Source organism: Misgurnus anguillicaudatus, chromosome 18 (assembly GCF_027580225.2).
Source record: "Misgurnus anguillicaudatus chromosome 18, ASM2758022v2, whole genome shotgun sequence".
Classification (NCBI taxonomy): domain Eukaryota; kingdom Metazoa; phylum Chordata; class Actinopteri; order Cypriniformes; family Cobitidae; genus Misgurnus; species Misgurnus anguillicaudatus.
The window spans coordinates 15,190,347-15,419,053 of record NC_073354.2 but is presented as its reverse complement, the minus strand read 5'-3'; the positions used below and the strand labels follow the sequence as shown (position 1 = coordinate 15,419,053).

The window sequence follows — 228,707 nt, the reverse complement described above, 5'->3', positions numbered from 1 at the left end:
TGAGGTACCAGTGTGCACATTTGAGGTACCAATATGCACCTTTGAGGTACCAATACGCACCTTTGAGGTACCAATTTGCACCTTCAAAGTACCAATAAGCACCTTTGAGGAACCAATATGCACCTTTAAGGTATCAGTATGCACATTTGAGGTACCAATATGCATCTTTGAGGTACCAATATGCATCTTTGAGGAACCAATATGCACCTTTGAGGAACCAATATGCACGTTTGAGGTACCAATATACACCTTTGAGGCACTAATATCCAACACACATACGTACAGGGCAGACCTGGACAAGTTGTCACCTTTTTTGGGTATGGTGGGTTATGATGTCACACTCTATGGGGTAAGTTGTCACAGTTGGACTTTGCCATGAAATAGTCTATTATGGACGTGCCAGTAACATTTAAACAGGAAGACATCTATTAAAGACAAAACAATTGAAGAAAGCATTGTTTTATCCAAGTAAAACTGGACTAAATCAATTGTATAAAATTACAGCATGATAAAACCAGGGCCGTATTCACAAAAGACATTGCGGGGGGAAGTGCCCCCCAATAATATAAAACAACCAAATGTTTTTTTTATGTTTTTAAAATACATACATACATGTATAGCCCTGAATGTTTTGGTCCTCCCCTTTGGTCTTGGATAAAACACATGCCAACTTGCCCCAAAAAGTGTGACAACATGCCCCAGTCTGACGTAATACTACTGTTGACCCTAAGAACACTATTTTACTTTTTAATTAATCATTATATAGTAATAAACATACATATAGCCTTATATGAATACATGGATGGGCTAAATATGTGTTTAATACCCAAGAACTACGACAGAAAAATGATTTTTCAGCTAGAAGATTAAACTAGGTGTCTGAAATGAATATAAAAAACTTCAGACCTTATAATTACTGAGATGTACCCCCTAGCCCATGTCTCCCCATACCTGTACATAAATAAAATGGCTAGCACATATAACTCAAGTGCATCTTGACTATCAAGTCGAATCCTGTGTATAGGCAGGTATAGTAGATAGTCTATTCTTTCTCACAGTGTTTGCATGCACCCAATTTTAACTGTGCCAATCAAGCAGCACCTGAGGACAAAAGAGAAAGAAGCCCCTATTTACAGCCATGTGGGGGCTTCCTCAATGAAAGGGGGAAAAGCAACATACTGTGAGAACATTTTCTCTCTTCCTCTCACCGTGTGGGAAAACTCCTCCGTCCCTCTCACACATCAAGCCGGACAGGGACTCACTCATTTATTCGGCTTTTATTAAATGAGACCATGGACACATCAGTCACAATAACAATAAACTCAACAATGCTCTCAAGGGCCTGTAGTTTAGCCATGGCTGCCAGCGCCACTTTATGCACGATATACTTCCTCTGTGGAATCACTTTTAGTCAGGAGCTGGTGGTCTGTAAAGACATGTCCTTGGCACTACATTCATATCCTAAAATGAAAAGACATGCAAGGATTGATACAATGATCAATGATGGGCTCGTTCCCAAGAAAAAAGGCGCCATTTGCGTTCCCAGGAATTATTAATGTATATCTGTTATAAACAGGAAAAAGCACTAGTCGCATTGTTAGATAATAGACCAACTCTCTATTAGGTTTATTAGGTAGTGCAAAATCATGATACTTTTTTTCATTGAGAAAAATGCGAGTCTCCATTCACCAATTACAGTACATTTTTAAGGTTGCATTGAATTTAAGTTTATTGAAGTTAAAATTTTGTGCTTTTTTCTATAGCTTCTTTTTTCTAAAATGCTGAATAATGCAGAAATATTTGTATAGTTATTGGACATTTTTGCATTGATAGAATAAATATTTAATTGTTGTTGCAAATATGAAGTTATATCCAATAATAAGATAATAGTTCTATAAAATAATAAAATAATAAGTTAAAAAACATTTGTTATAATTCCCCCAATATTTGTTTCAGTTCTTTTGCCCTGAGGAATAAAAAAAAAGATTTCTTAAATTTACCAGTAATCCTTTTAAGAAAGGGCTTACAGTAAAAGTGACACTTGTTAAGGTTATTTGATTTTTTTTAACTTGATGTGAATGCGAGTAAAACTTAAAAAGGAGAGTGTGCTTTGTTACACTTGTAATTGACATGCACCTGTGTAGAGACTGAGGCAGGAAGTTCTGGCACACAGCTTAAAATGACTGACCGACAGACTGGCACACTTGTTTTTCCTGGAACATCTGGAAGTATGGGAGTGCGAGGTTGCAATAAGCAACTCTATGCAGATGGCTACAGGCATAACACCAAAAAGTAAACAGGGAAAAACGGGGAAAACCCCTTGCATTATCCTCCGGAATAGATGCCTATATCTCCCAGTGTTGACGGTGGAAATAGCCCCCCTTTTCAGTGAGCAGGTGCTTCCTCCATACTTCTTATTTATCCACATTCACAGCCATATTTGGGCAGTCATGAACACCATCTCAAGTTCAAGCACCAAACCCTCTAAATAACAACAACAGTGAATGTGTGAAGTTTTTCATTTAGTTATGTGGGTTGAATAATTACAAACTGGAAACTGCTAAATGTGCCCTGAATCGTGAAATGGTGACTTCATCATCTTAAAGTAACTCCATACCTAATGATGAATGTTTTTGGCCTAAGCTGATTTGTCTTGCCAGTTGTATGACATTGTAGCAAAATCCTTGCTACAATGTCATCAGCGTCTGAGCACGCTCACGAGCTTTGCTGTTGCTGCTGCATTTTGCTATCTGAGGAATTAAAACATGTAAGAAACGCTCACAACGTTTCCAAACCCCAGTACGGTAATGTGCAGTTAACCTCCTCTGTGTAGAAAATGTATGGTTTAAAATGTGATCGTCTGGACGTTATATTAGTAGATTTCTAGATTAATCTTGGTACAACGCCAAAGTTCGCCAGAGTTCACACACATGCTTACATATGAGGTAAAATTTGATGCAATAATGCGTTCCTCTAATAATTTTATCTACACATTTTTTAAAATCATTATTGAACATTAAAGTCAATCACGTGGTGGCTACAGCTTGTCATTGTCACTTATATACTTTATGGATTTAACATTACATTAATAATGCAGTTGTTGTGCAAAATGCATTAATGGCACAATAAACATAAAGTATAAATTACATAAAGTCATTTATTAAAAGTTAAATAAATAAAACATGCTGTTTCAGATGTAAATATGATACCAATATGTCATTATTCCGATTGAATAGTATTTGATATGAAAGTAAGTCAACACTTTTATTTTGGAGGTTTTTGCATGAAAGCAGGGGTGTTCAGATTGTTAGAAATACAAGTGCCATGGAAAAGAATGAAAGCTCTAATATTTTGTTTGATGTCTGTGTATATGCACAAATTTCTGTGAGCTGTGCACACTGTGCCCCCTTAAAAAAATTGGTGCATGACGCCCCTGGAGTTAACAAAAGTTAACCCAATATTTTGTCAACGTTTTGTCCAAAATTTACCCGGCATTGTCTTCTGTGATAAGTGTGAATATAAAATGTATACTTTTTTTATAAAATAAATGCCTATAAAATGTAAAAATAAATAAATGTTATTTTAAAAATAAAAATATAATGCTTTTTGTAAAAGAATAATTTATCTAGGAATTTGTCGGTAATAAAAAGATTCAAAGCATTATTTGACAATTTAATACAAAGTATTTAAATTATGGCACTTTTACAATACTTAAATCTAACCCAAAACCTTAACCTATTGTAAACTGTATTATTAAAATTGAACGTAAAATAACATTTTTAATGGAAACATAAGGAAACAAAATTTGTATCTCTTTAATAAGTGAATTTTTCCCTTATTTTATTGATGAAATGTACATTTAATTGCAATATCAAAATATCGTATTGCATATCATATCCAAATCATTTTCGTTGCTTTTCATTAGTTGGACTAGACTTTTGTGTCATTCACTGCTGCAACTTTGCGAGACCCACCCTATCCCACTGTGCACAGTTTGAAAACTCTTGTATTAGGACCTTTTTAAAGGGTACCCCAGTGACGGTTTGGGGCCATTTTTACCTTTTTTGCGAAATGGAGTGAAATAACACAAATGAATGTTTTGACCTATAAAAAATAAGTTAGATAATAAGATAAATATTTTATTACAAATTTGTCAAATAAAAGCCATAAATAATTCCAAACTACTACTGTGTTCCATGTGTACTGGCGTGCATAAATAATCAGTGTGTATTTTCTTCCATCTTTGTGTTAAACCACATGATGCTGAAATGTATAAGCGGTCTCATAGTTTATCTCTCTCCGTGGAGATGGAAGGCACTCTAGGATATTGTGAGTACTGAGATTGGACAGCTGTGTTTTGTCAGCCGCTTCAGCCCCGCCTTCGAGTGTGGCACTCGGTCGATGGGAGTGACACCAATTATTTATGTCACATTCCCTCCGGAAGCAGAGGATGGAAACTCGACGAGAGAGAACCATCCATCAGACTTGTCCAGTGGGGCTGTATACCTGTGACTCCAGCACCGCAAAGCCAGGGAATGAAGTCTCTTAGGACAGTTTCAAATAATCACACACTTACCCCGTCAGAAGCAGACGGTAATTAAAAGTCCCTGAATATACATAACATTTAGTCTGCAAAGTCTGCTCCATTATTTTCGACTTAATACAACAGCTAATCCGATTTGAAGGGGTATTAACTTGTTGGTCTTACTGAGTAATTGGAGTTGTTTTGAAATGGGATCTTCGGGCTCTGCCCTGTTTAGTGAACCTGCCAGCCTGTTAAGTTGAGGAGCTAAAACAAAATGCAGCTTGTTTCAGATGTCTCAGTGGCTGGGAATTGACTCTTAACTAGGTGGTTGATGGATGAGGTGGGTCAGGTTATTAATAGTTTGCTGATTTTCACCTTCAATATTTTCTGGGGACATTTTTTATTGTGTCATGAATGTCGTAGTATGATGTATTGAAGGTTCAGAGACAAAGTCAGGTCCCTTGAAATAATTTCTCTCATTCAAAACTTCTGAAAGACACACTGACCCAAACACCAGGGGTTATGTAATGTCAGTGGACAGCATCTGATATATTGGCAAGTGTTTACTGCAAGAAATTTTGTTTGGAAAGAGAAACTTGACTTAAGTGATACACGTGTCGTATAGTATATGAAGTAGCAAATGTCAGGTCAGATGTGTTGACTTCTCTATAAAAAGACATCATTACTGTCTTGGCTAATGCTTCACACTTTGAGTCTTAAATAACAATGACCCTATAATTCAATTAAGCGTCATCCTTCTGTAAGGATTCTATATGTAGACATGTACACTATATTCTAGATCTAAAAGGATTTAAACCAGTTGATCTGCAGTACTGTACAAAAGGCCATCACCAGCTTTATTTTAGCGTTTTAACGAGCATCCATTTACTTTCTCAGTCCCTTCATTTATATGCGAACTAATACACAAAATATGTACACGAATTTCAGGACAAAATTGCTTCAGGCAAAAGTCAATATTTAGTGTGACCTCTCTTGGCACAAAACACATCTTGAACTGAAATTAGAAGACTGAAATTAGATTAGAAATTAGGGTTTTATTTCACTATAAGAGACACTAGGGGAGATCACACTAAGTTCTTGACACTTGATGCATACAAATTTTCTGTGTTTTTGGTTGTATACTAATACTGCAGTCTAAAAAATGCTGGATAATTTCCACCTTGGGTCAAAAAGGTACGAGCCCAGCCTGTTGGGTTGTATTTTAACCTATGATGGGTTGTTTTAACTCATTGTTGGGTCAAATATAAACATTTTCTGGTTTCATTTAACCCAACGCTTTTTCTTTTTTGACCCAACACTGGGTTGAAAAAAAACAGCATTTTTAGTGTATGATAAATAATTACACTGTAAAAAATTTCTGTAGAAATTACAGTATTACTGGGTATTACTGGCAACTAGCTGCCAGTAACTTACTGTAGATTTTACATTTATGTTATTTACTAGCAACAGTCTGTTCAAAGTTAAATGAACATTACAAATTTTCCGTCTTTATCGTCTAAGTTACTGGCAACCAGCTGCATAATTACAGCTAATTTTTTACAGTGTATATATGGTCATAATTTAAATGTAACAAATTACAATTTAAAACAACAAATCTACTGGTGGCATGGTGGCCCAAGACTGTCAGACAAAACAGTCCCTAGTTGTCACTGGGACTGTACCCTTACAAAAAGTATACCTATGTGCCTGAAGAGTGCATATTAGTACCTTAAAGGTACATATTGGTACCAAATATATATATACATATCTGTGCCGAAATGCTACAGGACATTTTTAAAGGGAAATATTTTGCAGAAAACGGTTTTGTTCCATGTGTACTACATATAACACTACTACTGTCTACAGCAGTAACGGAATGATTGACAGGGCTCAACGCAAATAATTTTTTATACTGGCCCAGTCTGTATATCAGTGTCACATATTTAAAAAAAAATAATTCAAAAGTTGTACATATACAACAGACATGTTACAACGAAAAAAGGCTCCCAACTTTTCTGCTTTACCTGTAAACGGACCGCAATTTGTGCAAAATATTGCATCGTTTATTTCGTCGTGTTTTACACAAGTAAATGTCTGCTTCCAAGATGTTAAATAATATACATTGATGAAAATATATTTTAGTGACTGAGGGTGAAGCACTGGCCCGATCGGGCAAGTGACAATACTTTTTACTGGCCCGAACCTCTCTCACGCTTGCCCCGGGCCACTGGGCAGTCCTCTATGTTGAGCCCTAATTGACATTTACAGACTACAAATGTGCTTTCTAAACTCTGCATGCAGATAGATAACATGTCAGAGATTACTGCAGACGTGAGATCCATGCTCAGCTTCCAGGTGTCTCCTAAGGATATCAAAGCAGGGTGTCTTTTTTTGGCACTGAATTAACAAAGGCTCTATCTAGGTAACAATGTATTCTGGAAGTTGTTCTCAACAGAATGTATTCTGTTGTTCTTAGATACAGTAGGAACCTTTTGTTTTTACTTTAGTGATGTATTTTGACAAATAAGTCATATTTAAAAAAAATGTAAGGCCTTTTAAATCCAGTCCCACATTTTATATTACATCCCAAAACACCAAAAAAAATGTCAGCTTTTAGACATTTTAGTGCAAATATATATTTTTTTTATTTCAGGAATAATACATTGTACCTTGGTACATTCAAGTAACATAGAATTTATTATTTTTAAGTGAACAACTAACCATTTGGCCAGCAAAGTACAATATAGGTACAACAGCCCCAGCAATGAGTTTTTCCTATTTAAGACGAGTAGTTATACGAGCAAGTTTGGTGGTACAAAATAAAACGTAGCGCTTTTCTAAGCGGATTTAAAAGAGGAACTATATTTTATGGCGTAATAGCACTTTTGGGAGTACTTCGACTCGGCGCAGTAACACCCTCCCTCTCCCAGTATGAGAGTGAGAAGGGGAGCGGACTTTTCAGGCGAGTCGAAGTACTCCCAAAAGTGCTATTACGCCATAAAATACAGTTACCCCTCCAAATCCGCCCAGAAAAGCGGTACGCTTCATTTTGTACCACCAAACTTGCTCGTATAACTACTCGTCCCAAATAGGAAAAACGCTGATGTGTTTGGTCACTTCTAACTTTATCTCTAAATGGTAGCATTGAATGAATGGGGCTAAGCTAAATGCTATCGAAGCGTCGCAGCGCGCTCCAGCGCTTACGTGCACGCACACAGATGATAGAGGGATGTATTAACAATTCTTAGTTAAGGTAATAACATATTTTAATATTGAAAATGAGTAGACTATTCCTTTAAAGCCAAGTGTAAAGAGCCTCTAAGGCATGTCTCAATATGCGCACCTCATCTGCTTTGTACTTTCTTTATTAACTGTCATTACTGTACTGCATGTACAGGTATTCTAAGTCAGATTAGATTTGTGTTATGTTTTAGCGTGGAGTATTCTTTTTCAATACCTTTTGAAAAGGTATGATCTCTCACAAGTACCCACAAGTAAATTATATTATTAATAAATAAATTTAGCTGCAATCAAGTATTCAGTTCCTTTCAAAAGACAAATTCATTGTCATGCATGAACATTTGTGACATGTGAAATGTCAGTCCCCCTGTTGCCATATGTTGCTAAAATATGTGATTGCTTTTATAAAGGGAGAATTCAGTATATTTACTTTATTAATACACAATTTAATACACATACAGAATATTTAACTGTGATGTATTATGGGCAGTCCCTTGCATACCTGGCTGCTGACTGCACTATACATTTAAAACGTTTTAACATAAAACTTGCTAGAAGCTTGATTTTGCTTTAATACTAGAAAAAGTGTATAGTGTATTCAAGTTTCAAAAATTCCCTTTTACATTACCTGACTGTTAATACTGTGCATTTTACAGTAATGTACATATATTATCAGTAAAGTGCAAGTGCAAGTTGATTTTTGGTAAATAAAATATGTATGTGAATCTATAGGCTACATTTGAACAAATCTCTTTAATGAGCATCACCTTAGGTTTACTGGATTTGTAATGTACCATACCTGGTTATAGCATCCCTATATGGAACCTTGAACCATTATAAATGCTTATAGAGGAGTGTCTTTGTTTCTTTCCTCAAAAGATGTTGACGAATTCAGCTTTCACTTTTACAAGTTTTTAACCCTTCTGACTTTTTTAGCTGACCATCGAGAACTTCGTCGAAGGAACCTGGCTGCGATTCCATGGATGACTTTGTGAATTGTTTTTCCAAGGCATTTTCAGATGATTCCCATTCACTTTCCGCAGAACATTCACTTTCTTTGGCTGTGTCATCTGTGTCATACTGGTCCACTTCTTCTGCTGTGTCCTCTGTAATATCTGAGAGTTTTCCCTTCTCCTTTCCATCTTCACATTTTTCTTTCTCCATACATGGACTGTCTTCTGTGTTATCACTCGCCTCTGGAGTCTCTTCATCTTTATCATCTCCTTCATCCTCTTCTCTCACCTTTGGCCGTTCATTGGGTGTGCGTTTAAGGAAAGCCAGGGTGTGAATAAGGGTCTTAAAGGTTTTACGTGGAGTCGTCTTCTGTGGCTTGCTCTTAGACTCCAAACTTAAATCTTGGTTCTGGTTGTGTACCTCTGTTTCTGAGTCTTCTTCTACATCAGCATCATACATTGAGTTGTGATTTACCACAGCATCAAATGGAGTGACTGTTGCTTTATCTGGTTTGTCTTTGTTTTGCTTTGGCTGTAGCATGGACTGTATAGTCTGAATCTTACCGTCACATTCATCTGGCTCAGTATCATCTTCAGCCTCATCCCCCCCTTCAGCTGATTCACCAATGTCTGCGAAATGACAGCCATTGTCTCCAGCTACCTCTTCAACATCATCTTCTTTGTCACTTTCTTTACCTTTCTCATCAATGCTGTCTATGTCAACATCACCCTCGTTTTTAAATTTAGTTTCCTCATCAACCTCTTCCCTATTTGCTTTTAGTTCAATAACATCATCACAGTCCGTGTCCTCAGGATTGGAAACCTGCTCAAGACTCTCAGTCGTCTCTTCTCCATCTGTCCTACTGTCAGGAGTTTTCCTTTGATCTGTCAACTCTTTAGCATATCCTTCAAGGTCTTCCTTAATGGTGGCATCTTCAACAACAGCTTTTTCTTCTGAAACTTCTGCTTCAGTGCTCTCCTCAACTGCTGTTTCTGCTTCATCTGTAGCCATATCTTGATCGGTATCTTCATCTGTTCTTTGTTCATCAGCTGTATCTTCAACCAATTCATCTTTATTGTGAATGCTATTTGTGTGTTGATCTATAGTTTCACTCTCAGCATCTTTCTCTGCTGCTGTCTCCTCACTCTCTTCTGCTGTTTCAGCTTTAGTTTGTCCATCTTTAACAGCAGCGTCAACTTCATCTGTTGTTTCATTATCAGAAGTCTCATTCTCTTCTGTATCAGTTTCAACATTCTGCTCATTTTCTCCTGTTTCATCATCAGATCTATTACTTTGTTTGTCAGAGTCTGTCTCAGTAGGCTGCCCATCTGTTGCCTTTTCATCATCAGTTATCTCACTCTCTCTTACAGTTTCATCTTCAGCATTTGGTTCAGCTCCTGCTGTTTCATCATCAGCCGTATCACTCTCTCCTTCAGTATTTTCCTCCTTTGCAGATGCTTTTACAGATGTATCACAGTCTTCTTGAGTGTCATCATTAGCTGTCTCACTATCTTCTGCAGTTTCATCTTCAGAAGTTTGTCCCTCTTCTGCACTTTCATCTTCAGCAGTTTGTCTACTTTCTGCAGGTTCATCTTCAGTTACCTCATCCTCTCCAGCAGTTCCCACTTTAGCAATTTGTTCATCTTCTGAAGTTTCATTTTCAGCTATATCACACTTTTCCGTTCGTTTATTATTAGCCGTTTCATCATCCCCAACAATTTCAGCTTCAGCAGTCTGCTCTTCATCTGCTATTGCATTATCAGATGTCTCACTATCTTCTACAGTCTTATCTTCAGCTGTCTCATTCTCTCTTGCATTACCTTGAGGATTCTGCCCATCTTCTGATGTGTCTTCATCAACTGTCTCACCCTCTTCGATAGAGTCATCATCAGAAGTCTGCTCTTCACTTGTTTTAGCTGTCTCGCTGACCTCTGGAGTTTTGTCCTCAGCTGTCTTACCTTTATCTGCAGTTTCATCTTCCACTGTTTCATCTACAGTTTTATCTTCAGCTGTCTCACTCCCATCTGTAGTATTATCTTCAGTTCTCTCACCCTCATTTGCAATTTTACCTTCAGCTGTCTTGCCCTTATCTGCAGTTTCATCTTCAGCTGTCTCACCCCAATCCGAAGTTTCATTTTCAGCTGTCTCACCCTCATCTACAGTTTTATCTTCAGCTGTCTCACCCTCGTCTGCAGTTTCATCTTCAGCTGTCTCACCCTCATCCGAAGTTTCATTTTCAGCTGTCTCACCCTCGTCTGCAGTTTTATCTTCAGCTGTCTCACCCTCATCTGCAGTTTCATCTTCAGCTGTCTCATCCTCATCCGCAGTTTCACCATCAGTTGTCTCACCCTCATCCGAAGTTTTACTTTCAGCTGTCTCACTCTTTTTTGTGATCTCAGCTTCAGCAGTTTGCTCATCTTCAATTTCATTTTCACACTCTTCTGTGTCATTACTAGCCATCTTAGCATCTTCAGTTTCATCAGTTGTTTCACTCTCTTTTTTTGTTTCTTCTTCTGCAACATCTATTGATTTTTCACTTATTTTCTCATCATCTTCAACAGATTCTACTTTCGCTTTATGTCCTTTTTCAGAAATTTCATCATCAGATGTTTTACCCTCCTCTTCTGATTCATCAACAGTATGTCCATCTTCCTCAGTGTGCTCTTCACTTGCCTTCTTCTTAGCTTTCTTCTTCTTTTCATTTTCCATTCCTTTATCAGATTCATCATTCATCTTTGAACCAGGTAAACTATCATTGGCTGCTATTACATCAGAATCAGCCTCATCATCATCCTTTTCCTCTTTTTCAGCTTTATTATGATTTTCAGCCATCATGTTATCAGATATATTAGCAATTTCTTCAACCACTTCTGTGCAGGACATTACTTCAACTTCTTCATGCATATCTCTCTTTAAATGTTTAGATGTATTTGATTCTTTCTCTGAAGCATACTCTTCAGAAGTACTGGAGGCATCCTCTTCCTTCTCACCATCACTAATTTCGCTTTCTCCCGTATCAACTTCTTTCTTAATTCCTCGGGCAGTGGAAGCATGTAAATAGTTTTGTTCTTTGTGTAAGATTTTAGTGTCAAGATTTTCCCTATCTGCTTCTCCTGTCTCATCCTCTTCCTTGACAACCTCAAGAGCAACATTTTCTTCTGGATACTCTATTTTACTGACATTGCATTCAATGGCAATCTTATCCGTCTTTTCATTATGTGGAGCAGATTTCTTACTCTGGAGAATTCTTCTTAAATCAAAGTCTATCATCACAGGTGCAGTATTCAACATTTCCTCTGGTAAAACAGGCTTTGATGCCATTTTTCTTTTTAAACATGTGTCACAGGGGCAATATTCATCATCACTGCGTTGATCACTAAAATCTGTTCCTGTCGCTCTGTAATCACCTTCACTATTTGCAGGTTGCGGATCAATTGATTGGTTGCGCATCACTTTCAGACGCCTCCGCCTTTGCTCCGTTTGAACGGTTGATTCACGTGACATCGCCTCTTTTGGTGGTCTTGGTCTTCCTGCTCTGCCTTGAATTTTTTTTATCTCCTTATCTATGCTGGATTGTATACGCCTGCGAACCTCATCTTGTAACTCACATATCATGATATCAAGCTGCTCACTGTCATCCAGATTCCAGCGGACTTTGAACTCATCCATTGCTTTGATATAATGTGTCATAAACTGCTTTTCTAATTTATTTAGCAAATGTAGCACCCAAATAGGATCAGGGTCTTGAGAAACCCTTTTTGATAATTGTGGTCTTTGTGGTGCTGGAGGGCTGCCTGAACTTGTATCCTCTTGATGATCAGTTTCAGTCTCTTTATTTTGGGGATTTTTTCCAGAGCTCTTGTTAGATGAGAGCGGTGTTTCCATGAGTTCCCTTGGACTATCATTATTCCTGATCGTCTCATCAGAGCCTGCAACATCCTCTTTTAGCTTCTCTTCAACTGTACCCATTGCCCCAATTTCAGGGGTCCATTGAACCCGACTTGCTATATCTGGAGTGGCTGAATCACATTTTGATTTTTGTCTTTCTGAAAGTTCTTCTTCTACCATTTCATCAACTTCCTGAACCCTTGTGAGCGTATCAAGGACTTCACATTCTGTGTTGGCATGCGCTTGGGCCCCATCCAAAACACAGCTTTTCCCAGAACTTGTTGAGCCACTGTTAACATCTACACCAGAAGATGACCTAGCTTTGAATTCCTCATCCAGAGGCTGGTGATTTACAGTTTTTCTTGTCCCAAAAATGATTTCACTCTCTTCTGGGTCACAAAGCCAAAGGGACTTGAGCATGCTCACAAGCTCTTGGTATTTTGCATTTTTACTATTTTCATCCCCAGGGCCAAAGTCTAACAATTGGAGTTTTGCCAGACAATCTAGAAGACCTTGTGCTGATGTGCTGAGTTTATGTCCGTATGCAGGAGACACTTCTGGTAAGCTGTTGCATCTGTCAATTTTGGGATTTAGCAAGACTTTCATCACCAGGACTGAGGAATCCAAAACTTTTGTTTCATTCCCTGCTTGAGGCTCAATACACTGGCACTCATCTTTATGAACTGAATTATTCTCTTGAGATTTTTTGTCAATAGCTTCTTTTTCACCTACCAAATAAGAACCCCCCACATCATTTTGTTTATCAAGCTTGGTCAAATCATATTTCTCCAAACTTTCATGATCATTTTCATCTCCTGAAGGCACATGTGATGTGCAAAGTGGCTCTACTGCATCAAAGTTTTCATGAAATTCATCCCCCAGATCACACAAGGCAGTGTCTGATGGAATTTTTCTTAGCCATTCATTCACCACTTCAGTTGGAGAGGCATTTGGCAAGCAAGAAGGACTCAAATCAGATATGTCATTATTTTTATGACATGAAGAACTGCTTCCTACCCGTTTTCTACATTTGCAACTTTTTTTATTCTTGTTGTCACTGACATTTGGAATGTTTCCTGTGTCAAGTAGGCCATCTACTGCTGTATTCAGATAGTCAGTACTTTCTTCTCTTTTGCCAGGAATGTCGTTTGAGCCTACAAGTAGCATAGCAGGTTTTTTGGATTTTTTGGGTGATTTTGGTGGGCTGGGACTAAGTCTGTACCCTGATGAAACTGACAAAGTTGCTGAACGACATCTAACCATATCCTCTTCATTTGTCTGTGTAGATTTGCATGATTTATTGCTTCTTCTGGAATGCCTATCCCCGATGCTTGCTGTGGATTCCACATTTGTCTTGTGATAATTTACTTGCAAATGAGAAGATTTACTCTTTGGTCTGTTAATAATATCTGCAGTATTTCTGTCATTTTTTCTAGACTTTTTAGAGTTTGAGACAGCTAAGGCACTTGAAACAGGTGAAATATGTGCTTCTTGTCCTGTTGACTTTTTTCCAAAATTTTGCGTAGAGCTGCGTTTTGAACAGGTACTCTGAGATGTATGGCTAACATCTGTACTTTCTGCTGCTCCTTGACCTGTTATTGCAGGGCTTTCAGCTGACATTGCTCTATATGATTGTATAGACACATTTGATGCTTTACTAGATGACAGAATTTCTTGCGTTGGAGAGCTTTGCCTCACAGAATGTTTGGCTGATAGGTAACTACCGGATGAGGTCTTCAGATTCTTTGTTGTGGAAGATACATTGCTTGTTACTTCGGATTTATCAGAGATATTTGATTTCACCAATGTGAATTTTTCAAGTCTTTCCTCCTGTGTTTGTGTTGCTCTGTCATTTTTCATTTGTACTGGATATTCTTTGTCTGATGTAGAACATATTTCTGTCTTTGATGAAGAAGATGTTCTAGAGTTTGCTGCAACAACACCTTCATCCATTTTCTCGACATCATCAGCCTCACATTCATCTACAATCCCAATAGATACTGAGGTGCTTGTTGGTGTTAAAACTCTCTTAAAACTGTTACAACCTGAACTTCTTTTAGACTTTGCTGACTTTGTAGATCGAGGACTCACAGGTAGCTCTTCAGGGTCAAAGCCTCTTTCAGATGACACCATTGAACTTGACCTGTCTGTTGCTACAGGTTTATTTGAGTTTGCTGATTGAGATACTTTTGAGTTACCTGACACTGGACTTTTTTCTCTGTTAAGTTCCTTATACAGGTTATTTGTAGGTGTTTTTCTATGGTCGTCACTCTCAGAAACTTTTGACTTCTTGGACCTTGCAGATATGTTTGACCTAACTGACAACTGGCTCTGTGATCTATTAGATTTTTTTTCCACATCTGCTTTAGACAATTTAGATGCACTTGATAAAGCACTTGTTGATCGATCATCACCCTCTTCTGCTTCTGAGAAAAGAGAGTTTTTTGACTTTGTGGAAGGATTTGATGTGATGCGCACATTGCTTGACTTAACAGGGCAAACATCTTCATTACCTGTAAAGATGTCAGTTTCATCAGGAGTGATACCTGAAATGCTTGACCACTTTGATTTTGCAGATGTAACTGATTCTATACTTTGTACTTGTTCCTCTACATTACACCCTGTGACATCAGGTACACCAGTGATTATGCCTGAATCTTTTGACTTAAATGATCTCCCAGAGACATTAGATCTAGAGGACAAAACACTTACTGCTCTTTCCTCCTTGTCTTCATTTTTATTGACAGCATCCCCTAGACTAGCTTCAGGAACATTCGATTTTTTAGATCTTCCAGAGACATTAGATCTTAATGATCTAGAACTTGATGCCCTCTCCACATTTTGTTCATTTGGTTCATCTATCATCTTTTCAGAAACTTTTGATGTACTGGTTCTCACAGAGAAACTCGATTTTGCAGACATTGCACTTAGAGCTCTTTCTTTAATCTCTCCATCAACTGTGGTTTCAGATATTACTGATATTGATTTTGTAGAAATATTAGAGATAGATGAAATTGCACTTGATGGTCTATCTTTATGTAACTCATCTTCATCAGGGTCATCATGCACAAGTTCTGAATGCCCTGACTTATTTGATCTCGATGAAACACTGGATTTAATGGAAATGACACTTGGTGCTTTTTCTTCACATTTTGTATCATCAGGCTCTCGTTGAGACACTTCTGAAATTTTTGATGCTTTGGACTTTGCAGAGACACTGGATTTTATAGAAATGTGAGATGTTCCTGACATAGGACTTAGTGCTCTGTTCCCTTTCTCCTTGTCATCAGCTTCAACATCTGTTGCAGAAGCGTTTGACTTTTTTGACTTTGCAGAAACACTGGATTTTGCAGAGAGTGCACTCTGAGCTCGTTTCTCTGTTTCTAATTTTGTATTGTTCGATTTTTTTCTTCTTTTAGATGCATTGGATTTGCATGACGTGGCACTAAGAGCTCCATCTTCTGCATCATCATCTTCATTAGTTACTACAAATGAGATTCCAGACTGATTAGATATTGCTGACAATGCACTTTGAGCTCGAATTTCTTTTTGGTCCTCTTTTTCTGGTTCTTCTACAACCATTTCTGAGACCACTGATTTAACTGATTTTGCAGATACGTTAGATTTAGAGGACATTGCACTTGAAGGTCTTAAATCAGCTCTGTGTTCTTCAGCCACAATATTAACAGCATTGGGAGCTGATGCTTTGGATTTCTCAGATTTTACAGAGGTTTTTGATTTTGTTGATAGTGCACTTGGTGTTCTATCCTCTATCTCTACCGTGTCACATTCATTTGATGTATCTAATGTTTCAGAGCTGTGTGATGCTACAGACAATTTGTCATCATCTTGGTTTTGTAATTTAGTATGCTCATGTTCGGCAACCTCTGACATTTTGGATCCATCAGATGTTGCATAAACATTTGACTTAGCTGAAATTGCACTTGATGCTCTTTGTTCTTGTTCCTCTACATCTGTGGAAACTTCAGATTTAGTAGACATAGCACTGGAGGCTCTTTTGCATGTTTCTTCCCTGCCAGCGTGTTCCTCAGGGGCTGCAGATGATTCTTTGGACTTATTTGACTTTAAAGAAGCGTTTGATTTGCTTGACATAGCACTAGGAGATTGTGGCATAATTCCTTCTCCCAATCTTTCAATGGCTATTGGTGTAGTCTCAGATTTTCTTGATATTGAAGATGTAGTAGACTTTGCTGATAAAGCACTTAATGCCCTTTCCTGAATTAACCCTTTATCCTTTGCTTTGATCTGTTCTTGGTCTCCCTCCGAAACTTTGGATGTTACAGAAATATTTGATTTTGATGACAAGGAGCTTGGGGATCTCTCCCCTGGCAATATATTATCAACCTCGGAAGCTGCTTTAGCTTCAGGTGCATCTACTTTCACAGAAGCATTAGATTTAGTAGACATGACAGTCTGTGCTCTTTCTTTTGCCTCTCCATCATGTGGTTGCACAGTCATTGCTGATTGATCATCTGAAAGTGTTGATTTGAATGACTGCACCGATGTGGCTGACTTTGGACTTGCAGTTCGCTCTTGCAACTCTCCTTCTTGTTCCCATACTAAGTCTGAAATATCAGACTTAGATTTTTCTGACATATAAGAAACTCTGCTAGAGGCTCTGTCTTGATCATTGTTTTCAAGCTCACTTAGCTCAATGGATCTATCAGAAGTATTTGATTTGAATGAAATGGCACTGGAAGCCCTCTCCTTGATTTGATCTTTGAACTCAGAATTAATCAGTTCTTCGATTTCAGACATTGCAGATTTAACATTTAAAGCTCTCTCTTGTATTTGCTCCTCTTCAGTTTCTTCAAACTGTGGTTCTTTAGATTGACTAGATTTTGCAGAAATGTTCGATTTACTTGACTTAGCACTCACTGTCCTATCCTCAACATCGTTCTGTAATTTGGCAAGCTCGTCACACTCATTTTCCAATATTTTGGATCTTTTAGATTTTACAGATGTATTTGATTTAACAGACATGGCACTTAATGTTCTAACTTCAGTCTCCTGGTTATCTGGTACATTTTCAGATTTTGAGTTCTCAGATTTCTGAGACTTTATTGACGTGGCACTAGGTGCCCTCGCATCATGTACAGCTGTACATTCCTGTTCAAGTGCTGCTGCAACATTGGATTTGCTTGATTTTCCGGATGTACTTGATTTAATGGATATAGCACTTGATGATCGCTCCTCTATTATGTCCTTCTGTTCATCATTCAAAGTCTCAGTAGCAGTATCATTTTGAGAGCAGGTTGATGACTTGGATGGGGATTGTGTAGAAGTTTTATATTTGGCTGATATCGTGCTGTCTTCTATTTCTGCATTATGCACATCAGTTTTGGGTTCACTGCTTTCTTCTGGTTGATCATTTGCCATAAATGTGCTATTTTCTGCATATTTTGAATCTGAACATTTACACTTTTTTGGTCCAGATAGAGTTTTGGACAGAAAAGAATTTTCACTTGCAGTCCTGACATTTTGATCATTTTCATCCACATCTATTTTAGTAGGGGTAAACTTTCTGCACGTTTTGGACAGTCCCAATGATGAATCTTTGCTTGGTGGTCTTGGTGACAAATTTGTCATAGATACAGAAGATCTACAGCATGAGTTTGATTCAGGATCTTTGCTGTCCTCATCCTCTTTTTGGCCACCATCATGGGATGCCCTTGAGATGCTTGGAAGGAGGTCTAAATCTTCTTCATCTTGATCTTCCTTTAATGATGCTAAAATCTGTGAGGAAGAGCTCACAGCGGACAAAGGCCTTTCATCTTCTGCTATGGGTTGAGTAATCTGTACACTTAATTGCTCTTTTTGTGAGTCTTGAGAGTTATCAGGTTTATTCTTTTTATTTTCAGATGCCTGATTCTTCTCAGACAATTCAATCTTTTCTTCTGTGGAACCTGTGCTCTTTGTTTTGGTGGATGTTGAGCATACTTGACTTTGTCTGCAGCAACAGTTGATGGTACAGTGTTTAACTGTGGTGTCACCTTGCTGCTCAAACGTCTGTTCAATGCAGGTTGCCTTTTCAACTACGTGCTCTGTGTATTCCTCACTGGACATTGTGTGCAAGCTGTCGGTCGATGCCTTTTTGCGTACTATCCTGCGTGAAGATGCACTTGAGCTTGAGGATCTGATGTGTCTTACGGCTGTTTGATCAGGAACGATCGGATTTTTCCAAATGTCATACTCTTGGCATTGAGCACAGCAGTGCTGGCAATGAGGCTCTTCATAATGTCGTCGGTCATGTTTTGTATTGTATGTTTCTTCTACCTCACCAGCAGAGAGAGAGTCTACTTCTGAGCAGCTTTCTCCACTACAGTGAGATAGGCAACATGCATCGTCATGCAATATATGAGACTCATTCAAAGTGTTTGTTGACTTCTTGATCTCTGTTGACCATTGCAATGTCTCGTCGTGTAACAGTCGGAAACGCACTTTCATCTCCATCGACAGGCTTCCATCTTTGTTAACTAAAACTCGCTTTTCAATGTCATCATCCATCATAGTTTCTCTTACACGAGGACAAGAGCCTGTGTGCCCTGGTGGCAATGAGTTGAGTCCATTTGGAAATAACTTTTCAGATGACATCACCAGCCTTGCCGTTCTGTTGCTTGAATCACATCTCGGATGAATGACGCTTCGCTTTGTTTCAAGTCCAAAGTTGACTAGAATTAATAAAATATAACGTAAATTAGTAAAAGTCAAATACATTTACAACAATAATACAACTAATTGTAATATAAATGACACCTTGAACAAATATGACTTTGAGGAACAAATTTTCACCAAAAATATTGTTATAAGAACTATTAGTAAGAAATATAGAAATATAGTCATTTTGGCCCATTCCACCTTTGACATGTTGATCTAGTTTGTATTCAACTAAAATCATCATTAATTATTTCTTAAAGTAATATTCAGTTTATTGTTGCAAATCAATATTTTATTTTAATCAAAATATCTATTAAATACTTTTGAAAAATTATTTTACCAAGTCAGTCAAAATGTAGTTTCAATTTGCATTCACACCAGCGCGGTAGGTAGAGGCGGCAAAAACGTGCTATTTGCGCGTAGTTGGATGCTTGAACATTTGGGTTTACTCGCTTCATTTGCGCGTGAAATTCTAGTCATTCGAGACATTCACACGGAAATTTGCGTTATGGGAGGGGCATCTGCGACTCCGCTGAGACTTCACCCACTTCCTGTAATCACGTCACTACTTCAGCAAGGTACTTCTTGCGCCGCGGAAATGCGCCGAAGTTCAGATTTTTCAACTCGCGTGTTTCCAGCTGCAAAGCTCAATTCGCGCGGAATGGCCATCTGTGCCTCGCGTTCCGCGCTATTCACGCCGCGCCTACCTTGCCGCGCCTACCACGCCGCATGATGCCTAATCATGTCTTTGCATTGACTTCACATTTAAATCAGTCACGCTTGTCACCTCTACCGCGTCTGGTGTGAACCCTGCATAACAGTTTTTAGACAAAATTAAACTTAAGTGGGAGGGGGGTAAAAAGTGATGTTATCTTCAAATCAGTATAACTCTTGGCAAATCTTGGTCTCTATTTAAAGTAGACACTTTAAAGTTGTTTATATTATTAAAGTAGTTGTTATTAATCAAACAAAAATAATGCTATAAAGTTTTTTAGTGATTGGTGCGGGCAAAATCTATGATCTTGCGACACGTTTTCTTAAAAATGCAATGGAATATGCAGGATATTTATGCAATTTTATGCGATGAAATTGTGGGAACTTGCAAAAATTGTGTGAACTTGCAAAAACTGTGGGAACTTGCAAAAACAGTTTGCAGCTTTTGCAGCTTTTCAACGAAGTTCACGTCACATAATCACATCACTTCATAACGTTCCCATGGCAACAGGGGACATGGCTGCGCTTGTGTGAAGTAAATGCAACATTTTTCAACTTTCTGCTAAGATATATTGATTTTTGCTGCGAAAATGCAGGGATTATAAAATCATGCAAGCCCTGCATATTTTGCACACGGAAATCTGCAATTTATGCTGCAAAAGTGCGGCATATTTAAAAAATGCGGCCCCCACATAAATATGCAGACTTTGGCTGATTATCGGTTAAATAATGCGATCACATAATCGCGTTTTTTTTCTGGAGGGACTGTTTTATATACGAAATTGATGCAAATGAAAATGTTTCACACCAAAAAAGATAAAATAATGAAGCCACAAGTCTCAACTAGTTTTGATACAAATTTCAAAAAAAAAATTGTGACAGTAAATTTACCAACAACGTCAACTAGGTGTCATTGGTTTGTTGCGTACTATTGTCACAAACTTATACATTACTGTCACTGCATCATTATAAATGCAAAAAGTTTTGAAATTACATTCTTTTCAATGATATATTGTCAAGATTTTTCATGTTAAGAATAGGACATTAATGTTATGAATATATAAAATTAACATGCATTTCTATGGGGTCAGTGACATTTAAAATCACAGTGACATTAACACTTAAAATAACTGTTACTTTTAACAAATAACTTTGAAATATAAAACCACATTCATGGAGCTATCCAATGATATATAGTTATATATATACTTTTTTTAGGTTTAGAGTAGGATATTAGTGTTATAAATATGTAATAACAACCAGTGACATTTGACAATTCTCACTACATCATTCTTTTTTTGGAAAAAAATTGATAAAATATGAAGACTACAAATCTGTATCACATTTTGACGTATGTGAAAAGATCAAAAGCACAGACTGCTCAGCTATGTGTTACTATGTAAAATACTGTAGCTTACAATTGACCCTGCATTAGTTTGTGCCCATGAAAATGCCAATAAATATAAAACTGAAGAAATGTATTGTTAAATTTAATGAATTAAAAAAAGTTACATGAATAACACATTTTCATACCACTAAATATGTGGAAATGCCTGTAATTATCTGTAAAAATGTGAAATGGATACAGTTCTACAGTGTGTTTCCAGATACTCATGACCTACCATTTTTCTTGGCTCCCTTTTCATCACTGCAGACACTAGAGCGTGACTTAAGGTTCAACTTTGGAAGTTTGTCATTTGAGTTTTTTCTGAAGCTGTCCAACAGAAGTGGGTGGAAAGGCTCACGTCCAACACAGACCAAAATACCAGCACACTGCAGCAGACTTTGCACGCAGTCAACCTAAAAAAAGGGCAAACTCTGACTTAGACTTTAGTACTGATAGATTACAATATGTCAAAGTCAAATCGATCAAGATCAGCAATATCTGGCTGGAAAGAGATCAGCAGGGATTTTATTACAATTGCCAAGTTCTGATGAGGAAATGTGCTATGATGGATTAAAGCCATACCAATTAAAGGTTAATGACTATGGGAAGTGTAACCATCTGGTATATACATTTTCCCACACTACTCTTTTATCATTAAACCAGTCAACTGAAAATGTGTGTGATCCATTATGGATGGTGTTGTGAGCTCATGGGTCAGCACAAAACAAAAATACAAACAAATAGGTCATAGGTCAACACAAAAGACTTTGTTTCTAAATATGGTGAATTCTGGTGATTATTTAACCATTAAATTAATTAAAAATGTAAAAAAGGTAATTATATTAAAATATGATTTCTATTAAGCATTTTAAAACAGCACAAATATGAATGTACAAGAATGTAGTATGTCAAAACTTCACTTTATACACTACATGTTAGAGATTCTGTATTGTGGGTATTACGAGTACTAAAGGATTAGATGATCCCTTAAGATGATCCCTGAGGTGACAAAGCATTTTGTATTTTCAAGCAAGACTTTGCTGACTTCAGTGAAAGACCACTAAAGGTAAGGGTTAAGGCCCTCCCTCTGTTTGAAAGAACAAAGGCCAGCTTTCCGATCTTTTTTTATCCAATCTCTATTTTCCTTTCGCAAACATGGCGTTGTCTCAAGAAATGTGTCCTTTGTGAACTATTTCTCACTATCCGTTCAGAAACTGAGATCATTTGCCAGAATAATATAACTGCTTGCGTCATGGGCAAGTTCATGATCAGATCAGAAAATAAATGCATGTGCATGGTTTCTCCAGAGAGATGTATGGATGATAAGCAAAAGTACACATTTTTTGTGTATTTTCTGTAATCAGTGTCAAAAAATAATGGTTTGAGGGTCCCAAAACCAGGCCGTGGCTAGAGACAATGCCTTTCTGCCTTCATCGGCTGAGGTGCCCTTCTCATCAACTGCCAACACGCCTTAGGGGGGCGCATGTTTTCAGTTGAATTCAATGGAAACTCTGCGTTTTTCAAATAAGCCAGCAGCAAGCGTTTTTTTCCGCGCTGAAAACCGGCGCTCGTCGTTTTTTCGTGCTCGGTGCTGAGCGTCGAGAGTTGAAAGAGATTCAAATTTGAGTGAAATGCTCCGCTTGTCAAAGTCAGTTCTCACACGGCCATCCAATCACAATAAAGGAGGGGCGGGACATAACAATATTCAGAATTCATATAATCCACTTCGTCTTTTCCCAGCCACTTTTCCAGTGCATCTCTCAAAATCTGTGTCCCGTCTTTGGAGAGTGGGGACGATAGTTTGTTCCCTATTCTTAATACACCTTGACATCTGCTCAAAATTGGGTATTGACTTCAAAATCCAACGTTGGCCTGATGTCAAAATCCAACATGTGCCTGACGTCAAAATCAGACATTGATCCAACGTCAGTATCCAACGTTGATCCGGCGTCAGGATCCAAAGTTGATCCGGCGTCAAAATAAAACTTTGATTGCTGTGAAGAAACCTTATAGCACCATTATTTTTAAGAATGTAGTGAGCAGTGGCGGCCTGTGACTGCTCTTCTGAGGGGCGCAAATTAAAAATGTGTGTTTGGGATGTCATGTGTGTAGCTTGTATTTTCAAAATATGTGTTTGTTGCGTCATGTCAATCATGTGCATCACGTGTTTTGTCAAAATAAGTGCCTGCTGCACATGCGTCAAAACCGTTTATAATAAAAGAGACACTCACTTTAAAAAATACACGCAAGACACTAACTTAACACTAAACTCTGATTACGCATGAGATTATGCAAGTATCTGGCAAACGCAAGCGTCTTTTTTTATCATAAACCCTGCAGCAGGCATTTATTTTGACAAAACACGTAATGCACATAGGTTCACTTGACGCGCCGAACACATATTCTGAAGTGACGAACCACACACATGACGACTACATACATGTCACCGGCTGCCACTGGTAGTGAGTGATTTTTGTAACTGTCCTTGACTAAGGCAAACACAAGCATCTATTAGACTTCACTATTGTTTGGACTACTAGAGTATAGCCACTTTGTCTTTCTTTTTGCATGTAAAGTTGGATTTTCTGAAAATTGGACACGAGTCAGAAAAATATAAGTATTGTGAAGTCGTCGTATAGCCATGCTAGTTAAATCATTTCAACGGTACAGTGACAAACACTGAATATACTATATAGCACACATTTCACTCTTTACCACAATATCTATTTAAATCTGCATGCTTTGCAGTTTTGTGTCTTCCAAACTTTTACATTTTTCCAGTGGGTTTGAAGATAATTAATTGGAACTGTAGGGGATGCGAGGATTTCAAAGTGTATGTTTTCATGGCATTGACCTGCTTCTGTTGGTTCAAAATAGCTCTGATTTGAGCAAGATGAATAGTTATTCTCTGGATGCTGGTGGATCACCGCTGTGCACAAAAACTGAGAAAGAATATCTCAACAAGAACAGCAGGAAACGATTACTCAAAGATTGAGAGGAGTTTATTTGAGCTGATATAAGAATAAAGATTTCAATTAAAAATTAAAAAGCTGTGATGGAAATTTCGGTAACACTGTACAATAAGGTTGTATTTGTTAACATTATGCATTAGCTAACATTTATTTTACCTTTGTTCATGTTAATTTTAGCATTTACTAATACATTTTTAAAATCAAAAGCTGTAACTGTTGAAATAAAGTTAATGCACAATAAACTAACATGTACTATTGTATTAAAGAGCACCAATGGTCTGATTCACAATTTTACATATTCTTTGGTGTGTGTGTATTAGTACATGTTAATGATATGCAAAAGGGAACAAACCCCAAAGTAAACGATGACGCAAGTTATCGTCTCCACCGTAAATCTCTTTTCTTGGACTACAACAAACACATGGTTGGCAACAGTCTACTTCCTGGAATTGGTGATGTAGACAAGACTGACATTATCATAATCCCTCCCGCTTGGACTCACAGCCTGTAAGTTAAAGAAACAGTATGTAGGATTGTGGCCAAAACTGGTATTGCAATCACAAAACTTGTGGCTAAAACTGGTACTGCAATCACACAACTAGTGGCCAATATACAACATGACAACATAAACATCAGTTGAGGGCTGCAACTCCACTTTTTAAATGACAATATCCTGGCTGGACCACTGTTGTGAGTGATATAAGTATTTGAAATGAAAATGATTTCTTAATGTCTAGTGACATATCAGGGCCATTTTATGATTAATTGGTATACATTTCTTACATACTGTTCCTTTAACTCGTGTTAGCATAGCATTGTGAACGAATCTTTCAAACATGGTAAGGAGCGTCACATTTCCGGCTGACATCAGATTTATTCAGGCCAATTACAACGTCGATTAGCTGGCCAATCAGGGACACAGAGCTTTTTAAATCGATAAGTTTTGTACAAAATCTGTGCTTTTTAGGAAGAAAGTGAAATCTAGACCTACAAAAATGTACTGTATGTGGAAAATGTGTTTTTTTTAACCATAAACCACGCAAAGACGTTGTATTATATAATACACAAAATGACATTGTTTTTAAGCAAATCATTTTGATAGAGTTTAATATCGCACAAAAATTCAATATAAAAATGTCTTTAAATAACATGAGATTATATTTACAAATGATTAAACCAAATAGTGTGTTTGTGACATTTGAACGTATTGTCTCATCTTAAAACCGCAAGTAAACTAATTTTTGTAAACAATACAAATATAATTTAAATAAAATAATATAAAAGCAAATAAAATATTTCAAATCAATATTTAATGTTCTTTACCTTACTTGTTAGGTAAATAGCCATGTAATAAGCGGGATAAATTTTCCTAACTCAACAAATGCTGTACAACCAATTGTAAAGTGTTAACAAAATTCTTTTTAAATTTTAAAGATTTGCATTCTTTATGAATCTTAATTCTGACACAATAAGTTAAATAAATGTCAAAAACACTATGCAATGTGCATGCAATATTAAAAATACTGAGCAATGCCTCATCCTGTTTAACACAAATGGAAAGTAAAGAAAAACATACACTGTGTCAAATAATGTAGTGGATTTACTTGAATTCATCCTGCTCAAACAGCTGCATTATTTTATAACTGAAGAGTCAAACTTGATATCTTCAGGGACACATGGGTTATGCTGTATTCTGCGAAGGTACTCTCACAGTACACGTTCAACTTTTAACCAATACACCTATATTCCAGCCCTTGTAAATCTATTTCTGGCATTGTCTCAGTGCCATTCGTAATGTTATCCATGTATCAGTCAGGCCCCTCTGGAGGGGTGTGTGCTGTTCCACGGCATGTTTTCTAAAGGAAAGTACATGCTTGTGGCTGTACTAATAGGATGTGTCTGCTGTAGACCCACAGAGGACCACGGAGCAACGCTAACCAGAGTCAGCAATGACTTGTGAGTCCAGCTCTGATGAGCAGGAAACGCCTGGATCAACTCCAGACATTCTGTGAATTTTTAGCCAAGCAACCTTCCCCTTTTAAAGGGACAGCACTTTATCCATCTACAGTGTGATTAGCACAGATCAGCACAATGAACGGCTCAGTTTGCGAGTTTGCACGTTGAGCCTTATCGTTGCGTGCGAACACACGAGACGTGAGTTGTGATTTCGTGGGACAGCCTCTGGTCGGCCTCAGGGCTGTATAAACTCCTAGCCTCTCACCTTTTATCAGGGTTGCCATATCTCAGGCCCAAAGAGGCTATTTCTTACACGGCCCTGGCCACCCTGTCCACCTCTTATCTGGCTGAACCACCTGCAGACTCTAATTCTTTATTTTTTCCTCTTCCGTGGTCTGTGGCATTTGCCCTTAACAGTAGTAAGGAGTGATAGTGTCTATAATGAACTTTATGCTTACTGACCTCCTCATGTATCTCGGTCTCAATGTGACTAATATACATATACAACTCAGCCTGTACTCTCAGTCTGTACTAACTTAAACTGTTATGATAATAATAATAATCTTGTGGGGCCTTCTATTGTAAATGTGGACTCTCCTGCACATAGTTTCATGTTAACATGTTTTAACTAAAGACAGAGCTACAACTGAAGAAACAAAAGATTTGAGGTATTTCCTGTGATATTTTTCAACTTCAGCCACTAGAGGTCCTTAGAAGATTTGTTCTTCATGCAAACCAGCAGCAGGACTTCTTCATGAAATATAAATAACGATGTAAATGAATGATTATACATGTTCAACAATTATAATTTAATGCTGGCATAATCCTAAAAAAAGTATCACAAACACAACATGACCAGACAAGAGACCAAACCTGAACTCTGGCTGAAAATACACAGGATGTAAACTCTGTATAATTCAGACTCAGCTACTCAAATAAATGGATCATTACAATAATTACATTAATGCATTTTTTTGAAATCTAATCTGATAATTGAAAAAATAATAATAATTTAAAGAAAAATTATACTGTGGTTGATAGGCTACTTACTTTGAAATCTGGTTAATGATTTATTAAAAAAATTCAACTTGTTAAAAACAAGCTTTAGTCATTATAAAATGCATTGCTTATGCTTCCCAGTAAGCAATTTTGCATTTAAATGACGCCCAAACCTAGCCCAGGCATCTCTGAAAAAGATATAATTTTTGGTAACACTTTACTTGAAGTTGTGTTCATAAGACTGGCATAACACATTCATAATGACACGTGCTATAAACATAAATGAGATTTTATGCACGTTTATGACAACTGTCATTAGGTGTCATTTGCTCAATTATGTCATTTTTAATGCAAAGATGACAGTTTGAGATGTCTTTATGACAACAACTTGAAATTAACCAATACATCGTCATGGCAACTTGACATTACCAAGACAACATAACTGACCATTTTTACTAGTGATACAAATATAATTTGTCATAGTTTTATAACAACATCATGAATATTCTTCAGTTCATAATGTTTTTTTAAGTTTGTAGCAATGCTGACATTGCGGGCACGCACGTCGAACTTCTGTTTCGAAAAATCTGTTTCCGCCTACGTTGGACTGTTACCATGTGTCATGCAATATCCACTCCTTGCCGCATGGTTGTAGTATGTTTTTACTAAATACGTCATGAAGACGCAATGGAAGCGTTTGATATTTTGAGCTTTTAGCCCTGAGGTGTTTTTAGTTTACAGCAACTGTTTGAAAATGTGTGCCACTTTCAACCGGTCAGTGTGCTTCCACTAAACTCTGGGGCTGGGCACTAATAAAAAGGTGTGATAAAATATATATATTTACTCTTGGTACTGACGAAAATGTAATCGAAATCTCTGGGGAAGGAATTTAAATAAATCGCGGAAATTGGGTAGTCACATTTGTGGTGGTAGATTAGCGAACGTCCTGTCAGAACATCAGAGCATCGTTCAAAAACCATGGGTCTGATGCCTATTCCAACTAAAACAGTAAATGTTCATGTTTTAATTTGAAAGAACAAAATTCTATCGTCTGTTAACATTTCATGCAAATATCTGATGAAATGAGAAAGTTACAAGCAAAAACATGTGAATAAGCAGCATTTTCGGTCACACACCTTGACATCAATATATAACTTTTTTCTCTGATTTCTAATATTAAAAATATCATAACTTTGTAAATCCTCAACAGATTTTTACAATCTATCTTTGTAAAGGGAAATGTCTGGTCTCTCTAGTCATGTGATGAATTTTGAGCTTTGGGGGTTTTGAAAAAATGTTGTCCTCATACCTACTCCATGTGTTTAACAAATAAAATCAATCATTCAATAATAATAATAATTAAAATTCATAAAATTGTGTCTAGTTTGGAACACATTTAGCGTGTTCTCCCTAAAATAAAACATATTGTGTTGTTTTAGCCGTCACTCTAAAAACAATTGCTTTAAAAACCAGGCAACATGGCCTGTCAGTGCAAATTTAATAGACGTCTAACCGTAGCTCAAAAATAAATGAAACCAAGCTTACATTATGAAATATCATAAATCTCACACAAGTTATTTCGGCAAAAACGACATGTAACCAAATTCAAGTTTATTCCGGCTGGAAGTGGGTTACTCATAGCCGAACTGTATTGGGTGAGTCTAACCTAGATGGTAAAATGACGGCCATTGCTTGTTGGGTTGGCATCTGCACAGATAAAACATAAATAAATGGCAAGATTGTTAAGATTTCCTTACTGGTGTACATAATGGTGCAATAAACGCCTGGCAGTTGTCTGTTTCTGTCTTTTATTATCTTTTTCAAACTAAACAAAAAAAAAATAATGGTAGATAAATGGATCTGAAACTTGCATTTCTATTTTGTAAGCATTATAATAAAGTTTTAGTATCTGCCTAGTGTTTTTATTAGGTAAACTTAAATATTTAAATTGAAGAATATAAAAGATTAATTTTATACCTGATATCATTTGTACACATATATCATATCATTAGGCTCTTTGAGACTCAAACATAAAAACATTGTGAACCAGAACATGAAAACCAGTCAATAAGGGGTTAACCTTTCCATTCGATGTTTATTACTACACTGTAAAAATACTTTGCTGCCTTAAAATTTTTTGTTGAATTAACTCAGATTTACAAGTCATTTCAACTTACTATTATTTATCTTGACTAGAGATGAGTTGTTATAACTACAGGTAAGTTGTTATAACTAATAAAATTAAGTTGACTTTTCTCAACTATATTTTATAAGTTGTGACAACTCATCTCTGTTGACATGACTTGTAAATTTTAAGGCAGCAAAGTATTTTTTACAGTGTACTAAAAAGCATAAATGTCATGAGAATTTAGAGTAGTAGTCTCACCTTGCGGCCTTCCAGTGTGTAGAGCTTTCTGATATGACACTGCATGAGTTCAGAAACCTCGTCCATGAAGAGTCCCAAACTGCGCAAACTCCTGCGATGCAACACAATGGTCCTCCTGAATGTCGGGTCACTGTTCTTCACAAGTACAATTCTCCTGGAGTGTCTGTGATGGTGATAGTGATGATCATCAACCTGTCCAGAAGCTTCCTCTGGTCGAGTGGGTCTCCTGGTCACATACTGGTGAGCGTGTGGATGTGTCTGGACGTGATACCTTGGGGTCATGTAAGCTCCTGAGGTCATCGATGTGGCGTGCTGTTGATCGCCACACAGATAGCATCTGCGGTCCTCTAGCAGTACCGTTCTATTCGAATCAGGAGAGCCCAAGTGTGCAGCTTCAGGACGGTGTCCATAGGACAAAGAAGGCTTGTGGGATGGATCATCCAGGATTGCATCAAAGCATTGAAAGCTTCGCTTGTGGGAGCCCATTTTAGCTTCATCCAATGATTGGTGACTGGTTTCACTCAGAAAATATGGTGACCATAGGAGAATACAGCAGTGCTCTGTTGCTCAGCAGTCCACACTCATTCATCCCCTATCTGTTAGGAAGACAGAAAACACATGCCCAATAAGACCAATGCATTTGCCCTAGGGAACAACAGTGATGAAAATGTAATTGTGTTATTATATTTTTTAAAAATGTACATTTTATATGCAGTATAATAATACATATATTAGGAGAATATATGTGTCTTTTCTCAATCCGGCACCTGTGCTTGCATAATCAAACACTCTTTACATAACAGACCATGCATGACTGACTGAATGAAATTGTACACGGAGCCCAAGTGCTGTTTGACCACTGCAATTGTCCAAAGGAAAGTTAATATCGTTTACATATTTGATGTATTATCCGAAACAGGCACATCTGCAGGTATCCCACTGGAAAACCATGACAGCACATCCGTGTCTGGCAGACTGTATGGGTGAAGGTGTATAGAGCCAGAGAAAATGATGGACATATATCAGAGACTAAGCCAGGATAAAAAGAGCAGACATGGAAGACAAGGTTTGCCTAAATTAGACTAAAGAGCTTATCTACAAGTGCAGGGAGAAAGTGAAGCAACATGTGACAGGATAAGACTGAAGTAGAAGCCTATGGTTATTTTTGATTCAAGTACAATTCATGTGAATTAAGAAAGCAGAAGGATCGGATGAGAAATAGAGTTCTGAGAGTTTGTTAAAGCAAAGTAAAACTAAACACAAAACAACATTTCTGATTTGACTTTGAGTCAATGTGCTGCCCTGATATTCTGATCCAGATATAAAAAATTGACTCTTATCAAAACAATAACAGGGAAATTACAGTCTGAGAAGTTTATTGCATAATTGGACCTAATCAGAATCTCTGCAAATAAGCTAAAGTTTAATTGTTTTAATATGAGTCAACACAAGTTTTCATCTGTTTATCAAATTACACTAAATGTGTTGTCCCAATAATAACACAAAATTTTTTGTCTGTTTTGGTGCATTATAAAATTGTGTTGTCCCAAAACTAACATATATATATTATAAACACTTCTCAAAATAGTTGTCTTAGTAAGTGTTGCAGTAAACAATTGGTTATGATGACTTAACGAATATAAACACTTTATTGCATTCGGTCTTATGGTAAATGGTAAATGGACTGCATTTACACTGTAAAAAAATTTGCTGTAATTATGCAGCTGGTTGCCAGTAACTTACTGTAGAAGATAACGATTAAAAATGTTTCATGTTTATTTAACTTTGAACAAACTGTTGCTAGTAAATAACATAAATGTAAAATCTACAGTAAATTACTGGCAGCTAGTTGCCAGTAATACCCAGTAACACTGTAATTTCTACAGAAATGTTTTACAGTGTACTATAGCGCTTTCATAGACCCACGGCCATCCAAAGCACTTTACAAGTTGCCTCACATTCACCCATTCACTCACAAATTCATACACCGACGGTGGTGTCAGGCATGCAAGGTGCCATCTTGCTCGTCGTCGCCTAATATACAGTAAAGTTTCTGTCAGTTAATTAAATAACAAAAGAAGAAGTGAAAATTACTCACTGCTCTTGACTGATTAACTTCTGCAACTTTGCAACAAAAATGTATCCATATTTACTTTTAAATTATTATTTTTTTGCAAAAATTTTTTACAGTTGAGCTGCTATTTGAAGTAAGTTTAAGGTTTATCATGGAGTTTAGATTTCCTGAACAACTTTACTGCGGTTAACATCTTTTGCTTTAATACCAGACAGTTCATTAGATGCTTAAAATTCAGCGTTACATTATGTTTACATCTGTGCTAGTAATGCACACAGTGTAGTATAGGAATAAATATCTTATGTGTGGTAATGTTAAGTAATCAGCAATCATGATGAGATTTATTTGATTTAGAGTTACACATTCTAGTTCCACCACTGAACTAGAGCAATACCCTTTCAAAAATACAGCTTTGGACTTTAAGAGCTCATATGTGACACAGGACAACAAAACCAGTCATAAGGGTATTTTTTATTGAGATTTATACAATCAATGAAAGCATTCCATTGATGTATGGCTTGTTATGATAGGACAATATTTGGTCGAAATAAAACTATTTGAAAATCTGGAATCTGAGTGTGCAAAACATCTAAATGCTGAAAAAAATTACTTTTAAAGTTGTCGAAATTAAAGGCGGAGTGCACAATGTTTGAAAAACGCTTTGGAAAAGGAGACGGGCCGACTACCGAAACACACTTATAGCCAATCAGCAGTAAGGAGCGAGTCTACTAACCGACATCGTTGCCGGTTGCGTATGTGTGTGGCGGGTCTTTTAAATGAAGGTCCAGATTCTATTGGGGTAGGGGCGTGTTTGTTTAGGTGATTTCAAATATCAACATTGGCTTTCAAACATTGTGCACTCCGCCTTTAAGTCCTTAGTAACACATATTATTAATGATAAATGCATTTTTTTAATTTTTACCGTATTCAGAAATTTACAAAATCCTAATGATTTTGGCATTAAAAAATTAAGTGTTTGACCAACACAATGTATTTGTGGCTATTGCTACAAATATACCCATGCTACTTATGACTGGTTTTGTGGTCCAGGGTCACATATTAGTACCTCAGATGTACATCAAATGTACAGACATCCGTACTGTAATGGTACATGTTTTGACCTTTTTTCTAACAGTGTAGGACAAGATGAAAAAATACACTTGCAAAACATTGTGTCATTACAGTACTGTTTGTGTAAACAAGAACTGATTGGCTCAGTCAACATACAAAAATTGTTTCCCTTGATCACAGAGTGTCTGATAACAGAAGTTTTTTTACATTTTCAATCAATTCAGTTTGTCCTTATATGCACCTCAAGGCCTAATGACTGCCAAAACCTTTTGTATGGCAAAATAAAATAAAAAAAATTCTGATTGATTCCAAACCCCAGAGGCATGTTTCAATGTCTGCTTTTGTTGTAAGCTTATGAAGAAATTAAATTATATTATTCATATGATATCAATTATGATTCCCAAAAAACAAGTAAATTGCTCTTGCTGGTGATCTGTAAAGGCAAAAAGGGAATATTGCAGAAATGTTGAACAATCCTACAGCTTATGGATGACATATGAATATACATCTTTGTTAAGTCATGCAGAAGTTTTGACTGGCAAATAATGCATTGCACAGAATTAAATGCACTTGTTTTGATATAGGCCTACTAATTAATGTATAAATTTTGATCTTTTGAATCCCAAGCCCATCTCAAACATCAACAATGTGAACAATGATTATGTGAATATGTTTAATTCTCCTCTTTGAGAAAAATCATAAAAGTCTTAATTACAGTTTCAATTAACTGCAGTCCTGTCAACCTCAAATTGTCCCTTGCAGTCTGATGTGTGGTGCAATGGAAAGCACACAACATTCATGGCTTATACAAATTTGAATCCATACTACCTTATTCCTCCTTTCTTTCTTCAAAACTTTTCTTACGGCTTCTTTTCTCTACATAAAAGCAAGAAATAATACAATCACAAAAAGCAAAAAACTCACCTTGAGAACCATTCTCCAAATGCTGTGAAAAACATCCTCAGAATTGTCATTTCTTAGGTTTTTCTACATAATTTGAGTTTTGGAGCAGGAGTTGCTATGAACTGTCAGCTGAGAAACTCTTCTCCCAATGGAGACCTGTCTGCTAATCGCTCCGTGTGATGCTAAGGATAGAACGAAAAGCTTTTCTAATCACCCTGAGACCTGCTGAGGCTTTGGACACATGACTAGAACTTGTCCACTGCATAAAATAGCACAGAGACTCTGTACATTTTTAGCAAAAACCCAAAAGACCACAAAAAAAATATTGCATATTGGTACAGTTTGGCTGAGAAAAGGTAAAGAAGTATTAGATAGCAAGTTTTCATGCTTTATTGTGTCAAAAGGTTCAGATGTACTATGTGGCATAGTTTACCTGTTGTCTGTTATACACTCTCATATTTTTTCACTTCAGTAACAATAACTCAGAAACTACAGTGTTTAAACCAATAATGGGTTAAAACAACCCAACATTTTGAGTTAAAAGCAACCCAACATAGGTTAAATTACAACCCAACAGGTTGGGTCTGTCCCATTTTGACCCAACGTTGGGTTGAAAATAGCCCAGAAGTTTTTGTGTGTTTCACAAAATAAAGTCATACAGAACTGGACTTTTGAGTAACAATTTTTGGTGAACTTTCCAGCCTGGTCTTAAATGAATTTGTAAGAATTTGAGAGGTCAACGTCAGTTTTATATATTAAACACAACCTTAGGTTGACCAATGAGCAGCACAATTAATCAAATCATTTATTTAGGTTTTCAACAAAAGTTGTATAAATTTGTATGATGTGAATTGTACAACAACGTACAATATTTCAAAAAATACATAAATGATGCCCCACCCTTAAACACAATGTCACCTGGGCGAAAGCAGATCATACAAATTTATACAAATAGCATATTGTAAAATAGTTACAAATTAAGTAAATAAGCTAGATTACCACCTTTTTAACAAGTGTGTAGGTAGAGATATTGTTAAACATGTGGGCTACTCTGACAAAGATTGTATTCTCTGTCCAAAGGAGGGGGAACCACAAATCTCCTCTGTCTGCTTTCAAGTAAGACCCTACATAAACAGTATAAGGCACGTTTATTGACATGGTATTAAAACATCTACTGTAAAGCTATGAACAGGACTCAGGAAGATATCTGGGATGATCCAGTTAAGTTAATGGGTGGCCCAGATGGAAAATGGATTAATGGCTCTCTTATTCAGCAGTAGTGAATATCACATTGCTATCCTGAGGCAAGAGTTCTGGTCTGAACTAAGATTATTTTCATTGAGGGCCTGCAAGCAATAAAATTTCAATTAATCATCTGTATAACAAAAAAATCAGATACTAAAACCATCACGCGTATATGCTACATCCCTAAAATTTCCCCAGGTCCTCTTTCTGCACAGGGCTGTCAAGCCAACTGGCATATGAAGAGGGTCCACCAGCCGGTAATGCAACAGTGTGTATATGGGATTCATGTAAATTGATTCATTGTTAAATTAAAGGCGGAGTCCACGATGTTTGAAAGCCAATGTTGATATTTGAAATCACCTAAACAAACACGCCCCTACCCCAATAGAATCTGGACCTTCTGTTGATAGACCCGCCCCACACATACGCAACCCGGCAAGGATGTCAGTTAGTAGACACGCTCCTTACTGCTGAACAGTGATGCCACAGTTACTTTGAAAAAGTAATCTGATTACTGATTACTGATTACTCCTTTAAAAAGTAACTAAGTTACTTTACAGATTACTTGATTTTAAAAGTAACTAAGTTAGATTACAAGTTACTTTGTTAGTTACATTCCAGTAGCTGCCAACATCCCCACTGCCTCAACATTAAAAATGACAACCGGTTTTGCCAACACTCACTTTATTGGAAGTGCATTTTTAAAAGTAACGTCAACAATGTATCTCCTGACATTTTAAGTTGAACTGTTGTGTTTTAAAAAACTAAAATATATATATAAATATATAAATATAAAAGTCTTTCTTGACTTCACTAAACATAAATAGGGGTGAGCAGGGGCCATTTTCAGAAAAACTTAATTTTAAAAGTTAATGTTTTAGACAGAGATATATTTTTGTTGTGGTCAATAACTCACAAGTGTGGTCTATCAAAACCAGCTGAAATTTTGAACACATGTAAAACGACTTCTGTATAATTTCACTTTAAACAAGAGTAGTGAATTGTTACTTTTGACCTTGACAGCAGGGACGAAAGTAACACACAGGTGGGTCAAAAGTAACACAACAAAACATGATAGATTTTTGTGTTACACTTGTTTTTATTAAATATATATGACTATGATCTCTTTAATATGTAACTGCAAACTTATTTTGTCATTTATCTTTGTAAAAAATAATTAAATTACATTTTTATTTTAAATTTCAGTTTTATCAAATGTTTCAAAAGCAACCAACAGTACAAACTTAAATTGCTGAGACAAAAAAATTCAATAGTTTGAACACTATGAAAATAAATTAAATCAAATTAGAATAATATCAATTTTTTACCATATTATTCACAGTATTAGCAGCGGGACAAAACTAACAAGTGTTACTTTTGACCCGACAGGATCTACTTACTCTATAAACTCGACTTACTTTTATTTTGAAAAACTGAGAAGTCTTCAGGATTTTATATACTAAATACCTTGTAGATTTATCAGTATTGTAACACATGAAACGAGAAACACAACGCGTTGTAAGAAAAAAAGACCGCTTTTGGAATGTACTTATCATGGTTGAAAACACAGTTCTGGATCTACACGTGGAAATCGGTGAGTAAATAACGCGATATTTGTCAACTCTTTCAGAGGTTATGTGCTAATATGCTGTCATAGTGAGATTTAGATGTTATCAGGGCTCGGAGAAAATCGCTTTGTTACTTTCGTTCTTCAACTCTCCCACACTTACTGGTTTTGCACTGAAGTCCAGCTTTTTGTTTTTGTAGCTGCATCTCTCTTCTCTCTCCATTGTACGTTGTTTACGTTTGTGTCGCTTACACATGACCTGAATTATCCTCGTGCTGAAAACGTGACTTGTCGCACACCTGACTTCACTTCCCGAGACGCAAGAAGAAATATACAAGAAAATATATATTTTACTTTCAAAAATAGTAACGCACAGTGACTTGGATAAGTAACTTTAATCTGATTACTGGTTTGGAAATATTAACGCGTTAGATTACTCGTTACTAAAAAAAGTGGTAAAATTAGAGTAACGCGTTACTAAGTAACGCGTTACCGGCATCACTGCTGCTGAATGGCTATAAGTGTGTTTTGGTAGTCGGCCCGTCTCCTTTTCCAAAGCGTTTTTCAAACATCGTGGACTGCGCCTTTAAGTGTTTAGGAAATGTGTGTCTTAACAATTCATTTTCAACTAAAAATATTAATGTGGTTGCCATTTATAATATATCACTGTTTCTGAGCTTTTTGTACCCCCACCTCCTTACTTCTTTAGGGTACATAAAGGTGCTTTAAACGGTTCTTAGCCCCTTATAGCACAAATCCCTTTTGAGTGGGGGGGGGGTGAAACTGTGATGTACACATTCAAATTAATATAACTCTGGCATTTTTTTGGTCTAGAAGCGTAATCTTGGTCTTTCTTTTAAAGAAGACAATTAAAAGTTTAAATGTCTGGAGGTAAAAATATTAAATAAAAAATTGTTATTGCAGTTTAAATTTATTTTAAGAAATAAAAATAATGCAATAACATATTAATTTTATAAATAAAATTATAAAAATGTAAATGTTTCACAAAAGTAATAATGTAAACATGAAGCCACAGGTCTCAAGTTGTGACCCAAATTTCAAAAAAATGAGGTTTGTGTCACACTTTTAGTGGTTTTACCAACAACAGCCACAAGGTGTCAACGGTTTGTTGCATACTCTTGTCACAAATTAATAAATTACTGTCAATGCATTATTTTTAATGCAAAAAGGTTTCAAAATATGAAAACTACACTCTTAGAGCTTTCCAATGATATATAGTTTATATAGCAGATAGCAGAATATAAATGTTTTGAGGCACACTCTCTTTATAAATATATCAATTACTCTCCCTACATAATTTATTTTATAAAATACTGTTGAAATGTCTATTCTAGAGGCTTAGACCTTTCCAATGATACAGTACATAGTTTGTTGTGCAAAATATTGAAAGTAAAGTCAGGTGTCCTGCTCAAGGGACGGTGCCAGTTAAGGTTACCCACCATCTAGTCAAAGGTTCATAAAAGAAACATTTCTTTTCTACCTTTTAATAGCCTAAAGTACCTTATTTAAGTACAAAAACCTTTTGTGATGCAGAAAGGTTCTTCCGATTCTTTATGGAACTAAACAGCACCTTTATTTTTAGTGTATGTGTACGTCTGGCTGAAACTCACTGATATATATCATGAACACAGGCTTAGCCTTTCGGGAATTGCCGTATACAAACATCAAGTTCTTTACCATAGGAAACAGCTTGCATATGAAGAATGCTAGTCACTTGCTAATGACTGTCTTATCAGAAACTGCACCTTGTAAATACATACCAAAACCCCTGTTGCCACATATATTTTGGTCATTATGTGAGTGAAAATGTCTATTCACATGAGTCTATGTTTTCCTGCAGATACAGTCATACACTCTAAAGGTGAACTTGCCTTTCCAGCCATCTGTGTGTCATAAGAAGCTTGGCCGAGCGGATGGGTGAGCGAGGACAGAAGCTTTTTATTTCTCCTGACTCATGTACTGCAGGACACCTGTGTGGTTCAAACCATGAGTCAGTCAATCAGGGCTAACGTCTTGGTGTTTCCCCCCACCCCATATTCACGAATCACTTCTGACTTCACCCTCTGGGTCTATCCTGAATTGAGCAGACAGATCTCACAGAAAGTTGTGTTATAGTCATGAAAAATTTGATTAATTTATTTGTGTCCATGGCATGACATTAAGCTTTTTCGTGCCTTGAGCAAAAATGTCTTTTTCGTGTCGGTCGCATGAATTTCTATAAATAGTTTTTCATGTCCGTAGCACGACTTTCTTTTTCGTGACATTTGATGTATGTTAATGTTTTTTATGTATTGTTTTCTCATTGTTTTTTTCTCATTTTCTTACCATTGTCGCTTAGGGTTGGGGTTAGAATCACTTTCCATTACATTTTTAGACATCCTAACCCAAATCCCAACTCCAGGCGAGAATAGTTTTAAAAGCGAAAGAAAAACATGTAGATACCAATACATAAAAATACATCCTAACCCAAACCCCAAATCTAACCCCAACCCCAAGCGACAATGGTTTAAGAAAAAAAAATACATAAATGACATGAAAAAGACATTTGTGCTCAAGGCACGAAAAAAAGCTGAATTTCGTGCCATGGACACAAATAAATTAATCAAATTGTTCGTGACTATAACACGACTTTCCGTGAGATCATGTTGGAATTGAGGAACCTCCCTTAGGCCATTTTTAAAAGGCATTGGATCCAGATTGCAAGGCACTGAAACATTTAATGGCACAGATCACAGATGAGATTAAAAAAAAACATTTTGTAACTAAGTGATAATTTGTAGCCTGGGAAAACCCAGACAACTTCTGGCAAATTTAGATTTGCTCTGCAAGAAGTCTGGCAAAGAGGCCATTCAAGCCCATTTTTAATGCCGAGAAATCGCGGCACCAATCAGAAACTTTGGGGAGGGCTTTACACTATGACAACAGCGCAGCAGCAACGGTAAAGCAGATTTTGTACATTACACAGATGGATGCCGCTGTAAAACATCACTCATTTTAATCAGCTATCGCGTCTGTTTTAAGCGATTTAAACTTTTCCTTTCCATTAAAACCCAAGGAAAGAACAACACCGGAAGCCTTCATATTTAAAAAAAATATGTTATAGCTGTCTTACAGACTGGATTCTGCAATAAACTGATATACGATATACCAGCTAGGGCTGTCACAATGAACAAATAATCATGTCATCGCGATTTTTTGACTTAATCGCGATGATTTCAGATCACCGCAATGATTGCACATCTTTCTAAAAAACACAAGGGGGAGCTGAAGCACCTGTATAAACAAGGTTGTATCAGATGGAACTCCTTTACTGACAGTGTAATGCGATACATTGCAAAGTCGTTCAATACAGTGGAAAACAACGCATTTAAAGAAATGCTGCGAAACTTTGATAAGCAGTATGAACTGCCAGGTAAAGCATACATTTCCAAAACAGCAATTCCAAATTTATGGAAGTGAAGGTTGCTATTCTTAAGAATCTGTAAGGAATTGATTTTTTGCAGCCACTAATATGACCTTAGTAGGATTGGCTACTATTTAAGGCCTGTTCTGGTATAGTCAGCTTATTTTGATTGCATTTTTATTTTAAGTTATTTTTCAGACACTTTTTTGTGTTTATTTCTTATGAAGAATTTTCAGTTTTTTTAAAGATATATGAATTAAATAATTACTTTTAAATATGTGTTATGTGGATTAATATTTACTGCCAGGTAAACCTTGCAAAATATTTCATTTAAATATTCACAACAAGGTGTGAAAATTATTTTATGAACAAACAAAAAATGTGTGAGAATTAAATGTCAAAGCAATAAAACAGACAATTAATCGTCATAATAATTTAAGTCCTAAAACAGGCAATTAATTGTCATAATCGTCACAATTCATTGGACAATTAACCGTCAGCCAACTTTCATAACTGTGACAGCCCTAATACCAGCTTGCAATTTTGGTGGCTAAACGAATGGGTCTTAGAGAGAGCGGCGAGCCCTTGTAGTGGGCATACGTCATCCCCTTCATCCAATTGCGCCCAGAGTCATTTGAGCGAGGTCAGTTGGTGACGCCCCTTTGGAAATGATTTGTCTATGAAGCTGAGAATGTTACTACTGAGAATGGTCTGGTTTTAACCAGGCTAGACAACTTGTGTTTATTTCACAAATTATTAAAGGTCTTGGGTTGTTTTTAAGTGATAATACCTTATACTAAGCCATATCTGAAGCTCTTTTACATTATGGGCCTTTTACTCAACACTATTTTCAACTAAAACTTTTTATTACTTTTGGCCATTCATTTACACAACAACAGCGTTTTAGGGTCCTTAAATAGGAAAAAGTGCTTCTTGAAGTTCTTGAAAATAATACCATTATCTCCATGAACAAAGCACAAATTTGTGACAACAGTGACGTCATGCCATGCATATTACATGTTTAACTACTGGCCTGTCATGCATAATAATGTGTTTTCAGCCATTTTGTGGATCCCTGTGACAGGGATCTTTTTGACAACGTTTTCATAATGCAAACTATTTGTCTTTAGAACAATGTTGTTGTGTACACGTACCTCAGCATGAGTCTCGTTTCTCTGGCCCACACGTGATTTTTGACATCTGCGGGATTAGCAGCTGCTTATACTGTCACGTCATACCAGATTACAGCAGATCCTGTTCTGTTGCCAGCTACAGCTGGTACTTACATTTACCTGTAAATAAGACACATATAGGTCTGTCAAACTGTAAAGATGATATCCATAACCCGTATCCTCAAACAACAGAATTGCAGTTTATTAAGTGAAAAAATAGTTGTATGTGAGAGAGTGATTACAAAGAGTCTGGAGAGCGACCGAGAGAAAGAGAGAGAGAGAGAGAGAACATGCATGGCATAGAAGAAGGTGCACATCACCAGAGGTCTTTGTGAACATTGGACACTTACTTTATCAAATGCTAATTTCTGAATTTTTTCCATAATCAACCTTACTTGCATAAAGAAGCAGCTAAATTAATTCTGACACATATGCAAGGTTGCATTCACATCTATGTGCTTTACTATACCTGCAGCAGATATAATATCCAGTCACATGTCTCTTCAATACTGTGCTCTTGTCACTGCCACTGACATTGTGCAGACATTTAAATTGTATTGTTTTCTTAATGCACTATATCTATACAATATTTCTCTTGCTTTTTATTCTTCTCTGGCTGTTGAAGCACCCAAACTCACGGCTTTTCATACAACCTCATACAGTACATAAACATGTGTTGTGCACTCAAAGATAAAGGTAAAAGCTGTCACTAGGACAGTTCCCCCTTCAAAGTACACATGGGTACCTAAATGGTGCATATCTCAAAGGTACATACATGAATGGTACTTATTAAGACCATTTAAACTAAGGGAGCTTTTGTACATTTAGTTTTAGTTTTAACTTGAGTTTTGCACTTTTCAACTTCACTACAGTTTAACTTTACAATACATCGTCACATGATACTATAGAAGGACAAATCGTACATGGAAAGTAGAAAGAAAAATCTGGACAAGATCATCTTTTTATTGCTGGCTCTCGTTGTATTGTTTATACTTTTTCATTCGTTTCTGGAGCTGTAATTTTCTCAAATTTCCCCTCATCGCCACTGAAATTGAGTCAAAGGACTTGACAAGTTGTGAAATACTAATAGATAATTAGATTTCCTAATAGTTTCCTGATGTTTCCACATGTATAAAGACACTTTCCAATAATAAACCAAAGAAAAACTGATCCAAAAAGGGATTCTAAGTCCAGCAACAAAATGAATGTTGTACATTTGTAAAAGATATGGATATACAACATCTGTCTACCTGTCTATCTGTGTCCGTTTTAAGTTTTTAACTTCTGAAAACTTTTTATGCTTTTTGACCATTAATTTAAACAAAAACAGTGTTTTGGGTGCCTGAAAATGCAAAAAGTTTTTTTTTAAATAATACCAAAGCATGGACAAAGCATGAATTTGTAACAATGGTGATGACATTGGCATGCATATTACATTTTCAGATGTTGTGTGACATCGCCAACTACTGGACTGGCATGCATAAAACAGTGTTTTCAGCCATTTTCTTGTAATAGAACGTCTGTCTGCCTGCCAAGCTCTATAACATCGTTTTATTTGTTCGAGGGTTCTTCTAATCTCCATCATTTTAACATCAGCCATTTTGTTTCCACCCTCATATGACGATCTATGCAGACTATAGTTAACATCCTGTTATGCACCTGTCAAGATGCGTCACAGCGAAGTGTCAGACATCAGGGGCAGTATGACTCATTTCCATGATTTTCATTTGAAGTCAAGTCTTAAGGAAACAGACCGGACTATCCACCAGGAAAAGATTCTTGCAAACTCATAAACAACATCACCCCCATAATGTTCGCTCGCATGTGGGGAAATGATATTACTTTGTGCAGTGGCCAAGGTCAGCTGCTACTGATCCTCCCCCTGTAATCACATTGTAAACACATGAGATCAAGGCATCGGAAATTCTGCCAGAAAAACATATTTGAGGAGAAACGTAATGCTTTTGCACTAATAAAAATGTAGGTGCTACTTATTCTCTTAAATTTGTCTTCGCAGGCAAATTCAGAGAATAACTCTGCATTCTTACTCATATGATTTGTCTACAAAGCAGGTATAAAGACTGCGGCAGCCGTAACAGGATGAAACAGTTTAAAGCATCACTCACCGTAATCATTACTGTGGTTTCAGGAAATTAGTTGAGTAAACACAGACACAATAGTTACAAACATCAAGCAAGATGTTGGTGCTAAGAGCCTACAATGACCAGTCACAAGTATCACATTGTGCTAAACAAGCAAAATAAACTACTGTCAAAACCGAAGTAAAGAGCTTGAGGATTATTGCATTTATTATTTATACTTTTAATGATAAAAGTTCAGCCAAATATCATTCTTCTATGGCACCGTAAACCACTTTTACTTTTCTGAATGTGTACGTCGATTAAAAACGATATTTTTGCAGTTCAAATAGTTCACTGGAACAAAAAATTTCCTAAATGTTGTGTTGTCACCCAACAGTACTGCCAGCAGCAGGACAGGAAAAGACGTCACTTTTACACAGACTAAATGAAAGATCCACATTGCAATTAGGAAGCACAATAGGAACATCCTTCTCCACATTGGGGTTAAGAGTTATGACACTCCTGGGAGCTCCTGTGCTTTACAAAAACAAGCCTGTTAGACTGTGCAGCCTACTCGCGCTGACCCTGATGGGATGTACACAATCTGCATCAGCATAGCGGTGGGTGAGCTGTGAATCTGACTCTGGAACAGCGATTAGAGCGACATGTCAGCTTCTAATGGATATTGTAGGTCACAAGCGAGGAAGTTCCTGACACAAATGTCACGTAAACCGCTGAGAATCTATTTTTAGCTTTGAAAAATTGTTTTGTCAGAATGTGTTACGTGTTTTCTAGTTCCATGTAACTCAACTGTAAGAGAATAATGATAGCTGTGCAAAAAAATTGTGGGTTTGTGTTCCTTGGGTATTTTCGTAATACCAATGCATTGATTGAATTCACTGTAAAGTCCAGTTTATACTTCTGCGCCGAGTGTTATCAGCGTAGCCTGACGCGCACCTCTCCAAAAATCTAAAACGTGTCAATTCTACTCAAACCAGAAGCGCTGTGATTGGTCTGCTAGAAGTGTATAAATCACACTTAAAGGAAAACACCACAATTTTTCAATATTTTACTATGTTCTTACCTCAACTTAGACATATTAATACATACCTATCTTTATTCAATGCGTGCACTTAATCTTTGTACGGCGCATCGTGAATGTGTTAGCATTTAGCCTAGCCCTATTCATTCCTATGGCTCCAAACAGGGATGAATTTAGAAGCCACCAAACACTTCCATGTTTTCCATATTTAAAGACTGTTACATGAGTAGTTACACGAGTAAGTATGGTGGCACAAAATACATTTTTTTTTGGATCCATATTCCATAGGAATGAATGGGGCTGGGCTAAGTGCTAACACGTTCAAGAAGCGCTGTACAAAGATTAAAAGTGCACGCATTGAAAAAAGATAGATTTGTGTTAATTCATCTAAGTTGAGGTAGGAACCATGGTAAAATGTTGAAAAACGGTGGTGTTTTCCTTTAAGTCACTTTGCTTAATGCATCTGCCAAATGCATTATTAATAATAATAATAATAATACATTTTAATGGGCTCTTCTAAATCCCAAAGCGCTACAAAAAATAAAACAAGTAAAATATCAATGAAACAATTAAATACAAAAGAACAAAATAATCATTACAGTACAACACAGTAAAATACTAATCACGACAGTCTATGTAAGCAATATTAAAGAGATGTGTTTTCAACAACTTCTTGAAACTGGCTAAAGTAGGAGCATCTGTAAGTGTAATTAATGCATGTTAATGATTTGCAGAAATGTTATACATCTAGATAAACTTGTTTAAACTATTTCATACAGTACTTGCAACATTCCTTACCGAAACATCTCGCAATTAATATTTATAGCAACGTATCTTAACAATACTGAGCCGAGGGTGGAGACAAGGTATAAAATATTGATATTGGAATCATTTGGCTCCAAAAAAGGAAACAAGGAGCTGTATTCTTTCTCTCTCATGGTTGGCAGTAAAACTCCATCCTCATTTTCTCAGCTAATGGCACCAGTATCTGCAGTAAACAGGTGCTGGACGCACGTCTGGCGTATTCACTTGCAGGTACAGGTGGCTGGCTGCCGGCCGCGTGCAGCATCCCTCAAGTTTTCCAGGGGTTCCCATCTGTACCCGTGCGCTGGCTTCACCGCATGGCACAGGGCCCTGGGCCGGGTCTGGTCCATTCTTTAGCTGGCCTTGCACCACGCCTGCACCACATCTGCTTGCCGAGTCTGTTGTTTTACCACAATAAGCAGGAATGCAGGAGATCTGCTAGACCTGTAATCCCCGGCCACCAGTAATAGATGCCAAATATGAATAGTAAGCAGGTTATTATGCTTCTGGATCCACACGCAGGTATGTGCCATGACCAAAATTGACAGACACAGAGTCTTGTTCTGTTTGGAAGGCTTGACATGAGGATATAACATAGCTATTGGACTGATAAGGCAGACTGTTGTAATGGCTCAACATATGGCAAATAAAAAGAAATGTGTTTATAAAATCACTTTTACAAACTGCTTTAAAAATGTAGTGACAAATGTATACACTTACTTTTATTGTGTGTATAATATAATAAATACTGAGCCACATTACATATAATTGTCACTTATAATAATGATTGTTTATTTATGTGGAAATAGACAAATATACTTTACCAGTTTTGAAAGAAAGCAAATGTTGTGTTTTAGACGGAAGCAAATGTCGCTTGCAGTTTTGCATTTCCATCCTTTCTAATATTAACCTGCAGAGGTACATATTAGGACCTTTTTAAAGGGTACAGCTTGGGACCATTTTTTTCTGACAGTGCAATGTAAAAAAAATGTATACATTTATAGTTACCGTTCATATTATTTTCTGATTCTACTAAGTAATTTTCTATATTTAAACCAAACGATATCCCCATACAGTGACTCACACAGTAAACAGGACTGGGAAATGACTGATGTAGTGGCTTTGAGCTTTCACAATGAATCACAATCATTTGCTGTGTCTGCATAGCAGTAATCTCTTGTATATTTCAGGATTACCTGTAAAAGTCAAATGTTTACAGTACTTAGTTTCAACTTAGGTTCCCAGCATGCATTATGACACAAAAAAATTATGCGTTTTTTTACTATTTACTTGTTAAATTTGGCCTAATATCACAATCCAGTAGAACATTAATCACCATATTTGTTACTTTAAATGAAACATATCTATTTGTATTATTATCTTATATATTAGTAATATTATATATATATATATATATATATATAGTTTATAGTATTCATGCAACATGCTTATTTTAGGGCTGACGTTGTCAGGTGGCTTTTGTCCACACCCTGTTGGGCTTATGATGGAAGCTCGAGCCAGTATGTCTCCAACAGAGGCGTCAATAAGCATGACCCCCTTCCCTCAGGACATCTAATACTTTACCCAGATGTGCTCAGCAAGGCCGTCCACCCAGTGTCGCACTATCAAATACCCGCTGTGAGGAAGATGGCGCGTGCTGCAGCGCTCTTTTGCATATTTGCCCAGTGATGTGACGTCACAGCTGGGGAAACAGGAAGCTGCTGAGACTACCTGACATACACGTTCCATAGGTCTGACCTGAGAATGGAGCCGATCCAGAGAGCAATCAGGAAGAAAAAACAAGAAAAGGCCATTAAAAAGGGGAAATTTGTTTATTCATACTATTAACATGATTAAGATCTAAATGTTTAAATTAAAAACTGTAATGTTTTAAAGTGTAGAATAAAATTATATTCATATTGTGTCTTTGTAATTACTTTTCCTGCTAATTTATTTTTAATATTTTAGTTTTTAAAAGGAAAATTTTTGAAACCAAGAATCGCAATCCTTGCTGCTGCTGTTATTACGCTCTTAAATAAAGAGGTCTAATAGTTCAGTTGTTTGAGCATTGCATTTGCAATGTAAAGATTATGGGTGATCACAAATTGTGATCAACCTTAAATGCAAGTTACTTTGGATAAAAGCATCTATTAAATGCATACATGCGATTGAAAATGTAATGTAATGTAGGCTAAATGCTACAATGCAATGCCATAAAAGAATCTTTTTTTTTTTTCAAATAACCTTTAAAGGGATAGTTCACCCAAACATAAAAATTCTGTCATCATTAACTACATCATTTCCCTTAAGTTGTACAAACCTGTATACAAATTAATGAAGACAAGATAGTCGGCAAAAACAAGATACAGATCAGGGGCACCATGCACCTCCAGACTATTACTGTTTTTTTCTACAGTGGAAGTAAATGGTGCCCAACATCTGTTTGGTTACAAACATTCTTTAAAATATCTTCCATTGTGCAGCAGAACAAAGTAATTTACGGGGTTTGGAACAACTTAAGGGTTAGTAAATGATAACAAGATTATTCAATTTTTAAATAATCTATCACTTTAAGTCAAAGGAAGAACCATTACTTTCTCACCTTTTGATAGTCTAAAGAACCTTCTTCTGCTAAAAAAAAAACTTTTGTGCAACAGAAAGGTTCTGTGGATCTTAAATTTTCTTTGCGGTACCGTACAGCCAGACAAAGAACCTTTGAGGGAACCTTTATTTTTAAATGCGAATACCATCACACCAAACAATTTAAAGAACATTACAATTTTCACAAAAAATATTGGGGAAAAAAGAGTATTTTATCATAAATTATTATTATAAGAGTAATATAAATAATATTTTCTAATTAAATAATGTTATACATTTTAAATCACATTAATACATGTTAAATAATGTTAATACTTTTTAAGAACAAAGTAATTTAAGCAGTACAAAGTAACTTGCATTCAAGGTATGCATTTGATCACCATTTGTGATCATTTGGATTAAAGGGATAGTTCACCCAAAAATATAAATTCTGTCATTATTTACTCACTCTCATGTTGTTACAAACCTGTATAAATTTCTTTGTTCTGATAAGTATGAAGGTATTTGTAACCAATTCGTTTGTGAGCCCCATTCACTTTCATAGAATTCTTTTTTATATGGAAAATAATGGGGCTCATGATCGGTTTGGTTACAAACATTCCTCAAAATATCTTCCTTCGTGTTTATCAGAAGAAAGAAATGTATACAGGTTTGTTACAACATGAGAATAAGTAAATGATGAAAGAAATTATATTTTTGGGTAAACTATCAATTTAAAGCCATGATCTTTACATTGCTGATGCAATGTTCAACCAACTGAGCTATCATACATTTATTTTTTAAGAGTGTAATGACAGCAGTAGAAATGATTGTGATTCTTTGTTTCATAATGTAACAATTTGGAGTAAATTATTACAAAAACTTTACATTCATACCTGTATCTATCAGTATTTTAAATAGTAAGATATAATTGTTACGTCATTTTAATGTTGCAGCCCTTGTGTCCAAGCCAAATTTTCTGAAAAATATAATAAATTATAACTCTAAACTATTCAGGAATTTAAATTTAGATTATTTATTTTATGTTATTTTATTTCTTTAAGGGTCATTAGAATGTCATTTTAAAATGTTACAGAAAAATATTACATAATTAATTTTGCTGATATTACAGATATGACAATTTTATTTTTAAATGTAATTCTAATTCTAATGTGCTGTACTGAGAGCAGCAGAATTATATGGCCTAAATATGGAACTAAAGATGGAACTAAAGGTCACTCTTTGTGTGATACTGAAAGCGGTGTATTCTTAGTTTGTTGCATGGTGAATTATTCAAGTTTCACACAGGAAAAGATTGTAGCAGATGAGCTGATTGTTTGGCCCGGCTTCCTGAAAGTCAGCAGTCTCCACAGTGGCTGCGATGTGTTGTGCTGTTTGTGAGAACAAAATGTAAAATATTGCAGTAAAAGCCTTTACGAAACACTTTATAATGTACGTTAAGTAATGCTTATTGTATAGTTTATTTACACGTTTCAGTTTTCATAGTTGATATGTTTCGAATTTAAAATGAAATTTTTTACACTTTTTCTATCTTACTCCTCTAAAGCACTTACTAATGCATTTTATGACACAGTGCCCTTCCTCCAGGGCAGTGGAATAGTTTGAATCGGGCCTTACCCCATCCCCAAAGGTGTCTGGGTCATATAAGGCAGGCCTCGGCCTACGGCTAGGCCCTTTTTCCCAAAAACATTTGATGAATGTGCTTCAATAAAAATGCTCCTTAAAAATTAATACAACGATTTGTTTTCCAACTCAAGGCACATCATAAGCATGAGCTGCCTCCACTTGTCTTTGGAGCGAGTGACAGAGACTGATTAGGAAAATCTGTGCTGAGCCCGGTGTGTGGTCAGACCAGAGGAGGGTCAAATCAAAACCCTAAAAAAACACGGTGTGAGATATTAATCAACGTGAACCATGTTTCCTCCCTGCTTAAACGAACAGCAGGTTCCCTTTCCCTCGCCACAGGCTCTATTAATGCGGGGACCGGCCGGGGCCCAAACATCCTGACGGAGAGAGGCTTTACTCTTATCAGGCAGGAAACACTGCTTCTCCGCCACATCCTTTTTACAAGAAACACGACTCAAACGTTCCCGAAAAACGCAGGAAGACCAAGCCAGACTCCAGGATTTGTCAAATGCCAGCCGCTGCTCTCCCCCCACACTTCAGATTCCTTTTATCAAAAAAGAGAAGGAATTTGTAAATAGACGGCCAGAGAAGCGACAAATGTGTAAAACAGTTGACGGGGACGAGGTGTATTTATTTATTTCGCAGAGATTATGAAAGTCTGCATCAGCAAGATAGAACAGGCAGGAGGGGGGGTGAAGGTATAGGGTAGTTCCAAAATTCTGCTTAAGACACGCACCCAGAATAAGACGGAGAAACAAAAGGCCCGTAGAGATGGAGGCGGGGAAAAAAACAGCAAAGCCTGTTTTACACTAATCCTCTGATCCGCAGAGGAGTGAAACTGAGTGCGTAATGGGTGTTGGTGATAGCAAACTGGGAGCACAGGGTGGTTACCGCCAGTTTCCAGTGCCGTGGTTATAGCAACACATTGGCGTGCACAACAAAATTTTACATGTCAGGTTCTTGACGGGACCTCAAACTGTAAAAACTAGTATCAGTAAAAAAACATGGAAAAAGTTACTTAAAGTTATTAAAATAAACTGCATGAATAATAATACTAATATTATTCTCTAACTTTACATAAAGCACAGATTATCAGAAGTAATGATGATAAAACATCCATTTAGACATCAATAAGTATTCATGAGTCTTTTGACCTGTATTTACATTGTATTTTTATTCAGCTGAGTCTAGTTCAGAAGTGACTTCAGAGCATTCATTTTTAATATTTTACAAAAAGAACAAGAGCATATTTTTCTCACGACCAGATGTACAAACAGAATCACTGTGATGTATTCGTATAAGCATACACAATGCAATTCATCATAAAATCTGACAGCTCTATACGTTCATCAAACAGAAAGGGGTTCGACAACAACATTGTTTCAGAGTCACGTTCATTCGCCTCTTATTGACATCTGTGAGGATATCAAAAACGAATGCTTAATATAGAAACTCAATAATATATTTGAATTAAATTAGCATGGCAAACCACAGTAGTATTCATTATAACTATTTTCTTAATTGAGTACATTTTGAAATTAATGTAAAAAGAGAGGGCAATTCCTTCAAAATGATGTCCTGTTAAGGATTTACGGAAGAGACCAGCCTCACTTAAATAATAATTATTGAGGTAAAACAACTGAGGTTGGGAAAAAGAAATATATTTGGAGTGAAAAAGCATTACAATAAGCTTTAATGCAAAGCAATTAGGTATATAAATAAGCTTTATAGCATATATACATGCTTCTGTGGCAAGATACGAGAGCATTTCTGTCCATTTGTTTGTATTTTTTTACTTCCGTTCTTCTTTTGGAAACAAAGATGGGAATGAACTTTTTTTTATCTATGCATCCCTGAGGTGTCCGTTTACTTCCTGTAGCTTCTCCATTCCGGCCCTTTTGTCAGTCACACAACTGAACTGCGCATACTGAGTTTTTGTTTGTGTCAAAGTCTATTTATGAAATGCTGTAATTGTTATAGTAGGCCGCCGTAGCGTCTGCCAATACGGAGATGAGGCTGGTTTCTGTGTTACTGCTGGAGCAAACTGAAGCAGGCGTTACTTGGATGTGTCCTGTGACTGTCATCCCACCCTGCTCGGGGTGATAGCTTGTGGAATTTAGATACTGGTCAAACTCATCTCGATCTACCTCACCTAGCAATTCAGCCTGGCTCAGTTGGTCCAAACTCTCCAGGTGTCCCTGTTCTGGAGGAGGTGACAGCTGGCCCAGGTGCCCCTGATGCCCGTGGTGAATCTGAACTTGTTGGAACGATGGGCTGTAATAGGAAAGCGGAGGAGCGGGGATGAGGGTCGCCCCACTTCCCTGGTGAGACATTGAGATGTGGCCCAAATGTGAGCTGCCACAGTGTAGAGTCACCTGTTGCGAGTAATCAGGATGGTAGGGTGGTGGACTGCTCATGTGGACTGGGGTGTGTCGCCTATCTTCTGGGCAAGAGGTGGAGGACGAACAGGAGCTGGTGGAAACCGAACTGGAGGACGAGTAGTACTGGTGCTCGTGGTCTACGGCGTCCAGAGGTGACATCTCTGGTGGTGTGGGCAAGCCGTACGGGTAGGTATCAAAGCTGCTGTTGGAGCTTGCGGGATCTCTAAAGACCCTCACGCCAGGTAGAGTTGCATTAGGAGAACCGAATCCACCGCTGCCGCCTACAACACCCTCATCATCTTTGTCAAGGGGGTGACAGCAACGGGGGTCTGGTAAGGAATTCTGGTCGGGACCGAGGGTGGTCAGGAGGAAACCGGGGTGCTCGCGTTTACAGATACGTTTCAGCTGCTTCTTCCTGCGGGGACGGTACTTGTAATTGGGGTAGTCCTGCATGTGCTGAACCCTCAGCCGCTCCGCTTCCTCCACGTATGGTCGCTTCTGCGGTGGAGTTAAAGCTTTCCATGACTTTCCTGGTTAGAGTGACAAAAACAACTGTGTTGGAGTTTATATTTAATTTTAAACTGTTAAATTTAAATATTTTGTTTTAATAAATGCTGTTTGATAAGGAGGAGTGCTGATGCTTTCATGATGTTAAGGATTGACCAATTACAGATCGTTTTATTAACAATCATATTAACATCAGCATATAATTATTTCACAGTTTACTATAAGCATAACTGCAGACATATTTAGTATGTCTGACTCTGAAGCAGACATTTATTTCTTGTAGAGATCCTGAGCTTTCAAATGTTCTCATATTACTTTTTTCAATATACCTAAATATAAAACTTAAATCATACAATAAAAGTTTTATTCGTTTATTTTTACTTTAAACTACTGTAAAGTGCAATAATTGTTCGTATAGTAGGCTAAAAATGTATTTGGCGTTGGTTTATAGGTTCTCGTCATTATTTATTTTTTTGCGCATTTTATATATTTTTCAATAATTTATCTTGAACAAAGATATAAGAAAAGGCCTAATAAATTAAAATACATTTCCTGTAAATGCGTAACTGCAAAACATTGGCCTGCAAACCTTGCCAAAATACGTAAAATCAATAAACGGGAATTATTTTCACACACACACAAATCATTAAAATGTTGTTAATAACACGTAAAAATTAGGCGTATTGTTTTTTATTCCAACTTTTTTAGCAAACTTGAAGATGAGACGTAACAAAGCAATAATAAAAAGAAGAGCGATTTATATGATTAAACTTTAAATTAATAAAATGATATTTAATGATCAATGTGTATGAAGATAAATGTGTGATCGTGATTTAATCAAATTATGCTTTTTAACTCACAGTAGCCTAACTGACGGGTTTATTCAAGTTGAGTTGTTCAAACATGTTTAAAAAGTTTGTTTTGGACAAGTTTGCGCTTCTCACTGTAACCTAAATTTAACGTCTCAATAAAAATGTGTTCTTAATTTTACAGTTACTTTTAAAGCAATTAAACACAAGTTTCTAATCATTATTCCAGGAAATGCGGGACCGTTTTTAAAATACATCGACCTCTCAAACACATTAACAATTTTACATAATAATAATAACAATAACAACATAAAATTATGTATAATAATAATTCGTTTTACCCAGCATCTTGCTCAGCTCTGCATTGTGTAGATCTGGGTTCTGCACTGCGAGTCTCTTTCTCTCATCTTTGGCCCAAACCATAAAGGCGTTCATGGGTCTCCTGATGCGCGGCTCCGACACCTTGTCCGCGGGAGCCCTGTGGGAGGCGTGTCCGTCAGGTAAGTCTCCGTTTCCCGCGGAGCACTCAAAGCTCTCCGGCCAGGACGAGTACGCGCTTATCAGAGCAGCCATGTGCGCACTGCAAACTTCAGCAAAACTGTACTCTCAAACTTTGTTCCTCAGGTGCGAGCTTGACCTAACGCGTTACTCTCGCTGTTGAAAATCTAAAGAAAAGTAATTAAGCAATAAGAGATGTGAACGAGCAGCTGATGGCGAAGAAGAGACCTCTGAACTGACTTCAGTTTCGGTGAGACCGTATATTGCGCATCTGAAGCTGTGTGTGATTCACTGTTTCCTCCGGCATGGGGAAGCGCTTTATATGAGCTGCAGCTTCCAGCAGAGGCCCACGGGAGGATTTCAGCTCCTCCTTGACTGCAACCTGAGATCCACGACAGGAAAAAAACCCTGACAGAAATATTTCAACACGCTTTACTACAAAATCACGTCATTAGATTTTGGTTGGGTTATTTGGATGGTGTGGGTCGGCACGTTTTAAATGCTAAATTGTTCTCAGTAGGTTTATCCTGAAGACTCCGTAGTAAGACAATTAGTCAGGAAAAAATATAAATGATAATTATTTAATGTATTTACTTTGAAATTGTTTTCAAGTTTACATTTACAATAAATAAAATGTAAACTAATATTTAAATAAAATAGCTGCTTTGTCTGGCTGTAAAAAAACAGCCACAGAAGCTTTTTGCTGCACAAACACTGTAAAAAATACTTTGCTGCCTTAAAATTTTTTGTTGAATCAACTTAGATTTAAAAGTCATTTCAACTTACTATATTTATCTTGACTAGAGATGAGTTGTTATAACTACAGGTGAGTTGTAAAAACTTATAAAATTAAGCTGACTTTTCTCAACTATATTTTATAATTGGTGACAACTCATCTTTGTTGACATGACTTGTAAATCTGAGTTAATTTAACAAAAAGTTAAGGCAGCAAAGTATTTTTTACAGTGAAAGGTTACCAAAACGGTAAACAAGAAACGTGAACTAGGCTATAGTCTGCAGTCTACAAGTGAAAAAAGTGTCTCAAAGATTCCCTGGGAAACAAAAATTATTCATGACATTGCATATAACACATTTTAGCACCTTTATTTTGTAACTGTAAAAAATAAGTTACTTTGCAGCCTTAAAATTTTTTGTTGAATCAACTCGGGTTTACAAGTCAATTCAACTTACTATTATTTATCTTGACTAGAGATGAGTTGTTATAACTACAGGTGAGTTGTTATAACTTATAAAATTAAGTTGACTTTTCTCAACTATATTTTATAAGTTGTGACAACTCATCTCTGTTGATATGACTTATAAATCTGAGTTGATTTAACAAAAAATGTTAAGGCAGCTAAGCATTTTTTAAAGTGTTATTAAAACATCAGCTTTAAAGAAAACAAGCTCACTGTAAAAAAGTTTAATTATGCAAGTAAATTGAACCTACTTTTTTAAGTTTTGACATGTGATTAGTTGGCAAAACTTAGAAATACAAATTTCTAATTGTTTCATTTGATTGTTTAAGTTAAATTATCATAAAAATATTTGTTGATATGATATAATTTTTACATTGTGTTATTCTCCGTGGCTAATTCAACATTGAGGGATCAATGCTGTAAAGCATGTGTCTGAAAAGAGTGCTATTTTTAGCAAAGGTTCAAACCTGTTCTGATATGGCCAGTTCATGTTGACATGGTTATTAAGCAGGTTAAACCAAACTGTTGACATCTCATAACTCAATGAGCTGTAATGAAGGTAGGCCTAACTGTTATTTCATTTCCATTGCGAGTGACGCATACACATTTTTACAAGCACAGGATCTGCATCACTTACTCATCAAAACCAGTCGTTCGATGATTCACATCTCAAAAGTTCAGTCTTGTTTACTTCACCTGCACCACACTGACTTAGATGTTTTGTACAGCACCTTTATCAAATGTGACCCCGTCTGTGTAATCAAGGCTAAACTCTCAATCTAATTATGAGTTTATGAGCATCAAAGTTTGATGTCAATCACTGATTTCAATGACATGACCTGGATGTCAGGATATCAAGGTTATATTTTCACAGATTATGGAGGATGATTTTATGTAGAAAACACAAATCATTCAAAAATGACATGTCACATGCTCTAGATGCAGTGGTTCTCAATTCCAGTCCTCGAGGCCACCTCCCAAAAATTTAAACACTTATTTTCCACTCATTATGCTCTTACCAGAATGTTTGAAATAATTTTCTTAATTAACACACAAATAAGCTGTTGAACTGAATCAGGTGTTTTATATATGGAGACATCTAAAACATTCTGGGAGGGCTCCGAGGACTGGAGTTGGGAACCACTGCTTTATATATACAGTATGATATATTTTGGTGACAATGCTTATGATCTGATCTTTTCAAATTTGGTCCAGCCAGAAAAGATGATGGGTAAAATGCAATGTAAAGTTAAATTTCATAGTGATATTGATTGTTCCCCACAGTCAGCAGACTGGACACTATCAGACAAGAAGTTCCTGTTGACAGTTTTACTGGTGGTCCTACATAAAAGCTGCAGGAAAGACAGGAAGAGTTCAGAATAAACCATTGCTCTGCTCAAGCAAATATGGACAGAAAATATCTGAGTTTAATAACTGTTAGAGGTAATATCATTTTGTGATTTACCTGAATTATAATTATTATTTATATTGTTTGCTAATACACTGTAAAAAATCCTTTGCTGCCTTAACATTTTTTGTTAAATTAACTCGGATTTACAAGTTATTTCAACTTACTATTATTTATCTTGACTAGAGATGAGTTGTTATAACTAAAGGTGAGTTGTTATAACGTATAAAATTAAGTTGACTTTTCTTAACTATATTTTATAAGTTGTGACAATTCATCTCAGTTGACATGACTTGTAAATCTGAGTTGATTTAACAAAAAATTTAAGGCAGCAAAGGATTTTTTACAGTGTAGGTGATTTAAAGAGTTTAGAAGCTCTGGGCAATTACGGAAGACCAGAAGCAGAGGATGAATACCATTAAAACGTATAGGATTCATTATTTACAGGAACAGGAAGAGGATCTTGATGCCCCAGATTGCAAAAACATACACAGAATATGACACTACACTTCCTGCTTTCCTTGCCCTACCTGCAACAGTGTTTGGGTGTGACAAACTGGAGGTGACAAATTAGCTTTACTCATTGTGTGGACAGACAGAAATGTACGATCGCATAATAAACAAAACTTTCTTGTTTTGGATTTTGAGGAATAGTTTCTTATTTCATCAAATCATAGTGGGGATAAGCAAGCCTGCTTATTGGTCCCAAGCACATCCTAGAGCTATTGTAAGCATAAGAATCAAAGCATTATACTGTATTTATATTGCAATGGTAATGCTGTTTGCATGTTGTTTATAACACACATTTAATACATTTTTTGGTTAAATATGGCATAGCAAACCCACTTAGGGTTTTGATAATGGTTAAATTTTTTTCAGAAATGAACTGTATTTCCATCATTCAGTTTTGTAGATTATTTTAGTAAACAATCATATCTCCTTTCAATTTTGGACATATATACTGTGAGCATATGTGGGATGTAGCTCTATTATTTCATCATCACAAATGCTTTCAGATTTACTTTCAGAAGCGCATTTTAAGAGACAATCATAAGAAGTAAACTGACTAAGCCGCTGCCATTTTTGTTTCAATTTTCGAGTAACATAAGCAGTTTTCTATTTCCTCCTATTTTGCTCCATACACCCACTTATAATCCATACAAGATTATCTTTGTCAGGGTCCTGATGTCCTCTCAAAACAGTTTGAAGATGTTACCCTCTCGGTTTATGCTCGAGACAAGCTGCTATTTTCGTGAATTCACACAAAGGTGAGCAAACAGTGCAGTCAGTTCCATTGGGTTTGATTAATCTCATGAAACAGGACATCCTCTGGTGTTGCAGATTTCCAGAGGATCAATATTGACCATGTGACAAAGTCATTAGGATTTTAAACAAAAGCATCTTATTTGTTGCCAGTTATTCTGCACCAACTCGAGACTTCAGACATATATACTTAACATACATTAGAGTAAGCTTGGCCCAATGAACAACATTACCATTAAGATAAACACACTGGTGTAACAAAGAAAAGCAGTGATACACTCAGCGGTGTATCATCAATCACACCGAAACAAAGAAAGCTTATTTATAAAGCGTCATCGTTGAGGATATGCGCATAATAGGCGAGATTAAAATTAAGCCACGTGCTCCATGTTCCAAAACTGTCTATTTGTATGAATCATATGGTCTGTAAATATTACTGACACTTTGGGTCACGGGCAAACGGCAGATTTTTCATCTACTTGTTTCTCAAAACGTGCAAATGCTGAATGAGAAATCATTTAACAGTTACTATTTTTGATTCAGAAAAACAATTACTACTATATAGTGTATATACTAGTGTTTCATGTAGAATACATATGGTTTCATTTCTTAACTATCATTTGACGGGGAAAAAAAAAATGTGAAAAATGACAGACACTTTAAAAAGCAACATTAGTAGAGTTAATCTGTCAACATTTAAGTAACGCATGTGAAAAATGACATTCCGGTGTAATGGAGAGCAAAAGGTGGGTGTCGCAACTTGCCACTGTTTTCACAACATGGGACACAAACTATATAAAAAACGTAATATGCTTAACATCCTACATAGTGCAAAGCACATTCTGCGAAAATATAACCTTGATATCTTAAAGTTCCCTTAGGGAAAATCTATTTTTATATATCTATATGGTGTATTGCTTTAAGATAAACCATGTGCAACTTCATCATTAAACACCGTTGGCAAGTATTTTCTCCATAAAATTGGAGTCTCATTCCCGCGGTTTAAATTGCCTAGGTATCCATCGTAACAAACATGTAACCAATCATATCAACACAGTTGAACAAGTGGATTAGTAATTTGAGTCATAGATATTATGTTTGGATAGATCAGGCACTGAAACGATCACATCACTGCTGTTTCAGCTCTGCTTCTGTGCTTCTCACACATGCATGGTGAGTGCTGTAACCTGTTAACTTCAGCACTTAAAGATTAGTGCTGCAAACCCGCAGTTCACGTGTGCATTGTGTGAAACCAAACCAAAATGAGCAATTATGTGTCTTTAACTGATGAATGTAGCATTTATTTACATATATATCTATGGTCCGAGGTGGTGCGAATGAGTAGAGGCGGGGACTAATTTGCATATTCATAATCCGTGTATACCAAATGAGGCAAGGATGTAGAGTTAGATTCAAGATGATTTAAGCATAAAGAAATTACTGTGACTTTTATATATGCTATTATGATAATCAAAGATGCATTTTAAATAATACAATTCTTGACTGCAGAGAGACTTTAAAGGCACACTCCACTTTTTTTAGAACATACAATTTTTCCAGCTCCCCTAGAGTTAAACATTTGATTTTGACCGTTTTGGAATCCATTCAGCTGATCTCCGGGTCTAGTGCTACCACTTTTAGCATAGCTTAGCATAATCCATTGAATCTGATTAGACCATTAGCATCGCGCTAAAAAATAACCAAAGAGTTTGGATAGTTTTGTTTTTTTAAAACTTGACTCTTCTGTAGTTACATCGTGTACTGAGACTGACAGAAAATTAAGAGATGTGATTTTCTAGGCAGATACGGCTAGGACTATACTCCCAAACTGACGTAATAATCAAGGACTTTGCTGCTGTAACATGGCTGCAGCAGGTGTATTGATTACGCAATGCCCGAAAATAGTCCCCTGCCTTTGAAAGTTACCAAGGGGACTATTTCCGGCTGCTAATATCATTGCGCCTTCTGCAGCCATTTTACGGCAGCAAAGTCCCTGATTATTACGTCAGAATGAGAGTATAGTTCCTAGTCATATCTGCCTAGACCAGAGGTCCCCAACCACCGGGTCGCGACCCAGTACCGGGTCGTGGACAAGTTGCCACCGGGTCGCAAGAACGTCCCGAAAAAAAATGCATAATAGCCACGTAATAGCTTAATCGGGTATTTTGTACTTTAAGAGCCGACTTCAAATAACATAAATTATTTTTACTTTCGTACAGAGCCGTGCTCTCTCTTTTTCTCGGTCACTCTCTCTCTCTCTCTCTCTCTTTACCAGCGCATCAGAGATCACATTGCTGTCATTAGAGTTTTGAGCATACAGTAGGCTACTTCTAAAACACAATCAATCAAAGAATTGCAGAGGTAAGACTGAATCATTTGTGTACCTCGCAAATCATGTAAATACACGGAGACGTTCAACTGTGTGACATCGCAAATGACTGAAAAGTAATTATTTTATTCTTCTTTAAAACAACTTCAGAATTATCAAGCGATCGTGGCACCATGATCAAAATAAACTATTAAAAATATTTTAACGGCTACACTTTTAACGTAGGTTTGAACCTAAACAGTCCTGTGTCAATCATCATTAAAGTCTCCATACCTCCGTGCCCAGCCGCAATTATTCTGGCATCTCTCCTCCTTGTCTGCATTTTTTTCTGTTCTGTTACTTGGACTTGGGGCTCGAGCCCGAACAAGATTCCAGCTGCCTTCAAGAACAGAAAGCCAAGTTCGTTCACCATTAATTATTAAGACTAAATGGGCAGGCATACTAGTGAAACAATGATAGTAAAAAAAACAATCCGCCAAAATATGGTTTTACACGTCTATAGAAAATATACTATAAATAAAGCAGTTATTAATTTTCATAATGCATGGTTGTTATCTTTACTTCCGTTTAAAACGTTATACATTTGAAAAGGAGAATTTTCAGCACTTTGTTCGAACAGCAACTCAGCAACACCCCCCCCCCAAATTTCACCCCCCGGTCCGCAAATTTTTTTTAAAGCAAATTTTTTAGTTACACAATGTAACTACAGAACAGACAAGTTTTAAATAGGAAAAATATCCAAACTCTTTGGTTATTTTTAGTGCGACGTTATTGGTCTAATCAGATTCAATGGATTGTGCTAAGCTATGCTAAAAGTGGTAGCGCCAGACTCGGAGATCAGCTGAATGGATTCCAAAACGGTTAAACCGAATGTTTAACTCTAGGGGAGTTGTCCCTTTAATTTTGAGTAAGGTAATGTGAAAGATTGAAATTAATGAGTAAAAACAAACTTTGTTGCTCTTTATCTCCTCATTACATTATGAGATTTCCAACGGGGTCAAAAATGTGTTAAAAAAAGATAAATGTTGTTATTTTATGTTTGAAATACGGTTAGAGCCTATTAATGTAAAATGAATCTAAACAAATGTGATGCCAAACGCTTAATGTAGCAATATATTTTACATTTAATTGTACTATTAACCAGGATCAGGCAAAATTCATAGATTAAGAAAAATCATGTTGGAAAACTTTGTGTTGGAAAAGGAGATTGTAACTGAATTGGCCACGCCCCCACAGGATGCAAGCAATTGGAATGACAGGATGAGGAATTTCTTGAATCGCAATTCATGTCACAGAACAGGGGGAATTCCATTAGTCTGAAAGAAGCTTTTAGGCAAAACAAAAATTATTTTAGATCTGATAATGACGCTTGTTTATTCTCTAAAATGCAAATCAACTGATTAAACGGTTTAAACTCTCTCTAACAATCCTTCCTTGAAAAACAATTAAAGCCACAACATTAAGCACACTTTCCACGAAGTGTTTTAAATGCATTTTTTTTTTCTATAAAAAAAAAACACAGCTGCAAATATAGCTTAAATATTTTTTTATTTTGTTTTGTCATGTGGTTTGAATATAGCGATGAAATTCATGGGCTCACTTTTGTGATGTAAATATTAAAAAGTAATCAGTTCTAGAAATCAATCAGCCTGCTTTCGCCGTTTCTTTTTCTTTTTATGTGAAACGTCAGTGTCTACATTTTCCACTGTTTCATATTCATTGACTGTCTCTGTAGATGTTTTATTCTTCTTACTCCTCTTCTTCGGGATCTGAGCTTCTTCCTCAGTGGCATCATCTATTACAGTAGGGGCATTGGACTCTTCACTCTCACCCTTCTCCTCTCTTTCCCTCTTCTTCTTCTTTTGCTTTTTCTTAGAGCGACTCGGCTCTTCCACGCTCTCTTCTGTTACTGAGGTCAATGCAACATTATCTGCAGTCTCTGTGTCATCTTCAGCGTTTTCCTGCTTTCTCTTCTTTTTCTTCTTCTTCTTCTTGGACTGTTCCATGTCGCTGGGGTCCTCTGTAGAGGCAGCTGGAGATGGTGCATTGCTGCTGACCCCAGGTGAAGATGCCGCAGAGCCGTTTCCCAGCTGAGATCTCTTGAGCTGGGCCATGCGCTGGGCAAAGTACTCTCGCATGGACAGTGTGCTGGTCACTGTTTTTAGTTGCTCCTCTGGGTTATTTTCTGTGTCATTTGCAACCTCCCTCTCTTCCTGAGAGTCAGGTCCACTGCTTCCCTAAGTAACGAGAAAAGGAAAATGTGAGAATAGTAAGAAGCAAAGAATTTGTACAATGTGAATCATAGAAAAAATGTAAGATTACGAGAAGGAAAGCCATAATGAAGCCACACCTCTAAACACATGTCACTGGGGCCAAAGCAGATCAAACATAAATAGTAATGAGATCTAATTAGCCACCTCGTAATAAAAAATGACTCCAGTTCGGTTTTCACAGGCAGGGTCACAAGTCAGTGAATTTGTCTGTCACATACACACAGTTATATACAGCCTGCAGTGAAATGTTGAACTGATCAATAGAAAGAAATAATAAAAAAATTGAAAAGTTAAAATGTAAAAATAAATGTTATTTAGTCTATTAAAGGGACATTCCACTTTTTTGAAAATAAGCTCATTTTCCAGCTCCCCTAGACTTAAACATTTGATTCTTACCGTATTGGAATCCATTCTGCTAGCACATTTAGCATAGCTTAGCACAATCCATTGAATCTGATTAGACCATTAGCATCGCGCTAACAAATAACCAAAGAGTTTCGATATTTTTCCTATTTAAAACTTGACTCTTCTGGAGTTACATCGTGTACTAAGACCAACAGAAACTTAAAAGTTGCGATTTTCTAGGCAGATATGACTAGGAACTATACTCTCATTCTGGCGTAATAATAGTAGTGATATTACACAATGCCCAAAAATAGTCCCCTGCCATTGAAATTAACCAGAGGCTTATTTTCTGGCAGTGCGTAATATCACTACGCCTGCTGCAGCCATGTTACATCAGCAAAGTCCTTGATTATTACGCCAGTTTGAGAGAATAGTTCCTAGCCATATCTGCCTTGAAAATCACAACTTTTAATTTCCTGTCAGTCTTAGTACACGATGTAACTACAGAAGAGTCAAGTTTTAAATAGGAACAATATCGAAACTCTTTGGTTATTTTTTAGCGCGATGCTAATGGTCTAATCAGATTCAATGGATTGTGCTAAGCTATGCTAAAAGTGCTAGTGCTAGACCCAGAGATCAGCTAAATGGATTCCAAAACGGTAAAAATCAAATGTTTCACTCTAGGGGAGCAGGAAAATTAGCTTATTTTCAAAAAAAGTGGAATGTCCCTTTAATGCAACCATATAAATATAATATAAATATTCTAAAGATCAAGCTAAGAAAAAAGCATTAACCGAAAAAGGGAAATTAACCAAGTATCATGACACAACTTAATTGGTATAGAGCAGTAATTCTCAAAGTGTGGTCCGCGGACCACTGGTGGTCCGCCAAACGCCCCCAGTGGTCCGCCAAAAGATTACCTAAACGAGGCAAGTGTTTATACAATTGTCACTTATTTAAGTAGATTTTTAATGCACTTGCAAAACTGTGATATCAGTTCTTGCCTTTCTGTTTTAATAACAAAAATGGATCGATTGGCTAAACCAAAGAGGAGTCAAAATAAAAGATCAAGCATCTACTGAAAGCAGCTAAAATCCACAGATCTATTAGTTTTGTAATGTACTAGTTTTTGTTCATGTGTAAAATCCCTGTAATTTCAGTGATTTTGGACATTAAGGGGGACATTTTTTCCAGTATTTTATTGTTACCATAGTTACAACCATAGACTTCATATACCCACCACCTCAGTTTTAGTATGTTTAATTGCATTTTTTTTTCACATGTGCAGTTCGTTGTTCATATTAAGCTGCAACTCATTTCACATTTACTTTTTTAAATGAAATAAAATTCATATAATAATTTCTGAACATAGCATTGCATTTGTTTTTAAAAAAATAGTTTTTGACTTGAAACAGTTGCATATTAAACTTAAACTTAGCTTATCCTTCCTATTTTGTTGTTTTTTGGGGGAGTGTTAGAGTGAGATTCTGTTAGGTGGTCCTCAGAAAAAAATTGGAAGATAAAGTGGTCCTTGGGCTGAAAAAGTTTGAGAAACACTGGTATAGAGTATAACTAGCAACACCAAAGTCAAGGGTTTAGTTCCCAGGGAGCTTATAAAATGTAAATCTGAAATGTGCTGTGCTTTGGATAAAAGCATCTTGCAAAAGTAGAAATATAAATGTTGTTAGAAACAAGCCAACCGCTTAATCCAAATGCACCGTCATGTACACACCCAAACACAGCTCCACCCTTAGTGCGTGGGTCTTTAAATACTTGAACGGTAGCTGTCAATCAACATGCTTAGCCATGCTGAGACTTGTCCAATGTATCTAATGACATCACGAAACCGCGTGTGAACTTTTAGCTGCTAATCATGTAAGAGACATTTATATAGAACAAACTTAAAAAAAGATACGCTATAAAAATATATAATTGTTTCAAAACAAACCACACTGTGCTCCTGTAGCTCAAGTGATAGCCTTGTGTAAGTATAAAAGATCATGGGTTTGATCCCAAGGAACGCATACCGATAAAGTGTATACAGCACATTGTATTGGCTTTAGATAAAAGTGTCTGCCAGGTGCATTAATGTAAATAGGCAAGCTTATATATTATGTGGTTTGACATATTGCTTATATAATTTATTTCTTCATTTTAATCAACATTTGTATTTATTGGCTACTGAACTCATTTAACAGGAAATCAACCTTAAAGTTCTGAATATTCTGTTTCTCATCCTCATTGACTTCCATAGTATTTCATTTTCCTACTATGGAAGAAGTTAATGGGTACTGTCAACTGTGTGCTTACCCTGATTTATCAAAATATCTTTAACAGAAGAAAGAAATTCTTAAAGGGTTAGATCAACATGAGGGTCCGTAAACAAGTACAAAAAATATATTTTTGGGTGAAATGTCCCTTTAAAAATTGAGCCACGTCAACCGATCCACTGCGTAAACGGCTGAATTCCACAGCAATCTCCTGAAAAACTCGCCGGATGAGTAAATGTCACTGCTTGTGCAAGCCAAAGGGCAATGGTTATTAGGGAAGTATTAAGGGAGAGAAAGAACCTGCTAGCACAACATACAGCTTAATCATAACAGGCCACAAGATGGCAAGACACAGTGACTATGTTGAAAGACCACAGAGGAACGCTTTGGATTAAAGCATCGTCCTGCAATCCTTTATCACAGTGACTCTCTCTCTCATTCATCTTCATTGTGCTAATGGCCTCCTCAATGCATAATGATTTGCGGTGAAGAATACCCGCGCTAACACACGCGGCTGCACTACGTTACGCAGGTGACGCCGCTGAAAACGGCATTTTTCAAAAGATGTATCGAGGGACTAAGCCGAAGAAAAAATTCACAGTGCTTGGGCTCATTTTCGATAAAAATATACACAGGTTGCAATAGTTTTGAGCAGGCAGAGAATAAAATGCATTTTATTACTGTCTGCAATGCTGTAGAGGTTAATCAGCATTGCTTCATTTTATTTTTTAACTCCTTAAAGGAATAGTCTACTCATTTTCAATACCAAAACATGTTACCACCCCAACCAAGAACTGTTGATACATCCCTCTATCATCTGTGTGCGTGCACGTAAGCGCTGGAGCGCGCTGCGACGCTTCGATAGCATTTAGCTTAGCCCCATTCATTCAATGGTACCATTTAGAGATAAAGTTAGAAGTGACCAAACACATCAACGGTTTTCCTATTTAAGACGAGTAGTTATACGAGCAAGTTTGGTGGTACAAAATAAAACGTAGCGCTTTTCTAAGCGGATTTAAAAGAGGAACTATATTTTATGGCGTAATAGCACTTTTGGGAGTACATCGACTCGCCTGAAAAATCCGCTCCCCTTCTCACTCTCATAATGGGAGAGGGAGGGTGTTACTGCGCCGAGTCGAAGTACTCCCAAAAGTGCTATTACGCCATAAAATATAGTTCCTCTTTTAAATCCGCTTAGAAAAGCGCTACGTTTTATTTTGTACCACCAAACTTATAACTACTCGTCTTAAATAGGAAAACCGTTGATGTGTTTGGTCACTTCTAACTTTATCTCTAAATGGTACCATTGAATGAATGGGGCTAAGCTAAATGCTATCGAAGCGTCGCAGCGCGCTCCAGCGCTTACGTACACGCACACAGATGATAGAGGGATGTATCAACAATTCTTAGTTAAGGTAATAACATATTTTAATATTGAAAATGAGTAGACTATTCCTTTAACTGGCACTGTCCTGTGAGCGGGACACCCGAGTTTACTTCAATATTTTTCATGTAAATGTTATCTATTACGACAAACTACATAATGTTGGAAAGGACTAAGAATGTAGTTTTCATATTTCAAAAACTTTAAGCAGTAATAATAATGCAGTGAAGAGTATGTAGCAAACCTCACACACAAACCTCATTTTTTTGACAGTTAATTTAATAAGATAATACTATATTGCATTATTTGTATTTATTACAATAAATTTACACTGCTGTAACCATTTTTTCTTATTTAATATTTTCACCTCCAGACAGTTTTTTTTGTAAAAGTGGCTTCTTTAAAACAAGACCAAAGTTAGGCTTCTAGACAAAAAAGCTATATTAATTTGAAGGGGTACTTCACCTTTTTAACCCTACTCAAAAAGGGCTGTGCCAGGTAAAGGGTTAAATCACTGTGCAGAACATAACATTTTTATAATTTTATAAAATATTGGGAGGCAGGTAAGGACGCACACAAATCACGAAAAGAAAGTGGAGAAATCACAGGACATAAGTAGATCAGGACAGAACCCAGATCAGATTTTAACCTGGATCCTCATAAATCTGCTTTTTATGTCAAACAATTATTTTAAATCTTTCACTGTCATTGACGAGTTTTTCCAGCTTTCCGCAGTACCGCTATTATCCACTGGTTGGCTCTTCCGCAACTTATGCAACCCGAAAGTAACGCCTCACATGTCAGAGTAAGGGGCTGGATACACCAAAGCTTTACGCCCGCGGCTGGCGCATGTTTTCAATTGATTCTAAATGGAAACTCAGCGTGTTATCAAATAAGGAAGCAACTAGCGGGTTTTTTCCGCGCTGAAAACCGGCGCTCGGGGTTTCTTCGTGCTCAGGGCCAAGAGTTCAAAAATATTCAACTTTGAGTGAAAAGCTCCGCTCGTCAATGTCAGTTCTCACATGGCCATCCTATTACAGTGGAGGAGGGGCGGGACATTACCACAGCAACCAACCGGCTCACAGCTGAAGTATCACAGCTACCAAAGCACTCGGCTGAAAAACAGCTGGCATTCGGCGTCATTAAGGCGGTTTCAGCCGCTTTTAAAAGTTTTGGTGTGTCCAGCCCCTAAGAACTCAGTGTATGTTCTGAGGATTGTGCTGAATGGGATCTCTATCAAAAGTCTTTCACAAAAATTGAATTCTCAAAATTTTATGTTTTTGAAGAAACCTACCCATATTTGAGAGGTAATAAAAAAGAACTAATAGGACTAGGTAGGATACAAGGTTTTTTTTAAAGCAAAAGGTTTAAAAAAGAACATTTTTGGAAGGCATTTAACGTTTGTGAAAATGCTGGCGCTGCCTGGCAACTTTTTTTTAAATGCTGGCGGCGAAAGAGTTAAGTAAGGGAGAATGTATAGGCAGCAGGCAGAAATAATCCCTGACAGTGTCTTGTATCACACTGAAGGGGGTTATTTCGGGATAACAACCTGCTCCCTGTACATTATCACTCTTATTACACGTCTATTTACCTCTTAAGGAGCATTACATATTGATTTGAACTATTTTATTACCCATGGTCGGGTAAAATATGGACAAACCCAGTCGTTAGTTTAAATGAATGTCCGGTAATTAGAAAATGTCCATATGTGGGATGAAACAACCTAGCATTGGTTTAGTTAAACCCATGTGTTGGGTTTGTCCATATTGTCCCTAAGCATTGTTTAAAACCGACTCAGCATTTTAAGAGTTTATCCTAAAACATGATATACACTATTCAATCACTGTCACTGGGTTTATACCCTTTCCAAAAGGGTAACTAAAAAGTTCATATTAATACCACAAAGGTACATATTACTACCAAAGCGAGCCTATTACATTGCAAAAATGACTTTCTAACTTAGTTTTTTTGTCTTTTCAGTAGAAATATCTGAAAATTAAACAAGATGCTTTTCTTGATGAGCAAAATTACCTAAGAAATTAAATCTCGTTTTTAGACAAAAAATGTACAATTGAAGCGAATTTGTGCTAAAACAAGCAAAAATATCTGCCAATGGGGTGAGAAAATTTAGCTTTAAGAAAAAAATAAATCTTATTTCAAGATTTTTTTCTCACCTTTATTTTTGCTTGTTTTAAGCCCAAACTGTATATTTTTTGTCTAAAACCTAGACTTATTTTCTTAGGTCATTTGGCTCATCAAGAAAAAGCATCTTAAATTTAAGAATTATTAGATATTTGTACAGAAAACAAGACAAAAATACGAAGTAAGAAAGTCATTTTTTGCAGTGAATAGCACCTCAATAGCACCTCAAAGATACATATTAGTAACAAACGTATACATATCTGTACTTTATTTGGACCATTTTAAAGGGTACTGTCCCAGTCCCAGTGACAGCTATGTTGACTATTTTCTCAGAGTAGGTGGTCGCAGTGGATACAATTTGTTGCTACAGGTCTCCAAAGAGTTAAAAAGATGCCCAGAGGAAAACCCAAAGGCCCGCAGGACTTTAAATTAAAATTTTCCCTTCAAAAGAAGCAGAATTCAGCTTTCCTTTTGCTTCGAGGAGCCGCGAGAGTCGTTCAGAAGTCGTGCGACTGGGGGGCATTTAATAGTGAACTGTGAAATGACTCTCTGGAGAGAAAGAGTGCATAAGAAGAGGGATGGAGTGAGTGGGGAAATCCTCTTCATCAGAGAGGTGATGATAGTGTGTGTGGTGCGATGTCTCGCCGCCTGGGGACCTCCATTAGGCTTATCTCTCTAATGTGCCGAGAGAAACGCTGCTAGAAGCAATCCCTCAACAGTGCTGAGCACGGATCGGGTTATACCACACGCATGCCGTCGCAAACAAACAAGGCAACCTGGAGAGCAGACGCAGACTTGACGCAACCTCAAGCTTCGTGTGCTACGTAAAAAAGCACGAGAAAAAACAACCTTTTCTCCATTCCTGCTCTTTTTTCTCTCTCGCTCGCTCTCCTCCTGGCAGATGGGAGGCCCCAGGAAGAGGATGCGTTCCCTGAACTGTGTGCAGTGTTCAGATAAGGGCCGCTGCTGCAGCAGCTACGGGCTCCTTCCTGCTCTGTTCTCCCCAGGCATAGGCGGTTTGAGCTGGGGGGGTTAGGGTTGGTCCTGTAAAGGTTCTGGGATTGGGAGGGGGGTATTTAGAAGGCTGCGATGAGGAAACTGAGGAATAAGACATCGGGGTTGACGCCAACACACCGCAGAAGACAGTCTGAGCCAGGCGTGGAACGTGAAAAAATGTTCGAAGTCGAAATGTCTTTGAGTGTGTTTTCCAAACCCAAATCGTGACGACACTTTGGAATTTGCTGCAACTAATTTGTCCCACTCTGTGCTATGTCAGATAGTCCTTAATTTATAACCCAATATTCCTCCTGCATAGAGACACAGCACTATGTCTGCGTTAGTTTAACAGCGCAAATGCAGCGTCAGCAATAAGAACTTTGTGTCCGGGGATTAAAGACTGCAATATGGTACAATAACAGTGCTATATATAAAGTTATGATTATTTTTTTATTAATATTTTGCAATACCTGAACAATAATCCCAGTTGAGGATGTTAAAAAGTCGAATAAGGATTTATTAATGATGTATACATACACAACGAAAAGGATAAGCAAAGTCAAGTGAAAATTGGTAGACGCAAGACACACTAGCGCTTTCGCACCTTGTGCTTTAATAAAAATGTTGCTGTAGTTGATCCATTTTAAGAAAACCTCAAAATGTTTTTCCTCTACTTAATCTGGAAGCATTGAGGATAATTTACTCCTCCGAGGCTTCCAAGTTAAACTATATTCTAAACAAACCGCATAGCAGGCCGATGGATATTATCGAGATGATATCGGGAAGAGGGCCGGTTGTGCGAATGCGTTTTCATTGTCCTGCCACTATTATAAATTTGGTGGTGGCCTGGGCTTATGGATCGAGACCCAGACTACCCAGCTGTCCCTCCCTGATGAGGAGAAAGGACCCGCCGCACCATCCTTCATACCATTCACGTAGGTGGACAGCGAAACAGGTGGCACCCACGCAATGCACTGCTTTGCATTGTTTAATGAGCATTTTAACATGTCTCGTAATACAAGACATTACGTGATTGTAATGTAATGAAGCAGAACGAAACAAATAGACCAATTACATGCCATCGTTTATGATACAAAAATACTTCAGAGAAAGGTACATTTTCTTTTATAAGGGAAGAGATGAGTTTTTGTAAATTGTGTATCAAACTTTAAAGAATTTAATGCATACGTTTAAAATAATTAAAAATTATTTGAAGAAAAAGTTTAAAAAATGATAATGCAGTTGTCGCACATTAAATTAACGCATATTATAAAAATATATGACTTGTGTGTTTCACTATCCCAAAATAAATGGTGACCACGTCTCTGGTCCCCATCCACTTTGTCTGTAAAGGTAAAAAACAGCATGCACCATTTCTGATAAATATCTCCTTTTCATTGGAAGTTTTACTAGTTTCGTAGACATAAGAATAAAGCTTGTTTTTATTTTTAGAAAATTAAAATTTTGGGTAAACTACCCCTTTTAAAGAGCATTTGCATGATGAACATCTCTATGGGCTTTAAATCAAAAGTAAAAAAAAATAAAAAAATAAAAATAAAAAATCCCCAAAACTGTTTTAGCTTACAATCATATTATTTAATTTCCTGCTACAACATTTCAGTCATAATGATGGACAGAAACAAATTTAATATAGATACTTAAGAATTCAAGCCGAAAAACAATTAGACTGACAACATAAAATATGTTAATTGAAGGTGCTACATGAAAATGCAGAGCTATCCGAAAAGCACCAAATGCAAACAGTAAGTAAGAGTGATGCAAACCTCTCCACCAACCCAAGACCTTCATTACTTATCACGTGTAACAAATGGCGACAACACTCTGCATAGGGCATCATCACTAAACTATGCTTGCTTTACAATGTAAAGTGCTTGCCTCTCCGTGCCCTCCGAGGAGCTGATGTGTCAGCCTTAAGATGGAGGACGCACCGTTTATTCTCTGCCCTGCTGTGATTTATTAGATTAAACCGGCGGTGATTAAATGCAAGCCGGGTGCCGTGAAAACAGTGGTGGCGGCGACTCTTAAAAGCATCAGGCGGTTAGCTTCCTCTGTACGGTAATCACCATGCCGGGGCAGTCCTGCCTAGCCAATAATGACTGCTGGGCAGTTTCGTTTACCCATTTTTGTTAATGCCGTTTTCATTTTCACACTCATTTGTAGGTGTCAATAGGTTGTATGGGCTTGAAGCCAGTTGCCAGAGGGTACGTAGCAAGCAGTCATTTCAAGCCCATCCGTTATTATTCTGTAGCGGCAGCAACGCAACCTGTCAACAGCGCGAGGGAGGCCGTGCTTTTGTTTGAGGCAATTAGATGTTATCTGAGAACATATTAGGGCTCCCGCACTTAAAAACAAACATGTCTTTGAACACCGGCGCAAAGGCGTTGGTTACTGAATTAGTCGTGAAGCCAAACATGGTGGACCACATGGTCACAACGTGACATTTTGCACTGCAATCTGCTCCCGACTGAGCACAGATTTCTTAAAGTGACTGTGTTGAGATGATGATGTAATAATCTTGAAATCCAAATATTAAAACTTTTAAAATAAACTTTATTTTGGTCTTCTGCTTATTTTTGTTAAAAATTATAGAGTACATGGCTTAAAAATTATTAAGACTAAAGATTAGACTTATGAGGTGCCTAATCTTATTATTTTGATAAAAAAAGTAAATGCAAAGTAAGAGTATCAAAATAAGAAGCATACAGTTACAAATCTCTTCGTGTACTATTTTGCACATCATTTCAAATGACATTCAAATCAAATTTGTAGTTTTTTCCACAATTAAGGGGAAAATTTTCATTACCGCAACGTGTCCATGACTGGATTTGGGTTCTTTGACATGGAAATATTTAAAATTAAAAAATCTAAAAAAATAAAAAGCTTCAGTGCATGTTATACTATAAACATTTACAATAAAGAAACATGTGGTATTTGGTGATCATTGGTAAATGTAGAGACAATAATAAGGCATATAAATGAGTCCAAGACCTATTTTCTCATCCTCCGCAACAATTTTCAATCATTGTTTAAGCCCTCAAGGAACTAACATCTTCAATTTGTTGGAAGGGACATAATTTATTGTGACACTCAAGATGGCTACCAGGTAAGCAGTTCTTGTTTTTTCTCTTCAAATAAAATTTTAAATTTTGTTTGTTATAGTACCTAGACAACGGTTTAGTTCTCATTACCGAAACATGAGTTTGTAAATGCATATATTTAATGTAATATGTTGCGGAAATGATAATTTTTTATAATGGTAATCTAAAAAATGTAAATAATTCTATAGGAAATATTTTTTAACTCCTCTAAAATATTGGTTATAGTAAGTTTAGACCTTAAAAAATGGCTTCAAGGGCTTTTTAACTCTTTCACCCCCATCATTTTTTTAAAAAGTTGCCAGCCAGCGCCAGCGTTTTTCATGATTTTTACCAAAGTTTAATGCCTTCCAGAAAATGTTCTTCTTCAGATATATAAACATACAATATACCAAATGAAAGAACAGACCCTCTGCTTCCAAACAAAAAAAACCGTTTCATCCTACCTTGAGTAGTTCTTTTGTAATCAGCTTTTGAATATGGGTAGTTTTCTGCAAAAACACCACATTTTGAGCAAAAAGCAGAGATAATTCCATTTTTGTGACGGACTTTTCATAGAGATCCCATTCAGAGCGATCTTTAAACAGACACGGACATGCAGCAGCTTGCCAGAGGACAATATTTCCGTGTTTAAAAAGTTGCAGAAGGGCGCCACCTAGTGGATAATAGCAGTATTGCGGAAAGACGGAAATACTCATCATTGGCGGAGAAGCGTTTTCTCTTGATTGACGAGATATCTCGTCAATGGCGGGGAAAGAGTTAAAAATTGTGATGCTGGACACCTTCTAAATCTGGATTTTGTGAGAATCACCCATGTATGTTCAATGAGGGTCTGTATAGTTTTATAGTCTAAATTTCTTTAAAAATCCTCACTTGTCAATATCTTAAAATATTCGTGTCATTACAAATTCACTTAATAATTAATTGTGAATGCAACTCAGCAGTTCTGTTATGGGAGCTGGCCTGCTACTGGCCTGCTGGCTAAGTTTTTGCATCATCAGCAGCATTTCTGTCCATTCAGCCCCGCCCACTATCCGGCTCCCATGCGACCAATGGCAGCCCTGCCTCTTGCCCCTTCACCACATCTGCCAAACGGTGGAGCCTCTTCTTCTCATTTGATGAGAAGGTGGCGCTGGGGGAACGGGCAAATCAACTGGCCAGCGATCCTTCATGAGGACGGGCGTGGGCTGAATTAGTACAGCTACAGGTACCACCCTCTAGTCGGCAGCTTTGTGTTTGAGCCAGTGTGGGAGTGAGAGAGGCCACAGGGTCACGCCAACCCCTGTAAGCACAGCGAGGGGAGATGCCCGATCGACTGAAAGAAACCATGGAGACTGTCTCGCTTCTTACTTCCACAATTTATTACGTTCATAAAAACATTTAACGAAGATTTTTATGAAGATATGCATCTAACTACACAATATGCCCACCGAAATGAGCACTGGATTGGTCAAGTAAGGATTATTTTTAGTGCTTGTTGTTCAAAAACTTTAGCAACAGGTAGCACCCTAAAGTTTTATACATGGCATTAATGGCACATATATAAAGAAAAAGATCAAATGAAATATAAAATGGCCACAACTTTAAATGTATGTTTTGCATAAAATATTAAGCTGTATTTCATGCTTTTAATGCTAGTCATCCACTCGATTCTCAAATTGAAAATCTAGGGTGTAATATAGCATTACATGCAAAGATTTGATGTAAACATGTTAACATATTGATTATTAACATAATAGACAATATATATGGAAAAATGTAAGTGGGCAGACCATATCAGACGATAGTTTAAAACACTCCACGCATACAGATGGAGTTTTCACAGGAAATATATAAGCATAGGCCTTAGCGATCCACCATTGACGCAAAGAGCAGTGGTAAAAAATGACTAAGTTTCACTGATGTATGAAGCAGTCGAGAATCCATTTATCAGCGGGCCCTCAGCGGTCGCCTGCTCGGGTCCCTCAAGTCACAGGCCGCGACGCTCCCCTTTTGACTGATTAATTAGCCAATCACAGGACATTTTTCACCAGCAGCAGGAGGGTTTATTTCAGCTAATGCTGGGGCCTGGCAAACCCAGCCACGTTCGAGCAAACTCGGCTCTTTCCTTTGGGCCTGCCGCATTGGAGGGGGCTACAAAGGGGCCGAGGGAGATAAATCACACCCACTCCTTGTGACTCCATAGACACTACCATACAACCTAACTAAGGCCCACGAGAAGAGAACGAGTCAACGAAAGAGAGAGAGGTGGGTAGAGAAAGAAATAATGGAGGAGACATCAAGAATAAATACTGAAAGGTACAAAAATGTGATTCGAGAGAGAAGTTAAAACAAGGCATGAGGAAGGAAATGTTTTGAAAACAACATCTGCGAATGCTGATCATGGACATCACACTTCCAGCCATTGAGATGTTCCCACATTTTGTTGGAAGAGTGAAAGGAGGTGATGGATGACGGTCAGGCCTCCAAGAGGGCATCTGCTTGGACATGGCTGTCACTTTGACAAGCCATTAATTATAGTGTCGATCATAATCTTTCAAGATTCTTCAAGTGTGTACAAGAAAATATGTAACACTGCATATGACGCAGAGACAGATTTAAAAAATTTTGATTAGGGCTGTTGTGGTAACCGCAATCCCATGTTACCACGCTACTGACAAGCCGACCACAGATGATGCCATGCAACCGCAACCACTGCGATGTTCACATTTCATCCATGAAGCTTCGCCCTTCTTTAAAGAGCGGCTTATGAAAGTCCCAAACTAAAATGTGTGTTTCAGCTGCCTTAATTTGAAAACATCTTGCACTGACATTTCTTAACATATATTGGTGCCATTATTTTGTCTTAAGATGCAAATCAGTTCAGCGCATTTTTAAGGTATGTTTGTAAAAACGACTTAAATGTCTTAACTGTTCCACCGCCAGCGTTTTTTAAAAAAGTTGCCAGCCAGCGTTTTTCATGATTTTCACAAAAGTTTAATGCCTTCCAGAAAATGTTCTTCTTTAAATATATAAACATACAATATACCAAATGAAAGAACAGACCCTCTGCTTTCAAACAAAAAAAAAACGTTTCATGCTACCTTGAGTAGTTCTTTTGTAATCAGCTTTTGAATATGGGTAGGTTTCTGCAAAAAACCCACATTTTGAGCAAAAAGCAGAGATAATTCCATTTTTGTGACGGACTTTTCATAGAGATCCCATTCAGAGCGATCTTTAAAACAGACACGGACATGCAGCCGCTTGCCATAGGGCAATACTTCCGGGTTTAAAAAGTTGCGGAAGACGGAAAATCTCGTCATTGGCGGGGAAGCGTTTTCTCTTAATTGACGAGATATCTCATCAATGGCGGTGAAAGAGTTAATATAATTAAGGTCTAGTCCTGGATTAATCTAAACCCTGTCTGGGAAACTGCCTGTATAGGTTTTATCTGCACTTTTATTACCCACATGTATTTCTACATAATTTTAACCAAGTAACACTGGATATAACGTTGTTATAGCTGTTATAGATAGCTTGTTCTGAGATTTATATATTTATATTAGGGATGTGCATTTATGTCATTTTTTCATTTCGATAAATGTACAATATGCATCTATCTGCATAAAATGCAAGACTTCAACTAAGTTTTCAACTAAGAAAGTTTAACTCCCTTTGTGGATGTGCATCATAAACAGCGCGCTTTTAAACACGTCCAGTCAAAGCACAAGCTTCATAACATTAAGCAGCTTTAAGTCTTTTGCTATCATTTCAGCGATTAGCTGTGTCGTGTCGTCCTCTTACCTCAGTCAAGATGTAATGTTAATGCTCGTATGGCTCTCTGGTATCTCTTGACATGATGTTTAAATATGAGATGATAACCCATTGAACTTTTGACGGCCTGTACATTTTGTACCTGACTGACTGTATTTCCAAAATCACGACATCCTTTTAAACCATAGTGCCTCAGTGATTTGAGGTGTGGTCGGCTTCACGGGATCGGCGGGTTGGCGCGGAATTATCCATTTGTATTTGAATCATGCATGGTAATGTTATTGATGTCATACGCCGGTCTGCGTAGCTCGACACAACGTCAAACACACATCTCCAGACCAAGTCTTTACTACCACATGCGCTTGCAACGCTAATCAGACATCCAAATGCCGCCATATCCACAATAAATAAATAAATAAACCCACATGATCATCGTTTTCGTGATCGATCATCGATGCCACGTTCGAGTACTCGAGCAATCGAGTACTCATGCCATCCCTAATTTATATATATATATATATTTTATGTAAATAAATAGAGTATGAAAACAAATAAATCATTATTTAAGTTTGAGACTTTTTTGTTATTCACGACTAATCGTTTGCAGAATAAACTTGCTTAAAAATGCTTATAATTATGTATATATAAATACTCACAGATGCAAGTATATATTTAACATGTTTTTATATTTATCTATATTTTAAATTTATATATTTAAATACTAAATTGAAGTAGATTATTTTTTCTTAATTATACATGCATGCGCATGTACTTATATGCACATAATTATTATACACAGTACACACATACATAATATGATGCAAACAAACTTTTATTCTGCAAACGCTTAGTTGCAATTGATCGTTTTGTGGCCCTAATTTTTATTTCTTTAAGACACCGCTGCGTTCTGTATTGAACAATAAAAAAAAAATTGGCAACAAAACCACAATGTTTGAATAGCAAACTAGCGTCAAATAACTAAATTCACATCAAATCAAAAGTCTAACTTTGAACTTTATGCAAATCCCACAAACATCTATCTCTGTAACGCTCTTTAAAATCAAGGTAATAAGACTTTTGCAGGACAGGGTGTCTTGAAACAGCCACTCCTATCCATGTGTGTATGTCTGAACACTGTGACAGGAGATAAGAGACTAGCAGGAAGCTCTGAGAGAAAGAAGGAAAACCCCTGGTGCAAGAGGTGGGGGAGAGAGGGAGGTCGGCCAAGACACAGGGCACTCGAGCGGCCTTTGAGATCGACACTTACTGCAATAATGATTTGACAGTGACACAACCCTTAGTATCTCCAGCTAGCTTACATCACCCATTATACAGAATCAACTAATGGACGATATATAATCCGTGTGTGCTTAAACTAATGCTTTTACCATACAGTGTATATTAGACATCAAGGCTCGTGTCGTTGTGTTATGAACCCAGGATGCACCTATTAACCTAGGTGAAAAAAATCTTACATTGCCTATATCGTTGCTCAAGCACACAATACACGCAAACAACCGCCTCCTCACTGCCTTCCTATGCAGGTCTAAATGCCCCTCTTTTACAGGGCTTGCCACCAGCCCTTCGTCGCATGGCCTCCTGGGATGCCATTGTGAGCCTGTTCAGATTGGTTTTCAATCCGGTCAATGGAGTCCCTCCAGAGCAGGACAATAACAAACTGCAACAAAACGATTAGCAGAAGAAAAAAATAAAAATAACACGCTGACGGCAGTTCCAATTTTAAGCAAACCATGAAGCTTCGCTATTGTGTTGTGGTTCTCGGTAAATGGGTTGTTTAGCGGGGGTACAGATTTGGGGGTTTCAGACCTGCAGCACGTACATTAGCTGGATATGGAAATGCTATATCACAAAACACTAAGGCAAACACTGCCACAAAGACGGGAAGGTACACTGGTGAACATTGTTTAAAGGTGCATTGTGTAACTTTTAGAAGGATCTCTTGACAGAAATGCAATATAATATACATAACTATGTTATCAGTGGTGTATAAAGACTCTACATGATGAACTGTATTGTTTTTATTACCTTAGAATGAGCTGCTTTTATCTACATACACCACAGATTCTCTTACATGGAAGTCGCCGTCATGTTTCTACAGTAGCCCTAAACAGACAAACTGTTCTATAGAGCGAGTTTCGTCCCTATATCATCTCAGACAACAACATGTTTTGTCCTGTGGCGGCTACTATATGCGTTTTAAAATTGAGGTGTGAAGTAGGGTCAGTGGTAGGCACCTTTTTTAAAAGGTTTTCTATGGGCGCCGTTTTATATGCTAAAATTCAAAACTTCTAACCGGCATTATTTTATCATGTGGGTTAGGGCTGTGACAACACATTTGCATGACACGCCAATCGTTTTGTCAACATAAGCTCAGTTGAATCTACAGGTGGGTGTACAAAGCCTGGGTAAAAATAGCACATCTCACTCTGATCCGCGAAAAGACGCGCCAGCATGGGTTTAAAATTAGACATTGCAGAGATGGGAGATAGAAAGAACCGGAGAACTTCTAGCCTACATTAACACCAAAAACATTATAGATGGGAATTAAGGTTTAACCGTGCATTCACACCACCACCGGCGAGATAAAAGCTCTGGCTTCCCTACTATCAACTCTATAGAAAAGGTGTAGCGGATGCTCTGACGCTTGAATGCATTCTCTGGAATCCTCTCAAGCGGAGGTTTCCGATTGGTTGCTGCCGAACGTTTCCGCCTTCCGATTGGTTGCATCATAGCTCATTACCGCCGGCTCTCATTGAAAATGAATGACTTCCGGCTAGTTTGACGCTCTCGCCGGTGGCGGTGTGAAGGCACAGTTTGGCATCAGTGCCCAGTTAAGGAAAACTGATAGAAGATAAGAAACATACAAGTATGTATATTGCCATACCACAGAACTCATTACAATATGCTAACTAGATATATATAACTTATTGTATATGTATATACCTTATGCCTAGATTTAGTCAAGGGGATTGTAGGATTATTTGGTTCATAACTTTCTATTCTGAAAGTTTTATCAATTGTGCATAATGTGTCTATTTAGTAGGGCTGGAATAATTAATCACATGTCCCATTAAAAATGCCTGTCTGAAATCAATTCTGAATCGCAAGGCACCAATTTTGTGTTTCATGCACAGCTTGTGTGTATACTAAGGCATTTGGTCAGTAGGAAGTCCTTATCAATCTAAAATCATTATGAGTCGGAGTTGTTTATAATGTGCATTTAAAAAAGCAACACTCGTTAAATAAAATCATTCAAAATATTCTTTATCATCATGAACATACCTGAAACAATTTGAAGAACAGCGATATAAATATTCCTTAGACATTTACTGGAATATTGTATGTAATGCTGCTACTTCTGTGGCACAAAGAGAGTTTCTGCATGAGAGCGCCCTATGGCTTTGGGATATGCCGGGATTTCACCGCAATTAATCGTTACAGTCCTACTATTTAGAATTTTCAGTAATGCAGTTATTTTGGGAAAAATGTGAATCTGCTTGCGCTCCTTAAATTTTCAAACCTTGTCAGTAAATTATGAGGCAAAAAAATAATAATAATAATCGTTCATTAATCGTAATCGATGTCAAAATTAAGGTTTTGATTTTAGGTTAAATCGTCCAGCCCTAGCTTAAAATGACAAAAAGGCAGTGCAGCACAGCTTGTGTTTACAGGTGTTTTAAGTGCTTTGGTGTGATCCTCCCCTAAGAAACCAAAAGCAACGATTAAGAGCACAAAATATATAGGAGCTCCTTTAATATCGTTTAAGAACCATCATAGGGGCAAAGGGTTGCTAGTTTGAAAATGCTACAATATAACCTAATTTAACTTTATTTTAATTTATTCACAACAAAGATCCCCAAATTACATGTGTTGTTATTCCATAGTTTTAATGGGTTTAAATTAGCCCCAGGTATCGACCATTTCATTTGATCCGATCTATATACGTAACGCTGATGTTATATATGATATATATTTGCTGATGTTAAAGACTTAATCCGTCAGCATGGAGCAAAAATTCTCACAATATCTATGAGCTCATCTAACTGCAATGTCATACAATATGGTGCTTAGCAACTAATTCACTAAAACCAAAACAGAAAAATAAGCCACTGGTAAGAACACACATCTCTGCATGTACCTGTTTGTTGTCAAACACACAGAGTAATGATGAAGGGATTTAATTATGGTTCTTGTAATGCAGTACTGAATTGATACTGCAAATACTTCACTTTAGTCTTCATTTATTTGGCTCAATTTAACTGCGTGCTTAAAGGAATAGTCTACTCATTTTCAATATTAAAATGTTATTACCTTAACTAAGAATTGTTGATACATCCCTCTTTCATCTGTGTGCGTGCACGTAAGCGCTGGAGCGCGCTGCGACGCTTCGATAGCATTTAGCTTAGCCCCATTCATTCAATGGTACCAATCAGAGATAAAGTTAAAAGTGACCAAACACATCAACGTTTTTCCTATTTAAGACGAGTAGTTATTTGAGTTTGGTGGTACAAAATAAAACGTAGCGCTTTTCTTAGCGGATTTAAAAGAGGAACTATATTGTATGGCGTAATAGCACTTTTGGGAGTACTTCGACTCGGCGCAGTAACACCCTCCCTCTCCGATTATGAGAGTGAGAAGGGGAGTGGACTTTTCAGGCGAGTCGAAGTACTCCCAAAAGTGCTATTACGCCATAAAATATAGTTCCTCTTTTAAATCCGCTTAGAAAAGCGCTACGTTTTATTTTGTACCACCAAACTTGCTTGTATAACTACTCGTCTTAAATAGGAAAAACGTTGATGTGTTTGGTCACTTCTAACTTTATCTCTAAATGGTACCATTGAATGAATGGGGCTAAGCTAAATGCTATCGAAGTGGCGCAGCGCGCTCCAGCGCTTACGTGCATGCACACAGATGATAGAGGGATGTATCAACAATTCTTAGTTAAGGTAATAACATATTTAATATTGAAAATGAGTAGACTATTCCTTTAACATTAAAAATATATAAAAACTTGCCACAGGTGCAGCTTTTATTTTTGTAAAAATAAGAGTTACATTTTTAACATTGTTAGAATATGTCATTAAAAATAGGGGTGCACCGATATATCGGCCGATGATGCTTGCTGTGCTTCTCAATGAATTGGTGAAATGCTGCTATAAAGCCAGAGGGCGCTCAATATGCGCTGCAGACGAAAAACCATACACACGCAGCTCCAGGAAATGGCTTAAGGATATATTTATATTGCTGTTCTTCAAACTTTTTCAGGTATTTTCATGATAATAAAGAATATGTATAATGATTAGGTTTAAGGAGTGTTGCTTTTACAAATGCATGTTATAAACGAGTCAAACTAACAGTGATTTCAGATCGATAAGGACTTACTGTTCAAAGGCCATAGTACATGAAATAGCTGTAAATAATATCGGCTGTGCGATTCAGAATAGTTATCAGCCACGTATAATCAGTGTATATCCGCATTTATCGGTGCACCCCTAATTAAAAATCATCCAAATAAATCACCCGGCTGCTTACTGAATAGTGATTGGTCTTCTTGCATCTATTTGCAATGCATCCTAAATTATATTGCAAGAGCGCTGTGCACATGCCAAGTGTCAGAAAAGCTAAGCAGGTCTAATGCAGAATTGCATTTACACGGCTAAACCGGTTTTATGTGTTCCTTCAGCTTAGTTGGTAGATCACTGCACTGCCAGACCAAAGATCAAGGGTTCGATTCCCAGGGAACACACTAGGGGTGTAAATTGGACATCTTGTCCCGATACAATACAATTTTTACAGACAGCGATATGATGTTTGCCATTACCTTAAAAAAATCTTGAGGGCGAGTAAATGATAACAGAATTGTGATTTTGGGACGAACCGTCACTTAAAGCACTATAATAAGACTAACAAATTTTTACAGATGTCAAAACAACAAATGATGTAAAATTAAGGACCGCAAAAGGAAATACACAGATGCAACACAGAGCAATAAAGTAAAAGCTGCCAACTATTAGAGCCATGTAAGCCAAAAACTCCAACATAATCCTCCAAAAGCTAGTCTTTGAGATTTGAGGGGGTCATCAGCATTTCTCTTTTTCACTTTTTTTACTGCTTCCTGTACCCGGGTGATGGAGGACAAATGGACTTTGATCATGCCCACTGGCACACCATCAGAAATACACATCCTGATCTGACCACAGTGCTGGCTGTCAGGACTACAAGGTAAAAAGTGGAGAGCGAGAGGGTGCAAATCCGTTTAGGGGATTTACGTGGTATCCCAGCCTACAGTGACTGATGTGTGGAGTCAGACTGCACGCTGTGACACGGCTGATAATCAGCCTGCAGCTTGCCGTGCACGGGTCACGTGACATCAGAGGTCAGCTGTGCTTACAGGTGGGATCAACTGTAATGTGTCAGGTAACCAGCTGAGCGGCTTTACGTGTCGGCTCAGGTTTCTCCATCGAATCAAAAAAGAAGTTTTATTTTAATAAAGTTTAGAGATGGTTACACAGCATACCTCATCTTGGTCTTTTGCTTCTCGTTTCGATCTCTTCCCAAAGATACAAGCCAGGTCTGTTTCGCTGCGGCTGGACAGGTCCTTTCCTGTGAGAAAAGGTTAAAACCATAGACTTTTTTATAGATCTGACATGATTATATCACACAATAGATCATTTAGACATAACATAAATTTGAAATCTGGTTTAATTTAACCCCCTGTGGGAAGCAGGGTTCACTTTAGCTTGCATTATCACCTGCAGACCGTCTAACCAACACATGCGCTTCCCGATACACATTTAAAAGACGTTTACCGATTTCTCCCACTGTACTACAAATTTAAAACAATGGGAAGCATGCCTTGTTATGCATTTCGCAAATTTTCAGAGAGATGAAAAGAAAAAGCTTCCGGTTGTAACCTGTTGACAAACCGATATTTTTCCAGCACCATTGAACTAGAATAATTATTGATTTAAAAGGATAAAGGTCACAAGACAGTTTTATACTCCTGCTGAGAGGAAAGGTTAAAAGGTAATAGAGGGCACGTTGCGTGGATGAAGGGGATGAAACAGGCGAGGAAAAACAAACGATGCAGGGGCGACCCCGCCTCGCACCTCCCGTTTTCCAGCAGCTCAAAGGCTCCGGGAGCGCCTGGGCGCCCGTCTCAGCCTTAAGTCTTGTTCTTCCAGCTGCATCCTCTTCCTCCAAGCGGCTCCTGATAACGCTCACTTATTTATTGCTCTAGGCTCTTTTCAGCGTGGCTTTCAAAGGAGAGGCCTTGCCTTCAAGTAACTAAAGTATCCTGTAAGCAGTCTAAACAAAAAAAACTATCACAGTGGACATCAATTGGAGCCCAAAAATGACCTCTTCACATTTGGCACACTGATCTATCAACCAACAGGGGCTTTGGTTGTAAATACTTCTGAAGATTGAGCTTTTCAAACTTGTCTAAAAGCAGCAGACAAGTGGCACATGCACAAAGTTATGAAATGCCGCAAGGTCAGCGTAGAGATGGCAACGAATATGAAGGGACTCTGGCCAAACCAGATTTCTAAATCACAGCAGCTTTCTCGGATTGGCTTGCTAAGCCGACAGGCGAAATGTTAACTGACTGCCTCACAAGACACCTGGATAAGCTTTTCTGTTTGTACAGGAAGAAATAGTGAGAAAAACAACAGATCAGTAAGTGGAGATGATCTAGTCTGAGCAAAAAACTGAAATATCATGCTAGTTTGTTCGGTTAATTATTCATGAATCTTTATTTATAACAGCTTGACCCACTCATTCACACAAACATGATGTAGTGCTTGCAGTTCAACTTATATAAAAAAAATCCTGGATCAGTTGATAAATGGGCAACCAATTAAATCTGGGTTACTGGTTTACACTGCTTGTGCGCAAGATGGGCATCGGAGACGCTGGTGCCTTTCTCCTGGTTTAAAAACCATCAATCTTTAAAACAAGCTACCACACAGCAAACTCAATCTAAAAATATTTTTAAATGTTTTAATAAATACTATACATACGAATAACATTTGTTGGATACACTACTCATTCTCTATGCTCGTTACTGTTCGCATGTAGAATACTAAAAGTCAACAACATTTACATATATGAATTTGCCAGATTATTTTTTTTAAGTATAGTTCAGTTATAACACGAACGTGAGAGTCTGCATTATGCCAGATTTTTGTAAACACCCTTACTTTGTATGTGGCAAGTAGGTCAGGAGAGGCACTGCAATTTTTTGCAATGCGTGTGCATGGAATGCCTTGTGTACGCATACTACAGTGTCAAATCATGGTTTACAAGGCTGTGCGTTAGAATCATAGACTGTTAAAAATATTGACGTAGTGTCCGTGATGTTATCCATAGGTTTGTGAACAGCATTTTTGAAGCCAACAGTAGGCGGAGCCTGTCGTTGCCATCTTGGCAGCGCTGAAATTAGCTGATCTCTGCAATAAATGGCACTGCCATTGTTTGGGTAGTGCAGATTAACTCTTTTCCTGCCATTGATGAGTTAACTCATCAATTAAGAGAAAAAGCTTCCCTGCCAATGATAAGTTTTCCAATCCTTATTTCAAATATTATCCTCTAGGTGGCGCTCTTCCCCAACTTATAAAACTCGGAAGTATTTCCTTAGGGCCCACTTTTTTTTTTTAAGAAACCTACCCATATTTGAGAGGTGATAAAAGAAAACAAAATCAAGTTTTTATTATGTTTGAAAGCAAAGGGTCTATTCTAGAGGTCTTCACGGGTCCACTTAGATCCGAAAACCTGAGGTCCGTCCCGAGACCCGATCGGGTTCGGGTCTAAAAGTTTCACGTGTGCCTCGGACACGGGTCAGGTACAATAATGGCGGCATCGGGTCTCAGGTAATTTAAAATGAATGTGTTTTTGCCGAATGGACTGGAGAAGACCCGAACTCTTGCGTGTGTGCGTCAATGTCCTTTTCAAACCTCTCCTCTTTTTGCCAAATGCTCTTGCAACAATGTGTGGCTGGCGGTAGGTTAATTTTTAGTTGAGGCACACGTCAGTCAATTTTAAATGCACATTTTAACGGTTAGTGTCAAGTCAAATAAAGTGAAACAAATGGAGCAGCTTGCCAAATTGGTTGCGAGACCACCGAAGTGTCTTTCTGTCTGACTGCTGCGTGTGGGTCTGCAGACTGCACACACGTCAGTGCCGTTTACATTTGGGTCCAGTCAGATAAAAAAAGCCACTAGTTCGGGTCGGACTCAAGTTCGTGTCTTTCTTTAAAAAAAATATTTATGCATGTCGGATTCGGGTATAAAGTGATTCGGGTCATTTTGGGTCGGGTACATTTCTTTAGACCTGAGAAGATCTCTAGTCTATTCTCTTATTTGATATATTGTATGTTTATATATTTAAAGAAGAACATTTTCTGGAAGACATTAGGAATGTTCACATTGACCGTTTAACCGTTAACCGAAGGTAAGAATTTTAGACCGATTAACATTATCAGTTAAAAAAAAAAAATTTGTTAATACATGGTGCGTGTCGTCATGAGCCGACAGACATTTCGCCACTTTTCTATCTTTAATTTGTGAATGTCCTGTAAATGACACAAATTATTGCTGCCTGACGGTCTGATAAAGTAATCATTTGTATGAGAAATCATTTGTATGCGTGTTTGGAAGCTGAACGGAGACGCGCGCGTATCCGCGCAAGATGACGCGGTCCGTCTCGGTCTCGCGCACATCCGGATACACGTTCGCTGATTTGATGGTTCAAATTAAATGTTTTGTTTTTACTAGTTCACAGACAACCGTCAACTGTATTTTTACTCAATAACAATTTCATATTAAAATCTTATAAGTTAACGGTTAATGTTCGGTTTAGAAGCTACGGTTGTCGGTCGGAAAAATTAACTGATATGAGCATCCCTAGAAGACATTCAACTTTTGTGAAAATCATAAGAAAAATGCTGGCGCAGGCTGGCAACTTTTTTTTTTAAAATGCTGGCGGGGAAAAAATTAAGGGGTAGTATTATCCCCTTCTGACATCACAAGGGGAGCCACATCTTCATGACCTATTTTTTCACATGCTTGCTAAGAATGGTTTACCAAAGCAACGTTACTGGGTTGTTCATTTTCTAGGTTGATAGAAGCACTGGGGACCCAATTATAGCACTTAAACATGGAAAAAGTTTAATTTTCATAATATGTCCCCATTAATATAATTTAAAATGGATGATATACAAAACCATTCACCCAGCTAACAGTTGTCATAAAGGGCAAAATTAGCTATATAGAGCAAAAACATTTTTGTACCAGGATGTAATGATCATATTTATTTCTGCTGTAAAGTTGGACATTTTAACATGGGGGTCTATGGGATTGACTCTCTTTTGGAGCCAGCCACTAGCGAACAGTTGATGAATTGCAGTTTAAGTCACTTTCGTGTTGGCTTCACAATAGAGACCGGAATGTTGCCCTGTGCAAAAACTAACGCTTTACATAAGGGATAATGTAGAGGCAGCCAGTAGTTATTTGGAAATAAACCCCAACAGTGTGATCAGGACCCGACGCGAAGCAGAGGGTCTTGTATCACACTGAAGGGGCTTATTTCCCAATAACTACCGGCTGCCTCTACATTATCCCGCTTATTACACGGCTACTTGCCACATAAGAAAAAAAACTGGACATGAATATGAATTTGAAACATTTTATTGGCATATTTGTTTTAAATTAACATTTTTATCCTTCCGCGAAACTTTGCACAGATGCATAAAATGATCGTAATACCTTATTAAGATCCTCTGCTTCATACTTGTCTGTCTCCATTTTTTCTCTTTTAGCCAGTCTTTGAGAAGTTTTAATGCCCATTCTGTATTTTTTTGTGTGTTGGCTTCGTAGCTGTCATCCTCTATTTTGTCAGTCTCAGTAAGCTGTCTGTGTCTTGTCGTGGTTGTCCAGTGTTTGTCACAAGATGGCGCCAAATAGTAATCTTTATTGATCTTTATTGGCGCGGAGCGATTTTACTCGTACAAGTAGTACCGGCTATGCGTTATTACTTTGGAGCGGTTATTATTTGAAAAGAACGAACCTGCAAATGTCTCAACTGACCAATCAGAATCAAACATTCCAGAAAGCCGTGTAATAAATTGCATTAAAGATGCATTTTATCAGTATGTGCGTTGCTCCCTACTTAATAACAGAAATGTCAAATTATTATTATTTTTAATTCTTAAAAAACCTTTAGCTTCGAACAATCTATGCATTCGCTCAACCAACTTCATGAGTTGCATCCTGGGATCCTTTATTATTAGTTTATAAAACTTTAGTTTATTTCCATGCATGCTGATTATTTTCTAGCACTAACAAACAAAATAACAAATTTTAGCTTTTGTAAATACGTTCACTTCTAAACACGTGATAAAACTAAATCCATTACAGGCCTTATCCTAGCAACGGCTTTAGTCGGGCGTACCCAGGAAACGGACAAAAGGTGAGGCTTTCTGTTGGTTACACAGCAACAAATATCAGCAAAAGGTGATCCAATCAGCAAAGCCGCCCCAGGGGACATGGGCGGGACCCTTATGCATCGACACGACGAGTCAATTGGCATGACAACAAAGCACAAGCACGTTAGCAGTTGTAACAACTAATGTCACGTTTGACATTTTAAAGACGGTTACACGGCTTAGCTCCACTTTCAGACATGGTAACACAAGCCTTCAATCTTCTTCTGGATCAAATTACATAGATCATATGTCTTTCTAAAATTCATAGGAACTGTTATAACCCCACTGTCATAATTTCCAAAAAAGTGAAACATAAAATGTTATCATTACAGTTGAAGTATTTTTCCCTGGAATACAAACACACAATCTTTGCACTGTTAATATAGTTTTCCAACAGTTAAGCTATACAGAAACACTTAAATAACACTAAAAACACTTAACAGTACTAACTAAACACAACATGTAAACCTGTGATTGGCTGAAGGGTCGAGGTTTTACAATGTCATGTCATTCAAACCAAAAACAGAAGAAAACACCCATTAATGAGCTTGACTAATGGTTTTTCAACCCAGGAAGACATAAAATGTGACTTATTGAGCCAGAGGGCAACGTATAACCAATTAGAGTTAAGCCGGGGTCATGAACATGGGGTTAGTGAGGTTGTCCAATTACCAAGGAGGTGCCAAAGAGATTTTGAGTGGGATGTCCTTAAGATATCTGGACACATCCATGCTCCTGCATGCATAGCGCATTGCATTGCCGCCTTTTGTAGGTGAAGATAAAAAAATAACAAAAAAAGAGACGACGACAACATTGTTCTGGATGCTGTGTTATCTCTGGGACTCATCAGGTGCTGATTGAAGCCATTTCGAGAAGTAAACGCATTGGCCTGTGCTCCTCACAGGAAACAGGAAGTCAAGCTTAGGAACGGCATGCTACGCTGTCCTCTCAGGTGATAAGAGACGAAAGCTTTTTCCCTACATTCCTGGCATTTTTTATAAACATTCATCATGGAAAATTCAAGTTATTCAAGTTCAGATATCATTCCTAATAAATTCCTTCTACATTAAAGACCATCAACAAACACCACGGTGCCCTGATTCTCATTTTGGAGAGAACCACACTGAAAAATAAATACTAAAAACATCAGCTCACACTCAGCAGTCTTTTAGTACAGCAGGTTATTTGTTCAGGTTCGTGACTCACATGTAGACAAAAATGCCAAACGCTTTCTTTACGAGTGACTCCCCCCCTGTTTTGGGGGCAGCCCATACTTCTGGTTAAGCTGACCGTACATTTTTATCACGTTGATCTACTGCAGCAGTGACCCATGAGCTGCTGGTACATATGCCAAAGCATACAACGTTCAGTTACTGAACACAGGAAGAGATGGATCGGGACTGAGTGGGGGTTCATTTATAAAGGAAATTTAAAAATACACAAGTACAAATATGTTTTTGTGCTGTACAAACCCTTTACAGAACACAACATGTACTTTATGCAAAAAAATAAATCACCATCGCACTTCGACAAAACTCACCTTGTAGAGATCAACTAGAGTACTAATGTTGCTGTAGCTCAATTGGAAGTGCATTGCATTAGCAGTGCAAAAGGATAAAACCGTCTATCAAAAGCCTAAATGTAAGTGTACATATGCAAATTGCAAATGGTGACATTGTGAACTCACCCTTGGTGAATTTCATGTAATGGACCCTTTTTTTGGATGTCTTGGACTTTTCTTCCAAACTGAAACCCTGTTTTTGTTCCTGCGTAGGCTCTGAATGCAAACAAAGATATGTCACAAAAATCAAAGCAAAATGGCAACCACCAAATTACAAAAAAAGTAGTCTTTTTTTCTCAAACATATTTACAGTGCAAAACATGTAACTAAAACATGACAGACATGAAAACCACAACATGACCGGTTAACATGGTTTACATCATTTTACTATAAATGTCATTACAGCACCATCTAGTGTACATTAGAAGAGCTAAAAGATTTAAGAGCTGTCATGAATACTTCTGTGCTCTAAGAATTTTAGGATTAAATTTAAAATAAAATTCATCTTACCGTCCGTGTGGTTCTGTCCATGACAGCTGTTAAGCTCAGCAAGGAGCTGGTTAAAATCATCCTGATGGGCAATCCAGTTGTCCTAACAACACAAACCACACCATTATCAACAATGTATGTTAGGATTTTGAAACTGGTAAAACATGGTAGATCAGAAAAAATATGAATGGTTCCTCACCTCGTTATTAACTGAAGTGCCCAGACCCAGGCTGTTGTTTTTGACTTTAACCTTTATGTGTTCTGTAGACCCCTGCTCACTTTTGCCGAGACCCTGCCAGGTAAACAATACAGAAAGGACTCATCAATATATGCAAATGTCACAAATGTAAGTCTTTTTTTATTACGGTTTACTGACAAGTAGATGGATTACATATGTGTACTGCCAAGAAACAGGTAAGTTACTTCAGTCTGTTTACCTTTCCTTTGGACCACCCCATGCGTTCCAGCATCTTCTGGCCAAATTTCGACTCATCGTTGCTCCATGCACTGTTTCTGGGGTCTACAGACCACTTCTGTTTACGACGAGCTAACGAAATATAAAACAATGATAAGTCAATTGAGTTAACGTCTTTGACATATATGACGACTGCTATTATTTTTACGTTTTCAAAATACATTAAGCTTAATTTGACGTCACCAGGGTGTTGTCTCAACTACAGTACAGCATAAATGAAGAGTAAAGCTTTTGACACATGAATCGTCTTGATTTTAAAGAGCCATGATAGCAGCCTGTTAGCAAACATGCTAAACAACTCATACTCAAGAATCCTAGAATCGACTATTACTTTAATCCGATTCAAACATTAACTCCCACTGATATTATAATAAATACGATCACCAATGTGGTCAATTATGCAATTATAATGTATAATAAAATACAATTTAAACTGTTAACTCACGCTCGGCAAGCATGGACATCTTAAGGGGTCCTCGAACACATGGAGAAAAGACATGAGGACTGTCCTATATGTGCCTGATTAAAATAAACGTTTATGTATAAATTACAAACATTACACAATTTTAATATATATAAACGTATATTTATAATAACACAATTATAATATGAAATATAATTTAACAATTTAAAACAAAAATAAAATTGTTTACTTAATAAAAAAGAAGAATCATTTGGATGTGTTCGTTTTTTAACACTAGATGGCGTACGTTCACTTCATAAATTATTTTGGCAATTTAGAAATTGTAAATGAGTTACTAATACCGATATACACTAATAATACCTGGCCGATAACTATTCTGAATCGTACAGCCGACCTTATTCACAGCTCATGTACTACGGCTTTTGATCAGTAAGTCCTTATCAATTTAAAATCACTGTCAGTTTGAGTCGTTTATAACATGCATTTGAAAAAGCAACATTTGTCAAACATAATCATTATACATATTCTTTATTATCATGAAAATACCTGAAAAGGTTTGAAGAACAGCATTATAAATATAGCCATTTCCTGGAGCTGTGTGTGTAATGGTTCTTCGTGTCTACAGCGCTTATTGAGTTTCTGCACGAGAGCGCCCTCTGTCTTTTGGATGTAGCGGCATTTCATCTGCCGATATATCGGTGCCTCCTAGTTACAACCATATTATAACCATATATTTATTTATATTCATTGTTACTACAGTAATAACACAATTAATTTACCGAGCCTTTGAGGAAAGAGTACATTTTGTTCAGTTTTTTCTTATTTATCTGCTTTAGGAAGTTAGTTACAGTAGTTAGTAGCCTAAGCAGCACCCTATGAATACTTTTATTGTACGAATTGCAACAGGTTAATGTATAAATATAATATATGTACATGCATACAACAACTCTCCCTGATGTAGTGCCTCTCTCTATCTTTCTCTCTCTCTCTCTCTTTCTCTCTCTCTCTCTCTCTCTCTCTCTCTCTGACATCACTTTTTCATTCTCTTTTGACATGGGTTAATACAGGTGTCACCTGAAATGTTTTGTACAGGACATTATAATAAGACCTTTTTATAAAACGTAATTATAAATAAAACCATGCACATAGCCCCACCTATGCCATTGACGTGTTATCTTTAAAGACACATTGACTTTTCTTTGTTGTTATCAAGACACATCAAATCAGATTTCTTAAAGTCTAATTCATTGTGCCTCGCACAGCGTTTCATACATTTATTTTAAGCTGTAGTATAAAGATATAATCAGCCGTGAGTTAAGTCAAAAGTTTATAATTACATTCAAAGTATTAGCTTAACTATAATACCTACAGTAGATAACCCTATTTATTTCTAATAGACAATGAGCAAAGATTTTGAAAAGGTCAAGAATATAATAGTGTCAGATTAGGCAAGATAAGGCAGGTTTATTTAAGCATCGAAAAGGTCTCCAATTTACAGTGACCCCTTGGTGACAAAGAGCTGAATAAAAAACAATAGGTTAATTTACTCTCATTGTGCTAAAATTGACTAAGTGGTGATTATGTAGCCAAATACAGTACATTAACCTAAAAGAATTAATCATTGATTCCTTGATAGTTTATTACTAACCAGTGCTGAAATAAAAGGATTTCATGATAACATAAAACACTCCAATCGAAAACATGCCAGGAAGTGAAGGCTAAGCCTTAGTCAAAGGTTAAAGAGTTCATCAGCTGTCTATGTTGATATACAGTAAAAGAAGAAGAGCCAGAGTGATTAATGTTACATCTCAAGCTAGCTGTTGATGTTTTATTGAATTCCCATCTAAGCAGTCATTGATCCTGCACTACACTGGAGGTGAGCATGTCACAGATTCAAATGTCATCAGTAATCACTCAGAAATGCACTAGAGCAAGTCTGGAATAGCTTGGAAAAGCAGAACATTTTTAGTTTTAAGACAAACACCAAAGCTAAGTAATATGGAAATCCTTAGGATGGTTATGCGTTACCACAGCAACACATTTCTACGTGACAGCTACATAGTATTTCAGCATGTCTCTCTATAGGAAACTCACCAGGCTTGTTTATACTGAACACTTTCACACAGTACAGTCCTGCCAGATCTGAAATTCAATAGTCATACAGTGAGGAGGGGGTGTGGAAGACCATGTTGACACTTCTGGTATTGGCCAACAAGCGAGCACGTTGCAAGGTGTGGTGTCAAGGTGATGAATACTTGCATAACGTGACACTCCCTACCATGCGGTTTTAAAGAAAGTTGTCTCACAAAGACTTTTAGTTCTTGGAAAATGCAGGGAGCTTTTGATGGTTCTTGGTGAAGGGGAGAAAAGAGGTCAATAGGGTGGAGCTTATGCAAATTAGTGTTATGCAATGTTTTAGTTTACATTAATTTTACATGTTATATAAACCTTGCTGTACTTTTGGGCGTTATGACTTAGATTGTTGCTTTAGACCAATCCTTGACAATAAGGTCACAACAATGATTTAGCATTTCTTTTTTGGAGTGTTAAACCCGAATGCTAACAACTCATTTTGTCAAACAGGTACAAAAGCCAAGCACAGCTTTACATATTCAGTGAGGCGAGTGGTTTCATTACATTTGCTGTCTTGTGTGATTTATGACTCCTCACAAAAAACAAAGATGACTTTAAATTGACTGGGTTTGTGTCTAAATGCAAGCCTCATACTAATGAGGATATCAGGCAATGTGTCACAACCTCCACAGAAATTGATGAAATAATGGAAGTCTCAGTCATTACACAACAGTGGTAAAAGTTATTGTGAAATAGTTGTGAAAAATTCTGATTACAGTAGCAATGTAAACAAGTTTGATATTTTGGGTGATAAAACTAATTTGTTACTTACATTTTTATTCCACGTGATTTGTGCATAGTTTAAGTCACATTATTGCAATACATTTGGCAATAGGACAGATAAACAACGTTATTTGTGTCCACTGATCACAAGTTGCAAAAGATTAAATTTCCCTCATGGTTAAAACGCCCCCCAATAAAACCTGAATGATGGGTAAGGCATAACTCTCATGTTACAGGTGGCAAAGAGACATCCTGCTTGCACCACACAAAAACTCGCAACCTGTTGGCACAAATGCATAAGTAAAAAAAAAATCTTAAGACCATGGAGGTTGTAATAAAGCAATCTATTCAGATTAAAACACAGCCTATATTTAGTTTGGCAGCATTGCCAAAAACTTATATAACTTGTAACATCATTGTCTAGGGTTTGTATTACTGTTGCCCTTCTTTATTAAATGAAAGTCATTTGTTGACCTATTTAAACATACAGCAAGGTTTAAATAGATTATTATATAACCTGCTTTGGAAATCAGTCTGAATAATCAAAGACTTGTTTGGATGCCAAGTCATGGAGAGCGGTTTACATAGCATTCCTACATTACTGCATATGACATTCAAATTGCTTAGAGACATCCAAGAAAGATTCAGTTGTAAGCCAAGGCATTCATATCGTCTGCGTGAGCATTAATAAAACCCCTTTAAAAATGTATTTGTGGTTTATTTTGTGTAGTGAAAATAAAATGTCAAATAATCAATTGCATTTTATTTTTCAATAAAAAGCAACAAAAATGCATTATAACATTGAAAATAAAAATAAATAATTTATTTAAAAATATGTTTTTTGTCACATATTTTGCGTACAGTTTTCTATTATAAAATTTGTAATTTTCATTTTTATCATTAAGTGTCAGAAAAACTCCCATATTTTTATAACTTTTGACTAAAATGTTTGCATGACTTTCCTATCATTTGTAATTGCATGAAAACTTTAACAAACATTTTATTTGTATTTCAAAGAGCACTTATGTTCATTATTCTCCCCCATGGTATTTTTATATTGATTGATTTCATGCATTTGGCAGACACGTTATCTAAAGCGACTTACAATGTATTCAAGCTTTACTTTTAAAGTATGCAAAATATTTTTGGGGGGAATCAAACCCATGACCATTTGCATTACTAATGCGGTGCTCTAGTTGAGCTACAAGAACACCTGCACATGACTCATTTTTTTTTCAGTGAGTGGTACTGGCAAGGTTTTCTTTTTGGCCAAAGTGCAAATGTGTAAATGAAAGACAGTCCAAAATGTTTGAAATAAAAAAGCTTTATTAACACAAGTTTTGTAATCGGAAGAACAAAAGCTGTGGATGCAAAGCTTTCATTAAAAAATAATACTTTAAAGTTTTCCCACTCTCCCCTTCATACGGGATAATATATTCACTGTGAGTTTGTGGGCAAAAGCAAATTGCATTTGACCAAATGTGACCTAGTTGACATGCACAGCAATTGTGCAGAGCAAGACCGAATCTTGCAGTTAATTTAATTCGCTTGTGAACAGACTGAATAAATAGATAGTGCAAGAAGAAAGAAAAGCAGCCAAGAGGAATTTGATGATTTCATTTATCAGGACAATTCTTGACCTACATTTAAGTCCCACCCTGTTTAGTCCACAAGACTTTTTGCCTGTTTAGTTCAGAATATGGTACATTTTGTGGATGTTTCTTGTTTCACTGATTATTATATCAACTCATTATAAACCTGAACATGACCACTAACTTAGTACAGTAAAGCAATTTCTCCTGAATGGTAAAGAACCTTGAAAAAGCTATATGTACATCAGAAAAGAGCATGGAAACAAAGATTAAAAGCTGCCACGTTCATTTTTGGATTTCCATTTGTTTGGTTTGTTTTGCCTGAAGGCAGACAACATGATCCCTCTATCACTAAATGCAAAGTAAAAGTGGATCACGTAGGCTTGAATCCATTCCACCATATCTTTCTTACCAGTCAACTTTCGAAAGATCTGTGGATTACTGATACAAACCCCCATGTAGGGTTTTCTGCCATGACCATTTAAAGAGAGATCACACCCCGTTGTATAATCTACAATTATACGCTATTTTGTGTTAGCCAATAAGGAAAATGACTATTTACAGACCATGGATCTCTCTTCTCTGTAGCTGATATGTACAATTTTTCAATGTCCAAGATCAAACTCAGCTGGCCTGGGCGACTCGAGAGTCTGAGCCGATGAAGTTGAGCATTGTTTGGACCAACTCTGGCAGGTCGTACTCGTGCTTCCAACCCCAGTCATTGCGGGCATTGGTGTCATCAAAGTTCATGGGCCAGCTATCAGCTATGGAGAGACAAAAATAAATCAAGAACTTTATAAAGATTGTGTTTTTTGGCTTTGTACTGAAGATGGGTATAAGTCAATGGCAGGGCAAAATTAATGTAAATTGACTGGATCATACCTATGGCCTGTCGCACATGGTCGATCTCATATGCGACCTGCAGGTCAGGCAGCTGTTTTTGGACCTCTGTAGTGAGTTCCTCTGGTGTGAAGCTCATGGCATTGATGTTGTAGGTTCGCATACTGAGCGTTTCTGCCGGGGCCTCCATCACCTCCAGCGTAGCCCGCAGACAGTCGTCGATGTACATCATGGGCAGCCGTGTGTCGGGCTTTAGGTTGCACTCAAACTTGCCGCTCTTGACGGCGTCGTGGAAAATCTGCACGGCATAGTCTGGAAAACAACAAAGGGTTTTTAATGTCTCCATCATTGCTGTCAATTGCATAACATTATGTGCACCATGGTTAGTATAATTCTGAATTCTGTATAATTTCATTTTATTTGTAATATGCCTCCTAACATTAGTTTTCATCCTATAAACATTTTAGTAATTTAAGTGTGTTTTTTGGTATTCGTTTTTTTAATTTTAAACACAACAGCAAAAAAAATTAGACTCTCAGAAGTTAACATGTTAAACTTCTCAAAGACTTTACCTAGTGGCATTAACATGTTTACATGTAAGCTAGGTGATATATAGGCTTTAAATGTTAAAGTCACAATGAAATTGAAATAATTTTTTGGGAATATTGTGGTATTTTTACAAATTTCTTTTATCTGTGAACTTTATAATAAAAAAAAAATAGTCGTAGATAATCTTAAATCAAAAAAAAAAAAATTTCAGGTGCGTTTCCCGAACGACGACGTAACCCGTTGCTGAACCAACAAAGTACGATGCATAGTTGGAGAAACAAACTACCTTGTCATGAGTGTTTCCCGAAAGCATAGTAACCTTGTCACACATTCGTCCTTTGAACCATGTTGGTTTCACAATATAGTTGATGATGTCACGTGGGAGGTAATTAATCTGTGCAAATCAATTTAATTTCAGATTACTGCTGTTAATAACATATATTGCACCGGAAGACTGATTTGGTTATCATGATTTAGTTATCTGTTGTTTATTTTCAAGATATTCAATTAATGCGCAAGTTCCCTCTTACATCACTCCTCCCAGGGATTCCCCAAGGTTTTAAAGCTCGTAGGACTGCGCACATATCGACATCAGACTTCTCAGTATGATTTCTCCAATCGCTCTCACAGTATCTTTATGTCATCCGGCGGTCGATTCATGTGGGGCCACATGAAATCAAACAATCGTTTTCTTTTTACTTCCAGTCGAGGGGTATGGCAGGTGGCCAGGGACCAGGAAAAGATTGCAGTGATTAGTAAGTAGCAACGTGACACAAATTCAAACGATTCAATCAGTTCTCGATAGACAAATTCAAGTACAGCAATACCTTTTTTATTTTTTGTTTCACTCGGATATACATCACGACGGTAAAAATAAGACAAGCGACTTCTGTTTCATGGTGACTTTAAATATGATTTTAAAAAACTAATGATTTTATTTTATCTTTATCATTATTTTTTAGTTTTAGTTTTCCTTCGGCAATTTCTGAATTATTTAAGTCAACTAATGTTTTCTCTACTAATAACATTTTTGCAACACTGGAAAAGAGTGCCTTACCTGTTGTGCCACCGCCGGGCTGAGAGTCTGCAGAGATGATGCCAGGGTACCGCAGACAGCGGAAGTCAAGACCATAGCGGTGGTGATAATACTGTAAATTAAGATAGGTAAAGGTTAGTTCTCAGATATACTGAGTGTAAGTCGAAGGCCCTTTTAGACCTGGTATCCACCTTCGACCACATTAAGAGGTAGTCAAAAATGCTTGCCACCGGATTGCTTTTGTGATGTAGACGTTCATGTGGTTGAATGTGTTTGAACTGAAGACTGTCTACTCTCCACCTATTGATGTAATGTGTAATGATGTAATGTACCAAACATATTATTTTTCCATTGGTCCTGACTTCTAGCACAGTGTCTACCCACAGTGTTCGGCATGATCCTTACCGTGGGTTTACACCAGACGCAAGTTCAACGATTTGCGTGAGTATATTACATACAAAGTCAATGCAAAGACGTGATCAGATGCATCATCGCGTGGGGCGATGCGAATGACGCGATATGGCCGGCGCGTTTACCGCGAAAACACACGCTATTCGCCTCAAACGTGTCTTTGCCCAAGTTGAAAATATTCAACTCAAATGAAAAATTCACATGACACGAAGTTAAATCCTGGAGTAATCTAGAGCGAGTAACGCGAAGCCCTGCGTTTGGTGTGTACGTAGCATTAGGCTATCACTGATAAAACTGAAGCGGCAACTCTCCGCCACTGTTATTTTCGTTTCAGTTTGGGAGTGAAAGTTTCATCAATTGCTCCGAAATATCTGAAAAAGTCCTTACATATGCATGTACAAAATGTTGTGCAGCATGTTTACTAACAACACAAGCAGGGGTACTCTCACATAATATTAGAGCGCATCATCTTTAATTTTTCTCGCTCGCATTTTAACTCCTCAGCCATAGACCACCAGAAGCATCGAAAGTGGACAGAAGAGACGAATTAAAACACTAAGTGTGAATGGACATGCATTTCACTCGTCCACTTGTGATGTGTTTGACTTATACGCATCTTAATACCAGATGTAAATGTGCTCTCAATTCCCATTCACACAACAGGAACATTTTCATAGTTCCTGAACTATTTGCAGAAAAACCTGCTTTTTGGAGGAACTGGGCACAATCATAGTACCAGTAAATGCCTTTTTCAGGAACTAAATTTGCTAGTAGGGTCTAACCCTGCACAGTGCACAATAGGAACTACTGGTGATGTAAATGTACCGTCATTGGCTAAAAGCAAAAGCATACAAAACACAGGCAGCTATATTTTAAAAAAGCAGCATTAACACAGTTTATACCTACTCCACTAATATTGCAGGACAAACAAAAACATCTCCTTGTCTCAACCTTGATGATATAGCACTGCGAGTTGTCATAGGATATTTAGTGTCTTAGTCATCCTTTTTGCTCTTTCTATCATGTACCTGATATATTTAATCTCTGTTATTTCGAAACCCATGACGCACAACAAAAAGAGCTCTGATCAAGGCACTCAAAATATGTAATATGACGTGATATCCAAGCAGTGTTTCATGAAATAAATGCTCTATCAACAGTAATAAAATAAATTGAGCAAATCACAACATGTACATTCATAAAGGCATTGTTTATGATAAATCCAGAAGGACTTGCACCAGTGAATTGTCTGTGCCAAGTGTTCACAATATAACATCCATTTGCGTAATAATCACCATATTTCCACAAACTATGCATGTGTTACTGTAATAAAGCAGCATGAAATCTATAAAATTATAGGGACAAATGCTAACAGTTTGGGGCAGATCATTGGGTGAATGCTATGGTCATTTCAGCTGATCTCCTACTAGCCATCAGTATGAATCATATCTAACTGTAGAGTTCCTAATAGAGGCGCGAATGCAACCAGGAAAATGACCGCAGGCAACATTTGGTTCTCGAGGAACAGCCCGGGTGACTCGTTCCTATAAATTCGTTCAGTGCTCCTGTTGCTCAAATGCAAATATCAGATTTTATTGCATCAAAGAAGGGTAAGCTATAACTCACCTCCCCCATTAGCTCAGCATGGACTTTGGAGACACCATAAATTGTTCGTGGTCTCTGCACACAGAGGTCTGGAGTGGGATTTCGAGGTGAAGTTGGTCCAAAGGCACCAATGGTGCTGGGTACAAAAAGCCGAAGCCCATGTTCTGCAGCAATGTCCAGGATGTTGTGGAGACCTACGACAAATATTATATGAGATGAACCAAACAGGTTTCAGTATGAAAACAATAACTATGAAAGTGTAAACATAAACAAACTTACCTGTGATGTTGACTGATCGAGCCAGTTGAACATTAGCTTCCCCGACAGCACTCAGAAGAGCGCTGTAATGTACCAACCAGGTGATCCTGTTGTTTACCACAATCTCTCGCAAGTTCTTGTAGTCCAGAATGTCAGAGTAGATAAAAGGGCCTAAGCGAATAAAAATGGAAGCGTTTAAAAGCAGTCTACATGAAGGTAATATGTGCCTAATGCTGACTCACAATTAATATTATGTCACTATCGGGGTGGGGTCGGGTGCAGATATCTAAATAACAGAAAATCATATAAATTATGTTGAAAAATGAAAACCCCTCCACCTGAGAAAGACAAAAGACTCACCGCTGTGAAAGACATGACTTGGTGGTTTTCTGATATCTGAGAGGATCACATTGTTTTTTCCATATCGCCTCCTGCAAAACAGAAAAGTCCAGTTTGAAATTATGTTTCTTTCTTGTATTAAAGTTCAAATAAATACACTTGTACCTATAATACTAAATTACATTAATTTATGCCATATGCTTACCTCAAGAGTTTAGCAAGCCCAACCCCTAGTTGCCCAAGGCCACCTAAGAGAGAGAGAGAGAGACAGGACACATGAATAATCTTAAATTATGAAAGAAAACAAGGGGAAAGGACGCAAATCCTAAGATTTGGGCTGAAGGTATAGCTGTTTCTCATACCTGTAATAAGAACTTTAGGGTGGTCTGTTTCCGAGAAGGACACGGAGTGAAAGCTGGCATCTGATCCGGCGGTGACCTGACGTGGGGAAAAGCTGATGTTGCGTACTGTCACAGCCAAAGGCTGACATCCACATGCAGGGGCCAATAGGGCCTGCTTTGCCACCTTGCTCAAGACTCGGACAACTGGCATACTAGCTGCCTGAAAATACAAGAGGATTGCGTCAATGAGCGCATTTACATGCACAAAATAAGCAGATATTGATCAAAAATTTGTTTACATACAAATCAACAAAACGGCTACGCAGAAAATTGCTTTTAAACGCGGTGTGGAGATTTGTTAGGTTTCTAGCAGGCAGTGATGCCACCGTCTATAAGGGTCATTCGACACACCTCGAAGTCATTCAAAAAGCCGCCATGAAATCTGTCGAAAAGCTATATGGTTTTATCTTTTTTTATTTCTACAGAACCTGTAAATGTAACACATTTTTAATTTCGCAGTTTCTTTGTCAACAGCACAAGTCAAGAGCAGACTTTTATGTGGTACTTTTACTTTCGTTTGAGACGTTATCTGTTAAACACAAAGACATGCACACAAACAAAACTGCGAAAAAAAAGTTAAGGCCTTTATGAGAAGACATCTACCAGTGCCAATAGGATTTCACTTTAGCTGTTTATAAGCTGTCTTTGATAAAAATACCATTACCTTACACTTTATGAGTTTATTAATTGGTGTCAGACATAAACACACACAATATCACAATTCTTCAATCGCCATATAAACTGTCTGCCACTTCTCTGTTCTTATACAACAATAGAGGGTATGCACATGACGTCATCTTCGGCGAAAGTGACTGCGGTTACGCCCACTGAGTGGCAAAAGATAGAGTGGCAGTCAGCAAAAACACGGCGAAAACGCATCTAAATGGGAAAAAGCTGTTGTGCTAACTGTACTAACAGATTAACAAGAATTCAGAGCTATCGTTTTATAGCCTGTCAAAAAAACATTAAAAGGGTAAGTAAATAGATTGTTCATGCCAACGTCCACAGACCACAGGTGGGTTGACAAGTTGCTAGGGTCACTATCAAGCAGAGGTTTTACTTTCTGCTTAAACTTATTTTTTCAATTATTTGTATTTTATCCGTGTTTTTCTTTGGAGAACATGCATTCAAAAGCACATTATCATAATTTTATTCTATTACATTTCATAACTAATATGTTTTTGTTTTACATTTAATATTTAAGTACATTAACATACTTTTACTACACAATTTTAATGTAATTAGGTATTAAATACACAGTATGATTATTTGTATTGCATATACGTGTCCAACCCGGCCATCAGTGTGTAACCACAGGGAGTATACTTGGAAAGTGGCACAAAAGCATGCGGGCGCGAGCCGGACGCATAAAGAACTCTATCCCGGCCTTTACCAGGCATTTTCACAGCAGCCGCTATGAAAACCAGCCATTTTGTTGAATGTTTGCCACTCAACAGTGCGAGTTCAGGCGTGGTCACGTGGAAAAATGACGTCAATGCATTCCCTCTATATAGATGGTTTCAGCAGTAACAACATAAACAAGCGGCTGTCGTGGTCCGAAAATTGTTCAAGAGCAACTTGGTTTAGCAACTAGTCAGACCATTAAAAAAACGAAACCGGAAGTAAAGGTCGGATCCAGACGTGTATCGCGTGAGCGCACATGCGTCCGATGAAACCGTCTATAAACGCAATCAGGTTGAACTTTGTAGACTGTCCCTTATGTGAATTCACTGTATAACATTGACATTTATTTGGTAAACGTTATAAAATGCATACCTTTGGTTAATTAGTATGCAATTTCATTTAATATTATATTATATTAGGCTATATCACACACACACACCCTTAAAAATAAAGGTGCTTCACAATGCAATTTAAGAACCTTTTTCCTCTTGCAGTGCGGTTAAGTTAGGAGGACAGGAATATTAATGAAAGCAAACACATTAGAACTACATGGTAAATCTATATTTGGATTTACATGCGATATCCTGAGTCAAACATCGAACATGTGTTTCTCACATCAAAGCTATTTCAACCTTGAAGTCAAGTGGTGCCTAAAACAGTCAATTTATGAAGTAAATAAAACACAGAATGGTTATTTTGATATTTGTTTCGCTAAAATTCATCATTCCAAATTTTCCAATACCAACGAAATTCTTACAACGCCAGCTGTCAATATGAAAAAACTTGGCGTGCAGATTTTGCGGCTTGAAAGGAAGGTGGAGCGTAATTTGAGAGTATTTACTGCCCAGTGCCCTGCCTTCACAATCGGCCAATCAGCACACTAGAAATGTGCGCGAGGCAGCACGTCGTCAAAGTGCTGCCAAGATTCAGAGCCCATCATTCATTCTTAAGATTATTTATATGATTATCGTATACAAGTTGTTTTATTTTTTTTTATTGGTCCCTCTGTGTTGTTCAACAAATACACGATTCAAACATCAATTTACTCCGGACCTCTAAAGTTTTTATTGTGTGCCAAGTAGTTCTGGCTGTTCTGTACGAGTCCCCTGCTTTGTTTCACAATAAGACTTCACACAGACTCGTAATTTCAACCGGTCTGATCCTGAAATGCAAGGTCATGAGGCTACTGAGAACTTACATCCGTTTTCCCAGAAAGGTTTACACAAGTCTAAGGACAAAAAGAACGGGGTGGTAACTTACATTTACCGTGTAGTTATAATAACTTACCCCATCATTGCTTTAATACACAAGTTAATTTGCTAATTACCTACTGTATTTTCTAATACAAGCATGCATTTTCTGTAACAATATTATTCAACGTGAAAAGCGCAATAAAAATAAATTTTGTGCTTGGCTTTTGTGAACACGAACTCAGGCCTTCTTTCATTTGATTGGTTACAACTCCTGCTCGGCTATGTAATTTGATTGGTTGGAATTCTAGGCTCTTTACGCGATTGGTTCAGACCATAGACGGTTTTGACATTCGCTGTAGGGTGCAGCTGCACTACGCGACTGTGTATTTTAAAGCAGGCAGACACGACAGCAGCTAGTTGAAAGTGGACCCAAAGATAAAGACACATTATTGTGATTCTTATTATTCTACTGTGTACATAACAGCGAGCCAGAAAAAAAACAGCGATCCAGCCCACAATGCCCGACGACCATCCAGGAAAACTCCCAGTGCTCTAGTCTAGATTACCGGTCCACCCCTCACACTTGTCAAACTGGGACTGCACCTCTATGCGGTTTCAAATCTGTCCAGATAAGAAGGTATGGAGCTTAAGCAGAACATTAATCATATCAGCAGATTTCTGCCACGTATATTTTCTTTAGACTTGATTGTTTGGCATATCTTTGAACAGCGACAAAATGAAGCAGTGACACGCAGCTTTGACACCTGCTGGCAGGAACTTTAAAAACGTAGCCATGGACAACGTGATCAAACTCATGCACTCGTAACTACAGCATACGAACACCTTAAAAATCTGAATCATAATTTTAATATTAGTATGGATTTCAAACGGATTTCTATTTCATACATTACAATGAAGTCATTGCATTCTCTGTAACGCGAAACAATCACGGTTACATTATACATTAGCCTATACATTTCCGTAAATCTCTGTAACCTACACAGCCGAAGAATAACGTTAGATATTAAACAGCTGGTGTTGAGAAATATATAATAAACTACGTGATCATGCGTTTTAAGTAACTTGCCAGAAGGCTACATGCCACGGGAAACCGGCCGGCATCTAGATAAGGTTCTGCAGCTGATCCCGGGAAATCGTTTTTTTTAAATGTCAAAATGCCACTTATATCAGTACGTTGCATTTACTCACCTGTATACAGAATATGATTCAGATATGAAATAAAACCGTGTTCTTCTGTGCTAGATGAGCAGCTTCCTTTTTCTGGTTTCTCCTTACTGACGCTTCGCTCAGTATCTTCAGTATTGCATCAGCTCACAGCGGAGGTTTTATATTCGCCGACCAAGAGGCTCTCAAGAGAAGCCGGCTGCGCTCTGATTGGCCAGCGGTGGAGGTGAGGTCCTCACCCACCACCATTGCTCACCACGCCCTCCCCATGTCATAGAAATACGACAACTGAGTGGGTCTTTTCAGGGGGCACGTTCAACCCCCTTTCAATGATTGCACTTAACAGGGACAGTGTGTTTAATTAGAAGAACTGGGGGTTGGGAGGCAGAGAGACAGTAAGGCAGTGTACATCTAGTAAATGGTGGGAGTTGTTCTCTGTTAAACAAATATTGGGCTCCAAAACGAGATAACTCCTCTTTTTTTTTTTTCAAAAATCTTGTTTTTGATTGTGCATTCCAGTTAATATATGTCAAACTGCAGTTGGTTTGTTTTGATTTAAGCCTTCATAAATTAAAAAAAACAGCTAAGTAGCACAATAAAAACAAAAACATAATAAATAAAAAATAACTCTTCAAATAGAACTCACTGGTCCATATATAAATATATAATATGCCAACTTTAATAAAAATAAAATGTTAAATATAGACAAATTTGTCTGCATTTTAAATTATTCTAAATTATTTTTGTCACCACACAACGAAAGATGTGACACAATTACAAATCTAAATTTTAATTTTTCTTCTTTGAATAAATATACAAAGTGGACATTTTTCAAGTATCTGTATCTTAAGTTAAGCAAACTTTTAGTTCACTACATTCCAAGGCATAACATCATACTTTTTAGTCCACTACATTTCATAAATACAAGTTGCTTTTTATGTGTAATTCATTAAAAATCTAGTTCAGGTTTACCTACTTTTATATGTAATCAAGTATTAAAGGGGACATATCATGAAAATCAGACTTTTCCCCATGTTTAAGTGCTCCCCAGTGCTTCTATAAACCTAAAAAAATGTAAAAAAGAACAACCAAGTATCATAGTTTCGGTAAACAAGCATGTGAAAAAATAGGTAATTGAAATGTAGCTCCCCTTGTGATGTCAGAAGAGGATAATACTGCCCCTTAATCTGCACTATCCAATCACGGCACTGCCATTTAGTTCAGAAATCAACTAATTTGCATTTAAAAGGAAACACAAAAAACAGCAAATTATCTGGTACTTTGAGCTAGAACTTCTCTGGGGACACCAAAGATTTATTTGACATCTTAAAGTCTTGTGAAATGTCCCCTTTAAAGGTAAAAATAATATATACTTATGAAATGTAGTACAGTAAAAAGTGACATCAGTGTTACAGGATTCTTCATGTCACAGGTGTTAAATTTCAATCATTTCAAACATATTGTTCATATTCTTAAGTTTTTTGTTCCAACTAAAAACAATGTGTGCTTTATTACACTGTAAAAAAAAGTGAAAGTCGGATTAACTAAAAAAAAAATTACTTCAATTCACACTTTGGTCCCAAAAATACCTGTAAAATTGCCAGACAGACTTCAGTGTTAACGCAAACACGTTCTGTAAATCTTCTGGGATTGCTCCCGGAAAGAGGACCTAGTAACATCCCTGAAAAACCTTCTATATGAACAAGACCCAGAAACAATGGCGTAAGGGGCGTGCCGTAGTGAGGAAGCGCGTGTCATCACAACAATGAAGTTATGGTTGAGCTCTTTAAACTGAGGGATTAACATGCAGATCAACATTTACAAGGAGAAATGTCAGCAAACTGGAATGAAGCAGATATCAGGGAGCTCGTCACTATCCGCAATGAAGCTGAGATCATTTTGCAGCATAAAATAATAGTGCGTCACATGCACATCGCAGCAAGATATATTATTCAGCTCTTTAAAACAGGGGTTTTAAATGCACATTAATCAAGATAAGAAATGTCTGCAAACTAGAATGAAGCAGAGATCAGGGAGCGCGTCACTATCCACTCTGAAGCTGAGATCATTCTCCAGCATATACTAGAACGGTGCGTCACGCGCTCCTTTATCATAAACAAAAATGCACGAGTGGTTTCTGGAGAAAGAAATAATGGATAATAAGCAAACTTCAGACACTGCGGAGGAAAAAAAACAAGTGCAGGACTTTAAACACGTCACGTTTCTTTCAGGGATCTTTACGGTATCTGTATGAACGCACATACAGATTCCGGCAAATCATTGGCATTGTTAATGAACCACAAATCTAACGATCCCGGACAAATCCCGGATGCATTTTCCGTAATGTCTGTGTGAAAAGAGCTTTAGCAACAACTGAAAAAACTGAAGTTTCCCACTGAGAAAATTGAAAACACTTGAAAAAAACACCCAGAGGAATGTAACATTTAAGCAGCATTTCAATTTCAGCAGCATTTTTGTGTAATTACATGGAAGTTTACGGCTAGGTTGCTGCCATTCTGTTAATATAACGAAACCCTTTCTGTAAAACTTGAAGACAATTTCCACTTCTCTTGACAGCTTACTCTAAAGTCAATTAATCTTTATCCTATTAAAAAATCTTAAAAAGTCTTAAAATTCAATACCAATACTTCAGGTGCATTTGAGGCTTTCCAATCTCAGACTAATGCTAAAACAGGATTGTGTGAACAAAAACTATGAACAAAAACTCTCCCTAATGATTATTTTAGGTTGTTTGGGGTTATCAGGGGTTGGTTATATTCTTAGTGTTAGTCTTCCAACGTTAAATCCAGGCTAAAGTCTCCTAATAATTATGAGATGTAGAGCATTAAAGTTTGATTTCACCTTAATTTCAATCTTTGACATGACATTACTCAGCCAATATTAAATATATATCAAGGTTATATTTTCATACAGTGTTCTTTAAATACGTATGATGATAAAATCTCTGTGTGGCAAGGTACTTGCAAATTGAAAGGTGAGAACAATGTGCTACAGTCCACACATTATTTCTAGAAATAGATGTGAGGGAATCGCTGATCATCTGTGTGACATAAGGTACGTGACTGTGGTCACTTGACGTTTAACAATATCAACACAGTGACGGAAACACAGACGCATGGGAGGTCCTGTATAGGGGGCTTTTGAAACTTGAGTAATGTTAGTACTGCATGTATATAAGGCCCAACCCCCAGGAAATACTGCACTTTGCTGATAATGGGCGGGGAAAGCACACTTATGTTTATATGTTGAGAGATATGGTGCCTTAAACAGCTTGAGTCTATATATGTAGAAGTCTGGAGTCTGGATCTATAGTTTTTTTTTGACAATTTATCATCTGCTTAAACAAGATCAGTTTTAGGGTAGAATTCAAATTACACACATATATATATATCATCATTTTATCCTATTACCCTGAAATGTATTTACAAACAGTAGTTAAGACTTTATTATCTGTGTTTATCATGTAATGCTGATAAGATACTGATAAGTCAAATTTACAGCTAATAATTAACCCTTTATCACCACTTATCGCTCTGGAAGCAGGATGTAGATGGTCATTTTAAGCATGCAAACATCAAATGGCTGTACATTAAATGATAATTTTAATGCCCACATAATGTAACATACTTCAGCTTAACAATTCTATCAGTTATACATTTTGTACATCAAGGCCTGAAACAGTACAAACAATAAGACGCTTATAGTGACAAATCTTAATGATATATGTCAGTGAATCTTTTTAAGTGCCAGAATGACATCAATAAAAAATGATTAACTTGTGCACATTTCCAAAACAACTGACGACAATGTCCAGTCTATTTCCAGTATCAAAACCTACCATGAAGTCAAAACCATTCATACATGCCGTAACCTATTTGATGAAATGTGTAGGCTAGAGTGGTCTTAAATAACTGAAATGTGGACCGAGACCCCTTTAAGCATAAATTTTCATTCACCTGCATACATTTTAATTTTGCATATGCAATCATTTACACTTATATCGTTACCCTGTACAATACTGTGTATTACACATGCACAAAAGGGGGAGGGATCTTATACATATCAAATTCAGCAATTTTTTAATTATGCGTACAGCATATATTTGGAAGAAGTTATTGATTATGTAAGATTCTTTCCAAATTGTTTCCCTTTAAAGACCGCTATTGGTTTATAGCCATATTGTCTATTGCACTTTGTGGCACAGGAAATCAACTATGGCATACGAGTAATCCCTTTTCTCTCAGAATGTGTAAACCGCAACACAATTTCTTAACAAAGTCTGTAGTGAAATGACATCCAGATATAAAACACTTTTTTTTTAAAGTGGCAGCCTGATTGAAACAACCAAGCAAGAATGACAGGTGCGCTGATATCGGCATAGTGTTTGAATGACAATATTTAACCACAACGACACACTAATACAGCAGCGAATCTAGTGGCAATATATTCAAATAAATGTATAATGGCTGTTAAATTCAGCATTAATATGGATAAAGTTAAGCAATTGAATAAGCAAAGGGAAACATGGGCAGAAGGAGAAGGGATGTGTGTGTGTGTACATACACTATGTGCATGGGAGAGCCTCTTCAGTAGTATACAGTAGATAAGGAGAATCAGGAGTGTTGAAATCTCAAGTACGTTGGAGTGGTTTGTTTTACGGTGTCTGCAGTGGGCCGTCCTCGGTCTCGAGCTGGGCCAGCTGCCTCCGCAGGCTGTTCACTTTGTTCTGCAGCTCCTTGTTGTACTCTATAATATGGACCATCTCCTGATTGGCCTCATCTAAACACTTGGTGGAGCGATTCCAGCGAAGAAATACTCCTGGAAGGAAAAGTGCATACGTTTGAATAGGAGTGTAAAGCAGACATCTGAAATCGATAAGATGCTGGATACATGAATGAAAACCATTCCAGATTTAAAAGTTGATGATGTGTAAATATAGTACCTTGTGACATTATCATGTACAGAATACCACACAATCCCATACAAGCATTGATGTCCAATCTCTATATCAAGCATATTCAATTGCAAAACCCTGGAGTACATTAGCGTTATGCAACCAGGTAGAATTACTGGAATCTTCAATGACGTATGACATCATTAAACCCATGTTTCTTAGCACACGTATACGGCTGACTGTTTCCAATGATGAGCTTACGGGTCAATACTCACCCAACTGTGAAATTAACACTCAAATGACGTTGTTTTTCAAATGACCCTGACTCTTACATTCTCTGTGTGCATTTCTTACGAGAATGAAGACTAAATGTTAAAAGCAAATGTATTTTTAACCCCCCTAATTTGTATTTAATTCTTAAAATTGTGTATTTTATTTCTCCATAAGCAGCTGCTTGACAAAAGCTGAACCTAGCATTCCAACATATAGTTTTGTACAAAAGTGTTTTATAAATAGGAGGATAAATACATTCATATATATTTAAAATATGAAAGCTAAATAATTAAGATCCCTGCACGAATTACTGTAAACCACGTCCTTAAACTGGTCCAGTATGAGTCACATTCATTCATACTGGAATATAGCCTGTGCTTCCTGTTACACCGCGTCAAATTATTATGAACATGCCATTTTTTTTTATTTTTCCAATACAGTCAGTAAGTTTAGAAGTGTTATTTTACCCTCAACACTTAAACTCACCTAAAGGATTATTATGAACACTTGTTCAATTTCTCATTGATGCAATTATCTAATCAACCAATCACATGGCAGTTGCTTCAATGCATTTAGGGCTGTGGTCCTGGTCAAGACAATCTCCTGAACTCCAAACTGAATGTCAGATTGGGAAAGAAATGTGATTTAAGCCATTTTGAGCGTGGCATGGTTGTTGGTGCCATACGGGCCGGTCTGAGTATTTCACAATCTGCTCAGTTACTGGGATTGTCACGCACAACCATTTCTAGGGTTTACAAAGAATGGTGTGAAAAGGGAAAAGCATCCAGTATACATCAGTCCTGTGGGCGAAAATGCCTTGTTGATGCTAGAGGTCAGAGGAGAATGAGCCGACTGATTCAAGTTGATAGAAGAGCAACTTTGACTGAAATAACCACTCGTTACAACCGAGGTATGCAGCAAAGCATTTGTGAAGCCACAACACGCACATCCTCGAGGCGGATGAGCTACAACAGCAGAAGACCCCACCGGGTACAACTCATCTCCACTACAAATAGGAAAAAGAGGCTACAATTTGCACAAGCTCACTAAAATTGAACAGTTGAAGACAAGAAAAATGTTGCCTGGTCTGATGAGTCTCGATTTCTGTTGAGACATTCAGATGGTAGAGTCAGAATTTGGTGTAAACAGAATGAGAACATGGATCCATCATGCCTTGTTACCACTGTGTAGGCTGGTGGTGGTGGTGTAATGGTGTGGAGGATGTTTTCTTGGCACACTTTAGGCCCCTTAGTGCCAATTGGGCATGGTTTAAATGGCGCAGCATTTTTTCTGACCATGTCCATCCCTTTATGACCACCATGTACTCATCCTCTGATGGCTACTTCCAGCAGAATAATGCACCATGTCACAAAGCTGGAATCATTTCAAATTGGTTTCTTGAACATGACAATGAGTTCACTGTACTAAAATGGCCCCCACAGTCACCAGATCTCAACCCAATAGAGCATCTTTGGGATGTGGTGGAACGGGAGCTTCGTGCCCTGGATGTGCATTCCACAAATCTCCATCAACTGCAAGATGCTATCCTATCAATATAGGCCAACATTTCTAAAGAATGCTTTCAGCACCTTGTTGAATCAATGCCACACAGAATTAAGGCAGTTCTGAAGGCCAAAGGGAGTCAAACACAGTATTAGTATGGTGTTCCTAATAATCCTTTAGGTAAGTGTATATGACAATGCGAATGTTATTCTATTTAAATGAAATTAAAATGTTAAAAGATACTTTAATACTTTGAAAAATATGCAAAATATGTACGAACGCAGTGCATATGTTGTGGAATGTGCATAAATGTTTGGACATATTTTACCCAATTTACAATATGCTACTTTTTTAATTTTAATTCTTTACATTTTAACACTTGCATGCTTAAAGTTAGATGCATGACCTCCAAATGACAGTTTTGTCATCATATCCTCACTCTTATGTCTATTTTTAATGGAACACAAAAGGAGATATTTTAAACAATTGCACTGCTTTATATGAAATTAAAATAATGGGGACCGAAGCATTTAAGCTTCAAAAAAGATACAAAGACATTTCAGCATTACAAAAGAATCCTGTTCCTGGAAATTTGCAGCGTTCACCTCCAACCTCAATCAAACACACCTGAACCTGCTAATCAAGATTTTTATGACTACCTAAGAATTGTGCTAAAGCAGGGTTGGATCTAAAGTATGCAGCAGGGTAAATCTCCAGGAACAGGGTTGGTGAGCACTGATCTAGGCAAAGGATGTCCATTTTGAAATATAAGAGTTCTACAACAATAACTAGCGTCCACATTACCAGACGATAATAATAATAATTAGTTACATTTATATAACGCTTTTCTGCATTACTCAAAGCCCTATAAGCCGGAGATACACTGCACGATTATTGGCTGTCCCAGACGAGAGATTGCCATGTGAAACAATCATCACAATTTCTGTGATTGTAGCTCTTCATCGGTGGTCCTATTTCGTACAGTGAGAAATGTTCAAAGATGGCCGTTTTCCTGGTCTTGCGACCAAAGATAGCCTACGATAGTTTTCTGACCGTGTCAGAAATTCAGCATGATCACTGCACAGTGTGTTTGTTTACCACTAGCGCAGGCTGGTGACATTGCGTTAACATGTGACGCAGCCATCTAAGCTTCCATGTCATCATCGTACAGTCTTTATGCGTGATGTACCCAAGTTTAAACAATCCATTAGATAATGATCTTATAGGAGTGCTAAAATCCTGCAGTGTATTCCAGGCTTTACATATGAAAAGGGATTCTTCTCAACCACCACCAATGTGTGCAGCATCCACCTGGATGATGCGACGGCAGCCATATTGTGCCAGAACGCCCACCACACACCAGCTTATTAGTGGAGGGGAGACAGAGTGATGTAGCCAATCAGTGTATGAGGGCATGTTTAGTAGACCAATGGGCAAGTTTGGCCAGGATGCCGGGGCACACCCCTACTCTAATGTTAACTTTATGCTAATTTCGCTCACGCGCATGGCACTCACGCAAAGCACTTGCCTTTAGTGGCATTAACTAATATTGCATATTTCTTGTAATAAAAAGTTTTCTGAATACCGGTATGTAAATAGGCTGTTGTTGCATTTACACAGCGGGTAACCAACGAATGTCCTTAACACGCTGCGTTTCGCATAACTCTAATCAGTGAATCTAGTAGTTTGTGTAATCTAATATCTTACCTTTTGGCATAGTCAATGTGGTAGGAAAAAAGCATTACGTAGTGAATTTTAAAAGCAACTGCATCAGCGCTGGATACCTGAGGTCATTTTATGTTATGGACCTTCTCCACAGTGTCATCTGCCTTTTCAAATGCGCGTGAGGTTCAAATAGATTTGATTGGCTGTCAATGGTTTATCCTTCATCAGATGAAAAGAATCGCTCAGAAAGTGATCCCAACGATATTGTTGTATTTTTATCATTACTGTGGGTTCACGCCAGCCGCGTTTGAAACGTCAAATTCGCATCTACCGCGTCTAATTTGCCGCTTGAACAATTTTTAGTTTACTCGCGCGTGAAAGCCGCGTGTGAAATTCTGGTCATGGGAGGGACTCCGCTCGCTTCCTGGAATCACATCACTACTAGAGCAAGCTCCTGATTGGTCAACATGGCGCGTTTTTCCACCAAAGTTCAAATTTTTCAACTAGTGCGTTTCCCGTGGCAACGCTCAATTCACACGAACTAGACACGCGAATGAGGCAAAATCTACCGCACCGCTAAACGCCTCATTCGCGTTGCGAGACCTCCAGATCTGCGTCAACGCGTCTTCACATTGACTTAACATTGAAATCACTTGCGCTTGACGCCTTTACCACGGCTGGTGTGAACGCAGCATTATAGTTGTGGTGTGAACTCCGCTATTCTCTTTAATATTAAACAATTTTTAAAACAATTTTTTATAATTATAGTTATGATTATAATGTGAACGACCCTTTAGTATTATACTGTATGTGGTGAATGGTAATAAACTACAGCGAGGTGTGTGCAAACCTTTTACAGGTAGTGTAGTCCTACGTTCTAAACATATTTCTGAGTTTGCTTATGTGATTGAAAGTAAACCCCCATGGTTTTGAACTCGGCGTCTGCTTGGCTGTTTCAACTGACTGACTTGCTTTCACTGCACCTTTAAAACAAGAGGCATGACAGGCTCTATGGTGAGGCTTAAAAAAAATGAATGGCACAGAGGTCATAGGATAATGCATTTGTGCCACATGGCCTCTCTATTGCATTGAAAGATATGAAACTGCTATTGCACATGCACACAGTAGAAAACCAAATGGTTACTATAAAAAACACTTTAATTATGTTACTTTGGGATCCAAATGAAGTTAAGCTAAAGTAAATTTGTATGTTTTTACTGCTTAAAGACTTTGCATTGTCACTGTATCGTAAACAAAACCTAAACTGGTTTTTATGGTTCTATACATAAAATCAACATTAACTTATACATTTTGTTCATTTTTGTATTTGTTTTAAAACATGTCTTGAAAACCGCCACTATACTCTTTCTTCATTTTGGGTTGGCTCACTAACACTCTACAGATAACTATGCATTAGTCACATGACGGCTTATCTTCAAGATACCAGACTGTTTGCAATAGCTGTAGGGTCTGGTATGTATATATATATATATATATGTATATATATATATATATGTATATATATATATGTATATATATATATGTATATATATATATGTATATATATATATGTATATATATATATGTATATATATATATGTATATATATATATGTATATATATATATATATATATATATATATATATATATATATATATATATATATATATATATATATATACAGTTGTGTTCAAAATTATTCAACCCCCCAATGCTGTTAAGGGTTTTAGGGAATTTAGTGTACATTTGGAATTGTATTCAGAATGAAATCCTACAATGACTTCTTAAAGAACCATATGCAACTAAAATGACATCAATTGGTTTTGTAATATAGTAGTAAATGTTTCTTTTGTGAATTCTTCATTGACACAATTATTCAACCCCTTAAAGAACTACCACTCTGAAGAACAGAGGTTCATTGAAGTGTTTTCAATCAGGTATTGAAAACACCTGTGGATGTCAGGGAACAGCAATAAAGCCTAATAAGCACCAATTAGGCAGCTTTAAAATGACTGTGATACTCAACTCCTTCTAAACATTTACTGGTGTGGTTACAAACATGGTGAAGTCAAAAGAATGGTCCAGGAAGACAAGAGAAGAGGTGATTAATCTTCACAGGAAGGGCAATGGCTATAAAAAGATTGCAAAGCTGTTAAACATACCAAGAGACACCATAGGAAGCATCATTCGCAAATTCAAGGCAAAGGGCACTGTTGAAACGCTTTCTGGTCGTGGCAGAAAAAAGATGCTAACTGCGACTGCTGTGCGCTATCTGAAGCGTAGAGTGGAAAAAAGTCCCCGTGTGACTGCGGAGGAACTGAGAAAAGATTTGTCAGATGTGGGTACTGAAGTTTCTGCTCAGACAATACGGCGCACCCTGCGTACTGAAGGCCTCCATGCCAGAACTCCCAGGCGCACCCCCTTGCTGTCTCCAAAGAATAAGAAGAGTCGACTGCAGTATGCCAAAAGTCATGTGGACAAACCACAGAAGTTTTGGGATAGTGTTCTGTGGAAAATTAGAACTGTTTGGGCCCATGGATCAACGCTATGTTTGGAGGAGGAAAAACAAGGCCTATGAAGAAAAGAACACCTTGCCTACTGTGAAGCATGGTGGGGGGTCAATCATGCTTTGGGGCTGTTTTGCTTCTGCAGGTACAGGGAAACTTCAGCGTGTGCAAGGTACCATGAATTCTCTTCAGTACCAGGAGATATTGGATGACAATGTGTTGCAGTCCGTCACAAACCTGAGGCTTGGGAGACGTTGGACCTTTCAACAGGACAATGATCCCAAGCATACCTCCAAATCCACTAGAGCATGGTTGCAGAAAAAAGGCTGGAACATTTTGAAGTGGCCATCGCAGTCACCAGACTTAAATCCGATTGAGAACCTCTGGTGGGACTTAAAGAAAGCAGTTGCAGTGCGCAAGCCTAAGAATGTGACTGAACTGGAGGCTTTTGCCCATGATGAATGGGCGAAGATACCCGTAGATCGCTGCAAGACACTTGTGTCAAGCTATGCTTCACGTTTAAAAGCTGTTTTAACTGTAAAAGGATGTTGTACTAAGTACTAAGATTGAATGTCACTTGGGGGTTGAATAAAACTGATAATGATGTGAGCACAGAAAAGACATTTGTGGTTATTTCATTATAAATGTTATGTTATATTTGTCTGACCTACACATGCCTCTTTGATGTAATTGTAAGCAGGATGACTGAATGATCAAAATCAATGTCAAACCGGCCAAAACAATCAATTTCAGTTGGGGTTGAATAATTTTGAACACAACTATATATATATATATAAACACCATAAATATTTATACTGCAGAGGAAAATGTCTCAATGATCAACACACAAGATACAAGATATTTACAATAAGAGACACACCATCTCAACCATTTACAAAACATACTTCGATCTTACAATCCACACAAATTATTTTAACACCTAAAGCAGGAACACCGCACAAACATCACACTGCTGCCCTCTAGAGGTTAACATCATAAAACAATATCAAATATTTTATAGATAATGTGCACATATTGGCTATATATACAATTTTAATCTTAACATACAGTATTAAACAACAATTGTATTTATAATATGAGGAGGAGGAGGAGGATATAAGGATAAAATGAAGTTTGTTTGGTGCTCACCCTCCCAAAGCAGAAGACTCTGAGGTGCCACAGATGGCCAGATGACCAGGTTATTTGGCTCGTACAATGGGTTGAGAAATCTCTCCAGCTCCTGAGGTCTGTTCACCCATGACCACAGAGACACAGTCTTCTGAGACAGCTGCAGCTTCTCCCTAAAACATTAAAAAAGGTATACTGTATTGTTGTGCTTTTTGGTAAAATTTATATCATGAGGACCCAAATGACACTGTTTTCATCCATTATCTTGCAATTACATTTAAAAGCCTTTTAAGCAGTCCACACTTCAAGACTGCTGGCTGAATGTCTGATTCTTAATTGGAAACACTAAAGGAGTTACTAAAGGAGTTACTACAGGATTTCGAGGTGACAAGTGTTGCGTTCTTTAGTGGTACAACTGCAAAACAAAGCCGAACTGTGATTGGTTGCTTTACATATCAGTTAGATGGCCTCTTGGGCAGTCCTTGACCAATGAAAGCCACCATGGAGGTCTGTCTACATGAGTAACTAGGTGCAAAATGACCCTTTGCTAAGCCCCGCCCCCTTTGGGTACTGGGACAAGCTTTACATTAATGAATTTGAGTTACAACAGTTAAGAAAACAGGAATTCTTCAATAAACATTACAAAAGAGTAAATGTTTCTCTGACAATACGACTGAGAGATAAAACAGTTCCTGGAAGATTGGCCCGGTTTAAATACTATGGAAGCCAATGGTGCCCTTGTTTCCTGCTTGATTATAAATATCTTCCTTTGTGTTCAGCCAAACAAAAATTTAATACGGGTTTGTAAAAACCTGAAGGTGATTAATAATGACAACATTTTCAATTTTAGGTGAACCATCCCTTTAAGGATGAACAAAAAGCCAACTATCAAAGCCTTGGAGATACTTAATACAGTAAAATAAAGATGCTTTTGAGTTACTGCATCTAGAAAACCAAATAAAATAAACCAAAAAAAATAGTACACGAAGAAGTAAAAAATTAAATAAATCTTGGGTCTGAAGGTCAGATTTGTGACATCATACCACATTGTGCCACACATTGGCAGTAAATGACTGCACCATGTCAGAACATTACACACATACGTAACACACATTCAGTCAACAAATAAAAAACATTACACAATATGTTTATAAAACTATCCTCAGACACAAAAATGCCAGGGCCAGCTACAAGATGACCTTTGTTGAGGCAGGTTTGACTGAAGGGGTGATGACCCCCGTCAACAACCCTGTCTTTCTACGGTCAGGGTCTGCCATGTTTAAACTGTGATGGCTGGTCAGAGATGAGAAGTTTACAATAAGGTAATGCACACTGTGTATGTGAAAATATGTCAGTTGTGAAAATGACAGAACCATACAGGAAAGAAAAAGTAAAGTATGGGAATGCTAACCTCTCAGCCACACTGTTTCCAAGGAAAGTGCCAAACTGTGAGGCATAAGTGTGTTCGAAGAGCATGATGAGGAACTTTTCATTGAACTGGAATGAGCAGGGGAACTGCCGGAGGATTTGCCACACGCAATCCAGGAAGAGCAGGAACACTGGGGCTTCACTCCGCAGCTTCCAATTTGAATACGCAGACTGAGCGCAGCGCTGCTGGAACGGGTGACCTGCCTAAAGATTAAGGTTACTGTAGGTCAGAGTAGGCCATCACATATTACGCAAAGAAAAAGTGACGATCATGTGACATTTCAATGTTATTAAAATACAACCATCTCATTGTTTATATAAATACAATGGCACTGTACATTTGACAGCTACAATAAAGATGCATGATACTGTCTAACACAGTACTAATATTATTAAATACCACCACATCTGATATTTGATTTCATAATGCGGTCACAGCTCACAGAAATAGCAAAACAGGGAACTGAATAAGACAAAGCACATTTTGACATTTCTCAGAAACCTCTCTTACCTGCAACCACTCTCGTTCAATTAGAGTCTCAAAGCCGCGGATGGTTCTGCATGCCGGATCAAGGATGATCTGGGCCAGAGAGGTCACCTGCAGGGTGGAATCTGTGCCCTCTGTGCCATGAACCAAAACTGAGGCCCCTTCCCTATAAAACAATATACACCACAAATAAATGCAACTATGAGGCTGTTTACACCTGGTATGTTAAGATACGCTAGAAGTCAGGGCCGATGTAAAAACATTGTGCTCGGTACATCACACATTAGGTCAATAGGTGTTAAGTAGGCAGTCTCACACCACAAAAGCAATCCGGTCGAATGTATTTAGCATCGCCCGCTAGGGCTGTCACAATTATGAAATTTGGCTGACGGTTAATTGTCTAATAAATTGTGCCGATTATGACGATTGATTGCCTGTTTTGGGGCTTTGACGTTTAATTCTCATATTTTTTGTTTGTTTGTTCATGATATAATTTTTACACATTGTTGTGATTATTTAAATTAAAGGTTTACCTGGCAGTAAATATTAATACACATAACACATATTTAAAATAAATTATTTAATGTTGATTCATTCACTTCCGGTTAGATTGAGAGTGAGCATCGTGCATCAGAGCTCCGTCGAGTTTATCATCCAAATCCTATTTTCTGACTACCTTGTTCCTATTTATATAATATAACATATTCGTTTATCTCAAGAATACTTTACCGTGTCGACTATTGAGCAGTACTACCACGTGAAACGATTTATCACTGCTAAACACCCAGTGTTAGCATATAGCCCGCTAGCATCAACAAACAGGTGCCGGTTTTAGTTACCATTTTGCCGATCTAATGGCGGACTCATCCACTGTATGCTATTCAGACCTGTCCTCACCTGAGCGGGAAGCTGTGGAGCAGTTGATACCCGGTTATCGCAGATCCTACGCGACGTACAGCGCCCAGTTCACCCAGGCTCCAGACATCCACAAGCGACCGAGAAGTGCAAAAAGCGAACACCCTACGCGGTGCAGCTTCACGGACCGCGCTCGAGGGAACGGAGACGCCATCGCCCAGAATGAAAGCGATCGGGAAGCCGTGGAGGAGCCGCTGCCCGGCCGTCGCAGATTCAGCATGCCTCACATCACACTGGCTACAGACGCCCGCAGGTGATCGGGGCGTGCTGCGAGTGAGCTTCCCTCGCGATGTAGCTTCACGGACCGCGTCCAGGCGACCGAAGACGCCATCACCCAACATGAAAGCGGTAAGACTGCGCTTGTTATTGTAACCTGCATTACTTGCCACATGTACAGTTTAGCTTCTTCCATCAGCACAGAGGGGTTTACTTGTGCTAAGTGTATTGAAGTAGTAAGGCTGACGGAGAAGATTGCAGAACTAGAAGCGCGCATCCAAACGCTAGTTGATGACAGCAATACCGCTAATGCTACGAACGCTAATACCGCTAATGCTACGAACGTTAATACCGCTAATGCTACAAACGCTAATACCGCTAATGCTACAAACGCTAATACCGCTAATGCTACAAACGCTAATACCGCTAATGCTACAAACACTGTTTCGGGTGCGCCTAGTGTTAAACGTAATACACATAGCTCGGTTCCATCATCTGAGTCAAGGGGGCCGACTAACTGGGTGACTGTCAGGCGGCAAAGTCGTTTCCGGTGCCCACCCAAGACCCCCCTGGTAATTTCAAACAGGTTCGATATTCTAAGCAATACACCGACTGAGACGTCTGTTAAAAGTGCCTTGGTCATTGGAGATTCGATACTTAGGAACGCGAACATTGAGGCACCAGCCACCATAGTCGATTGTATACCGGGAGCCAGGTCTTCAGACATTAGATCAAAACTTAAAGTGCTGGCTAATGCTAAGCGTAAGTTTTCTAAAATTGTTATTCACGCCGGCACGAATGACACCAGACTCCGCCAGTCGGAGATCACCAAAGAAAATATTAAAGAGATATGTGAAATCGCTAAAACAATGTCAGACAATGTAATATGCTCTGGTCCCCTCCCCGCCTACCGGGGGGATGAAACTTACAGTAGATTATTGTCTCTTCACGACTGGATGTCAAAATGGTGCCCTCAGCATAACGTAGGGTTTATAGACAATTGGAAGCATTTTCGGGGGAGACCTGACCTGCTAAAGAGAGATGGCCTCCATCCATCTCAGGAAGGAAGTGCGATTCTCTCTATAAATCTGACCAATAGTCTTACTTCGAATACAGTCTGACTATCCAGGGTACAAGTCAGGCAACAGACGGATCGGCTTAACCGTCCATCTGTTAGCTGCCGTGATATGTCAAGATCACTTATATCCCAGCACTTCGAGTCAATCTTACCAGAATATCAACACATTTCAACTGTATCTGTTCCCCGAACAAATAAATACAGAGCACCGCTTGCCACATCTGGTACAAATCTGATTAATATAAAATTAGAAAACAATACATTAACAGATGAACCTCGAATGTTAAAATTCGGCCTTCTGAACATTAGATCGCTTACCAATAAAGAACCTATTGTCAATGAAATAGTTACAGACCAAAACTTAGATGCACTCTGTTTAACAGAAACCTGGCTTAAAGCAGACGACTACATTAGTTTAAACGAATCCACCCCACAAGACTATTATTATAAACACGAACCTCGATTAAAGGGGAGAGGGGGTGGTGTAGCTACAATATACAACAAAATTTTTAAAGTAAACCAAAAATCTGAAGTAAAATTTAAATCATTCGAACTAATGTTGTTAAATATGGAAATAACCGATCGTAACCACAAACAGCTCTCTTTTGCCTTAGCTACAATCTATAGACCTCCGGGCCACCATGCAGATTTCCTTAAAGAAATAGCAGATTTCCTGTCTGAGCTTGTAGTCACTGTAGATAAAGCTCTTATCGTTGGTGATTTTAATATTCATGTGGATAACCCAAAAGATGCACTAGGACGTGCATTTATGGATGTTCTAAATTCTCTCAATATTAGACAAAACGTGACAGGGCCAACGCATACTCGTAAGCACACATTAGACTTAATTCTGTCACTCGGGCTCAATATTAATGACATCAAAATATCACCTCAGAGTGATGCAGTTTCTGACCATTACCTTGTGTCATACACTGTACTTCTAGATAGGATCACTCAATCCACAACATGCTACAGATTAGCCAGAACAATAATTTCCACCACTAAAGATAGATTTATTAGCACTCTTCCAGACCTGTCCCAAATTAAACATGTAGCAGATAACTGTGACGATCTAGATATTGTAATAGAAAACCTAAACAATGTCTGTTCTAACACATTGGATGCCATTGCTCCCATTCGAAAAAAGAGAATCAAAGAAAAACCGCCAGCTCCATGGTATGATCATCACACCGCAGCACTCAAAAAGGCAACTAGGAAAATGGAAAGAAATTATAGAAGCACAAAGTTAGAGGTATGGCGTGCAGCATGGAAAGAGAGTGTTAAACAATACAGACAGGCTATTAAAACCGCCAGATCTACCTATCTTAGCAAGCTTATAAATGAGAATCATAATAACCCTCGTTTCCTCTTCAGCACCGTTGCAAAACTGACTAGAAATAAAGAACAAACAGAAACCAATAGTAAACTTCAACACAATAGTAACGACTTCATGAACTTCTTTTCTAACAAAATTACGGCTATAAGGAACAACATCGTAGCTACCCAGGCAGCCACCACTCTACCCGTTAGTTCACTTAACACTAGACTACCATACGAACATCTTGATTCATTTAAACCTACTACAATAGATGAGCTCTCTAGACTAGTTACATCATCCAAATCATCGTCCTGTATATTAGACCCCGTTCCCACAAAACTGCTTAAAGAGGTATTCCCTGTAGTGTCAACCCCGGTTCTAAATATCTTTAACTCATCGCTAGAAATAGGATACGTTCCAACAGCTTTCAAACTAGCAGTTATTAAACCGCTGATTAAAAAACCGCAGCTTGACCAGGGAGAGCTTAATAACTTTAGACCAATCTCAAATCTCCCTTTTCTTTCGAAAATATTAGAAAAGGTAGTGGCAAGCCAGTTACGCACATTCTTGACAAATAATAGTACATATGAAAAGTTCCAATCAGGATTCAGGCCCCACCATAGCACAGAGACAGCGTTGCTTAGAGTTACAAATGACCTCCTATTAACATCCGATCGTGGTGAAATCTCAATTCTTATATTATTAGACCTTAGTGCAGCCTTTGACACAATAGATCATACAATCTTACTCAATAGACTAGAAAACTATGTTGGTATCAGTGGTCAGGCGCTAGCCTGGTTTAGGTCGTATCTAACCAATCGCTATCACTTTGTTTATGTAAACGAGGAAGAGTCATATCACTCCCTGGTTAAATACGGTGTACCGCAGGGTTCGGTTTTAGGTCCTATCCTGTTCTCGTTATACATGTTACCTCTAGGAGACATTATCAGGAAACATAACATAAGTTTTCACTGCTATGCGGATGATACCCAGCTTTACATCTCCTCACATCCCAGCGAAACACACACGTTTTCTAAGCTAACAGACTGCCTTAGCGATGTTAGTGACTGGATGGCACATAACTTTCTTAAGCTGAACTCCAATAAGACAGAGATACTTATTATTGAACCGAATCGCTACAAACATAATATGTCAGATTACACGTTGCACATAGATGGCTGCACTGTGGTGCCATCTTCCACGGTTAGGAACTTAGGTGTGATGTTCGACAGCAACTTATCCTTCGATAGTCATATCGCCAACGTCTGCCGCACAGCATTCTTCCATCTTAGAAATATCTCGAAAATACGCCATATACTGTCTACATCTGACGCAGAGAAGCTTATCCATGCTTTTATGACCTCTAGAATAGACTATTGTAACTCGCTACTCGGGGGATGCCATGCAAATCAAGTAAACAAGCTTCAGCTAGTTCAAAACGCTTCCGCAAGGGTACTTACTCGATCTAAAAAAGTATGACCACATAAGCCCAATTCTGGCATCTTTACACTGGCTACCAGTTAAATATCGCATACAATTTAAAATATCACTAATCACCTACAAAGCTTTAAATGGCCTAGCACCCTCATATCTTAGAGAATTACTATCAGAATACAATCCATCACGCACACTACGGTCGCAAAATTCTGGTCTCTTGATTATCCCTAGACTATCAAAAGTGTCTAAAAGTGGAAGGTCATTTTCCTACTTAGCCCCTAAGCTCTGGAATGATTTACCAACCGATGTCCGAGAATCAGACACAGTCGATAATTTTAAATCTAGACTTAAAACTTTTCTCTTCAACAAAGCATTCGCATAATTTGTCTAGTAAAAGTACTTAACTCGAAATAGTTATCTGTACGGAACAAAGCACTCGCGGTCATAACACAGACCAACCAAATAAATAAATAAAAACCTTATCTTAACCTATAGTCGGATTGCGATTTTGGAACTTTCGTGTTCTTGTGAATAGTATGCCATACAAACCCGTTTGCCACTGAACCTGCATTAACGACGACAGTGGGGCTTCCAGCCTTAGTCAAACGGGTTGGCACGTATGGTTGGGTTGTGATTTTGGCGCTTTCTTTCTATTGCGAATAGTATGCCATACAGACCCGTTTGCCACTGAACCTGCATTAACGACGACAGTGGTGCTTCCTGCCTTAGTCAAACGGGTTGGCACGTATGGTCGGGTTGCGATTTTGGCGCTTTCTTGTGTCTTGTAAATAGTATGCCATACAGACCCGTTTGCCACTGAACCTGCATTAACGACGACAGTGGGGCCTCCAGCCTTAGTCAAACGGGTTGACACGTATGGTCAGGTTGCGATGTTGGGCGTTTTCTCGTGATCTTGTAAATAGTATGCAATATAGACCCGTTTGCCACTGAACCTGCATTAACGACAAAAGTGGGGTTACAGGCCTTAGTCAAACGGGTCGACAGGTTTCATTTTCTCTTAAAAATCGGAAGGTGACCCTTAGTTACCATATATACCGTCGCAGTGGGCCCCCAATTTGCAAAATCCTCAACTGTGGATAAAACAATTATGCCTCAATAGTTAGTCTGTCTGAAACTAAGCTGATTAAACCACATCACTGTGTGACACTTGCATTACATGTGAACGGCCCCTACGCTAATATGATTTTGTTTTTCTCTCCCTGTCTCGTCCCTGGGTCCCATTGACCCTGAGGACAATGGGACAAACAGACCCAGTTCCGGTAGATGTGAAAGTCGGCACACCTCTGATCTACTGGTCGTCCTTCAATGTGATGCCCAGCTGATGCCTGACCAACGACCACCGGCAGGACCCGCTTAATATCCGCTTAATCTCTGCTTAATCTCCGCTTAAGCTCCTTATCCGTTTATATGTGTGTATATACATGTATATCTCCCAAGGGTTTTTCCCTCCTAGGACTTTTATTTTTATTTCCTCGGCTAAACAACCCGGGGTTTTTGTTTTTTTTCTCCTAGGGGGTTTTTTACCCCGGGGAGGTAGCCTGCTTTGGCTTAACTTAGCTTCTTCTTCTAGACGTTACATTAGTAATATGCTCGCTCATAATGTCGCGTCATAGCTGCAGCAAATTTGACTGCTTATGCTATTGTGTATTATGTTATGCTTTCTGTCGTTTTTCTGTGCTTTTACTGCTTCTATTAATGTAAAGCTGCTTTGAAACAATTGAGTATTGTGAAAAGCGCTATATAAATAAAATTGAATTGAATTGAATTGAATTGAAAAATTGAATTGAATTGAATTAATGAATATATATTTCAAAAACTGAAAATTCTTCAGAAGAAATAAACAATAAAGTCTCTGAAAAGTAACTGAAAATAAAAATGCGATCAAAATTAACTGACAATACCATAACAGGCCTTAAATAGCAGCCAATCATACTAAGGTCATATTGCTTGACCACATGTCTGTAGTGGCTGCAAAAAATCAATTACTTACAGATCCTTAAAGTGACACTTTGAAGTTTTTCAACCTTCATAATATTTTTTCAAGACCCTTGTGATTGTACATCCACTTAAAATAGGTTGAATGACATGTCCACCATAGCCTGACGGGGTCTTTATCGCTTTTACTCTTACTTTTAAACTTGGGGTTTCGGCAGCAACTAAGAAAAAGAAACCCAAGGTTTTGTTGGAGGAGACCAGAAAGAGAAAAGGGGAGAGTGACAGAATAAAAAGAAGGACGGGTATCAATTATATTGGGCCAGCGTTCGCTCGCTGTTGTGAACTAAAGAAGGAGGAGGGGTTTCTGGCCGATGCTGACTTGGTCGTCATGCTTTTGTACTAGTAAGTAATGTTATAATGCTTGCATATAAAAGACCTGTCTGGCAGCCGAATACTATTTTTTACGTGAATTTTACTGGAGGCTACTTGGAAAGTCTAGAGAGAGTCTTATATCACATGACATTGTGGCGCCGTGGTAGCGTCATAGACCTACGACACGGCGATCCGGTTTCGATTCCCCTTTAAGACAATATTTTTTTAAATATAATCTTTAACCAAGCGACCACCGTTACAACTGGCTTGTAAACGTGAGCTATGCGATTTGTTTGGCGTTTGATGAAAATAAAACCCATGAAATTATATTATATGACACATGACATGCTGGAAGGCACACTTTGTGATCTAAAGAGTTGTCTTCTTTTCCTTTGCGACAGTGCTGCGGTGCTTGTGGCATCTAGGGGCGCTAAACGTGAAAAATACATGTCTAGCACCCCCTAGTGGCCAAAAAGTTCCATGGTGTGCCTTTAAGAATAACATCATTCATTTCCCTAAATTTGCAATTGATGTTTTGGTATGTTTTACAGCATTTCTTTAAATGCAGTTTTTCCACTGTATTGAATGGCTTTGCACAGTTAAGCAGAGCCATCTGATACTGTCTCGTTTATACAGGCGCTGCAGCTCCCCCTTGTGTTTTTTAAAGAGATCTGCAATCATTGCGGTGATCTGAAATCATAGCGATGAGGTCAAACTATCGCGATGAGACGATTATTTAATAATTGTGAATTTGATCGAACGAAACGCAATTAACGCATCTTAATATCAGGTGTAAACAGGGCCTATAAGTTGGCCATTTGTACTGTAGTTACACTGTGGTTCTTTCGAAATTGTGCTTGTTTGTTTCAGCACCATGTCAGGTTCTGGCTCAACCAATGGCGTGATCTGGGGAAAGGACTGCATGTGGTCCGTATCAATGGTTCAAGGTTTGTCTGGCTAGCATTGTCCAGTAATGTCCAGCTGATAGTTGTAACTACATTTCTGACCAAATACAATTCTGCAAGTACCATATGAATTGAAAACATTGCATTATATCAGATGATTTAATGGTATGTGGTTTTTAAAAATATTAAGAAAAAATAAAACAGACTTTGTTAACATTGTATTATCAAAATTGTATTATCAACCTCCTCAACCATAACACAGGAAAAAAACTGTGTGTGTGACGTAGATTATTTTACTAAATCAAATACTACAAACCCGATAATGAAGCATTAAAACAGTCATGGTGGCACAAACCTAATAATGATTATGGTAGATCAACAGCTGTGGAGAGAAACAGGGCAACAACGACTTCTGTAATTAACTAAGCATAGTGTTAAAGCAGGGAAAGCACTAATTAGCACAACACGTTGTATGCAGTCATCCTAAGAGATGCTGACACTGTGTGTGGAGAGAGAGAGAGAGAGAGAGAGAGAGAGAGAGAGAGAGAGAGAGAGAGAGAGAGAGAAAAGATGTACCTGTCGATACACTGTGCAGCCAGGCAAGCAGTGGTGAGGATTTCTTTAACATGACTTTGCCAGTTAGAAGCTTCAAGTTTACTGAGCCAGCGGTCCATGCTGTGTGACTGATCATTGCAGGCCTCCACCAGCTTTATCAAACTCTCCTGAAGAATACTGGACCTGTAAGACATCACAGGTCACCCTAATATTATGCACACAAATTTGACTTGAGTACATTGATTGCCATAATCTATTACACCCACCGTTAAGTGACATATAAAACAAAAATGGGCCACCTCATGTCTGTGAAATTGTCTTTTCCTGTCTAAGTGAGCAATGCTTAGCCAGACTAAGCTTAAATGTGGACCAGACCTTATGCCGTTTGGTCAAAGGTCTGGTTATGTGAGTACAAACCTCTCAATAGCTTTATGGATCCTCCTCCACTGTGGGTAGTTGGCTTCCTGTTCAAATCCACCTCCCCTGGCTTTAGCCTGCTGCGCCACAGCTATTGTCCGCGTGTCGATGATGTAACCACGCTTCCCTGCACAAAGCGTGGCATTGATCAGTTTTTCATCCTCTTTGCAGCGACGCCCATTGGTTCCAGTTAGCGGCTGCCCTGCTCGCATCATCACCTGGAGACAGAGCAGAGGGCAATGTGATTGGATCTGTGCCAAATGGATTTACATGATCTCCAAAAGTTAAACCGCTAACCATGCCGTTTTTCTTGTGGTAGTAGCTAAGCACAGGGAAACGGCCACCGTGGCGGAAAGAAGCAGCTTTGACTAGAGTTTCATCATCGATGACTTTCGGCACGGTCAGCACGGAGGGGTAGGAGGGGCACACGCTGAAGTCTTTATTCAACTCACTCAGTCTCCATTCATCTGTCTGTGAGGAGAAAGCAGAACTCGGTATCAAGTACATTAATAGTACATAGTATGTACGTGTTAACCTAAAGCTTTGTGAACCCCTGAAATCAGGTTAGAGGTTATTGTATTTAAATAATATGTAATGATGCTTACATCACTATAACCAATAATAATTGGATAATTGGAAAGTTAAATCAGCATACTATTACTCCGTGTAAATCTGAAAAGGGTGTCCGGGTTTTTGAAACACTAGCTTTATTTGTTTTTTATAACTGGAAACTCACAACACGCAGTCCAAATTATTTGTTTTCAAGCTTCCCAGAGAGAACATTATCCATCATACACTGAAAAATATTATAACAACTTTTTTGTTGACCTCAACATCAAGGCCTTCAGGGATTAAACAATACCATAGACTCCAGATCTTTGAAAGCCTCTTCTGGTTGAAACAACTGCCATCCATCCTCAATGACCTCAAAAAGAGGACGATAGAAGAACGGATACATCAGTGAGACGGAGTCCAGCGTAGACAGAGCCTGAAAGACAAACATTTAACATTGACACTATAAACAGAGGTTATCTTAGTTCATTTATGATCATGAGCCAGGTTTCACATTTGTGCTTGGAGGGGCATCTACGGGCCAACAGGGGTACTGCAATACTTTGAGATTACTTTGAAACCACCTAAACAAACACACCCCAACCCAATAGCATCTGGACCTTCTTTTGTTAGACCCGCCCCACACATACGCAACCCAGACATGCCCCTTACTGCTGATTGGCTACAAGTGTGTTTTGGTACTCGGCCCAAATCTCTTTTCCAAAGTTTTTCAAAAATCATGGACCCCGGCTTTAAATTAATTAAAATATTTTAGCCTTAAGTTAATCGAGCTACCAAATAAAATGAAAAAATATGAATTCTAAAAAATTTTTATTTCGTTATTGCTCAGACAAACTCATAACTGCCCACCCAGCACTACTAAAGTCCTCCTGTTTTTAGGGTTAGGATTAGAATATTATCTAATATTATCCTTATTGAGTGACAATGTGTGCCATCTCACCTCAATTGAGTTGGCAATATTGAGACACTCGTCCATGCCAGGTATGTCCAACTGAATCACTCGCAGATCTTTACATTTCACAATAATAGTTCCAAGTGGCCCGACGAATCTGCACACAATTTTTATAAAAAGGTTCATATTTAACGATAAAGTTAAATAAAACAAAAAAAAAGGTAATGCATTAGGTATCACAAACTAACAATAAACAATGATCTTATTGTGCTCTGCAAATTCATACTTGTTCATAAAAGTTGTCTTGACCAATGGTTCTTAAACTGGGGGCCGCGAGATGGTGCCAGGGGGGCCCCAGTTTTATGACATTTTATAAAATACATTCATTTTTCATGAATTCTGTGTAATTAAACCTAAAATAAATAAGGCTACTAACCAACAGCACTACTTGTATAACTTAATATGTTTTGTTTAATTAAAATGTTAAATTTTTGAACATTTTTGTCATAAATTTTCTTTAGGGGGGCCGCGAAGGAATGCACCGTACACAAGGGGGGCCGCACGCAGAAAAAGTTTGAGAACCACTGGTCTAGACATTGACCAGACATGCAAGAACCAGTGAGATTCAATGTTATAGATATGCTGTTATATTTAAACTCACCGCACTGATCTGTATGTAGCCGTAGATACGATATTGATCAATAAATAAGATCAAAATATTAATATTTTAAAATATTTTGTCTCAAAAATGTATTCCTTCGCTATCCGAATTATTTTAAAGGAGACATTTCACAAGACTTTTTTGAGATGTCAAATACATCTTTGGTGTCTCCAGAGTACGTATGTGAAGTTCTAGCTCAAAATACCATATAATTTATTATAACATGTTTAAATTGACACTTTGTAGTTGTGAGCAAAATTGTGCCATTTTTTGTGTGTCCTTTGGCAGTGCCATGGTTGGATAGTGCAGATTAAGGGACATCACAAGGGGACCAACATTTCTATGACCTATTTTTTCACATGCTTGCAGAGAATGGTTTACCAAAACTAATTTTGATCTTTTTTACCATTTCTAGGTTAATAAAAGCATTCGGGACCCAAGTCAAATTTTCATGATATGTTCCCTTTAATGATGGATCTAGGTACTTTATGTAGCATGACCATATTGAGCACCATATAAGAAAATAACATGATATCATTTTAATATAAAATTATGCACCTGCATTCGACTGAAGATATAAAGTCACATACATCTGCGATGACATGAGGGCTAGCCAATTATGAGAGAATTTACATATTTGGGTGAACTATTCCCTTAACCCTCAATCGGTCCTTGGGGTCTATATGACCCCAAACGACATTTCATTGGTTAACAAAAAAGGTTCCCTTCATCTCAGAGATGTAAAACTTTGTGACTTTTCCTAAATAATCTATCTTTACATATACAAAAAAGAACTGGGCTTGATTCGGTTGTTCTAAAGGTATGTAAATTTTTTTTATCAATCTGTGCCTTGGGGTCAATATGACCCAAATTGAAAGTGAATGGGAAATGCACAAAAATGTATAATTTATAAATAAATATCAATAAATCCAGCATAAATCTGAAAATTTTGACACAGAAGTGAAGGCCTGGTACTTGTGCACAAATGCAATGCAAAAAACACATGCTCACACAAACGCACACAAATACACACACACACACACACACACACACACACACACAAACACACACACACACACACACACACACACACACACACACACACACACACACACCCACACAAAGGTATAACTGCCACAGAGAGCATTTCTGTGGAATTTGGCAAATAAAATCAGTCACAAATGCAGAAAATAACACATTAAGGGGTGTGACCTAATGCACACACATGTACACTCACAAACACCCTCACAAACACCCTCACACACACGCGCGCACACACGCGCGCACACACACACACACACACACACACACACACACACACACACACACACACACACACATGCTCTTTCTCTCTCCTTCTCATGCACACTCTCTCACGAACTCTCTCTCTCTCTCACACACAAACACACACACACACACACACACACACTCACACATGCGTGCACACACACACAGACACACACACACACACTTACACTCAGTCAAATTTCTATGGCATTTTGTAAAAACAGACATTTCAAAATACATCAAAAACTATAAAAAATACTATTTGACATAATATTTATTTTTAATATCCTTTCTAATGTTTACATAAACATAAATTTACAAAATGTATCACAAAAGTAATGATTTGAGCAGCTGTCCATATCCAGGAAAATGAATGGGTCTCTATGGGAATCTGGCGGTCTAAATGATTTAATTCCTACACTGTAATTCTCTTGTGTTTTTTTTCTAAAAAACGATGCCTGAATTCAACACCTCACACCTATATTAATATCTAAAAACAATTTAAATCAAATTTACATAATAATTATTGTGAATTTTCATAAACAATTGATATTTTTCAGGAAAGCCAATTGTGTAGTTGAGGATTTTAGTGGTAAACAGGTACAAAACTACTTCAAATCTCTCAAAACACAGCTTTATTGTATAGATGAGAAGTAAACAAAAAAAATGATATATTATTTGTATTATTGAAAATGTATATTTTTCTTACAATTATGCTTTAAATTTTGGGTTCATATAGACCCCATGGGCCATAAGTGTAAACAGAAAACGAGGAGCGTTTGAGGGTTAAGTACAGCAGTACCTTTTCTCAATAGAGTCAATGTTGGCATGAAGCAGCCAGAGTTCCTCTGTGTTATCTTGGCGAGAGGACAGGATGATGTGATGTCCTGTCAGACAAAGAGTTCCCTCCACTTTGGGCATGAAGGGTCGGTGAAGGATCACCCCGTCCACACGAGGGGTTTTAATCAGCTCAGCAAACTCCATTCTGCATACAGAGGTGATTTAATACTATATGAAAGTATGATCAGAAGTATCAAGACCATTCACATCACAACTTAAGCTTCCAAAAAATATATCTTGCACTATTATTGAAGGTAAAAATGGTCTAAAACAGCGTGACTAAAAGCATGCATTACAAAGTCTATATTTAGTCAAATTGGACTGGTTTATTTTAAAAAATTAAACAAAAGCTACTAAACATTATTAAAGAAAGTCACCTATTACTTAAAAGAAACTATGACTGTTTCTTTTGAATGGTCTTATTTTCTCAAAGCCAAGATCAGGACCCTGAGTATAATACAGACAAAACACAAGAAATCGAAAACACTAATCTACTTCCTATTTTCTCATTACTAGTTTTGTAATTTTTTTATATGTCTTGCAGTTGTGTAATTCTCATCATAGGCTATGAAATACACCCCCTGCGGATCACATCAACACTGGAAAAACCGCACAAACAATAAAACAATAACACATATTTGAATTTTTATTTCAACCAACATAAAATGGGAGACACACGTCTTTACAAACAGTTACTGTAACAGCATCACTGTGTCCATCATATTTGTTTTGGCTCGCTGTGCATCACACCGAATATGAAAACAGACGGGATGACTAGCTTTACATCGCTTCGACATAACATAATAACTCATTCCTACATCGAAAACAGGCCACATGCAATCAACGAAACACAGAAGATGTAATGTAAACGACCAATAACAGTAAAGACTTTAAAAAACATGCAGAAAAGATCATTTTATTGCTCCTCTCACCTGACACATCCACTTCCTTATCTTGACTGCTTTGCTGGATTGGGCAACAGTCAGCAGGCAAAGTTGAAGCAATATCGCCATCTACTGGTTTGGCTGAAATAATAAACCTATTGTAAAATAAAGGCGTTACAATTCTCACTGCAAAAATATTATAATACAAATTATATACACTATAAAAAGTGAAAGTTGGATCTACTTAAAAAAAGTACTTACATTGTTAACACTTTAAAAAGTGAAAAAAATTAGGTTGAAAAAAATATATTTTTAGGTGTTACCACTTATTTTTTAGGTTAATTCAACTTTTACTTTTTACAGAGTAGATGTAATTATTTGAATATAAAGTTAAATATTTGAATCATACACACATCAAACACACAAATAAAAAAAAAAAGAACCTTAATGTTATACATGTGGGCCTGTTTGTTTGTTTTACACTTGCAATGCTATGATTAAAGCAGGGTGCACAGTGCACACATTTAGCCATGATTTATATACCATTAATAATACTTTAAAATCAATCCTAAATGTAACTGGTAGCCAGTGTAGCGACCTGAGGACTGGTGTGATATGTTCATATTTTCTGGTTCTGCTCAGAATCCTGGCAGCAGCGTTCTGAATGAGCTGGAGCTGTCTAATGGTCTTTTTGGGAAGGCCAGTGAGGAGGCCATTACAATAATCCACCCTGCTGGTGATAAAAGCATGCACAAGTTTCTCTAAGTCTTGTCTGGAAACAAAGCATCTAATTCTTGCGATATTTTTGAGATGATAATATGCTGATTTAGTTATTGCTTTGACATGACTACTGAAACTAAGGTCCGACTCAAGAATCACACCAAGATTCCTGACTTGATTTTTAGTTGTTTGACCCCTAGCGTCAAGGTATGCATTCACCTTGAGAACTTCATCTTTGTTTCCAAACGCAATGACTTCAGTTTTCTCTTTGTTTAACTGAAGAAAGTTTTGGCACATCCAACTGTTGACTTCATCAATGCATTTGCACAGGGAGTCAATGGGGCTGTAGTCATTAGGGGATAGAGCTAAGTAGATCTGAGTGTCGTCTGCATAACTGTGATAGGCAATTTTGTTCTCTCTCATTATTTGGCTTAGTGGGAGCATATACAGGTTGAACAGGAGTGGCGCTAGAATTGAGCCTTGCGGGACTCCGCATGTCATGGATGTCCACTCAGATTTATGGCCACCTATACTTACATAATAACCTCTCCCTTCTAAGTATGACCTGAACCATTTTAGGACCATCCCAGAAAGCCCGACCCAGTTGTCCAGCCTGTCAAGAAGTATGTTGTGATCAACAGTGTCAAAAGCAGCACTGAGGTCGAGTAGCACCAGCACTGATAGTTTGCCTGTGTCTGTATTGAGGCGAATATCATTTATTATCTTTATAAGCGCTGTCTCTGTACTGTGGTGTGGTCTGAAACCAGATTGAAAAATGTCAAAGTAACCATTAGAAATTAAGAATTTGTTCAGCTGATTGAAAACAACTTTTTCAATGATCCTGCCTATGAAAGGAAGATTTGAGATTGGTCTGTAGTTGCTCAATACAGTGTTGTCTAGGTTGCTCTTTTTCAGGAGGGGCTTAACAACTGCAGTTTTAAGGGACTTTGGAAAAGTCCCAGAGATAAGTGATGAATTTACCACTTCTAGGAGATCTGCTTCTAAACAGTTAAAGACACTTTTGAAAAAAGATGTTGGGATTGTGTCAAGGGCGCAGGTTGATGTTTTAAGATGCTGTACTGTTTCTTCCAGAATTTTACCATCAACTGCTTCGAAATCAGACATCGTAACTACTTTCTGATGTTGTGGTCTGATTTGTCTGACCCCGGCGCAGCTCAAGGATGTGCTGATCACCTTTCTGATATTATTGATTTTCTCAGAGAAGAAGTTAGCAAACTCACTGCATTTGCTGTCTGAGAGCATTTCACTAGGAATGTGACTTGGGGGGGTTGTTAGTCTCTCTAGTAGCAAAAAGAGTGCGTGTGTTATTTATGTTGTTGTTTATAATATTTGAAAAGAAAGTCTGTCTAGCTTTGCCTAGTTCCACACTGAAAGCACGAAGGCTGTCTTTATAGATATGATAATGGACTACAAGTTTTGTCTTCCGCCACATGCACTCAGCTTTTCTGCATTGTCTCTTCAAATAATTGTGCAGAAAATTAAAAAAATATATTTTTATATTTCAATTGTTAATTAATTCCACAAGTTTCCTGATATAGCTAACATTACAAATATATGGCCATTTTAAGTTTTGTTGATACTTTTACTTTTGGAGTTTTGACTCGAAAAGCCTTGCCGCTATGCATCTCATTGTCATTTGTTTCCTGATCCTTACTGACTGCTTAAAATGTTGCCACAATGTTGCCATGCATTTTGTGTACACTGTAAAAAAATTGCTGTAATTATGCAGCTGGTTGCCAGTACTGTAGAACTGAAAATTTTTCATGTTCATTTAACTTTGAACAAACTGTTGCCAGTATATAACATTAATGTAAAATTTACAGTAAGTTACTTGCAGCTAGTTGCCAGTAAAACCCAGTAATACTGTAATTTCTAAAGATTTTTTTTACAGTGTAATAGTGATTTTGTTTTATCTGCTGGGCACCAAACAACCATGCCACCGTCTTCCCTGAAACTTGTTGGTGGCAAAATTCTTTCTAAGAATTGATGTCTATATGAATTTTGTCGTAGGAATATTTTGACCACAATGGTAATTAATCGGCTGTCTCTGTAAACCTCTCAGATTAATAATGATTTTAGCCTCTAGGAATCTTTTAATCTTTTTCTAAATTTGTCTCAGACAACTAAATCATGGCTAAAATCGCACATTGTGCACCTGGCTTAAGACAACAAATGAGAAAAAATGATACACGAGTCTTCCTGTATCTATCTGTCTTTACCGTCGCGCAGTCTGACATTAATGAATAACTCCTGAACTCCCACAGGACGTATAGCTGTGATAATGCTTGTACAGTCTGACGCACCTCAGTAGCAAATGATTATTTTAAATCGCACAGTGTGCACACGGATTAAGATCATGACTGACGTTAAGAGGACCAGCAGCTAAACCAACAAATAACATTCTGCCTCTGGAGTAGATTCATAAATATAAAAATACAATTTCAGAAACTACAAAAAGGCTGTGAGAAAACATTTTAAAATCTTAAGTTTCCATGATTTTGAGATTCCAAACAGTGCAGCATTGACTTTAATCCAGAGGCGATTGATAACAAGAACACAGAATACCTCAGTGACTGACTGTAAAGACATACATGTGTGTGTGTGTACTGTATGTTTCTACGTGTGCACACCTGTGAGAATCTAGGAACACAGTTCCCTGCTGAGCTCTAAGCAGAAGCCTGCTGGGAGCAGAATAGCCTCCTGTTGAAAATAGAGCTGAGTGAATGTCGTCTCTCAAGGGCTGCAAGCGATTACAGTCGCTGCATTATTTAGCTTGAGTTACATGTGTGCTGTGAGCCCCACACTTCCCCCCAAAAATATGCAGCTCCATTTGCTCTCATTAAAAATGCATGCCGTTTGTGGGGGAAATGCTCTCTTGGCTTAGAGATGATCTTTCTACAAGTGTAACTTTGTATATATGTCTGTTTATAAAGGTGGGCACACAAAACCATACATTAGTTCATGTGATAGCATATCATTCCTCGGTGTTATTGCATGAAATTGCAGAAAATACAGGAAATATGTGAAGAAAAAAAAAAAATTTTCACGACTAAATGTCTTCTTTAGGCATCATCAGTGTTTAGTGTGACCTCTCTTGGCACTAAACACATCTTGAGCAGAATGAAGTAAAAATAAATTAGGATTTAATTTTATTTAGGTTTAAGAGATCCTGCAGTTATGCTATTGCTCAAGTGGAAGGGGAGTTTACCCTTAAAACTTGACACATCCATTTACATTTTTATAAAGTTATATATATATATATATATATATATATATATATATATATATATATATATATATATATATATATATATATGTATATATGTGTGTCTACGATGGCTTGCTCTGATATAGTTATGTAATACCTGTCTCTTTATTATCACAGTGGCATGACAGCACTATTTCAAGACCCGAAACCCAATGGATGCAACCGCATGACATTCTACATCTCAAACCAGATGTTTTGGGTCACTAAGACTTACATTTTTACATTAGTCACTGAGATATTCTGTATTATGCTGCTTGAAAAAACCTTTTTGGGAAGTTTCCTCCTCTATCAAACCCATAAGAGACAATGTGTCTCACATAAAGAACGTCTCAGACCTATGCAGTGAATTTACAATCATTGCATTTATGAATCATTGCCAAACATTCATGAGAAGAGGTACAGGAACGGTTTGTGAATTCTTGATGAGGCGCTAATGTACAATCCACATTTTCTGAACTGCTGAGAGCATCTCACATTTAAATAGGTCTCATCAAATGACCTGTGCAATTGAAACCAAAAATGGGTTGAAGGGTAATATCGTTCATTGATATTGTACACTCTACCCCACTAAATTAAATAAAAAGAGGGCTCATTGATATAAAGATTATGAATACTATAATGCCACCATCCCCATGCCTTAGGATCAAAGGCCATTGGCAGGCGAAAGGACTGTAGTGCATGTACAGTTGTAGTCGTGTAACAGTCTTAATCCAGCTAATGCTTCCCTGGAGCTTTCACAGGTGTTGTGGATTTATGATGGTAACAGACCACAGTAGCGTATTGTGCGTTGCCATGCTGGCAGACAATGCATGCTTTGTTTTGTAATCAGAGCTTAAGAACTACATAGTGGTAAGTCTCGGGTTTGTCTCAGGATAACAGCAATGTTTTGGCAAGGCTTGAATCTTTATCTTTGATGCTCTCTCCTCTCTTTTCACATTCAGGTCATGTAAGAGTTTGACGGAAACCTGATGCAGGGTGTGGAGATATGGCACATGGTGTGACTCGACTGCTGATGCTAAGTATTTTCAAAGAATAAAAGGTTGAATTTATAAGTCATGACACATACCTTACCGTTTATAACACACTCTCATGGGAAGAACAGGGCGAGCTAGGGATATATAAAAAATAGTCCAGAGCGAGTGCTTAATTGAGTGTCAGCACCATGGACAGCACCCACATTCCCATAAAGGCAGTGGTTCTCAATCTTTTGACTTCAATGCCCCCCTGCATGGTCCACAACATTATTTGAAGGCCCCTCCCACTCAAAAAAAGCTTGGCTTAACCAGAAACTTATAATAATAACAAAAAACACACAAATGTCTTTAGCTCATTTAAAGCTTGTTTTGTCTTATTTTACTTTATTTAATAATTATTGCAAAGAAAGGGGACCAAAGGGTTAAAAACACGAGTGGCGCGCTCACCACAGCATTACATCATTGACCAAAACTCTGATCTGAGGTGCGAAGCGAAACACTAGGTGGCATCACCGATGAGTAGGAAGCTGCGTCTCCAGTCGAGACTTGGACCGAGGAACAGGCTCACTTGTCATTTGGGTGTCTCAGGGATCAGTCCAGCGCTCCCTATGTAGGGTGCTAGCAGAATGCGCAGGTGACAGCTGCATCGCACTCCCAACAAACTGTTTTGAGGAGTTCATCTCTGACCTGTGCGGGTGCAAGGTCTCCATCAGGTGCACATCACCGTACGAGGATGCTGAGCCACTCGGGCGCGGAGTGGCACGGTCGCCTCGGGAGGCGTTACGGTCGCCCCGTAACTCCATGGCTACCTCATTAGGGGTACTCTGGAAAAACAGGTGTCAGGGAAGTGACGTCACGAGCCTCGAAAACCGGAGGTGTGAGCTTCGGAGAGCAAGATGGCAGCGAAATCCGACGGTCGGGGGGTCGTCACCGGTTTCGCCCAGCTGCATAACCTGGACGAGGCGGTGGGCGGCTGCGAGGACGAACCCGGGCAGGGCAGCTCCTTCCACATATGCCACTGCTGCAACACCTCGTCGTGCTACTGGGGCTGTCGGAGCGCCTGTCTGCATTACCTCCTGGGGAAGGGGAGAGACATCAGGCGGCCACCTCACGAGGAGCGGCGCCTGTGGTTGGACTGCCTGTGGATCGTCCTAGCGCTGCTGGTCTTCTTTTGGGACGTGGGCACTGATGTGTGGCTCGCCGTTGATTACTATACCAAGCAGGACTACCTCTGGTTCGGGCTCACGCTGTTCTTCGTGCTGGTCCCGTCGGTTCTGGTTCAGATCTTGAGCTTCAGGTGGTTCGTGCAGGATTACACGGGGGGCGGTTTGGGCACCGTGGAGGGGCTCAGCAACCGGAGAGCCACTGCGACTTTGAGCAGTAGGGCAAAATGCTGTCGCTTGTCTGTGTGGGTTTGGCAGACGATCATACACATCCTTCAGATGGGACAAGTGTGGAGGTAAGCTGTGTGCGAGGCTTAATAGTGCGCCACTTCTCTTCTAAAGACACTTTAAGTTTGTCACCTTACATAACCCATGTGAGTAAGTGCTACAGTTTACTATGAATTCCTCTCTGTCTTCAGGGAGTAAAGCATGTAAAAGACACAGGGCTGTGCCAAACGTCTCAACATGTGCTTTTCTGTGAATGAAAATGGAGCCGACTGTAATAAATTCTCACTTGATATCACTGGCATTAGTATGCGTACGGGCGCTTTGGAGAAGTACACAGTGTATTAGCGAGGATCGCTCATAGTGCATCTGAGGATTCATACCCCCCCCTTCAGGAGAACAGGGTTGCACAACTCTGAGACCACTAGCGAGACGGCATTTGGGTTTCTCAGACCATACCAGTCCCTCGTGAACACATTCGACAAAATTTCCAATTCATACGTTTGCCTTTAATGAAAATATATCGGTTAGTTGTTATCATAAAGTGCGCTGTAATATCAGACAGCACAGTGTGTTCTTTCACCTGACACGCGATCTAGAGAGAAACACTTGAATGCAGGGAACCGCTCGTGACATGTTGTGTTTGATGTCTGATCCAATAGAAATGATGCGACAGTTTTCCCGCAGCAGACAGACGCAGTGGCTGCATTCACACAGTGTTTGGTTGGACGATTGCGCAATGTGGCATGATTTTCATGGCAGTCATTATTCATGTTGCTTGTGTTTATATTTTCCCCTTGATGTTTATTGCTGAAAGATGAGGTCCTCTATGATCGGTGCTTCACAATTGTTATGATGTCATCGCTTTAAAGGTGCTCTCTCTCTCTCTCTCTCTCTCTCTCTCTCTCCCTCTCTCTCTCTCCGTGTCTGTATAAACGGATTTCCTCTTCATATTTCACAATCATGTGATCACAGTGTTTTTTTATTATAAATGTAATGATTTTCCTGAGGGGAAAGCTCATACCTGATTTGCACATTTGGTAATTTTTTTGCAAAACATCTACTCCTAACAAACAACTTAAATAATACCCAGCCTCCATTGTCATTTCAACTGGGATGTTTAATATGTTTGTAACTTTGTACAGTATATAAGGTGGAAATATTTAGATTAGTATATAGACTGAACCCCGGAGACTTCGAGACTTCCGTCTGCTGATGCTCACTTTCTGTGGTTGCCACGCAACCAGTGGTACATATTATTTGATAGTATTTTGTGCTCACGAGCGTAAAGGCTTTTTACCTTGCCAACTAACTTGATAAAAGACTTTTGCTGTGTATGCAAAAAGCTGTATTAATCTCTATTTTGTAAATAAGAAAGATAGTTGAGGTAAAATACTTTAAGCTTTTAAGTGAAAGTGGACTACTCTGTGGGCAGTTTGGTTAAGTAATGTGAAAATCATGTGAAATGTGTTTTATATCTAATATTTTAAAATAATGTATAAACATTTTCACATATGCAGGACTAAACAAATTAAACTAAACCTTCCCTATAAGACCAGCTAAAACTATCCTAAGCTGGTTGACTGGTTTTACCTGGTCTCCCATCCTGGTTTTAGCTGGTGTAGAAGGCTGGTTATAGAGGGGTTTTGGACACATTTTAGCTGGTTAGTAGGGATGGGACGGTATGAAAAATGTATATAATTATTTTATAGTGACCAAAGTTATCACGGTTTTGAATATTATCATGGTTTTGTTCAAATGAAATGGAAATGTTCAAAAAGAACTGATATACACACTGAAAACATTTGAACAATTTAATATTTCATGTCCCTAAAATTATTTCTGTGGTAAAAAATCGGTCTAATACGTTTACCGTGAATGAATACAATACATTATCCCTTAAATGCCTTCTTGTGCAAAAAACTATGTTGCATGTGCGCGCCTGCATCAAACCGATTCTGGCTGGACAGGATTTACAGCGAGTTTTCAAAATCACGGTAATCAAACACGGTTGTAATGATAATTACATTTTAAACAATAATACTAACCGTCAGAACATTTTATAGTGGTTCTTCGTGAAACCGGTAATCGTCACATCCCTACTGGTTAGGCTGGGAGACCAACTGTCCCACCAGCTTGGCCATCTTAGGCTGCTTTTGTCAGGCTGGGAAGACCATCTTAAACTGGCTTCTTCCATCTAAAACCAGCCAACCAGCGTCCAAGCTGGCCAAGCTTCTAGTCTGGTCAAGTTGGTTTAACTAAGATAGTGGGTCAGCTGGTCTACCAACCTGATCAGCTAACTGTGGCCCAAACCCTCTAAAACCAGCCTGCGACACCATCTTTACCAGCCAACCAGCTTATGCTGGTTTTAGCTGGTATTTAAATCACACTGTTGATGTTTTTAATTCATTGCATTGTGAGCGAATCTTTCAAACATGGTAAGGAGTGTCCCATTTCCGGCTGACGTAAGAGGTATACAGGCCAATCACAACGTACAGATTAGCTGGCCAATCAGTGACACAGTGTTTTTCAGATCAATGAGTTTTGTACAAAATCAAAGCATTTGAGGAAAGCGGTATACCTGGAGCTACAAAAATGTACGGCATGTGGAAAATAATGTGTTTTTAACCATAAACCACACAAACACATTGTATTATAACAAATACACAAACAAACAACGTTGTTTTTAGCAATGAAATAGGTCCTCTTTAATGAACCCAGCTGCAAATGTCTTTTATGTCTTAATACCGTACATTGACAAATAAACTTTGCATTGCATTGTCATTGCAATTATTGTCACAGCATCTGAAAATCTGAGAAATGTCTCAGTGCTCACATCCAATGGAAGTCAATGGAGGCCAATGTTATTTGGTTACCCTATTTGGGGCTTCAAAGTATTTTTTTTTTGTTCTGCAGAAGAAAGAAAGTCATACAGGTTTGGAATGACTTGAAGCTGAGAAAACAATTTAATAATTTTAAGTTTTTTATTTTCACCAGAGAAACTGGACTGATAATTAGTCAGCAACTTGTTATTACAATTATTTTTGTGTGAAAACCCACAATGTATAAAGTGGGGTCCCACAAATCTGTCTCTGCAACAGCCTCGGCATGCCAGACAAATCCTTCTGTCAGAAGCACAACACGTGCATTTAATAAGAACGCTTCTCAGCCTATAAGAAAACCTTCAGTTGGGTGTTTATTTATTCATACTTGGCACGAAAGCTGATGTCTTTGTTGGCTTCGATAACTAGTCTGATGCGGCACCAGCTCTGTTGCCAAGACCTCCAGCCTTTTCCACCATCCTTTATTTGAAAGTCAGTCGACAGAAGAGTCATGAGAGATAAATAGAAGATAATGCTCGATTAAGCGGCCCGAGGCGCTCTTTCTTAGCCGGTTATGTGCTGTGCTCCAAGCTCTCTGGCTGCTGAGATAAAAAAAATTAAGCCTCATGAAGTTGAGGCAACTCTTGACTACAAACATGCATTTGCTCAGAATTATCATGGCTTGACTGAAATGCTCTGTGTATCACTAATACATAACAACACTGCAGGGCTCTGAATGTTCCCAAAGCATATGTTGTGTTTTGGATGCTTCGTTATTAACTTAACCAGCAAGACGACTTTGGTCAATAAGCATCACTTGAAAAACTGCTGGCCGACCAAGCCATCGGCTCATCAGCAGAGTTTGCATATAAACACTGCTTGGCTGAGATGGGTTACCAGCTGGATCAGCATAAATCCAGCATAAACCCAAATTGGGAATTCATTTTTAGAGCAACTTGATTCAGTTAGAATAGCCAGAAAGGGCATCTCAGAAAAGAAAGTGCCTGAGCTTCATTACCAAATAGACTTTTGTAATTGTGTAACTTTTGCATTTAGATCAGGTGTGTAAGCCCATTTGTGACCCTGCAGCTAAAGTAATTTACTTTTTTAAATAAAGCCATCCTCCATAATGTAAAAAACTTTAATATCTTTAATATTGACTAACTATGTCCAAGATTAAAATAAATGATGAAATCAAATTATAATGCTTTAAATCTTATAATTAGTTTATAAGACTTTAGGCATCATGCTAAATGACATGGATCATAATGATAAAGCTAAATATGGAATGCCATTCTGGATTGGTGTTGATGAAGGGGTACTTTAGTCTTACTGATGGGGCTGTGGGGGTACATAAGACAAAAAAGCCTTGGAAACACTGCAATAATCTGCTTCCTCGCTGCTGTTTTAAGGGCTCATATCTGCCTATTGTCCTGCCAGCTCTGTCCTCCCTATGTAGTAGTTAAAGTCATAATATGCACCTTTCCTTCTCTCCCTCGCCGTCTGTTTTCCTTTTACATAAATCTCCACTTGACCTCCATTTCTGTCAAGGAAACTGGAGCATCTGTCGGCCTTCCCATTATTGGAGACTTTTTCCCCCTATCTGTGACGTTTATAGAGAAGACTTCAGCCCTCCCTATATACTCCATCACTTTTAGTAAGATCATACACACATGCACATGTCCCAGTTCACTCCAGTTTGCCCTCTCAGTCTCACACCTCAGAGATGCTTAGGTCAGATATTTAGTCAGGTACTATATTTGTTTCAAAGTGTTGTATAGTGTTTGATTGAAAGTATGACAATATGTAACACTATTTAATCTTAATTTAACTTTAGTGTTTGTTTGAAAACAATGTGTGGTGTTTTTACAAGTCTTATAGTGTTTGTATAAGAGGGTTGCGTAGTGTTTGTTTGAAAACAATGTGTGGTGTTTTACAAGTCTTATAGTGTTTGTATAAGAGTGTTGTGTAGTGTTTGTTTGAAAACAATGTGTGGTGTTTTACAAGTCTTATAGTGTTTGTATAAGAGTGTTGTGTAGTGTTTGTTTGAAAACAATATGTGGTGTTTTACATGTCTTTTAGTGTTTGTATAAGAGTGTTGTGTAGTGTTTGTTTTAAAACAATATGTGGTGTTTTTACAAGTCTTATAGTTTTTGTATAACAGTGTTGTGTAGTGTTTGTTTGAAAACAATGTGTGGTGTTTATGGTAAGTTAAATCTTATAGGGGCTGTTTCCCGGACAGGTCTTATCCTAGTCCCAGACTAAAATGCATGTTTGAGCTGCCTTAATTTAAACACACCTTGCACTGACAAAAACACCATACATTGTTTTCAAACAAATACTACACAAAACAGTTGTTTAATCTTAAAATGTTTGTTTAAGAGTGTTGTGTAGTGTTTGTTTGTTTGAGAGGGTTGCATAGTGTTGGTTTATTTAATTTTAATTTAATTTTAGTGTTTGTCTGAAAACAATGTGTGGTGTTTTTACAAGGCTTATAGTGTTTGTATAAGAGTGCTGTATAGTGTTTTTTTTGAAAACAATGTGTGGTGTTTTTGCAAGTCTTATAGTGTTTGTTTAAGAACGTTGTGTGTAGTGTTTGTTTGAAAACAATGTGGTGTTTTTGCAAGTCTTATAGTGTTTGTATAAGAGTGTTGTGTTTGTTTGAAAACTATGTGTGGTGTTTTTACAAGTCTTATAGTGTTTGTATAAGAGTGCTGTGTAGTGTTTGTTTGAAAACAATGTGTGGTGTTTTTACAAGTCTTATAGTGTTTGTATAAGAGTGCTGTGTAGTGTTTGTTTGAAAACAATGTGTGGTGTTTTTACATGTCTTATAGTGTTTGTATAAGAGTGTTGTGTAGTGTTTGTTTGAAAACAATATGTGGCGTTTTTACAAGTCTTATAGTGTTTGTATAAGAGTGTTGTGTAGTGTTTGTTTTAAAACAATATGTGGTGTTTTACATGTCTTTTAGTGTTTGTATAAGAGTGTTGTGTAGTGTTTGTTTTAAAACAATATGTGGTGTTTTTACAAGTCTTAGTGTTTGTATAAGAGTGTTGTGTAGTGTTTGTTTGAAACATGTGTGGTGTTTATGGTAAGTTAAATCTTAAAGGGACTGTTTCCCGGACAGGTCTTATCCTAGTCCCAGACTAAAATGCATGTTTGAGCTGCCTTAATTTAAACACACCTTGCACTGACAAAAACACCATACATTGTTTTCAAACAAATACTACACAAAACAGTTTTTTAATCTTAAAATGTTTGTTTAAGAGTGTTGTGTAGTGTTTGTTTGTTTGAGAGGGTTGCATAGTGTTGGTTTATTTAATTTTAATTTAATTTTAGTGTTTGTTTGAAAACAATGTGTGGTGTTTTTACAAGTCTTAGTGTTTGTATAAGAGTGTTGCGTAGTGTTTGTCTGAAAACAATGTGTGGTGTTTTTACGAGTCTTATAGTGTTTGTATAAGAGTGTTGTGTAGTGTTTGTTTGAAAACAATGTGTGGTGTTTTTACGAGTCTTATAGTGTTTGTATAAGAGTGCTGTATAGTGTTTGTTTGAAAACAATGTGTGGTGTTTTTGCAAGTCTTATAGTGTTTGTATAAGAGTGTTGTGTAGTGTTTGTTTGAAAACAATGTATGGTGTTTATGGTAACATAAGTCTTATAGGGGCTGTTTCCTGGACAGGTCTTATCCTAGTCCCAGACTAAAATGCATGTTTGAGCTCCTTAATTTAAATACCTTGCACTGAGAAAAACACCATACATTGTTTTCAAACAAATACTACACAACACAAAACAGTTTTTATTATATCTTATAATATTTGTTTAAGAGTGTTGTGTAGTGTTTGTTTGAGGGGGTTGCATAGTGTTTGTTTGAGAGTGTTATATTGTTGGTTTATGAGCATTATAGTGTTTGTTCAAGAGTGTTTCATACTATTTGACTGATTTAATTTGATATTTGATAAACTTTATTTATCTCAGAGGGAAATTAACAGGTGCTATAGTGTTAGCTTTTGGGTGTTGTTGTGTGTATTAAAAATGTGGTATAGTGATTTTAATGTGTATTATAGTTTGTTTAAGGAGGTTGTGTTTTTTTTACAAGCGTAGTAATGTTTGTTTGAGAATGCATGATGTTTTTTATGGTGTTTGGTGTTATAGCATTTGTTTACGAGAGTTATAGTGTTTGTTTGAGGATGTTATATGTGGTGTTTTTTTCAAGGCTTATAGGCGTTTAAGAGTGTTTTATGTGAGTGTTGTAGTGTTTGTTCAAGATTGTGACATAAATCTTTGACTGAGAATGCATTGTATTGTAGGCTATGTTTAAGAGCAAGTATTTATATGACTTTAAAAAGCAGCACCGCCCTCCCACCCAAAATCTTGTGTATTACTTATGAAGTACCACTGAGTTCTTGATAAAATATTAGTAATTAAATTGTTGGTTAAACAGAAGTATTGTAACTAAAAAAAGAAATCATTCTAACTAAAACCTCAGGGATTTTCTTATGGTTGCCAAGTGTCCTGTATTAGATGGGACAAACTGTTTTATTTTTTTTGACAAATTTACAGCGTCCCATACAAGAAGCCTTCTGTCCCATATTTTTTGCCAAGCATATTGTGTGTCTTCTCACAAGTCTTTCAATATCAAGACACCAGTGTCTGCAATAGAAACTCAAATATGTCTCATCATTAAATTAACTGAACTTTGAAATCCACATTCATTTGTACATCCATTCCATACTTTTATTGAATGTCAACAATAGTCTTTGTGCTTCTATATAGAGACAACCTTGAAAGGCAACATGACTTAGATCTCCAGTAAGTCTTTTGAACTTTAAATGAGCAACCTCTTAAAGGAAAATCAATCTTGAAAATAGTTTTTGAACACATTGTACAATAAATTAGAGATGCGCGATTAACATGTGATTGTCATTGCGCATCTTGTCAGTGAAGCCGGTTCCGTTATTAGTAGTAAATCGCCATCACCTGCTTCCAGATGGAGTGACATTTACTACACAAAGCCGTAGTTCACTGACAATTGGGGCAATTTCGCAATTTCACGGACGTATTGCCTAGAGTATGTATGCGATATGGCCCGGCTTGTCAGTGAACTATGGCTTTGTGTAGTAAATACTGCTTCCTCTGAATATCAAGTGATGGCGATTTACTACTAATAAAGGAACAGGCTTTACGAGATGTGCATGATATCGCATGTGAATTATCGCCCATCCCTATTACTTATCAAGTTCTTGATATAATACTAGTCATCAATTAAACTGAAGTATTGTAAATAAAAAAGAAATCATTCTCTAACACCTCAGGGATTTTCTTATGGTTGCCAAGTGTCCTGTATTAGATGGGACAAACTGTTTTATTTTTTTGGACAAATTTACAGCGTCCCATACAAGAAGCCTTCTGTCCCATATTTTTTGCCAAGCATAATGTGTGTCTTCTCACAAGTTTCTTAATATCAAGACACCAGTGTCTGCAATAGAAACTCAAATATTTCTCATCATTAAATTAACTGAACTATGAAATCCACATTCATTTGTACATCCATACTTTTATTGAATGTTAACAATAGTCTTTTTGCTTCCATATAGAGACAACCTTGAAACATAAAGGCAACATGACTTAGATTTCCAGTAAGTCTTTTGAGCTTTAAATGAGCAACCTCTTAAAGGAAAATCTTGAAAATTGTTTTTAAACACATTATACAGTAAATGTATTGCTGAACAACATGTTACAAACAGTGGCAGCCGATGACTTCTTTATTGATGCAAAGCTTATCACAAAATGTATGTAGCCCGTCATTTGTGTGGTTCGTCATTTTAAAATAAAGCAGTAGACCCCAAGAGGCAGTGGGTTGCCGGTGCATTTTATAACAGCTAAGGGGCGTTGTTAGGCACGACGCGAAGCGGAGTGCCTAAGCCCCCTTGGCTGTTATAAAGTGCACTGGTGGCCCAACGCTTCGAGGGGTTTATTGCGTTTATAAAACGGTTACTTCATATGCATAACGTTAGCGGGATTTTATCAAATAAAACACAAATAAGTTGTAATTATATTAGTATAAATATTACTCTTCCGCCAAACAAAGTAGTTCCTCAGAATCAAGTGTGGCTGCAACAGAGCGCAGTTCACAAACAACAGAGAGGCAGCAAAGGCACAAAGAAAATATGATTAAAGACTGCTGTTTATTTTATAAATCAACATTCATCTAATTTATACATTAACATTTATATCGTGCAACTGTTGAAGTGATGATCAAATATGTTTGTAAGCATGCTTAACTTTTTCCCCGTCAGCGTTTTTTTTTAAGTTGCCACCCAGTTTTAGTTGAATGCCTTACAGAAAAATTATCTTCTTTAAATAAACATAAGATATCAAATGAAAGAACAGTCCATCCACTTTCCAACAACATCAAAAAACGTTTCATCCTACCTTCATTTGTTGTCTTATCAGTTATCACCTCTCAAATTTTCAGCTAAATGCGGAGATAATTCCATTTTTGTGAGGAACTTAGAGATCAGATTCAGAGCCTGATCAAAACACACGCTAAATCCACCACAACGCTGTTGTGTCGAGTGAATGCCTCAGTGTTTAAGTTGGGTAAGATTGCCCTCTAGTGGATAATAGCGGAAATATCAATAAGACAAAAAAAACTTCAGAGAACGTTTTCTCTTTATTGATGAAATGTTTGATTTATTGACATTTATCTGGATATCGCCATAATTGTGCAAAGGTAGAAAAATAAAAAAAAATGATTAAAGACTGAGGTGTTTATTTTCATAAATCAATAGCAACAGTGGCGCAGTGATACTTGTGATGCGGTCTGAACCGTGGGTTTACCGGGGTATTTTATCACGGCTTAGAACGCGTTTCAACCAATCAAAATGAAGAACCAGAACAAGCCGTTTTATAATTTGTGTTTTGCACAACAAGGGAACCTATGTGCATCACGTGTCTTGTCAAAATAAGTGCCTGCTGCACACACGTCTAAGGGGTTTATGATAAAAGAGACGCTCACGTTTGCCAAATACCAGTTTGCCAGTTTAGTGTTAAGGGAGTGTCTTGTGAGTATTTTGTGAACGTGAGCGTACAGTTTTGATGCACTTATTTTCACAAAACACGTGATGCGCATGGGTCACATGACGCAAAGAACACATATTTTGAAAGCACGAGCAACACACGACACAACGAACATATATTTTGAATTTGCGCCCCTCGGAAGAGCAGTCACCAGCCGCCACACTGTAAAAAATACTTTGCTGCCTTAAAATTTTTTGTTGAATCAACTCGGATTTACAAGTCATTTCAACTTACTTTTATTTATCTTGACTAGAGATCAGTTGTTATAACTACAGGTGAGTTGTTATAACTTATAAAATTAAGTTGATTTTTCTCAACTATATTTTATAAGTTGTGACAACTCATCTTTGTTGACATGACTTGTAAATCTGAGTTGATTTAACAAAACATTTTAAGGCAGCAAAGTATTTTTTACAGTGCACTGGTTCTGAATTGTTAGATCGGTTAACAGTTTACACCATTTGAGTCAAGGATTTTTTTAAGCTGGCCTTAAAATGGTGGATCGATGGCGCACTTGAGCCACCGTGCATGGCCCCGCCCCTAACACAATCACGAGCATCCATTCAGGTTGTAGCTGTATTTCAAAGTTGAGAGATGGCAGTGTCTTGTGAATGATTTATCTAAGATTTTGATAACTTATTTTATTTATTTGTCATTTTTTCGTTCAAAGTTGGTTGGGTGGTTAATAACACATTTTTCTGTGCTGTGACAAAACACATTTAACTGTTTTCCTTCATTTTCCTTTGGGTTTTCTCCACTGCATAAACACAACATAAATGCACATAACTGCGTTCAGAACGGCCAACACTATAACTTGGTCTCCTGTGCTGTGTATAAAAAGCACTGTTTAGCCTTTTAAGCATCACTTCATAGTTCAACTGGCCCCCAATAGCTTTTTATCTGCTAAACAGCCTTTATTGTTAAGCGAGTACTGAAGATCCAGCAGTGAGTGGGCTGCTCAGTGTGTTACACTGCTGACATGTGCTTAAATGTGCTTACAGTAAACTCAACGGCAAGCATTGAAGAACAGACATAAAGAGCAGCTACATTCATTCACACAAACAAACAAACAAACAACAGAGGTTTCAAGACAAATAGAAATGATATACCATCGTGTCATACAAATCTGCTGTGAAGTATGCATACTTTAGTCTTTGATGTATAGATAACTAAGCATCATTTACATGCCCCTATTTTCTCTTGCATATACAGATTCTTTATATTAAGCATTTCTTTGGTTTGACAAAAACATAGTCCCTCCCTAAAAAATCATGGATGCTCAAAAAGCCAACATGAGAGGTGATATAAACTTTTAAACGTAAAAATGTATATAATTTCAGATTTTATTTTGTTATATGGAACATGTCTGCAAATATCTGTCGTGTCGAAGAGCTTCATAAAAAAAAACATGTTTATCATTCCTCAAGGGCAATGTTAACTTATGGGCAGAACTGTATGTAAGCCAGTATGATAAATTGTCGCAGTTTGTGTGCTAAAACAACCTTGGCATTGAAGTCGGGAGAGATTATTTACATGATGAAGTCATGTTGGAATCAGTCCTGCGTACAAAAGCCAAATGCACAATGAAATGTTATGACTAATTTGTGTGTTTTCCCGTGTTAATGTATTGGTGTGAAGATCATACCGGGTAATTTATTTGTCCTTCTATCATCTTGGCGGTAAATTGTAATGAGTCATTTGCAAACATGTTTACAGATTGGACCACAGAGCGCTATGAATAATTCGTATGTGTTTGATCACACCAGCTGGGTTTACGATTACAACTATGTAGTTTTCATTTGTATTTTTTATGCATATCACTCTCCTCTATGGTTTTTAAGCTGTGTAGTCCGTCTTATTGTATTTAAATCTTCCAGGTTCGTAAGGTACAATAGTTACACACTCTCAGTAAAACGATTAGTCGCGACTCGTTTATGTTCCTTAAATCATTCCAAAACATTACCTGTACTTCCCACAGGACCCCTTAGATTTGTGAGCCAAGTGGATTTTGAATACATTTTCCAAAGAAAAACTTCTTTACTAAGTAAATTGGATGTTTATTATGGATGAAAGTGTTTGTCTAAAAGTGTTTGTGGCAGAACTCACCCCCTCACTTATATCTGGTGAACATTCATCATCATCTTCCCACCTTCATTTAAATATAAGTCAAAATTCTAATGATTTTGTTTATCGAACACAAAATAAACTATTATTATTCATAAAAATACTTTATCCATTTAATTAATACAGTGCCCAAAAATTAGCACACCCAGGTTTTCAATGAGAAATGTAAATCAAAAATCCAAGGGTCACTGGTTACATTCTCACGGCTGGGAGGTAGCAGCTAAAGTGCCCTTGAGGAAGGCACCCTTTACCAGTTGCTCCCTAAGTGCTGCAGTGATAGCTGCCCACTGCTTCTTGTGTGTGTGTGTGTGTGTGTTCACTGTTCATTGCTCTCTGGAATGGGTTAAATGGCAAGGTTAAATTTTACGAATAGGTTACCAAACTTGACAATCACGTCACTTTCACTTGTAACTTACTTAGAGTTTGGAACTGAAAGGGTTATACGCTTTCTCAGCTGGCAGTCATTGGTAACATCTCCCTCTTATCACATCATTCAGTGTGGGTAATTACAGACGGATTTGTGTCCTGAGGCTTGACAGAGAGACAACCATCAGCTCATTCACTCAGCTTATCAGCCATCATCACCCGATGACCCACAACTGCACCTCCACAAACACACTTGATGCCCATGTAAACTCACACACAAACACACACATGAATTTGATCTCAGACTCACACATGTGATCTCAGATGACAAATATCCAAACAGTGAAGAATTTAGGTATTTGATCTCAAAGCTGGATGTATGCAAGTCTTCCACTGATAAACTCCGAGATGAATTGAGATGGAAAAGTTGGCAGACGTGTTCAAATGTATTATACGTAAGCATAAATAAAAGGTACAGTCAGTAAATTTGTTTATATAGGGGCGATTTCGCGGACAGGGATTAGCTTAATTAGGACTAGGCCTTAGTTTAATTAGGAAATATAACTAGTTTTAACAAACATGTCTTACTTAAAACATTACTTGTGTGAATTTTGGGGCAAAACAAAGGGCACTGATGTATTTTAAGATATGTAAGTGCAAGTTGTTATCAGTTTGGACAGCTCTTAAAAATGTTTTAGTCTAGGACTAGTGTAATCCCTGTCCGGGAAACCGCCCCATTAAGTTTTATGAGTATACCGAGCTCTGTACATGGTAATGACATATCTTGAGCCTTAAACACGCTTTGTTTCCTAATTTTTACGTAAACCTTGTGCACGCAAAAGACTGCTGGACAACAGGCCTATTTCAACATAACACTGACTGTGACGTTACAGTCAGGATGTACACCCCCGGCATTAAATTACACATTAAATTAATTACAAAGGTGTTAAAATTAGGGGTGCACCGATATATCGGCCGATGATGCTGGCTATGCTTCTCAATGAATTATGGTGTAATGCCGCTACATCCAAAAGCAAGGGGGCGCTCTCGTGCAGAAACTCAATATGCGCTGCAGATGAAGAACCATACACACGCAGCTAATGCTGCGTTCCAGGCAACCTGTAACCCGTGAATCACGACTTCAAAACCACGACTCACGACTCTGAACTGGGAGTACATCGATCTAGTACGAGTTCACGGGTGGGAAGTCACGGGTTTGACTGCCGTTCCAGTGCATTTTCACAGGTAGAAGGTTGTAAAAACACGAGTTACAGGCTGCCTGGAACGCATAGGGTCGTGAGTCGTGGTTTTGAAGTCGTAACTCACGGGTTTAAAAACCTGCCTGGAACGCAGCATAAGACACGCAGCTCCAGTAAATGGCTTAAGGATATTTATAATGCTGTTCTTCAAACCTTTTCAGTTATTTTCATGATAATAAAGAATATGTATAATGATTATGTTTCACGAGTGTTGCTTTTTCAAATGCATGTTAAAACGAGTCAAACGAGTGCTTTCAGATCAATAAGGACTTACTGATCAAAAGCCGTAGTACATGAAAAAGCTGTGAATAATATTGGCTGTGCGATTCAGAATAGTTACCGGCCACGTATTATTAGTTTTTATCGGCATTTATTGGTGCACCCCTAATTAAAATGCTAAAAACAAAATTGTTTCGGCTGAGTTAGCGCTACATGCTGATTAATGCTATATGCTAACGTTTAGGCTGAAGTTCTACTATTTTCTTTACAGTTACGTTTTGCAGGTCCATACTGAAAAAAAACCCCACAAACTTACCACTCAGAAACGTTTATTAACAAACTCCAAGCAATTGGTTGTTCCTCAAAATCTGTATTTTGTCTGATACAGGCTCAAACATAAGGTCTGTTTACTAATGTGAGCTACTGGCATGAGCCTCAGAGCAGAGCAATCAGAGCAGAGCTCAATATTATTATTCATGACCCTCCACATAGGGGAAATATAGACCATTTCATTCAAAGAACAAATCCTAGGGTTGTAAATGGAAAAATGTTTCTGGATAATTTTTGTACTTAATAAAGTTACATACCTTCTATGTAAATATCAGTGAACAATTAAACACAGTATTTCAATGGATTCTTTGGCAACTTTAATAAATAAATAATTACTGCGTGCCCCTTTTAAAACTTGTGCTTTTTAAAATCTAGTGTAAAATGATCACCAGGATTAACCTATTTTTCCACACTAGACTTTTATTCTTGAAATCATTTTCATCCGCGAGCCAGAAATAAGACCTCGAGGAGATCATCTCCACAGTGGACGGGGAGATATTCATGATATTCTGTTTCTTCACACCACACTCATCCACTTACATAAGTATTTGTGCCTGTAGGAGTCGATAGGACAGATAAAGCTGGTTTGGACCTCCCCGCAGAGCTAAAAGTGAATCACTGCTCTTTGATGTCTCCATCCTCATCTTCTACACATAAATCTGCTCATTCACTACACGAGACGTTCAAATTAGATCACGCAAAGCAAGAGCGCAACTGTGTGAATTAGAGTATTAAATCCTATAGACGGCAGACAGTCAACAGTTTCGCAAAGCTCAACATGTAGCCTGATTCTTTATATGAGCATGTGATATTAAATCACTATAAATAGATTAAATACTTTCAAGGAAATCCTGCTATTCAGAGAATCAGGAGAATGACCTGAATGTGATTGTCGGCTTGTGAAATACCTTGAAAAAGTGTTGAAGTGGTGATAGTCATGATGAAAGTGTGCTATTTATAAAACCATGACAGAAGAATCTGATTATGATTCAGATGATAAGGAGTTTGCTTAAGGCAAACAGCTGTTTTACTGTTGTAGATCTGACATGATCTCAAATGCTTTAAGTTAAATTAAAAAAGCTTGAAGTATTTGCAAAAAATAAATGAAAAATACTTGGATCTTGCATTTTTAAGCTGATTTGAAATCACCCACATGAGAGCATGACATAAAACACTTTGTGAAAACTCATCAGTACATGACTGACATCAATGAGAGGTAACTTTTCTTTGACCGAGGATATTTATTTCATTTAACATATGTTGTGCTTTGATTCCTTTGTGCTTGCTAGCATCTCTTCCTCACGTCTTAAGAGGGAGAAGTAAAGACAGAAGAAAACTGATGCACAATGACAGAACTGAGAAGCATGATGGTGATATTGAAAAATCATTGATTTGTGGTCGAGCGTGTTATCACCAATTGGAAAAGACTTTCGCCTTCACATCCTGTTCTATCTGTAAAGATCAGGTAAGAAAATTACAATTAATTCACAATAACACAACCTTTCATTGGTTTAAAGATGATCAATTAATGTCTATTAAACCAGATATTGTTAGGTGAGCTAGCTCATGTAATCGACATTAGTGCAAAAATAAGTTTAGAGCCAAAACTTAACATATAAACCAATAACTATAAGTTAACATATAAACCAATAACATGTTTATTGCAATGAATCAGAATGGAGTCAATTGAATTACACTTTGCTCCTGTGTATATGCAACCTTTCATTAAACCTGTTTAAAAGCCAGTGTTTTTACATGCGTCCCCTTCTGCTCTAAGGATATCTGGCACGTTGAAAGTCTACTAGTCTTAATTCCCAGAAATCACCCATCACTATCATACCTTCCCCCCACCAACACAATCTTATGGGAATTTGTTCGTATTTTATAAGGTCACTAATTCATATTAATTGATACCACCATATCCCTCATTTTGTATGATTTGCTTTTCGGTTAGGGGCTTCATTATTTGTTATATATGTGTTTATAATATATTAAAACACACGAGAGGCAAGAGCGCATGTTAACCGGAGCTGCTTTATTTTCTCAACACGTTTCCCAGGCAACCGCCGGGCTAATCCACCAATAGAATTACAAGCATACAAAAGGGGGTATGGCAACATAGAAGGGTCAATTCACATGTCGTAAATACACAACATTATTGTTTTATATTCATCTTATGTTTTTGTACAATTCACTTCATACAAATTTATACTAATTAGCCAACTCTTACTGTGGGTTTTCACCATACGCGAGTTCAATGATTTGCGTAAGTAGATTACATACAAAGTCAATGCAAAGACGCGATCAGACGTGTCCTCGCATGGGGCAATGCAAATGACGCGATATGGCGGTGCGTTTGCCGCGAAAACACACGTTATTCGCCCAAATGCGTCTTTGCCCAAGTTGAAAATATTCAAAATTTGCATGACACGAAGTTAAATCCCACGAGTAATCTAGAGCGAGTAACGCGATGCCCCGCATTTGGTGTGTACGTAGCATTATGGTGCATTCCCACCAGAAGCAGCAAAAAGTTGTACACTTGAACATTTGAGTTCACTCGCTTCATTCGCGCGTGAAACTCTAGTCATTCGAGAGATTTACGCGGAAGTTCGCGTCATGGAAGGGGCTTCTGCAACTCCACTGAGACTCCGCTACTCAAAAAAAAAAAAAAACTCCGCCACTCCGCTCGCTTCCTGTAATCACGTCACTACTACAGCAAGGTCCTGATCGGTTAACGCGGTGCGGAAATCAGTCGAAGTTCAGATTTTTCAACTCGCGTGTTTCCCGTGGCAACCCTTAACCCTTTCACTGCCATTGACGATTTATCTCGCCAATTATGAGTTAATATTTAACTGATAAATATGCCTTTCTGGACGAATTTCAAAGTGAAAGTGTAATACCGCTTTTATTGACTAGATAAACCGAATTTATAAAAAACGGAAGTTAAAAAGATTTAATGATTTATTTTAACTGCCTTTATGTTTGATAGTCATTCTGAGTCTGATCTCTAACATTAATTCCTTTACAAAAACGCAATTTTTTAAGCTTTTTGCTCAAAATGTTGTATTTTTAAAGAGAAATATCCATATTTCAGTGGTTAAATTAAGTGGAAAAAGTAAATATATAATGAAATGTTTTCCCCCATTTTGTTTGTTTGTTTGTTTGTTTGAAAGCAGAGGGTGTGTTCTTTCATTTGATATATTTGTATATTTATATATTTATAGAAGGTAATTTTTCCTGCAAGGAATTTTGTGAAACTTTTGTTAAAATCACAAAAATGCGGGTGGGCAAGTTTTTTCAAATAGGCTGGCGGTCAATGAGTAAATTAGGCTTACCGCGCCGCAGGATGCCTAATCGCATCTTTGCATTGACTTAACATGAAAATCACTTGCACTTGCCGCATCTACCGCAAAAAGTTGCTGTGTGTAGATTTTAGTGGCACCTAGGGGTGAGATTGCAAATTGCAAACCATGGCTCCTCCTTTTTGAAACGCATAGTGAAGCTACCATAGCCAACACAGGACAAACATGTTGTTGTCTTTGACAACGCAGTGATGAAATGCACTCTGAAAAGCAGTTTGTCCATTTAGGGCTATGTACAAACATGGCAACTTCCATGTAAGGGGACCTGCGGTGTATGTAGATAAAAAGGGCTCATTCTAAGGTAATACAGTTCATTATGTAAGGTCTTTACACACCACTGATGATATATTTATGTATATTATATTGCATTTCTGTCAAGAGATCCTTCTAAAATGCACCTTTAAAATATGAACAAATTCCTGTGAGATCAGGCTGCCAATTCCCCTGTCCTCCAAATCCTGCATTACACTATTACCACACACAGATGACTCTACTGGACTGTACACAAAAAATTATTGTTTACAATTAAGATGTATTTTCATTTCTTGATTTTTATTTTTCTGATGTGATTTGTTCTGTTTTAGGTGCCTTGACACAGTTAATGTAGACCAGAAATGGCTCCAGTATGTACAAACTGTGGGAGGAACTGGAAACCATATGTCTGCACCAGTTCCTCTAGTTTAAAATGACACCGTATGGTATGAAATGCTCTTTTCTTTTTAGACAACTTTTAATTTTGTAGAGTTTATTTATTTTTTGATCAAATGAAAGAAATCATAATAAAGAAAATAAAGACATCTTTGAATGCTTTGTGTCTTTTTTACCCAATTTCTCCTGGCTGTAAATAAAGCAGGATGTTTTACTGTAGCAACAGTGATATTTAATGGTTGATAATAAGTTTAACTTGTATTGCAAAAGTGATATATAACAGATCCAGTTGAAGTTGCATCGATTTAGTAAAGTGATGCCATGGAACCAAACAATCTGTTGAGATTTCAATGTTAATTTAAGAAGTGTTGAGTCATTGTGCAAAAATAAATCAACATTGGACCGTAACTTTGATAGAGTAACATTGATGTTGACGTGTAAACATTTATTATTGTTTTTGTAGTTATATAGATTGCATGCACTTTAAGTTGTTTTAAGTAAAACGTCTGCCAAATGTGTAAATATATAAAAAAGCAAGAACTGTTTTTGTATGACACCAAATACATGTTAATCAAATTAGAAATGTTATGAAAAAAAGTTATGAAAGTAAGAGAGGCTATATGCAGTTTATATAGATGATTATTGTAGGCAATGAAATGAGGTTGTATTTCATAGCCATGTTATTTGCTTGGCTTCAGATCGCTTTATTTCAGTAATTTCCCTCTTCCTCTTGCAATGAGAACCAACACTTTTTTGATAGCGCATTAAATCTGGACGAGACCTCTCAGAAGCAATGCCCCAAATGCTTAAACTGACCTACTTTTAATAGAGAGCATCACGGTGACCATTCAGGCTGATAGTGTTTAAATGTAATGCCCTATAACCACACTCACTGCCCTCCACTGGTGTATTAAGTCATGCCAGAAGCATCGTCTTTCTCTCTTTATTTTTCACTCACTTTATTTGTCTTGCAGTCCTTTTCCACCTCACCTTTTCTCTCTCATGCTTGCTCAGCTCTCACAGCATTACACTCGTTTTTTTTGTGTGTGTGTCTTTGGCCCTGTCTACACCTGGTATTAAGATGCATTTTGGTCGATTGGATCACAAGTGGATGATGCTAAGTACAGGTGTAAATGGGGTGTAAAACATTTTGAGCTTGTCCGCTATCGACCACATTCAGAGGTAGTTGAAAACGCACTGCTTGTAAATACGCTCGTGCTCCAATGTGTCCACAAAAGACCGCCTACTCTACGCCTACTGATCTAATGTGTAATGTATGAATACAATGTTTGTCCATAGGTCCTGACCTATTCATGAATATCAGCTGACGTCACTCACATCTCAAACTTGTCTTCCGCCATTTTGAGTACCTGAAGTGGTCGCAAAAGAACTAGAAGCTATGCATCCAATATGTTGTGAGCATCAAAATCGCTATTTTTACAACACTAAAAAGGCTCGACACAACATGATACTTTGCTCGAAGTATCACCTGTGTCTCTACATGTGAACTCGAGCATTGAGAACATTGTTTGTGTACATAAAGTTTACTAAAAGTAAGGTTTTGAACAACTGACTTTGGTTGTTTTGGTGTTCGCTCACCGCCATCTTGCCAGTCAAGATGTATCGATCTCCGAATGTGACGTAAGGAGGGAGGAGAGAAAAGATGAATAGCTCCTAAAGCATAATTCCATATAAATGCACGGATAATTTGTTGTTTTGTCGCAAGTAAAAAACAATATTTACCTTTGAGTTGAAAAAGGAGTCTCATATGAGATTCATTCATTCGCATTCGGAAATCGATTTTTTATGTCTGGCAAAGACGGCGAGCGGACACCATAACAGCCAAAGTCAGTTGTACAAAACCTTTCTTTTTAGTTAAGTCTGTGTACAGAAACAATGTTCTCTACACTCGCCGTTCATGTGTAGAGATCAAGGTGATACTTCGAGCAAAGTTTCATGTTGTGTCGTGCCTTCTTAGTGTTGTAAAAATAGTGATAGTTCTGTAGCAAAAGTAGCGTTTCTTTTCATGACAGTCGAGGTGCGAAATGTTGTCTTTCGTAACCATTTCCCGTATCCGTAAGAATCATAGACAGTAAAAGATAAGAAATCTGTAAATCGTAGCAAGCTAGCCAATGCTTGTCAGTAGCCTACTGGTACTAAGTAGGTACTCAAGATGGCGGCAGTCAACTGGAATGACGTTAAAGGGCCACTTCACCCATTTGCATAAAGTGTTGTATAGTTAGAACCCCAGACATGTTTTTGAATGATCATGCATAATTTTCCCAGTTGCCGCTGAGACAGAAGAAATACAGATTTCAGTGTTGCACTTCCTTCTTTCAATGATGTAAAAATCATAATTTTGCATCATTGAAAGAAGGAAGTCCAATATCTTTGTTGAGGGAGTGAGACTGCAAACACCCCTTTTCTCTGTCAAATAGGCACCAAATTCGAAATGTATGTTACATTTCACCAACAAATATAACACACTTTCTATAAAGATTAATGTTTCGACAGGTAAAATGCTCCTTTAAAGGTCACTTGACTGATATTCATTAATAGAGCAATCCCACAGTGTTTGGTGTGCTCTATAGGCTGTTATTGATAAAACTAAAATGGCTACTCTCCGCCTCTTTCACGTTTAGTTTCACTTTGTGACCATTTGAAAGTTGCGCAAGCTTATTTCATCAATTACTCTAAAATATCTGAGAAAGCTCTTACATATACATGTACAAAACAGCAGTAGGCTACTTTGTATTAGTGTGTGTCAATTTAAACCTGTCATTTTTCCTGCTCATGTTTAAGCCAAAGCAGAGGAATTCGCCCATAGACCCTCTTAATACCAGATGTAAATGTGCTCTTTGTCTTTCATTGTGGATGTTTTTTGTTAGTTTTCGGTCATTCGTTTTGGCCACTACTTTACATAAAGCGAGTGAGTACAAATTCACAGCCGACCCTGGTTATATTACAGTATGTCTCAGAAACAGCAAGCTGAAAATTGCTTTGCATCGTCACCCACGACTCCAAGATTCAGGACGTAGTGCTGTCAGGAGACTAGATACTTAACCTTGATACTTGCTGCTATCACACCTCAACCACTTTGTTTGCTTCTTTTTTATTCCCTCTCTCGTCCTCTTTTGCTTGTTTCCTGTCATGCAGGAACATGCAGACACATACAAACTCACATTGCATGTTTCATCCCTCTGTGTTCTCTCTGTCTCTTTCCCTCTGTGTGTGCTTGTTTTTAGCAGGTGCTGTGAACTGATGACAGTTGTATTAGCAGTGGATTGCGAGGTCACTCTTGCTCAGCTCCACTGAGATGCAGCAGTGGAGCAGAGCAGTAAAGCTGATACAAGAGCAGTCAGGATAGAGAGAACAATTTTTAAAACCTTTATTTAAAGGGGACATTTCACAAGGCATTTTAAAAATGTCAAATAAATCTTTGGTGTCCCCAGAGTACGTTTGTGAAGATCTAGCTCAAAATACCATATAGATAACATATTATAGCACGTTAAAATTTTGTAAGTGTGAGGAAAAATGTGCCGTTTTTGGGTGTGTCCTGTTAAATGCAAATGAGCTGATCTCTGCACTAAATAGCAGTGTTGTGGTTGGATAGTGCAGATTAAGGGGCGGTATTATTATAATAAGATCCTTTTCTGACATCACAAGGGGAGCCAAATTTCAATTACCTATTTTTTCACATGCTTGTAGAGAATGGATTACCAAAACTAAATTACTGTGTTGATCTTTTTCACATTTTCTAGGTTGATAGAAGAACTGGGGACCCAATCATAGCACTTTAACATGGAAAAAGTCAGATTTTTATAATACGTGTCCTTTAAAAGTAAGCAGAAATGATGTGCAGAAATTATTTAAATAATAATTTAACTGTTACAGTATCCTAATTTTGTTATAAATATATATTGTAAATATGCTGTAGTGTGTAGTGGGATATAGAAGGAGGGCTTTTGGACAACACAGAGTGGAGTGTGATATCTTTTGTGCCTTTTGGGTTATTTTGTTTTTGTGTTTTGCACGCCTCTTGATAGCCGTGTTAATCTGTACAGATTACAGCAATATGCCAAAAATCCAGTTCGGGTTTTCTGTTTGCATGCTGCCTGGTCTCCTGCTCATTCTTTTGATAACTATACACATTGCCACAGTATATGTTAAAGAGGGGACAAATGGTTTTCGATGCATTCAGACTTATTACCCAGTTAAACAGTTGGATTTCTCATTCTAAACATGGGAAAAGATTCTTTACTGCCAAAGAACCACAGTATGACTCCTGAACCAGGAGTATTTCTGTGCCGAATGCACTTTGTAAGGGTTTGTACTAGAGGTCTTCTCGGGTCCAAAGAAATGTACCCAACCCAAAATGACCCGAATCACTTTATACCCGAACCCGACATGCATAAATAATTTTTTTTAAAAGAAAGACCCGATCTGAGACAAACCCAATAAATTAGACCCGAGTCTAATTGTGGCCTCGCAACCAATTTGGCGAGCTGCTCCATTTGTTTTACTTTGTTATCTGATGATGACACCAAGATAACCGCTAAAATGTACATTTAAAATTGACTGACATTTCTGTCTCAACGACAGACATGTCTCGGGTCTCAGGTCGGACCTCAGGTTTCGGATCTAAGTGGACCCGTGAAGACCTCTAGTTTGTACAAGCTTTTTTTCGACTACTGAATATATCACATGCGTTGTCGCGGTTACGCACCTGGACTGAACTTAACTTCCGGTCTCTGTTAAATGGTTTGGCTGTTGGCTAAACTGAACTTTGAAACAAGTACCTCGTTGAAAATAACAAATGTTTTGGTTTCCTAAAGATGAGGGGAGACGGCAAACATTTACCGCTATGCGAAGGGAGGTTTGGCAGCTGATCTGTAATTAAGATTGCATACATTATATAGTAAACATTTTATACAGTAATGTAAGCTGAGTTTTTGATACGCTTTAGCTGTGATTTAAACTAAAGTAATCTGTATTTTGCTTGTTATCAGAAATAAACTACCTTTAAAATAACTTTGTTGTTATTGATCCTTTGCGGAGTTGACCAGAAATTACGTTTGTTCTACGAAAGCCGTTTGTTTATGTTGTTACTGCTAAAACCATCTATAGAGTTTTGTTCTCACAAACGTCTCATATCGCTTTAGAAGTAATAACTTACTGGTGTCATTTACCTGTAATGATAAAAGTGAGAGCTTTTCATGTTGACCCCATATAAAAAGATAATATGATGGCCTTTTAATATAAAATAATACATTTATATTTAACTGAAGAATAAAAATCATATATGATGGCAGTTAAGAGAATTTTCAAATTTGAGTGAACTATTCCTTTAAATTGGTTGGGAGAAGTAGTGCTGGGGAAAACTTGGCCATAGCAGACTTAAGTCTTTACTACAAATGACGACTGGCAGTTCCAATAATGATTCCACACAATTACAACATCTTTGTCTACCCTGAAGACATGAGACAGCAAAGCATGATTTTAACAAGCAGCCCCCTGTACAAAAAAAAAACAGGGAGTCAGGACGCATGGGATCCCCTTCTCAATAATGCAGGTCTCTGCTCGTTCTCATTGAGAATGTCAATCACAAAATTAGGGACAGAGAGGCTTTTCCCTACAGAGGTGGATACAGTCTGTTAATCCTGTACTATGAATAGACTGATGAAAAGCCTCATTTGGGGAATCCGTATCCTTTGGGGAACAAATCTGAGTCTGAGTGTATGGGCTGTTGGATGTTTGCAATACAGATTCGACAGATGGTGCAGTTGGGTTGACAGTGAAGTACTACGTCCTATTTGAGAGTGTAAAATCCCACAAGATCATTAAAACGGCTCTTAATTTTCATATGGCCAACATGATGCTTTTCTCATAGGACATTTTTTGACCAAGTGTTACTATATAAGAGAGTATGAAGGATTTTGTTGTATTAGTTTTTATTCATTATTCATTACTCACACTGTCAGGATCCGGCCATTGTATCCTGTTTAATATTACGTCTTGTCATTATGGCTGGGTTCTGACAGTCCCATGTCTTATGTGAAGGCTCATGATCTTGTGTTTCGAGTCATGTGCTTTCGGTGTCTCGTCTCCTGACCCCGCCCCCTTGTTCTCCCTGTTAATTGTTTAATCATTAGTTTATTCCCATCACCTGTTCCTCCCTTGTTATCTTGTTTAGTTTTTGCTATTTAATCCCTTTGTATCCTTGGTCCTGTGCTGTAGTGATGGGCAGTCTGGCTCTTTCCATAGATTCGGCTATTTCGGCTCAGCTCCGGCTCTACATTTTAGTGATGGCAGTCCGGCTCTTTTCATAGATTCGGCTCTTCTGGCTCGGCTACCTTAGAAGAGCCAGCTCTTACGGTGCCACCCCTGCCTGCGTCTGAAGATTCGGCTCTGCTCGTTCGCTACAAAGAATCAGCTCTTAGAGCGGCTCGTTCACGAACGACCCACCACTACTGTGCTGGTTGATTTTGTACTTTTCATGTCAGCTCAAGTCGTGTCAAAGTAGTGTTTAAATTAGTCAAGTCCAGTTAGTGTGAAGTCTTTTGTCTAGTGTAGTTTGCCCATTAGTAAAGTGTCTTGTTCAGTGTGATTTTGCCCCCACGTGGGCTTTATTTTTCGGTGTATTTATTAAAGTGTTTTCTGTTTACCCCGACGCCGTCTGCAATTGGGTTCTTCCGTCTCCTGCTCCTGACGCACTATAAAAAATATTATCATGTATATTATTATAAATACATTTGACATATAAGATACATATGAGGAGCTCAGATGCAAAAGCCGCTAAAATAATATAATATGAATCACACACAGAATTATCTGTGGAAAAAACATTCAAAATTGTATTTTCATATCACAAAACTCTACCAGGCATGTGTAATGTAATGTGTGTGATTTGTTTGTGATTTAAAGAGATGACCGCCACAAAAGACATTTTGAGGAATGTTTTTAACCAAACTGATCATGAGCCCCATTGACTTCCATAATAAAAGAATACTATGGAAGTGAATGGTGCTCATGATTGATATGGTTTCAAACATTTCTCTAAATATCTTCCTTTGTGTTTATCAGAACAAATAAATGTATACAGGTTTGAAACAACATGAGATTGAGTGAATGATGACCGATTTTCATTTTTGGGTGAACTATCCCTTTAGTTCAGACAGTCTTCCCTAAATGGAGGTTTCTATAGATGTTGTAGATGCTCTTCCACAGTAAACCCACGAGAGAGAGAGAGAGAGAGAGAGAGAGAGAGAAAGAGAGAGAGAGAGAGAGGTTAAAACCAGCATTTCCCACTGAGAATGATGTGAAACTGTGCTCATCATCGTTACTTTGACACAAGACTCCTGTGAGGCTGTCGTGGGCTGTTTGTATGGCCTCAGGCTGTGCGGGGAACTGCTGCTATATCTCTAAAAACATCACAGTCTGCACTCTGATAGAGACATAGAGCGAGGGAGAAAGAAAGAGAGAGAGAGAGAGAGAGAGAGAGAGAGTGAGAGAGGGGGCGTCAGATGAGAGAGAGGGGGAGTCTGCTGTAATGAAATTGAGTTAAATAAAGAGCAATAGAAAATTAAATTGAGTTACGCTAAATTAGATCAAGGCATTAAGATGCACAAGCATCAGAGAGAGAGAATGATGGAACTGCTTCTTTTCATCTTTAAATGATTTTTTGTTCTATCAGAGTTGTTGAATGTGCTTTCTGTTGTTTCTCAATTCAATTTAATTCAATTTCAATTTAAAGAACTTTATTGGCATGATTGTGTCACTTACAATATTGCCAAAGCATTATACACAAAACAAGAAACATACAATAACACAATAGTAGCAAACATTAAGGTGCAATTAAGCTAAGGTGCTGGGTGATGGATGAAGTACAACTGCAAATAAAATAGAATCAGAGGATATTTACAGTACAGTCTTTGAAATATAAATATTTGAAGTATACAAATGTACATTTACGGAGGCACATGAGAGGTAAAATAAAAGTACTGTACAAGATCAGGGCTGTAGATTATTTCTGATGGTGTGTAACTGATAAATGAATTTAGCAGCAGCTGATGGGTGTCTGTCTTCCCCCAGTAACATCTTCATTTGATCTGAATCTGAAGAGCTATGAAACTCTGGTACGAGCTTTGAGATTTTGTCAAAGTGTTTTTCTCTAAGCTCTTTATATTGACCACAGTAAAGGAGAAAGTGTGTCTCTGTCTCGATCTCATCACTGTCACAATGGACACAGATTCGCGCTTCTTTTGGGAGCCATGTTTGTCTATGTCGGCCTTTCTCTATTGCCAGACTGTGATCACTGAGTCTGTATTTAGTGAGGATTCGTCTCTGCTTTACATCTCTAACAGTGGAGAGATATTCTGACAGATTGTATTTTCTGTTTAGTGCGCGATAACATTCTAGTTTACTTTGGTTTTTACTGGTTACTTTACTTTTTGTTTCTCTTTCCTCTGATGTTTGTTCAAAAGTTACTCCAGTCTCTAGTCTATTAAAAAAGTTACATGGGGATGAACTGTATAAAGGGTAATTTGTTGTCCCGCATAGGATCTACGCCGTAGTAGGCTGTGCATAGCCTTATGTGCACCTCCCCAAAAATGTAACAACGTGCCCGTTGTACGCGGACCGCAAGTGCTGTGTTTCGCTAGAACATTTTCACTTAACGGTAAAACAAAGATGGGTGATTCTCACAAAATCCAGATTTAGAAGGTGTCCAACATCAGAATTTTCTTAAAGCCCTTGAAGCCATTTTTTTGTGCACATATAAGATTAAGGTCTGAACTTACTATAACCATTATTTTTAGAGGATTTAAAAAATATTTCCTATAGAATTATTTTTTTTTTTTAGATTATCATTATCAAAAATTTTCATTTCCGCAACATATTACATTAAATACAGTATATGCATTTACAAACTCATGTTTCGGTAATGAGAACTAAAAAGCTTTCTAGGTACTACGACAAACAAAATTTTATCTGGAGAGAAAAACTGAAGAACTACTTACCTGGTAGCCATCTTCAGTGTCACAGTCAATTATGTCCCTTCCAACCATTTTTTTTTTTTTGAAAATGTTTTTTGAAAATTGTTGCGGAGGATGAGAAAATTGGTCTTGGACACATTTATATTCCTTATTATTGTCTCTACATTTACCAATGATCACCATGCAGAAATATAGTTGGCTCTTAACACAGTAAATCTTTTAAATATTTTAAGGCAGTAAATTTAAAATGGACAATTAACCCCAAAACAGATTTTTTTGTCATTATCAACTCACCCTCTTGCCCTTTCAAGCTCTTATGACTTTGTTTCTTCAGTGAAATACAATAGGAGTTAGCCTCAGTCCCTATTTACTTTCATTAAAACATTATTATTCTTCCACATTTCTCCTTATGTGTTCTCTTGAAGAAAGTTATGACTTTGTAATGAGATTCTCTCCCACCCTTTGTTTTTCTCCGTCTCTACCTTGAATGGTTTGTGAGACTTGGAGATGTGGGGCATATAATGGGTCACCACACGGCATCACAGCCCGTCAGTCACGCTCTGCGAATGAGTTATTGACTGTTCATGCTTCATGGATGTGTTGTGATGCTTTTCATCACCGAAGGGGAAGCTGGGAATGGGTGCTTGAAAATCCTTAATGCAAATCAAATGGGACTAGGTGCCCACGTTTGTGCAGGCAAGTTGACAGATGCACTCATTAACATAAAGCAACACTGAATCAAATAAGTAAATCAAAATCCAGTTTAACCGGAAAATAAATATTATGATGTAAAATTACATTTTATTTTATTTGACTTCATTTCTAGGTCATTAAATGTATGCAATTTTTAAAAAATTAAAGATTGAAAGAGGGTTGGAATTTCTTGTTACGATTAGCACACAAAATTTTGAGCTAAAATTTATTTCAAACTTTTTACTCTATTTGTTATGCTGAATATATAATTTATAATTAAAAAATGTATTAAAATATACTTAAAGCTCACGTAACACACGCTGTTTCTGCATTTCTGATGTTAATCTGGAGTAGAGTAGTATGACATCCTTTATATCTCTGAAGAGTCTTTAGTTTAATCAGATTTATAAAAGAAAGATTACCTTTACCGAATCTTTCCGATAACGTACGAAAAAATGAAGAAGGAGGAGTTACTACCGCAGGAGGAGCGAGTACGAGTCATGCAACACTATTCAACACTGTTTTAACTTATGATTCACTACATGTTCGTGTCATTTATATAATATACACGCGCCTATTTCCAACATAAGACAGAAGTCTTACTTACCCTGTGTAACTCGTCATGACCCGGTTCTGAAAATCCACAGCATCAAACACACACGCAAAACTCCGCTGCTAATCCGGATAATAAACTGTATCCATTGTTTCCATAAGGCTGACTTTCTTCTCCTTACATCCAAAAACACACTTCTTGTGCCATTGTTGACTTTTGAAATTAAACAAAGCTGAGTGGCGTGATAAGCTGTTAGCAAGCTCTAGCGTTTCCCGCTGACTAACGGCTGGGCGGGGTTTTCCGGGGGAAGTTTTCCGGCGGAAGCCCATATAAAGAAGTGATACGTATCGAAAACCCCTGAAACGTCAGTTAGAACTGTAATCGAAAAAAACTAGCCGAAACTTGTACGAACCCTGGCGAAGTGCATTCGGCACAGAAATACTCTGAAACACGCCCAACTGCTGTTTTGACACTTGGCCTACGTTTAGCATGAGGAAACAACTCTATAACTGTGTTAATAAGTCAGAATGCTTGAAATACCATTAAACCCCCCCTTTAAAAAATGTATTAAAATTATAAAAAAATTCATAGACCTCCAACACCTACATTGTAAAAATGCAAACATTAAAACAGCTTGGTTATGCAAGTCAGTTAACCTATTAGCCTGTAGACTGATTTTATGTGTAGGACTCTGGACAGTTTTGCCGGGAAAATCCAAACAAGTAGAGAGTTGTGCCTTAATATGCCTTTTTCTCATATGTAGACATGATGTTGGTGAATACTATTTAACCACTGTTTTGGCCAAAGTACGCTCGCAATTATTCAACAATAAATTGCTGGCTGCAGTTCACTTAATGGCCACCAGTGTCGCTAAAAAAGTGTTTTTGATATGCAGATAAAATATAAGACAATTTAAAAATACATAAAAAGCAAAGTAAGCTCAAACACTCAGACCCAACTGTATATGTAAATATACATTTGATGGTAACCTCTGTACTATCATGCACTGCTTGACTTTTTAAACCCCATATACATTGTACGCGGAGGCCGCAGATACAGGAGAATGTGCATGCGTCAAACATCTGTGTAAGTGTCAAACTATACTTTGCAAGGCTGTGCGTACACGTAAAAAACAGACTATACTTCTGGCTTTTTCTTTCGCTGCATGCAGATTAAGCTCTGGAGGGCGAGTCTGCTCCAGAATGGTTTGTTTGCAGGTGTCCAGCAGAGATACCCCACAGAAAGTGTTTGAGGATGATTGACAAAGATGAACGCTTAAGCCAGTGTGAAAGAGTGAAGAAGATTGTGGGCTCTTCTGTATTTCACCCGCTGCTGGCGTCAGCGACTTCTCCTGCTTTAAGCTGAGCACTGGATTTTGAGTTGTCTTTTCCAGTTTGTTCTTAATGTGTCACTCTGACAGGTTTTTTTCTGAATAAAATGCTTCGGGGCTTGCCGTCTGATGGGATGTGGAGTTCTTGAAGCCTGTTAGGAACAAAAGCGGTCTAACATTTCTATGGACGACGTCTCACTCAGGGTCTCCGGAGTCATATAGCATTGTGATTTAATTTCCTTTAAAAGAAAACAGGACCATATTTTCAGATTATTCCAGGCTTTCTGCTTGAGTGCTTGCACATAATTGCCTGTTGAATAACACTTGAGGTTTTAATAGCAGTGTAAAAGTAACCCTGCTTTTCTTTCAGAATACGGCCCACATCCGTCTTACTTTCTTTTAACTTTCTCTATGTCTATCTCATCTCTTATTCTCTTCACCCCACTCTCTCCTTTATAGAAATTTATTGATGTCAACCATTTAAAAAATGAAAGCAAATTATGTTAATAATTTATCTATCTTATTGCTTGCCTACAGCCATATACACTCACCTAAAGGATTTTTAGGAACACCTATTCAATTTCTCATTAATGCAATGGTTTAATGGTGTGGGGGGTTTTTCTTGGCACACTTTAGGCCCCTTAGTGCCAATTGGGCATTGTTTAAATGCCACGGCCTACCTGAGCATTGTTTCTGAACATGTCCATCCCTTTATGACCACCATGTAACCATCCTCTGATGGCTACTTCCAGCAGGATAATGCACCATATCACAAAGCTAATCATTTCAAATTGGTTTCTTGAACATGACGATGAGTTCACTGTACTAAAATGGCCCCCACAGTCACCAGATCTCAACCCAATAGAGCATCTTTGGGATGTGGTGGAACGGGAGCTTCGTGCCCTGGATGTGCATCCCACAAATCTCCATCAACTGCAAGATGCTATCCTATCAATATTTGCCAACATGTCATAAGAATGCTTTCAGCACCTTGTTGAATTAATGCCACATAGAATTAAGGCAGTTTTGAAGGCGAAAGGGGGTCAAACACAGTATTAGTATGGTGTCCCTAATAATCCTTTAGGTGAGTGTATTTTGTAAGTGTCATCTGTTTGAGGTGAATTTTGGAAACCACATACACAGGCTATATGTATTCTGTGTAGGGGTGTAACAATATTTCGCGATACACACTACGCTACCTGTCCGATATGGATTCTGAATCGCAAAGGCGTTATGTGCAACTCTTTCATGTACTACTACAGCTATTTGATCATTAGAAAGTCCTTATCAATCTAAAATCACTGTTAGTTTGAGTCGTTTAAACACTCGCCAAACATAAACATTATAAATATTCTTTATTATCATGAAAATACCTGTAAATGTTTGAAGAACAGTGATATAAATATGCTTACACATTTCCTGGAGCTGCCTGTGTACTTCTTCTGGGGCGCATATAGAGTTTCTGCATGAGAGCGCCATCTGGCTTTTGGATGTAGCAGCATTTCACCAAGCAGAATCGCACGATGTATCGTAACACGCATAGATGAGTATAATAAAGGCTAGATGTCTTATGGGGGGGTCTCTAAAGTCATCACCGGCAGCCATCTTGTCTCAGGCAGCTCGCTCACTTGTAGCATTGTGTTTTAATGTACTTTAAATGACCATAACTTGCTCAATTTTCTACCGATTTTCAAATGGTTTGGTTTCTTACAAACATTATTAACGTGGCTATAATTCTGTATGCTTGAACATGTTTCATGAACATTTTTCATAAGTATGCAGTGTCATAGGTACATCTCTGACGTTTATAACAAACCAAACCATTTGAAAATCTCTGCATTAATGCGAAAAATGTTGTAAATAGTAATCAACTTCTTGCAAAAAATGATCGATTGCCTTCACAAGATGTCAATATGTCACCAGGAGTTGTGGGGATTACTTTTGTATTGGATATATCTGCTTTTTGAACTCTCAAAGTGGCGAAAAATGTTTCCTTGCATTATCACAGGGCGGTTTCTGCAAAATATCTTCTTTATTGTTCTACTGAAGAAATAATATCACCAACTTTTCGAATGGCCTATGGGCGAGTAAATAAACAGCTAATTTTCATTTTTGGGTGAGCTACCCCTTTAACACTAAAATTGCAAATTCGTGACTATATAAAGCCCTAATAAATGAACATAAGGCAACAAGGCTTGTATCACACATGAACTGTGTTAAACAAACCCAGACAGATATGTATTCATTTGTTTTGAGCTGAAATTGGCTGTCAATGCACGTTCAAAGCGTGCACACCGACGCAAAGCTGGCGATGTGACTCACAGTGAATCATAGGCCAGCATGTAGGTGGCTGAACTCAGCAGGAAATTATAATGCAATCTACCTCAAAATAGGGGGCTTAATAGTCGGCCTCTGTTACCTGCAGAATAGACGGCGTGTTACTGGAGTGATGACCCATTATCAACCTTCTCCTGCAGCTGTCGAGATCCATTCCTCTAGGGACTTACGAAAAATCCTCTCCAACGCTTAGCATGAACACCTGACCTTTAATATCACTATTCCAGTATTAGTAAGGATAGCTGATATGATCCGCCCGCAGGGAACGCTATGGCCAGTTTGTGCGAGGAGGATTCATAATTTTTGACAGGGAACGTGTTTGGCGCACTCTCGCTTTTTATGTTGGAACAGAATGCTAGTTGACTCAGACGTGGGTGATTGATGATCCAGAAGGCTCTGTCACCAATGTTTATTTGACCTTTTTTTTGTCCTTCTCTCACCTCGCATTCCCCTGCTATCTGTATTGATGTTCATATACTGTGTTGTTTAGCCACCTATAACCTGACTTGTCTTTTTTATCTATTGCTTATCTCGCTTTATTCCTCTCTTTTTTGTCCCATCTGACTCACTTATTCTCTTCAAGGTCGCACTTTACGATAAGTTTGTATTTGTAAACATGCGTAAATGCATTAGCTAACATGAAGTTATAATAAGTAATATAGTTTTTCATCATTTATTAATCTATGTTAATGTTGGTTAATTCCAGTACAGTTACTTATGTTAGTTAATGGTGCATTAACTTATGTTAACAGAAAAAACTTTTGATTTTAAAAATGAAACGTACATTATTTTCAAAAAATAATTTGAAAGACCAGAGTCAATTATTCCTTTTATACCAATGTTACCACAGACATTGCTCTTCTGGTTATTTTAAGACAATTGACATGCAGGTCAGGTGTGCATTTATCGAAAAATAAAGCATACCCGTGGAACATTTCTTAACCAAACAGAAAAATCATTCAACAGCCCCATGGTATTATTACTTTATATGTCAAATGGACATTTTATATGTATTTCAGCACATAAACATAATGTATTTGAATAAAATTTAACTATGATTTTACATACATTTGTATCTAGTCAAATAGCAGATTACTGTATGTTATGCTATATGAAATGTGACTTGTGGGCAAAAGTCTGAAAATTTGATATTAAAATCAATAATTGAGTTACTCAAATATCTTTGTTTCATACATGCAAACATCAATCTTATGTTCCACCAGGCACAAACTGCATGTTGTCTATGTACAAATGAAATCTACACCCAAGGCCTTTTTATGAATGAAATGACACTGAGTCAGATCCACATGCTTAGGATTTACGTTTTACTATCTATGAGAGAGATAGAGAGGGAGAAAGAGCGAGAGACCTTGTATACCTTGTATGTGTGAATGTGTTGCATTAGCAGTGAGATACTGTCAGACTGTTTGTGATATGCAGGATAAATCCTTGCAGGGGTCTAGACGAAGATAACAGATGTTTATTTTTATCTAACAAATGGGTATCAAAACATAACAGATTGACATTATCTAATTAACTCTTTGACTACAGAGTTTGAATCAATTTCAGTTCATTATTGTATGATCAGTTACATCAATAATTTTACTTCGGTTCTTGCTCCCTTTACTTCATTGACACACAATTGGGCAGTTTCCCAGACAGGGTTTAGATTAATCAGAGGCCTTAAGATAGGGCCACACCAAAATATTTTTTTAAAATCTTATAAGATTTTTAAAATGTGAGAAACTACAAACATGATGAATTTTTTTTACGATTTAACACGTTTGTTAATATGGTGTGTGAAGTCACAGTAAACAAAAAAGTCGAACAACAGGCATAAATAAATGGCATTAACCTAATACAGTGGACTGCATTTTTACATCCCATCTCACGTTGGACTGTGCCTTCTGCGCCATTTAGTTGTTATGGTTTTATCATTCATCAGCTCGCTTTCTGATCATCTACAGCATGTGTTTGTGTTTGTCCTCATGGATTTACCCCACATAATAGGATTTCTGATCGTAAATATTCAACATGTTAAATGCTTCCGAGCAGATTCAGATGCTCTTAACACACCGCGCACCACAGGAAAATTTGATAAGATAATCGGTGCAACCACGAAGAGGATCGGGACTTTACATAGGATTGTCGTAAGGGGGAAATCGGCGCAAATTCAGCCAGATTTTCTTGTGGGGTGTACTTGTCTTTAGTTAAATTGGGATATTTAGCTAGTTTTTACAAATGTACCTTACAAATGATTCACTGGTGTGCATCTTGAAACAATGCTAAAAACAAAGTTGTTACTGCTGAGTTAGCGTGCTACAGTATATGCTAGTTAATGCTATATGCTAGCTTTTAGGCTGAAGTTCTACTATTGAGGTTACAGTTATGTTTTGAAGGTCTATACTGAAATAAAAGAACACAAACTTACCATTAAGAAACGTCCATTAACAATCTCCAAACAATAGAGGGTATGATGTCATTTTTCCACGTGACCACGCTGGAACTCGCCCCGTGGAGTGGCAAACGTTCAACAAAATGGCTGGTTTTCATAGTGGCTGCAGCGAAAATGCCAGTAAAACTGACTATTATCAGCTTAAATTGAATTTAGTTGGACTTGATAGCAGAGGTGGATAATACTTAGTTACATTTTCCAAGCATCTGTGCTTTATTAGGGTGTTTGTATTGGGAAAAATGTTACTTCACTACATTCTAAAGCATATAATCATACTGTGTATTCTTTAATATTACATATAAAAATGTATTTAATACCTAATTACATTTAAATTGTGTACTTTTACTTGAGTAAAAGTACGTTAATGTACTTAAATATTAAATGTAAAACAAAAACTTGTATTTATGAAATGTAATAGAATAAAAATTATGATAATATGCTTTTTTCAAAGAAAAACACGGATAAAATACAAATACTTGAAAAACTACTTTTAAGTAGAAAGTAAAACCTAGCAACTTGTCAACCCACCTGTGGTCTGTGGAGAGCTCAACATTATTATTCATGACCCTTTCAATAAGGTAAAAATAGATCATTTCATTCTAGGGACAAATCCTAGGGTTGTAAGGACATGTACAATGGGACATGTAGAAAATCCTAGGGTTGTGAGGACATGACATGTTTCTGGATAATTTTTGCACTTAATAAAGCTACATACCTTCTATATAGATATCAGAGAACAATGTAACCTATTGTATTAATGCATTCTTTGGCACCTTTAGGCCCTGTCTGGGAAACTGCCCCAAAGTGTTCTTCCTCATATTTGTTTTAATAGCATTTATTTAATTAAAAAATATCTATATTTTTTACTTTTGAGTATTAATAGGCTACAGTAAAATCTGCTGTAGCTAGCTCAGTCATTCACTGTTTGCCATTATAACTAGAGAGAGCATCACATACTTCCTCTGTTCCATATCGCAGGGTTTATAAGGGTTTATTTTACCCGAATATAGCATGCATACTTAAATTTAGAGTAAGGTACTGTAGAGTTCACCCAAAAATGAAAATTCTTTGATAAGTATGACTTCCTTCTTCAGTTGAAATGTAAACAAGCAGGCCAATACATTTAAATATGGCGACATATCGATAGCTGCAAATCTCACGTCCATAGTTTTAACTATCCCTTTAAGGTGACCAGATTTTTAAATGAAAAGCCAGGACATTTAGTTCAGTGGTCAAAATATTATTAAAAACTTATTTGTAATAATGAATTAATTAAAAATTGAGGACAAAACCTTTTTGAATGTTTTCGTCTTTATATTATTGTTGGTTTGTGGATGACTGTCCCAGTTTTGGTCACCTTACTATCAGGGCCGTTTGAAGGAATTTGGGGGCCCCAAGCAAAATGGACATGGAGGCCCCCCCACACGCACGCAAAGCCTACAGGAACCACAGCATAGCCATACAGTTTAAGGTTTACAGTTTAATGTTTATTTACACAGTTTGGTGGGAATTCAATAGTGATTTGCACTGTTTTTTTTCTAACAATATGACAGCACACACTTATCAGTTTAAACTCTGGGCTGTGCATGATATCAGCTATAATTATAGAGCTTGTGGTACCTTGTGCTATAGAAGAAACATCAGCACTGAGAAGTGATGCATCTGTTGATGTTGATGTTGAGGATGACGTTGATGGTGTAGCTGGGAAAATAATTGGGAAAAAAAATCTGAAATTACCTGTTAAGTACATTTCACTGTTAGCATATTGAAAGAGGTCACTATAAACAGCTCAGCTCAGTGAGAGAAATTCACTCTACCTTCATCAGTGGATGTATCTTTAGGAAGAGCCTGCACGCTGAGATATTTAAGCAAAGCACCTTGAGAGAGAAAGAAAAGATGGTAACACTTTATAATAACAATCAGAAGATTGATAGTTAATTAATCTTTAATTGTCATTTAGCTGTTAGCAAACAGTCTTTTTACTGTTAACAAACAATGAAATTATAATTAAATGACAAATTATTAGTAGTGCTGTAAATTTACAGTTTATTGTAACACACATATCTATCAAATAATATATTAGGTAATATATTCGGGTAATGATTAAAAATGCTTGTAGATCTTTAAGAAACCATTTTTAAAACATCTATAAACATTACATAGATAGACGGACCAAATATTCCTAACACTTTGTTAAGGGTTACTAACTTAGTTGGTTTGTAAACTGTCTATAAACATAGACAAAGTTGCAACAAATGACTATAATACTTTGTTAAATAGTTAATAAACAGTACCAGTGAAACACGTGAGTTGTCCTGATACTGTACTTGTAACAGTGTAAACATTGCTACACAGAATAAAGTAACTGTTCAAGATCCATTGGTAACTAATGTCATATTTGCATAAACTGTCACTACTGTATATCCTGACACTAGCACATTAAAATAAGCTATGAAAAAATAATGTTCCTCTGCCTCTTTCTGGTAAATAACATATAGATTGTTTACAAAGTATTTATTAAGTAAAACGATCGGTTTGCTAACAGTTAAATGACAATAACTAAAGATTAAAAAACGAATAATTTACCATCTATTAATGATGGTTATTATAAAGTGTTACCGAAAAGATATGTTAGCAATAGCATTTCCATATTTTGATATTTATAAGAGATGCGGCTGCTTTCACAACCCCCAATGCTTAAAAACTTCCCAAGCTATTGTTTGATGCACAGAATTTATCGTGTCGTTTTCATAACCCCATTTGGTAGATACATTATTTTGTTAAATAGATTATCACGGTGTGGAATAGTTCGTTTCATTAGCACTTTCATTTAAACCTATTACTAAGCTACAGCAACGTCATGGAATTAAACAGCGATTTTGAAACAGATCTGCGTCTTCCTTATCTCGTTAAAAAACATATTACAGTATATAACCATATTCCGTTTGTTCGAGAAAAAAGTTGACTAACTGTTCGTTACAAGCAGCATTTACCGTCAGGCAGGTATAGCTAACACAAACAGATTTTTGCTACTGCCTACCTGCTGCAAAATTACATCATTTGCACAAGACAAGTAGAGCTATTTCATCCAATGTAAATTATTACTTACCACTATCTTGTTTTTTCTTATACTCCTCTTCCTTTCTTTTCTTTCTTTTCTGGCTTCCAGAAGCATAAATCCGCTTTATGATGACTGCCGAAGTTTTGTATTTTGCCGGCAGCAGAGATCACGTGGTTGGCTGGCTGCCTGTTTTCAGCAATACTAACCAACTGCAGAAGCGCAGACCCATAGAGACAGAGCGCAGCGCGTCACAACCTGAAAACCACGCCCACCGGGGGGGAAAGCAATCCAACAGTCTCCATTGACTTTGTATTGCAAAAGGCCGCCTCCTTGTCATTTCTGGCTTATAACAAAAAACTGAATAATGCCTAAAAGCTGCTTTGGGACAATATGTACAGCTAACAAGCCAAAGAACACAGAAATAAGTTTTTATAAGCTGTCGAGCCGTAAAACCCAGTCTTTAAGGAGAATAAAGTGGATCGCCGATTACGTTTCCCCCTATTGGACGCAGTTTTACTAATAGGAGTACTATGAAAAGTTGCCTGTTTCCATTTCTGTGTCTAAACGCTCGTTTTTTGAAGTCGACAGCTTATAAAAAATTATTTATTTATTTTTTTGGCGTGTTAGATGTACACCTTGTCACACAGCAGCTTTTAGGTATTATTCTGTTTTTAAGTTTAATCTGTAAATAAGTTTTTATAAGCTGTCGACCCCAAAAAACGAGCGTTTAAAGACACAAAAATGGATACAGGCAACTTTTCATAGTACTTCTATTAGTAGAACTGCGTCCACTAGGGGGAAACGTAATCGGCGATCCACTTTATTCTCCTTAAAGACTGGGTTTTACGGCTCGACAGCTTATAAAAATTTATTTCTGGGTTCTTTGGCTTGTTAGCTGTACATATTGTCCCAAAGCAGCTTTTAGGCATTATTCAGTTTTTTGTTATAAGCCAGAAATGACAAGGAGGCGGCTTCTCGCAATACAAACTCAATGGAGACGGTTGGATTGATTTCCCCCCCGGTGGGCGTGGTTTTCAAATTTGCATAACGGCGCTCTGTCTCTATACGTCATGACAGTCTGAGACTGACAGTCCCAGCCTGACAGTCTGAGGCCGGAAGAGGGCCTTATAAGGCATTCCGCTACTTCTATGTCGTTGTAAGTAATACGGTAATATGATTATGCAGGCATGCGGGTTTTCTGTCTTTTATGCTCCGTACGGACGCTAACTTTGTTAGAAAATCATACCCATTATATCAAAAGCATGGACAATGATCAAGACCCACGTCGATAAAAAAAATGCAGGGCTTGCACAGAGCGATTCACTCGACATCAAAGTACCGTGAGATCAGAGTGCGTGTTTTGCTTGTTTTAAGAAATGTATTAAAAAGATTTAATTTAAAAAGATATATTTGAGATGCAACTGTATATTATTTATAAATATATAGGGCGATTTCAGAATGACTGAGGCACTTTTTGCTTTATGATATGAATTATATTTTATATATACACACACGTAAGTTATGTCTGTTTATGTATTTGTGTAAAATAATGTAAAACGTAAGAATTGTTATTTGCTACAGACACTTGTTAATAGTTTTTTTTTTGTTTAATGTATAGTTTATTATCCATTTTTATGTGTCATAAATGAATAAAAATAAATGTAACACAAATCTTAAAAAATAAAGCTTGAGCATTTGATTTGAATGAAAAAGCATTTTAATAGATTTTAATGTTTAATAATTCTCCGTCCATCTCCGGTCTGAGATTACAACTCCGCCACTTCCGCCTCAGACTGTGTGTCATAAATGAATAAAAATAAATGTAACACAAATCTTAAAAAATAAAGCTTGAGCATTTGATTTGAATGAAAAAGCATTTTAATAGATTTTAATGTTTAATAATTCTCCGTCCATCTCCGGTCTGAGATTACAACTCCGCCACTTCCGCCTCAGACTGTGTGTCATAAATGAATAAAAATAAATGTAACACAAATCTTAAAAAATAAAGCTTGAGCATTTGATTTGAATGAAAAAGCATTTTAATAGATTTTAATGTTTAATAATTCTCCGGTCTGAGATTACAACTCCGCCACTTCCGTCCTCAGACTGTCAGGCTGGGGCTGTCAGTCTCAGACTGTCATGACGTAGGGTTCTGCGCGTCTGCAGTTGGTCCTATCTCGTTTTCAGCGACTAGTACTGAGAGGGGGCCCCCTTGAGGGGGATTCCGATAATAACAGTGTCATTGCACTTTACTGCATTGCATTGACTATCAAAGGGACACAGTTTGTCGTTGCATTTATTCTCAACCAGTCGTTGTCTTGGGGCCCCAGAAAATTCCGGGGCCCCAAGCAATTGCTTGGTTTGCTTGCCTTGTCGCGACGGGCCTGCTTACTATATGTGCTTGTAGGAACTTCACCTCTTTAAGAATCAAATAGGAAAATAGCATGAAGCCATTTTATTATAAAATTATTAATTTTTTGGTGTTTACTGAAGAATAGAAATCACAAACATCTATAATAGATTTGGGTTAACTATTCCTACAACTATTCACAATGTATGATTTTGAATGCAGTAATTGTAATCTTGCACAGTAATAAGTACAGATAGTTTGCAAAATGGGATGATACCTTTGCTTTCTTACTACATGCCTGTAAATTGTATGAATGTGACACAAGGCTTTATAACGTATATTTTAACATATAACACATACGCTTGGTGTCAGGAGACGCCATATGGTTAGCATGCGTCCTTATCCACCTCTAAGCCAACAATCTGATACTATTAACCCATTGAGGTGAGAGGACCTGGCGATGTTGATGTCGAGTGGTGATGATGACTTTTGTAAAAGGCACACAAATCAAAATAGCATAACAGTGTATTCATTTATTGGCTGATTCATTTGTAATTGATTCATTGAGCTCCCCAGGCTTCCTCCCCATGGGAATCAGTTTAAAACAGCATTCCTCAAATTTCACAGGTTTCTCTATGCTAAGGATGTCGGAAAATGGGACACATGAGGCACCCTGATTCATGTTTGTGACAGAGCAAACCTCTGAACGTTTTCATGAAAGTGTTTGCGAGATCATGCAGATGTTTTTCAAGCAAACATTTATCATCGGCACAAAGGCGCGCTAAGACATGAGGTGCCAGGGGAGAGAGGAGCTCTATCAACAATCTTTCAAACACTTCACACGTTCCCTCCTAAGAGACCTTTGCAGAGTAAAGCAGCTGCTTTTCTTTTCTCACATCGCTTTTTTATCACTGCTACATTACAGTGATGCTTAAATAAAGTCTACAGTTATCCCTATAACACCCAACCCTTCCTCTAAACCTTACACCCCCCTGTTCCTTATACTACTTCTGTTTTTTTCACTCCCAAACTCCCCTGTGCATGAGGGCAGAGTGGTTGTGTCCAGTAGGGTTTGTCTGGGTGAAATGGTACGGTCTGATAGATGGAGTGGGCATGAGAGTATGTGTGTGACTGGAATAGTAAAGGAGCCCTAGAAACGCTGAGATGAAGGCACAGAGACAGAAAATTGCATTGCGTATTTGGTGATTAGTTTACCTCATAGGTCTCTTTTCTCCTTTTGCTCGCCTGTTCTCTTCTGATCTTTTTGCCACAGTGTTTCCCTTATCTTCCATATTTTTATATTAGTTTTGTCTGTTTCAAAAAATAAGCCATATCCATCTATTGTCCGTTCTCCTATCCATCTACCCATACATGCATACATAAATCCATACATTTATCTATACACCTACCCATCCGTCCAACCATCCATAACACCATCTATCTTGAAACCATCCACCAACCCACTCGACCACCCATCCATCCATTCTTCCATCCATCTGTCTACCCATCCATTTGTCCAACCATTTTACCACCACCAACTCATCCATCCATCTTCTGTCCATCTATTCATCCATCCATCCATCTTCGAACCGTCCATCCATCCATCCATCTTCGAACCGTCCATCAATATTCTGTCTGTCCATCCATTCATCTTCCGTCCGTCCATCCACACATACATACATCTACACACTCACGTCCAACCATCTATCCAACCATCTATCTTACATACACCCACCTACTCACTCAACCACCCATCCGTCCATTCTTCCATCCATCCATCTACCCACCCATCCATTTGTCCAACCATTATACCACCACCAACCCTTCCATCCATCTTCCGTCCATCTATTCATCATCCATCTTTTGTCCATTCATCCATCCATCCAATTTTGACCCGTCCATCCATCCATCCATCTTCCGTCCATTCATATTCTGTCCGTCCATCCATCCATCTTCTGTCCGTCCATTCATACATACATACATCTACACTCCCACCCATCCATCCAACCATCCATCCAACCATCCATCTTACATCCATCCAACTATCCACCCATCCATCTATCTATCCCCCATTCATTTGTCTATCCATCCATCCAACCACCCATCCATCCAACCACCCATCCATCCAACCACCCACCCATCCATCTTCCGTCAATCCATCCATCTCCCATCCATCCATATTCTGACCGTCCATCCATCCATCTTCCGTCCATTCATATTCTGTCCGTCTATCCATACATACATACATCTACACACCCAGCCATCCATCCAACCATCCATCTAACCATCTACCTTACGTACACCCACCTACCCACTCGACCACCCATCCGTCCGTTCTTCCATCTATCCATCTACCCACCCATCAATTTGTCCAACCATTTTACCACCACCAACCCATCCATCCATCTTCTGTCCGTCTATTCATCCATCCATATTCTGTCCATTCATCCATCCATCCATCCATCCATCCATCCATCTTCGACCCATCCATCCATCCATCCATGTTTTGTCAGTCCATCCATCTTCCATCCATCCATATTCTGTCCATCCATCCATCTTCCGTCCATAAATACATACATACATACATACATACATACATACATCTACACACCCACCCATCCATCCAACCATCCATCTTACATCCATCCACCTACCCATCCAATCACCCACCAATCCATCTTTCGTCAGTCCATCCATCTTTCATCCATCCATATTCTGTCCGTCCATCATCCATCTTTCATCTGTCCATCCATACATACATACATACATGCATCTACACACCCACCCTTCCGTCCAACCATCCATCCAACCATCCGTCTTACATCCATCCACCTACCCACCCAACCACCCACCAATCCATCTTTTGTTAGTCCATCCATCTTCCATCCATCCATATTCTGTCCGTCCATCATCCATCTGTCCATCCATACATACATACATCTACACACCCACCCATCCGTCCAACCATCCATCCAACCATCCATCTTACATCCATCCACCTACCCATCCAATCACCCACCAATCCATCTTTCGTTAGTCCATCCATCTTCCATCCATCCATATTCTGTCCGTCCATCATCCATCTTCCATCTGTCCATCCATACATCCATACATACATACATCTACATACCCACCAATCCGTCCAACCATCCATCCAACCATCCATCTTACATCCATCCACCTACCCACCCAACCACCCATCCATCCTTCCATCCATCTATCTATACCCCATCCATTTGTCTATCCAACCACCCATCCATCCAACCAACCACCCACCCATCCATCTTTCGTCCATCAATCAATCTTCCATCTATCCATCTTCCGTCCATCCATCCATCTTCCATCCATCCATCCATCCATCCATCTTTCATCTATCCATCCATCTTCCGTCCATCCATCCATTCATCCATCTATGCATTCATCTATCTACACCCCTGCCCATCCATCCAACCATCCATTTTACATCCATCCATCTTCCCACCCATTCATTTGTCTATCTATCCAACCAACCAACCAACCATCCATCCAACCACCCACCCATACATTCATCTGTCTATCCATCTTCTATCTGTTCATCCATACATACATCTACACACCTACCCATCTGTCCAACCATCTATCTTACATCCATCCGTCTACCCACCCATCTAGGGAACCATGGCCACTTTAAATGGACCTCCCAAAAGTTATGTTTAGGGGTGTGGAGATAACAGACCAGTGAGCAACCATCATTCAACTACAACGACAACAATGTCAAACACGTTAAAATATCTATTTTAGATTCTATAAGCAAAACTCTTGGATATCCTTTATGTTGTGAACCTCGCATATTTTGATCAGATGGATTTGGGTAGTTTCCAGGTAGACCGTTAAAGAACACACACATCTCCCAAAAATCCTGTATATTTAAACCAATCAGAGGACGACTTTGAATCTTCTGAAGTGTTTCAAGTTAAGTGTGCCGAATGCTTCAGACATTCAGCCAATGGTTCGTAGGTGTGACGTCTTAGGCTGAGACTACCATCCATCCATCTCCAGAACCATCCAACCATCTAGAAAAGGAAAATGTTATTGTTCAGAGGTTGCAAAGTGTCAAAAAGTGTTGCAAGTCTGTCTATCTGGATTTCTTTCTTTTTTGTATATCTATTCATCTATCTATCTGTACACTACAAGTCTTTTATGCCACACAAGAGCAATATATATCTGATTAAATATTTACGAGTAGGGCATAACTACAAACATTTCTATTCTCAAAAGATGTATATTCTATTTTCAAGTTATGAAAAACAGTTAACATTTCAATTTTCAAATTAACCCTGCATTAGGGCCCTACTCACAAATATTGAATGTAACATCACAGATTAGCTTAAAACCAAACATGAATAAATGTTTCATGTTTAATGTTTTCTCATCTGCCTCATAAAACCCCTAAAGAGATTCTGGCTTTTGTTTGTTCAAGTATAGGCAAATTTTAGCATTCCCACTGCTGAGTATAAATTTTACCAGTACTCTCAAGTCAGCTGTTATTTAAGAAAAAATGGCCTTTTTGAGACAATTTAGCTCAGCCTTTGTGCAAAACACTACACTGAAGCCACGCTACTTAGAATGACAAATTGCCTGCTTATAAATGCAGACACCAGCAAATGCTCTGTGTGCTCAGTTAGTGTGCATCTATCAGGCAGAAATGTAATGACCCCTCAGTTTCCAAATGATGTTATTGTATTGATAGTATTAGTAAAGTATTGATATTAATAGAAGTTATAGTAATTGTGGCATAGACACAGTAAACATATAACACATTATAAAGCGTCTGAAATTAAAGACGGGTAGTCAAAGTGTTCTCCTAAAAAGCAAGTAGGTCAACTGCTTTCTTTTAATCCTGGCTTATGACCATGTCTGGGAGATGGAAACTCTCACAGCCCCAAAGGAGGCATAGAAAATCCAACTCGTCTTCCAAAAATTGTCTATATTCTTTTTGTTCGGAATCAAAGTATGCTCAGCTGTCTATACGTCACTTCTGCATTCTCTTTACACTCGAATGTCTTCAAAGCTCAGCAACCACTCCAATCACTCGTGCCCATATTTGGTAAAACAGAGCACACGCATATGCACAAGCCTTCACTGAAAGAAGATATATTTAAATTATAGATTCAAAACTGATTACTTTAGCTGTCACTGTACACGTTTGTACCTAAAGAGGTCATATTAGTACCTCAGAGGTACATTTTGGTACCAGATGTATACATATCTGTACATAAATTGTAAATATTAGTACCCTTTGAAAGGGTTCTACCCCAGTTATAGCCAGGGACTATTTTTTCTGACATTGTAGATGCATCAAAAAAACTCTAAGCATGAAAGCTTGTCCATATTAAACATAATATTCATCAAATAAGCTAGGCAACAAAAATTAACTTAATACTAGCCCACTGTTAGTAGACTGTTTATGTTCGTATTTGATTTAGAGGAATCGCCATCGGCACTAAACTACATTTACATCAGAGTGAAGGATCAGAGTATATCCCGACATAGTCACGGCAGCCTTCCATTGGCTGTGTGGAGAGCTGACTGAAAAGGCCACGCTTCTTACACAATTAGCTTTTCTCCGGGTCCCCAGGGCAGAAAGCAGCGATGCGAATATCCTCTGACCGAGATGATGGACTAGCATGTGAGACACTTTTGTCAAAGATTTCTGCTGTGGAATTAGGACATGGCGGCCTACAAGGACATTTAAGGTGTTTTGAACAGTAAAGGACTGAAGTGGCTTACTGCTAGATTCTTGCACACACAGTTTTTGGAATATAATCAAACATTCAGTTGAAAATAACACAAATTGTATCTGTCCTTGTATGTACTTGGTCTTGGATATAAATGTTGTTTATTACAGAATTGTATCTGTGCTCTTATATCTGTATCCCATATTTTTTGTATATTGTGTATGTTTAATTGTGTATTATTCTGTTAGGGTGGGTTCACTACAGTGGTTCAAGCTGTAGGAATGCCGAAATGACTAATGAAATGCAGAATGCGGACGATGCAAAGTTCGCAAGATGCGAAGTTCGTCACAACATGTATGTAGCCCGTCATGTGTGTGGTTCGTCATTTCAAAATATGTGTTAGGCCCGTGGAGTGAACCTATGTGCATCACGTGTCTTGTCAAAATAAGTGTCTGCTGCAGACGCGTCTAAAGGGTTTATGATAAAAGTGAAGCTCGCGTTTGCCTGATACTCGCATAATCTCAAGAATTAAGTAATGTGAACTAAAACAAGAGGACAGTTTACTGTTAAGGGAGTGTCTTTGTTAATGTGAGCGTCTCTTTTATCATAAACGGTTTTGACGCGTGTGCAGCAGGCACTTATTTTGACAAAACACGTAATGCACATGGTTCCCATGACGTAACAAACACATATTTTGAAAACACGAGCAACACACAGGACACTCCGAACACATATTTTGAATTTGGGCCCCTCAGAAGGGCAGTCAGCAGCCGCCACTGATGAAATGTTAACAGCAAGATGGTCTAACTGTGTATTTCTTGGCAATAACCATTCTGCAACTTACCAACGATGGAAATAAGCTTAGTTATAATAGCAAAATATGTGGGAGAGCATTGCTAAAATATAAATATATTGTTTTGCAATAGGTTGTGTTTCAGTATTAACATTAAATCAACACTAATCAACAGATTTATTAATGAAAAGGTTTAATAACAGTACTGACTTAAAGTTACAATTGAAATGGTTACACTATAAATGCATGAAATGGTAAATAATACAGTTTAGTATATGAGATATTATCTGAGGATAGAGAACAGAGATAAGTTAAATGTCCTCTTGTTTTAGTTCACATTACTTAATTATTTTAGGGCAACAACTTTCCTCCAATTTTGTAAGTAGATTCAACTTTGAATTTACAGTACACCTCCACACCTAAACAGTTCATATAAGTACCAAACGTAAACATATCTGTACCTTAATGGTATATATTGGATTTTTTTAAAGGGTACCGCCCCAGTGACAGTTTGGGATCATTTTTGATAATTTTTTCAGACAGTATAAGTCAGTTTATTTTTTGTTAAAGCTGGAAAAAACTCTTTGGAAAAACCACTCCGAGGAACAAATTCTTGCCTTGTCTGATTTGTACTTTGCAGAAATTACCCAATTTCATTTTTTTCGTGTTTTCTATTAAAAATTTCTGTGCACAAGATGAATTAGCTTGAAAGGCTAAGTCAGAGAATATATATTTTGCTAAAGGGGTAAGAAGAGTAAACTTAATTAAAAATATATTAACTAATTACTTTATTATTGATAGTCTAATTATTTCCTTCTTTAGCCTCTGAAGTAAATTTATCTTCTAACATCGGAGGCAAAAAAATGTGACTGGGTCCAAAACATTTACTGGAGTAGATGGGATTTTCTTGTATTCTGGTGCTTTTAAATTAATAAACAATTGCTTTTATTTATTTATTTATTTGCGGGAGTGCAGCAGGCGAAAGTAGTGAAAACACGAAATGGAGTTTAAATTAGGCTATACGGAGAGCCAAGTGGAATGGATTTAAGAAAGCAGCAGTGTGGAAGTCGAGGGTATAACTGAAATGCGTAACAGAGTTTAATTTATTTGGGCAATCCTTAAAGGGGACATTTCACAAGACTTTTTTAAGATGTCAAATAAATCTTTGGTGTCCCCAGAGTACATATGTGAAGTTTAGCTCAAAATATCATATAGATAATTCATTATAACATGTTAAAATTGTCACTTTAGGTGTGTGCAAAAATGTGTCGTTTTGGGTGTGTCCTTTAACATGCAAATGAGCTGATCTCTGCACCAAATGGCAGTGATGTGGCGTTAGATTAAGGGGCTGTATTATCCCCTTCTGACATCACAAGGGGAGCCAAATTTCAATGACCTATTTTTTCACATGCTTGGGAAGAATGGTTTACCAACCTAAGTTACTGGGTTGATCTTTTTCACATTTTCTAGGTTGATAAAAGTACTGGGGACCCAATTATATCACTTAAACATGGAAAAAGTCAGAATTTCATGGTATGTCCCCTTTAAGTGGAATGGCGCTCTGACAAGTGAACAGACATTCACGCTACATTAGAGAAAAAGTGAGTGGGTCCAACATCATTGGTCTTCAAAAAGTGGGTGGGTCTTGTCCCATCCACATATACTGATTCTGACGGCAATGTCTTCTAACGCTGTTGTCTTTTCCAATGCGGTTGTTCCTAATTGTGGTTATCCTTGTAACAATTATAAACAAATAAGTTACAGTAACTGACGAGAGATGGATGATGTGAACGCCACTTCTTCACTCCCATTGGTAATGGCCTGTGAAAGTTGCTCATCATTTGCATAAAGTTGAACTTCACTCAGCTTCTTCAGCTAGACACGGCCACTTCCTGTGGCCAACGACCACTATCGCTTGTGTCCTAAAGTCGCCAAGTTCCATTGAAATGAACAAGTGCGTGTCGCTCTACCATTGCTAGTGGCAGGTGGTGTGCGTGCAGCTTTAAGATGTTCTGGGACTTTTTTTAATGATCAACATATGCATTTCACCCACTGAATGAATACAAGTGAATTTACAGATATAGGATGATGATTTCTTCAACCCCTCATTTTAACATGCCATCATCATAGTGACCTCATCCTCTTGCTCACATACCCTCCCTCTTCTCAACATGAACTCATGTGATGTAGACTCTAGCTGAGATATGAGCAGGCGGTTGCTAATAGTGACAAAAGACCGTGAAGAGAATCAGAGCGTGATAGACTCACAGCTTCATTGACTGTGAGCCGTGATGCAGCGGGAAACATGCATACACACAAACTCAAACAAATTCACAAATATCTCTTTCTGGTGTATCCAAATGTGCCTATATTCACCCAATATCATGCAATATTGTGTAATGGTAAGGCTTTGGCTGTAACTAGTTGGCAGAGATTTAAGGCCTCTTCTTGAGGTTTTTATTCACTGCATGCTATGTCATAAAAGTGTTGTGCACATGAAAGCTATCGTGCCCTATCGGGAACCATTTATGCCCCACATCTTTGCCATCACAGTGATGTAATGTGAGCCACTTTCATGCTGCTTCTCCAGGGAAAACCGATCGTCTCTAAATCCAAAACTGTCACACTTTTATAAAAGCTCAAATTTAATACGCAGCCATTTGCGTGCTTTTTCCCCTCACGGTGAATAGGACCGCAGCTATAAATACTCAAGATGCACAGGGACCCCGAGATGTTCTGCATAATCAAAGAGACCTTAGCAGAGACAAATAAGCAGGAGAAATGGTACAAGGAGGAAGGAGAGAGAATGAGACAGGAGAGGCGCAGGCGATAAATAATGATTACAACCAGGAATAGGGGAAAAATGGCATCATAAATCAATAGCGAACAGATATTAAAGAAAAAAAGAAAAGAGAAGTCAAAGGAGCATTCAGCAGGTGGTGTAAAAAAATGTGTTTTCCTCAACGAGTCATTTTGTGACTCATCTGTGTATTGTCTAACACACACAAAGCCCACACACAATTAGAGCTTATTTACTTTAATTGACTGCAGAATATAAATAAAACATATTGGGCCATCTTTGCAATGAGTAATACTGTATATAAAAGTGAAAAGGCAGCATTTAATGTTGTTAATTATTTGTAGTGCTGCCATCAAATTGTAAAAATAATTTTCAAACACTCTTTCTGCCCCTTACCTGTTTGCCAATTGTTTTGGTCGAGTAACATCCCTGTTCAGACAAACAGATTGGGTGCTCTTCAATTTCCTCGCACCACCGTCCTCCAACCCGTGACCCGGAAACCGATCGAGCTCAGCCGTCTTGTACGACATCTCAGTTCTTTAATAAGGGAGTGAAGAAGCATCCTGAGAAGTCACAGGTGTATCTTCCCTTGCATCCCAAGTGGGTGGAGCTAAGATTTGTGGTAAGGAAACGAGGGTGCCATGGTGTTAACAATCCTCAATAGCTTGCATTAAATGTATGAATTTGGCAGATATTTAATCCAAAGCATCTTGCAATGAAATTTGTTAAATTTTTATCGAACCCATGACCATGGCATTGGTAACGTCGTGCTTTGACTTACAGAAATATCATCTTTACTTAGCTACACATTACTGGGATATGAGAATGCATGCACTTTAACATTAAATAAGTAAAATATTTACTTAAAAACATTAGTTAATTGGTTACGCTTAGCTCATCCATGCTGCTTGGTGAATACACTGGTGAACCTATAAACTCATATCTATCCAAACAATGTGTAGTCCTCAGGCACAAGTTAATTAGGCAAAGCTGATGCACCATATGTCCAGCTAGACATTAGGCATTAACACTGTTGCATGCATGAAGAAATGGTCTGTGTCTGCGGTGCAGATGGGCAGACATTCTGGCATGACCCGGAACGGCCGAGGCCGTGCAGGATAGCAAACAAGGCGTGAGCGAGCGCTCCCCAAATAATTCAAGGGGAGCCATGTATTAGAGCCAGCGCACAGGTATTTAAATTCAGTACAGGCTGAAATCATACTTACTGTAGGGCTTAAGACTGTTACTTTGGTACAGTACTGATACAGTACTCATACATTATTGATATTTATTGACACCTACAGCAACAAATAAACAGATTTGGGTGACTGACAAAGGGAATTTAATGTGATAAAACACGCTCTTTAGAGCAATTTGTCCATTTAGGGCTATACTGTAGAAACATGGCAGCGACTTCCATATAAGGAGACCCATTGTGTATATAGATAAAATGTGCACGCTTTATTAAGAACCAATGAAATTGGTGACAACAACCCAGGTTTGGTTCAGTCTACTATTTACCCAATCATGGGTTTCAACATCCCGAGTGTATGTTGCTATGGATAGATTACATATTTGTGACTAAATAAGCTCAAACTATCAATAGTTTTCTCTTACAAACGTATCGTAACACTCATTCAATCCTCCCTTCCGCTCAGGCCTACAGCACACAAGTCAAAAGTGGGCTTACCGTACGTGAGTCCACACTGATTCAACATTTAAGGAGCATGTGAGAACGTGGGGGGCAAGGATCATATTGGCTGGTTTGTTTGTTAGCACCCCTGACATTTACCAGGCTAACAGAAAATGTCAGTGAATGCCAAATGTTACCTCTGGTTATGATGCATCTCTTGAAAAGCCTGAGAACTATTGATCCAAAGCTTCACGCTTCTCACCCAATTCAGTTCTTCTCTCACACCGGCCATTCACTTTCTTCTCTCTCCTTTCTCTCCCGCCCTCCGAGGCTCTGTGCTGCTGGGCATCCGATCCGACACCTGTCAAAGATCAGAAGTCATAGGTCTAAATAATGGATCTCATTCACACATTGAGTGAAACAGTCAGCATTTACTTTCCTATGCGAGTTCCATTGATATTGCACGAGACGTGTTCATGCTCGGGAAGAGCAGCTTTATCTTACATCAGCAGCCTGCATATTATACTATAAGAGGAGATGAATAATGTATGACGGGACAAATGCTTTGAGCTCTACCTGAATCAGACAAGCTTTAGATGGAAAACTGGAAGTTGACCTTACTAGCTTCGATATTCTTTTTACGTTCCTATAGCTCAGTTGGTAGAGCATTACATTACCTGTGCGAAGGATCAAATGCCCAAGGCGACTCTGTATAGACCCCCTCCCCTAGAGAATTGTCCGTCTTATAAATTGATGATTGGTTCTTTTAACTGGAAGGCGGGACTTTTGTCGCCAGAGGGGCCGTATTGAGTATTGCATTGTACCCCTATAGTAGTGATCAATCTGGTTTTATCCAATATCTTTAATTAAAACATCTTCCAAATGCAAATGCTTAAATGTACATCACATTTAAGGTTTACTGTGTAGAATAGATTTTGAGTGGTATCTGCTGTGAGACTGTGAATTGCAACCAATGGCTCAGTCCACAGCTTACCCCTACCTTTCGAAACACCTACGGTAGCCACCATAGGACAAACATATTATCGTTTGAGAAAAGTAGGGTGCATCCCAAATCAGGGGCTGGATCTTTCTAAGGATGCGGACTTTGAAGGCAAGACTCAGTATTTGAAGGCTGCAGCCATGAAGTCCACGAAGCGAACTGAAATGAGACGGTCTAGTTTAAAAGTAAAAAGTAAAACGCAACATGCACAATATTGCAGCAATAATTTCACATTACTAAAACATCATTTATAATAGTAAAACAGTGACAAGGACCTTTAATTGGCAAAATATACACTTTTATTTAACTAAAGTCCTGAATGTTTATTTCTAAATATCCAGACGTCAAAGGCCTGCATTGAATCTTCGGATAGCCAAGGCTGTGAAGGATCCATCTATAGATCTTTGGTTTCAGTGGAAACAGGCTGCATTTTGGGGCTACATGTGAAGGAGCCTTTGAATTGGGACAGCTTTCGTCGCAGCCCATTGACGTAATTGGCCTTCAAATACGGCCTTCGAAGGATACATCCCCTGAATTGGGACTCTATAGCAGTTTGTCCGTTAATGGCTACTGTCGAACATGTCGACTACCATGTAAGGAATGTAGATAAAACGGCTCAGGTAATAAAACAATACAGTTTTTGAAACAAATGAATGGGCAAGGGAAGGGATTTTAGACACATAAAATATCTCAGATGGCATTAAATTAAAGGGCACATATTATGAAAATCTGACTTTTTTCATTTTTAAGTGCTATAAGTGGGTCCAACCTAGATTCTAGAAAATGTGAAAAAGATCAACCCAGTAATTTAGTTTTGGTAAACCATTCTGCAAGCATGTGAAAAAACAGGTCATTGAAATTTAGCTCCCCTTGTGATGTCATAAGGGGATAATACCACCCCTTAATCTGCACTATCCAACCACTGCACTCCCATTTAGTGCAGAGATCAACACATTTACATTTAACAGGACACAAAAACTGCAAATTTTTGCTTACACATACAAAGTGGCAATTTGAACATGCTATAATAAATTATCTATATGATATTTTGAGCTAGAAATTCACATATGTACACTGGGGACAACAAAGATTTGTTTTACATCTTTTTACATGTCTCTTGTGAAATGTCCCATATAAAATAAAGAAACATGCCCGTGTACCATTATGTGCTGTGATGTGTAGCAGCAAACTCTGTTTTGGAAAATTAACTCTCACAAAGAAGCATAATACAATAATGTCTTTCTGTTGCCGTTTTAGTGATGTCTGCCACCAAAGTTCCTCCTACTTGTACATAATTAGTGACTCCTGTTGCAGCCATTACGCTTTGCGACAAATACAAAGATTATTATAGTTGTAATTAACTTTATGAGAGCGGTGCATGACAGACGGAGATTAGGATCCATTGAAAACACGTGCACCAGTGAAAGACTGTAAAGGCACGTTGGCTTCAGAAAACCAGCAGTTTCTCCTGTCATTGAGATAAGCTGTCATTTTGAGAAGAACTATGACAAAAGATAATTAGGCTATTGTTAGAGAAAATTTGATGGACAGGATGTTAAATTGTTAAAAAGAATGTGAAAACATAAAACATAATTTTGATACTTAAAAATATTAGCCCACACTACAGTACATGTCTTTATGCGATTTACAGTAATTTACTGTACCATATACAGGTATACGATTACGATATGACGGTGATTTAATTAAAATGTCAAAGGTATTTATTCCCAAATCTTTTTACTCCAGAACTCACCCAGACAGATAAACTTTCCCAAAATCACTATTTTTAAAATGTAAAAAAATAATAAACATTCATTCAGTTTTCCTTGTCACTGTATGAATAAAATATAATTGCTCATTTTATGTGTCTTTAACATTTATTTACGTACAGTACACTGTAGAAAAATGCAGCATGAAATTAAAACTTGTATTGCAAGTCAATTCAACATACTATTTTAAGTTTTGACCTGTGATAAGTTGACACAACTTATAAAAACAAGTTGAAATGCTTTAACTTTACTTTTTATATAGTTACAAGTAACAATAGTACAAGTAACATATAAAATATATTTTGATTTGACATAAAAATGATGCATTTTTCAAAGTGACATAAAATCTATACAAGGCCTGACCCTATCCCTAACCTAAACCTACTCTGAGCAACATGCATGTCCACAATAAGTACAATGTGTTTTCTAATGCAAATACACAATATTTAAAGAAACCTACAATATAATATCTAAAAAATGTAAGTTGATTCAACCTAAAATCTTCACGTATTTTTCACTTAAACATATAAGCTAACGCAAAATTGCTGATCCAACTTTCCACTTTTTACAGTGTGTACATAGTTTTTATTTTTTTGTAACGCATATTTTGTATGCTTTTACAGTCACAACATAGTTACATCATTATGCATTTACATTATTTCATAGTTTTGATGAGTTTGCTATTATTATAAAATGGAAAAAATATCTACCACATTAGTATATATTTTATTAGATGGTAACAAAAATCTGAAGTTTACACCAACATAGGCTTTTCATGAGCCCACAGCATATGTGTCAGTAGCTATTTAATAGTTATTGTGCATGTGACTACAGAGCAGCTGTAGAGGTGTTGTGTACTTAATGTGTACATTCATCTAGAGAGCAGATGTAGTAGCATTCGGTGACTGGTGCGAGTGAAGCTCTCTCATTGTATAAGCAGATGGTAGAGTTATGGTAGTCAGTGAAGTGATGTCACACCTTTAATGCTGAATTAGGACCTGCTGCTGAAAAGTTTTATGAATCAAAATTCATACCTGAAACAATAAAAATGAGAATCAGCTACAATTCAGTGTAGATTAGATTTCGATGTAACTACAGTACATGCGGCTTAATGCGTTCGATAGTCCAGTTAGAGCTGGAGAGTAGGGAGGCAGACCGGGTTGCGCTTACAGACGGTGTTGATGAGTAAACCACGAGGAACATATTGGATGAACAGAATGGAAAAAGCAGAGATGAAAGAAACACAGAGCTACGATGGCAAGAGAGATTAGGATCGTCAACATTGTCATGGACTAAAGCCAAGGAGGCAGAGAGGCATCTGCGACTAACTTTGAAGTTTGTGCATAAGCATGTGCATAATTTCTATGGGTTCTGCAACTGTACTGTGTGTTATATTCCCATATAGCACACATACACCTCGAAGACGTCTATTTGATGTCAGCGTTTACATCTGCAGGACGTTTTTTTTTTTGAGTGTTTGCTCATCTCCGTTTCCTAAAAGATGTCATATAGATAGAAGATGTTGTAGAATAGAATTTATGTAAAATAGCTCTTTCTAAGACCTTTATCAGATGTTTTTACACACCAGATTTATCCAAGATCTCCAGGGATGCGTCCAAAACCTATACCTACTGTATAGTATGGAAGTAGGCGGTTTCGGATAAGTTATCAAAACCACTCATTCATACTGTTACGCATCTTACCAAATCCAACTGTGCGACCTACAGTTTGAAAAGCCCAGGGCTAAGGGATTGTGGGCCGCTTCCCTGTCTTGTTTATGCTGTTTACAGACCTAGAGTTTGTCCCAAAGACAGATGTGAATTCTCACAACACACATTTCAGTGATATTTGTTAAAGTAGTAGGGACATTTTAGTGGTGGCATTTTAAAAAAAAATGCTTGTAGCGTCTTTGAGTAATAAAATGTCTACTCTTTATAGATTATGTTGAGCAAAATTGGTTTTATATTACCAGTGAAGTGAACCCTCTAGTGGCGTAATGATGTCATTACATTTCCTGTTGACCTCAGACTCACATTCCTGTTATTATGACTCATGTCATTTTCTCCTCTCAGTTTCCTGGTTCTTTATTTCTCAGTTTCTCTAATAAAAGTGTCATAATTGAGTTTGAGGTAAGAAATGTGTCAGAGAGAAATGTGGTCCAAGATTGTGGTCCCCAAGTGCTAAATAGTGTGTGGCTGAACGGTGTTGAACCCTAGAAGATAGATATCATAGATAATCAATCCCGGACAGTTGCTGACACAGAACATCCTGTCTCCATCCACACCCAGACAGACGCCCGTCAACCACCGGCCTCAATGGTATAGGTGTCTCCACTCTTACACATGAGTATTATTATTGTGTCAGAGAAAAAGCACAGTGAAGTCCAAACATTTCTTTAATCTCAGAATTGTACATGGTCATTGTGATGTAAATACGAAATACTAAGAACTTTTAGATAAGTAGTTATAAATGTTTTACTTATTATGCTAACTAATTTGTCATTAAAGCATCCTCCCCTCTCTCTTCTGTTTCTTTGTTTCCCCAGCTTGCTTATCATTTTCTTCCCCTGAAATGTAATCTATAAGTCTTTCTATTTATTCCACTCTCATACCACTACTGCTTTTCTTTCCTTCTGTGTCTGCACCTCTGCAGGTACATCAGAACCATGTACCTCGGCATCCAGAGTCGCAGACAGAAGGACAACCAGCGACGCTTCTACTGGGCCATGATGTACGAGTATGCCGATGTCAACATGCTCCGTCTACTGGAGACATTTCTGGAGAGCGCTCCACAGCTGGTGCTTCAGCTCTGCATCATGATCCAGAAGAACCGAGCCGAAAAGCTGCAGTGTAAGAAGTGCCGCAAGGCTTTATACTGAGACCACTGACATTTGTAACCAGCACGGCCTGTGTGTGACAGATGTGATAGCAACTCAATTTGTTAAGGTCATTGGGAAAACTTTAAAATGTTAACAGGAGAAATATAATATATAAAATTAAGCTTTTCAACAGAAACAGTTTCTCATTATGTTCTTGAATCTTTTGACTGCGGTGTAGCAGAATGCAATTATTGGATATTTATTTAGAACTAAGAGTTGTTTTAAAATCGACTTGATTTACTTTGCAGTAGTGTGGGTAATTTGTCAAATGTATTTCACACCAAAGCCTTGCTGCTCTCTGATTAGAAATGTTGCTGAAAATGCACCTTTAATTTTTCATGAGCGTGGCCCAAAGCTCCAGAACAGCATGATGCATGGCAAAATCTGTAGTTAGGTTAGCTTAAGTGACAACAAAATATGACCAACTGGACTTCATAGCTTCGTGTTTTATTAATTCATCAAGTCCAACATGTACTTCAATCATTCAGGAATAGCACACATGATGGCAAAGCCATACTCTGTGCGTGTGGGAAAAGGCTGATTGTGTGTGAATCTGTGTATAATACCCTTCCTGCCCGAGACTTGTGTTTGTGGGGGACAGGGTTTTTTTCTGCTGCGCTGCAGATAATCTGAGGTGTACAGTAGAATCATTTCTCACATCTGATTTGACAGCTATGCCAGCGATGCAGAAGGCTTTATGAACATGGTGAAGTATCAGGTCAATAAGATGAATAGTAAATGTGGCTATATATGCGAAATAAAAGATACATAGTACATGGAGCGTTCGGACAGGACTAAAATCACTGAGAAGCTCTGATAAAAACTTGCTTTACTCCACCTCCCTATGTAAAACTAATCCCGTCCGAATAGTACTCACGAGATAAGATTGAAAAATCAACTCCAATAATTATAAGAAATAATATTTTTTTCAATAGCATTACTCAATGCAAAAATTTTATATATATCAATAAACACACCTTGCATTGTGAATAAATATTTTAATAAAATTAATATAAATATTTTATTAAAATTTTAATATTTTTAAACATTTATTTCTATATGTTTTACCATGCTTTTTATTTACATGTATTCATTTATGTATTTTGATAGAAAATTCTTGTGTAATTTAAACCTATTTGCAATGTAAAAAGATTTTGTCTGTGTGCATATTTATTCAAGTTATTTTTTTAAATAAATGTTTATAGTGTAACATTTTATATAAAATAACTACATTTATTTTTGTACTTTGCTTATTTAGATAATAGATGAATAATAAGAGCTCTGTACATGGTAATGACATATCATGAGCCTCAAACACTATGGTTTCCGCATTCTTATGTAAACCTTGTGCATGCAAAAGACCCCCGGAAAACAGGCCAATCTCAACACCGACTGTGACATTACAGTCTGGATGTATGTCCCAACATTAAATTAATTACAATATTGTTACAACCCTAAAAACAAAGTTATGACTGCTGACGTTATGAGTTATCGTGCAATGTTAATGCTATATTCTACTGCTAGTTAGCTTTTAGGTTCTACTATTCACGTTACAGTTACTTTTGGCAGGTCCATATTGAAAAAACACAAACTTAACATTCAGAAATGTCCATTTCCAATTTTCGAATAATTGATTATTCCTTAAAGGTGCAGTGTGTAAATTTTAGCAACATCCAGTGGCGTAGCGTCTAGGCATGCAGGGTATGCACGTGCAAATGGGCCCGGGCCAAGAGGGGGCCCAGCCCTATGCCCGCCCCAGCTTTTAATAAAAAAAAATTTAATTAAATTTTTATTTGTGGCAGCAATAAATATATTTTTGTATGCATATCATGTGTAGTGATTTCTTATTTCTCCGTATTGTCTAATTTCTTCGTCATTTCTTGTTTGCGTTTATTTTTTTTGCACTCTGCGGCTGCCATAGACTACTACGCCAAAATGTTTTACATGACGCATCACCGCGCCAAAAAAAGGACAACACAGTGTGAGAGGTTACTATAGCAGCTATCTACATGAACATTAAGGATGGACAAATCATAAAAGTGGGGCCTCAAAGAGAAAAGAGAAGACGGAGAAGTTAGTCACGAGTCATAAACTACCCAAAACATTTCGTTTTTCTTTATTTAAATCTACCCTTTAAAGTAAAAAAGTAAAGTAAAAATATTTGACTACCTTATTAAAAGTATATGTTCTTAACAGACCTGCGCGCCACAGTTAACAGTGCCAACAGGCAAGGTTGGGGGGGGCTTTGGCTTAAGGTGGCCCGTAATTTTTTTTGCATATGGGCCCGGGACTCACTTGCTACGCCACTGGCAACATCTAGTGGTGAGGTTACGAATTGCAACCAACTGCGTAGTCCACTGCTCACCTCTCGCTTTTGAAACGCATAGAGAAGCTACGGTGGCGGTCACCCAAAAAACATGTAATCGTTGGAGACAACTTAGTAAAAATAGTTTGTCCGTTAACAGCTTCTGTAGAAACATGGCGGCACAAAATGGCGACTTCCACGTAAAGGGTGTATGTAGATAAAAACGTCTTATTCTAAGGTAATAAAAACATAACGGTTCATTATAAAAAGGTCTTTATACACTGCTAATAATATAGTTTTGTATATTATTTTGCATTTCTGTCAAGAGATCCTTCTAAATATTACACACTGCACCTTTAAAATTTACATCTTCGTCTGATACAGGCTCAAACATCACAGGCTTTGCACACACTACTAAGCTACTGAAATGAGCTGCTCTGAGAAACAGCCAATCAAAGCAGAGCTCAACATTATTATTCATGACTCTTTCAAAAAAGTAATAATAGACAATTTTATTCTAGGGACAAATTCTAGGGTTGTAAATGGATATGTAAAACCGTTTCTGGATAATTTTTGCACTTAATAAAGTTACATACCTGTAGATATCAGAGAACAATGTAACCTGTTGTATCAATGCATTTTTGGCACCTTTAAATAAATAATTATGAAAAAGCAAATTCAAGCGGTAACATTTTCTAATTTATTAATAGTATTCTAATAATTGCATGGCTCTGCTTTTATTTCCTGCAGGTGTGTCAGCAGTTGCGTCTCTCCTCTCTCTCTCCTGGGTTCTGGCCTCGTACCATAAGCTTCTACGTGATTCCCGCGACGACAAAAAGAGCATGAGCTACCGGGGAGCACTGGTGCATCTCATGTGGCGTTTCTTCACTATTTCTTCCCGGGCTCTATCCTTTGCCCTCTTCGCCTCAGTTTTCCACCTCTACTTTGGCATTTTCGTGGTGCTGCACTGGTGTGCCATGGCCTTCTGGGTAATCCACGGAGGCACCGACTTCTGCATGTCCAAATGGGAGGAGGTGCTATTCAACATGCTGGTAGGCGTGGTCTACGTCTTCTGCTGGTTTAACGTCAAGGAGGGAAGGACCCGATACCGCATGGTGGTTTATTATTCGCTGGTGCTGGTAGAAAATACCATTCTGACTGCTCTGTGGTATGCCTACAGAGACCCGGTCACAACTGACTCTTACGCTGCATCGGCTCTCTGTGGCGTCTTCCTGTGTTTCATGTCTGGAGTCGCCTGCATGGTCCTTTACTACGGGGTTCTGCATCCCATGGGGCCCAGGCTAAGGGTGCTGGCCAGTTCCTGCTGTGCTGAGCTTCTCTGGGGTCTCCCTTTACCACCAGAGGCCGAGCCTATGGCACCCACACCAGGTCCTCGGGGCTCCCAAGCTACCCCTACCAGAGCCATGGCTTCAGGAGACTATGGAGAGTCGGAGGAAGCTGCCACAGATACTTGCCTGCCCGTGTTTCAGGTGAGATCCACAGAGCCCACCGATGCAGCGGGCAGGCCCATTCCTCCCGAAGGGCCCCTAATCAAGATTGACATGCCCAGAAAGCGCTACCCGGCCTGGGATGCTCACTTTGTGGACCGCCGCTTGCGGAGGACCATAAACATTCTCCAGTACATCAGCCCCAACGCGGTGGGCATCAGGTACAGGGATGGACCCCTGCTCTACGAGTTGCTCCAATACGAGTCCTCCCTATGAAGGCGTTCAATGCCTCCCTTTTCCATGCCCTCTCTGGTTCTCCACTTCCCTTGGTGCTTTTTTCTTCGAAAATTTTATTTAGTTGTACCCTCAAGTTATGAGAGTGCATCTAAGGTCTACAAAGAGTCTAAACAGAGAATATTCTACATATATTTTGACAAACACAGTATACAGATGGAGGACAAATATTCAGATATACAACATTCCCTAGTTTGGATAGTTATGGTGTGAGTGTTCTACTAATGTGTGTGTGCAGTGTGTAATGTTGTTTATGGCCCTGTGAACTTTGACATTTGCAATGCATGATGGGAATGATGGAGGAACATAGTCTTTAACATCCTCATTCTGATTTCATTTCGACCATTTTGTGCCTACTTTTTTCCAAGCGGATGCGATGATGAATTAAGCTAATGTAAATGATGGCAAAAGATCATTATAAGCTAGACACAATTGCCCATATCTTCCTGCGGCTAACCGGGATACTTTAAACAAAAACTTTAACTTAAACTAAATAAAAATGGAATTTATGAAATTCATAAAACCAAAAGGTGAAGAGCAATGATGTCTATATGGTGAAAAATGTATGTGTTTACCTACCATATAACACTGCCACTGGCATTTTGAACATAATAAGGGCCTTAACATTTTGTATATCTAAGATAGTCTTTGGCCATTGATGGCCATTGGTGCTATCTTCCATTCTGTGATGAATATATAAGGTTAACACTTTACATTAAAGAGTTAGTTTACCCAAGAAGGAAAAATCTGTCATGAATTAGTCACCCTCATGTCGTTCCACATCCGTAAGACCTTCATTCATCTTCGGAACACAAATATTTGGAAGTTTTCTAAGCCCCCATAGACAGCAACCCAACTACAACTTTCCAGACCTCAGAAAAGTCTTTAAAGACATAGTCCACATGACCATAGTTAATCAAAATAGTCCACATGACTACAGTGGTTCAAGCTTCCTTTAATTTAGTCTCTAATGCGTATTCACAAAAGCAGCGCATGCATGCAATGCACATCGGCATCTTGCGTCACCCATAGACATATATGTATATATACACTATATTGCCAAAAGTTTTGGGACATCTGACTTTATATGCACATGAACCTAAATGACATCCCATTCTTAATCCATAGGGTTTAATATGGAGATGGCAGCTATAACAGCTTTAACTCTTCTTGGAAGACTTTCTACAAGGTTTAGTGGGTTTATGGGAATTTTTGACCAGCACATTGGCAAGGTCAGACACTGATGTTGGATGAGAAGGCCTCGCTCATGGTCCCTGCTCTAATTCATCTCAAAGATGTTCTATTGGGTTGAGGCCAGTCAAGTTCCTCCACACCAAACTCGCTCATCCATGTCTTTAGGAACCTTGTTTTGTGCACTGGTGCACAGTCATGTCGAAAAAGGAAGGGGCCATCCCCAAACTGTTCCCACAAAATGTGGAGCATAAAATTGTCCATAATGTCTTGGTATGATGAAGCATTAAGAGTTCTTTTCACTGGAACTAAGGTGCCAAGCCCAATCCCTGCAAAACAACCCCACGCCATAATGCAGTCAGGCAAGTACCGTTCTCCTGGCAACCGCCTTTGCAGTCAACTTGGTAATGTAAGGCTTGGATGCAGCTCCATGAAGCTCTTTAGAGGGATAGTTTGGCCAAAAATGGTGTTGGGCCCATGATTTGCTCACCCCCGGGCTGTCCGAGTTGCATGTGTCCATTGTTTTTCGGACGGGCACATTTTCGGATATTTTAGAAAATGTTTTAGATCTTTCAGTTGATTAAATGTGAAGTTACGGGGTCCACGACCTTCAAGTCCAAAAAAAGTGCATCCATCCTTCACAAGATAAATCCAGATGGCTCCAGGATGGTGAATAGGGGTCTTCTGGGGGTGTTCCGTGCGGTGCTGTTGTGGAGATATCCATATTTAAAACTTTATGAACCAAAATAACTACCTTCCGGTGGCGCCGCCATCTTGGACTCCTCTGTATTCAGGAGAGAGTATTAGCGTAGTGTACGCACTTTTCTTAGTGACGTATGACAAATTCGGAGGGCGGGGGCACAGAGCAGCAGCAGAGAAACCTCCGTAGGCTGCGTAAGCACTCATCCTGAATGCGGACGCGACTGGGATGGCGGCGCTGCTGTATTTACGTTAATGGGGTTTTGAATATGGCTATTTCTGCAGCAGCGCCACGCGGATTACCCTCAGAAGACTTCACATTTAATCAACTGAAAGATCTAGAGAATGTTCTAAAATATCCGAAGGTGTGTTTGTCTGGGAGGCGATGGACGTGTGCGGCTCGGGCAGCTTGGGGGTGAGTAGGTCATGGGTTTGGTATCATTTTTGGTCGAACTATCCCTTTAAGCACTGGTATTGAGCTAATCTGAAGGCCACACGAAGTTTGGAGGTCTGTAGTTATTGACTCTGCAGAAAGTTGCCGACTTCTGCGCACTGTGCGCCTTAGCATACGCTGACCCTGCTCTATTTTACGTGGCCTACCACTTCATGGTACTTTTGGCAATATAATATATATATATATATACACAGACATATATAGACACCCCAATAAAAGCTCACATATATGAAGTGTTCGAAAGAGGCATCTATGCAAAAATAAGTCTATGGCTGACGCACAATTCTGGGGTGAACTTGTGCTTTTAGGTCTAAATCATGTTAACTAATGAAGTTAACTAATAAAATTATATTGAAGTGTTTACTATATAAGTTGTTACTGCTCTGTTATATTTTAAAGCAATTTGTGATAGCGTGGATGTGTTGAAATACAGATTGCGGGAAAACTATTTTTTTTGTTATACCATACATAAACATATAAACACAAACACTGATAATAATAATAAAGAGAAATGTTTGTGGTGCTTAAATCTGACCTTTAGTAATCCTCCATCATTCCCTGTATAAATGAATACTGCATTTCTATATCCACTTAAACTTGTATTCAAAAAAAGCTTAAAGAGTCTGAAAGACACATTCACATATGTAAATGCTATAATATTGTCATTCACCAGTTCCTTGATATACTATACAATTTAAATTTTTAATTTATTTTTAAAGTAAGTTTTAATATGTTGGCTATATTTTTTTGAAGATCTCCTTTGGAGAAAAGGTGTTTTTTCTCCTAATATTGGATACATTTCCACCATTGAATGCATGGTACGGTTGCACACACTGAGTATTGACTGGATTGCCAGGGCTTCTTATGTGCCCTTATTTGTAATTGGATCAAATATCCCATTTTATTCATTTAACATTTGATACAAGGTGCACTTAACCAACATCTCTGTTTAATGGTTAACTTTTAAAAGGCCACATGAGTTTGTTTACCTGTAAACTCATGCTAATCTCCCCCAAATTCCATCTACAGTAATAATGAATGAATTTCTCGATGAAGGCCAAGGTTTCTATGGCTGTTTGTTTAAACTCCTGAAAACCATATTGTTTAGTAGGCTATTCAGTTTGTCTCAGCAGGTATATTGCAAACACTAACATGGGATGCCAAGTTTCACTGCATGAACTGCTAGAAATCCCCTTGTGCCTGCCGGATATTTAAACGCAGACTTCAGATTAGTTGTAGAGGATGAGGTGGAGGGTTTTATTTGCCATGGATGGAAAAGATTTCGAGGATAGATATGTGTGTGTGTCTTACCTCTGAAACTTCAGCTCTATCCTTGGTTGCTGCTCTGAGCCCTCCACCTCTCTCATGTATGCGTCATCTGGGATATTCTGATGCAAAGACTATGTTTTAGGATAACAACTTGGATTTATAACTTGGCCGGAGGGAATTGGGGAAGGGCAGGCAACTTCATGCAAATAATATGTTTATTCTAGAACATCAGTTTGCAAACAAATTCCATAATACGTGCAATATCAGGTTTCTGGTTTATACTACTTGTTAAATTATAACGATTTCATCCAAACAAACCTGCCATAGCCTCTTCCCGTTCCCTTTTTGTGCCTGTATAAGATATTTCGCTCCTGCGGGTGCTTGGCACAAGGATGCACTGTTGTTTGCTGGGATATCACCAATCCTATTATATTACGCTGTGTAAATGTATGTTTTATGCCTATGGTTGGGTGACTGGCTGCCTGGCATCCCATGCTAAGTTTAAAGTTCAATGACAAAATCAGCAACAAATTCACTCTTAAAAATAAAGGTGCCAAAAATGGTTCTTCTGTGGCATTGAGTGGCACATTTTTTTTTTTAAAGTGTAAGGCTCTTGCGCTCTTGACCAGGTAATATTTTCAACTACACTGTGATGTTTTCTTTTCTAATTCATCTTGATCATTAGTTTAATGTGTAGTGACCAACTTTGTGAATAGTTTTTAGGGGGAGGGTGCAAAAATCCCATATATTACACATATAATTCTGAATTTGGTTAGTTTTACTGCCTTACTAGCCAATGGCTGTATTTCCATACAGCTGTATTTTCTGAGTAAATAATAAATTCATGCTACTATTTATTCATATTCAGGGTTGGGTGGGTAAGTGGGACCAGTCTATAATGATACTTTGTGGTGCCTTGTCCTATTGGGTGCTTCTGTGTAGCCATGGCAGCCATTGCAGCAAACAACAATGCCAGTGTCTCGATCTTTCTTCATATTTCACTCAGTACTGTAACCACCCAATCGATTTTGTCCCATATCTGCACAGGAAATGCATTCATTATTCGTTGTGTGAAACACAATGGTTCAGCGTGTTATAAATGAAAGGCAATACTTAACATCTACTTGAATGTTGGGTTCCACACCTTTCCAGATTAATAAATGAGAGGAGCTCAGATGCAAAAGCCCCTAAACGTTACCTCCGTCAAATATCCCTGCTGAAAAAAGCAATAGAACATTACAGAAAATTTTTATGATTTTATTGGTTTTATTGGGGATTTTATTGGTTCTAATGGAATATGGCCCAAAACACACTACAGGGTATTGGTTTTTGTTGGTCTCTAATGGTATGTATTGGTTCTATTGGTTCTATGTATTGGTTCTAATGGAATATGGCCCAAAACACACTACAGTGTAGTGGTTTTAATGGTAAAAGCTAATGGTTCCTATTGGTATTTTAATTAGAATTTTCTGTAATGGTTTTATTGTTTTTTTCAGCAGGGATGAGATAATGATATTGAATGCTCTCGGCACGTATTATATGTTCGTGAAATACATTCGGTTCAAATCAGCTTAATTCCAGCCTCGGGTCATTCAAGAAATACCGGTTTGTTGGCAGAATCCATTAAATGCCACATAACCAAAGATAAACGACGTTGTGTAAAGTGATCATGGATCACATTGTACTTAGACCTGAATACAACCTGAATGTGGCAGTGACATGGATCACAGCGCCCCCTAATGTGTGGTTCAGTTTCTACATTTATACACTTTTATCATTTGCAATGTTTCTAGCTGCCTCTTTAGTGATTTTGCATACGTTTACTATGTCTTGTCCAAAGCTTTTAAATACCAATGGCTTTATGACTAATAACGTTTTCAAAGTGAACTAACTAAACATGAGCCTGATAAAAATGCTCATTTACAAGAAAACATGTCAGGTGCACTTAAAGGGTTTTGCATTTGAACTCCCCATTTTGACCGGTTACATGTGACTAAATTTTTTGGATTCAAAAGGGAATGATGTAGTCCAACCTGGTCTCACTGGAAAACGTACCTATTTTACGCGGTGGCAATGTCGTATGAATTTGTATGATGTGAATTGAATAGAAACGTACTGACCCCAACATCACAGAGGAGATAGCAGATTGCACAAAAACCGTGTAAGATTATACGAATTCATATGAATTGGCCAGTTTGTAAAGTAGATACATATTGACATGAGATTATGTTGTCCAGTATATTGATTTAAAAATTGGTTTGTTTGGGTTTTAGAGGACAGTTACGATGAAGTTAGCAATTTATTTGATTGTTAATGTACTTCTGTCTATGCCTTCCTCTGTCTTGCAAAATGAATGAGCTGTAGTGCCAACAAGTTAATCTTTTCTCTCTGTCGTTTGTCTTGTGAACAAAAAATGTCTAGCCAAATGGATTTTTGCCTGCAAAAATGGGGAAAAAAAGAAAAAAATGTGTGTAGACCAATAAGAATAAAAGTGGTGCTTACTGGGTAAACCATTTGAACCTAAATCTGAGATGGCATTGGACACACTGGAGTATATGTCTTTTTGAAGGCCTATAGTGCTAACCATCTTCAGACTGCTTAAATACATCTTTTGGATTCTTAGCATGCCCACAAAATGCATCCTATAGTGATCCCTCCAGCACACACTTGCATGTTTTCTTCAATGCAACGCTCCACTCGTGGTTCCAGGGTTCTTTTGCGTGCTCATTGCATTCAGTTAGGTTTTGACCTGTGCAGTGGTCCACATAATTGTCGTTATTAACACAGAGCCAAATGTTCTGATGACAAAACAAAACGGTGCATTTTTGTTTCTTGACCTGGTGCTTTTAACATTTCCTTAAGGTGCTACCACTGAATGTGGACTGCAGGACTCAACGTTGTAGCCCACTAAGCAGGGCCACCATCTGAAAGACCTGACTCACGGACACTTTCCTCTTTGGAAAAACAAGCACCTCAACACAGTTTACAGCCAAACAATGTTCTCGAAAATATGGTGCCATTTACTGTATTATGTTTTAAGTTGCACAAAGAAGCATTGGTGCAGAAAATATGTATAATGTTTGCTTCTTCCCCAGATTTGGTTTATTTTATGTATCTTTTATGTTTTAATAATGTACGGATGTTTTAAATCTGCACTAGGTTTTCTTATTGGAGAAAAAAGATAAAAATGCATCATTTTGACATCCATTCACGGGCATAAAAGTAGTTCTGATAAAAGGAATTGCTGAACATTTTAGAAGGTGATCGATGTGTTGTATATTCCTGTCATCTCTATGTCCTGAAACTGTATGTATTTCTTCTGTTATTGTAGCTCTGGTTATATATTTTGGTGGAATATGATCTTATATGGTTGTCAGATGAATTGCTGCTGATTTTAGAGTGATTATTCATGCTGTTGGAGACAGGTAATATATCTGTTAAAACAGACTGTGTTAGATTGTCATTGTATTTCTTACATGGGATATTTAAGAAAGAGGGCACAATGGTATTAAGTAAATTATTTGATACTAGTTGTAACATTTCTTTTCTTAACTGACTGTACTCATTACTTATGTTGGAAAAAAAATATTTATTTGATGTGGTCAAATACAAATGAAAGTCAATTGTTTGGTTTGATTGCCATTATTTGAAAACAACACTGATGTCCAGTAATGCATAAGATCTTATTTTTTGGGGAAAATATTAGTAATACTTACAACATATGGTGCTAATGTTGTTTTTGTAAACTTTGGTTTTTAGACGATAAAGAGGATATCATATTGAAAAAAGAAAATGTGAGCCTTACTGTAGATCTATATCTGCATCTTATATATGAGACTGTTCATCTCTGAAGACTGGAAAAATAAGTATAGTATTTGAAAGTGAGTACCTATACAAAATTGTATGCTTTACGTTTATGCACAATTTGCCCAGCGACAGATCAAAAGTGGTAATGTATATGTTCAGATGTGTATGTGAATGTATACTGATTGATATGATAGAGATAGATTTCCCAGAGTAACAAATTGTTGTTTAATAAAGATATTACATTATTATAATTCTTTTATTATCAAATTGCTTTAATTCAATGGTTCTCAAACTTTTTGGTGTGCGTCCCCCCCAATCCCCCTACGTGTAGATTGCATCGTTTGGCACCCTCCCAATAGAAAATTCATGACATAAAACAATCTCAAACTTAGAATTTGGAAAAAAACGTTATTAAGTATTGTTGGTTAGTAGCCTTATTTGTCTGAGGTTTAATTGCACAGAATTTATGATGAATTAATCTTAAAAAAAAATGTCAGCACCCCTGGCACCACCTCACGCCCCCTAGTTTGAGAACCACTGCTTTAATTACATATCCACCAAATAAATGTACTGAACAGGTAGATTCATAATGAGATAATACCAAAGAAATAACAATTTTTGTCCCATCCTTTTAGGCTGAAGTTAAAGTTATAAAATAAGTTATAAAATAAACATTGTAGGTCTATCTGACAGTATGTCTCGATCAGAAAGGGTCACGTGATTTCCAGTAAGTGAACTGGACCACTGATGCTCACTGGTTTTTGCGTTGCATTGTGGGAATTTTAGAGAACGAACGTTCCAGTGCACTTGCAAGATTTTGCGTTTGAGGCAGCCCTTAAAATTACAGGCTCCCTGATTAGTGCCCTGACTACTGAACAAGGGAGCTGCCTGATTGAGACACAGCCAGTATCTTAAACCAGATCCACTATTTAGTACGATTAAATAAAATGAAATTGACTGTAATAATTATTTTATGTTAGTTGCCATATTGGCTTTATTACACTATAGTAAAAGTACCATATTTGTGGCATATATTATTATTTAATTTACTGGCTATTTTTCTTAAAATAATATCATAATTAAACTTTGTTACTTTGGTTTTATTATGTTTACTTTAATCATAACCATTTTAATTTTCATATTTGTAAATGAATAAGCTGCTAGTACATAACATATTTAATAACATGTTACTATATAAAGACGATATTCAGCATTTAAGAAGATTATTATTATTTTTTAAAGGAGATTGTTTGTTTGTAGGCTAACGTTACTTGTGAGGTTTTCGGTCTCGCAAAGCACTCTGGGTATACATCCTACGCCCAAAATGGCGGCACTATTGAAAAGTTTGCAGCTGTTTTTGTTTTATTTTATCGTACTTGGTCCGTCTCTTTCCACTTCTAAATAAGTCCGTGTTTGGGGCGCTTTAACAAAAGTGAGTGGCTTGTCTGTGATCCACGGACGCGTGATATGGATTTGTGTGTGAGTGTGTTTTGTGCCGGGGCGGTTTGTTTAGTTTAGGTTGGTAAAGCGCCACCGTTGACGTGTATGAGGCAGATGGCACTGAACCCGTGGACGTTGCTCCTGAACAAATTAAGTTAAAATGAAGAGCATCTGTACGCAGAGATGGAGGATGATGTAAAGAAAGTCAAAAAGGTAAGTTACCCCTAGCGCACTGTTCAGCAGTGGGACCGTACGTGAACTTGATATGCAAAGTGAGTAACTGTAAAGTATTGGCCTAGCTACGAGTCAACAGCTTAACGAGCCCCCGAAAACTCTCACCATTGTGGTATTTATATCACTTAAAATGTCTAGAAATATATGTTCTCTCGTAATTTGATTGGTACACCCATTTACCTTCTAAACCAAAGTAAGAAAAAACTGATCGTTGAATCTCAGCATGTCATTTTAATGTGATTGTCACACATCTCCTTAACGAAATATAACTATGGGTTTATTACAGGTACAGTTAACTATAATATTTGTTGTAAAAACTATTGTAACCACAAATGTACTATTCATTACCTATGAAAAACAATAGTTTATGATATCAGTATTAAAACTATGTTATGCAAATGATAATCCGCAAGTAAACATGGTTAACACACGTTACTAAAATAAAACTATTTTAAAATTTCCCTAGTGGCTTGTTAGCTTTATTATTAATAGTCAAAGCTGATTAAGTTAGTATATTTCCTTGGATTAGCGGGGAGGCAGCATTACACCGTTTTCTAATGTAACATTTTGATCACCTCAGTCTTTTGTCGTGTTTTTCTTATGGAGATTTTTTTCTCATACACTGGAAGATTAAGAGCTAGGGTTGGACCCTTTAAAGTTTCAGACAGGATGTGACGCCCCCTGCGTCTGTCTGTGTTTAACCAACATTGAAACTCATTACTGCTTTCCCAGAGTCTAAATTTAGCTCATCTTTTGTCATGAGCTGAAATTAAACACACTTTTTGTGGGATTTTTCAGGAGTTGAACTGACAGCCATTTGTAACTGCAGTAAAAGCGTGTATGGTGTGTTTCTGTTTTCTTATATCGTCTAGAATGTAGGAGATTTCTTGTTATGATGTGAACTGAAAACATAAGATGTTCACCTAATTGGCCACAGGATGGGGCCTTTGAGTCGATTACAGTCTATGGCTGACAATAGTCGTTTGGATTACTTTGGATGGATGTGCATTTTAAAGCTACATACAGTTCATATGGATATAGAGTGACAGATATTTTATTAATCTAAACTTAATTTTCAGCTGAAGAGAGAAAATCATAGCGTGATTATATCTGGTACATCTGGTGTTCAAAGTCATTTTTTCTGCTTTTCTAATAATTTGGTACTCACTGTCGTGAATCACAAGTTGTTACAGGTAGGGATGCATAACGATTATTTGCGATTAATCTATAGCAGAATAAAAGCTTTTGTTTACACCATATATATGTGTGAACTGTGTATAATAACTTTGTATAGATAAATGCACACACATGCATGTATATAAGAAATGTTTACATGTGTATTTATGTATAATTTATATTATATATAAATATAAATACTTAATATATAAATATATATATTTTTTCTTAAAATTATACATGTGTGTGTTTGTGTGTGTGTGTGTGTGTGTGTGTGTGTGTGTGTATGTATATAAGGGCTGTCAATAGATTAAAATATTTAATCGCGATTAATCGCATGATTTCATGAGTTAACTCGCGATTAAATGCAAATGAATCACATATTTTTATCTGTTCTAAATTTACCTAAACGTAACACTTTTTAAGTTTTTAATGCTCTAATCAGCTTGGATTTGGATAATACTATATGCAAATATATGTCTACAACAGCCTGTTTACATTTTAAACAAAACCATCAGCCATAGTTTTATAAATGTTTTTGCCTTTAGAAGACTTTGTTCTTTCTCCATTTCTGTTTGCTGCTGCATCATTTGTGACCTGTGCTGGCAAATTCAGTTGGGATGAGCAAATTTTCAAAAATGTGTCATTTATATTTTAACATTCTCTATTAAAAAACTTAAAAACAATTGGAACAATTGTTGGAATCTGACAAAGCATGACAGAACTATACCTGTTAATGCAGAGCAAAAACAATATCAATATACATATATGGTTTTTTTATTGTTTAATTCTGACATTGAGACACAGACCACTTTAAGACTGTAGGATAATGCAAGGGTTTAATATAAATGACACAACAGATACTTTTCCTTAACAGTTAACCAAACATTCACTTCAGATATAACAGATTATAGGTCATACCTGCGTGAATTCTTGTCAAAACAGATATTTTTAAACCTGTAATTTTGTGTTAGATGTCTATATATATCGAGGCCAGTCTCCTGAAGATGCATATAAATAGCACAAAGTGTTACGCACTCGCGCGTTTGTGTGCATGCGCTTCAGATGTCTGCGTCAGACATCGCTTTTGAGCCTTGTCACTCTTAATAACTCTTTTAACATCAATCAGATCCCGAACTTTATCTCTCTTAATAATTATTTTAACATCAAGAAAGTCCTGCGGTCTATTTTTCTATAATTTCTGAATGCTTTTTAAAACGAAACTAAAAAGTGAAAGAAGACGCATCTTTGCTTTATATGGATTTGGGACGGTACACCTCACAGAAAACGTGCAGATAAAGAAAACTGCGTGTTAAAGGAATAGTCTACTCATTTTCAATATTAAAATATGTTATTGCCTTAACTAAGAATTGTTGATACATCCCTCTATCATCTGTGTGCGTGCACGTAAGAGCTGGAGCGCGCTGCGACGCTTCGATAGCATTAAGCTTAGCCCCATTCATTCAATGCTACCATTTAGAGATAAAGTTAGAAGTGACCAAACACATCAACGTTTTTCCTATTAAAGACGAGTAGTTATACGAGTAAGTTTGGTGTTACAAAATAAAACGTAGCGCTTTGCTAAGCGGATTTAAAAGAGGAACTATATTTTATGGCGTAATAGCACTTATGGGAGTACTTCGACTCTGCGCAGTAACACCCTCCCTCTCCCATTATGAGAGTGAGAAGGGGAGCGGATTTTTCAGGCGAGTCGATGTACTCCCAAAAGTGCTATTACGCCATAAAAATATAGTTCCTCTGCTTAGAAAGAATTTGTGTGTAATTTGAGTTGGACAGAAATCCGAAAACTTTGAGAATGACCTGCTCAAAGTTCGTTAAAACAACTATTTCAAATGCTGAAGTGATTTTCTTTTTTTATTTATTAGTTAGAATATATATAACTTAATGTTTTAACTAATTGAAAAAACGTCTGTCAAGACAATCTCTACCTTGGTAACCTATAATAAACAAATATGACTTTACAATTTCTGTTTAGTCCCGGTGATGGTCACCAGTGGAGTTGTTTTCTGAAATTTCAGAGGGACAGACTCATAAAATAATTATGTACCTTTAGTGTATCTTTCCTTGCCTCTTCAATAATTAAGCAAGTGCATGTTAAGCTTATCTCAGACAATATGTAAACTTTTGCAGAATTTTAAATGTCTGCGTTTGTAGATTTTTAGACTAGACTAGTTCTATATAAGACATAAGTATTTTGGTAGTTCCTCTTTTTTGAAACATATGTCCTACTTAACAGTATTTTGCACCAGCTTGCTATTTTGCCATGTACGCACACACACATATATACAATCCATATTTTCACAAAGCCTCCATTTAAGCAAAATGTCATTAATGGGAACCTAAAGCAGATCTGCATTCATTTTTATGTTTGTTTGGGTGTTTCATCACAGGAAGTGGTGGTTTCTGTTCTTCCTGACTACATGAAGTAGTTTGAGAATGTGAGCGTTTGTGTGGTAGGACGCGTGTTTGTCGTGGGGTGTGGTTTCTCTTTCTGTTTGGAGGGAGCTGGCTGCTCTCATTTGTCACGAGCCACATGCGACCTGTTGCTTTGGACTGATCTTGAAAGAGTAGACAAGTAGTCTGTTGTAAAGGACAGCTGCCGAGCGTTGCCTGTTGTCATTGTGTTGCTGTAGTGGCCGGTCATGGAGACAGAGGTAGGGTATTCTTTTTGTCTGCGGAAAACCAAGATTCTTATTTTAAATGTGCAGGTCATTATTACGAATACTTGGACTTTGAAAAACAGTGTGGTTGTCTAAACATTTGGTCGCCTCCGATTTTAAACCTTATTCTGCATGCTAACATTAGTAGTGGGGTTTCCCACACGGCAAATCGCAGCCTTTTTGTCCAGAAATGTTCCACATATTTTCTTTCGGAGAAGTGTATGGTTTTGTAAAAAGCCCCCAAGACAAGTTAATGTAGAGCAGAGACTAGTTGATTATTTGTGAAATCCAGTCTCATAATCTAATCATGAGATTTGGAGCCTCAAAAATTGATTTTAGTCACTGATTTCACATAGAATTCAATCGTTGACATGACCTTAGTCAGTCAGTATTAAAGATATCAAGGTTATATTTTCACAGAATGATGATTTTCATACTAGACTAGTTTGTATTAACAGACTTGACATCGCATAATTATTTTGGTAGTTCCTCGTTGTTAAATATGTCCTAGTAGTACAGAATTTTGCACCAGTTTGCTAGATTATGCCCTTTACATAATCTAAAATGATTTATGTAAAACATTTAATCACAACTTTAGCTGGGTTTTCACTGACAAGGTCACATTTTCTTGTTTAATGTTTTAGTCAGTGGTAAGAGGAAGGGCATTGCATTTTAGTTCTGTTTGAACAAGATGTGGATGTTAAACAAACCGCACGTTACAGAACTTGTCTTGTCAGTGTAAATGCAACTGATGTGTTCACTGGCTTGAGATTGTTGTGGTAACTTTTTGCTTCGTCAGCACAAATCACTGAATTACAGACTTACTAGTGGAAATTCAGTATGGATTAAATGTGCCATTTCTACAGAACATAATAATTTTTTTTTGTGAAAATTACTAAATGCATTAAGTTATGATCATGTTGTTGGTGTGTTCCTCTAGTCGTGACATGGTTTCCTCTTTCTCTTCAGCCAGGTATTGTGTCTCCGTTCAAGCGGGTGTTTCTGAAAGGAGAGAAGGGAAGAGATAAGAAGGCTTCGGAGAAGTCCACAGAGCGCAGAGCCCTCCACACGTTCGCTCTTTCCGTTCCGGACCACCGCATCGACCCAGACATCCTGCTTAACGACTATATCGAAAAAGAAGTTAAGGTATATTAATCTCCTTCTTATTCATGGTTTGTTTTTTGTGTGGAGATTTAATCATTTGTCTGAAAAACACAAATAAAATAATAAAACACTTTAGATACATTTATAAATAAAGCTGTAACACCTAACGACTGAAATGAAACTGTTATTCCTTTGCAATTTCACGCACACACTACAACGTTGTCAAAACTGTCCCCGTTTACACAGATTAGCAAATATAACTAAAAACACTTAACTTTTGGTGCTTTTCTGTTGCATAGTACCCCCCAGGTTGGTTTGGGTCAGCTTACTTTTGGGGGCTCTTCCACTGCGTGCAGTATGTAGTACTTTTTTTAGTACCGCCTCGTTTGGGGTTCCAAGCGACCTGAGCTGATACCAAAACGTGATGCAAAAACACTGTAGATAACTGATTGGTCTGAGAGAATCGTCACTATCAGCGTCATAATGTTAAAGATTAGCTTTACCTTCGTGCTAGCTTGCGCTGTCTCGAGTAAACCTGTTGTCATATGTGCTTTGCTGTAAATTCCCAAACTTCCTTTAAGCGATGAAAAACATCCACAGGTTGACAATCAGGAACACCATAACAGTGTTCTTCCAGACTTATTTTCCAGAAATAAGTGAATGTATGGGGATGTATAGCATTCCAACAACACTCTCACTTGTATGATGTCACAGCAGTAGGCAGCGCAAATATAACGACACGCCTATAACCCCTCACTCTGAAGTTTTCTAAACTTGATGAAAAAGCTAACTAAGCTAAAGTGAGCTGACCCGACCTAAACCGTGGGGTACTATGCAATGGAAAAGCGCCATATGTGTGCCAGGCCAGTAGTTAGCGAAGTAAGTTTGTAAATAACTACGCACCAGCACACATACGCATTCTCGTATAGCGCGATAATACAAACAATCAAGATGGCAGAAGCATCAAGCTATTTTGTTTGGTTGGACATGAGGGCAGTCACTACAAGTGACACTGAACTGTAAAGTGGCAAAGTGTTAACAAAGAATTGTTAATAAACGCAATATCTTAAGCAGCACAAATACAGTCCTGTAGGTCTGCCAATGTTGTTATGGTTGTCAAGTACATGTAGACTGAACAACGCATAAAACGCATACGCCCGACGACAGTTTTCACAGATTTTTGGTTTTGTCATTTACATGGAAACGGTAACCCAACATTTTCAAAACTTGCACTTTGAAACCTGTTTTCAAAAGTTTGCGTTTCCCAAAATGCCACTGTCATGTAAACAAACGGAATGTCTGTTTCCCCTCCAGTAGTGTTGGGCGATATGCCCTATTTTTAGATCGTCCTATCGTCAGCCTGTGAGATCGGCGATACACGCTATTATCGGGGGGCGGGCAGTAGTTTACTCATTTTTTAAATTTGTTAATTTTTTACTCATTATAACAAGTCACTTGATGGGTGGACAAAAAAAAACAAGAGCAACACCGTCATGACCGCAACCTTCTTAAAACTGCGGCCATTAATGCGAGCGCGTCATTAAAACCCTGTCATGATTACTTAATAACTGTAAAAACATGCATCTGCGCACGCTCACACACGTGCGCGCACATACAAACAATTCAATGCATTGGTTTAGTGCTGTTACAGAGGGCTACACATGTCAAGCAGTGGTGCTCTCATGAGGTGCCTTTTTAAACGCATCGGTCCAGCGGAACGCGATCATATTTTAAACACAATCATATATTAAACACGAGGGACGTGTTGCTACAACTCATTGAAATGCATATCATAAACAGGATTAATACCTAGTGATCTGACTTCGGACCGAGCGCATCTCTCTGCACGTAGGCGAGAGTGAGAGAGAGGCGCTTATATGCAGCAGGTCATATTTTAAACAAAAAGTAAAGTTTGCATCAGCTCGCCTGAAACGCAATAAACTGAAGAAATAAGGATTACTACTTTAGTTTATGTTTAGACTTCGGACAGACGTGAGAGCGCGTGCACGTGAGACAGAGAGAAGCGCAGCTGCTCATGACACGGCGCGCTGGATTTAGTGGTAGAAGGAGACCAAGATGCGCGCATTAAGTGCAGGTACGTGCAAGAAGGAATTCTCTCTTTACAAGCTCTCCGCGTAAAGTGAAGCCCACAAACCCTCATGTGAGGAAAAGCATGCATTGTCGGTGTTAATATAAAACTATGATGATAATAATAATAATAATAACCATTCGCCAACTATTGTCATGACTATCGCCATGAAAGCCTGCCATTGGCGATATGTCTGAAGATTGTCGATACACGATACTATCGTCTATCGGCACAACCCTACCCTCCAGTCGATAAAGCGTTTCTGATCACAGTGCATGCGCAGGCACCTAAGAATAGCTGCGTGTGTTGTTTTTTTAGTATGGTATAGCATATGTACAGTGTTTGTAAAAACTAATACAGCTCACAACAATTAAAACTATAAAATAAATATTAAGACAAAACAGCTGGGCGTACAAAAAGCGAGAAGGGGAACAGACATCCCAAGGGGAACAGGATCTGCTGCTACACCAGACACATTCAACCGCATGTGCATCTGTGCGTACAGAAAACTGCTCACTTTAGTGCCTTTTTGTGGTTAAATAAATTGTTTAAAATCACTTGAGTGTTAACATTTGCAAGCCTTTGAAACAGGTGTAAATTATAAATTTTCTCTATTTAAATCTGCATATTAATCCGCGAATCGCATCCGAGCTGAACCGTGGGCACAAATTGCAAAATAACGTTCCTGCCGAACATTATCTTGCTTTCTTTGCGTATCATGCTGCTGTTGATCATGCATTGTAAAGCGACCTCAGGTTCTAGAATGACTATATGTAAAGTTAAACATTATTTCTGTTCTTGTTCTTATTTTAGTATCTAGGACAGCTAACTTCAGTTCCTGGATATCTCAATCCTTCCAGTCGCACAGAAGTTCTGCAACTTATCGACAATGCCAGGGTAAGCCTGTCCTGTCTGAGATTGTGCCATCTTATTTAGTTGATGTGAATAACGTAATATGTTGGTTTGGTCTCATTTATAGTTGTGTAATGGTCTAAATGAGCTTTTTAAGTAGATGGCTTGACCAATATGCAGCGTACATTTCTTAAATAAACCACTGTTGTCTCTTTCATCATTTGCAGAAGTCTCATCAGTTGGCAGGACAGCTGACATCAGAGCAGGACGCTGTTGTCAGTCTATCTGCATACAATGTGAAGCTCGTGTGGCGTGACGGAGAGGACATTATTCTTCGCGTTCCCATACACGACATCGCGGCCGTGTCTTACATCAGAGATGACTCACTCCACCTAGTGGTGCTTAAAACGGGTACATCATATGATTCACCAACAGTGTATTGTTACGGTGTGCTGTATTTGCTACACAAAAAACTTAACAAAACAGGGCATGGTTATGCTAAATAAGTTGTGTTGTTGTGTTTGTAGCTCAGGAGCCTGGAGGTTCTCCATGTCACAGTACAGAGATGTCAAAGTCTCCAACTCTGAGCTCTCTATCAGAGACTGGGGCTGTGTTAGTGGAGGTCTGCTGCTTGCTTGTGCTTGCTGTCGATAACAAGGTAGGCTTTAATTTTTTTGAAACTGTAAGAGGGCCATTATGAGTATGTGTGTAACATGAGTAGGATAGGGTTAGCCATAGCTATATATGTATATGTAAATTGATTTGTTAATAAATACAATTGTAGTTTCACTACAATTTGTGTGTATGACATGATGAAAAAAAGACATTAAAGATACAATTTGTATTTATGTGCCGAAAGATGGCGCCAGATCAAACAAAAACAATGATGTTGTTTACTGACGCTCTGAAGCAGCGTGGAGTTATGGGATTTGTAGTCTTTAACTTTAGCAATCAATCAGACGAGAACGAGAAATCACGTTGATGGATAAGGTAATCAAGTCTTATAAATGTTGCGTTTGATGACATCGTTTATTTCATTATGTAAGTTTATATGTGATGTTCAAAACGAAATTGTTAGTCATTTTGATATTACAGTATTAGTCCAAATTCGATGGTAAACACAGCTCAGAATTAAGTTTTCAACTTACAATGATTTTTCACATAATGTATTGACAGTACAAATCTTATTGTGAAGTGTCTTAAAATGACCATTTATATTGCTGTACAATACCTTTTGATGTGCATATCGTCCGCGGGAAGACGCGCTGATTACAGTCTACACACTAATGTTGTGATCAATATAATATCATACGTTTTTTGAAGGGTTACGAATCAAAACAACTCACCCATCGCGTAAAACACAAGCAGGATCAGAATCTCACAATACCTTTGATGTGCATATCGTCTGCGGGAAGACGCGCTGATTACAGTAATGTTGTCATCAATATAATAGCATACGTTTTTTGAAAGGTTACGAATCAAAACAACTCACCCATCGCGTAAAACACAAGCAGGATCAGAATCTCGGTCTAGTTAAATGTTGTCGTGAAGCTCTCTCTATCCAGATAATGCAACACCAAATTGATCCTCCCTCGTTTTGTTCCAAACTCTTCTTGGGTCGTTTGGTTGGCCCGTACGCTTACAGGAGCTGACACAACCAGCGGCCGACGGTACAGAGATATCCATAAGTCCATAAGCAAGCGCATATTTCCGCATTTGTCCACAACACTGGCTACGTCCGAAAACTCAAGGCAGTGAGGACTGTGAGGACTTGTGGCCTCGCTGCCTCATGAGGACATGACTTCGGACTCGGAGGCCTGAAGGCCGCTCAGAGGCTCAGCGGTGTTTTTGTAGAAATATCCATATTTAAAATGTTATTAACTTTATAAACTAGCTTCCGGTAGCGCCGCCATCTTAGACTCAGGAGAGAGGATTAGCGTAGTGTACGCACTTTTCTTAGTGACGTATGACAAATTCGGAGGGCGGGGGCACAGAGCAGCAGCAGAGAAACTCTGTACGCTGCGTAAGCTCTCATCCTGAATGCGCATCACTCCAAAATGGCGGCGCTCCCGGAAGCTAGTTTATAAAGTTAATAACATTTTAAATATGGATATTTCTACAAAAACACCGCACGGATTACCCACAGAAGACCTTTGTTTATCATCCTGGAGCCGTTTGGATTTAATTTGTGAAGGATGGACGCACTTTTTTGGACTTGAAGGTCGTGGACTATTGCTGGACCCCGTAACATAACATTTAATGAACAGAAATATCTAAAATATTTTCTAAAATATCCGAAAATGTGTTTGTCTGAAAAACGATGGACATATGCAACTCGGACAGCTTGGGGGTGAGTAAATCATGGGTTTAATATCGTTTTTGGCCGAACTATCCCTTTAAAGGAATTCATACACGTACTATTGAAATCAGAAAATATGAACTATAACTGGGTTCACACCAGCCAAATTTGCGTCTACTGCGTCTAGTTTGCCGCTTGAACATTTTGAGTTTACTTGCTTCATTCGCGCGCTAGTCATCGATACATTCACGCGGAAATTTGCGTCATGGGAGGGGCTTCTACGACTCCGCTCGCTTCCTGTAATCACGTCACTACTAGAGCAAGCTCCTAATTGGTCAACGTGGCGCGTTTTTCCGCCAAAGTTCCAAATTTTTAACTTGTGCGTTTCCCGTGGCAACGCTCAATTTGCGCAAACGAGACGGAATCGCGTCTACCCCGCCGCGCTAAGCGCCTCATTCACGCCACGGTACCTCCAGATGCGCTTCAACGCATCTTCACATTGACTTAATATTGAAATCACTCGCGCTTGATGCCTCTACCACGGCAGGTGTGAACGCAGCATAAGGGGGCGTGCACACCAAAGCTTTTACGCCCGTGGCCGGCGCATGTTTCCAATGGAAGCTCTGATTTTTTTAAAAATAAGCCAGCAGTTAGCGGTTCTTTTCACGCTGGCCGCCGACCATCAAGAGTTGAAAGAGATTCAACTTTGGGTGAAAAGCTCCGCTCATCAATGTCAGTTCTCACAAGGCCGTCCAATCACAGTGGAGGAGGGGCGGGACAAGTATCACAACAACCAACCGGCTCACAGCTCAAGTATCACAGCTACAAAAGTGCTCGGCTGAAGAAAGCTGGCGCTCAGCTGAAAAAAACAGCTGGCAATTGAGGCGTTTTCAGCCAAGTTTAAAAGTTTTGGTGTGCACAACCCGTAATACTAATTTATTTAAAAACATAATCAAAATAAAATTGTTTTACTTTTATGCTTATTGAAGTATAAAATATAAAAATATTTCAGGTTTTCATTTTAACACAGGAAATTAAATGTTTTTTTAACAATAAAAAAGTAAGTAACTAAAAGTAACACAAATAAAGACATTACATTCTTTCTGCATTCAAAACCTAAAATAAAAGAAGGCAAAATATATTAATACAATGTCATTTTAGGCTTTTATGATTCAAGAAACACACTGTCAAGTGTGGTAGTGCAACAGGATTTTTTTTCTTAATTTTTTTTTAGATAAATGATCATTTCTTTGTAAACCAGCAATGCTGTGTAGAGTAAGCCAACACTAGAAACAATCCTTCAAACAATATAAAACATCATTCAAAAAGTAATTTTTGATTATATAATTGACAATGATATTTTCCTTACCTTAGCTTTTCTACATCTTCCATAAAGTGACAAATCAACCGTTTGGCTGAGCACGATTTGAAAAATTATTAAAAACATACGCACGTTTTTTTCATGACACCAAGTAACATAATTTGTAAAGTTAGGACTCTTAAAGTGTAATATGTCAAAAAAATATGTTTACTTTGAAAAATTTCAACAAGAACAGTTAACATGGCAGGAGTGATTTCTTTCTCTCTGACATCTATCTTAGAAGATGTGTTGTGACAAGTGCTGTTGATTGACACGCTGACATCTAATGGATTTTTTTGGCATAACATACCTCAGCCAGATGGTAGAGATGGCAAACTCAGCTTGAGTTAAGTTAGGTACTCCTCTCAATAAAATATAGAGGCTCAAAATGTACTCAACCATTTGGTCGAGCAGGCAGTTAAAGGGTTAAGGCCTTGTATTAAAAAAGCTGAAGTGACGACTTTTCTGAGGTTTGCTGGTAATATAGTGTTACCTCAGATGCACTAAAATGGCAGTGGTGTGATTATTGATATGAGCATTGGTTTCACAGGCGGCAGCAGAAGAGCTCTGTCTTCTCCTCAGTCAAGTCTTCCAGATCGTCTACACGGAGTCAACCATTGACTTCCTGGACAGGGCCATCTTTGATGGAGCCACAACCCCCACCAGGCATATTTCTATGTGTAGCGGTGAGTGAAAAACTTCATGTTTTCCTTTTTGAGTCACTGTGGATGTTAGCTGCAGTCCTGGAGTGCTGCAAGACTCGACCAAATTTCTTGCGGTGCAGATTTCAGTCAGTTTCACACTAGCACTTTTGGGCTGTCACTTGGTTATTTTGGATGATGTGAACACTGTTTTCTGATTCACTGCTGAATGTTATCGTTATAAATGATGGGAGTGAACTGCTGCTTGATGGTGTGTCTGTGAATGCTCGCTTACATTGGCAACAAGCGGGACTGGCGCACTGCAAGCAGAGAGATAATTTCTATTTGCCTCGGCAGAAATTGACTTCGGCAGACAGACTGCTTTCTTTGGAACGATTTTAGTCCTTTGTGGCACAAAGACGCAAGCGTGTTTCTGTATTTATTCTCTGAAAACTAAACCAATGGTTTAAAAGAAGTACAAAAGTGATGCAAAACACAATTTTTGTGCCTTAAGCGTAATTCCCACTGACCCAACAAAAACATGTATAATGAAACGGGCAGTTCTGGTTCTTCATTCTGATTGGTTGAAACGCGTTCTAAGCCGTGATAAAATACCCCGGTAAACCCACGGTTCAGACCGCATTACATAAGTATCACTGAAAAAAAAACACTGACGGGGAAAGAGTTAAAGTTAAGAATGCTTCCAAGCATATTTGATGAATGTTGACACCACAGTCTTAAATCATATTTTCATTGTGTCTTTGCTGCGTCTGTGTTGGTTGGGAACTGCGCTCTGTTTCAGTCACACTTGATTCTGAGGAACTACTTTGTTTGGCGGAAGAGTAATATTTGTACTAATATAATTACAACTTATTTGTGTTTTATTTTATGAAATCCCGCTAACGTTATGAATATGAAGTAACCGTTTTATAAAAGCAATAAGCCCCGCAAAGCAGTGGGGTTACAGTGCATTTTATAACAGCTAAGGGGCGTTGTTAGGCACGACGCGAAGCGTAGCACTGGTAACCCACTGCTTCTTGGGGCTTATTGCTTTTTTATAAATAAGTATGTTGGTTGTTGTTTGATAGATCAGTGTGAATTGGCCTTTTATGCTTATTGCTGTTATGTTATCGCAATACGTTATTATGTACCAAGACTGAAAATGTACTAAATGCAATGTTTTTGTTAAATTTACCAAGATCAGCATGGATTCATTTGAAATATATCTCTATTTTTTGCCATATGAAAGAGGACTCTTCCAGCCGAGATGTGAAGGAAGTGTTCGAGACGGAGGCTGACATGTAAGTATTGCTTTTATTTATATTCGACATTATTATAATAAGCCACATTACCCATTGTGTTGGCCAACCGTGTTTTTTGTGCAATTGCAGTTCGTTTCGAAGTTCTCTAGAGGCGGGGCACTCCTCATGTCCCTCCCCTTCCTCCACCCCCACCTCGCCGCAAACCGAAACAGTCAGTGAAAGTGAATTGAGTACAACGACTACTGAACTGCTACAGGACTACATGACCACACTGAGTGTTTGTTTTTGTTTGTGTGGAGGGCAAATATATTTCCCTTCTAGTTTTAGGGTTTCACTAACTGAGCTCATCATGCATTCCGGTTCATCCTGCATTTCTCTGTGATAGCTGAGGACAAAGTTGTCCTCTCAGGAGATCCAGCAGTTTGCCACATTGTTACGCGAGTACACAAATGGGGCGTCCATCCACGAGTTCTGCATCAACCTGCGGCAGCTGTATGGAGATAGCAGGAAATTTCTCCTTCTTGGTAAGTTTGCAATGTTACTTAAGGCTCTCTTTACTGGGTAATAACACTTGAATTTAAAGTCTTGTTCAGAATCTCTTTATCTGTTAAATCCACGTTTATTTTAGGACTGAGGCCTTTCATTCCCGAGAAGGACAGCCAGCACTTTGAGAACTTTCTGGAAACCATCGGCGTGAAGGATGGTCGCGGCATTATAACGGACAGCTTCGGGCGTTACAGACGCACGGCCAGCTCTGCGTCAGACTCCACCACCAACGGCAACGGGGCTGCGGGTGGCTCCGACGAGGGAACCGCACCCTCCGAGGGCGACGAATGGGACCGCATGATTTCGGACATAAGCAATGACATTGAAGCGCTAGGAAGCAGTATGGACCAGGACGGTGTATCTTCTTGATGTCACAGCAGTATGTCAGGGACTTCTAGTGTGCTTAAGCCAATCACCACTTGATATAATCACACGGTCCATATTGCTGTCCATCAAATCTTACAATGCTGGATTTCAATACTGTACTTGGATACTGTATGGATACCACTTTGTGTTGTGCCATATGACCACAACGTTCATTCAGATTTGATAACCTGTGATATGCACGAGCATCATCTGTTGCTGTGGACGGCAGATATATTCCTAAGTTTATTGGCAGTATCTGCTACCACTAATGAGGACTGTTGGGCTGGTAGATGTCGCTCTTTCATGCTGATCTGAGACCAGTTGATCTGAGATCAATTTAATACGTTCGTGGTTTTAGGGGTAAATATATTGTCTTATCAGCGTGAAGAAGTCCGTTCTACCTGGAGTGTGGAGCATTGCCAGGTGACCTTCTTGTTCTGGATGCCTTTAAAATGCTAATATTTGGTTTGTAACCCGATGGAAAGGAAATGCAGTGTATTTCCTCTCCTATTGAAGTGCTGATCCATAGAGTTCATTTTAGACCTTTATATATATATATGTATTATCTGGTTAATGTTTATTGTTACACTTTTTTTATAACGTTATAAGCATATTTTTCACTCTCGAGCATAAGAGTCTTTATTTTTATTCTTGCCAGGATTGGTTGTACTTACCCAATTATTATTATTATTATTATTATCGTGTGGGTTTCTTCAGGTAGGAAATGTAGCACTATGTACTTTTGGTTTTGACTGAAAACGTGGAAAATTTGGATATGACAATGTCAGTTGTCTGACTGATCAAGAATGCAATATTCTGAACACTGCATTAAATCCATGTTTTACCATTAATTTCAGCAATCTAACATTGGTCAGTGCCTTGCAGAATAACTGCTCATTTTATCATCCAACACGGATGTAAGAAGTGTAATTCTGTAATCTGTACAGAACGTGACTGAAGTATGAGTTTATTAAAAAGTGCAGCACTTAAATCCTAATTTTTTTTACGGCTCCATGTCTCATTTAAAAATTTACTAGTGAAACTAAATGTGATTTGTTTTTTACAATAGCAGATTTAACACTTTCCTATAACATTTCACAGTGCTTATAGTGTTTCCTTTGGAATATACTTAACATTATGTCTTAACTTCTCAGGCTTTACTTTTTATTCCTCTTAAATGAATAGCTTACCCCAAAATGAAAATTTTGGCTGACGGTTAATTGTCTAATAAATTGTGATGTTTATGACAATTACTTTCCCTTTCGAGGGAACTCGCACTGCATCACTGCATTGACACTTTGGGAAGCCGAACAGGGGTAAGTGCGTCTGAATCAAATTCAACCAATGGTGAGGCTTACCAACAAAGACAGGGTGACATTGGGGCCAGGAAGTATATCGCTATATGAAATATTGCCAAAGACGGCATTACAGCGACGCAGGAAGTATGGCAGGAGAGGCGCAGCGTCTGGTTCCCTTCTCAGGGGACAACAGTTACATACGTAACCCGAAACGTTTTCATGTATCAAACACAATTATGCAAAAAAGCATTTTAGTATGAATCAACATTCGCATACAGAAGATATAAGCATTTAAAGCGAACAGTTCAGCACGTGTGCTTAAAAAGTCTAGAATTTGTGATATTATCCTACACTACACAGGGAATAATACAATTTTTTTCCCAGAAAACTTCTTACATAAAATAGATTCAAGCACTTTCAATGACCTGTATCTATGCATGTATATTTTTAAAAACTTCCCAGGGCCTTGAATTTTTCCCCCAGATTCACAAACTTTTTAGGATTTCAAGGACCTGTGGGAACCCTGTAAGTTCATATTAGTACTGGACCACAGGTCTGTACTGGCTGCAAAAAATCCATTCCTTACAGATCCTTAAGAATAGCATCCTTCACTTCCCTAAATTTGGAACTGCTGTTTTGGAAATGTATGTTTTACCTGGCAGTTCATACTGCTTATCAAAGTGTGATTGGCTTTGCAATGTATCGTGTTACACTGTCAGTTAAAGGCATCTTTGTGTTGATTTTTGAAATGTGTTTTCAAGCAAACGGAGCGTAGTTAACTCCTCCCCCTCCCTTCCGTGCTTTCATGAACGCGCCCAAACCCAACCCCCAAATCCTTCTTGCCGTTTATTGGTTAGAATACTTTGTTATGGTTTCTGGTGATAGGTTTGGCCAGTTTGTTATTATTGCAGTTTGTGGAGCCTAGGCTGTCTACAGAGATTGCATTTTTTTACAGTTTGATCAGCGGACAGGAAGCAAGCAGATAGTGAGATGTTGTTTGCTGTATGTAACAAAAATGTTTTATGGTCTAAAACACATGAATTCGCTTAGAGCACCTTTAAGGAGCGCCATCGGATACGGTCACGTTTATACAGGTGCTGCAGCTCTCTCTTGTGTTTTTAGAGAGATGTGAAATCATTGCGGTGATCTGAAAGCATCGCAATGAGGTCAAACAATCACGATGAGACGATTATTTAATCATTGTGACCGCCCTATTTGGAGTTTTTTTTATGTTGGGTCAGAGGTTAACCTTTTACCTGACCTCAACTTCTTTGTGAACATTCAAAGGTTTAAAATATAAATGCTTCCTTACAAAAATCCATCGCTTTGTCTTGGGAGATCCTTGGAAGACTCTGGAATAACCGTTAATAGTTTTAGATGGATGGATGTGCTTTGGGGCACTATCAATTGCCTTTATGATGCTGTAAAGAGCCAGGATATTATTTATATTTAATATAATTCTGACTGTTTTGCTGAAAGAAGAAAGTCATATACACCTAAGATGGCTTAAGGTTGAGTGAAATATGGGCTAATTTCACTTTGTCTTTATCCATTTAGTTTATCATATTTGTATTTTGTTACCGTTTTGTTTGTTGCATGAAAATATGCTTTTTGATGCTTGTGTATTCAGGGATGGTATTTCAAAATTAAGTCATCCATTCAAAGACTTCTTATTGTGATCTTTTAGTTGGGGGGGGGGTCTAAGGCTATTTCACACATTCTGATATATTAACACTGCTTAAGCGTTTGATTCCTCATGCTAAACATATGCAAAGCGTCAAACAAGCAGTTGGCGTATGACAGAGTTTACTTCGCCAGGGTTGTACACGTTTCGGAAGTTTTTTTTAAAAATAAAAGATGGAATCTTGCTTTATTTATTTTATGGGCAATTTTAGTGCGGGTTAAAGTCCATATATGGGCACTTTAACTGGAATCGCGCGCGCGCGCGCACACACACACACACACACACACACACACACACACACACACACACACACACACACACACACACCCACACACACCAAGAGCTGACACGAAATTATTGTCACCAAAGAAGTGTGGTGGTGTTGTGAGGAACATTTAAGCTTGTTTAGCTTCCTAAAGAACCCAACATTATGAAAACAATAGATATTGTTTCTACGGGTTATGCGTGTGATTGTTTACCACTGGATTTCATTGAATTGGGGCTGTCCCAACCACGTCATGGGTCGCAGGCGGTAAGTAAAACTGCTTTAAATGTCTGTGTTTTTTCTGTCAATCAGCGCTTATATGCATGAAATGTAAACCACACTCATATGTTATCCAGAGATAGTGGGATAATGTTTTGTCTGTTGCTTGCTCGTGACTCGCTCCAACCGCGCTACGTCAGGAGCTCGAGCTTATTTGGTAAAAATCGGTAGCCTACAGCTGATTTGTCTTTTATAAAACTGATAAAACTAAAGACACTTTGGATATATTAAGGATGCAATACTACTCTACAGGTTCTCAAGATTTACATGAAAGAAGCAGAAACAGCGTGTGTTATGTAAATCATCTTAAACGAGCTAAAATATTTTCTCTCCTCAATTCCTAGCAATAAGGTAAACATGATGTGTACCAGCAGGTGGCACTCCACAGCAATATTACAGATTGCACTGCATAGCCTTCTGCATAATAATTCCCTATAATTAGCCTAATCCTTAACATGCTTTATCAAGTTTGTCCCTGCGTGATGTTATTTGTTTATAAATCACTTTCATGTAACATCATGTTTAATTTGCAAGAAAATTAGGAAAGGATTCATTAACATAAATAGCACTACTTAAACAGCATCCCTAACAGGAATAAGCCTGCTCAGTTATCACGAAACGATAAGGAGGATTAAATGTATCCCACAGTGATGTCCTTCTCCCTTATTAGTGGACATTTCCTCTAGAACAAGTGAACCACTGCCCAGTGAACTCTTCTAGTGACCTGCAAGTGAAGGTCTTGTTTTAGATAAGATAAGTGCAATAATATTACCACATGGAAACCCTTTACATAAAATTACATTGTTATTTATTACCCTCTCCCAGTGGCGATCCTTGAAATTACCATGCCAGAAATGTATTCAAGCAGAAAGTATTGGCTTCAGCAGCCTTGTTCATTTATAACTTGGCTCTGGAAGGTAACGCGGAGAAAGAGAAACCTTGGCTGCTGATAGACGCTGCTGTCTGGCCTCCACATTCACAAAGCACATACTTGTGATTCCAGGATGCATGAATGCCTAAGACCCTCATTCCTTACTGTAGCTAAGGAGCCCGACCTGACAAAAGACACTGCTGTAGAGACACACAAAGGGTGCCATAGGTCAGTACCCTGAACCCGAGCTAACAAGGAGCTGGGAGCGTATGTCATGTTAGATGTTATTAGGACAAGACAGCTGCATTGGAGACAATGATGCACAGACATAAAGTCTCAGAGGAAATGTGTGGCGGACAATAGCTCAGAATGGCAGGTGTCTTGTAAAAAAAGATTTTCTGGAGCTAATTGTGACACAATTTGCATATTGTGTAATGTTATAGTGCGTACTCTAAATAAGGATTGTTAAGGTTTCGGCCCTGCGCGAAACCGTGTTATTGGGAAGGGATGTGAAACATTACCTTTCCGAAAGTCTTTGGTTGAAAACACCCCCATTCAGCTTTTGTTCCAGAGCTGGTTTCACTCCATCCTTTAAAGAATGAAGGAGAATGGCAAGACATTTGTGACCCTGCTTGTGAAATCCTAGATATTTTTGTGATTTACGGTTTAAAAAAAAAAAATCATCCTACATAATGTAAACAACATTCTGTGAACATATAACCTTGATATTTTAAATGGGTCATTCTACAGAAATGTCAATTTTTCTGTCCCTAGCCTTTACAGAAATATTACACTTGAAAAACACTTTAGGGTTACAATTTTTATGTTTTAAAATGAAACAATATGTTAATTGAACAATTACACCACCTTGAGCCATCAATTTAGCAGTATTTGATTTTTAATAATTAATTAGAAAATTCCAAGCACCACAGAAGGGCTCGTCCCCACAGTCATGTACAGAGAGAAAATGTTTTATTTTGAGATCAAAAACAGTGTTTTCTTCAATTTAAAATACAATAATTTTTCCATAACTATCAAATATGTGATGTAAATTACATTAAAAAACAAAATGATAAATAAATATTATAAAATATATAATGAAAGTAGTGGTCCCCTGGAGTTGTGTCACTGGTGTCACCATTTTACAAAAAAAGCTCTTATTTTTAAAGGAACAGTATGTAGGATTGTGGCCAAAACTGGTATTGCAATCACAAAACTTGTGGCTAAACCTGGTACTGCAATCACACAACTGGTGGTCAATACACAACATTACAACATAAACATCAGTTGAGGGCTGCAACTCCACTTTTTAAATAGCAATATCCTGACCACTGTTGTCAGTGATATAAGTATTTAAAATAAAAATTATTTCTTAATGTATAGTGACATATAAGAGCCATTTTATGATTAATTAATATAAATTTCTTACATACTGTTCCTTTAAATAAAAATCATCACACTGATGACGTCACTTGATTTCCTTCTTTCACTTTCCTGGAGATCTATGAAGAGAAGCCCGTGGTTAGTCCACTGTCTCT

At 37.8% G+C, this 228,707-nt stretch overlaps 7 protein-coding genes across 9 annotated transcripts; 2 read left to right on the top strand and 5 right to left on the bottom strand.

Annotated features, from left to right (window-relative positions):
- Nucleotides 1–8,063: 8,063 nt before the first annotated feature.
- Nucleotides 8,064–33,882, bottom strand: rp1l1b (rp1 like 1b). 2 transcript variants are annotated; one of them, XM_073855930.1, is made up of 4 exons: nt 33,769–33,882; nt 29,700–30,295; nt 21,622–21,799; nt 8,064–19,299 (listed from the first exon to the last, which is right to left on the bottom strand). In XM_073855930.1, the coding sequence occupies exons 2-4, from the start codon at nt 30,183–30,185 to the stop codon at nt 8,657–8,659; spliced, it is 11,307 nt and encodes a 3,768-aa protein (XP_073712031.1). In that variant the 5' UTR covers nt 30,186–30,295; nt 33,769–33,882; the 3' UTR covers nt 8,064–8,656. The 2 variants fall into 2 exon arrangements, with proteins under 2 accessions (XP_073712031.1, XP_073712032.1); XM_073855931.1 differs by lacking the exon at nt 33,769–33,882 and having other exon boundaries at nt 29,700–30,340.
- A 16,578-nt stretch (nt 33,883–50,460) lies between these two features.
- sox7 (SRY-box transcription factor 7) lies at nt 50,461–53,809 on the bottom strand. The gene is made up of 2 exons (XM_055186671.2): nt 53,348–53,809; nt 50,461–52,220 (listed from the first exon to the last, which is right to left on the bottom strand). The coding sequence occupies exons 1-2, from the start codon at nt 53,577–53,579 to the stop codon at nt 51,265–51,267; spliced, it is 1,188 nt and encodes a 395-aa protein (XP_055042646.1). The 5' UTR covers nt 53,580–53,809; the 3' UTR covers nt 50,461–51,264.
- Nucleotides 53,810–61,234: 7,425 nt separating this feature from the next.
- pinx1 (PIN2 (TERF1) interacting telomerase inhibitor 1) lies at nt 61,235–90,529 on the bottom strand. Its single transcript, XM_055186530.2, has 7 exons — nt 90,456–90,529; nt 89,973–90,082; nt 89,735–89,827; nt 89,557–89,638; nt 89,173–89,262; nt 82,521–82,606; nt 61,235–61,940 (listed from the first exon to the last, which is right to left on the bottom strand). Exons 1-7 carry the CDS (start codon nt 90,472–90,474, stop codon nt 61,344–61,346), a joined length of 1,077 nt encoding a protein of 358 aa, XP_055042505.2. The 5' UTR covers nt 90,475–90,529; the 3' UTR covers nt 61,235–61,343.
- Nucleotides 90,530–94,596: 4,067 nt separating this feature from the next.
- On the bottom strand, nt 94,597–104,287 carry tdh (L-threonine dehydrogenase). Its single transcript, XM_055186592.2, has 9 exons — nt 104,128–104,287; nt 100,283–100,481; nt 100,126–100,168; nt 99,942–100,012; nt 99,603–99,752; nt 99,345–99,517; nt 97,329–97,419; nt 95,765–96,034; nt 94,597–95,646 (listed from the first exon to the last, which is right to left on the bottom strand). The coding sequence occupies exons 2-9, from the start codon at nt 100,470–100,472 to the stop codon at nt 95,507–95,509; spliced, it is 1,128 nt and encodes a 375-aa protein (XP_055042567.1). The 5' UTR covers nt 100,473–100,481; nt 104,128–104,287; the 3' UTR covers nt 94,597–95,506.
- Nucleotides 104,288–107,707: 3,420 nt separating this feature from the next.
- On the bottom strand, nt 107,708–132,487 carry mtmr9 (myotubularin related protein 9). The gene is made up of 11 exons (XM_055186847.2): nt 132,365–132,487; nt 131,395–131,577; nt 128,693–128,801; nt 128,042–128,167; nt 127,477–127,650; nt 127,180–127,397; nt 126,784–126,945; nt 118,035–118,176; nt 117,507–117,727; nt 116,117–116,268; nt 107,708–108,942 (listed from the first exon to the last, which is right to left on the bottom strand). Exons 2-11 carry the CDS (start codon nt 131,574–131,576, stop codon nt 108,779–108,781), a joined length of 1,650 nt encoding a protein of 549 aa, XP_055042822.2. The 5' UTR covers nt 131,577; nt 132,365–132,487; the 3' UTR covers nt 107,708–108,778.
- A 5,332-nt stretch (nt 132,488–137,819) lies between these two features.
- Nucleotides 137,820–199,781, top strand: xkr6b (XK, Kell blood group complex subunit-related family, member 6b). Its single transcript, XM_055186264.2, has 3 exons — nt 137,820–138,758; nt 195,030–195,226; nt 198,311–199,781. The coding sequence occupies exons 1-3, from the start codon at nt 138,196–138,198 to the stop codon at nt 199,282–199,284; spliced, it is 1,734 nt and encodes a 577-aa protein (XP_055042239.1). The 5' UTR covers nt 137,820–138,195; the 3' UTR covers nt 199,285–199,781.
- Nucleotides 199,782–208,013: 8,232 nt separating this feature from the next.
- ccm2 (CCM2 scaffold protein) lies at nt 208,014–223,769 on the top strand. Of its 2 annotated transcripts, none has more exons than XM_073855927.1 (10): nt 208,014–208,375; nt 213,223–213,399; nt 216,260–216,343; nt 216,526–216,709; nt 216,826–216,956; nt 220,508–220,643; nt 221,848–221,899; nt 221,990–222,136; nt 222,251–222,384; nt 222,489–223,769. In XM_073855927.1, the coding sequence occupies exons 1-10, from the start codon at nt 208,346–208,348 to the stop codon at nt 222,773–222,775; spliced, it is 1,362 nt and encodes a 453-aa protein (XP_073712028.1). In that variant the 5' UTR covers nt 208,014–208,345; the 3' UTR covers nt 222,776–223,769. The 2 variants fall into 2 exon arrangements, with proteins under 2 accessions (XP_073712028.1, XP_073712029.1); XM_073855928.1 differs by lacking the exon at nt 208,014–208,375 and adding an exon at nt 212,115–212,247.
- The last annotated feature ends 4,938 nt before the right edge of the window (nt 223,770–228,707 follow it).

Excerpts from the sequence above, each read along its gene's own strand:
- xkr6b (XM_055186264.2), top strand. The coding sequence starts at position 138,196 with ATGGCAGCGAAATCCGACGGTCGGGGGGTCGTCACCGGTTTCGCCCAG. Across the intron at positions 138,759-195,029 it reads CAGATGGGACAAGTGTGGAG|GTACATCAGAACCATGTACC; the intron begins GTAAGCTGTGTG and ends GCACCTCTGCAG. Across the intron at positions 195,227-198,310 it reads CCGAGCCGAAAAGCTGCAGT|GTGTGTCAGCAGTTGCGTCT; the intron begins GTAAGAAGTGCC and ends TATTTCCTGCAG.
- pinx1 (XM_055186530.2), bottom strand. Across the intron at positions 89,828-89,972 it reads TGGGGTGGTCCAAAGGAAAG|GGTCTCGGCAAAAGTGAGCA; the intron begins GTAAACAGACTG and ends TTTACCTGGCAG. Across the intron at positions 61,941-82,520 it reads AAGCAAAAGACCAAGATGAG|GGAAGCAGTGGACCTGACTC; the intron begins GTATGCTGTGTA and ends CTCGTTACTTAG.
- sox7 (XM_055186671.2), bottom strand. The coding sequence starts at position 53,579 with ATGGCTGCTCTGATAAGCGCGTACTCGTCCTGGCCGGAGAGCTTTGAG. Across the intron at positions 52,221-53,347 it reads AGAGCTGAGCAAGATGCTGG|GAAAGTCATGGAAAGCTTTA; the intron begins GTAAAACGAATT and ends CACTCTAACCAG.
- ccm2 (XM_073855927.1), top strand. The coding sequence starts at position 208,346 with ATGGAGGATGATGTAAAGAAAGTCAAAAAG. Across the intron at positions 216,957-220,507 it reads TGCTTGCTGTCGATAACAAG|GCGGCAGCAGAAGAGCTCTG; the intron begins GTAGGCTTTAAT and ends TTGGTTTCACAG. Across the intron at positions 222,385-222,488 it reads CAGGAAATTTCTCCTTCTTG|GACTGAGGCCTTTCATTCCC; the intron begins GTAAGTTTGCAA and ends CGTTTATTTTAG.
- tdh (XM_055186592.2), bottom strand. The coding sequence starts at position 100,472 with ATGCCAGTTGTCCGAGTCTTGAGCAAGGTGGCAAAGCAGGCCCTATTG. Across the intron at positions 99,518-99,602 it reads TCGATCAGTCAACATCACAG|GTCTCCACAACATCCTGGAC; the intron begins GTAAGTTTGTTT and ends TATTTGTCGTAG. Across the intron at positions 95,647-95,764 it reads CCATGTGCGACAGGCCATAG|CTGATAGCTGGCCCATGAAC; the intron begins GTATGATCCAGT and ends GTCTCTCCATAG.
- mtmr9 (XM_055186847.2), bottom strand. The coding sequence starts at position 131,576 with ATGGAGTTTGCTGAGCTGATTAAAACCCCTCGTGTGGACGGGGTGATC. Across the intron at positions 128,168-128,692 it reads ATATTGCCAACTCAATTGAG|GCTCTGTCTACGCTGGACTC; the intron begins GTGAGATGGCAC and ends TTTGTCTTTCAG. Across the intron at positions 118,177-126,783 it reads GCTGCACAGTGTATCGACAG|GGAAGGGGCCTCAGTTTTGG; the intron begins GTACATCTTTTC and ends ATTGTTTTATAG.
- rp1l1b (XM_073855930.1), bottom strand. The coding sequence starts at position 30,185 with ATGGGCTCCCACAAGCGAAGCTTTCAATGCTTTGATGCAATCCTGGAT. Across the intron at positions 21,800-29,699 it reads ACACACTGGAAGGCCGCAAG|GTTGACTGCGTGCAAAGTCT; the intron begins GTGAGACTACTA and ends CCCTTTTTTTAG. Across the intron at positions 19,300-21,621 it reads AAAGGGAGCCAAGAAAAATG|TCAACTTTGGACTTGAAACA; the intron begins GTAGGTCATGAG and ends TATTAATTCTAG.